The following is a 288,358-nucleotide window of genomic DNA, read 5'->3' as shown; positions in this document are numbered from 1 at the left end:
TCTTTTATCTGTAAAAGGGATATAATAATAGCATTGCCTTATTCAATTAATATGAGAATTAGATGAGATAATGCATCTAAAGCTCTCAGAGCAATTCCTGGCACATGGTAGGCACTCTATAAATGCTAGTAGTAGGAGAAGACCTTCAACAGAGAGCTGGCTCAGCTCATGCCCTATGCTTACCTCTGGATAAATCTCTATGGGAGGGGGCATGAAGTAACCTGATTGGCCAGATCTGAGTCACATTCCCACCCTTGTGCACTGGGAGGTTAATACCGAAATCACATCGAATCATAGAGAAGTCATATGTTGGGCGGACAATATAATGTTCACTACAGGGCCAACACCTGGTCCAAACCTGACCAGGACAGGAGAGAAACAGCCTCAGCCCTGCCCTTCGGTGTGATTTGGAATGACGTTGGATGGCCGGCAGGATCTCACGTTCAGAGGCTGAGCCTTATGTAGTTCTGACCTGGAAGCGTCATCACCCTTACTTACCATCTCAGAACTGGGCCCCTCTAGATGTCACAATTCCAGCTTGATAGCTACTTAGTTACCCAGCCTTGAACCTCTGGCCCTGTCTGTAACTGGGACACACTGTGAACTTCATTTTGCTTGGCGGTGGCTCTTACAAACCTGGTCTGGATTCTGGTCCCATGACTCTTGTAGTTCTAACCGACACCCACACTACTACCCACCACTGCTGCCTGGGACCTCTCGGCACCCTGCCTTACCTGCTGGTGTGGACCAGCTGGTACTGACCACACCTAAGCTTACTGTATCCTAAGATATTGTGCCTTAGATATCCGAGAGTCAGTGTCCTCACCCTTTCACCTCTACCCTGCACTTCTTCCTGTGTTGCTCCAAACCCCAACGTGTCTTGGCCCCATTTTAACAAGACCGGGCTAGGCCTTATTTCTCAGTGGCCTTGCTCTCACAACTCTATTTGCATGTGGTCTCTTCTGGTCATTTTTTTTTTTTCAGAGTTCTGGTTCTTATTCAAAAAACTCTTCCCAGGTCCCCATCTATACTACTGGGTAACATCATTTAAAAAAATTTCTCTTGAAGAGAACATTATTTGTTATCTCTTAGCCCAGGCAGCATGAGGTGCAATAAACTTGAGTTCCCCATAAAGGACATGTTGGGTAGAATGGAAAGTTCCAGATTCCCTCTATATGCATGAACAGGCAACCAGTTCTATAGCTGACTAATAAATTTCATTTCCATGTCAGCTAGTAGGTATTTATTTTACAATTAATGATTCCCCAAATACAAGAACTTCTAAGGAGCAGATAAAGCAGCTGCAAATGTCATCTCAGAATGAATATCAAGAAAGGAAACACAAGCAGCCGCGGAGTTCCAGCTGCTCCTCCCCCAGCGCTTATCAGCGTCCTTATGGGCAGGCACATTTGAAGTTGGAAGGCACATTTCCAACAGCTCTTGCCCTTATACATGGTTCTTGAAATATTGCAGACATCCTGGTTCCTATCAAAATAGTAGTCACTGTCACCAGAATTATTCATTTCCTCCTCAACCTCAGTTCTCCCCCTGGCCTCTCTTTGGCAGCTGTGTCTTCCATCCTGATGCTCAAGATGACAAATCCTAATTGTGGGGAGGCTGTGACACTGCATACTTTCATAGGAGCTGAGTGGAGCCAAGGTTAGCCTGTGATTTATGTGATCATTCTACCCACAGGGGCAAGCAAGGCTTTCTTAATCCCATACCTTTAATCCTTGCCTCCTCCAAACCCATCACATTTCCATCTTATTGTTGCAGCTGCACTAAGTTCCTTCAGACGAAACTGCAGTTTTCCAGGGATGGTAATTCCATCTTCCTGAGCTGATTCAAAGATTAAACAGAGTGCTTTAGAGACCGCATTCTCAGCAAGCAGCAAGGGCAATCAAAAAGTGGTGTTTGGGCCAACAACAATACAAATTTCAGATGGAAAGAGGGGCTTGAAAAATCTTTACAATTAAAGGTGTTTAAATGAATTTAGATTTTTGAAATTGAAGGCTATGGGGCTGCCTTCTATACTGTAAGATGCTAAGGATTTCAAATTATTATTACCTCAAAACCTTGGCCCCTTAAATAAATGAGTGAGTGAAGCATACGATACAGAAAACAGTTTTCTCTCCATTTCTGCTGCCAATCTGCCCATCTGCTCTATGAGAGAGCTAATATTTTTTTTTGCAGAATATTCATGTATCTCTCTTTAAAATTTCAAGTCTGAATGCCTTATTTTGTATTTTTTTAACTAAAAAAGTAAATAACTACTATCACTAAGCCTGTCAGACAAATGAGGATGATTGAGCCAAAAGATAGATCCAACATTTGTCTTAAGGAATTGTCAGGAGAGCTATGGAAGCCTGGTGCACAAAGTCAGCAATCAGAATTTGATGGATGACTTTGGATAGCACCCACTCTATCCAGCCAATCTGACCTTCTTGGGGCTACCCTGAAGGTTTGGACTTTGCAACCCCATTCTCATTGCAGGACAGCCTTCTAGAGGAAATCTAGCTTTGAATACTTGGCAGTGAGTGTTTTGTCTACTGGTCTCCTCCCTGCCTCATCAGATCTAGGGGATTTCATCCTCTTCCTCCTGATGGGCATCATACACTGTTTCAAGCCAGCAGCAATCCTGAGGCACTTTATGGACATGGGGCCCATCCTTTGGGGGAAACTGTCCCAGACTCCACTCCCCTAGGGGAAGAGAAAGCTGAGTTCATTCCCATTTTTCTGAGCTCTCACAGGGTCTCATTGCACCTACTGCTTTCTGTGGCCCTGACTTCTAATCCTGACGTTCCCTCTTTTTAGTTATTTGACCTTGAGCCAGGAAATTAAACATTTTGTTTCTCAGCTCTGACTTTTACAAGGACTATTGCCTATGTGGTGTGATTTAAGGTTCTCATTTCCAAATATAAACCCTACCTCTATGCCCAGATTCAGTTTATAGTGATTCTTCCCTTTGTGCTCTTTCTCTTGTTGTTGCTTTTTTAATTTAAAGAATCCTGAGGAAGAAAAAAAATCCATAGGTCCCTTAATAGGATAATGCAAGATGAAAACAGTGGTTTCATGAGCCATCTGGGCCTTTGAAAGAGGGAAAAGTATGCATAAAAGAGCAGCAAGGATTCCCAAGAAATAAACTGTACTGACTTCACAACTCTACCCAGGGCTGCCTGCTTACACAACCTTGTCATTTCTTTTTCCTGTGTACATAAAGTCTTTATATAACCAGTTAGGGTAAGCAGAAATTCAATTTAGCAGAGAAACAGAAGCAGATAATGTTTGTTTATTGACAAGGGAAGCAATCAGCCTTTGTTCACAAACTTATTAAACAGACAAGGGTTCTCCCTGCTGTCCAAACGGCAGTCTGAAGAAACAAGAGTTGGGAGGCCTGCCAAGGGAGGGGAACAGTCTCCTCGAAGTTTTCAGGGTAACAACGGCATCCTTGTCTCTGGCTTCCCTGCTTTCTTGACATGAGCTCTCTGGACCTTCTTACAAACACTTCTTAAGAGACTCCATGAGCCTCTTAAGGAGGCCTGGCAACTCTTTCAGGATGCCATGGACCGCTTCAGTGGGAGGGTTTTCCTTTCTTCTGATATCATGAATCTAAACAACTTCCAAAGGGAAAAAAAGAAAAATAAAACACTAGCTGGCTCAACATAAAACCATTGACATGTCTCCAAATTCTCTCCCATCACTGTCAACATATACACGTGTTTCTGCAAAGCTGTAATTTGTGTGTTCACACAGTTTCATGTTCTGCTTTCTGTTTTTGCTTAATTGTATTCCGTGTATACATTTCCATGACATGGTTGCTACTCCAGACGTAAAAATTTTAATGGCTATGGAGGATTCCTCAGGCCGCATAACCATTCATCCTCCTAGCGTGGCCGCTAGGTCGTTTCAGCCCAGGGAGAATCTGTCTTTAGCTGAGGGAATGTTCCCGAGTTTCTTGGGCCATTTTTGCAAGTAGTGCTAGGTTTTAGGCTTGTTTGTTTGCTTGTTTTTATGATTTCTTCTGACAGAGTTCTCATTTATTTTGCATGGGATGTTATTTCTGGATGTGGTTGCTTTAGAAAAGTATCCTGTTCATCGTCACCAGCGATCAGTGCATTTGTTCTGAAATGCAATCAAGGCCCACTCTGCAAACCTAAGAATACCAGTGTTGCCACCTGTTGATGAAAAACTTATTGCACTTGTTTCACTTGTGTCCTGCTGAAGAACAGCGTCGAAGAGAAATTTTATTATAATTCCTCAATCCTCAGATTTATTAACATAATATTTGCATTTTTTTCCCTGTTCTTCTTGTTATTTTGACTTTCTTCTATCATGGGCCATTGATTGTAAACTATATAAATTTCACTTCATTACAATTTGCATTCCATATATTTAAAGCCTTTCTATTTGATCAAGCCTCCACATTTTTTTAAAAAATTAAATGTTCTAAACATCAAACAATTTGAAAGCCCATGGATAATACCTATCCTCGTGCTCTAAGTGAACTAATGCCAGCAAACAGCCAGAGTTTGTCAGTCCTCAGTGGAACCAGTTTTAGCTAATTTCAAGGAAGAAAAAGAGTTTCCACATTTCATAAAAAGGATTCCATAATGAATAATAGAAGAAGAGTTACTTTTCTTCAAACTTCAGTAATAAATATGTGTACATTAAGGAAATAAGCAAACAGCATGCACTTTGATAAACCACAATTTATATAAATCAAAGAGCAAGAACCAAAAATCATAATATTTTATAATCAACTAGAGGCCCAGAGCACGAAATTCGTGCACGGTAGGGTCCCTATCGGCCGGTGGCTGCTGGCCAGGGCCTCCCTTCCCTGGCTGCCTGCCACCACCAGGGTGGGGCTGGCCAGGGGGAGGGGCCTCAGGCAGTTGGCTGGCCAGCCCCGCCCCCTGGTTGAACTCCCAGTCGAGGGGACAATTTGCATATTAGGCTTTTATTATATAGGATACCTTATAAATACTCGTAGTTCTAAAATATTCAACCAAATAATAAATATTAACAGCTCTTACTCAGCAACCAGCAATGCCTTGTATATAGCAGACGTTCAGTAAATGAATTCCTCATTCATTTACAGTAAGTGAGTTCACTCATTCATTAAGTAATTGCTGAATGTAATTAGTTACATATTATGAGCTACGTGCTTGGGAATATAAGCTGAACAAAGCACAGTCTCTGTTCTATCTACCTAATGTGGAAGTTAGGAAAATACCAGTTATGGATTATTTGAATGTAGGTAGTAGGGAATAGAAGGAGACTATTAGTGGCTTCAACATTACAAATGTTTACATTATCTCACTTAACAAGAAGGCTAGAGGTGGTGGTATCAGGAATGTTTCGGTGACTCAGCCAAGTCCAAGGACCCAGGTCACATTTAAGTTTCTGCTCTATAACTCTCAGATGTCACGTTTTCCTCGCCAGGCTTATTGGTTGCAAGGTGACTGCCATAGTGTCTGGCTTTACCTCTGGCTTTACAGTCCACATGTGTAGGAAGCGGTTATAGGGTTAAGCCTCTGACTGACCTGTGGCAGGATCACAAACAAGTTCATTTGGAGGGCAGACCCCTCCCAGCATAATTAAGCCTGATCCTGTAACTGATCCCTAGATCCTTCCTGGGTAGCTAGTGGGCTGTGGGAGGGGCAGCAAGAGCTGCCAAAACAAGTGAAACTTATAAGAACATTGTTAATTGCCTTGTTTGTCCCTGATTATAAATAAAGCCTCAGCTTTGCAGTCTGAATCTGTTCTGTGGCCTCAGCCAGGCACAGAAAGATCCACCCAGCCCCAGCTTCCAAATCTATCTCTCCTCTCTTTATTCCTAATATTTCTCAATCCCTGGCCGCCTCCACTTAGAACCGGTTCGTTCATCTCTCTTTCTGCCCGGGACGCGGAAAAGGGAGATCCCCGCCATGTTTGGCCCCCGCTGCATCAGGCCCCTGCACACATGCAGTGCAAAAAGAAGGGAGACAGGGCAACACCAGCAAGTTCTCTTCTTTTGTCTTTTCTTTTTTTAAATCAGGAAGCAAGATGTGTCCCAGTAGCACCCCAGCCGACTGCCTATTATGCCTAATTGACCAGACCTCTAGGGACAAGGGAGACTTTCCAAACGCTGAAGTGAGAAAGAGAAAGAAAGAAAGGGCTTGGGAAAGGCTTCCGGACACCCAGCTAACAAGGTCTGTCACAAAGATCCCAGTGCAGGATGAAATAGGCTCCAGCAACGTGAAGATTCAGGATTCAACATATTCCCTTGTTCTATAAAGACTAGAGGCCCTGTGCATGAAATCATGCACAGATGGGGTCCCTCGGCCTGGCCTGTGGGGATCAGGCCAAAATCAGCTCTCTGATATCCCCCAAGGGGTCCCAGATTGCAAGAGGGCAGTCTCGGGTGACACACCCCAAAATTGGGCTTCCTCCTCTCTGGTTCCATGTGCCTCACTCAAGAACCGCAGCTGCAAAGTCACCGCAGCTCAGCAGCGCCTGCATTGAGCATCTGCCCCCTGGTGGTCAGTGCACATCATAGCTACCAGTTGGCCAGTAGGCTGGTTGGACAGTCACTTAGGCTTTTATATACATAGATTTATTGGAGGGTTTTCTCTTAGCCAGACCCTGAAGATAAAGCAGTGGATAAGACAGTCGCAACTGCCCTTGAAGAAGAACAAATAGATGGCAAACAAATAACTGCAATGAATATGATGAGTGTGTCATTATCATATACTATCATGACCCCGTTAGGATTTAACCCCAAATCCAATTCCAGCAGGCCCCACTGATCCAGGAAGGACCTTAGTGACGTGCATAGGTGGGACTCTCTCAACTCAACTGACCAACCCATTTCAATGGTGTATTTCAAACACAAGTATTACAATCAGGCTTTTTTGCAATTTTATAGGTATGCTCTGGATGGGTGTTTTGTGTTCAACGGACACCCCTCAGCAATTTGCATTGTGTTAGGAACCCAGGCTCCTAACAGGCACCAACAAGACAAAATAAAACAGCCTTTTGCTGCTCTAACTTAAGCCTCTTGCCCTGTCTCTCCAGGGACCAGAGGAAGTGGCCAGGCAGCGAGCAGGGCTACGGGCCAGCACAGGAGCCTGGGGGGCTTGCTCAGTGTACACTGGTAACATTTGGACAAACTGGAGCTCCTGGAAAAATCCGAGAGCGAAGCCCCAGCCCTGGGAAAAACCATCAATGGACTTCGCCAGGCCCAAACAACGGCTGGGCCACTTGTGGCAACATAAAAGGCCGACATCCTGGCCATGAGTAATGTGCTCTTGGCAGCTGTTAAAAGGGGCCTAAAACCCCACTGGCTCCCAGGCCCAGCCGGACAGGCCAGGTGCAGGCTGACAGGAGAGCTGTGTTGATTCTAGAGGCCAGAGATGTTATTTTGAGGTTTGACTGTTTATGTCTCATTACTGCTAATTTCCATGAGTTTGCAGGCTTCGTTCTGTCAACCCCATCTCTGGTGGAGTAATCTATCCACACATGAAGGCTATTCACTAACCTATCCCCACCTCCAAGTTGTGTTTGACGAGAATCATTTCTGGGAACACAGCAGTGCTCCTGTGGAAGTTCCTTGTGCAGTTTGAGTTCGGGCTTGTGGGTCCCTCTCCTCTGATGTCTCTCCCTGGGTGTGAGCAGGACTGGCCTGGCACACGTTCAAACAGCGTCGTGTACCTTCTACTTCCCCTCCCCCTAGAGAGCTTGGAACTGTTAAGACAGTGGCCTGTGCAAACATATAGAAGTATTAGCTTACGCTTATATAGTTAGAAAATTCAATGGAAAGGGACCAGATTCGTAAGACACAAAATATGTAACAGGTAGGATTTCATTGGATAAGAAATGTGCAGGAGACAAAGGGGGTCCCTCCCCCTTAGCACTTTCAGTCCATTCCCCTACTGCTGCCCTTTGACCCCGGGGGCCCTCACCCCATGTAACCCCTTCCTTGCCCCTGGTCGTACCCTCTTCCTCTGCTCCTGACAAAGACATAATTAGTCTTTTTTATCATGGTAAATTCTAAGCATGTTCAAAGGAAAATGAATAGTCTAATGAACCCTATGTACCCATCACATGCTGCCATTTCTATGTCATCTGCACCCCGATTCCCCCTCCCCACTCCATTCTTATTTTTTCCCCCCACAGCTTTTTAAGGTAACATTTACGTACATTGAAATGCACAGCTCTTGGCTGTATAGTTTTGACAAATGGATACACCACCCATTGTAACTTGCACCCCATCGCTATATAGAATTTTCAGGTCCCCAGAAAGTTCTCTTATGTACCTTCTCAGTCAGAACCCCCAGGCAATCATTGTTCTGTTTTGTGTGTGGTTGTTTTTTTTAATCTCACGTGCTTTTTGGCCTGTGTGAGAGCTGACAAAGATTGTTCTGATCGGTGTCCTATCTCTGAACTCTCCTCTCAGTTTTCTAAGACAAGAGTCAGCTTATCTGTGGAGACAATACACTCATCTACGGGTCCGTGCTGAGAGATGGGAGTGTTACCTCTGTCAAGCCAAATCTTGTCATTTCACAGAGGCCTCTGGAGATGCAGATATTAGAATCAAAGGGTCTCTCTTCAATATGTGTCCTGTGGCCCGCTTGGGGTGGGGGAGACCTATGAAGGGTCCCTCAACTCTTATTTCCATAGGGCCTATTGTACAAGGTGCTAGCTGGAAAGAATATAGTATTTGTACACTGGTACACAGGCACATCTTGCTTGAGAAATCCTCCCATCATTAGCAGGGTTTATCTTCATGGTTTTGGGCCCATCTGCCTGAGCCACGTTCCCCTGACCCGCTCTTCTTTAGGCGGTGACACTGCTACTCCATTTCCTGTGAGGCCGGTCCTGACATGACGGACAGCGGCACCAGGCCCCTCTCCTGACGTTCCAATTGCCGGCCTCTCTGCAGAGGCCTGGGTTTAAACAGAGGAGAATGCCACCCAAAGCAAAGAGACTTTTTTTCTACGGTTGATATTAAGTTGTCTTTTCTGAGGTAAGGCCTTTGAATGTAGGTCCTCGCCTGAGAGTAAAACCGTGCCGCAGCAGAGAGGAAAGGATATTTGTCGGGCATCTATCATGTGCCCGGCTCTTTGTCCCTTTCTAGGATAAGTGAGCAGCAGGAAGAGCCCCGAAGAGCTGGTTTCTATTAGCCACCCAGCAGGGCTTTGACCCAGGTAAACTGGGCCTTGGCTTCACTGGGAGGACTTGACAACGTTGCTATCGTTACAGCTTTAACAATCGGCACCCACCATGGACCAGGCAATTTATATACATTATCTCTACTAGTGTTGTTGTTTTTTGTTTTTTTTTCAGACTTAATTTTTTAAATATATTTTTTATTGTTTATAGTATTACAGATATCTCTCTTCCCCTTCTCCCCCCAGGTCTTCACTACCCTCTTGCCTGTGTCCATGGGCTATACAATATCCTATATAATAAAAGTCTAATATGCAAATTGACCGAACGGCAGAATGACTGGTCACCATGACACTCACTGACCACCAGGGGGCAGATGCTCAATGAAGGAGCTGCACCCTGGTGGTCAGTGTGCTCCCACAGGGGGAGAGCCGCTCAGCCAGAAGCCGGGTTCATGGCTGGCAAGCGAAGCGGCAGTGGTAGGACCCTTCGGGCAATGTCCGACTGCCGGCTTAGGCCCGCTCCCCAAGGGGTCCCAGACTGCAAGAGGGCACAGGCCAGGCTGAGGGAACTCCCTGAATGCATGAATTTTGTGCACCAGGCCTCTAGTAAGTATGTAAGTTCTTTGGTTTATCTCTTATCATCCCTTTACTAGTGTTTTTGAAAGCAGCCATTTTAGTCTTCAGAGGAAAAAGGGAAGGGAACAAACATTTATTGTTTATCTGTTTTACACTTGCCATCCCAGCCTATGAAGTAAATACCATTATTATCCCCTCTTTACAGATGGTGAAACTGAGGATTAACTGAGTTAATACAAGTAAGGTCCTTAGAACAGCGCCTGGCCCATAGAAAGCACTCATAAATGTTTGCTTTTATTATTATTAGGTAACTAACTTACTCAAGATGCATAGCTAGTAAGGAACAAAGAAGGGGCTTTACTGGTGGTCTTTCCCCCACCAGGGCTGGTTTCTGAGTCCTCAGACCCAGACATAGACCTCAACTTGGGCTCAGTTCCAGGTATCTGGCAAGGGGTTGGGATTTGCAATCTACATGGGGATAGGAGAGGTTCCTATCAAGAATGGTGAGGAGCCCGCCTGCGGATTCTGCGCCCTGGAATGCAATCGGCCGTGCTGTCCTCCTCAGAAAGGCTGGGCTCGTACAGCTGCCAGTTGCTGAGAGTGCTGCTCAGTCAGATGGCTGTTAATCCCAGACCTTTCCAAGACATTATGCATAGAAAGTCAATTAATCTAAGTATTTATAGTTACTTATGATAAAGATTTGAGTATCAATCTAAAATTGGGTGCCTATGAAGTGTTGAGGCAATTACACAGGTTGCCAGAAATGTGCACATAAACAGGTTGTCTGAAATAATTTTTACTGTGACTAGATGCCTTGGCGTCCACCTATTTCCTGACTTCATCTCTGTGCCTCTCCCATTTGCTCACCATGCCCCAGCCGCATTGGCTGGCTTCCTATTCCACGGACACACCAAGTTCATGTCCATCTTAAGATAAGACCTGTGCAGACGCTCTTCCCAGACGGGAATGTTCCTCCCCTAGACCTGCTCGTGGCTGACTCCCTCTCATCCCTCAGATTCCCGTCCTCAAAGAGGCCTATGTAGCTTAGAACCACTCCCATCACTCCTCTACTTTTTCATTTTTTTTTTTTCTAATTGCATCGTCCTGTTTATTTCCCACCTAGTACTAATCTCAGACTGAAAGTATTTTCCAGTTGGTAGGAAGCTGCACAGGGGGCAGATATAATGCGCTAGCCTCCACCCCTAGGATGGTGCGCTCAGTTGATATTGGTTGCATGCATGATGGTTAACAATGACGCATTCCCTTTGGACAGTGCTTCGCTGTCACACATAGTCATGTGGTCCTCCCAGTAACCAGGGGAGACAGGGAGGGCAATGGTGCTAAGGTCACACACAGAGAGACACTGAGGCTCAGTTGTGGAGGCTGATGCTAGATCTGGTGCGTGTTCTCTATTTGCCTTTTCAATTCTTTTGCACCCTCCCCTGCATGTCCAGCACTAGGCTGGAAGCTGGGGGCTGATCTCCTCTTATCTTGAGGACTTGACCTCTGGAGCTTGTGCAGGCTGTGCCACAACAGGGGGGGGGGGGGGGGGGAAATGGGCATTTGAAATAGTAAAAGAAGACTCCTTGAGAGCTTCCAGGAAGATGTGTTGAATCCGCTGCTCCTTTGTAGGTCTTTGAAGCAGGAAGAATCCGTGATTTAATCCGTGATTTCTATCACTAGTAAAGGAAGTATGAGCCTTAGGGGTGGGAGGTATTTTCTCTCAGAGTGGTTGGTGCTCTGCGTGATAAAATAATGAATGTCGCACCTGATGACTTTTTTTTTTTTTAACAAACCCAGTTTTTAAAATCACACACATACAATCAGGGTTGATTATTATTTTTAATTCTTTATTGTTTAAAGTATTACATATGAATACTTTTTCCCCCATTGACCTCTCCCTGCTCGTTCCCACCCTCCACCCACTCCCAGCACATGCCCTCACGCCCTTACTGACTGTGTCCATGGGTTATGCTGATGTGCATGCACACAAGTCCTTTGGTTGATCTCTCACCCCCTCCACACCCTCCAGTGTTGATTATTATGTGCATTTCAAAAGGACTCCTCAACTGATAAAATAATTCTTTTAATATCTAAGTAACTTTTGTGTATATTAGGTACTATGCCAGTCACTTTCACATGCAGTTTCTAATTCAGTCCTCACAGCCACCCTTTGAGGGGGTGTTTCATCTACACTATTCACAGGGGAAATGAACGCTCAGAGAAAGGGGGGTTAAGGACCTTCCCTGACGCTATACAGTAAGCGGCAGAAATACATGTAGACGTAAATCTAGTGTTCTTTCTAAAATGTAGTCCTAAACGGGGAATTGTCCTACATCACATCAAGTATGATTTCACTTAATGAAAGATTTATTCATCGCCGATTTCTCAGCATGTTCTCCTTCCGTCAGCCGCTCGTTTCTGTCCTTGTGTCATAAAGCCATCACTCAAGCACATATTCAGCCTATCAGTACATTTAGCTCTCACATGCCCCAGAGCATACAGTGCTGGCTCAGCCCTCCTGTTTGAGGACCCATATTTAGAAATCCATCCCACTTAAAGAGAGACGAGGACAGTTGGAAAGGACTAAAAACAACCTGGCACAATTAACACGTCAGTTGCAGCCTTGAAGTGCTAAGTTGAGTAATGTGGGCCTGTGTGAACAATTGAAATCATTCAAGCTCCTTACTTTTTGAGTGGAGTGTGTGTGTGTGTGTGTGTGTGTGTGTGTGCATGCACATAAGTCTACCTTACAGATTTTTTTTTAATTGGCATTAACTGAGTAATCATTTTCACCTTAACTTACTGCATTGCCATATGAATATTTAGATGCAAAGAAACGGAAGAACCATAGAATTTCAAGGCAGCCTTATAAATCAAGCCTCAGTATTTCTGAGGTAAGGAAATAGAGGCTGAAAGAGACTGAGGTCTCTGGGTAGAGCGGCCCCAGGTAGCAGCCTGTGCTGCCAGCGGTGATTGCCATGGGGACTGTGCTCCCCTTCCCAGACTTCTGTTTGCTCCTGATTGATTTGAGCCTGATGCGGAGGATCCTCCTCCTCAGGCTTGGTCACAGTGCGGTGTGGAAAGGGATGTAATCTAATGCCTGAGTGGGCACATGTGGTGCAAGAGGCCGGAACCCTGAAATACCTATCTGAGAATCTCCCTACCTGCCATCTCCTTGGCGCACTCAGACGCCTGTGGACATCTTGTCCCAAGGAGCCTGGACGAAGGCCAGCGTCTTGCACCGCAAGCGTGGGTGTTGAGTCAACATGCCAGGCGATGAGTCTCTCTTCTTCGCAGATGATGCAACGCCGGCGGAGAGGATGTGCCTTCCTTACCAGAGTTAGACACTGGATTAACTTTATAAAAACAAAACAGTGATTTCTCCGATCTATTTTCGAGAAGTTTTTTATTTTTCTGTCGATCCATAGGCGTCTCCCTTCCTCTCGTTCTTTTTTCCTTTTCATAGCGTGTGCTTATTGATTGGTCCGTTAGAGTTTCCCACACTGGCGTCTGCTCATTCCATCCCTGCAGTATCACAGTACAGGTCCCTCTGGTTCCCCTTATCTCGGAGACTAGTAGTTAGCTCCAGGGGCTTCATCACATCCGTGCTGCTTGTTCAGTGGCAAGAATATTTCATAGATGGCACTGAGGACTTTCACCAGGAGGCCTGTAATGCTTCATTGTCTTCCTTTTTGTGCTATGATAGCCTTTGGTTGTCATTGCCAGGATCTGCTATTTTATTAGGGGTACAAATGGTGATATTCTTTCATTCCTTCCTTATTTATTAAGTGGAATACTTCTATAAGGAGAAACTTACTCTCCTCAACTTTAAAAAAAATTTATTTATTGATGAGAGAGAGAGACAGAGAGAGAGAGAGAGAGAGAGAGAGAGAGAGATTTGTTGTTCCACTCATTCATGCATTCATTGTTTGCTTCTTGTATGTGCCCTGACCGGAGATTGAACCCAACATCTTGGCATATCCGTAGGACACTCTAACCAACTAAGCTACCTGGCCAGGGCCTACTATCATCAACTTTTGATGATCCCAAGGTACAATATATAGGAAAGACAGGATAAAGGCTTGATTCTTTTTTCTATATTTGTTTTCAGAATAAAGAGTTGCATCCATTTAACCTATGAGGTTTGTGTGTGTTACTTAGTTTTGTTTTGCCTTATTTGTGATACTTTTTTAATTCCATATGGGCCCCTTTATTACAAGGTACAAATAGCCAATAATAAATTATTAGGACAATTGACTTCTTTCAGTAGATATGTCTTATTAATAGGAGATATTGAATCCTTTTGTTCACTTGCTTTTTGAGCTTGAATTTTCATATGCAATTCAGCAATAAAAAGTGTGCCACCCAGCCCTGACCGAGTGGCTCAGTTGGTTGGAGTGTCATCCCATACACTAAAATGTTGGGGTTCGATTTCTGGTCAGGGCCCATACCTAGGTTTTGGGTTCAATCCCTAGTCAGGGCACGTCCAAGAGGCAACCCATTGATGTTTCTCTCTCACATCAATGCGTGTTTTTTTTCTCTCTCTCCCTCTCTCTAAAAAAAATCAATAAAACCATATCCTCGGATGAGGATTTTCAAAAAAGTGTGCCACCCAATGGTTTTTAGTATCTTCACTAATTTAGAACATTTTTATCACCTCAAAAAGAAATCCATAACCTTTATCTATCACCCTTCTATGTCACCACCTCCTCCCCCAACCCTAAGCAACCGCTAACTTATTTTCTGTTCCATAGACTTCTCTGTTCTGGACTTTCACACCAACGGAATCATTTAATACGTGGCTCTCTGTGACTGGGACACAGAGTGCTCCTGGTGATGTCCAGGGTGGTGGGTACATAGGTGTAGAGCTCAGAAGAGCAATCTGAGCTGGAGATAAAAACTTCAGCGTCACCAGGATGAAGATGATATTTCAAATCATGAAAATGGACGAGGTGACCTCAAGAGAAGGAAAGCTCAAAAAGAGGACAGGGCTTCGAGCCATGCCCCAAGGAACGGTGACGTTTAAAGGTCAAGTAGAAGAGAAACGGCTGACAAAGGAGAGTGAGATGGAGAAGGAGGAGAAAGCCCAGGAGAGGATGATGTCATAGAAGCCAAGAGAATAGAGTTTCAAGAATCAGGGAAACTCCAATAGCTCAACTGGGTGGAATGCTATGCAGCCTTCCTGGCACAGCCCCAGGCGCTTCCTTGGAAGAGCAAAAACCTTGTGAGCTAAAGGGTGAATGCAACGGAGACGTGGAGAGCACATGTGAAGTCAATCCTTTTGAGAAAGCCTTGGGTTGACCCTTTGTCCTCTTTCCTGCCCACTCTTTCCCAGCTCGCCCATTAATGATTTATGTGGCTCACGGCAGTGTCACATTTCTATGTAGAGATCAGCCCCACTTTGAAAAGCTGAGGATTTCGGAAATTGAGAAGCTCTTACAGAACACATAAAGCTGCTCTGCCCTCCCCAGCTGCCTCCATCCCCGCCGCAGGGGCTTGGGCATCCCGAGGGAGCCAGCCTGGAATGAGGCTGCGCGAGGCAGCAGGTGGGCACAGTCTACACATCCCCGCGGTGACCAGATCTGCCCTGTGAGCTACCTGGGAATGGAATTTCAGCCTGGGGACCCCTGCTGCTCCCGCCGAGCGGGCCTGAGGCTGAGGCTGGCTTGACGTGTCCTCAGAGGGCTGACAGTGCCTCCCAGCAACCACGCTCTCTCCTCTCTCTTTCTTTCCCATTTCTCCACTTTCTCTCTTAAACCTACGTAATCTCTAAGCATATTTCTGCAAAGCCGTTGATGAGCGGAGACTGTGAAGTAGTGCTGTTTGGATAGGGGAGGAGAAGAAGCTTAGACTTAAGAATAGCTATAGTTCATAATAAAAGCTTGTGGTGACTAAGAAAGGCATAGGGGCTTTGCTTATGTATCATCTCACTTAATCCTCACAATAATTCTGGGACGTGGGAATCATGATCCCCGTTTTTTTCCAAATAAGTAAATGGAGGCTTATAGAGTTAAGAAAGTTTCTTAACGTCACGTGGCAATAAAAATGGCGAAACTGAGGGTTCTATGCCAGGTTTCTCTCACGTGGAGTCCAAACTTTTCATCACCTTGTTACAACGAGGTGGAGAGAAAAATGTCTCCTCTCTCCGTATCAGCACACATTGCAGGCTGCGTTTGAATGAGTGACACATTAGAAGGTCATAAACACTTTCATACTCTATGTCCTTTTAAAAAGTTTTTTGTTTGTTTTTTAATACTGAAGCAATACTGTATTATGTTTAAGGTTTTGGGGTCCCAGAAAGCCTTAGGGAGTTGGTTTTTATACATCTGTGCAGTGTCCTCCTCTCTAGTTCTACTTTCTGTATACGTTCTACTGTGCAGAAAAATTAAGTTACTAAGTGAATAATGTAATCTTTCATTCGTAATGCACATTTCTAAATACTCTTTTTATGAGGATTGGCATTATTTGGTTAAATCACATAAAACATCTTGGAAGAGGAGAAGAGTTTATGGAGCACTAGGTTTGTGCCATACCTGCAGCCCCCTTTTCTGGAAACAGTGGCCCAAACCAGCTCCTTCCTATATAAAATTGCTAGAATATTCCCCCGAGTGAGAGCAACCCTGAGCGCTTGGCCCAGCTGGTTAGACCAGGGATTGGTGTCCAAGCCAATCACGTGTAGGCTGAGTAGGGGGCAGTTAACCGCCTTTGCCAGCGTTTGCTGGGAAACTCGGCGGCTTGCGACAGGGATAGACTGCTGAAGGGCAGGCCAGTCTGTCAGGCTCCCTGTCAGTAGCTGTTGTTCGGGTTCTCCATGAGGCCTGGCACATGGCTGTGGCTTGGAGATTCAGGGACCCAGAAGACAGCAGGGACGTGGAGAATGTCCTATATCCTTCCGATGGGCCCCTGTTCCACAAGGCCACCTGGTCATCTGAGTGCTTCTTCTCCCAGCAAACTCTAAGACCATCCTTAATGTCATCCCTCAGAAATAATCTAATCAAGTCCCTTCTTACAGATGAGGAAAACCGAGGCCCAGAAGACAAAATGGCCACAAGTGCTCATGGGAGAGAAGCTCATGGTCTCCATGACGAATGTACTTCTTCTGGCTGCTGGGCTGCCTCATGCCTTGATCGTCCGAGGTGGTCATCTAAGCTTGCCTTAGAAGCACAAGTTAATATTTACTTTATTCATTCCTCTAATGTGTATTTACTTAGTAACTACTAGGTAGCTAGAACTGAGCTAGAAATTCAAGGAAAAGAAAGGGAAAATATAGGCCTTAATCTCCAGCTTTTTATAGTCTAACTGGGGAACCACACATAAAATGTTTTTATAGTCCTATATAATAAAAGGCTAATATGCAGCCGAAACCGGTTTGGCTCAGTGGATAGAGCGTCGGTCTGTGGACTGAAGGGTCCCAGGTTCGATTCCGGTCAAGGGCATGTACCTTGGTTACGGGCACATCCCCAGTGGGGGGTGTGCAGGAGGCAGCTGGTCGATGTTTCTCTCTCATCGATGTTTCTAGCTCTCTATTCCTCTCCCTTCCTCTCTGTAAAAAATCAATAAAATATATTTTAAAATAAAAATAAAAAATAAAAGGCTAATATGCAAATTGACCAAGCGGTGGAATAACCGGTCGCTATGACGCTCAACGCAGGAGTTGCTCCTGGTGGTCAGTGCGCTCCCACAGGGGGAGCGCTGCTCAGCCAGAAGCCAGGCTCACGGCTGGCAAGCACAGCGGCAGTGGCAGGAGCCTCTCCCACCTCCGCAGTAGCGCTAAGGATGTCTGACTGCTGGCATGGGGAGCGGGCCTAAGCCATCAGTTGGACATCCCCTGAGGGCACAGGCTGGGCTGAGGGACTCCCCTGAGTGCATGATTTTCATGCACCGGGCCTCTAGTTAAGTGATAATAAGAGTTTATTGAATGACAGGATGAGAGCTATATTTACTACAGGGAGTTAAAAGACATTTCTTTTTAAAAATAATTTTTAATAAAAATTCTTTTAATTAAAATTTTTTAATTTTTTGCTTTTGTGGGTTGATAGTGGTTGGCTGATTTGATGCATGGAGAAAAATTGTGAGGCTACTAGGATCAGAGGAAATAATGTCTGATGGATTGGGATGGCTTGGTAATGCCTGCTCTGTGGTGCAGGGAGCACGTGTGCTGTGTTGGGTGTCTTGCGAAGGTGGATCACTTTTACAAAGAGGTGGACACACAACATTCCTGATACAAGAAAGAGCCTGGGAAAGGACTTGAGAAAGAGTGTGTGTGTTTGAAGGGCTGTGGGAAGACTGACCAATGTGAATCAAGAATGGGGGCAGATAACAAGCAGATAATGGGATGAGAAGTGGAAGTGTTTGATTTTACCGTACCACGCGACCAGTGTTTGTGAAACCATGTGAAATGAAGGCACCGATGGACCTTCACAACTTCTCAGGGTGGGGTGTGCTGGGAGGCTGAAGTCGGGCAGGGGATGTGGGATAGGTTGGGGTAGGGCAGGAGACACTCTGGCTGCCCCTCACACCTCCTTACTTTCACGGCACAACACTGGTTTATGTGTTTTATACATGGGACTTTGTGAAACAATTTTTTGTCTTCAAAGAAACTGTTCCCTGCTTTGATAAAACAAACCTGAACCCTAGCAGGGTAGTTCAGTTGGTTAGAGCATCGTCCTGATACACCAAGGTCTTGGGTTCGATCTCCGGTCAGGGCACATACAAGAAGCAACCAATGAATGCATAAATAAGTGGAAAAACAAATAGATGTTTCTCTTCCTCTAAAAAATTAAAGATAAAAATAACAATAAAAGTGCCCTGAAAATCACTGCTATAAGCGAGGAGGGCTCCTGGATGTTTTTACTCCATGAATTTGATGCTTTGGGAAAATTGATGAGGTACTAGTTTGTATATTGGATTGGAGAGAGGAATGAGGATACTGTTGCAATTTTCAAGTGTGAGGAGGCAAAGCTCTGATTCAGGAGTAGGGGAACAGATGATTAATCAGAACCATTTCAGAAGTAGAGCCAGGGAGGGGGTAGTCTCCATCCAAGGAAATAAATACATAAAGTGAAATTTTGTTACTCTCATTAACTTGAACTCTATCAACTTGTTTTATCTTCTAGACGATAGATAGGGATTCTGAGGGTACGGATTATATCTGTCTTGTTTCCTCAGGATGGTGCCTGGGACACAGTAGGTGTTCAATGAATATTTATTCCCTATTTTAAAAAGTTTATAGGTAATCATTTGAATGATTTCTGCTGAAAATAAGATGAGTCAAATTGACTTAAACAGTAAGTACATTTATTTGATCATATCAGAGGTAGAGTAAGCTCCAGGCTCAGTGTAGTCAGCAGCCGAGAGAGACCATTAAGGATGCAGGTTCTCTTTCTCTCCCCACTCAGTGCCCTTGGCATTGGCTTTCCTCGTGTTGTAGGATGGCTGCCTGTAGTTATCAAGCCACATGCTTCCTTGTGTAAGGACAGCAGAAGGGAGAAACCTTTCCCGTAAACATAGACTATAAATCCGTAGTCCCCAACCCCATTCTCTCCAGTAATCAGCCAGAAGAATGCCTTATACTGATTGGCTTTGAGCCCAATCCTAGTCTAACCCTGTGGCTGGGGCTAGGATTGAGTACTGGGGGGGGGGGGGGGGGGGGGCGGGGGAGGGAGGAGCGTTAGAAACATGAACAAAATTGGAATCTATTAAAGAAAACGAAGGAATAGGGGTAGTGAGTTCAGTGCAGTTATTACTCAGTGCAAGGTCTGAGGACCAGCAGCCTCAGGGACCTTGTTAGACACAACAACTCTTAGAGCTCACCTCAGCTCCACTGAACCAGAATCTATTTTAGCAAGAGTCCCAGGTGATCATATGCGAGTGACATCTGAGGAGTGTCGCCCTTTACCATACACTTTAGTCCCTTCTTGGGCTTGTGCCTGGCATGTAGAGGAGATGAACTCCTTCAAGACCCAGGTGAGAATTGCTGTCACTCCTGAGCTCCCAGGGCATTTTATTCCCAGCTCTACCATCTATCTTCATTCAGTGCATTATAGTTAGTTGTTTAAGTACTTGATACTAAAAGGAATTCAATGAGATCCTATCCATTCATTCATTCAGCATTTTTTTTTTTTAAATTGAATACCTGCAATACCTGGCACTATTCTAGATTCTGGGGACATAACAATGAACAAAACTAAGTCTCCTACTTTATGGAGTATAAGTTCTAGTTAGAGGAGAGAGGTATTTTAAAATATATTCTTTGTTATATAGACTTGTGGTGTGAATTAATCGATTCAACAAATATTTATTGAGCAGTATTGTGTGTTAGGCCTTGTTCGAGGCACTGGATGATATCAGTGAATAAAAACAGACACAGACCCCAATTTTCAGTGGTGCTTGCATTCTAGTGGGGCGCTATGAAACTAACAAAGCAGATGAGGAGGGGGATCAAGAATGCTGAGCCATGGAGTTGTGACTTTATATGGAGTAGTCAAGGTGGACCTCATTGAGGAGGTGGCAGATTATGTTCTAGTGGGAAAACTGAAGTATTCTGACATGTGACTGGGAGAATGGTGGTACCACAGGAAGGACAGTGAAGCTGTTGGCCAGTGTCCTTTTGAGGGGGCAAGATAATGAGTTAGTGTGACCTTGTTGAGTTGGAAGTCTTGATGAGCTATTCAAAGGAAAAATCCAGTAGACAATGAAAAATGTGAGCCCAGAGTCTGCTTGTAAGATCAGGGTGGATGTTTTAGATTTAGGAATCATTAGTATGCTACCGAAATCTGAAAGTGAGAGCCATGATACAGAATTGGCTCACCAAGGAAATAATCGAGAGGGGAAAAAATTCAGAAGCGCCTGGCTGAACCTTGGAGAATGTCGCTAATCTCAGGGTGGGAGGAAGAAGCTATTTTTTCCCCCTTGCTCAGAAGCATCACTGAGTGATTGATTGAGGCCAGTAGTCAAATAAACAAACAAACTAATTTGGCGTGCAGTATTATCCTTCTTCTACACTGATCAGAGATAAAAGAGCTTAGTTGGGGAGGGAAATATATGGGCTGGTGAAATTTTAATACTTTTCTGAAAGGCTGTGATAAGCAAAACGTTAGTCACAGCCATCTATGTTGAGACGAGTTCAGTCAGACTGGCCAGGATGAAACAATCTGTCTTCGTCTTGCCCTTGCAACTTCTGTGTGTTACAGGCCTGGGGTTAGGGCACAGCCACCTGGCCAGTTTTGGGTGAAGCCACTGGTCCCAGTGCAGGGACCTTGATTTCAAACCATGCCATGGAATGGTCCTTTCATTAGTGGTGACCTCAGGGATGAAATCAAGGATGAAACTAGAGTTTTGGTTGCTATTTTCTTTATACCCATGAAGGGCCATCCTGACCTCTCTGCCGGAAACAAATCAGTTTCACTAAAAGAGAGATGTTGACAGGAAGCCAGGAAGGCTGGTCAACAACCTTAATTGCTCTAACCACTCACCCTTTAGTTGAGACATTGTTAGCTGAAGCAGCCTCCACCTTTGTTTTTCCCATGTAAATTTCTGTTTATCCTGGCTAAGATGTTTTCCCCAAAGCCTCAATAAAAGGGATGGCAGGGCCAGAGCAGGGAGTAGTTCTCCCACTAGAGGTGGACTACCGCCTGGCCCCCCATTTTGCCAAATTGAATTTCTTCAAGTCTCCTTTCATTTGTGTGCGGCCCTTCTCCAGAACTCGAACCCTGAACCGGAACCCTGGACCACGCGGGACGTGGAAAGGGATTCCTACACCTCTCCAATAGTATCTGCTCTTCCATTCCTTCCCAGTGCTTTTCTCTCTTGGCTGATCACTGCCTTTATGTTGTCCACTGGTTCTTCAGAACTAATTCACACTGAAGTGTGAATTCTCAACATCACTACGTTAATAGAACAGAATACTTTTATTAAAATCCATTTGCTTATCTAGTCAATAAGTATTTATTGAGTGACTATTCTGTGACAAGCATTGTACCAGGTCCTGGACATACAGTTGTGAATTGGTGACAGTCTGCTGTTCATGAAATACATAGTCTAATTGGGGGGAAATTAGGCAGTCGTATGGGTAAAGCTTACATAGTAAAAAAGTGCTAAATAGGGATAAATTTAGGGTTACGTAGACTTTGGGGAGAAGAGTAGAAAGTGGGAGGGAGTGTTCTAAGCAAAAGAATGATGTGTACAAAGCCCTGCAAGCAAGAAGGAGAGATCAAGAAGAGGTGAGTGTGCTGACAGGAGGCGGTGGCAAGAAATGCGGTTGGAGCCGTCAACAGTGGCCAGACTGTGAGGACCTTGTAAACCCCGTTAAGGAATCTGGACTTCATCCTGACTGCTACCCGGAGCCAGCTAATGGTTTTAAGCTGGGGTTGTCATAATCAGATTTGCATCTTAAAAGATCACATTAGTTGCAGTGTGGGGAACAGGCTGAAGGCGCGGAGACCGGTCAGGAGCCAAGGCAGTCACCCTGGCATTAGTTGACTGGTGACCTGGACTAGCGTACTGTCAGAGGGAGGAAGATAAAGGGACAGAGTCAAGAGCTCTGTAAGAGGAATTTGTGATTGATTAAATGGGGTCAGAGAAGGAGGGAGAGGAGTCAAGGATGATTCCTACGTTTCTGGCTGGGATGGAAACACTCCTTAATGGCAGAATTGCAGGCATCCGTGACCCGGCCTGTAGCATAGCTGTTTTGTGGGTGGGGTGCTTGTCACACTTAAAATCACATTATGCAAACAGCTGCCTCCCCAAATATTTACCTTTAAGGATGGCTCTGGCACTCGTTTTTACTTGCTGGCAGAGGGAGGTCTTTTGTTGGGCTAGGGCTGGAGTACTTGAGGCCTGAATGCTTCCAAAGTGTAGTGAAGGACCACAGAGAACATTTCTCAAAATTGTTCAGGTTATTGGCAATTTTCACCTACGTGATAACTTGAGTCCAACACCCCTCCTCCCATTATGAAGTTTCATTGCACCTCCTGCTTATGGCAGAAATAGTTGACTGCTAGAGGTCTTTTTAAAAAAATTTATTTATTTTTAATTGAATTTATTGGAGTGGCATTGGTTCACAAACCATACAGGTTTCAAGTGTACAACGCAATAAAACATCATCTGCACACTGCATCATGTGCCAGTCGCCCCAAGCAAAGTCTCTTTTGGTCCCCATTTTCCCCTTCTTTGCCCACCTCCACCTGGCAACCCCCCCTTTCCCTCTGGCCATCACTACACTGTTGTCTGTGTCTATGTGTTATAAATGTATATATATGCTTTTTGGCTAATCCCTTCACCTTCTTTCATCCAGTCCCCCTACCCTTCTGCAAGTCTTTTAACAGCATGACATACTGAATTGAATCAGCTTTCTTTTTTTGTTTATATCTGAGCAGTGTCTCTCTTTCTCTCTCTCTCTCTCTCTCTCTCTCTCTCTTTCTCTCTCCTCACACACACACATACACACACCCACACACACACATGCGCACGCACACACACATAAATAAATGGTTTTATTTAAAGGAAGTATGCATGGCTTAAAAACTTCTAATAAAATTCCATGCAACCTAAACAGCAACTCATGATATATATATCTCAAGAGTACTGTATGTAGCATAGATTGTAGCATAGATATTTAGAGGTTATACATCTAAAGAAATCTACCAAGAGATCATTAATTATCATTAAGTATGTTTTATTTATTTTATTTTATTTTTTTTTTCAGAAGAAAAGGTTACTTTTTTAATGAGTGGATGACAAGTAAGGGTTTATAGAAATGATAAACAAGTTATAAAAATAACACACATTAAGTATGTTTTAAAGCATACTTATCCTATAGAATAAAAGGCTAATATGCAAATTGTCCCCTCCACCAGGAATTTGACCAGGGGGTGGGGCTTGCCAGCCAACTGCCCAGGGCCCCTCCCCCCAGCCGGCCCCACCCCTGAAAGACCCCCCCATTGGGGGCACATCCAGCCGGCCAACCTCCCGTGTCCTGTCCACCCACCCTCCCCAGGCTAGTCAGACCCCATCTGTACACAAATTCCTGCACCGGGCCTCTAATACATTATAATGTATAATGCAACAAGGGATGGTTAATGCTGCACATAAAGAGTATTAAAACCATAATTGGGAATACCTGACAGAGCAATGAGATTTAAAAAGAAAATAAGTGCACCTGGTCTGCCTTAAATGCTTTTTAAAGCACTCTTTCTGGAAAGTTCGTGTAAGTGAATTAAGTCTGTGTTTCTCCTGGGGCTGCCAGCACTTTCTTTGGCCAATGCAACAGCTGCACCAGGCGGTGCTGAGCTGCAAAAAGCTCAGCACGTAGCTGTGGTTTCAGCCCTAGCCCTGGCAGGCTGACCTGCACAGGCAGTTAGCTGGCACCTTGAGGAGCTGTTGGGAAGTCAGATTTTTCGCTTGTAGCAGTGCTTTCAGCAGCCCCGGCTAACTGAATGAAAGGTATTCGAAAGTTAGGCAACATGGCCATCTTTCAAATTAAGCTTTTCAGTTACTGGCAATGATAACCGTGCTCAAGGCTAAAACAATGAAACGCGGTCATTCTTCAATTCAAGGACAAACACAATGCCCAGCTGAGTGGTGTTTAGAAGATGTATCTTCACCAAAGTAATGGTTTATCTGTATATCTGTGTTTTCAGATAATGGATTGTTGTGAACCCTGGCCTGAACTCCTAACGGGGTTCATGTCTCTGGAATTAGAAAAAAGACTAGTTTTATAGGTGTTTTCTTTTCTTCTTCAAGGGATTCTAGTTGCTGAGTTATGTGTTGTAACCAAGGCCTGTGGAGGAAGAGGATAGGTTTATGAATTAGCAAGGTCTAGAGAAAACTTTTACTTATGTGACCCCTGGTGGCTGATGGGAGTGACTGGTGTGCCTAAGCTATTTTTTTTTTCTTATAAATTGCTTTATAAATAACAGAGCAGCAGTTTGATGCTTAGGGTCTGGTGGGTGTTTCCAAAGATTCTCTTGTTGCCTGCTATCACATAGATGAGGTAGATAGAAAAGTAAAACAGATGGCTCTACACCCATTAATTCACCCTCCCCACACTGCAACTAAAGGATGCTGTGGCTAGTTGGCTGCCCAACTTTGACTGCCTGTCGTAGGCTATAAAGGAGCTAAATAAAAAAGGAAGGGAGGGAAGGAATTCCTGGGCTGGTGACTTGAGCAGAAGAATTATACCTCTGCCAGCGCAGGGAAAATGCCAAGGTAGGAGCCAACGGAGAAATCCGTATGACTCAGAATCGTGTTGGCTTCCCCATTTCTTGCCAGGTCTGCCGGTCCCATTTCATTCCCGTGTTGGCAAGAGCCACGACATCTGGTTTCTTGCCCCGGCACAATCACGGACTCACTGGGAGACTTTGCGCAGATGGATTCTCTCTAAGCATCAATTTCCTCACTGGGAAAATGAGGTTGAACCACATAGTGTCTGGTTTTGGATCTTCCTGACCTCGTTGCTTTGCCTTTCAGCCTTCCCAACACTGCTACGGAAGGCTGGGGTCTTCGTTTCCTCAGCTCCTGCTAGATCAAAGCTTGTAGAAACCAGTAACTGTGGGCCTGCTTTGCCTGCAGATTTGGAACAGCCATGTGGATCGTCTAAATCAGTGGGTCTTCAAATGTGATCCGGGACCAGCAGCATGGGCGTCACCCGGGAACCTGTTAGAAATGCTCATTCTAGGCCTGCCGAATCGGACACGCAGAATCAGAGATTGTGGGGTTGGGGGTCCAGCAATCTGTGCTTTAGCAAGCCTTCCAGGTGCTTCTGATGCATGCTAATCTTTGAGAGAAGTATAATGTATACATTGAATGTAAAAAGCATTGGGTTGTTGCTCTCTTATGCTTTGCTGATCCTGGCATAGTCTAATAGTTTAGTATTTTTATCTTTAAAAACATGCCCATGGGCACTGGTGATAAGCTGAAGTTTGAAATGAGCTGAGTCAACTCTGTATTTCAAAAGGTTGTCACATTTAAACATTTCTTTTTTTTTTTTTTTTTTTTACAATTACAGAGTGGTTTAAAATGTAGCCCTAGGTCTGAACAGAGAGAATCCTGGGTAATGTAGTTTGTTTATTTATGACAGGAGTGCTTTGCACAGGGGGAGTTTAGGGAACTGTCTCCTGGGCGAGGTATGAAGTGTTCCAGGGCCCCTCAGACTTGGTGAAAGAGAACCATTTCTGCTGCCCTCGGGGGAAGCCCGCTGCATTTTATCTCTGCGTGTTTGTTTGTTCTGCTTGTTGAACACTGACTTTCATACCATCTTGTTCTGTAATTCAAAACGGACTCTATAATTAGGCCTGAAAAGGAATGGTTCCCAGGCAATTCCTTATAAAACTAGTAAAGACAGTTGTGTTTTGCTTTGACTTGTTTTGGTGTAATTTGTCTGAGAGGGCTGCGTGGTGGCTCTATTTGAAGTTGTGTTAGGTGGGCCTCTCTCCTCGGTGTATTTCTAGTGAGAGGAGATGAGGGCTGAGTTCTGCTCTTGGGAACCTTGCGTGGATGAGTAGAAGATGCTGGCAGATTTCTCTCTTTTCTCTTTGGACAGTAAACTCTGACTTGATTGGTTCACATGTTGAAGCCCCCCTGGCTCAAGTTTAGCTATCTGACCAGAGGAGAAGGTTTAACCAGCTAATTACAGGGACCACAGGGGACTTGCCGGAGAACAGACTGAAACGACTATTGGTGTGCTAATTCAGAGTTTCCCTTTTTGGATTCCATGCAACGGAGACCTGAGACATTCTAGTTCATTTGCATACTTAAAATTGAGATTCAAATCTAACTTCAGAAAAGGATGACTGCATTTGTGAACCTCTTTGCTGGACATCTGGGTGTGGGAGCATCAGGAGGCCTAGGAAGGGGGGAAACAGGGTCAGCTGGGCAGGACCTGGATCCGCACTGCCTTGCACTTTTTTGTTTTGGTTGGCATCTAATCAGATTGCCTCCCATCAAAGACTTGGAGGCCATAGGAGGCTTCTTGAGCCATAGCTGCTTTGCTTCGTGGTGCTTTTCCCAAGCCCACCGAATCTGATGCTCTTCTTAGCGCCCTCTTGCAGAAAGGAGTAGCCCCTGCTGACAGCTCCTTGCCCTGGACTCCTCTCCACCACCACGTTTTCAGAGGCCCGTTGTCAGCCTTCTACCAGAACTGAGCCACTGGGTCCTTGGACCGGTTCTGTGGTTGTTCCATTTTATGGAAGGATTAGGAGGAAAGAAACGATGTAAAATTCCAAATGTTAAAGAAGGGATGGTATCAGCGCTTTTTGTTTTGTTTTTACTGTATAATTATAATCATTGTGATATTGATATAATTTTAGGTACATTTGGATTTTATGTGACGATTTTATTTTAGAATGTCTATATTTATATCATGTCAGAAAAGATATCTGTTATGCCATAAACTTATGATAAAAAATTATTTTAGGGTGTTTTGAGCAAAAACAAACAAACAAAACAACCTTGAATACCACTGTTCTTGGTGATTCTGATATGGGTGACCACACACTGAGTCTTAGGTCAGCTCTACCCACATCTGGAATATTCCGCATTGACCCGTTCTAATTAAGTTCCCTTTGTTTCACTTTATACACTCAGAGAGCAGACCTTCAAGTTCAAATTATTGTAAGTTCAAAATGTATCAATTCATAAATTATATTATGCAGATCCTCTGACAATGACCCATCCACAGTAAGGGGAGGGGTGTACTTGCACAAGTAGACTAATTTATAATGCCTATCTTTCTAAAATAATTATCAATAGGCAATAAGTTTGACTATCCGTAATTTGGTAACATCAATTTGGGCAGGTCAATTCACCCAGACCTCTGGGCCCAGTTTCTTTATCTGTAAAATTAGAGAATCAACTAGTTCTCTTAGGTTCCCTCAAATTCTATAATTCTTTTGTTTTATTATTGTGTCTTGAAAATACAAATAGTAGATAGTAATTATTCTAATATCTTTTCAAGTTATTTTCTCTATAAAACATGGAATAAGTGAATTTATTAACATAGTATTATTGTTAATTTTTAAAAGTGAGCCTAAGACTCAAAAGTCTTAAAAAATTACTTGAACACACTGTTCTAACATCTTAAGCTCTGAAATTTGAGAAGTAGACTATACTGTCTCCTGAGCTAAAACTGAGTCGGTATGGAGGATATCAGCACGGGTATTATTTTAAATTTCAGACTCACAGTTGAAAGAATTACAATTGCACTGTTAAGTGCTGACCTAATACTGCTTTGTTATCAAAATGCATGATCATTGCATAGCCTTTATAAACTTTAAAAGAACTGTTTACTTTAACCCTCTAGTATGATATATGGTAATTCATGTTGTTTCAAAAACTTTTTGGGATAAATAGCCATAATCCTAAATCACAGTAACCTATCTAACCAGTCATCCTAGTTAACAATGTTTACGAAATGTGTAACAAATTCTTAGATAACGCTCAAGGCTGTGTTAGAGTTTTAACGGAATAGCTAGGATCTTACTGTTCTGAGGAGAATAAAAGTTTTATCTGTTCTGTGAGGAGTTGGCAGTTTACTCAAGGGCATTTCTAACTTTTCAAAAATGCAAATTTTTAAGCATATTGCCTACATTAAAAAATACAAGTATTTTTTCTCTTTTGATCTGAACACTAGTTCTCTGCAACTGATTTCGTGTCATGTTTTAGAGAAGAAGCTGGGACACAGAGGGAGCAAGGCTTTCTCTCATTCACACAGCTTCTTGGCGGTGTTTGAGCAATGAACTTGACTGAGCCCTACTGAGAGCAAGTCATTGTCTAGGCCTGGAAGCTATATATCCTGTCGTCCCCCCACCCCCCAAGACTTTCTGCTAAACCTGAGAGACCAGAATTTCGAAGAGCCCAATGAGACTGTTTTCATAGTCCTTCCCAAAATAAATGCCTCCCTGCTGCTCTCGCCTGTGCCTTTGGTCTACTGTTGACCTTCCTGGGCACGGCTTGGCTTGTTAGCTTTTCTAATGGAAGCCAGAGATCAGTGATTTCTGATTCCTGCACAGACTCCAAAATCTGGACTTAAGGAGTTTTCCTCCCTAATAATAACATAGTAACTTGATCCATTGAGATTAATTTGTTGTTTCCTGCGCTAGGGGAAAGAAAGCGGGGAAAGGAATTTATTTCTCATGATTCTGGACCCACTCTTTCAAGCAGCCTGGGTAGTTGTCCTGCTGTAGTTCCCTGCGGGGATTTAAAAGCCTTTTCCTCATCTAACCCTAACCCCTAGGCTCCTAGAGGTGTTGGAGCTGGATTGTCCAATAGGCAGAGGGGCCCCAAGGGCAGAAAGGTCAAAGTGGACCAGATGCTTCCATGTTATACCCCAGGAGGACTGGACTTCCCTTTTTTTTTTTTTTAATCCTTACCCGAGGCTATTTTTTCCATTGATTTTTAGAGAGAGTGGATGAGAGAGGGAAAGGCAGAGAGAAATATCAATGTAAGAGAAACATTGCCTCCTGCATGAGCCCCGACCAGGGCCCAGGCGGGAAGGAGCCTGCAACCGAGGTACATGCCCTTGACCGGAATCAAACCCCTGAGCCAAACCAGCTAGGGCAGGACTGGACTTTCGATGAGGATGGGGAGCAGTAGTGCTGGGGACCAAGTGAACACTAAGAACTGTTGCCTTTGGTGCTGCAATAGACGTTTCCTATTGCCCTGCTTGGCCCTGAGAGCAGTGAGGGAAATAGGGCCACTGTCTTTGAACACATCCTGTGGACTTGGGCAATGAATATTTACCACAAAGATGGCTGAAGAGTAGAGGCTCTCCCGTCCTTTTCTGGGAACTGCTTATTCAACCCCATCCCAACTCTTGTACTATCCGAAGGAGGAGGAGAAAATTTATGCCTATCATACCAAAGACGATAGCTACCATTCATTGAACATTTACCATAGGCCTGGCACAGTGCTTACCTAGCAGGGCAATTTACGAAAATTTCATGTGGCAGAATAATGCAAAATTAACTGTATCTGTGTTCAAGGCTGTAGGTTCATCAGCAAAGAATGAGAGGATTGTTCCATATCTCCTCCAGCCAGGGAGCCCAGGCCTTGTGTTCCGAAGCCTGGGTTTCTTTTACTCTCTGGAGTCGAATGGCTCTTATTTATAAAGGTTTTCTCAACCATAAGTGGAAACCTAGAGATCTGAGCTTCCATATTTTATTTGGCTTGAAAAAAATGTTTTAAGAGAATTTGAATTAGATGCCCACGTTTAAAAAAACAAGATTTTATGTAAAAAAACCCAAATTTTTAGTGTCTCTTAAAAAAAAAATCAAGGGATTTGGTAACATTCAGCCTAACTCCTCTGTGGCAACAAGGAGGCAACTTGAGACAGCGCTGCTCTGCTTATGTTGCCATAGTAACCAATATGCCTGAATGTCGTCTATGGACCAATGTCATTGAAGAATATATTTGCCTGGCTCCTGAGGACTTTTGAATTTTTTATCTCCGGACTAGGTCTATTGAGAGGGGAAAAGTAGACTTTTCCAGACCATTGAGGGAGACTGGCCCTATCCCAGCAGTGACTTCCTCAAATCTAGACAAGAAGACAGGATCTTTTCATAAATGCATGTTTGGGTATAAGGCCTTCTAAGTTCTCATTTTGAAAAAACACGTAGAGCAAACACTCATTAGGCAATGGATAATTGCCATGCATTGTTTTAAATTAAAGTTGGATCACATTGTTTAAAACAGGTACTTTTTACTTACTGACTATATAAAAGAATTATAAACATCTTGATGGATAGTAGAGATATACTCATTAGTTATACAGGAAACAATTGAGATTAGGTTCCTCTGGCTTCTGTAAGAAATTGCCACCGACTTGGTGGCTTAAAACAACAGAATTTCATTCTTTTGTAGTTCTGGAGGCCAGAAGTTCAAAATCAAGGTATTGGCAGGGCTGCACTCCCACTGAAGGCTCTCGGGCAGTGGTCGGCAAACTCATTAGTCAACAGAGCCAAATATCAACAGGACAACGATTGAAATTTCTTTTGAGAGCCAAATTTTTTAAAACTTAAACTTCTTCTAAGGCCACTTTTTCAAAATAGACTCGCCCAGGCCGTGGTATTTTGTGGAATAGCCACACTCAAGGGGCCAAAGAGCCGCATGTGGCTCGAGAGCCGCAGTTTGCCGACCATGGCTCTAGGGGAGCTTCCTCCCTTGCCTCTTCCAGCTTCTGGCTCCAGGTATGTCTTGGCTGTGGATGCGTAACCCCAATCTCTACCACCTTCACTGGCCATCTCTGTGTGTCTCAAAGCTCCCCCTGCCATTCTCTTATAAGGATACCTGCCTTTGGATTTAAGGCCCACGCAGATAATTCAGGATGATCTCATCTTGAGAATCTTAACTTAATTACATCTGCAGAGACTCATTTTCTACGGAAAGTCCCATTTACAGGGTCCAGGTGGACATATTCTGGGGACCACCATTTAACCCACTACACTTGAATAAATCATTTTCTCCCTAAAAATAATGATTTTTTTTAAAAAAAGAGTGGTTGACAACTTTCTGGGTGCTTTTTTTCCTTTAATTTGACTATGTGGTGGGCAGGACTGAGTTGAAGGCAGAACCCACTTTGAGTTACTGAGTGGCTCCAGGGGGTATGTGGTAATAAAGCACTGGCCACACACCTCAGAAACATGCACTGAGGGTTTAGCTCCCTGTGCTTTGCTTTCCAGAGGAAGGAGTGGGAAAACTGCAGCAGCAAAGCTAATGACTCCTCGCCCGAGCCTGTGGGATAAGGATGACAAACTCAACTGAGGCTTCTCTGAGAGGCGGACAGCCTCCACTCACGCACTGTCCAAGATTTCTAAAAGACTGACTTCCATGAAAGGTATTTTGTTTGGCAGACAAGAAAGAGCTATTTTAACAGCTCTCTTTTATTTATTCTACCTCCAGGATTATGCATTGAAGAGTGAGGTGTGGTTGGCACTTGGTTCCTTTTCAAATTTCTGGAGTTCCCCTGACCGTCTACAAACTGGATTCTTAAACGGTCCGGGTCCCTGGAGCAACCGAGAGTCTTTATCAGCGATGAGGCCGTGTGTATGGTGCTCAGGGAGAGGCGTCATTCTTTGCACACGGCAGGCAAGACTCAGCAGAGCCCTACGGAGAAGAGTACCTGCACTTTCAAAGAGTTACCTTCATGGGAACGTTATAACAACAGTTAGTGTTTAGCAGGTTCTCAGTATAGGCCCAGCACAGTGCCAGGCCCGTGGCATGTATTACACTTACTATTTCACTTAAACTTGATAATAATCCTTGAGGCACAAACTATTATTTTTCTCCATTTCACAAAGGAGGAAACGGAGGCACAGAGAAGGTGAGTGCTAAGCAGCGCATCTGACATTGAAAGCCAGCCAGATGCCTTTAGACTGTGCTCCTAACTACTTTACCTGCCTCTCCTAATCTACTTCTGACAAAATTATGAAGTGGGTGGGGTTATTTATCTCCAGCATTCCTCCATCCTTGCTCTGCTTTTCCGGCCGCTCCCTCTCCGGGGCAGGGGGTGTACTAGGAGGCATCTGGGTGTTGCAGGCAATCTGACCTGGGCTCACATCCTGGCTCGGTGGACTTGGATGGGCTAGATGACCTCTCTGAGCCTCAGATTTCCTCACTTGAAAATGATGATTATAATAACTACTTCATAGGATTGTCAGTGGATTAAATAATATAAGATGCACCCTGGTCAGTGGTTAGAGTGCCGGCCCAAGCACCAAAGGGTCTCAGGTTCGATTCCCAGTCAAGGGTACGTGTCTCCATTGCAGGTTCGATCCCTGGCCCAGGTCAGGGCATGTGCAGGAGGCAACCAGTTGATGAGTTGCCTCTCTCACTTCTCTCACTCTCTCTCACTCCCCTCTCCTCTCTTTCCTCCTTTCTATTCTCTCTCTAAAGATCAATGGAAAAAATATCCTCAGGTGAGGATTAATAATAATAACAATATAAGCTGTCGTGATATGCTGCCCCATCACCCTTCAGGATGAAGGCACTTCCCCCTCCCTCCTCTTCTTCTTCCTCCCCTGCTGCCTAGACATGGCCTGTTGACTGCTGATCCTCTTCCAGAAACTGCCTTCAGCTGAGTCAGGAGGAATCAGTCAGCTCAAATCATCCCCCTTCCCCAGGGTCAGCTGGCCCTCACTGACGCACCAATGGCCTATGGGGAGGACACAGAGGCCTTCCCCCTCACCTCAATTTAGGACAAAAGAGACCACCCAGCTCCAGAGGCCGCCTGTGGGACAACTGGCTGAGGCTTCCGTGAGGACCTCATCATCACTCCACTTCTCCCTCCGCTTGACCCTGCTTCCTTCTTCCCGCTCAGAGATCACGTCCCAGTGAACTCACATCCCGGAGTCTGTTTCCTGGGGAGCCTGACCTACAACAGGTAATGCTGGTACAATGTCTGGCACACGATGCACATTCAGTAAGTTCTTTCCAGGGTTTCTACTCACTTCATGTACATCCTACAGCAATGCCTCACCACCTGAGAGCTTGTTGTGCCTCTGACGACCTCAACATTTAGCAATCCCACGTCTCACTGACACGGAGGATCACCCGTGTTAAAAGCTGTTGTGGGTCAGTGTCTCTTTTCACCTGGATGGGGGCATAGAGCCTCCTAGACGCCATTAAATTGTCACAGGTGAGCCTGATTCTGGAGGAGAGCCACATAGGCAGCTGCCCACAACCCCAGACACAAAAGGCATTCCGTGAAAGCTTGTTGTTGATGATGTAAGGCTGCTGCGGACGCTGAAGAATGGACTCCCAGTTTTCACAATTCCAAATACATGGAATTAAAAAACTAGACACAGACACTGTCTCAACAGTAAGCACATGGAGAACTTCACCACTTTTGGAATTTCTGCACCATCAACAACATACCTGACAAATCTGAGCATCATAGCCTAAAAACTACAGGGTATGGATAGAGCAGGGAGCAGCAGCAACACACAGCTGGTGGGCACACCATCCTGCACCCTGGAACGTTGCCTCCACCCCAGGCTGGGGGACTGTGTGGCCAGGAGGGAGGAACAGTTTGAGGCAGCCCTGTGCATGGTCCTGTGGGCGGGCTCTGGGCCTTGAAGAAAAGCGAGTGGGCTGTCCCACAGGATGGTCACTGCAGGGATAGTAACAGCACCATAGTGGGCCTTGGTACGCCACTGCATTGCAAGGGAATGTGAAGGTGGATTCTGATTTCTAGAAAAGCACTGGTGCTGGCATTGTGGTATGCCTTTATTAGGGTGTATGCCTGAGTAATGACCTAAGCTTTAAAAGTAACTAATAATCATCACTAAAAAACCTAATGTGGCATAGATGGGGGGCTGAGAAGTATGGGGAAAAGAACAGAAGCTTTGGTGTAAAATTGACCTGATTTCAAATTGGGGTCCACTTACCAGCTGTATAAGTCATTAACTTTATTGGCCTGCTCCTTCATCTAGGAAACGAAAATAATTTTTCTTCCTAGTGTTTATTGTAAGACTTATATGAGAACATTCATTTCAAAGCTCTTTGTTGTGAAATGTAACAATACCAAATGAAAGGCATTGTGCATTGCATGGAAACAGTGATATTGAAACATTCACTGGTCAACAATGTTTGGATTCCCAGGAAACCTTCCTTAGGCATTTTGGGGGAAGTCTGTTGTTTTTGCCCCATCCTTGGTAATAGAGCTCCTCTTCCCTGTGGGAAATTCATTTCATGTGAGTTGCATGGCAATGCCCTGATCTCATCCAGCCACAAGAGTGAGAACATAATTGTCCTTCTCCCTGGCCACATCAGTTGGTGCAAGGGTGAACACATGACCCTCCTTGGATCAATCAGAACCTTCTCCAGATTTTTCTGCCAGAGCTATTGGGAAAGACTGTTGACTTTTGCTAGGTTGTGGGCTTGGTAGAGAGTAAAGCTGGGGATGCATGGAGCAGGCCTATCCAAGAGATGATGAGACCAAAATGTGAAAGAATCTGAGACCCTGGATCCAGCCATGCTAGAAACTAGCTATATCCCTACACTTTCCAGACATAGGAACCAAAAAAATTCCCCCTTTCTCTTAAGTTAGTGTGAATTGGGTGATTCTTAGTTTCAATAAACAGAGTCCTGAATAACACAGGACTTAATAATAATAGGCATCAATGATACCCATCATTTACCAAGGAGTCCAGTATGTGCTGGAATCTTTGTTTTCTCACCTGTAAAATGAAGGGAATAATAGCTACTTCTCAAAGCTCTTGTAGTCAATGAGATAACATATGTACAATTCCTTCTTCAGAGTTCATAAAATGTTAGCTATGCTGCATTGGGCATGGTGACTTGCAACGGGATACGGCTACTTGACTTCATATAGATGTTTCCCACTTTGGGAAAAATGACTATTGCCATCTTGAATCCTGGCTACCCTCTGAAGCAAATTTGCTGAGCAAAGTTGTTTCTCAGGACTGCTGAATAAATTAGCTTCAGCTGTGTTATGTATAGGGCTAAACTCATTTGTAGGTGAGGCAGCAGCTTCCTAAACACTTACGCAGTTGGCATTCCACCATGTAATGGCTAATGCTTGGAATTTTGCCATCAGAGTTTCATGTATTGCTTTTAATTTATTGAAATATAGTATATATGCAGAAATGTATATAATAAGTATGTGGGTCAATGAATTTCCACAAACTGAACATGCTCATATAGTCATTACTCAAATTAAGAAGCAGAGAATTGAGGACACAATGTCATATTATGAAGTTGTACACCTGAATTTATGTTATTAACCAGTTACGCCAATAAATTTAATTTAAAAAGAAACAAAATTACCGTATACCAGAAGCCTCCCCCATATCTCCCACCCAAAGTTACTACCCCTCCAAAAGTAACCACTATCATGATTTCTAAAAACATACACTATTTGCCTGTTTTTTGTTCTTTATATAAATGAAATTATACAAGGTGTACTCAGTAGTGTCTGTCTTCTTTTGCTCAACATTATATTTGTAGGATTCATTCATGTTGTTGAGTTAGAGTTTTTCCATTCTCATCACTCCATTCCATGACTTATTTATCTATTCTACTATTAAGGGGCATTTACATCTCATTGGCCATAAATTAATCACATGATGACTCTTATTGGCAAAGAAGGCTAGGAAATACAGTTTTTAGAAAACCCACAACAAAACCAGGGTGTAGTTATTAAGGAAGAAGGAAAGAATAAATATTGTATAGGCAAATACTTTTCTTTACCACTATTACCCCATACTTTCTTTCCAAAATGTTCAGACTATTATGGATAGTGGGAACATGAATAATAATGGATAGTTTTCATTAAAAAAATTTTGTGTACTAATTACTTTATAGTAAACGTGTTATTTTTCTAATCACCCAGACAGAAAAATAATAATAGCTGACTTTATTGATTATCTATTACATGTTAGACCTGTTCTACATAGTCCATATTTTATTTATTTCTCAAAGCAAATCTTTGAGGTAGGTGTTACTGTTATCTCCATTATCTATATGGGGAAACTAAGGCATGGGGAGGAAAAGTGACTTGCCTAGAGTTACCCATTTGGTAAGTGGTAGAGCCAATGTTCAAACCCAGAGGATTTAGCTGAGAGTCTGACCCTCATCTCAATGCTGCATTTCCCTTCTAAAAGGGAATTAAACAAAAGAGAATAAAAAGAGAAATCAAGTCTGGTTGGCATGGCTCAGTGGTTGAGCATCAACCTATGAACTAGGAGATCACGGTTCAAATCCCAGTCAGGGCACATGCCTGGGTTGCGGGCTTGATCCCTGGTGTGGGGCATGCAGGAGGCAGCCGATCAATGATTCTTCCTCATCATTGATGTATCTCTCTCTCTCTCCCTCTCCCTTCCTCTCTGAAATCAATGAAAAAAAATTTTTTTAAAGAGAAGTCAAATGCTGCTAATAACAACAGCAACATTCTCACTAACTTTACAGAGACAAGAGCTGCAACTCCAAAATCCTTCGTATCATCTTGCTATGCATTGTGTTGGATGAGATCCTTGGCTGGGGGCCATGCTCTCCTGAAATCATCTGTGTCCCCACCCAGGGGGCATCAGGCCTGGGCTCTGCTCACTTTTAAATGCATTTGACACCCTTGGCAGCTTGGCCATCATCAATACCACTTAACATAGTTCCAAGGAGTCTGGTATGTTTGGGAGTGCCTCCTTGCCTCAAAATAAATTGGCCAATCTAGAGGGTGAGTGCCTGAATCTATGCGAGGCTGGTTTGAACCTGTTCCGTGTACATAAGAATGAAAAATATTAGACATCTGTCACTTCATCCAATTAAGTCCTACATTTAGTTTATTAATAGAACTAAGAGCCTAACATAGGTCACCTGACTCCTTCAGTAGAGCCATTTCAATGGATTTTTCGGTCCCTCTGATACCAGTATCCTTATTTCTGCCTTCTTGTTTCTTTAAATAATTGCATTAAATAGAACTGCATGAGCTGAAGTTGCTTTGACTACAACCAGTGACATTTGAGTGTTTCAATGCCTCCAAAAAGCCCTATTCAGTCTGGCATTGAGCCATCTCCAAATGGAAACCCATTTAAAAACCCATTTTCCTGGCAGGAAACAATTGATGTGAACCTAGACTAATGTGGTATTAAAGAGGCCTAGGAATTTATATCACTAAAGTTTGTTTGCTGTACTCCCAGGCCAGGCAGTGTAAATGTTTCTGTAAATCCCTCATTGGATGTGCTGTGGATTGATTTGAGGTTACTTGGTTTAAATTCTGGCAAGTGGGGTTGGTGGTTCTTAGGTTTGGATTTTCTAATAAAAATCCTGGCAATAAATTATTTCAGCCCTGTTATATTTTAACACCCTTGAAACCAATGTCTGTGTTGGCTTTCTGCATTAAGAAGGGAGAAAATCCATTACTCCAGGGTCTCCATAGCTTTTCTACTCAGAATCCCTTTGGGCATAAAGCTGAATTTCATTTTTTATATATCTTCTCTCTGTTGCCTAGTAAGAAGTTCTAGATTCTCCTAGTGACCCTGCCTTGTTCTCCCTTTCGCCTCAGAGTCTATGGATACCCTGTGCCCCACCCAGACTGTTTACCCCAAATACCCAACCGTGCCCCTGAATTGGTGCAAAAGGCTTTAGCAGAAAAGAAGAGCCATTAGACGTTTATAAATTTGGCAGGCACTTTCACTTTAATTATCCAATGCAATCTCCACAGCAAATCTCTTGGGATGGCATTCTTTCAGATAAGGCAACTAGGACTCCAAATAATTAAGTCATTTTCTCCAGGTCCCACAGTGAAGCCAGTCCTTAGACTGTGAACCTGAGTTCATAAGGCCCTCTCTGCTGTCTCCCTAAAATATCAATTTATTCTGATCCTGAGAATGCCCATGCCTCATTCCTATCCCCTGCCTCGTTCTAAAGACGGAAGAAGTATAATCTCCCACACAAATTCACACCAAGGTGCTACCATTCCCTCTTTTTTAAAAAAAAAAAAAAATATTTTATTGATTTTTTGCAGAGAGGAAGAGAGAGAGATAGAGAGTTAGAAACATCGATGAGAGAGAAACATCAATCAGCTGCCGGAATCGAACCTGGGACCCTTTAGTCCGCAGGCCAATGCTCTATCCACGGAGCCAAACCAGTTAGGCTTAACAGAGACCTCTTGAAGATTAAATACCCTAAGAAATGGAGCACTAATAATACACTGCCCAGTCATTAAGTGTAATATTTCTTCTCCTAGGGTTCTTTGCATTTTAATTGGGCAAAAGCTTAAGTCAAATAAATGAAACGGAGATTCGGTGAGTCCTGAGAGGTGTCCACTGGAAAAGAGGGGTGACCTTGATTGAGCTTTCAGGGGTCATTCAAATGCTATTGTATAAAAAGCTTAGGCTCCCAGGCCTGGACAGTTGCTGCGCCTTCTGCCCCTGCAGTATAGCCTGATCTCGGCCTCAGGTCTGGACTTTTGTTTATAGTGTCCTTGCCCATAGTCCCTCTTCCTCGGCTTTATGTTCCTAGCTCTTTATGAAAATATAATTCATAACCTATCATCTTCATTTTTTAATTTTTTTGCATGTCCCCTTTAGGTACCTCATAGTTATTGATTTTTTGGAAATTGATGTTAACTGAAAATTTCGTAGTCTTTTTCAATGTTTGATTTTGCAATTAATACTTTAATATTTTTAGCACAAAAATTGTCAATTAAAGACTTTAGATTATACAATGCAGTAATTTAATAATAAAAAGGAGATGTCAGCATTAAAACCACAAAGACATGTTACATAATGTTAAGTGAAGGAATTTTTCTATAAACTTGGATTAACAACTAGTAAAATTATGTATATTTTATGTAAACAAAGACATCATGATGGTCCTTCATGCTATTCACAAATATCCCAACTTCCTCCTCCTCCTGGATACAGTCAGTTATTAGTTTGCCAGGGCTACTGTACCACAGACTGAGTGACTTAAGAAACAGAAATGTATTTTCCCACAGTTCTGGAGGCTGGAAGTCCAACGTCAAGGGGTCAGCAGGGTTGATAACCTGTCATCTTTAATTCCTGTTTCACATGTAAAATAAAATCAATGCCTCTCATCCATCTGTGCACTCCTCCGGTTATCATGCTTGCTGTCCTCTTTTTCCCAGGGGGCTGCGAGAGATCCTCAAAGGCAAGAGCCAGGTCTTTCTCCAGCCAGTCTGCCTAACTTTGTCAGGGTCGCTGAGCTGTAACTGTCCTTTTGTTCTGTTTCTCAAACACATCAAGTTCCTTCTCACCTCAGGACATTTGCCCTTGCCGTTCCCTCTACCTAGAAGGTTCTTCCTTTCCATCTCCAGGTGCCAGGCTCCTTCTCACCAGCAGGTCTCACTTCAGAGGCCACTTCTCGAAAGACTTTTTTTGACATCCCATTTAAAGAAGCCACTAACCTCCAGCCACTCCATCACATTCATTTGTTTTGTTTTTCATAGTACTTATCTATCTGATATTATTAGGTTTATGTTTATCTCTTAAAAACAACAACAGACTAATTTAATTTCATGAGAATAGGAGCCTAATCTGTTCACTGCTATGTCCCTCACACCTAAAATGGTGGCCAACACATAGTAAACAGTAAATAAATATGGATGTTATACATGAATGAAGAATAGTACTCAATAAATGTTAGCTGAGTGGATGAAAAATGCCTGTGTTTGATTTCTCCTTCCTCTGAACACCCACATTCATAGTCTTTATATAGCAGAATTGCTATCTCCTTCTTGTTGCAGTTGTCTTATTTCTCTGGGTAGACTTGGAGCTCAAATTGGCAGGGACCCTGTGGAATTCATCTGTGTATTTTACCTAGTACCCCGGAGAGTATCTTTCACATTATAGTTTCTTAGTAGTAAATGTCTGAGTGTCTCCTTCCATTTTTTTTAATATTTAGCAGAGCCCAAGAAATGCCATTTGGGTTCTTACCAATGCTGCCATCAATCTGGTATTCTGTCTTTATGGGCATATTAATGCCACATGATAATTATTGCACAGGGTGGAAAAGCATGTCCTGCATGGCCAGCTCCCTCTATTCCCACTTCTGGGCCTGTCTCTGAACCAGATCTCCCGGGAGCAGTCACCATAGTAGTTTGCTCATGGACAGAATAATCAATGATGCCCTTGGTCTTGTTTACAATAACCTAGCATTGACCTTTTGAATCTCAACAGCACATCAGGATAATTTTAAAGAACAGCCTCAGTGACGCCTAGATCCCTGTGCTCCATCGTGACTTAACAATCAAATCCATCTCTAACTAGGGCTGGGATTACTGGTATTTGCCTGCTAATGTGTTTATTGACTTATATGCAGGCCAACATTCATCTTTCACTTTGCATAGTTTATCCCTGACATTTTGGCATATCACTCCCTATAAAAGTTTAGTATCATTTTTCCAATTTAGAGATTTTACTGAGCCCTCTCTTGTCCAAAATATAATAAGCCATTAAATCAGATTGGCCTATAATAGATTCGTTGGAAAATACCACAATTTACATTTCTCCCCTTAATAATGTTTTTTTCCTATTACCTTGATATTAATTCTTTATACATAATAAAAACCCACTGCCTAATCCTAAGCTAACTCAATTCAGACAGAGCAATTGGCATAAAATTTTTAAAGATTTTTTCCAAAAATAAAATACATTTATAATTTCTCCTTTCTCCACAAATCTATTTTCCTTCTGAAAGAATTTCATAGGTTAGTTAAGCATGATTTCTTCTTACAGAAACGTATTGGCTTTTCTCTAATTGAAAAATATTCAATAATTCTAATTTTCATTTACATTTTCACTAATGTGTAGATAACTCCCTTTTAAAGGCCTGATCCTCCCACTCTCCCTTCAGATTAGGCACATAATGATTAAGACTAGGACCTCAATTTCAGCCTTTCTTTGCTAATATAGGAAGCAGGCACAAGACCGCATTTTTAAAAAAATCACCAGATCTACCTTATTTTATAAAGATTTTATTATATAATAAAAATTGTTGTCTTATTCAGCCATTGGTAAGCAGGTGGGAAAAATTAGTAGAAATGATCTGATCAAAATTATCATATTTTCCAGCACCCATTTAAATATTTTACATTTTCTTTTCCTTTTCTGTTTTCTCTAGTTTTGCCTGCTAATTAATTCTGTTGTCATCTCCGGCCCAGTTATTGTTACAGCTCCTTCCTCAGACTTTATATATTTTCCCCTTTTATCCCTAACTCAATAATTCTGTATTTAGTTTCATTGCTGATAGCCAGTAGTTGGTCTAGTAATGAATTTTAACTTGAAATACTCCTTCAGTCTCTACTTTATGGTCATTGATGTCACTCTTGTAAGTTTTAAATGGACTTTAATGCATTATTCCCTTTTTAAAGAACTTGAAATGCTAGTAACTCTTAAAGAAGTATAAACCCCTCTATTATTCCCTAGCATACTTCTCTCAATAATCTGAGCAAATAAAACATTTAATCTTTTCCCATTATTCTGCTCTCTTAGACAGAAACTCAGTACTCTTGATTTGTTAATAAGGCAAATAAATCTTCCTTTGAAAGACATGATGGGTGCTGAACTTATGCTTAAGTCACAACTAGAAATTCTAAGATCCCAAGTAACAATTTTTGAGAATGCTCCTTTAACCTTCAGTAATTGCAAAATAAACAGATCCATGAAGCTAAACCTTCAAGGATCTGTACTAGATGTTCAAAGCTTTTAATGTTTTGAAAAGTCATCAAATATAACCCTTAAGTGGGTCTGATTATTGTTTTTCTTAAAGAGTTTATTGAGATATTATTTAAATACCATTCAATTGGCTCTTTAAAGCATGCAATCCAATGGGTTTTAGTATACTCACAGATATGTGCAACCATCACCACAGTCAATTTTAGAACATTTTCATCACATCAAGAAGAAACTCCCTATTCTTTAGCTATCACCCCCTCACTCTCCATCCCCACTCCACCCTCACACCACTCCCACCTCCTACCTTAAGCGACAACTGATCTACTTTTGTTTCTATAAGATTTCTTTAATTTGGACTCTATTATTGGCCAATATTGCATAAATGCCTATGCAGATTCTTTGCCCAATTTTAATTGAGTTATGTTTTTAAAATTATTAAGTTATATGATCTATCTATGTATCCGTATAAAAGTTTAATTTTGATAATGTGCAACTTATTGATTTTTTTTTGGTTGATCTTGCTTTTGGTGTCATATCTAAGAAACCTTGGCCAAACCTAAGGTTATGAATATATGCCCATATGTTTTCTTCTAAGAGTTTTTAATTTTTGCTTTTACATTTATATTTTTAATCCATCTTGAGTTAATTTTTGTATATGGTGTAAAGTAAGGGTCCAAATTTTTTCTTTTGCATGTGGCTATCCAATTGTCCCACAATCATTTGTTGGAAAGACTGTTCTTTCCCCACTGAATGTCCTGGCACCCTTGTTGAAAATCAGTTGACTACAGATGGGTGCCTTTATTTCTAGACCCTCAATTCTATTCCATTGATCTATGTCTATCCTTATGCCCCTACCACAATATATTGACTACTGTTGCTTTGTAGTACATTTTGAAATTGAGAATGTGAGTCCTCCTACTTTATTTTTTCTCTTCAGAATTGTTTTGACTATTCAGGGTCCCTTGTGATTCCATAAGATTTTTAGAATCAGCTTACTGATTTGTGCAAATTAGTCACCTGGAATTCTGACACCAATTACATTGAATCTATAGATCAATTTGGAAATTATTGACATCTTAACAATGTTAAGTTTTCTGATCTCTGGATATAGGAATGTTTTTCTATTTATTTAGACCTTTAATTTCTTTCAGAAATATTTTTAGTTTTTGGAGCATTAATATTGCCCTGTTTTGTTAAATTATTTCTAAGTTTGTTATTCTTTTTAAAAATATATTTTATTGATTTCAGAGAGGAAGGGAGAGGGAGAGAGAGTTAGAAACATCAATGATGAGAGAAAATCATTGATTGGCTACCTCCTACACACCCCACACTGGGGATTGAGCCCACAACCTGGGCATATGACCCCACCAGGAATCGAACTTTGAACTCCTGGTTCATAAGTCGATGCTCAACCACTGAGCCATGCCAGTCGAGCCATAAGTATGTTATTCTTGATGCTATCATAACTGGATTGCTTTCTTAATTTCATTTTTGTACTGATCATTTAAAAATTAAGAATACAGTTGATTTTTATATATGATCTTATATGCTGCAATTTTGATGAACTCATTTATTACTTCTAATTGTTTTTTAAATTTTTATTTATTGATTTGAGAGAGGGGGGGGGGGCTTGTTGTTTCACTTATTTATGCATTCATTGGTTAATTTTTGTATGTGCCTTGACTGGGGGTTGAACCTGCAACCTTGGTGTATCCAAATGATTCTCTAACTGACTGAGCTACCCGGCCAGGGCCCTAATTGTTTTTTAGTGGACTCCTTAGGATTTTCTATATACAAGATTATGTTATCTGTAAATACAGTTTTATTCCTTCCTTTCCAATCTGGATGACTTTTATTTATTTTTCTTGTCTAGTCTCATCCATATTAATAAGAGGTGTTGTTCTACGGTTTTCTTATGATGTGTTTGTCTGCATTTGGTATCAGGGTAAAACTGTTTTTGTAGAATGATTTGGTAAGTGTTTCCTCCTCTTCTGTTTTTGTTTGTTTGTTTGTTTTTAGAAGAGTTTGTTAATAATTGGCATTCATTCTTCATTGAATGTTTATTAGCATTCAATAGTGAAGCCATCGGGACCTGGGTCCTTCTTTGCAGGCATTTCTTTTTTAAATTACTGATTCAGTCTCCTCACTTGTTATGGTCCTGTTCTAATTTTCTATTTCTTCTTGAGGTAGTTTTGGTAGTGTGCGTTTTTCTCTTGGTTCCTGATTCTCTGTCTGAGCTTTCCCACTTGATTGTAAGTGTTGGCGGCAGATGTGATGAATCTGAACCAGGACTGTGGGCCACAAATGATTGTGGCTGGCTGCAAGACTTGGAAGAAATAAATATCAGTCAGGGGTCAGTAGTCTGTGAATCAGTGGAAGCCAGAATGTGCATTATTAGCAGGGAAGTCAGGACCAGCCATGAAACAGAGCCGGTGGGAGACGGACCCCAGGGAGAGTAAGAACCAGGAGGTATGCAAATCTGGGAAGGGAAAACAGAAAGACAAAGAAGAAGAGGAAGGAGGAGGAGGAGGAGGAGGAGGAGGAAGAGGAGGAGGAGGAGGGGAGGAGGAGGAGGAGGAGGAGGAGGAGGAGGAGGAGGAGGAGGAGGAGGAGGCAGACTAAGGTTTAGGCAGAAATAAATGTCAGAGACCAGCGTGAGAACAGAGCTGTGGTATTGAATCAACCTTTGTTTCAACCCAGAAGCTTTCATGAACTTGTGGTGAAAGCAGTAACCTTTCTTTGCTTTGTGCCCTGGGATTTAAAGACTCACTGAGGAATGAGAGGAGAGGAGAATTAAAATAGTGGGAGAATCCTAAAAGGATCTATATAACCTGCTCAAGGCATACCCTAAACCCAACCCCTTAACCATGAGAGATTTCCTAAAGAGAACAATTAATGCAATTTAACATTAGTATATATAATTTAAAATCCATTCTTGAACTATTCATGACTATATCAAATAATATACAATTAGATGAACATTTTATATGTCCCAGAAACAAGAAATGATTTTCTCATATTTTGGAATATAAAAGCTCAGCCTTTCTTTATTCCAAATTAATTCTCATCCAAAAAGCATGGGTAATATGATTCCATTAAATAAATAAAAGAAGTAAAATGGAAAATATTTTTGATCACATATTTGATTAAAATATTTAGTATTGTGTATCTGGAAAAAGATGATCCCTTGAGGAATACAAATTCCAAATAAGATGGGGTTTATTTTAAAGGGAGCAAGCCACAGCTATGCTAATAATCCCTTTTAAGATTCTGTGGATAACATGAGACCCACAGTAATATCTAACATAAACATGTAAGGAGATTTGAGAGAAACACAACAAAAATAAACTGTGAGAATCACCCCCACAAAGTTTTTTTTCCACCCTCTGACTCTTTTAAAATTTGAAGTAAAGGATGAAAACTTCTAGAAGAGTAGGCAAAGATAAAGAACAGAATTGGACAAGTGAATTTGTGAACTATTTCCTTGAAGTAAATAATATATTAATAGATAGGTATAGAGATAGACTGATGATAAAATGTGTATTAACTGAGGCAGGACTCTTTCTTTTTAAAAAAAATATATTTTTATTGATTTCAGAGAGGAAGGGAGAGGGGAGAGAGAGATAGAAACATCACTGATAAGATAGAATCATTGATTGGCCACCTCCTGCATGCCCCACACCGGAGATCGAGCCCACAACCTGGGCATGTGCCCTTGACTGGAATCGAACCTGGGACGCTTTAGTTCACAGGCCAACGCCCTATCCACTGAGCCAAACCAGCTAGGGCAAGGACTCTTTCATTAGAAAGTAAAAAAATACACACACAACACAAATGAGCTTAACTTTAATAGTAAGTTCTTAGTTCACATAGTTGCAAAGTCTTAAGGGATGAAATATAGTTGTATGTCATCCATCTCACTCTTCCTCTTTCTACCTCTTGGCCCTGCCTTTTTCTTCTTCTTCCTTTTCCTGCCTTTCTCCTCCCTCTCCTGTCCTCCTTTGTTATCTCCCCCTCTTCTTCTTCTTCTTTTCCCCCAAGTTGCTTCATTCTGTAGATGAATGCTTCCATGTAGGTAAGGAAAGTCAAAAATGGGTTTTCATACTCCTTAGTGTTTATTGTTCATGGATTACATTAAAGAGCTAATGAACACACTTTAGACCAGTAGCACTGTAGTAATATGGAAGGCAAGGTAAGGGCCCCGAGAAAAGCCACTCAGGAAGACTCCTCTAACTGTGACTTCTGTCTTTTCAATCATGATCTCAGCATAGAAGAGCTTTTCTCCCCACTGGCCTGGGCCTGAAGGTCTTCTGCACATTGCTTGAGTATAAGAATGGCTTTAGTTCATTCATTTAACACATGTTCTCAAGCTCCTACTATGTGCGGCCTCGGGGGTACAAAGGTCAGTAAGACAGTTGTGGTCCTTGCCCTCATGGAAATTACTTTTGAGTAGGTATGTGTGTTGGGGGTGCTACTTCCTTAGATATCGTTCTCTCTGAGAAGGTGACATCAGAGCCACTACTTTAAAGATGAGGAGGATTGCTGAAACCGGTTTGGCTCAGTGGATAGAGCGTCAGCCTGCAGACTGAAAGGTCCTGGGTTCAATTCCGGTCAAGGGCACGTACCTTGGTTGTGGGCACATCCCCGGGGGGGCTGTGCAGGAGGCAGCTGATCGATGTTTCTAACTCTCTATCTCTCACCCTTCCTCTCTGTAAAAAATCAATAAAATATATTTTAAAAAAAAGCCTGTAGCATGTCCAAACCCTTTAAAAAAATAAAAAAATAAAAAAAATAAATAAAGATGAGGAGGATTTAGACATATGAAGTTCCCTTCCTAGGAGAGCTCAGAAAATTTTTGAGGAAGTGCCAGATGAGCTTCCGCCTTAATCAAAGAAAGAACTGGGCATGTGAAGGCCATACACTTGCCACAGGTTCCTAATAGAGGCCCTCACCATCTCTCACCACTGTGGCTGCAGGAGCCTCTTGAAAAATCTTCTTGTATTCTGAGGGCCCCATTCCACATTCCCATTAGAACTCCCTATATAAAATGCAACTCTGATCATGACACTCTCCAGTTTGAACCTTTCTATTGCTCCCAGGATAAAATCCAACCTCCCAGGCACACAGCTGCAGTGTTATTTATGACTGGGCCCCTATGTAACCTCACCAGCTTCGTTCTTGTCCCTCACCTTGCGCTGCTTGTACCAGCCACACGGAACTAATTGGTGTTCCTCTCTCATGACATGCTCTTTTACATCTTCATGCCTTTGCACATACTGTGCCTTGACCTGAAATTCCCTTCCTTCTTTGGTCCCCATTCTCTGTGCAATAAATATCCATTCTTTAAAGATACTGTCTCCTTTAGGAAACCTCTGAAATCCTCCAGGTTGGGCTGAATGCTTGTCCTATGCACTTCTAAGACCTCTGAGCTTACCTTAGTCATATCATTTTATTATAAATTTCTGCTTATTTGCATCCTCCCCTACTAGACAGTAATCTCTCTGAGGACAGGGCCCTGTCCTAGCATAATATCCAGGACAGAATAGACACATGATAAATTTTTAAATTACATAAATAATACTTTCAAAACTACTCCGAAAGCAAAGTGCAGGAGACAAAGTACAGACTAAACCCTTCAGAAAACCACATAAATGATGCATGGGACAAATTTGAAAACCATGTCCTAGGAAACAGAAAAAAAGTGATAGAGAAATAAAAAAAGGAAAATGATGAGGTTGAATATAAGAGATATAGAAAGTGTGTTGGGCAGGTATTTCTTTTCTGTCTTCCAGGTATACTTTTCCTTTTTGAAACCTCTGGTCCCACATCTAGTGTGAATATCAGTCATTTGACTGCTCCATTCCTGCCATAGGAATGGGCATGTAACACAGGCTGACCACCCTATTCCCTTGGACCTGGAAATTGAACCAGGAATATGAATGCTCCCCACCCCTAGCAGGGCCAATTGGCGTTCTTACAAAGGGCCTGATATGGATTCCTTTTAGAATCCTGAATGCTGAGCTTTTAGTGGCACTTCTGCTGTCCAGTGGAGCAGGCCCACCTGAGAATTAAGCCAAAGTGGAAAAGCTTGCTTAAGTAGAGACATGGCATCTGGCTTGCGTATTTTGAACACTTGCATCCAGTTGTATCTGAGGTCAGACCTCACAATTAAACTTCCCAAGTATGTGAGACCTAATTTTTCTTTACCTGCAATCCTAAGATAAACATTGGTAACTGGAAGTAGAATATAGCAAGTATCAGTCTCCAACATGTAGAATGAGTTGAGGTATGATGAAGGTAATAAGTACTTTTCTGTCTCTACCTGAGAACTGGACATCTGGATTATAGGGTAGGCAAAATTAGCAGTCATCTGTCATATTTTGGAAATCTGATTATGTGCCTCATGTGGCTAGTGATTTAGCAGTTTGTAGAAAATGTCACGATATTGGAATAAGTGAATGACATTTTGATCCTTTTTAAAGTATCAAGAAAAATACAGGTTTTATCCAACAGCTAAACGGAGTTAGCATATTGTCCAGCAATTGCACTCCTGGATATTTTAAAAGAAATGGAAACATACATCCACATAAAAACTTGGCCTTGAATGTTTATAGCTACATTATTCATCATAGCCAAGAGGTGGAAACAACCCAAATGCTCATCAACAGATAAGTGGATAAAAAATGTGGTATATTATTCGGCAATAAAATGAAATGAAGGGACTAATACATGCCACAGCATGATGTACCTCGAAGACATTATACTAAGTGAAAGGAGCCAATCACAAAGGGCCATGTAATATTTGATTCCGTTTATATGAAATGTCCAGAATAGGCAAATCTGCAGAGACAAAAAGTAGATAAGTAGTTGCCAACGGCTGAAAGGAGTGGGAGGATTGGGAGGTGAGGTTTAAGGGCACTGGAATTTCTTTTTGGAGTAATGAAAATGTTCTGAAGTTGATTATGGCGATGGATGCACTGAGAGCCACCGATTTGTACACTTTATAACAATGAATTATATTGTATGAAAATTGTATCTCAATAAAATTGATCTTTAAAAAAAATGCAGACTCTAGCTTAAACAGAAAGCAGAAAGGGAATGGCATATGGCTTTGCTGAGAGGCCCTTTCTGCCTATAACTAGCAATCTAAGATACTCAAGAGTCAGCTAATGATGTACATTTGGAGAAGTCTAAGACTAGTATTGTCTACTTGAACCTGAAGCTAACATTAAAGACAGGGGGACGGGAAGTGCAGTGGAAGCTAAGACTGACAAGGGTAGAAGCCTGACCCCTCAGCCTCACCCAGACACCTGTTGTTACGTCTTGGCCTGACAAAGGTAAGATAGTCCTACTAGTAACAGACACCCACTGGATGGTGGTTGCTTCTATTTCTCTGCAGTCCAGAAAATGATTATGAGTCTTGGAGTGCTGGGTCACGTTTAGGGACAGGAACTGGGAGGAATACAGTTAACCCGAGGACTGGGGTGATAGACAGAATATCGAAGTCTGTGGCAAAGAGAAAAAGCCACTGGGCTGGGGTTTCGGTTCAAGAATCACAACCTGCCAGTCTTTGGCGTTGGTTACCAGCCCATGGGGTTGCCAACTCTGTGGCCAGAGCAGCTGTTTTCTCTTTTCTCCCCAGCAGGTTGGTATGTACCATGGAGTATTGGTCGCTGGAAGCTGGTTTCCCATTTCCAAATGCGAATTTTACTTCATGTACTGAAATATTGAACATGTTGGAGGTAGCTAGATTTCTCATTTATCAATACGTTGCTAGATGATGAGTCATATCTGGGCCTGAACTCCTGAACTTTGGAGTACAAAGAGGTAAGTGGATGAGTTTTGGAATTTCTTCAAGAGAAATTTGTATTGTCATAAGGAGGAACACTTTTTTAAATGAATGTACGGAAATGTGTGTGTGTGTGTGTGTGTGTGTGTGTGTGTGTGTGTGTGTGTGTAGGCTGCTGAGCAGTTTAGGATTGGAATGGACCTTTTCTGTTTGGGAACAGCCTGACCAGCATCTGTTGGACATATGCAAATGCTTCTCCAGTCTCTGATTGATCATATTGGAATCATTTTGGGGGGTAAATTTATATGGGTTCTGGGGAGAAAAGTCCTTTCTTCTTGTGATATCTCAAGTAACCTACAAGCTTGCAGCTACGGGGAGCTATTTTTCCTGCCATGTTCAGAAAAGTGCTAAAGCACAAAGCTAACACAGAGGTAAGCAAGCACCACGAAGGAAAAGATTTATGTGTATTGTGTTCACGATGGCATCCCCAGCACTAATAACAGTTCTTGGCACATCGTAGGCGTTCAATAAATGTGTGATTAATGAGTAAAATCAGAACTGTAAAACAGGAAGACAGAGAATGCTGGTGACCTGGTTTGAACTTGGGTGCTAGTCATGTCTAGAGCCAGCCCTGCCTCCTTGGATGTCCCAAGTACATTAGTCCATGAATTCCCTTTATTTTAGCTAGAATAGCAGATATTGCAAATCGGCTCATGCAGTAAGACTCCAGTGTACACCAGAAGCTGGAAAACGGAAGTCCACATTACCCAGGTGCCTTTGCAGGGAGGATTTCTGCATGTGGTATGGTGTCCACTAAAGAGATGCGTCTGAATAAGGCTTGGAAGGGGTCATGGGCACTATGGAGCGGCTATTCTGGCAGCACAGTGGCAGGGGCATTGTGGTCCTTCTGCAGCAGCCATGGCAGGAGCCCTGATGGCTCGTCAGTCCCTAGCTCCGTGTGACCAGCAAGGATGGCAGCAACTTCCAGGCCCGGCAGCTTGTGTGACCATGGCAGAGGCAACATGGCCTTCGTTTAAAGCAGCTGTGATGCCGCGGCAGCAGCTTCCCTTCAGGCCGGTTTTAGTTGCGGCTTTAGGAGTGGTTCTGAAAGTCCAGCCAGCTACAAGCCTTTCAGTCATTCTGTAGTAAGTTAACACTCTTTAGTAGATCCCTGCTTAAACTGGCTAGAGTGAGCTCTGTTGTTGGCAAGTGAACTCTGGCCATTATAACCAATTTAAATTGATTTTCTGTAGCACCTGCAGGAGTCCAGACTAACTGTGTAGAAATTCTGATGGTAAAACCAACAAAGGAGCAGAAATCATTAAACCATGAGAAAATTTCCCAGTATATGCATGTAGAAAAATGCTATTTTTAGTGGAAAATATCAGACTGGCTTCAGACCGCCGTGCAACACCAATTACCGTAAAATAATATAACAATATCTATACAACTTGAGGGTGGGGATGCTGCCACTTACGTGTAATGTCAAAAGAATGGCATCCTCAGATATAAAAAACTTCAGAATCAGACCATCTATAAGCCTGTCAGAAAATTTTCTCAAAGAGGGGCTCTATTGCATTGAGAAATTTGTCCAAACGAAAGAATTAAAAAATTGGAAATTTGTACAGAAAAAAAAACACCTGCTGACATAAAACAAAACCAGGTACACATATAAAAATAAAATGGATAAATATTTTATACATAAAATATATAAAACTGTATTTAAAACAAAAGCAATAGTGAAATAAATATGTGGGGTTTTTTTTATAGGAAGGTGTATCTATTAGGATTCTTCGTCAGCAACAGAAATGAAGTCCAATTTAAGCAAAGAAAGGGATGTATCTGAGGGCTATGGGGTAGCCACACAATAAAAATAAAAACTAAAGAATCAAGTCTGAGAAAGGACAGGAACCAGGGCAAGTCCAGAAATCCAGAAGGAACTAATCAACAATCTCAAGTCATTGGACGCTCTGTCTTCATCAGGTGAAGGAAAGCACAGTGCTTCTGATGTACTCTGCTTATTGGAGGGCAGCTGCCCATGCATATGCTGAACAGCGTTGCAACTAGAATCACAATGTGATCTTGTAAGCAGCAGTGCATTGCCATTCTTCAAGACTGGGTGGGATACTTTCAGCCCCCCGGCAGGCTTTCCCCACATATCATTGCCCACAGTGGCATCATATTTCCCTCTCTAAACCAATTAATGCAAGGAGAATGAAATTCTTTAGATTTGGGCTTAGTCTAATTAACATTCACCCTTGGGTACTGGAGAAGAGTTCAGTCTCTTTGAGGCATGTGGTTGTCTTACAACTTTAAAGTAAATAAATAAAAAAAAAAGTGTTGTGTGGAGCAAATAAAAACAGCTTTCGGGGAGGCCCCAAACAGTGGCCTTAATATTTGACATTCCCCTAGGGATGTAGCATTGCCTTTGACTTACTACTTAATAGGGAGAGGGAAGGCCAGTGTCTTCCAACCATACTAGTTAGGGAAAAAACTGGGAATTCCCTGTTGTTGAGAATATTCCATTTAACACAGGAACTGGAAAAAAACTCACAGGAAGAATGGATTTACAGGTGGACTGGGTCAAACTTTATTTTACCTGACTGAACTAAGCCCTTACTCTGATAGGTAGGTCTCAGTGGTTTTCTTTATGCCAGAAATTACTATTAGCTCAGAGCTAGTACCCAAAGGTTTCCAAAAAGCCTTAATTATTTATCTCATTCCAGCACACAGTTATCCTATTAAATGACCTTTAGGAATATCAAGGCATAATAGTAAAAAAATGAACATTTACTATTATAACATGGTACCCAGTCTTCCCTTTAAGCAGGGTGCTGTGGATCTCTAGGTTCAACTGTGGAAACAGGATGAGGTGTCATGATTCTCTATTGTCTTGACTCAGGTCAGGCAATTCATCACACTTGGGGCATTTTAGTCATACAAATCAAGTAAGACTTTAGTGGGAACCCTATGTTCAGATAGGCATAGCCAGAGATGTCTTAGAGTGAGATCATCTGATTACCAAACTGGTGTTCTTGCCTATTATTATACACAATTTGCCTTTGATTGTCCAGGGAGGCCTTCTCACCCCTGTGATCCCAAGATTCTCCTTTCCTAATTTAAACTAGGGAACACATTTTAATTGCAACATTTCCCACCAACAATGTCCAACATTCAGAAAATAGTGAAAGATTTTTTTTTTTTAAGATGCTGGAATTTCCCTCAGCAGTTCGGGTCTAAAGGCCTTGAAGAAGGGATAGTCATTCCAGTCCTTCTTGGGGCAAGTTATGGGTATACAAGCAGGATACTCACAATGGATCTCGTCCAGCATTCCTATCTCAAGGAGTCTTTCTTTCCTTCCTGTATGTATGCCAAGGGATTTTTGGCATCTTCACTTTCTTTAATGAGGGCCAATGTTGGGGGCCTGATTTGCCTTATCCAACCCAGTTAAACACCCAACTGCTTCTTCAGCCAGCACTTTGAATGCAGCACTTCTGGTAAGTGCATCCACGCATCCACATTGACAAATACAGCCCAATCTAAAATTATGTCCACTCTTCTTGGTTGAGCGCTTTCAAAATACAGTCCCACAAAAAATGTCAGCAATAGTTTCTTCTTTATTTAAAGTAACAAATCCTGCAACCGTTGCAATGTAATAACCTTCTCTTGGCAAAAAAAGAGAGTCCTGGCCAAATATCTGAGGCCAATGTTATTGCCTGTTCATGTCTTTTATGTGCTCATTGCAACGTGAAGAATTGGAGGACTCACTGTACTTAAAATGCCAGGAATGGTAGGGACAAAATATGATAAGAGCATTCCCCCAAACCCATTTTCTAACGGTCTCAAAAGGGTCAAGGGTGGGAAGTATTGAAATTACTTGACGATCCTTTGTAAAGTGTACACAGCTGCCCGTACACCCAGGGACAAGTGAGAAGATGGTGGAGGTTAGGGTAGAGAGGTCATACATATTAAAAAAAAACAACTAGATTAAAAAAATCTTCATCCAAGCATGTATTTATTGATTTTAGAAAAAGGAAGAGAGAGAGAGAGAAATATCAATGGGAGAGAGAAACAGCGATTGGTTGCCTCCTGAATGTACCCCAACCAGGGATCAAACCCTCAACCTAGGTATGTGCCCTGACCAGGAATTGAACCTGCAACCTTTTGGTGTATAGGATGATGCTCCAACAAACTGAGCCACCCAGCCAGGGTTCCAGATTTTTTAAATACACATCCTCCCACACTCACAACTCATTATCCCCAGAAACTTTGCTATCCACCCATCTTGATCATGATATAGGACAAGGGAAGGAATAAAGTTGCTGTTTTATAATTAATTATAAGAAAAGTGACTCTTCTTACAATGTAATGGATTGTGTTAATGTTTCCAGCTATTCTCTTCTCTATAAAGAGTAGATGAAGAGACTTTCCCACCCCATTTTCTGAGTTAGCCCTGACGTTTGGGTCAATGGAAGATGAGAAGACATTTGGGTCAATGGGAGATGAGAAGACATTTGGGTCAATGGGAGATGAGAAGACATTTGGGTCAATGGGAGATGAGAAGACATTTGGGTCAATGGGAGATGAGAAGACATTTGGGTCAATGGGAGATGAGAAGTGACAATGTGTTAGTTCTAAGCGGAAGCTTTAAGAGGCAGTGCAGATTTCTGCTAACTTGTTTGCTTTTTCCTCTACCAGGAGAAACACATGTTCCTAATGGCAGCTACTCCTTCAGTCTGGTTTCCAGAGTGAGACTCAGAGAGCAGAGTTGCAACCACTCACAGATACCATGAACAATAAATAAATGCTTGTGTTTGGAAGCTTTGGAGATTTTGAGTTGTTATTGCAGCAAATCTGTTTAAAGTACATAAAATGGGTGTGTTTTTTTTTTTTTTTGGGGGGGGGAAGATTTTTTTGGTCAGTTTGGTTAGATAGTTAAAGTGACACCAAAGCTTGAGTTTACGAGTTTGAATTAGAGAGAAATAAATTTCTTTGTACAGGAAAGTGGGAAAGTTTGTTTTATCTAGTAGAGGGGGAATTGGCCAGGGAAATACAATGGAGAAAGCAGAGGCAAGGAAACAGGAGACTAGAGATCCAAAAATTGTTTAAGGACTTTCAAGCCATGTATATCTAATTTGGAAAACAATTGAGTTCCACATTTGCTTCATCTTGGCCCCAGGTGAATGACTGTAGAACACAGCAGCCCCCAGAGACACACGAGAATAAAATAATTGCTGCCTTACGCTACTGAGAATTAGCTAATACAACTTATCAGTTGTTTCTTAAGGAAGATTATCAAGAAATGCCACAAACATTTATGCTTACACATTATTAATCAGAATTTAGCCACATGGCCAATTCCAATTGCAAAGGAGGCTGTTCTAGTCTCCAAAAACTACATGACACTACAGCTTGACAATTTCTGTCAAAACTTAAAGTCGTTACATAGCAGCTATATATGGTTATAAGAAAGATATCTGTAGACAGAATTTAAGGTAATGGTATACACACAACAGGGATGGATGAAGGGGTCAAATGACAATGGAACAGGTTGGAGAGAGGGGGTGGAAAGAGAGAAGGAAACAAACGTTTCCTGAATACTTTTTTATGCACCACAATTGTCTAGTTTGCCAGGTTACCCTGTTGAGCAAGACCACAGTGCACTGAATGCTGGGCACTGAGCGATGTCACCGCAGTCACTATTTTCTTTGTAATTAGACATAATTATCGTGACATGTAATGAGGAGCTTGTCCACAATCAAATCAAACAAGAATTTCCAGAAGCATCCCGAGTACTGTAGCTACAAATGTCAAATGGCTGGGAGAAAACATAACCAATAATTATAAACAGAACTAGAGAGGGAAGCGTGGGCAGTTAGTAGTACTTCAAACGCATGCACAAGATGCTTGGGATGTATCCTTGGGAAATCCAGAGAAATGGATCAAATAGTACGGGGGCAAAAAAAAAAAAGGAAGGCAAATGAGGAGCGCCAGCTCAGAGGAAAGTGCCCTTGGCATAGAGAGGCTCTAGGTCCTGCCTAGGCCTTGCCCTCTCCCTCTTCCAGTACCCATTCCTATTTCCCCCACTCGCTGCAACGAGGCCGGCCCCTCCCTCGACCCCCGACTCCGCCTACCCTACCCGATGCCTGGCTTTGCTCAGCTTGGCTTGACTGCGGCAGGCTCCGCCCATCAACCCTGGACCCCGGCCGGCCCCGCCCACCAATCCTGGACCGCGGCAGGCCCCGCCCATCAACCCTGGACCCCGGCCGGCCCCGCCCACCAATCCTGGACCGCGGCAGGCTCCGCCCACCAATCCTGGACCGCGGCAGGCTCCGCCCACCAATCCTGGACCGCGGCAGGCTCCGCCCACCAATCCTGGACCGCGGCTGGCCCCGCCCACCCTCCCCTGGACCGCGGCCGGCTCCGCCCACCCGCCCTGGACCGCAGCGGCCGAGGGGCGGGACGGGACGGGAGGAGCCACCCTCCGGGGCGGGAGGGGGATCCGCCGTGGAGTTACGGGAAAGTTGTTCCGAGTTCCTGGAGTTTCCCTCTGCGGTTCCCCGGGCTCGGCCAGCGGGTGCCCCGGCTCCTTTCCTCCCTCCGGCCTTCGCCGCCCACCAGGTCCCTCCTCTCGTCCCGGGCCGCCATGGAGCAGCCGCCGGCGCCCAAGAGGTAAGGAACGCGGGGAGCGGGGAGCTGGAGGGAGGCGGCGCCGTCGGCGCGGGGCGGGGGCCGCTAGGCCCGGCCGCTCCGTGACACCCTCCCCGACTGCGGGGCGGGGAGCCGGGCGCGCTGGCGGTGGAGAGGGGGGCCCGAGTGCCGGGCCTGGTCTGTCCGCGGGGGCTCGGGGGCTCGGGGGCTCGAGGGGAGGCGGGGCCCCTGGGTCCCGGGCCGGCCGGCCTGGCTCGTGGACGGGAGGTGGGCAGCGCCGGGCTCCCCGCGGCCGGGCCCCTGGGGCGCGCAGAGTTTTCCTCGTGGCAGATTCACGAAGCCGGGGAGACGTAAAACTAGGAAATCACTGGGCTTCTTACAGTCATGTGGGCTTCCTCGTCAAATGTTTTTCATAGTATTGCCTTTTTTGAGAAGCGGGTGGTTTATTTACAGTTCAAGGAGTTAAATATTAATAGCCGCACAGTTTGTAAAACTTACCGTGGATGTGCTGCACTGACAGGTGTTCCTCCCCTACCCCTCAAGTTCACAAATATTTATGGATGCAAGACTAATCTTAAGTTAGGACCCCTCCCCCATATAGTTTATTTATTTTTTTTAGCATGTAAAAATAGTGATGCTTCGGTATTTACTGTTAATTCACATTTAATCTTTGATATGTTGGAAGTGTAAGAGTACACCGTAGTTTGAACTAATATTTGAAATGACCTTAGGAAGCTAAATCAAGGTTATCCATTGATTTAAATTCATAATGTGCATTTTTCCCCCCAAGAATGAATCAATCAACTAACTGATGTTGGATAAAATATTTAACTTCTGTCTTTCACTTGTAGTTTATAAAACAAGGCTACTAATTTCTCTCCTAGATAGTGTTATGAAGATTAAAGGGTTTGAGTGTTTTGATACCCAGAGATCTTTAGATGGAAGATGGTGTATTCAAGAACATGAAATAATTAAAAGGTTGGAACTTTGTGAGCTATGGTGAATAGGGTGTATAGACATCTGAGCCCCGAGGCCTGGAAACCATCTGTTCAGGTGTAAAAGGGGGTTGTGGACAGGTTTCCAAAAGAGACCTCCTATCAGACAGAGCCTTTGATAAATTATTTTCTGACGTTTTGTAAAGTATCTAAAATTGTAGTATTGATTGGGCTCCTAGTTTTAATACTATAGAAGAAAATTGAAAGCATTTTTTTTTTCTTTTTCCTTTTTGGTCTTGGAAGGACCGAGCCAGCACCATAAGACCAACTTGAACAACTCTGAATTGAAGTGGTAGCTCTCTCTACTGATTAGCTATACTTTGAAGCAGTGGTTCTCAACCTTTCTAATGCCGCGACCCTTTTATACAGTTGCTCATGTTGTGGTGACCCCCAACCATAAAATTATTTTCGTGGCTACTTCATAACCGTAATTTTGCTACTGTTAATGAATCGTAATGTCTCAACCTGTGGGTCGCGACCCACAGGTTGAGAACCGCTAGCAGGGTCTCCAAAGACCATCGGAAAACACAGATATTTACACTACGATTCATAACAGCAGCAAAATTACAGTTATGAAGTAGCAACGAAAATAATTTTATGGTTGGGGGTCACCACAACATGAGGAACTGTATTAAAGGGTCGCGGCATTAAAAAGGTTGAGAACCACTGCTTTAAAGTATCATAATTTCGTTATAGGTGAAAGAGAGCCCCTGTCCTTGCAGGTATATTAGAGAAATGAGGGGTCAGAGCTAGGTGTGGTGGCATATATCACCATTCCATGGTGACTTATACTTTTTAATATAGTGGTTGCCCATTTAACAGACTTATTTTTAGCTCTCTTTAGAGAGACATGTTAATCCAGAAGGCATTTCTAAAGACAATCCCATATATTTGAATAACTCTTAAAAATTTTTTTCATAGTATTTTTATATTTATAATACCATTTAATCCTTATAGCAACCCTATTGAGTACGTTAGATTATGGGCATTAATTCTATTTTATAGATGTGGATACTAAGAGAGTTTGCCCCATGGAAGGCTATGATAGGAATAACTGATAGTGAGTTTTTGTATTGTCCCTATTAATCATTACCTTCTAATAATGCAATATAGCTACCATTTTTTTGAGTTCATACTGTTTGCCAGGAACTTTATATACATTATTTTATTGTCTCAGTTGTGTAATTTACTATGCTAGTTCTAAATTTAATTTCTTCACGTGTAAAATGTGTCGTGTGGGTATATGTGAAGCACTTAGGACAGTGCTCTATAATGTGTTCAATAATGTTAGCTGTTTATGTTTTCCTTATTAAATGAAGCTCAGAGAGGTTAAATAACTTGGTCAAGTAGACGAGGTACCAGAAACTTGGGGTCTGATTGGCTGCAAAAGCTGTGTACCCTTTTATTTTGTACAGTGATGCCTCTTTTTGAAACCGTTGCTTGCTTTCTTAGCATTCCATGATGTAGTGGCCATCTCTTTCCAGAATTTTCTGGTCTCCTTTGCTTGTTTTTTTCTTAATCCTGGTAAAGTGCCACTTTGCTTTTCTCCCTTGTGTAGCACTTCCTTAGGGCTCAGACATCTTAACATACATGGTCACATTTATGTTGCTGATGCTGAGGTCTGTATGACCAGCAGCTGCTGCTCAGTATTTTTAATTTCTTCATGTAGATACACTCTTTCATTATCCCATCCAGTTTGTCACTAGAGCCTATAAAATTTTCCATCAAAAAGTCTGTGGGCCGAAACCGGTTTGGCTCAGTGGATAGAGCGTCGGTCTGTGGACTGAGGGGTCCCAGGTTCGATTCCGGTCAAGGGCATGTACATTGGTTGCGGGCACATCTCCGGTGGGGTGTGTGCAAGAGGCAGCTGATCGATGTTTCTCTCTCATCGATGTTTCTGGCTCTCTATCCCTCTCCTTTCCTCTCTGTAAAAAATCAATAAAATATATTTAAAAAAAAAAAAAAAGTCTGTGGATTCCCCCCCCCCCCCCCCCCCCTTTGATGCCCAATACTACTACCCTATTCCAGGGTTTTATGACCCTCACACTTGATTTACAGCAGTGCCTTCCAACTCTGGGCACCGTAGTCCAGTGGTTTTCAAAAATTGTTACCAGCAGAAGGGCTCTGTTTGGAGTAGAGAGGGCACCAGAACCTGGTTCCCAGCATCTTAACACTTTGTTCCCCTTTTGCTGTCCTACAGCATCTCATAATGATCCATGTTTGCTTTAGTTCATCCTGGCATGGGTTCTGATTTATTTTGCTAAAACAGCACTTCAATCATGCTACTTCTTTTTTTTTTTTTTGGGGGGGGGAGGGGTGTAGTTGGGGCACACTAGTCATTTTAGTTCCCAGAGCTCCCTTCACTCAATTTCAATCTTAACCCCCAATCATCTATTGCTTTTCTCCAAGGTGAATCTGTCCTCCCGAAGTTTCCCTGTTGTTCTTTCTTTAGAGTGCCCCCAAGTTTGCCTTTGGGCATGCTTTTCTTTAGAAAAATTTGTTATTTTTTGCTAGTAGTTTATGTTTTAGTCTTCCTTCGAGGCCTGCTTTCTAAACTATCTTATTTGAGTACTTTCTTGCCTAAGATATTTCTCTGTATTCCTCGTATGATTTCCATCTGAATATATATGCCATGGCCATATTGTGTGTGTTTTTTTTAAATTATAAGTTTTTAGACATCCCAAAGATAATGGACATTAATTTAATAAATACTTATGCATCACTGCCTAGCATTGGAAATAAAATATTACTGTGGAGAGCAGCTACAGCGTTCGGACAGGTTCAAGCCTCAGACTAACGAGAGGGCACGATCCTCTCGTGGCAAAGCCACGTGCAAGTCCCAGTACAATTATAGCCAAAGGCTGTGGTTGTAAGCTTGACCTTATGGTCCGAACCTGTGGTCCCACGTGGCTGAGTGATATGGGCTGCGGGAGGTGCAGCAAGTGCTGCCAAAACAAAGCTTGATGGAGTTCAGGTGCATGTAATTGAGTAGATTGGAAACCCGCGAGAACATTGTAAAATCTTGATCACGCCCTTACTTTGCCTCGTGGAATCTGGCTATAAAATAAAGACTCGGTTTGCAGGCCGTGGCACTGTCTCTCTAATCAGAGGGCAACGTCCCACCTAGCCCTAGCTTTATTCTCTTGTCTGTCTTTTCTAATCCTTCACCACGCCCCCTCAGGTTCACTCATGGCCGTGCTGGCAAGGCACATATTACCAATAAAATTGAGGCCCTCCAAGTATATCTGTTCTCAGTTGCGTTTCCTCACCATCCTCCAAAAGGTTGTTACTGCCCTGAATTGGATATTTGTCTTCCCCATGTGTCTTTATAGTTTTAGCATGTTGTTCCTATATATCTGGTGTTAGGCCCAGCTTTGTACTGACTTTGAAATTTTCTTCTTTGGATGTCATTCTTCTTTGGAGGTGGATATTCCAATGTGCATCCAGATCTGAGAATCATGACTAGAGGATCTGTAAGGCCCCTTTGACCCTCACATTATTGATTTGGTTTTCCCATTAAGGCTTGTGTTAAACATACAATAGATGTAGTCCCTCATGTCGTTGACTTTGGGTACCAGAATGGCTTTTAGATTTCTCAGATTTCCTTATCAGGTCCGTCACAGAGATCTTCAGAAGTCCTTATTAAAATGAAGCCCCTTTGGGAAGGTAAATCCATGAAATGGCTATTAATTATTAGCATTATGTAAGTTGAGTTTATCAGTCCTTTGTAGGGGAACCTCTAGTTGAGGTAAAAATGACCACAGAATAGGTAAGTTTTGATAGGTAGAAAGGGAAATGGTCAAAACATGGGCTCTTTACCAAGTAGAACATTGTAGAAAAGGAAATGGATGTCTATGATAGATTGGTGGGCAGTGTTGAGAACTCTGGTTGCTGGATGGTTGGTAGTTATATACAGTATTGTCAAAGAGAGGACAGAATATCATTGAGTTCATTCATTTTGCTTATTTATTCATATATTCAGTAATTAATAATTAACTGCCTTTCAAATGCCAGTGCTGGGAACACTGCTGTATGAGATAGATGGGATCTTTGCCCTCATAGAACATACAGTCTAGTTGGAGCTTGAGCTAGGAAGGCTAGGAGTAGCATGTATTGACAGAGAAAAATGGTGAAACCTGCTCAGTAGGACAGTTGACAGAAGCTTCTCTGAAAAGGTAATATTTAAGCTGTGACCTGACATTGAGAGGTTATCCGTGAGAGTAGCCAGAAAGCGTATTCCAGGTAAAGGTAAAAGCTGTAAGAAGACCAAGAGGTGGAGAGAAGGTTAGTGTATGGAAGGAATCGAAATGAGGCCACTGTGGGTGGGTTATGGAATGGGAGAAAGTGTTGGAGATGAGGTCAGAGAGATGGGCAGGGATTCAGTGGTGCAGGCCATTGGTTTTAAGTCAGAGTGCAGTGTGCTGTCATTAAAGAGTTTTAAGCAGAATTTAAAGCAAATTATGCTTTTAAAAGATGAATTAGTTCCCTATTTTTCTCCAAAGGGGACCAATTCTTTATTTTTTAAAAATGCCATCCTGAGCGGTTGGATTTAGACATATTTGATGGATTTTTAAATCATTGCAGGTACTATTGTTGAAGTTCAGAGGGTTCCATCTTTGGTCAGTCAGTGGGAGTCTCTTGAGACAGTGTGACTCTCGTGGCAGCTTCCTTGCTGTCTGTTGTGATAAGACAGGCAGGCTCATCTTGTCCGTTTTCTGTCCCAGATCTGACCCAACCATTTCTCTAAGAAGCCGTGCTTTCTTTTAGTGAGAAATGGTATTTCAAGACTTTAAACTGGGCCCTTATTTTTAAATAGCATTTTATTCATAGATAGGAGAACTGACTCTTCTCCAAACTGTGGCACTGGCAGTTTTGAGTTTCTTTCCCTGGGTAATATCTTTACATAAATATTTGATTTTAAGTTTGACTCAGAAATTGGGCAAGTATGGACAAATTCTGTGGTAGAGACTATTTAGAGTGACTGTTACCCTCATCTTCTCCCTAGCTTACTCTGGTTACCCTGACTGTTATCCTAACATCCAGCCTCACTTTCTCACCGCTAAATGTTTCAGGTGACCCAGTTTCTTCTTTTCTTAAATGAAAAAGATGTAGAAAACAAAAGAATCCAAGGCAAATGACACCACTGATGATAAGATCAGATTTCAGGCCTTATTTTTTAAGGTAGGACACTTAACCTGCCTAGTCTTGCGTACATAAAAATGTATCTGCAGACAAACAAACAAAATTCAGGGAGCATTTTGAGGCTGCTTTATAAATTTAACCTTGACTCAGTGTGATGAATTGCAAAATGAAGCACATCCAGATATTAAATGCCATGTGCTAAACATTTTTAGTGTTTATATTAGCCCCTCTTGTTAAGTTTTATTGTGCTTTAAATAAATAAATAAAATGAGGTATTTGTCTCAGTGATATCAATTGGTAATTTATATTTCTCAGTGTGTCACATAACTTTTATTTCTAGAATTAGTTTTGATGTAATTACCTACTGTATTAAAAGACATTAAGTTGCACTTATAAATTTAGTCTGTCATTTTGCAATTAAATAGCAACCAGTAATCATTTTCTGATTATTCTAATCCTATATAATAAAAGGCTAATATGCAAATCGACTGAATGGTGGAACGACCGGTTGCTATGACATGCACTGATCACCAGGGGGCAAACGCTCAATGTAGGAGCTACCCCCTGGTGGTCAGTGTGCTCCCACAGGGGGAGCGCCCCTCAGCCAGAAGCCCTGAGCTGGGCTCACGGCTGACGAGTGCAGCTGCAGTGGTGGAAGCCTCCCGCCTCCATGGCAGTCGGACATCCCCTGAGGGCTCCCGGACTGTGAGAGGGTGCAGGCCGGGCTGAGGGACCCCCCCCCAAGTGCACGAATTTCCTGCACCGGGCCTCTAGTATTTTTATAGTCAGTGAAATCTGGATCAAAGAGTTTGGAGAGTAATGATTTCCCTGAATAAAATTTGTGGTTTATGTAATTCCTAAGAATTATAAGAAACAAGTGTCAAATTAAGCAGTGGAAATTAAAAATGTATATAAATAATTAACTTTTGAGAATAAAGTATTTTGATGGTTTTTCTTTTCCTGGTTGATTGAGGTTTCTTTCTATGCTCTTTATTCTTATTATATACTTTCAAGATTTTTTCCCCTCTATTTTTTTCTGGTAGAACAGAATTCAAGTTTCAGGTCAATGATTAGAAAATGGAATTTCCCCCCTTAAAATCACTCTCAGTACTTGATTAGTCAGCTTTAATTAATTAATATTCATAAAACTCATATGTTGTGAAAAACATGCCAAATTAGTGATATGGTAAAAATTTTAAAGATATTTAGTATCATTGGGAAGTATGGTATACCATATAATGGATTTTCTAAAGAAATGAAGTAAACCATTTTAAGTATTATACTTTTAAAACATTTAAAAAACACTTTTAAAACAATTAGTTTTTGCCCAGCTGGTATGTTTCAGTGGTTGAGCGGAAACCTATGAACCAGGAGGTCATAGTTCGATTCTGGGTCAGGGCACATGCCTGGGTTGTGTGCTCGATCCCCAGTGGGTGGTGTGTAGGAGGCAGCCGATCAATGATTATCATCATTAATGTTTTTAGCTCTTTCTCCCTTTCCTTTCCTCTATGAAATCAATAAAAATTTATTAAAAAACAAAGGACAAAAAACACCAACTAGATTTGATAGAAATCATTCCAAAATGAAAACACGTGAGCAGTGGTCTGAGACTGATCATTTGCTTTCTTGATTACTTATTATTTCTATGAATTTCAGTTCATAAAAACACAGAAACAGTTCATAGAACTGTTCATAGTTTTAGTTCATAGAAACTGTCAGGTGTGTTCTTTTGATGTGTTTGAAGCTTTGTTGCTGCATGTAGCTGTTTATTTCCTACACCTCACCTTGTCTTTTATTGTTTTCTGTCATTTCTCATTGTTCTATCCTTCTCTAAACTACGTATCTTGGAAATAATTATCGGACCTGACAGTAGCTCTCCCTTTCCCAAAGTACATGCATGCTCTTTGTGTCAGTTTTTGCTTTTCTTCTGGGCCCATAGTACATCTTGGAATCATCTTTTGCAGTTAAAGGAGGAAAAAATTATTTCAAACTTTTCTAAATTTCTAAAATTTAATATGAAAATAGCCATTTTTTTGCATAAAAAAAGAATATGATTTTGGTGCTTCGTGAAAAAGAACAGGATTTTACCTTAAAAAGCTTATAAAATTCCTAAATTAAAAATATGTCTGTCATTCTGGATCATTACTTAGATTTTGAGGAGCAAAATTAGAGCTTCAAAGGGTATGTATACCTGTACAAATATAGTAGCATTACTTCTATAGTAGTTTACTTTTTTAAAAGATTTATGTGGATGAAGTATTTAGGCTATTTTTCTTGTAATGATTGACCTTTAATAAAAATAAAGGCTTCAAGGGTGAAGGATGGAGAAAAATCTCAGCTTCTTTTGCTTTAAAGCTCTTTGCGAGGAAATTATAATTTTAGAGTACTTTTGGGCAAAGAGCCCAACCTGAGAGGAAATGGTATGATAGAGTTGAAAACAAGACTTTCATTTAATTTAAAAAGTCTTTTATCCATTGTAGAGTATCTATTTCAGCTAGTTGTAGTGCCAGTAATCAGTTACCCCCCCCCAATTTTGATACAGTTTTATAAAACTAAAATTATGAGATCATCAAAGTATATTTATTTTATTATTAAAAGTGATACTTATTAGCTAAACAATTAAGAACCAGAGCTTTAGAGTCAGATAGACCTAGGTTCTAAGCTTAGTTCTGCCATTTACTGTGTGCAGCAGTGGGCCAGTTAACTTTTCTAAGTCTCAGTATGCTCATTGTAAAAATGGAGGTGCTAATAGTACCCTTTTTCTGGGTTTTGTGAAGATTAAGTGAAATAGTGAATCATTAGTCTCTGAAGACAGTTTCCAAAGTGTTTTAAAGATGTGTTTGGCATTGTCAACACATTTTGAAGAAACATGTAATTTTCCAAGAGGATAAAAGGTCAGCGTTCACTTGGATGCATATGTTAAGAAAAAAAATAAAAGAAAATCAGTATTTCTACTTTAGAACTAACTATCTACTAAATATTTACAAAATGTTTGTCCTTTAAAAAGCAAAAGCGAGCAGAAGAAAAATGATCTTTGAATTTTATTAGTTTGGGATAAAATGTACTTCCTGTTGTTGAAAGAAAAGATGTTTGATTTTGTGGATTCAAAATCAATTTCAGCATTGTATAATTTAGAAAATGTTCATTATTGAAGGCTAGCTTTAAGACTTTTTGACATTGTTTGATAATGAACTGTTGAAGGACTAAAGGATGAAAACTTTTCATATGTCCCTAACAGTGTTCAAGATGAAACTGCTAGGGTTAACAAGAACTTAGTTTTAAATGAGATATTACATGTAAGATGAAGCATAGTGCTTAATCAGCACATAGCAATAATAACAGCATGATTTTTATAACACTTTTGAAATTAAATAGCTACTATTAGTAGACATAAAACCACCAATAATGTGATCACTGAAACATAGGGCAATTTGCCAGAAGAGAAAAAGACATTGAAAATTACAGAGCTGAAACGAGGTAGAAAGTCCTTTATGAAGAAAGAATCTGTTCATGAAGATAGTCTTTTCTCTTCTACTGAATTTGCACTCTGGTTAGGTCCTGTTCTCCATGGTTAGGTATCTAAAAGATCTAGAGGGCATATACTAATTACTCTTGAATAGGGAACTAGATCTAGCAGTGTAGAAAGCCTTCCTTTGTGTCTCTCTTTATAAATAAGTCTTTGGCCAAAACAAACAACCAAATAAAAAGTGAGCAAGTGACTTGACTAGACATTTTTCCAAAGAAGATATACAAGTGGATCATAAACATATGAAAAGATATTCAACATCACTTATTAGGAAAATGCAAATCAAAACCATATTCTTTAGGATGGCTGTCATAAAAATAAACAAATTAAATACCCTGGAAGATAACAAATATTGCCTAGCATATGTAACAATTGGAACCCTTGTGCATTGCTGATGGGATGGTAAAATAGTGCGGTCATTATGGAAAACTGTGGTGGTTCCTTAAAAAATTAAACATACATTTGCTATATGATCCAGCAATTTCACTTCTAGAAATATACAGAAAAGAATTGATATCAGGGACTCAAATAGATATTTGTACAGCAGATTTTATTTTCAACGTTATTCACAATAGCTAAAAGATGGAAACAACCTAAGTGTTCACTGATGGATGAATGGCTAAGGGAAATGTGGTATATACCACATTTACAACCTGGAAAAGGAATAAAGTTGTGATATGTGCTACAACATGGGTGAATTTTGAAAACATGCTAAGTGAAAGAAGCCAGACCCAAAAGGACCCATATTGTATGATTCCATTTATATGCGGCACTTACAATACTCAAATTCATAGAGACAGAAAATAGAATGGTGCTTACCAGGCCTGGGAGGAGGAGGAAGTGGGAAGTTGTCAAATGGGTAAAGTTTTAGTTTGGGATGATGAAAAGTTCTGGAGATGGATAGTGGTGATGGTTACAGAATAGTGTGAATATACTTAATGCCATTTAATTGTACAATTGAAAATAGTTAAAATATCAAGTGTTACGTCTTTTATAACTGGGCTGTTTCTTATCTAGGGCTAATTTGCATTTTGGTGTTTGCAGACTTGACAGAAAGAGCTGTCACTCCTGACTGGTTTCAGGGCTGCAGTCCCCTAAATTGGCACTTTCTTTTCCTGTCATATGTATATAATTTTACACAAATGATTTCATCTACTTTGTAGAGAAGGTTGAAATTCTGTGATCGGTAGGAAGAAAAACTACCTTATGTACTTTCATCTTAATTTTCTTTGATTATTGTTCCTACATAATTTTTGCTTCTATCACAGAAGGGGAATTTCTTCTTTTCCCCTCAACTTCCACCTGATCTTTGAACATGTCCCTTCTCATACTTTTTATGACTTTACTCCTATAATTACATTTTTGTTCCCCAATTCTAGAATCTTTAAAATCTGTTTTTAAGTGTTCATTTTGTCTCAGCCTTCCAACTCAGGCCTTGTCTATATAATGAAACTGATTTTAGGTTATCAGTCATTGCTTGGAAAGATCAGAAATCTTTTCTCTGAACTTATCTCCCTCATATCTCTGTTTCTTGAAGCTTTCTATTTCTCATTTTTCTGTTGCTTCTGTTTTTCTATCTTAGGTGCTCTTCTTCCCAATTCATAATTGACAAGACATTACGTTTTCTCTTTCTCCTTTTTTTTTTTTTTTTAATGTGGTTATTTCTTTGTTGAGTTTATCCACGGCTTCAACTTTGATTGAAATGACCCACAAATACACACTTTTGGAATCTTTGTACTCAGTCTTATGCAGTATCCACTAAATAACATTTGATTACTTTGGTATCTCCTCAAAGGCAGTGTGTTAAAAATGGAATCTTTACCTTCCATCCACCTTCTAATTAGTGGTGCCACTGTTTTTCCCGTTTGCCTTTGGTGTGTGTCTTCCTTCTGCTTTGTTTCCTATATTAGTTACTCTGTTACTCAGGTCCTTTAAGGCCACAAAGAAGAGAGGTACACAGATTACCTTCAGTAATAGAATTTTATTGTGGGGTGCTCAGGAAATGTGCATGGGGTGGCATGGGAAATGCCTAGTCAGCTGCTAGTGTCCTCTGAGCTTCAGTGTCTCTTATATAGGCCTACCTCAGAGATATTGCAGGTTCCGTTCCAGACCACCGCAATAGAGTGGGTATTGCAATGCAGCGATTTGTATCCTTTTTGCTGGTGAAGGATCTTGCCTTCACCTTGTAAAACTACACCTTGAAGTGCATCTAGTAGATTGCTTGTCTCCATTTTGTTTAGTTCTATTCCTGGAGTTTTGCTCCCCCCCCCCCCGCCCCCCCCCCCGATTTGGGACATGTTTCTTTGTCTTCTCATTTTGGCAGCCCAGCCCTCCATGTGTTTGTTTCTATGTGTTATGAAGAACTACTACGTCTCCTGCGCTTGGTAGAGTGGCCTTTTGAAGTAGGTGTCCAGTAGGGTCCAGTGGCACAGCTTCCTAATCACCTGAGCTGGGCACTCCAGGTGTGGCCCTGCTCCCTCCCCCAAAAACCCTGTGTGGGCTGTTGCTCTACTACCATGGAGAAACAGCTGTGCAGGGGCCGACCCCACAGAGCAGGATGTACTTCAGAGGGGCTCTGGTGCCTTCTGAGTCCGCCCCTTGAGTGTGTCCCTGGTGGGGAGGAGATTGGGTGTGCTTTGATATGGTCTGAAACTCTCTACTTTGTGCCCTTTGCATGAGCTACAAAGCAATCTGCAGGTGGCTGTTACTTGTACTGGGCTTGGAGGTGCCCAGGAGAGACCAAGCTATGAACCAAGGCTGGCTGCCACGAGTGCTGGGCCTGGGGCCACGTAGTGAGAGGTATGGGGGATGCCAAGGCCAGAAATAATGACATAATGTGGGGTTAATAGCATATATAGAAGTAAAACACAGGACAAAACAGCACAAAGGAATTGTGAGACCTCTAAATTTATTCCCCTCAAACCCCCACCCCCAAGATTTTTTTGGCTCTTGAGATTCCACATCAATTTCAGGATTTTCCCCCCTATTCTGCAAAAAATGAAAATAAATGCCATTGGGATGTTGATAGAGATTGCATTGAATCTGTATGTTGCTTTGATAGTATGGACATTTAAATAACATTAAGTCTTCCAACCAATCCATAAGCATAAGACAGTGGTCTGCAAACTCATTAGTCAACAGAGCCAAATATCAACAGTACAACGATTGAAATTTCTTTTGAGAGCCAAATTTTTTAAACTTAAACTTCTGACGCCACTTCTTCAAAATAGACTCGCCCAGGCCGTGGTATTTTGTGGAAGAGCCACACTCAAGGGGCCAAAGAGCCGCATGTGGCTCGCGAGCCGCAGTTTGCTGACCACGGGCATAGGATATCTTTCCACTTATTTTTATCTTCTTTGGTTTCTTTTTAAGCAGTGTTTTATAGTTTTAGTGTGTCTTTCATCTCCTTGGTTAAATTTTTATCCCTAAGTACTTTATCCTTTCTTTATACCATAATGAATGGGATTGTTTTTTTAAATTTCATTTTAGTATTGGTCATTGCAAATGTATACAAGTGCAGCTGATTTTTGTATATTGATCTTGTATCCTGCAACTTTGCTGAAATTTATTAGTTACAACAATTTTTTTTTGGGGGGGGGAATCTTTATTGTTTTCTACAGATGAAATCATGTTATCTGTGAACAGAGGTAATTTTATTTTTTCCCCATTTCTTCTTTGTCTTTTATTTGTTACTTGTCTTATTGCTTTATAGTATGTACTATGTTGAATAGTAGTGGGTATCCTTTTCTTGTTTCTGATCTTAGAGGAAAAGCTTTCAGTCTTTTACCATTAAGTATGTTGTGAGCTGTTCATTATATTGAGGTAATTTCCTTCTATTTCTAGTTTGTTGAGTGTTTTTATCATGGAAGGGTGTTGGCCTTTGTCAAATGCTTTTCTGCATCACTTGAGATAACTATGTGGTTTTTGTCCTTTATTTGTTAATGATTGATTTTCATGTGTTGAACCAGTCTTACATTCCAGGTATAAATTTCATTTCACAGTGTATAATCCTTTTAATGTGCTGTTGAATTTTGTTTGATAGTATTATACTGAGGATTTTTTACATCAATATTTATTAGGAATTTTGGTCTATATTTTTCATGTTGTGGTTTTGATAGCAAAGTAATGCTGAGTTTAGAGATGTTTCCTCCTCTTCAATTCTTTGGGAGAGTTTGAGGGATATTGTTGTTAATTCTTCCTTTAAATGTTGAGTAGAATTCTCCATTAATGCCATTTAATATTAGGCTTTTCTTTGTTGAGAGATTTTTGATTACTCCTTAAATTTCTTCACTGGTTATGGGTCTGTTCAGATTTTTTATTTCTTCATTATTCAGTCTTGGCAGTCTATATGTTTCTAAGAATTTATCCATTTCTTCTAGGTTACCTGATTTGTTTATGCATAATTGTTCATAGTACTCTCTTATAATCATTCTTATTTCTGTGACATCAGTTTTATTATCTCCTCTTTCATTTGTAATTTTAGTTAGTTGACTATTCTTTTTTTCTTAGTCTAGCTAAGGATTTGTCAATTTGTTTGGTCTTCTAAGAAAGCCAACTCGTTGTTTTCTGTTTTAGTCTGTTTGGGCTGCTATAACAAAATACCGCAGATTGGGTGTAAACAATAGAAATGTATTTCTCACAGTTCTGGAATCTCGGACGTCCAAGATTAAGGTGTCAGGATGGTCACATTCAGATGAAAGCCCTCTTCCTGGTTCGTAGCTGACAATTCTAAGTGTCTCTCTGGAGTCAGTTTTATGAGGGCTCTACCCATGACTTAAGCACCCCCCACACCCCTACTACCATAATCTTTGGGTGTTTGGATTTCAACAGTTACGTTTTGGGAGGATACAGATATTCATACCATAGCAGGTTTGTTGATTTTTTTCTATTGTTTTTCTAGTCTACTTTATGTATTTGTGCCTAATCTTTATTATTTCTTTCCTCTGTTAACTTTGGGTTTAGTTTGTTTTTCTAGTCTCTTGAGGTGTGACGTTTAAATGTAAGGGTTTACTGCTCTAAACTTGCCTCTTAGTACTGCTTTTGCTACATGCCATATGTTTTGGTATATTGTGTTTTCATTATCATTTGTGTCCAGGTATTTTCTTAATTGCCTTGTGATTTCTTTTTGACCTCTGGTTGTTTAAGAGCATGTTATTTAATTTCCACATATTTGTGTGTGTTTTCTTTCTGCTGTTGATTCCTAGTTATATTCCATTATGATTGGAGAAGATATTTTGTATGATTTCAATCTTCTGAAAATTATAAGACTTTTGTGGGGGCCTATCATGCAGTATCTTCTGGAGAATATTCCACATGCACATGAGAAGAGTGTATATTCTGCTGTTGTTGAGTGGAAGAAAAGGTTTTTTTTCTTTATTTATCTACTAGAGGCCTGGTGCATGACATTCGTGTACTGGGGGGTGGGTCCCTCAGCCCGGCCTGCTCCCTCTCGCAGTCCAGGAGCCCTCTCGCAGTCTGGGACCCCTCGCTCCTTCCTGTCTGCCTGCTCGCTGCTCCTTAGCATTGCCTCGGAGGCTGTAGAGGCTCCCGCTCCCACCGCTGTACTTGCCAGCCGTGAGCCCGGCTTCTGGCTGAGCAGTGCTCCCTCTGTGGGAGCGCACTGACCACCAGAGGGCAGCTCCTGTGTTGAGTCTCTGCCCCCTAATGGTCAGTGCGCGTCATAGTGACTGGTCGATTTGCATTTTATCCTTTTATTGTATAGGATGTTTTTTTCCTGTGACTACTTAGTAGTCTCTTTCTTACTGGTGTTCAACAGTTTGATTGTAATTTATCTTTGTGTGTGTGTGTGTGTGTGTGTGTGTGTAAGTGTGTATTTTTAGGTTTGTTGTGTTTCCTGTGTCTGTAGGAAAATGTTTGGCCATTATCTCCCTCCTTCTCTCTTCACACTTATCTGCCTATCTGACTGTCTGTCTATTTATCTATCCATATATCTATTGTTCTTTCTATCTATCTATCTATCACTATATCCTTCATTTTCATGTGGGGCTCAGGCTTTTTTTTAAACCTTTTTTTCCAAGTTATTCATCTTTTTTTGCTGCATTGTCTAATTTTCTCAAATCCTATGCAGTGAAAATTCCATTTAAGATACTTTATTTTATCATCTCTAAAATTTTGATTTACTTTTTTCTCTTTCTTCCATTTTTTATATATCTGTGAGTACATGGTATATATTCATAATTGCTTTTTATAAGAAACAGTCGACCCTTAAACAACACAGGTTTGAATTGTGTAAGTCCACTTATATGCAAATTTTTTTCATTCTGTGTATAAGTGCACTCGTGCATTTCAAACCCTTATTGTTCAAGGGTCAATATATCTTTAATAAGAAGTTGGGAATCTGCATATGTGGAGGTCTGACTTGTTATTTGCAGATTTTCAACTGTGTGGTGTTTGGTGATCCTAAACCTCACATTATTCAAGGGTGAACTATTTTTCTGTTAATTCCACCATTTCTGTGTCTTTTTTAATTAACTAATTTTTCTCCTCTTTATGAGTCACTAGAGGCCTGGTGCACGGAATCCGTGCACGGGTAGGGTCCCTAGGCCTGGCTGGTGATCAGGGCCGATCTGTGAGGCGACTGGTGGGGTGATCGGGGGGCCACCGCTGGCACCACCTTGGCTAGCCTGGTGCCACCTGCTCGCCGACCCCACCCCCTGCCACCACCATCGGTTGCCTCCCTCTGCCGGGTGACCGGCAGGGTGATTGGTGGGGCCCCCGCTTTCACCCACCTTGGCTGGCCTGGGGCCTGCAGGCTGGGGGAAGCTCCTGCACTGAGCGTCTGCCCCCTAGTGGTCAGTGCACATCATAGAGACTGGTTGTTCCACCATTTGGTCGATTTGCAGCTAGGCGTGTCCGGCCTCGCCTCCCCGTTCCCAGGGACCCCCGGGAGCGGCTAGGTGGGTCTGGCCTCACCTCTCCGGGGCGGCGATGTTCCCAAAGCCCCATGGGAGCGGCTAGGTGGGTCAGGCCTCACCTCCGCCTCCCCAGGGCGGCAATGTTCCCAAAGCCCCATGGGAGCGGCTAGGCGGGTCTGGCCTCGCCTCCCCAGGGCGGAGATCTTCCCAGGGACCCCCAGGAGCAGCTAGGCGGGTCCGGCCTTGCCTCCCCGGGGCGGCAATGTTCTCAGGGACCCCCGGGAGTGGCTAGGCTGGTCTGGCCTTGTCTCCCCGGGGCGGCGATGTTCCCAGGGACCCCTGGGGAGGCTAGGCAGGCCAATACCCCTCCTGGGGACTGCGATGAACCTGGACCCCTCCTGTGCTGTCTGGCGCTGCCCATCCCACCGCCTCCCCGGCCAATGGACTGGTACCTTGTGGGCGGTGTCTGGCGCTGCCCGCAGGGCCTCCTCCGCCCCCGATGAACCCGTACCCCCGGAAGCAGGCCATGGTGCTGCCCGCCCTGCCTTCGTATGCAAATTAACCACCATCTTTGGTGGGTTAATTTGCATACTCACTCACTCTGATTGGCTGTGGGCATAGTGAATGTATGGTCAATTTACATATTTGTCTATTATTAGGTAAGATAGGCTCAATGTTTTGAGGCTTGTTTTTAAGCTCCTTTTGGGAGAATCAAGATTAGCCTCTATATTTTGGTAATACTGTCTCCTTTCTAAAATATGACTATTCTGGTATTGCTTCTGAGTGACCCTTGTATTTGTAAGAGTTCTCTCAGCTTTTGTTGGTGGGAAGGATTCTCAGCCTTGTGTGATCTCTGGGAGGAGCTGTTTTAGAGTTCCCTGGTCATTGTTTTCCCTTAGGAAGTTGATTTTGCTGAGCTTTGTAGAGTGTTTTTTGTAACCAGGGCAGATTGGCATTAGTCAAGAAAACTCCTGGGTTGCTGGACCTCTTTCTCTGTATACCTCTCTTCTTGAAGGTATTCAGTAATACAAATTTCCTTTTCCTTGCCACTCCACAACCCCATCTCTTGTTTCTTCAACTCAGCAAAGATGCTGGGCTCCATTTGGATTCCTTTTTCCATGTGCTTCAGTCTGTCCAAACTTCTCGATCCTAAAGCCTTGATGATAATGAGGCTAATCTCTTCCCCTTTTCTCAGGGATCTCAGTTCTGAAATGCCTTATATCTAATGTCTGAAAATAGTTGTTTCCTATATTTGTTGAGTTTTCTGGTTGTTTACAACAGACAGATAATTCTGGATCCGGTAACTTTTTTTTGTGTTCAGAAGTGGAAATTCTGTAATTGGCACTTCTGAATTTTTTGTTTGAATTTTCAAAAGCTTTAAACATGGTCAAGTACTACCTTCTTGTCATACATGACCTCATTTCTTAAATATTGATGTTTTTCTAGGAGCTGTTTTCTTCCTGACCCTGATTTCTTTTTAGACATTTTCTTGATGATTTTATCCCTTCTCATGTCTTCAAGGCCTCATCTATGTTCTGGTGGTACAAAAAATGATATTTTCAACTCAGATCTCTTTTGGGATTCAAATATACTCTTGCTTACTGGAAATCTACATTCGGAAGAGTTGACTTAAACATATAATATTCCCCCTCCAAAATGTTTTCTACCGGTGTTCTTAGCTTAAATGACATTTAACCAAAGGCTTAAGAGATGTCTCAACTCCTCTCTTTCCCTCATCATCCCATATTTAACCCAAACCACTACCTGTTGATTATGCCTCTTTAATATCTTGAATAGTTGATCTTCTATCCATTCTTACTATTAAGATTATATTCTGTGCATCCGTATATGGATTAAGCTTCTACCTAATTTCCCTTTTCTACTGTTGCTCACTGCATGTCCTTCCTCTGCATTACATATAGTAGGTATTGTAGTGATTTTATTAATTACATACACATTATTACATATATATTATGACATGATTATACTTATATATACTTATTTATTAATACATATGCTTTCGTATTTGTGTGTGTATATGTGGGAATTTATCCTATAGAATACTAATACATATGTGAGTTGATTTATGCATAAGCTTATTTATCACAGTGTTGTTTATAATAGCAAAAAGGAACCTGGGTGTTCATAAATAAGGAATTGGCGAGTAAGAGATGCTATATCTTTGCAATAAAGTAGGATGTAGATGTAGGGAAAAAAGAATGAGGATGCTTTCTACGTACTTTTTAGAGATCTTTAACGTGAGTTACTTGTTGTTAAGTGAAAACAGCAAGATGCACAACAGTATGTATAAAAAAGAACTTGTGTAAAAACGCTGTGTTGAAAATGGGGAGAAATAAAAACATATATTCATTTTGTATAAAAGTTTTACAAGAAGCTAAGTAAAAGTGAGTTGGAAGGAGACTACTTACTGTATACATTTTTATATTTGAGTTTTGAACCATTTGAATGTATTGCCTCTTTAAAATAAAATTTAAAATTTTATTAAAGGTCTTAAATATTTTCTTCTTGTCTTTTTGTCACCAGTAAGCTGAAAAAGCTGAGTGAAGACAGTTTGACTAAGCAGCCTGAAGAAGTTTTTGATGTATTAGAGAAACTTGGGGAAGGGTAAGTATAAAATATATGAAAATACCATTTACTTTTGTATATGTGTGTGTGTTTGCATAGCCTCTTGACCTCACAGTTTCATTTATAAACAATTATAAAGATGCTATATAATGTAAATTTTTCTATTTGCTTGAGTAGAATAGTAATAGTATGGAAGGAACATACCTCAACATAATAAAGGCCATATATGACAAGCCCACAGTTAACATGATATCAGTGAAAAGCTGAAAGATTTCTTCTGAGATCAGGAATAAGACATGTATGGCCACTCTGGCTACTTTCATTCAACATAGTACTGGAAGTCCTAGCCAGAGCAGTTAGTCAAGAAAAAATAAATAGAGAGCATCCAGATCAGAAAGGAAGAAGTAAAATTGTCTCTGTTCACAGATGGCATAATACTAAATAGAGATTCCACACAAAAAAAACTGTTAGAATTAATAAATGAATTTAGTAAAGTTGCAGAATATAAATTAATATACAAAAAAGTTGCATTTTTATAACTATCAGAAAGAGAAATTAAGAAAACAATACAATTTACAATTGCATCAAAAAGAATAAAATACCTAGAAATTAATTTAATCAAGATGGTGAAAAAATCTGCACACTGGAAACATAGATGAAAAAAATTTAAGAAGACACAAATAAATGGAAAAATATTCTGTGCTCATTGATTGAGAGAATTAATATGTTAAAATATCCATTCTACGCAAAGCAATCTACAGATTCAGTACAATCTATCAATATTCCAATAGCATTTTCACAGAAATAGAACAAAGAATTCTAAAATTTATATGGAACTATAAAAGATGACTAAAAGTCAAAGCAATCTTGGGAAAAAAGAACAGAGTAGGAGGCATCATGTGCTTTGATTTCAGATTATATTATAAAGCTATAGTAATCAAAACAGTATGTCATTGGTATAAGAACAGACACATAGAATAGAAAGCCCAGAAATAAGCCCATGTATGTATAGTCAGTTTATGACAGCGGAGCCAAGAATATACAACCAGGAAAGGATAGTCTCTTTAATAAATGATGTTTAGAAAACCAGACAGCTACATGGAAAAGACTGATACTGGACCCCTATTTTGTACCATACACAAAAATTAACTTAAAACGGATTAAAGACTTGAATGTAAGATCTGAAACCATAAAACTCCCAGAAGAAAAGAGGAGGTAAATAAGCTTCTTGACATCTGTCTTGGCAATGAACTTTTGGATTTGCTAGCAAAATACAAAGATAACAAGAGGAAAAATAAACAATATTCTAAGCAGCTCTGCATAGCAAAGGAAACCATCAATAAAATGAAAAGTCAACTTGTGGAATGGGAGAAAATATTTGTAAGTCATATATCTGAGAAGGGGTTAATATCCAAAGGACATAAAGATCTCATGCAACTCAATAGGAAAAACCAAACATTCCAGTTAAAAAATGGGCAGAGAATCTGAATAGACACTTCTCCAAAGAGGACATATGGAAGGCCAATAGATATATGGAAAGATGCTCAACATCACTAATTGTTAGAAAAATGCAAATGAAAACCATAATGAGGTATCACCTCACATATGTCAGAATGGCTACCATCAATAAATGCATAAATGACAAGTGTTGGCCAGGATGTGGAGAAAAGGGAACCCTTGTGCACTGTTGGTGGAATGCAGATTGGTGCAGCCACTATTGAAAACAGAATGGAGTTTCCTCAAAAGATTAAAAATGGGCCTACCTTACTACCCATTGATTACACTACCGGGGATTTATATGAGGAAACCCAAAACACTAATTCAAAAGAATACATACACCCCTATGATCATTGCATTGTTATTTACAGTAGCCAAGATTTGGAAGCAGCCCAAGTGCCCATTAGTAGATGAGTGGATAAAAAAGCTGTGGTCCATTTATACAATGGAATACTACTACTTGGCCATAATAAAAAGGAAATCTTGCCTTTTGCTACAGCCTGGAGGGATCTGGAAATTATGCTAAGTGAAATAAACCAGTCAGAGAAAGACAAATATCATATGATTTTACTTATACGTGGAATTTAATGAACAAAATAAACTGATGAACAAAATAAACAGAAACAGACTCATAGATAAAGAGAATAGACTGACAGCTGTGAGTATGTGGTCTTCCTCTTGAGGAGATGATAGTGAAAGGAGCATTTGAGGATGCTTTGGATCTATGATTTAGGAGGGAATATGTTCCCTGCTTCTCTAACTTTGGTATCGTGTAGTCCCCAACTGAGGGGTTCAGTTGTCCTTAAGCAGTCTGAACAGGCATAGAACTTTATTATTTTGGGGATAATTTTGCTTTAGATGAGATTAGCCTTTGTTCCTAACTTGAGACTTTGGCGGTTTTTATTCTATATTTCATTCTTTTTCTTTTTAAAAATAGTTTACTGATTTTTAGAGAGAGAGGAGGGAGAGGAATAGAGATAAACATCGATGTGAAAGTGCAATATTGACTGGCTGTTTTCTGCACTCCTTCTACCTTAAAAATAGAACCCGCAACCCTGGCATGTGCCCTTGCCTGGGAATCAAACCAGCAACCTTTTGGTACAAGGGACAACACCCAACCAACTGAGCCACACTGGCCAGGGCTATATTTCATTTTTTTTGGTTTTGTTTTGTTAATTTTCACCTGAGGATATTTTTTCCATTGCTTTTCTGAGAGAGTGGGAGGAAGGGAAGGAGAGTGAGAGAGAGAGTGAGAGAGAGAGAAACATTGATGTAAGACACATCGACTGGTTGCCTCCCGCATGTACCCCGATGAGGGGTGGGGAGCAAACCCGCAACCCACTTATGTGCCCTTGGCTGGGAATCAAACCCACGACCAAGTGCCCATTAGTAGTGGGTGCATTGGCCCACACTCTAACCACTTAGCAACACAGTCCAGGGCTATTTATTATTTTAATTTCCATTTTTATCTTCCTAATGTTGCATTTGTTTGAGTTGATAAGCTGTAAGTCTATTTCATTAATAAGAAAAACAATAAATCTTTATATATTAACGATGATTTTAAGAGATTTTTAAGTCAATAATTGAAGCATTAAAGCTAAAGTGTAATTAACTTATTTGTTTGATTTGTCATAATTAAATCGTGCTTTAAATTAAGAAAGACTACGTTCACAAACTGTAGACTTTTTCTCTAATAGTTATGATGTTTGAAAGGAAAAAAAATAAATGTCTTGGTTTCTTTTAGGTCTTATGGAAGTGTATTTAAAGCAATACATAAGGAATCTGGTCAAGTTGTGGCAATTAAACAAGTACCTGTTGAGTCAGATCTTCAGGAAATAATCAAAGAAATTTCCATAATGCAGCAATGTGACAGGTATGAAGAGCTTTAATTTTTTTGTTTTCCTTCATTTTGATGAGTTTGTTAATAATGTATAATAAAACTAGAGGCCTGGTGCACGACAATCGTGCACTTGGGGGTGTGTGTCCCTCAGCCCGGCCTGTGCCCTCATGCAGTCCAGGAGCCCTTGGGAAATGTCCGACTGATGGCTTAGGCCCGCTCCCCACGGGGAATGAGCCTAAGCTATCAGTCAGACATCCTTAGCGCTGCCATGAAGGTGGAAGAGGCTCCCGCCACCGCCACTGCACTCACCAGCCATGAGCCTGGCTTCTGGCTGAGTGGCGCTCCCCTTGTGGGAGCACACTGACCACCAGGGGGCAGCTCCTGCGTTGAGCGTCTGCTCCCTGGTGGTCAGTGCGCGTCATAGCAACTGGTCATTCTGTTGTTCGGTTGATTTGCATATTAGCCTTTTATTATATAGGATGTGTTATTTAGTCTCTGTTTAGTTTTCTGACTTCCCATTGGAAGTGAGACTAAAATCCTTGTCTTTAGGACTTACATCTCTTAAGCAGAAATGATGATATAAAGCAACAGGTGGTGGCAGAAAATACTCAGTTTTCCCATTTTCAGGGCGAATTTATGGGTGAAAATTATTTTTTTTATGTTAAGGGAGGTCATTTAATAGTCTTTTATATTACTCTTTTAAAAACAGTCTTATGTAACTCTAATTCATTAAACGAACATTTGCTGAGCATCCGTAATGGGCCAGGTACTGTTCCAGGATTTAGGAATACCAAGAGAACTAAGACACTGTTTTTCTTTTTGAGGAGCTGGCTGGTAATCTAGTTGAGAAGACACATAGTTAAAATAATTAGCTATAATAAAGCTGAGTCACTATACCGACTGGTGTGGGAGGTGATGTGAGAACAAGGAGGCAGGGCACTTATCTCAGCCAGGAGTCAGAAGTCTGGAATGCTGAGGAAGAGTTCAACTGGTGAAGAAATGGAGGGATGCGAGAGAGTATAGAGGATTACAGGTAGGTGCTCACTGGTATATGCTATTCTGACAAGGTTTAAATGACTGGAATGAAAAGTGTGAGACTGAGATTTGTGTGACCTGAGTTTGTAAGTAAATGAGCTGATCATGAAGGGGCTTAGTATGCCTATTAAATAACCTGAGGATGCAGAGTGTATAAATGATGACTGTATTTAAGCCTATAGTTACTTAATCAAAGTAATAAAATTTATTATTTTCCCTTTACAAAAGGTCTAGAGGTAGGGCTGGTATAGCAGCAACAGTGCATTAACTGTCTTAGGCTTCTTTTCTTATGTTGTGCCATTCTCAGCATGTGGCCTTTGCTTTCATGTTTATTGTCTCATGGTTGTAAGAGGGCTGCTCCAGCTTCAGCCTTATGTCTGTATACCAAGCAGGAGGGAGAAGGGAAGAAGCAGGAAAGGGCTTTCCCAGAACCCCCTCGCTAATGTTTTATTTATTAGAATTGGCACACAGTGACTTAGAACCAGTGACATAGGGGAGTCTAGACACATTGTCACCCCTGGTCAAAACAGGGCGCTTATTAGTAAGAGATCTATGGAAAACTTTCTCTTCCAACAGTATATAAGATCCTTATAAGTTCTTTGGCTCATGAAGTGACTGAATAATGTTAGAGGAACGTTGTTCTTGGGTGTGTTTAATTTTGCTTTTCTTTATTGTGTGTTATATATTTAGATTATGTTACATATTTTCCATTAAGGCTGTGTATCAGGAAATTCAAGTGGTTATAGAAAAATAATATATTCCCCAGTCCTCAGTCCCCAGATCAAAATCTATAATTACAAAATTTCCCCAGAATTTCTATTTGGTCCTGGATAAGAATGTGGTTCCCACAATTTGATGTAGAAAAGGAAAGATTGAACATAGCCTAATGCCAGGTCCATTAGGGGCTTATTACTTGGGTATTTTGTTATTTTTTTGAGGGGGCACCTAAATATACATGATTAATTTCTAATACATCAAGTTTATCCTGACAAATTTTCAAAATACAGTAATAAAGTACATATTTGATAGATAATACAACATCTTTAGTAACTGTGTACTTCTGTTTAAATGTGGAATGTATAGAAAATCTGTTGTGAATGAAGTATGCAATTTATCAACTTGAAGAAAAACAGAAAACAAAAAAATAAAACCAAAAGTTCTTGAGGTATTTTCTTTTTAAACTTTCATGTCTTTGACGAGAAGCTGGAGAAAGCACGCTAACTTGAGACCCACAGATGACTTCTGAGAAAGACTTGATGGCTTAGAAGCAGGAGGAGGAGTTGGAGATTTCAGAAAGTTGTGGAGTAAAATAGTTACCCGAGGAACTAAGTCCTGAGTTTGAGGGACGTATGATGGTTGGAGATCAACGTTTTACTCCCTTTCCCAGTACTGAAGACTGAATTGACACGGTCTCAGGCTGTTCTTCCTTTCCCTGGAGAGAGCTGACTCAAGCTGGCTGAGTCACTGGAGCTGTGCAACATCTTGATTGGATACTTGGCTTCATTCTGGACCAATTCCTGGAACTGATTGACTATCCTCTCAGCATCAGTCTTTGATCCAATAATGAACCAATTTGAATGATCATCTGTGGAAGAGTAGGATGGAGATATCTTGCAGTTCACCTTCTTTATCTTCTTTACATGGCTGAATTTTACCATAGTAAAGTGGATCACCAGGTGACTGCAAAATGGTCAGCTTTGTTTTCTGATACTGATTGCCAGATTCACATTTAAATACATAATCACCTTTTACATCATGGTCTGTCCAGACTGTTGGTTGTGAGTCATCAAATTTGATTTCCACTTTCGCATGTATGGCCAAATTACAGGGACTCCATTTTCACATATCTACACAATTTCCTGCTTTAGAAATTTTAAGGTCATAATGCTGATCTGCTTTTCTTGCTTTTTTTCTCTAAGAAATCAGGTTATTTTAGTTGAGGAGGAGGTGGACAATGAGACAGGTCTTGATGTCGTTTCAGAGAGGACCTGGAATACCTTTGAAACACTGTTTCATAGGGCAGGTCTTCATCTTTTGCTTGTTATAGAGCAGTCTATTTGCAGTGCACGTTATGGCTATACAGGGACCAAGACACAGTGGTTCAGCTATAGTGGGGTTCAGTGGCCTCTCAAGCAAAAGTTTGTCTTCCTGGGTCCACTTATGGTTATCACTTGTTATTAAATGTACACCACAGATTAAAGTAAGCACTGTTGAATGTCAGAGGATGTGCCTATTTTGGTAACCTAGAGATTTCACATTACTGGACTGCCTGTAGTCACGTATTTCTGCTGTGACGCATCCACAATGAAGATACTAACATGAGATTTTTCTAGATTGACCAAGATAGGAGATAATTCTTCTGCATCCAAGTATTCTAGCAATTTCCCTTCTTCAAAGGCAGTCAAATAGTCTCAGATTCTGATCCATTTTACCCCCTGAGCCAAAGAATATCCCTAATTTCCTGGGTATAGGTTGACCACTAAACATGATAATGTCTCTTGCATAACAAGCTTCTCTAAAGAGTTCACATTTCTTCTTAATTTCTGTTTAACTTCAGGCTTCTTTTCAGATTCTTATTTTTTATTTATTGACTAGAGGCCTGGTGCATGAATTCGTGCGCAGGTGGGTTCTTGCTGGCCCAGCTGAGGGGAGGGGATGTGGGAGGTTGCCTGGCTGGCACCGCCCCCAATCAGGATGGGGAGGCGGACTGAGGAGTGGGGCTGCAGGCAGTTGGCCAGTTGGCCCCACCCCCTGGTCGAACTCCCAATTGAACTCCCAGTTGAGGGAACAATGTACATATTAGCCTTTTATTATATAGGAGGATATTTTTAGAGAGAGAGGAAGGGGCAGAGAGACAGAGAGAGAAAGAGAAACACTAATTTGTTGTTTCACTTAATTACACATTCATTGGTTGATTCTTGTATGTGCCATGACCAGGGATAGAACCTGCAACCTTGGCATATTGGGATGATGCTCTAACCAACTGAGCTACCTAGTCAGGGCACATTCTTCAATATAAAGTTTTTTAAATACAGATTTTTTTCCCACTAGATAGGTATTTTCTTTTTCTTTTTTTATCGCCACTTCTTACTTAGTTATCACAAATACAGAAAATAAAAAAATATGCTTACTACAATCTCTTGCATGCATTGACTACCATAACCTTCTAAGTGGTCTACCTGTGGTCCATGTTTGCTTTCCTACATTCTAACTTTGAAACAGCAGAGAAATCTTTAAACTTCTTTGATCTTATCTTGCATGACTAATAAAGCCCAATCTCCTTTCCTTGGTTTTGAAGTCCTTCATTGTTCTACTCCAGCTTCCATCTGCAACTCCATTGTGGTCTACCTGACTCTTCACTCACATTATTCTAGGCAAACTGGTTTTTGATTCCTGAAAATGACTTGCTCTTCTCTCCTCAGGGCTTTTACACAGACAGTTCTTGCCTCCTGAGTGCTTTTCATCTGGCTAACTTCTAGTCAACCTTTGAATCTTAGCTTCATTGTTATTCCACTGGGGAGGCCTAAATTAGATCTCTTCTGTTAATTTTTCTGTGATTGTTCATTTGTTCACTTACTGATTTTGTTTGTACACGTAAGAAGGGAGGCTCTGAGGAAGAATGTAGAGTAAGACAGATGATTGGCACCTATCTTCATAAAGTTTCTTTTCTTCTGGGGGAGGCAGATAAAATCAATGACGGAGTAATTACAAGACGTTGTAAGTGCTTTAAAGTAAAAAGGAGTACTGATATGAAAGTTATCAGAGGATGACCAATAGTAGGCCACTATACACATAAAACCTTAAGTATTTCTTTCTTTTCCAAACCTAATTTGTAATCCACAGCCACTCAATGAGGGAGGATATTTTATTGTTATAGCTCACCCATGTCTACTTTTGAAGTTTCATGCCCTAGTTGGTTTGGCTCAGTGGATAGAGCCTCAGTCTGCGGACTGAAGAGTCCTGGGTTCGATTCTGATCAAGGGCACATGCCTGGGTTGCAGGCTCGATCCCCAGTAGGGAGCGTGCAGGAGGCAGCCGATCAATGATTCTCTCTAATCATTGATGTTTCTGTCTCTCTCTCCCTCTCCCTTCCTCTGAAATCAATATATATATATCTCCTACCTAATAAAAGAGTAATATGCAAATTGACTATACCTCCAATACACCCACAAGCCACACCCACAAGCCAATCAGGAGTGAATATGCAAATAAACCCAACCAAGATGGCTTCAGCCAGGAGAGCAGGAAGGAGGCTTGGGTTTCCCCGGCAATGGAGGAAGCCAAGCTTTTCGCCTGCCCTTGCCGGCCCAGGCCTCCACTCAATGCTACAAAGTTTCAATGATAGAAGATAAATAAATCCCAACAAAAATGACAGCAGCCACAGAGCTGGAAAGAGCAGGAGGCTTGAGTTGCCCCCAGAGATGGAGGAAACCAAGCTTTCCACACACCCTGGCCAGCCCAGGCCTCCTCCGCTCAAGGCTACAAAGTTTTCAATTATAGAAGATAAATAAATCCCAGATACCAGGGCCTCCACTTGGGTCGCCGGGGGGGCGTGGCCAGCCTGCAAACCATCACAGGCTCCTCACCTAGGCCACCCCATGCCCCAAGGGAACCCCCACCCTGATCCGGGACACCCTTCAGGGCAAACCAGCTGGCCCCCACCGGTGCAGCAGGCCTCTATTCTCTATCTAATAAAAGAATAATATGCAAATTGGCTGTCACTCCCAACACACAAGATGGCTGCCCCCATGTGGACACAAGATGGCCAGCAGGGAAGGGCAGTTCAGAGGGACCAGGCCTGCAAGGGAGGGCATTTGGGGGCGATCAAGCCTGCAGAGGAGGGAAGTTGGGGGCGACTGGGCCTGCAGGGAAGGGCAGTTGTGGGGGGGACCCAGGCCTGCACAGGAGGGCAGTTAGGGGCAAACTGGCTGGCAGGGGAGTGGTTAGGGGGTGATTAGGCTGGCAGGCAGAAGCGGTTAGGGGCAATCAGGAAGGCAGGCAGGCGAGCAGTTGGGAGCCAGCAGTCCTGGATTGTGAGAGGGATGTCCGACTGCCCGTTTAGGCCCGAGATTGGGCCTAAACGGGCAGTGGGACATCCCTCGAGGGGTCCCAGATTGGAGAGAGTACAGGCTGGGCTGAGGGACACCCCCTGCCCCCCCGTGCACGAATTTCGTGCACCGGGCCTCTAGTGTGTGTGTGTGTGTGTGTGTGTGTGTGTGTGTGTGTGTGTGTGTGTATAAATATAATAAAAATAAAGTTTCTTCATATATTCCAAGTCAGGAGCTACCATGGAATATGGATGTACTTCATTATTTCATATGAACTAGGAATACTTTTGTTTACCTAAGTGTTGAATGCAAAATAAATTCTTAGCCAGTTTATCTCATAACACCTTTTCTTTTCTTATCACAGTTAGTAATTATATTTATTTGTGGGTTTGCTTCTCTAATATCTGTGTATTTCATGTAGATGTGTGCTATATGAGAGTCAGGATTGTATCTGTTTGGTTCACCACTGCAAATTGAACATCTGGTCTAATTTCTGGCTTAAGTAGAATGAATGAATGAATGTTGAGTAAATGATAGAAATTATATTTGGATGTGAGTCTTTAATGTGGCTATTGAATTCTATCTGCTTAAATAATTTTCTAGGTTAAAATTATTGAGACCATGTTTTATGATATTGTGCTACAACGATGTTGAGCTTTGATCCATTTATGATTGTGTATCAGAATGGGCCACAAATTACTTTTTGAAGATAATTTTACCTTGCCCCAAAGGTTTTCTTTTGGCTCACACCTAAAGGGAGAGAGAGTTGCCTTTTCAGGTAGCTGCCCACATTAGAATCACTAATTTTCCTAAGAGCTGCCACTTATACCCATAGAATTGCCAATTACTTATTGTATACTGCAAAATAAAATACATATATATTTTCTGTAATTTGAAAAAAAATTTTTAAATCCTCACCAAGGATATTTTCCCATTGATTTTTAGAGAGAGTGTAAGAGAGAGGGAAAGACAGAGAGAAATATCAATGTTAGAGAAACACATCGATTGGTTGCCTTCTGCATGAACTCTAACCAGGGCCCTGTCCAGGGAGGAGCCTACAACCGAGGTACATGCCCTTGACTGGAATCGAACCTGGGACCCTTCTGTCCACAGGCCGATGCTCTATCCACTGAGCCAAACTGGCTAGGGCCATATAAATTTTCTATGTGCTTTTCAGTGAATATAATCTTGAACTCACTGGTACTTAATACCTTTCAAAATTTTGAATGAGAAAATGAACATTTAAAGAGTTTTTTGAAGGATGTGCAATATGTGTTGTGAAGTTTGTGGGTCTATGTCAAAGGCACCTATAGAGCTTTTAAAAGACCTACTGAATTAGAACATGTAGGGTCTGGGTCAGGGTGGTTCTGATGCATAGCCAGGTATAAGAGCAGTACTCCCTGTAAAGGTTTCCACACAGCCACTCACACTCCATAGAAAAGTATGTAAGGAAGCTTTTTAGTGTTTCTCATAAGTTGAAGTTCTGGGTCTGTGTATTAGTTTCGTTTGTTTATAAACAAGTACTTTTCTTAAATGGTTCAGTGAATACTTATGAACTCCTAATATGTACCTTCTAGTCCCAAGATCTAGCAAAGTTGAGTATGAAAAATTTACAAATTTAAGATGTGGGATGGGGACTAATGAGAGATGTAGGTAGAGAGGTAGACTTTGAAAGGTTTTTATGTGATACGAAGCAGTTAAGACTTTTTCCTTTTGGAGCTTTTTCTTTCTTGGGAGAGAATATGATCAGCTTATTTTACTTTTGATTTAAAGGGAGGTTACTTTGTCAACTCTGTGGGGGCAGAAAACTATGACAAGGAGATCTGTTGGGAAGAAATTCTGTGCAAGAGGTAAAGAGGAGCAGTGGGGATGAAGCGGAATTAAATTTTAGCCCTGCAGCTACCGGTATTAGTCTAAGCCTTTTAAGCGCTAACCAATCTGCTCTACCCTTGACTTCAGGACAGCTGAAGTTATAAAGACTCTGCTGAGAAGTCGTCCCAGACTTCTTTTGGTGGTCTCTTTATGTAGTCTTTTCTACTACTTTCCATTTTTATTGTTGTTTTGGCTTATTTAATTCCTGTGTCTTATTTATCTTACACTGATGACACTTTTCATGATAGCTGCTACTACAAAGAAATATCTATTGAACAAGTTGTCCCCTAAACATACCATTCTTAATTTTTTCCTTTCTATTTATGTGCCTTTGCTCATGGCCTTTCCCTTTTCTGGAATGTTCTTATGTCTCTTTCCTACCCACATTTTGAAGTTTACCCTTTTTTTTCATAAGTCAGCTCCCTTCTTTTCTACAGAGTTTTCTCTGATGGCTCCTGCATGGCCACATCCTCTTTGAGCTCTTAGAGCATTTTAGCTCTGTACTATTTAGTTTATGCCACCTCGTATTTTTCATCTTTTTTATGTGAATATGGTTAGTGTGCCTCTTTGAGTTCTGCAAGGTATTTTACACATCAGTGTATATAGCATACCCTTAATAAATTTAATGGTGGTCATTTTTCTTTTTGTTAAGTCTTCCTAAAACAACTTGGCTATAAACACAGTTTATTCTGCTCTGAAAGACATAAAACCTTAGTTCAGAAATACTTTAAATTGTTAAAAATTTTAATTATCTGAATTTAAAGAAAAAAAAACAAAACAAAACATTTTTTTTTCCTCCAGAATTTTCAAAGGCCACAATGAAAGAGAATTAAAAATTTTTTTCGTCCCATTGAAATATAGTCTTTTAAAGTTGAGTGTTAATATTTTATTTGAAAAGTCCTTTAGAGGATTTGTATTTAAAATGCTTTAGTTAAAGAAAAATATCTTCATTGGTTCCTTATGTTAAATAGTAGTTCTTTACCAAAACAAGCCTTAGTTTCTTGGGAATCACTGAAAACATTTGGGCCTCCTCTGGTTTGTAATCCTCTTAAATTTCATCCATCAATTAAAGACTAATTAAGACAGTTGGTGAGCTCTACATATAGACAGATCAGTGTATAATAGAACTTTAGTAATTAAGTTTACTTATGGGAGCATTATGAAATGTTGAAATACTTTGCTTTGGTATGAAGAAGTCATTTTCTTTGGGAATTAACTAAGTTTAATTGTCTATATATTTTTTTCTAGTCCCTATGTTGTAAAGTACTATGGCAGTTACTTTAAGAACACAGACCTCTGGATTGTTATGGAGTACTGTGGTGCTGGCTCTGTCTCGGACATAATTAGATTACGAAACAAGACAGTAAGTATTTTTAAATTGTTTTGTTAATCTCATTTCTAAAGATTCATATTTAGAATCTGAGTAGGTAATATTTTGTTACAAAGAAAATATTAGTGTGAAAAAAAGAAAAAGTTTTAGAGTGTAAAAGGATCTAGTTTAAGGCATGAGAACCAGCCACATAGCTTTATGGCAAACTTAGGAGTCATATGATTGTGTAATTTATTTATTTGGATTAATGTTTGGTAAGTCACCAGGAACCTACTATGGTGCTCCTCTTTTTCATTTTGTATCATTGTGCATAATCTTTATTAACTTGAGTTCAATCAGTTATGGCTAGAATTTTATTTAAAGTTCATAGTATTCATGGCATTTCTTTACTTCAGTTTTCTATGTTATAATCTATGACTGGTAAGCAGTTGAAGTTTTATATTTCTGAATTTTTAAAAATAATTAAAAAATAATTCTTGTCTTTATTTTTCCAAATAATATTGTCAGGATATTTGAAGGTGATAGAGTTAGACTATAGCGTTGTAATTTTGTGAATTTAGCTTAGTGAAAGATGTTGCTAATAATAACTTTTGATGGTTATATTTTAACCCTAAGTAAAAATTATCTATTTACAAAATTGTTTACTTTCAGCCAGCAATACATCTAGTTTTCTTAGATAATTTATAAGGACAAGAGTGCCTTTTTTATTTGTGAATGATTCAGAATAATCATCAGTGAAATAATTTGTAATTTTGTAGAACAGTAACCCAATTACTATATGACATTATTATATGTTGTCAGACATGTTTAGTAGAATACATTCAGAAAAATACTTAACTACTTGAGTCAATTTGTGGTTAACCAGAATCATTTTTAAAGTTTGATTGGGGATGGAAGTTGTAAGTTTATCCTACTAATATTTTTTCTGTTAGAGAAAATAAATAGGATTTCTTTTGAAGGAAGTGAAATAAGTTTAAATAATCTCTGTTTTGACAGAATGGATCAAGTGATTTGTGACATTCTAGTTATATATTTGAGAATTTCTGTGGTGTTTAACTAGCATTTATGCAAATCAGATAACTCTTGAGTGCAGAACAATGCTTTAAAGGAAAATAATTATACTTCAGTTAGAGATGTGGTTTAAAATCATTTTAGGGATAAACTCCATGCATTTGGTGTTTAAAATTACCAGGTAGAAATATGAAGTACAGGTGTGTGAAATGGAAAAATCTATTGTTTTGATTGTAAATATTAATGTTATCATTTTGAGTAGCTAGAAAGTATTTGATCCAAGTACTTAATTTCTTGTCAATAATTACACACGGTGAAGGTATACTGTAGTTGTATGAGATGAATATGGATGGGATCCTTACCCTTGGGAATCTCCTTCACCAGTTAGGAAAGGAAAGATGTTAGTTTATATGCATTGCTTTTTAGAAGACAGAAGCTACTGAACATGTTGCAGAGTCATATATTAGGAATAGTCTAATTGCTATTCTCATAGAACAGTGATCCTTGGGCCTGGGTGGTATGGAGGAATCTGACTGCCAGATGTGAAAAAGAACCCAGAGCTGCATGATATGAATCAGGAGCTGGAGGTATATTGTCACTGGGTGTTGCCTTAATAATAGCTCCTGTTAAATCTCAAGATTATTTGTATCCTACTTTTTCTTCATTTATGTATTAACTAAAAGGAGTACCATTGTTATGAAGGTGAGCAATATATAGATATGTATCATCCCATTTAAAAAAATGCCTTGACATTTGTAAACATTTGATCATTTCATAGGAATGTTCACTGGAGTGATAACCTTGATTGTCTGATTCCAGAGTCATGGTTGTTACTGATGGGCTGGTTTTCAGAACTGTGACCAGTGAAATCGTTGTCCTTGGTCTATTTAAAACTCACTCTGAGAGTTATTGTTTTCATGGTCACAGAACAATCAATCATTTCCTAAAAGTATGGGAACCTTTTTTTTTAAGGTTTCTATGCTCTTTTGTTTTTATTGTATGTTTTGTTGTTTCTGTTAATTCTATATACATTTTTTAAAACTCCTTTTTAAAAAATGTATGTTTTTATTGATTTCAGAGAGAGGAAAGGAGAAGGAGAGAGAGATGGAAACATCAGTGATGAGAGAGATAAGCTGTCTCCTGCAAGCCCATGCCCCCTATTGGGCATTGAGCCAGCAACCGTTCCCGTGCCCTGACCAGGAATTGAACTGTGACCTCCTGGTTCATGGGTCCATTCTTAACTACAAGGAAACACTGGCTGGGCCCTCATATACATTTTAAATAGCATAAGGCATTCTCATTGTTTTATATTGTCAGTGTTTGTATTTACTTATATATAAAGTATTTATGCTTCTTATTGCTCTTTATTCTTTTCTGCATTTCTCAGTTGCTTGAAGAACAATGTCCTTTAGTGTTTCCTTATGTGTGGAGATGATGGTGATAAGATCTCAGATTTTTTAAATATAGAAATGTTTTTTCACTTCATTTTTGAACAATACATTTGCTGAGTAAAGAATTCTAGGTTGGCACTTTCTTCTAGATTTTTTTGTTTTAAGAGGAATGACTTTAGGAAAACCACCTAAGTAACCTATTTTTTGCAGAATTATACTTCTCTTTGAAAGAAATCTCATTAGGGATGAAGTATTCTTGATCAATTACTAATTGATATATTTTTTAAAAAAAATCTTTATTGCTTAAAGTATTACATATGTCTCCTTTTTCCCCTGTTGACCTCTCCCCAGCCACTCCCACTCCCCCAGCACTTGCCTCACCCCCCTAATGTCTGTGTCCATTGGTTAAGCTTATATGTGTGCATACAGTCCTTTGGTTGATCTCTTAACCCCCACTCCCTCCACTGCCTTCCCTCTGAAGTTTGATGGTCTGTTCAGTGTTACTCTGTCTCTGGCTCTATTTTTGTTCATTGGTTTATGTTGTTCATTATATTCCACAAAAGAGTGAGATCATGTGATATTTATCTTTCTCCGACTGGCTTATTTTGCTTAGCTCTCCAGGTCCATCCATGCTGTTGCGAATGGTAAGAGTTCTTTCTTTTTTGCAGCAGCATAGTATCCCATTGTGTAGATGTACCTCAGTTTTTTAATCTGCTCATCTGCTGATGGGCACTTAGGCTGTTTCCAAATCTTAGCTATGGTGAATTGTGCTGCTATGAACATAGGGGTGCATATGTCCTTTCTAATTGGTGTTTCTGATTTCTTGGGATATATTCCTAGAAGTGGGATCACTGGGTCAAATGGAAGTTCCATTTTTAAGGTTTTGAGGAAACTCCATACTGTTTTCCACAGTGGTTGCACCAGTCTGCATTTCCACCTGTAGTGCATGAGGGTTCCTTTTTCTCCACATCCTTGCCAGCACTTGTCGTTTGTCGATTTGTTGATGGCAGCCATTCTGACAGGTGTGAGATGGTATCTCATGGTTGTTTTGATTTGCATCTCTCGGATGATTAGTGACTTTGAGCATGTTTTCATGTCTCATGGCCTTCTGTATGTCCACTTTTGAAAAGTGTCTGTTTAAGTCCTTTGCCCATTTTTTTGATTGGATTGTTTATCTTCCTTTTGTTAAGATGTATGAGTTCCCTATACTTGGAGATTAGGCCCTTATCGGATATGACATTGGCAAATATGTTCTCCCATGCAGTGGGCTTTCTTATTTTGTTGATTGTTTCTTTTGCTGTGCAGATTGATATCTATTTTTGATCAAATGTTTCCTTGAAGATTAAAGGCAAAGAAAACAAGCCAAATTTGATTACGTTGCATAGTTTTAAAAAAACATTGAAGTTTGAGGAATTTTAAGCTGGCTGCAGAGTAGGTGGAAGCTACATTCCCCTGCTCCTGGTACCAAACCAGATTTATAGCTAAATTATAGAGCAGTCAGCCCAAATAACCAGCTGAAGGCTAGCTGAACTGAAATATTATAACCAAGGATTTATAGAAGAAGCCTGGTAAGAAGGACTGGGATGTGAAAAGGGCTGGTCACTGCACCCATGTGTGGCAGCAGAGAAGCTGGAGATATATTTCGGCTGCAAAATTCCCTTCCCCCAGGAGTGTGGGGTCTCAACTCCATGCAGGGATCCCCAACCCAGAGCAATGGAGATGGGAAGATGAGCCTTCATAGCATCTGTTGTTACAGCACCAGCCTGGGGAGTGCACTGCCCCGTCCTCCAGCTATGGGCAACACCGCTCTGCTGTGCTCACCAGGGACCTTTTGGGTATTCTTTTTCTGGAGAAGCTCTTGGTGGAAACTCAGGTAGTGATTGATTGTGTAGCTCTGGAAATGGGTCCATTCTTCCCCACCTTGAGTGCACAGGTGGTGTGGCCACACCTACCTGTTGAATCACTGGGCCTGCCCTGCTACTCTGTTGGCCCACCCTGCTGAGTTCAGTTGGGCAGGGGGATTAGAGGACCATGCAGAGCTGGGACTTTCAGAGTATCTCCTGGGGAGGCTTTTGTCTGGGAACCAGACAGGCCAGTGCTGGGTTGTGTGGCTATATCACGGGGTGGAGCACTCCTATCTCCCCTGCAAGCTCAGCCCATGCTATTCTGGGAAGGGGAAGAAGTGCCTACCCGTCTCCTACAGGCTTGCCGGCAACACCCCAAATGGGAGACTGTTTAGATTGGCCTTCCCAAGGCCCAGTGGCTCCATCTGGCTGAGCTCAGTTCTGTGAAGGGAAGGGTGTGCTGTTCAGAGCTGAGACATCCAGAGTGTGTCTCCCTCAGGCTCTTGTCTGGGTCCAGGCCAAATGCTTGGCCCCCTCCTGTAGGCTGAGCCAGCACCACCTTCAGTGGGAGACTCTTATTTTTTAATCCTCACCCAAGGAGATGTTTTTTATTGATTTTAGAGAGAGGAAGGGAGAGATAGAGAAACATCGATGTGAGAGAAAAACATTGATTGGTTGCCCCCCCTATGTGCTCTGACTGGGAATTGAACCCACAACCTTTTTAGTATACAGGACAACACTCCAACCAACTGCGTCATCTAGCCAGGGCCCAATGAGATACTTTTAAGATCTGTCCTCCTGAGCCGTGGTAGCTCAGCCCTGTTGAACTTGCTCCTGCAGGAGATGGCTGACTGCACCCAACCTGAACCTGTGGCGCGCTCCTCCTAGGGGAGCTAGAGTTGGAGACAGTGGCAGAGATGAGTGGGTTGGCTCTGAAGTAGGGGCCACTTTCCCCTCATTAAATGCCTGACTGCAGCTCCAACATCCCACTAGCCCTGTCCTGACCCTGGTCACCCTGTCCTACCCAGCTTAGGACCTAAGGAAGGGTCTGTGCATTGCAGTCAACCTGTGCCCACTCTACAGTCTTTCTTTGGAAGGCTCTAGAGCAGTGGTTCTCAACCTTTTTAATGCCGCGACCCTTTAATACAGTTCATGTTGTGGTGACCCCCAACCATAAAATTATTTTTGTTGCTACTTCATAATTGTAATTTTGCTACTGTTATGAATCGTAATGTAAATATCTGTGTTTTCCAATGGTCCTAGGCGACCCTGCTAGTGGTTCTCAACCTGTGGGTCGCGACCCACAGGTTGAGAACCGCTGCTGTAGAGCCATTGTACACCAATCTGTGTACAATGGTCAGCTTCCTCCAGCTTTGAGCTGGGGGCAGATCTATAAAAGGTCTAAGGTTCCCTAAGGTCTACCTCCACATGTCAGCTACTCTACCTCCCCTAGAGGCCTGGTCTTCCTCTAGAGCAGTGGTTCTCAACCTTTTTAATGCCGCGACCCTTTAATACAGTTCATGTTGTGGTGACCCCAACCATAAAATTATTTTTGTTGCTACTTCATAATTGTAATTTTGCTACTGTTATGAATCGTAATGTAAATATCTGTGTTTTCCAATGGTCCTAGGCGACCCTGCTAGTGGTTCTCAACCTGTGGGTCGCGACCCACAGGTTGAGAACCGCTGCTGTAGAGCCTAAGACCATTGGAAAACACAGATATTTACATTACGATTCATAACAGTAGCAAAATTACAATTATGAAGTAGCAACAAAAATAATTTTATGGTTGGGGTCACCACAACATGAACTGTATTAAAGGGTCGCGGCATTAAAAAGGTTGAGAACCACTGCTCTAGAGGAAGACCAGGCCTCTAGGGGAGGTAGAGTAGCTGACATGTGGAGGTAGACCTTAGGGAACCTTAGACCTTTTATAGATCTGCCCCCAGCTCAAAGCTGGAGGAAGCTGACCATTGTACACAGATTGGTCCCTCCCATACACACTCAGTCCCAGTAGATGTAGCCACAAATGTGAATAGCGTGATACTTCAGACAGGTAGTTCAAGATGTTGGTTACATACAACGTCTGACATAAACCTGTACCTGAACCTCATGCAAGTGGACCCAGAACCAGTGGTGGGCTTTAGACCACACCAGAAGTTGACCCAACTAGCCACACAAGCAGGACACCCAAAGGGGGATTCCTGAAGGCACCAGACACTTCTGTGAACAACTTTGCCTTCGGGGGCAGTCCGAGCAGAGTGACTCAAACTAGGTGATTGAGGTTTATCTTATAGTCAGCCAGCCTGAAAGGTTAACTCCACCTATGAAAGGGCCAAGAGCATTCAAGACACAACTACAACAGGAGGGTGCATATAATCCACAAGAAACATTCCCGGCTGAGCTTAGGTGATCTGGAAGATTGTGCCACTGGGCTCTAACAAGACACATACATTATAAAGCCATAATAATAATTTTGAGGGGGGGGTGGGGGGCAGTGGGGGGATATGGACACATATGTAATACCTTAATCAATAAAAAAAGAAAAAGAAAAAATAGAAAAGACACGAAAAAAATTTTGGGAGTCATAACAGATCTACTTAATACGCATGCAAAATGGGGAGAAAAAGAAATATGCCCCAAATGAAAGAACAAGAGAAATCCCAGAAAAGTAATTAAATGAAATGGAAGCAACCAAATACCAGATGCAAAATTTAAAACAATGGTTATAAGGATATTCAAGGTCCTTAGGGGAAGAATGGATGATCTTTGTGAGAACTTTAGCAAAGAGGTAGTAAGCATTAAAAAGGATATGGAAATCATAAAAAAGAACCAGTCAGAAGTGAAGAATACAATATGTGAAATGAAAAAATACACTAGAGGAATCAATAGCAGGTTAGATGAAATAGTGGATTGGATAAGCTATTTAGAGGACAAGATAACGGTAATCATCCAAGCATAGTATCAAAAAGAAAAGAGAATTCAAAAAATGAGGAAAGTTTAAGGGGCCTCTGGGACAACATCAAGTATAACAATATCCACATCATAGGGGTACCAGAAAGAGAAGAGAGTGAGTAAGGGATAGATAACCTGTTTGAAGAAACAATGGCTGAAAAATTTTCTAACTTGGTGAAGGAAAAAGTCACACAAATTCAGGAAGTGCAGAGAGTCCCAATCAAGATGAATCACAAGACCTAAACCAAGACACATCATAATTAAAATGGCATAGTCAGTGGTCGGCAAACCGCGGCTCATGAGCCACACGCAGCTCTTTGGCCCCTTGGGTGTGGCTCTTCCACAAATTACCATGGCCTGGGCAAGTCTATTTTGAAGAAGTGGCATTAGAAGAAGTTTAAAAAATTTGGCTCTCAAGAAATTTCAATCGTTGTACTGTTGATATTTGGCTCTGTTGACTAATGAGTTTGCTGACCACTGGCCTAGGTTAAAGACACAGAGAGAATCTTAAAAGCAACAAAAGAAAGACAGTTCCTTGCCTGCAAGGGAGCTCCCATAGGCTGTCAGCTGATTTCTCAACTGAAACACTTCAGTCCAGAAAGGATTGGCATGAAATATTAAAAGTGATAAAAAGCCAGGTCCTACAACCAAGACTACTTGCAGCAAGGCTATCATTTAAAATTGAAGGCAAAATAAAGAGCATCCCAGACAAAAAGAAGCTAAAGGAGTTTATTATGACCAAACCAGTATTGCAAGAAATGTTAAAGGGCCTGCTTCAAGGAGAAGAAATAGAGGAACATAGGTATAAAAAATAAAATGGCAAAAAGTAAGTACCTATGAAAAATAACATTAAGTGTAAATTGGATAGCTGAAGGGATGAGAAAACATGATCCATATGTATGCTATCTACAAGAGATCCACCTCAGAACAAAAGACTCACACAGGATGAAAGTGAAGGAATGGAAAAACAATTTCCATGCAAAATGAAAATGAAAAAAAAAAAGTGGGGTAGCAATACTTATATCTGACAAAATAGACTTCAAAACAAAGGCCATACCAAGAGATAAAGAAGGTCACTACATAATACTAAAGGGTTTGATCTAACAAGAGGCTATAACTCTTATAAACATATATACAATCAACATAGGAGCACCTAAATATATAAAGAAAATCTTGGTGGACATTATGGGAGAAATCAACAGCAATACAGTCATTGTAGGGGATTTTAACACCCCTCTAACATCAGTGGGTAGATCTTCCAGACAAAAAATAAGGCAATCGCGACCTTAAGTGACACACTGGAATCAGATAGATTTAATTGATATCTTCAGAGCCTTTCACCCCAAAGCAGCAGGATATACATTCTTTTCATGTGCATATGGAACATTTTCTAGGTTAATCCACATGTTATGACACAAAACAAGTCTTAATTCAAGAAGATTAAATTCATATCAAGATCTCTGACCATAATCATATGAAACTAGAAATCACAAGAAAAAACTGAAAAACACAAAAAGACTTGGAGGCTAAATAACATGTTACTAATCAATGAATGGGTTAACACTGAAATAAAAGGAAGAAATCATAAGTTACCTGGAAACAAATGAACATGAACACATAACAACCCCAAATCTATGGGACACAGTGAAAACAGTCCTGAGAGGGAAGCTCGTAGCATTATAAGCTTACTCCAAGAAGCAAGAAAAGTCTTAAATAGACAGTCTAACCCTACACCTAAAAGAACTAGAAAAAGAACAACAAACAAAGCATAGAGTAAGTAAAAGGAAGGAAATAATAAAGGTTAGATTGGAAATAAACGACATAGAGTCTAAAAAAACAATACAAAAGATCAATGAAACCAAGAGCTGGTTCTTTGAAAAGATAAACATTGATGAACCTTTAACCAGACTCATCAAGAAAAAAAGAGAGAGGACCTATATAAATAAAATCAGAAATGAAAGAGGTGAAGTAACAGCTGACACCACAGAAATGCAAATAATTGTAGGAGAGTACTATAATCAACCATATTCCAACAAATTGGGCAACCAGAGTGAAATGGATAAATTCCTAGAAACATACAATCTTCCAAAACTGAATCAGGAAGCATCAGAAAATTTGAATAGATAATTACAACTAATGAAATCGAAGCAGTAAGCAAAAAACTCGCAGCAAACAAAAGTCCTTGTTTTACTGTCCCCAGCTTTAATAAATGTTTCCTCATAGTCATCTGGACTCATGTGAAATTTTTCCTGCATGAAGTCAAGAACCCACACACTACTGGCTGGCCCTAGGCAAACCCACAGCAGACCCCTCAGGGCCAGGTCCCCTTTCTGGTAACAAAGGGGTCTAAACCGGATGACCAGTGATATATTAGGGGAGGAAGGTCACCTTGGGGTTGAGGTCCTTGTTTTCCCAGTTTTGCCCCTTGAAGGTCACCAGGGCAGAAAGCACCTGGGGCTTTCTGCCCTGGTGACCTTCTATATCTGGCCCATTGTCCTTGCTCCGCCCCTGTCTAGCTAACTGCCAACCATACCCTGTGAATAAATAGTTAAAAAGCCAATATATTTTAAAATGAATGACATTAACATATCTAAACACTTATGCATTTCAAATGTTATATGTTGCAGAGTAGAAATACACAACTCTGTGAAATGGAGGCTTTAAAAGATAAGAGTATTTTTTTGAGAGGCTTTCTAAAGGCTCTCACAATGATCTTTGCATAATTGTAATGTTACGCCTTGACATATGGAAGAAATAGAATCTGTCTTAGGCGTTTATTATATACTTGGAAATGTTCTAAGAAAATGCCTAAGGTTATTCTCTTCCCTTTTGGCCTATTTATTGATTGGAGTACTTATTTTAATTCAAGCTAGTACAATGAATTTTAGTTTTGGCTCTTTCACAAACTAGTTTTGTGATTTGGACAGGGAATTCAGCTTCATCTGTTAAATAATAAGTAGCATTTATATCGTGCTTTACATTTTACTTGGCAATTTTATTTACATTTTGTTTGAATGGAAAGGTTCAAAACACAATTATTTATCTAGGCTCAGAGCTCTGCACTAGAAGTACAAATAACTCTTAAATGTTGCTGTTGTTGCATAGTTTGCACATTAGCTGAGCAATGGTAATATGCATGTAAAAAGCTAAATTCCCTTCTGTGAATTGAGTTCTTTAGGAGTAGAATAGGTGAAGCACTTAGCAAGGAAGGTCAGAGAGAGCTCCATGGGAGGGAGAGAGAGCCCTTCAGCAGGTCCTGGAAGTGGAGGAACCACCTCCCATTATAATGCAAGCTCCAGGAAGGCAGGGTTTTTGTCTTCTTTGTTCACTGTTTCATCTCTGTTCCCAGGACAGTGCCTGGCCTGTGGCATTCTCAGCATACACTTGTTACATGAATGAATGAATGAGTGAATGAGTGAGTGAGTCAGAGAAGAGAGGGCAAAGGACATCTTGAAAGGGGAATAATGATCTCTTCAAGTTCCATCTCTAAAAGTCCAATGTCATACGTACTCTTAGGTCACCTAAAGGAGAATGTTCCAGCATCTGTTTTAAATGGAGTTACTTTTCTCATGCTTTAATCAATTGCTCAGAATTGTTGCCACATTTTAGTTTGCTGGATCTTTGTTGGGATTATGATGTTACATAATTTTTAATTTTTTTTCCTGGAGTTTTTCTTATTTTTTTCATGTTGAGAGAAGCAGCATATGCCATCTTTATCATTTTGCTAATAATGTCTTCTAGCTTCTTACTAATTTTGTCCGTTTCCTGGAATTTATGTGATTCTTCTTTGAGAGGACATTCTTTGGAGCTTCCTGATTTCTTGTTCTAATGTGGACTCATTGCTTTTTAGGTCTGCTGTACAGCTGCATCCTTGGAATTTCTTTTCACTGGACTCCTGGGTTAGTGCCACTGTTTTCTTGTATATTTCCTATTTCCTTGGTTTTTCACCCCTGTTCGGTATTCTTTCTAAACTGTCTTGTCAACTGTTTGAGTCCTTGCACATCTGAAAATGTCTTTATTTTGCTTTCATACTTGGTTTGATAGTTAGCTTATGTAGACTTTTACAGAAAACAAGTTTCTCTCAGAGCTTTGAGAATTTTCCTGCATCATCTTCTTCCATCCAGTGTCGCTCACGTTATAGCTAATGCCTGTCAAGAGTCTTGTTTGTAAGTTTCCTTTGCCGTCTCTGGAACTTTTTAGACTTTTCTCTTTATTTTAATGTTTCTGATGTTTCTGAAGGAACAAGATATGCCTAGGTGTACATCCTATTTGATTAGTTATGATCAGCACTTAGTAGTTCCTTTCAAATAAACACTTGTGTTTTTCTTCAGCTTTGGAAACATTTCTTTGATAATTTCCCCATTTTCTTCATTGACTGGTGAATATCTTCAATTTCATTTGTTTTTTATTTCTCCTAGATTTTCTGTCTTTTTTTTTTTCTTCTTTCTCTTTTGAGGGGTATGGTGAGGGTCGTTTCATCTTTTTTTTCTTCTTCTGACTCTTAACTGAACTTTTAATTTCCACAATTATATTTTAATTTACAAGAACGCTTTTGTTTTCGATTCCTTTCTCATGACATCTTGATGCAGAGACATGGATGCGAGAACTTTTCTAATCACTGTAAGAATGATAAAATTTTGACAAAGTTATTCTGTTTCCTGAATCATCTTTATTTCTTCTGGGGTTATTTTTCACTTTTTCTACTTACCCTGGTCTTGCCCATGTCAGAGCCCACCCGCTGGAATCTCACTGGAAACACTGGGACAATGCTTTTGACTGGCAGGTATAATGTTAGGAGCTTGCTTTTAGGGACAGGCCCACAGAGGTAGTTTGTTCAGTTTCTTGAGAGAGGAGCCACGCCCTTCCTTCTGCCTTTTATTTTTTTTTTTGGCCTCGGGATAAATGCCAGAATGCATGTAAACTGCATGTACAGGGATGGGGGTAGGGGCAGAGTAGGGATGAGGAGCCAATTCCTGTTCCATTTGCTTCTTTTCAGCCTCTTTGGAAAAAGCTAGCCACCTTTTCCATCCCCCTTCTCACTCCTGCCCTGCCCACCCAGTAGTTCTAACTTGGAGCCCCTCTGGAGTTCACCTGGTAACCACTCCTGCTGTTGCAGACCCCTCTTTGTCTGCTCTTGGCAGTGACTCTCTCCGTGAAAATGCTCCCAAGTTTATTATACTCCCTGGTCTTGATTCCTTTGTTACAAGTTGATTTGTTTAAAAAATTCTCTATCAGTTTAATGAAGTTTCAGGGGGAGGAAAGACAAATAGCTAAGCAAATTAACTACAAATTCAGGTTGGTTTCTGAGCCTGAATCAGTGATATTTTCTCCCCCTCCTCCCCACTTGCCTTACGTATACTATATATACTTTCATACTCTTAGGAATATAAATTAGTGATTAGAAAGTATAAATTACTTTCAGGAGTAATTTGATAATCTCTTGCAGAGTTAAGGGTATATGTACCCTAGGATCCATCCAGCAGTTCTCTGTCTGTACCTGAGAGAAATCTGAGCACAGTTATACAGTGACACTTATACAAGGATGTTGTCACACAGGAAATTAGATGCAAATTTAAATGTTAATCAGCATGAGAGCCTGAACTGGAGGGTTGCTATTGTTCTTTCAGGCTCCATAATTTTGTAGCTCTTTGGTGAATACAAACTCCGAGAGTAGTATTCAGGCTGAAACCTTTTAGATTACCCAGTACCCCAGCTGTATTGATGAGATTGACATGAAAATACCAAATAGATTTTGTGTCTTAAAACATGTATAAACTTTCAGTTTGGTACTGAGGAGAAATTGTTAGTATCTACTTCTATCAGGAGGAAATATATTTCTGTAATATTGGCTGGGAATGGGGTGAGGGAACACAAGATAATGCAGAGGAAATTCCAGACTGAGGAGAGCAACTTCTGAGTTATGTACCGAGGGGGCCAAAAGTAGGTTTGCAGTTGTTTGTTTGGAAAATAATGCAATAGTTAATACAAAAAAGAACTCAGTTTTACATACTCACAACTGTAAACCTACTTTTGCTCTACTTTGTGTATGTATTTTCCTGAAGGCTGGTGGTGGACTTGTCAAGTAAAAAAAAAATAAAAATAATTTTTTTTTTAATCCTCACCTGAGGACATGTTTTTTATTGATTTTGTTTATTTAAAGAGAGGAAGGGAGAGAGGGAAAAAGGGAGGGAGGAAAAAAGACAGACAGAGAGAGAGAGAGAGAGAGAGAGAGAGAGAGAGAGAGAGAGAGAGAAACATTGATGTGAGAGAGAAACATCGATGGATTGCCTTCTGTGTGTGCCCCGACTGGGAACCGAACTGAGCCACACCAGCCAGGATGAGTCAAGTTTTAGTTAGTCATCACTTTTTTAGAATTGTGAATGACACTTTAAGGCCATTCTGCTTGGTAAATTCTCACTGATACTGATTCTCAACTCCAGCAACAGACATTTGTTAGATTTTGTAAGAACAGTTACTCATACAGTATTGGTATGTGCCAGGTACTGTTGTTCTAAGCACATTACATACACTGAGTGGCCAGATTATTATGATCTCTGAACGCATAATAATCTGGCCACTTGTGTGTGTGTGTGTGTGTGTGTGTGTGTGTATTAGAGGCCCGGTGCATGAATTTGTGCATGGGTGGGGTCCAGCCAGCCTGGCCAGGGGGAGGGGATATGGGCGGTTGGCCGGCCTGCCTGCTGGTTGAACTCCTGGTTGAGGGGACAATTTGCATATTAGCCTTTTATTATATAGGATATACACTGAGTGGCCAGATTATTATGCATTCAGAGATTATAATAATCTGGCCACTCAGTGTATATTACTGCGTTTAATCCTCATTTGAGCATTGCATGACCATATGAGTGAAGAACTGTTATTGGCCCATTTTTTTAGATAAGAAACTGAGTCATGGACTAGTAAAGTCAATTAGACGGAAAGAAGGGGTTAAAATTATAGCTAACTAGAGGCCCAGTGCATGATTGAATCATGCACGTGTAGGGTCCCCTACACGCTTTCACTTTTCGTGGTGGAGCTGGGTGCCTGTCCGCTGGTGCACCAGGCCTTTCAGAAGCCTCCGGCTCGGCGGAGGCTTCTGAAAGGCCTGGTGCCAGAGCAGACAGGCACCCAGGTCCCCCACTTTTGTTTTTTTTGTTTTTGTTTTTGTTTTTGCTGTGAAAGAGCTCATTTATTGGGGTGGTGGACTCAGTGGATCCAAAGTGGAGAGCTGGTGAAGGGATCGGTGGCTTCCAGTTTCAAGCGCTGGTTCTCAGTCCTGCGGCACCTGTTTATGGATCGCTTCGGCGAGGCTGGGTCAGGTCAGGGCTGCATGCACTTTGGCATCCGGGCCAGGGATGCTCTCCAGGCCCCACAGGGTGAAGCGGCTGAAACTGGCGGAGGCACGAATAAAGCGGTCAAAGTCCCACTCCAGTGCCTCCGGGGCTTCCACCAGCTCCTGCTCGTCCTTGTCGGATCCCGCTGAAAAGTCCTGCTTCCCCACCGACTTCTCTTCCATCACCATCACGTATCCCAGCAGGCCAGGCGGCACCGCCACCTCCTCGCCCCTCAGACTGCGGCCCCGAAACGACACTTTGAGTCCATCGGGACCCTGACGGATGGCCGGAGTGAAAAAGCGCCCCACAGGGGCAGGCCGGTTAACCCGGACTTCACAGGGCAGGAGGTGCAGCGTGTGCGCAGAGTGACTGGGCGTAGGTGGATGCGGTGCTTCTCCATGTCTTCCTCGTCGCTGCTCTCCATCCTCTGCCGGGTTTCCGTGGCTCGCTGACTGAGGCCAGAGCTCGCTCCCCCACTTTTGATGGTCCGAGGCCGCTGAGAAGGGCTACCCTGCAGTTGAGAGGCGCAGGGGGAGGGACCCCCTCAGCGGCCCTGGATCTGGCCGTTGAGAGGCACAGGGGTCGGGAGTCCCGCCCCCTGCACCTCTCAACAGCAGCATAGCCCCGCTCAGTGGCAGCGGATCCGCTCAGTGGCAGAGGAACCGTGCCTCTCAATGGCAGGATAGGCCACTCCTAGTCCCGCCCCCCAGCCTCCCGCCGCCCAATCGTGGGCGTAGCGGAGTGATGGTAATTTACATGGTACTCTATTATTAGATAGGATTGCTATAATTGAACTCAGAGTACAGACTCTGGAGCCATACTGTCTGGGTTTCAATCCTGGTTCTGACATATGAGCTGTGTGATCTTGGGCAAGCTTCTTAACCTCTCTGGGACTCATTTTTTTTCCCATCTGCTAACTGGGATAAGAAGACTACCCTACTTCATTGAGTTTTCTAAAGATTACATACATGAAAAGTGCTAGGAACAGCACCTGGCACATAAAAAGCCCTATGTGTATTTGCTGTTGGTATTGTCATCATCAGCCTATCATCCCAGTTCTGTAGATGGGAGTGTCTTTGCATCATGAACATTACATAGGAGATGCCTTTGAGAATAATACAAAGGACTATGGAACCAAGGACAGAAGCCTAGCTTTCACTGTTTGTACTTTGGATTATCTTTGTTAATGAAAGGTAACACTGCATAAGCCAGAACTTGCATTTATAGGTACAGTGAGAGTTTCTTTAATAGAATCAGGCAGTAATTATTCAAAATATACTAGGATAGGTTATCTTAGTGCCCTTAGAATTAATGCCTTGTACATAATAGCCGTTTTAGTAAATGCTTGATTTGTTGTATTTTAAAGATATGTGTTTTGCCTTTATCTTAATTATGTACTACTTCAAGCAGATGATTTTTTTTTTTTTGGTGAAGACAGATTTTTTATTAATTTAAGATTTATTTGGAACTTCAAAGTTTGATATTATTTCATTGTTAATAGTAGACTTTTTCATATGTGTGTATTTCTATCCCATAAAGTGCTTTCTGGGGCTTACATTTGCGTCTGTGATATTGGACTAATTCATGTTTGACTTTCCTATTCACTTTGTTGCATGCTCCCCCTTTGTGTAACAGATCCCAGATCATACAGGATTTACAACTCAATATATATTAAGTGCTTTTTTTGTTGTCTTCTGATCTCTTTTTCAGTAATCTTTTCATGTGGGAAAGGATTTTAAAATGTCTGCCCACTGACCATTTTCACAGTAGAGTATCAGTTCTCTTTCTCTTCAGATCAAGGGATTATAAGCAGCGTGTATATGTGTATATTTACATATGGTATACGTAGTGAAAGCTTTCATTTTGAATCAGTAGTTCTGGGACTTTTTGATAGATTATTAATCTTTTTTTTTTTTTTTTTGCTAGACATCTGCAATCCAGATTTCATGAAAGACAACCTCTCTCTGCCCTTTTGTATATAATAATGGTTAAAATATTCTAGTTATGTTTCCTAATGTATGTACTTTGTGTTGAGCAGATTTGTATTTTTCTGGAAGAATCCCATACATTTTTTTATTGTTTAAAACCTTGACTATTTCATATTCTCAAGCCTCATTTTTTGGGTGGGATGAATTAGAATGGTGAGGGGTGGAAGGGAGTTACTGAGTTGCTCTGCTGTTTTTCCCAGTGTTTTTCTCATAGTAAATACCTGAGAGCTCCATTAAATTCTTTTTCCCAAGAAGAAGGGGAGAAATTTTGGTTGTAAAGAAGTTGGAATGTGAGGCTTGATGGATGTGCAGATAAAGTTTTACATATAAGCTTACATGTTACTTTTGAGATTTAGGTATTTCAGAGATTGCTACTTAACTCCTCAAGTTTCTCTAAACCATTGATTTTTACCAAGGGTTGGTTTGTGTGATTATATTGTGTGTCATAAAAACTAATGGAAACTGAAGCATTGGAGGAGTTTTATAAATTGAGATACCTAAACGAAATATTAAATACAATTTGGAGTAAATATTTATTAGCTGGGGGAGGCAGTACTAGGAAAATGTAGGAAAAAAGAAGACTTAAGAAAAGTCTGCGTGCTTCTTCTAAAAGGCTTTCCTTGCCCCCAGTTACTGTTGCCCTTTGGTTTGGGGGCAGAGAACAGAAATAAGCTACAGCGATCTCATACTGTTGAATATCTGGAATAACGACTAGCATTTTTAGAGTTGGTCTGCTCAGTGGGTTGTGCCCTGTACAAACCTCATTTCCAGGAACTTACCCACTTTTTGGTATTAACAAGTTTATTGCATTAGTTTCTCCTCTTGGTTATGTTACAGATAACCCAGCCTAAACTAGCTTAAGCCAAAAAGGGAATTGATTTGCTCATATACCAAGAGTCTTTGCAGGGCTAGTTTCACGTATTCAGATTGAAACAAATTATGTGAATTCCTCTCGTCCTTCTGATACCTCTGTATTGACTCCACTCGCATACAGACTCTTGCTTCATGGGTACATATGTCTGCTAACAGCTATCAGGATCATACCTTTCGAGTTGAAATCCAGCAGTCTTGTACCTCACTGCTTCTGAAGAGGTCGTGTGCCTTTCTCTGAGCGAATTGGTGTGGCCATTGGAATGTGATGTGGTAATTGGCTTTGACATAGGTCATGTGTCTCTCCTGAAGCTAAGATGGAGCTGACTAATAGAAGTACGTGGTCTGAGGATGGGGAAGTAGTGATTTCCTAAAGGAAAATCAGAATATGTTAGCAGGCCCTAGCCAGTTTGGCTTAGTGGATAGAGCATTGGCGGACTGAAGGGTCCCGGGTTCAATTCCAGTCAAGGGCACATGCCCGGGTTGCATGAGGCAGCCAATTGATAATTCCCTCTCATCATTGATGTTTCTATCTCTCCCTCTTCCTTCCTCTCTGAAATCAATTAAAAAACAAAAAAGAATATGTTAGCAGGAGATAGGCAAATGGATGTTAAAATGGCAAAAAATAACAGGTATTTCTATATGTTTACCAACCATCAAAACAAAATATATCAGGAATTAATCACATAAAAAAAAAAAATCTCGCCCTGGCTGGTGTTTCTTAGCGGTTAGAGCATTGGCCTGTGTATTGAAGGACCATGAATTCGATTCCTGGTCAAGGGCACATGCCTGGTTTCAGAGTCAATCCCCGGCCTCATTTGGGGTGGGTGCAGGAGGCATCTAATCGATATCTTTCTCTCGCAGCAATGTTTCTCTCTCTCTCTCTCTCCCTCTCTCTTTTTCTCTCCTTCCCTCTCTTCCTTCCACTCTCTAAAAAATATAAATAAAAAAATATCCTCAGGTGAGGATTAACAACAACAAAAAAATCTCTAAAATAACTCTGGAAATGAACGTACAGTGTTAGAAGAGGTATCTAGTGACATTGGGAGTCAAAATTGTTGGGTCCTCAGTCCTTTTTTCTGTTTCAGTAAGGGACAATAACGTGGACGCTTCTCAGGGAACTTGTTTGTGCTTTGTAAGGAGTAAATGTTTGCTGGAAGAATTCCCCTGGAAAGTCTACTCATCAGGATTAAAGACCCAGATTCCCTTTAGATCAGGGTGGCCTGACCCTGGTGGCCCTGGTCCCTTCTCTTACAAAGATTTTCTCAAGGTACTACTGTTCAGGGCTACACTAGAATCTTAAGAGAAAGAGTCCTTTTGTGTGGAAAGTAATTATTGCTCCTTATTTAGCGTGTTTTCCATAGAGTGAGATCGAGTTCTAAGTATATTCCTCACATGCCTCTTAACATTCCAAGCCATATCATTAACGTGACCATGCACTGTAGGATTAGACCCTTAGTTTCTCATAGCAATCATGTGCCACGTCTTAATCTTCGACTAAATACATCTTAATACATCACGCTCCATCACATCTTTTCTAAATCCTTTGATTGGATTATACACACTTTTCTTTATGATTTTTTTCACATTACAACACAGTCCTTCCAATAGCCTTTCTCCTCTTCCACCTTAACTAAGTAAATTAAGCTCACAAAGGCATTTCGTTGGCTTCCCTTATTGGTACGCTGCCCAGTCTTCACCTTAGTTGCTATTCTTCTTGGCATTTCTCCCAGTCCTGTTTCTTTTTCGTCAGTCAAGCCCACTTTCATGCACTTTATTTCTAAATTGTATGTTCTTCTCCTGGCAGACTGCCTGTCATTGCCTGATCCTTAGCACACCATGGCGGTGGTCGTTTGGCGCAATGGGCTGTAGTGGAAAGACTCCTGAATGTGGAACCAGAAGAGCAAGCGTCAGTTCCTGGGTTGCTACTTAGTAGCTTTGTGACCCTGGGTACATTGTGTAACTCCTCTAAATTTCAGATACCTAATCCTAAAATGGACCTAATATCATATTACTTTCCTTACCTACCTCAGTGTTTTCTTGGGAGGAACAAAGATGAGTGTCAGAGCATTGTGTAACCCGTACAAATGTAAATTGCGATTTTATTACTGTTAAAGCTAAATCTTTAAAAAATGGTATTTAGTTTTTAATTAGTAGTGATCTAAGAATTTTATATTTGTTGAAATAGTGGATCTTCTCTAGTATTAGAAACACATATTAAAAATCATTGTGTTTTATCCAGTAAAGTCCTGTTTAACCTTAGAAAATGAAGAAATATGTGTAAGTTAATTTTCTAGATAATGGAAATTTAGCTCTTTAGGAGTGGCAGGTCTTCAATTTTAACTATTTTAGATGGAAGTCTTTGAAAATTATTTCACACAATTCTCTATACATTTTAACCAGAATATATAAATCCCACCCCTTTTATTTATATAAAGCAAGGAAAAAATAAAAGTAATAAGAGCACATTGTAAAAATTCCAAATGGTACAGAAGAGGAACTTAGTGTCTCCACTCATTTCTAAATTTTACTTCCTTTGGGTAATGTTAGTTAACAGTTTCCTGTGGCTTCTTTCAGCACACATGTATGCATATCTTGTTTTATACAAGGGATTTATGTATACTATATGTGGTGTTCTATTCTTTGCCTTTTAAAGAAACGTCTGCTATATCTTAGCTATCTTCCCATTCAATATATACAGGTCTCTCTGTGTGTGTACATAATGTGTGTGTTGTTTTTTTTCAGTACTTTGGAAAAAATAAATTCCAACTTTTCAGTTTTTGTTTTTATAATCATTGCAGAAAACATTTGTGCATATGTATTGGCATACTTATGTTGTTATGGTCATTGCATAGATTGTGAAAAATTATTGGGTTAGAGGGCCTAAGCCGTATGTTTTTTTGTTTGTTTTTTTAGTGCTGGGGCAACTTCAGTTTGAATTATGAAAGAAGTATGGAATTTCCTTTGGTGTCTTTCTTCTTCACTACATGCTCTGACTACTTCATCTTCTCTAATTTTGTCTAATTTTGCTTAAGATGTTTATTATTAATTCCACCACAGAAATCTCCATTGGGATTTTGGGCATAGTTACAAAATGTTAGCTGCTATGACAACTAGCTTGCTGCTTCTGCTACTACAATTACTATTACTGCTACTACTATAAATGATTTCATTATTATATCCTCCATACTGCCTTCCTAATTCTAGTCTCTGGCTGAGAGTCTGCTGTCAGAGTTTTTCCTCTAAAAGTTCAAATATGATCATATCTTTCCACTTAAGAATTTGTAGGTATAGGCAGCAGTTTGGCCTTAATCTACCTTCACATTTTGTACTATTTCCCCATATTCAAAGAACTATTCAGTAGTACTGGATTTCATACCTTTTTATGCCCATTGCCTTTACACATTCCTAGTATTTTCTTTCCTGTTTAGTCACCTGATAAACTTTGTTCATTCTTCAAGAGTCAGCTCAAAAGTCACCTCCTCTGTGAAGGCTTCCTAGAGTGGGGGAGAATTGGGTGGTGAGACCATCAAGGCTGGCAGGAATTGCATCATTCAAGGCCTGAGGTTACATTAGATGGCTTGAACTTCATTTTAAGAATACTAGTTCTGGTGCATAATCAGCTTTAGGAACTGCTGTCCTGGAGTGCCCTATGGCTAGTCCTGTTGTTGCAGGTATCACTTAGTATTGTAATGTTTTGTTCCTGTGCCCTTCTCTTCCTACTGAATTCTGAGCACCACGAAGGCCAGGGCAGTGTACAAGCTCTTCGTAAATTCTTGTTACTGCCTACTTCCCACGGTTGTGGTCAGGTGTTAAATGAAATGATACCTGTAATGTGGCTGATACAGTAAAAACTCAGTAAATCTAAGCTGTTGTTGATGTTATCATTAGCATCACTGATAGGTAAATCCTGACTCTGGGAATACACAGGTTGATTTCTTGAAAGAGGCAAGATCTTATCTAGGCTTTAAAAGACTGTGTAAGGATTGTATTAGTGAATTTTGATTAAATGGTTTTCAAGACATTGTGAAAGTTGAAACTTAAAATTTTATAATGAAATATCCATAGTTCTCTGTCTGTCTGTCTCTGGCACTTGAAAAGGTGAAATATGCCTCAGTTTTTTTGTTTCTTTAATATATAATAGATACTATGCATAGAATTAATGCATTACTTTATATGCAGAAATAATGTCAAAAGCTAAGTTTAGCTAAGATTGTCAAATATTCATTTTTAGAAAGTGAAAGTTTTTAATTTTGTATGAACTTAAAAAACATCAATTTGTTTTTACTGACAAGAACATTAGGGCAGTATGTGTATTTTAAAATAGCTTGTGCATGTGCCCTTGAGACAAGTTGGTGGGTCCATTTTTATCAAAACCATATACACAGAGACATATTAAATGTATCATATTATTATACTAATCATATGACTCTAGAGACAAAAGTAACCAGAGGACTAAAGCCTATCAAAACCATCTTTTTGTTTTTGTACAATGAGATTCTTTTTAAATTTGCCAGTGAATTCATACCAGTATTGGAACCAGATGTAGACTTCCGTCTTTTAATATATTAGCTCAGCTATAAAGTCTCATTTTTATCCCTGATTACTGAGTGTTTCATTCATGGTTTATTATCTCTTTCCCACCCTCTTTTACTTATTTATTTATTTTGTTAAGACTATAAAATGTGATTCAAATGATTTTAAAATGACATTACCCTATTTGCACAGTGAAAGAAGTGAAACCTGTAATGTATTGAAGACAACCTAATTAAATACACAAATGAAATACTTTGTTGTTAAAAGTTTTCATTGGAAAGGATTCTTGATAGATATCATTAAAAGAAGAGTTAGCTGTGGGTTGAGAATGGATCTAGTTTTTCATCTTAAGAACTAAAAACTTACATTGCCTCCTTCTATATAAAGCAGAACCTCTTTCCTATGTGTTTTTTTTTCTTTCTCCCCTAAATGTTTTCAGTATAAACTTGGCCGTTTTTATATGGTTGGATATGGGTCTATCTGAAGTGATGAAAAGTCTTAATTATAGAAATGAAAAAGATACCCCTTTAAATTTTATATACTATTGGGTATAAGCAGTTCTTTCTATTGTGAAATAGAAATCAAGCCACTTTTGGTAACTGGCTGTGTTTATATGTAAATGAATTTTTAAAAACATTTAAAGGTGGTTTGAGAAATAAAACGATATTTAGGAAAATGATGGTCAGCTGACTACACAAACAAACTTCGCTCCCTTCCTCCCTCCCCTCCTTTCTTTAAAACAAAAGAAATAAACATCTAGATCAAGGCCTACTGTGTCCTGTCCAATACAAATTCCTATCTCCTTCCTTTCTCATTCTTCTCCATTTGTCATACAAAATACTTGTAGGGTGGCTTAAATGTTGATATAGATATTGCTTTTATATGAAGTTCATTTAAAACCATTGATATTTCAGAGAGACCAGGTAAACATTTATTTCTCCAAATCTGATAAGATTTACCTGCATTTTGGCACTTAGAAGGCTGAAATTTGCCCATCATTTTTATCATTTTTCTTACTTTAAAGAAAATGGGCCTTACTTGATTTCTGAGTACAATTCCTAACTATTATATTTGTACTCTTCAGTTAATTATTTGAATTACTCTATTGGTAGTTTTTCCTTTTTCTGGACAGTGAACTACTTTTTTTTAATTCAAAGCCCAATTTTAATGCCACTCCTTTTTCCTTTCTAAATTAATTGCTCTCACCTGTGGTTAATACTAGTTTACTAGAGATTTTTTTAATTGACTGTACATTAGGTGCTCAATAAATGCTTCTTTCAGTGAATGAATGTTATCTAGAGCTTTTGGAAAATAATTCTGCATTCTTAGGTCATTTTTACACATGGCTTATACTCTTCCTGTCTGCCACATGTGCTGTTAATACTCAGCAACATTATGACCCATATGGGATAATTTTATAATTGATCCCTCATTGTTTTAATTTGCTTTTCTTTGATAATTAGTGCAGTTTAATGTTTTCCATGTATATTACCCAACTCTATTTTTAGTTTGGTGAATTGTGTGTTCATTTTTTGCCTGTTTACTTATTGGGATTTGATTGTTTTTCTGAAGATTTATGTGAACTCTTTATAGTCTAATTAATTCTATACATTAAATATCTTACTATATTTGCTCTGAATACTTTTCTGTGATCTAAGCTTATAGTTTTTATATAGATAAAGCTTATAAATCCTCATAATTCTTTGTTTGCTTTTTAAGTTGTAAACTATTCTTCCTACCTACTGATTTGATACTTTGATTTTCTTCTATTTTTATTTAAATACTTTTACAATATTTCAATCACTGATCTGTGTTTATTTTAGTGGGATTAAATATGTGTTTTCAATAAAATACTCAGAAAGCCACCTATAATGTCCTCAGTTAAGGTTATTTTTTGGGCCAGGTGAGTCTTCTTACTTGCAGAGTTCATTAACCGGTTATACTTGTTTTGTTTGACTGGCACACAGTTTAAAATAATGTAAATTTGAATGCTGAGATGAAATAAGCACCATGCCTGATATTGTTTTACTGCTTGTTTATGGCTGGTATCCATTATTACTGTTTTTGACCAATGGTGGCTGTTCTGATTGATTAGTATTATGGCTGGCTACTGTTCTCATTAGACATTGCCTTTACTGATTGCCAACTATTTTGAATATCACTCTTGGACAACTCCCTATTTTCTTATATTGAGACCAGTTCATACATTTATGTTTGTGACATCTGGCAAATAGACGTATAGATTGTAGAGTCAGAAAACGTGAGCTTTGTCATTTAATAGTAGTGTGACATTTGATAGACCACTTAATTTCTCTAAATTGTTTCCTCATCTATAAAAAGGGATGACAGTGTTTCTGTTTACTTAATTGAGTTGTGAGTCACATAAAATACCCTTTATAGTTGTAAAGTAATATAAAAATTTAAGATGTTATATTTGTGTTGTAGAAAATATTTCTTCATTTGGTTATTGTTGTTTAAATTATTTTATTGAGGGATAGAAACCTTTCATTTAATAATTGAAGTTAAAAGTCTTAAAGTACAGATACCAGATTTGAGCCTTAATATTCAAGTGGATTGTTAAAATACTACTATCGCACAAATAATTTTCAATGAAGACATATCCATGTATTAGTATGAATGACTGGATGGTGCATCATTTTTTGATTAGGGCAGAATATTAAGTGACCTCTGTAAGAGGCACTCCTGTAACTCCAGCACCCTCTGTCTCACTCAGCCACAATCTCTGCTGGTTTCCACAGCCAGAAGTTATGGGACCTTCTCTTCCTGCCACTGGAACCCTGGGATGGGGGGCCTGGTGTGGGGCTGGGAACCTTCTCTCCTCATAGGGCACCTCCGCAGCTGAGATACCTCTCCCGAGTTTTAACTGCCACATGTGAATGTGGGACCAGCCCGTTCTGCGCCTGTGCCCCTCCTACCAGTCTTGATGTGGCTCTTTATGTCCTCAGTTGTAGGACTTCTGTTTAGCTAGACTTCAGGCAGTTCTGAATGATAGTTCTTAGTTTTATTGTAATTTTGATGTGGTTCCGGCCATCTTGAATGGAAGCTTGTATTATACTCTTTTTTATCAAATTATCCCATCCCCTAGTAAGCTCCATGAGAGCAAGGACACTTCTTGTTTTGTTCACTACCTTATCCCTAGCAACTGCTGTAATTTCTGGCATGTAGATGGTGCTTGGTAAATATTTATTGAATGAGTAACTGGCATTCTGAACCAGTTATCTATCAAGTAAGATTTTTAGATTATCACTGAGGAGTGTATGATTAAGAGATGGCTTGGAATTATCGTAAGGTGTTTTAATTTGAAAAGGGAGAGGGCGAGTTGACACTTCAGGAGTTAACAGAAGGAGGTCCAGGTTGTTTGTTACTTTTTTTTTTTTTTATGAAGAAAGCACATATATCCAAAGCTAACACATTATTCAAAAGTACTGCATACACATAGACATGTATAATATAGTTATGATATTGATATTGATATATTGATGTCATATGCAAATATAAGCCATCTTCCAATTTGCTTAAGGATTTTAATATGGTCAGGGCTTTAAAAAATCGAGGTGAAATTAACACAACATAAAATTAACCTTTTAAAAGTGAACAATTCAGGTGTATTAGTGCATTGACAATGTTGTGTAATCACCACCTCTATTTAGTTCTAAAATATTTTCATCCTTTAAGCAGTTGCTTCCCATTTCTCCAGCCTCTGGCAACTACCACTCTGCTCTTTTTCCTGTGGACTTGCCTATTCTGAATATTTCATGTAAATGGAATCATACAATACATGCGCTTTTATATCTGGCTTCTTTCACTTAGCATAATGTTTTTGAGGTCAATTCACAGTGTAGCACATGTCAGTACTTCCTTCATTTTTTATGACTGAATAATACACCGTATGTATATATTATAATTTGTTTATTCATTCATCTGTTGATAGACATTTCAATTGTTACTAACCTTTTGGCCATTGTGAAGAGTACTGCTATGAACATTTATGTTTGAGTACCAGTTTTCCATTCTTTTGAGTGTATAACTAGAAATAGAATTGCTGGGTCATATGGTAATTCTATGTTTAACTTTTCTTTTCAGTGTTTTGACTAACTAAATATTGTTTTCCATAGTGCTGTACCATATTGCATTCCCACCAGCAATGTATGAGAGTTCTAATTTCTTCACATGCTTACTAACACAGCTTTCTATTTTTTTTTTTTAATTATAGCCATCCTTGTGGGCATGAAGTGGTACCTTGTTGGAGTTTTGATATGCATTTCTTAATGGCAAATGATGATGATGTTTAACATCTATCTTTTCATGTGTGGCCACTGGTATATTTTTGGAGAAATGTCTATTCAAGTTTGTGTTTCCATTTTCCTAGTCTGTCTCTGACGTGTTCATTTTTTTTCAGTTCTCATTATTAGGGTCAGAAATCCATGGTGTGGGTGTGTGAGGAATGCCCTGGCTAGAAGCAGGAGGAGTGTTTTTGGTGTTTCATGCAGGAGTCTCTTGGCAATCCACCCTTCACCTTTCCTCTGCTTTATGTAAAACTGTTGGTTTTTGTTTTCATCAGGAATGGGTTTGCGCCCTGGTGGGTGTGGCTCAGTTGGTTGGGTGTGGTCTTTCCTTGCAAGGAAATGTTGCTGTTCAATTCCTGGTCAGGGCACGTTCCCTTCTTCTCTCTCTAAAAATGAACATTAATTTATTAAAAAGCACCCTATTTTAAAAAAGAAAGAATAGGATGCATCAGAGGGAAGAGTGTCTGAATTTTTTTTTTCAGGACAGATAGCTGCAGTATTGTTACCTCATTGTTAGAAGATGTGGAAGAAACTGGTATCTTAGGGTCCTGTTGATTTTTGGGATGTTATGTGCTTTAGAAATGACATTTATAATTTTAAAGAAAGGAGAAATTTAATGATGAAATTTTCTTTCATTAGTAAAGTGTGTAATTAGAGTGACAAAGATTATCAAAGAACCAGAAGAGGTTCTCAGATTTTTACTTGTAGCCTTTTCCTGGAGTTTTGATGGTCATCAGAAAGGAGTGCTTATTACCCTGCTCTCTTGTAAGAGTTTATCTAACATGGTATTTCAATCAGTTTTTTTAAATATTTCATTCCAGTTAACAGAAGATGAAATTGCAACTATTCTTAAATCTACTTTGAAAGGACTAGAATATTTACACTTTATGAGAAAAATACACAGAGATATAAAAGCTGGAAATATTCTTCTCAATACAGAAGGACATGCAAAATTGGCTGATTTTGGCGTGGCTGGTCAGTTAACAGTAAGTGTAATAATTTTGGAAATACTTTTGGCTTATGTGTCGGTTTAATTGTGTCTAAACTTTAATAACTTTTTGGGGGTATGGAAAGAAATGTATAAGTTCATTGTTCTTGGGTAGAAGGAGCCATAATTAGAGTATTTTTTATTAGTTTTATTTACAACTTAAGAAACATTGAGTAAATACGAAAATATATGTAGTCATTGAAATGCTTAAGTGTTCAAAGAGGAAAGCTACGTGGGTTAATTTGTGTAACTTCCCTTGTTATAGTACTGTCCTTAATGACGATAGTGGAGATAAGTTACTTGTGGACTCATTTTAGAATTAAAAATTCTTAAATATGTCATGTTATAACTAGCTGAAATTTTAGGAAAATAGTCAATTTCATCTGTAAGTTGTAGTATTGAGGTTTTCACATACATAGTTTTAAGAGTATGCTGGCAAACAGATTCCTCAGTATTTTTGTACTAGTATTTATGACTGTGTAATGTTTTACAGGACACAATGGCAAAACGCAATACTGTGATAGGAACTCCATTTTGGATGGCTCCTGAGGTAATTCAAGAAATAGGCTACAACTGTGTGGCTGACATCTGGTCTCTTGGCATTACTTCTATAGAGATGGCTGAAGGAAAACCGCCTTATGCTGACATTCATCCAATGAGGGTAAGAAAATGATGGTTTTTCTAAAAATGTCAATGTTGTAAGCATTGCAGTGTTGTAATGTCAGTGTAAGTAAATATAAAGTAAGTTAAATACATTCATCTGAATTTAGGTTCTGTGCAGAAATGGTAAAATTATCTGTCAAAGAATAGTGACAGTTAACTTCCTCCCTCTAAATCCTTACTTGTGAGAAAAGAAGTGAAAGCTATGTATGCTCTCTACAATACTGTTTCCCTCCCCACAAGATATACCTGTAAAATTTCCCTGGCTTTTCAATAGAGGAAAGCGTTGGTAAGTTCACTGCATTCTTTAATTCATTGTTTTCTCCAGGTTGCAGTGGAGGCATTGGTAGAAATCAGTTCTTCCTTTTCTACTCACCCTACAAATTCTGCCTTTCTGTGTTTTTGTTTATTTGTTGTTGTTTTTAAATCCTCACCGTAGAATATGTTTATTTATTCAGAGGGTGGGGGGGAGAGAAACATTGCCTCCCATATGTGCCCCAACCAGAATCATGGGATGCCGCTCCAAACAACTGAGCCTCCCGGCCAGGGCTGCCCGTCTTGTGTTTTTGTTTCTCCCCCTTTTCTTCTCTTGTCTGAGGCTAATACAGTATTTTTAAAATTCTGATTTCTAATATCGCCGTGTACTTGTTAGCAAATTAATCTTATTTCTTTAGTTAGTGCTTAGTGAGAAAATGTACCGTCTCTTTTATTGAATGTTATATGCTCTATGAACACCTTTTCCAGGATAATTTTTGAATTGAAGTACATACCTTGCATATTTAAGCCTAATTGCCTGTGCTTTAGGGTTTGTGATAATACAGTTTTTACATTTATTAGTATGTGAATCTCAATTTATTATAGATCAGTATATTTATCTTTGTAAACTTATTGCCCTCTAGTGGCTGTAGTCACCTCAAGAAGAAGGGATATTAGAATGAAGGGCAAAGAGAAAGAAAGGGAGAGAGGAGTGTGTGTGTGTGTGTGTGTGTGTGTGTGTGTGTGTGTGTGTAAAGAGAGAAGATGGTGTCCGGGTGACTGGAGAAATGTGTGAAGTAAATAGTTGGGAGGAAAAATAATGCAGTATTTTAGAATATCTGGAGAAGAATAAATTGTAATTATTTCTGATGTTGCAATGTTATGGATTGAATTTCAATAATAAAGGTACAGCGCACCATGCCTAAAATATTAATAAATTTGCTTGCCACTTTACAGAGAGTTTTTTGAGTAATACAGTGGTGTAAAATATGTATTATCCTCTTCTGCTTATGAATTCCTTTGCTAAGATGAAAAATAAAAACAACATGAATTTGTTGAATAATAACTTGAAAAATATGTACAAGGTCAGCATAATATCGGTAACACAGATTCTCATTCCTTATCTGATTATCTTATATTATTTATCTTTGGTACTTTTAGTTAGAATGATTTTAGAGTGATTCTCCAATTAGGTGTATTTGAGTTTGGCTTTGCGAGGTAAACGAAATTATCCAAGGCAACCTAGCTAAGGGCCAGAGCTGGGACTTGTCCCAGGACTTAGACTATTACTGTCTGTTTCCTCCTTGTGTAAATTTTATTTTCCCATTCAAATAGTCTCTCTAGCAGATAGCAAAGAATTGTAATATATGGCCCTACTTTCCAAGATCTTAAAATATCACTTGACAGTTTGATTTAACAATATGAAATAGTAAGAATATATTTGAAGGTATTATATCGCTTTAAATTCTATCTATCTAATCTATCTTTTAATCATACTTTCTAGGATGCCTTCCTCACTTTTTTCTACCAATTGAAGTTCTACCCATTTTTTAAGTCCCACCTCAGTTTTTACTTCTAGTAGATTCTTCCTTGATAGTTACTATCTATGTTGATTTCTTTTGTCCTTTATAATTTGTGTATAGGCAACTCTTGACTCTACAGTTCTTTGGCTATTTTATCAAGTGTTGCCTTATGCATTTCTAAGCACCATATGGTTTTAAGTTGCTATGTAAATTATCATTATTTAACTTACCTCATGTTTGTGAACTACCTTACAAATTAGAGTATGAACTGCAAGTCTTGGGAAACTATCCAGACCATGTTGCAGATAGAAGTTTTCCAAAAGTTGAATCTTCACTTGAAACCTCAGATTTTTATCATTGTAAACAAATACTACAGTTTTTCTTGAAATGATAGATTGACTTGGTTCATTTTTGAGAAAATGTCTTGTCAAATAACCAAGTGTGAATAGCTGTGGTTTTTCTATCAGTTAGTTTTTCAAGTAAAATTGGTGTTCCTTGAAAAACTAGTTACAGCTCGTGAAGCTTGCCGTTCAGTCACACAAATGCTTTTCCTTGAGATAAGCATTGTTCTGCATGGAGCACATGTGCATTATGTGTATTTCCCATTTTGTCACAAAGAATATTAAAAAGATATCAGTAAATTTAACAATATTTACTGTTTCATCAAGGTTTGAATAGTTTGGTGGGGGTGAGGGAGGGTGGGATGGGAAGATAAAAGAAAACTGTCCAAGATAGAAACAAGATGTTTAAGTCCCAGCTAAAGATGGAAAGTGGAGGTTGTAGTGTTATCAATCTTGGCTTGCCTCTAGGAATGCTCAGCCATGGAATGGAGTGCATTATGGCCTTGATCCCAGGTTTGGGTTATAATGAATGAGTGTCTTAGAAGGATGGGTCTACAGTGCATTTAAGAATACTGTTCAGAGGATAGTTGAGGGTTACAAATGGGGTATAGTCTGGAAAGAGAGGAGAGAGTATAAGGAAATTCAGGGATCAAGGAGCTAGACAATGTTCTTCACTTTTGCTGCATAGCCAGTTCCCTGGGGAGCTTTGAAAAATTTCTGGTGCCTGAGTCCTACCCCAAACCAATTAATTCAGAGTATCAGTCTTTTCAGTGAGGTTAGAGAGCAGATAAAGTTGTAGTTAAGGTACGAGAAAGCTGGTAGGATATAAAACTCTGATCAGTGAGTGAAATATTGAAGTTTTCTTTTTAAATTAAAATTTCTTCTTAAACAGCTCAGTAAAATAAATATTTTAATCTTCATTTTAATGAGTGGGTTGGATGAAATGGATATTTAAAGGATTATGTTATTTGTTAAGATGACACAACTTGTAAGTGGCAGCACTGAGATATGAGCTCAAGCTAGGCCATGTTCTTGCCTAGATACCAAAGAAATATCTTCTGTGTTTGCAGTTGACCCTGGAACAATGTGGGGCTTAGATGTGCCGACCCCCCGAGTAAATGAAAATTTGTGATTCTTTCTAAACTTATCTACTAATAGGCTATTGTTGATTAACACATATAAATAAATAGTTTATTAACATATTTCGTATGTTATAGTTTTTATACTGTATCTTTTTTATACTGTATCTTAATAAAGTAAGCTAGAGAAAAGAAAATGTTATGAAAAAATCATAAAGAAGAGGAAATACATTTCACATATTGAGGAAAATCCACATGCAGTTGAAACCTGTGCTGTTCAAGGGTCAACTGTATATCACATCTGTATGCAAATGGAGGAGTGGCCAGCAAAAATAAGAACTCTACCAACCATATTATGCCATCATTATAATTATTAACTTTAAATATGAGCCTTTTGAGTTTGTTCCAGAGGGGCAGGAAATATAGACAGATTTAATTTTTGTGTGTTTTGTTCCCCACTTACTTTTTGGTAGCAATATAGGCTTATGAGTTAACCAGTAGTCGACAAAGTTGTCACAATAGAATGAAGAGGTGATTGACGGAAAGACCACTACAACTGATGGAGGTAAAGAAAGCTAGTTCTTTTAATATAACTAAAGGGTATCATACAATTTACTGCACAGAGATGGCTATCTAGAACAGGAGGATAAGTTAGGATGTTGGGGGCCAGCTTCCCTCGCCTCCACATCCTGGGGTGGGGGTGGGGTGTCCAGCCACTGTTGATACTGCCTGATTGGAGTAAGGATCCTAACTAGTCTATCTGAATTACCTTTGGCCATTCTCACCAGGATGTACCTCTTTCTGCTATGCCTGCCCTCTAGATGCATATAAATAGGAACAACTCCAGAACAGTAATGCTGACTCCCAAGACTGAATGAACTAGGAGTTGGTTTCCTAGTAATTTTTTCAGACATACCACCCTTTGAGTACGTCCATTCTCCAGGCCTGCTTGAGAACCTTGCTTGCTTAGGCCAGCAAGAATTAGGGACAAGAGGAAGTGCATCTTCCTCTAGAATAGGATAGTTTAGAGGGAATTGCCACTGTCTGAATAGTCACTAGTTAACATTGTGCTTGTTACTGGTTAAGCTTTTGAAAGACATATATTTCGAGTGTCATAGCCAGAGGAATGTGAAAACTCAAAGAAGGTGCTAAATTAGAAAAGGAAAGTCATTATATTAAATTGGAACTTGGCTGTTAATTGAGAATGGGTCTTTTGAAGGTGTTAAGGCTGAGGTAATTTGTTTTACGTGCCTTTAGTATGTCATTTTATCAAATATTGGTACTTTAATCATTCCTGAGAGAGAATAAGAGATATTTAGATTATCAATATTCAAGGAGGAATTTCCTAATAAAAAGAGCTATTAAAAACATTGGATTTGTTTGATGGCAAAGGATGAACTAAATTTTTTGGTTCTGATAGAACTTTTTCTTTAAAAGAAACATTTATAGTTTATGCAAATCAAGTCTTTATTGTGGTAGATAGTAATAATTATCTGTGTAGTGAAGGACACCGATGAAGTACACACTAAAATATGTAAAACTTTCTAAACAGAGGACTGAAAATGTGCTTATAAATTTTTTCCCAGCTGTTAGATTAAGATTAATGAGTAATGGCAAATGGAAGTAAATCTATCTGCTCAAAATGTTAACTGAAACAAATTTTATTAAAACCCAGTTTATTTTTAAAAGTTAAATATAAAGTCACCAAATTAATTTTAGTAAGTTAAATAAATAAAATATTTAAAAAATTTAATTTTGAATTCAGTTAACCACAAACTTCTGTGGAGAGCAGGTTCCTCAACCCTTTAGGAAATATAATTATTTAAAAAATCAGGAAATGAGTGAATAGCATCCTTTTTCTAAATATCTATCACTGTATCCCTCCATCAAACCTAAGCACTCCAATTCTAATATTAAGTACCCTTGTAAATTCTTCCTTGGTAGTCAGTCCTTTGGGAGGCCTTTGGGTCAGATAGTTTTCACTCTCTGTTTATAACTTGCAGGTCTACAAGTAGGATTACTCATTTGTAGTTAATTATATACTAAGGGGTGGGCAAAAGCAGGTTTATAGTTGTGAGTAAACCTATTCTTGTATTATATATTATTCCATACAGACAACTATAAACCTTCTTTTGCCCACCCATATGTTACTTTGTTTTATGCAATAAATGTGTTCTGAACTTGTATAAATATTTAATAGTTGTAAATCAGCATTTTAAGTTCTTTGGATAGTATTTTAAAAAATAATTTTAATGACACCTTAGTAATGAGACTAACACTCTTGAACCTTATGTGCCATGTAATTGTGTACATTTTTATGGTAGGATATAACTGTTATCACTCACACAAAATTTAGTCATTAATATTAAAATATTATTGATTTAGTATTAATGTTAAAAATGGGAGAAATGCATATTTTAATGTGGAGGCAGGGAAGTCAAACTCTGGATCAGTTGGGTTGTCTCTGCTGTTCTGCACTGGTTAATTCACATCAGAGAAAGAAAATGTCGTTTAACTACGGATGTTTGGTTTTTGAAGACAAGTACCCTGAAATTTTCTTTCTGTATTCTTTTACTCCTGTTCCTCTCTTCTTTGTTTCTTTCTACAAATATTTAGTGCACATTTATCATGCACCAGTTGGACTTTGAGGATGTAGTGGTAAGCAGAAGAGACATGTTTCATGTTCTCTTGGAACTTTTGAGTCCAGTGAAAACTAGAATTCTAATGTTAGAATTCTGTGGCTTTATAGGGGTAGATATACATTCTGTTATTTGGAATATAAGACCATACATACACCGTTATAACTTTTATTCAATTATATGTACGTATGTTACAGATTACATAGGATCCTATGGCTATAGGTGAGAATTTTATTACTTTGTCATTTCATATATCACTTGTTTTTCTCCCTTGAATGTATCCTCGTCTTCCTTTTTTTCTCTTCTTCTCGTTCCTGCCTTTACTTCCTTTGTTCCCCCCACTGGCAACACGCGGACATGAATGCTTACATACTCCCCTTCCCACCTTAGCTTTGCTTTATTTTCATATTGCCTTTTTGCTTCCCTGTATATTACCTACATTTTTCTGCTGGATTCTTTTAGGTGATAACCTGATTCTACTAACCACACTTTCAGATCAGAAATAGCCACGGATCTAAAGGAGTAGGGCAAATTGGATCATTGGAGAATTTCAGTACTACTTTCAGGACATATGGTTTTTCACTCTATTTGAAAGTTAGAGTTGTTCTGCCCTGCGGTCCTAATACATGTGGGAGTACTAAGCATTCCAACCCCTAAATTGGGGATTAAGGTTTATTACAGAGACAGTTTCAACATATTTCTGTCCAGTTGGAATTATTATTTTTGAAGAGATGAACAAGGAGGAGAACAGAATGAATAGATCTCAGCTTCTCTTGGTTGAGCGTGCTGAGGTTACCCCGGAGGGTTTCACAGGGAAGATAAATTCCCACTGCTAATTTATATTCAAACCTTACTATTGATGTTGCCAAGTGCTTTGTAAACGTGATTAGTTTGGTAACCATTGAGGAAACAATCATCATTTTCCTACTGACATACAAATTACATGAATATAAATTGTAGTTTTGGAGACATTTTTATTAAGTACTATATTGCTTACAGTAAGAATCATTGAGAAAGAATTACACTAAAATACATCTTTTTAAGATTTTAATGTGGGATGCTGACAGAGACAATATTTCTCTGTATTTGCGTGGGAGCATTTAAAGGAGGCCATTTAAGTTGATTTATTAATGATTATAAGGTGGCATTTCATTTCAGGCTCTTTTGACTGTGATTCACAGTATGAATATATTTCACACTTGACCCATTTTTGTGTGTGCACATACAACTGGTACATAATACATAAAACAGTATTATCTTTACATGTAATCTACCTTGATTTCTCTTCTATCAGAGTCATGTTTCATTGTCTCTCTTTTTATTGTTTCATTAAAAAATATAGGTGGTTCAAATCTGTTCAGTTGATTTCATGATTAGTATTAGTTTGTAACTTGCATTATAGAGGAGAAAAAAAATCACTGAATCAGGCTTTAGAAGTCTTACAAGTCCTGAAACAATTTTGTTATCTATGAATTAGTTTTAAAGCATTTTCATATGTCCATTTCTGCGAGTTACGTAAATGAGCAATAAATATAAAATGGTAGCTATTTAGATATATTAAGTAGCCTTATTAAGTTACTTTTCAAATCTCACATAGTGACAATAATTTAGTTCAAGTTCTTGCAGAGAGTTCCTAGTTAATAATATTTGCCTTCGTCACTTAAGGAGATTTTGGGTATGGAAAGGATCTGTTGCTCTAACATCATCTGACGTTGTTTTAGGGGACCCAGTAGAGTTGGAGATATTGGGACTTTACACAGTACCCAAAGGAGTCTATTGCCAGCCAAGGGAGGTTGCTGACAGCTTTTAAGCCCTTCTTGTGGCTGCTGAGAGGACTTCTTCAGCCTTTATTAAAAAAAATATGGAAACAATGAGCCCATGAGGACAGAGATACACGTGGACTGACTCTTTTCTAACCTCAGGTCAGACTGATATACAGATGTTTTCTCCTTCATTTCCACTATGGACCGGCCCAGTGATGGAAACGTGATTCAAAGGGGAGTAGCATGAGCTCTCTCTGCGGCAAAGAATTCAGAGTTAGCGGACCCCCAGAAATTGCATTTAAATGTTAGTGTTGGTGCAGTTGTGGATTTTTCTGGTACTAGAGCTCAGAATTTTTATCAAATAAAAATAGGGACTCCTTGAAACAAGGGTTTTTTGACCCAAAAGATTGAAAACTGTGACTCTCAAAATCAATGACCCTCAAGAAAGTTTATTATGTTGCATATTTAGGATAAGGTTTTATTTACTGTGTACTTGATCACAGCACATCACTGTTCTGTGTTTTAATCTGGGAACAGATTAAATATGTATGTATATGGCGTCTATGATTCCCCTCCCTTCAAATATTCTTTTACTTCTGGAAAGGATAGTTTTAGGTCTGCTAGTTACTGTCTAAAGTTCCTCATTCTACTGATTTAAAAAAATCTGAATTCTCACATCACCTTTTCTTTGACTTTCTTATGGCACTTTTAAACTTACTGTGTATTATCTTAGTTATTATGTAGTCTTATTTCCCTTACTAAATCTAAGTTTTAAATACAAGTGCATTTCATTTCAACTTTGTGTGTCTAATTGAACCTAGCAGAGTGACTTATACATAAGAGCATCCAATAAATATTTCTGTTCAATATGTGCTCGATTCCCTTTCTTATCTCAAAGATACTTCTCGGGTGTTAATATTGAAATCTGGCAAGCTTACATTCTTCTTTCTTACAATAATAAATTTTGTATTTATAACAGATTAAGAGTTAGTGAAATAAACTAAGAAATGAAAGTAAGTAAATACTAACCAAATACAACTTGAAAGGCCTGTCTTTTAAATTTTAAATTGATATAATTCACATACATTTTTTTTTTGGTACTTTAGATCCTGTTCCCTTGTTGAAGGAGATCAGAAAGACTAGTGTGAGCACCGTATAGTGTTGGCTTCTGGACAGTAGTTTTGGTTTGCTAATCTACAATAATAAAAGAGTAAGATGCACATTGACCATACCTTCACAATGCCCACCAGCCAATCAGGAGTGAGTATGCAAATTAACCCAACAAAGGTGGCAGGTTAATTTGCATGCGCAGGCACCAAGTGGCCGGGGGTGGGGCGATGACGCAGGCGTTCTGCACCGCCCCAGCTGCTCCAGGTCTCTGGGCAGCGTGGGAAGGCTGAAAGGCGGCTCCGGGCCGGAGCGAAAAGGCAGCTCCAGCTGGAGCGAAGGCGTTGCCGGCCGCCAGAGGAAGGAAAGCCCATTCTTGCTCGAATCTTCGTGCATTGGGCCTCTAGTCTATATATATAAAAGGCTAAGCAACCATCTAACCATCTGACCAGTAGCTATGACATGCACTGACCACCAGGGGGCAGATGCTCAACGCAGGAGCTGCTGAGCTGCAGTGACTTGGCAGTGGCGGTTCTCGGGTGATGCACCCCAGAACCAGAGAGGAGGGAGCCTGATTCTGGGGTGTGTCACCTGAGAACTGCCCTTTCACACTCCAGGACCCCTCAGGGGATGTCAGAGAGTCAGTTTCGGCCAGATCCCACAGGCCAGGCCAAGGGACCCCAACTGTCGGAGGGACCCTGCTCACTCCACAGATGCCCTTCGAGCTTCGGTGCAGCCCCAGGTGTGGCTGGCTGGGGAGGGACTGTGGGAGGTTGGCTCCAGGGCATGTCCAGCCCATCTCACCCAGTCCCGCCCCACTGGCCACCTTCTAATTAATTTCCTTTCAATGTGCATGAATCCGTGCACTGGGACACTAGTGGGATATAATTGTTAAGTCTTGTTGAAGACTTACATTTTAAAAGCAGTTGTGTAGGCTTACTATATTGATCTTAGTTAAGTTTTGTTTTGTTTTTAAACCAGCCATAGAAACTGTTTAGGCTAGAGACCTTAGCTGGCATTTATTTTAGAAGACAAATATCTACAATGTGTGTGTTGGGAGGTTGGGAGGTATCTGAAGGCAGTTATTGACTGTAATTTCAAGTGTACTAGTATAACATTTAAAAATTTAAAATTTTTGTAGAAAATGCTATCTACAGCAAATTTGACTTTTGAAATTATTGCTGGAGAGACATTTAAAAAAAATGAAGATTGATAAGGCTGACTTTAAAATATATGAATATTAGTTAAATTCTTGCAGAATAGAATTCTGTAGCTGTCTTAGAGGACTATATTAATCACAGATTAATGATTTGATTATGTTAACTTAGTTTTCAATAAACGTTTACATAAATAGAATCATCTTTATTACATCTGTGATCATTTAAATAGCCTAATTACATGTATTTGTGCTATGTAATGAAAGGTAAGGGATAAATGATCAGAGGTGACTGTAAGCATTGCAGTAAGTGACTTACATACTGAAGGTCACCATTGTAATTGGAAGGTTTGTGAATCTCTTAAATTCTGTAATCAAATGAATGATATCAAAGGGAGAAGTAATTTAACATAACAATTGTGGCTTATACTGAACATATGTTCCTGTTAATAAGTTGCATTATGGTCTTTAAGGAATTGTACGTAGTTAGTACATTTTGGTTCATTTGATACCCACAGTTTTTCTTAATTTTTATTAGTGAGTTGTTACAGTGGTTAACAAGAAATACACAGATTTAAGTTGCAATAGTTTTCCCAGGGTTATATGATCTAACTTCACAAGCTTCTTGGACATATGTAGATGCTTTTCTATTTTGCTTTAGTTATGACATACAATTGATATAGGCAAGCATGAAAGCTTGGTCAAATTTTCCCATTGCTTTTTCTGGATCTTGCTCAGGTTCTGTGGTATTTATGTAGAGCACAATTTTGTTATTTGGGAATGCATGTTGAAATTATCATGTGCACTATTTTGCTGTAGGCCTGTTGGCACTGCCACAAAGGTAATACACTGCCAGTAGGCCATTTCCTTGTCGGCTGCATTTACAATTTAATAGAAATATTACATGACTTTTTAAACAAGTGTTTTGGCAGGGAGGAAATGGCAGATTCCATACAAACAAGCATAGCTTCCTTTCCTTAACCACACTCCAGCTACTCAAGAAATTGTACTTAGTTTCAAGTTTGGGGGTTTAGGGGTTGAATGGGAAGTCAGGTTGAAACAGGAATGACATTGATATTTACTATAAAATAGTTATGTATTTTTAACTGCTGGGTTTTATTATTATATAGTTTCAGTGAGTGACAACCAATATATTTCTGGATTAGAGCTGAAGTTTTATTTATGCACTTCACCTGACTGGGAATATCTGGTTTTGATTGCTTGAAAAGATCAGGGCCACCAGATAGATTCTAAGATGATAATATTGGTTTTTGTAGGTTTTTTATAGTTTTGGCTTTGCTGTGTAAATTGGTCCTTCATGACCTTTGCCTAAGCGCTGCTTTTATATCAACTATGAAATCATTTTGGGAACTAGAGAATATGGAAAGAAAATTTGTAGACTTGATGTAAAGTATAATGGGTTCCCAGGTTTCCCAAAAGATGGTCAGTTTGTTTTTGTTCTCTATTATATATTTCAAACATGAAAGGTCACGTTTGCAGTTTCTAAAACTTGGATGTTAGTCCATTCTATTCTTCTCTTCTTACGGAATTTAGTTCTTTGGATATTAAATCATTTGTACTTTTAGATAAAATGCTGACCTTCTTTAATTCTAAAGTACTTTATAGTTTTGGAAACTTTAAAAAAAAGTGCTTTACATTTCAGCCTTTATTGTGGTCACAGTCTGCTTTCTAGTGTAGGACCCAGCTTTTTTTATGTAGGGAAAGAGAACCGTTTCTAGTTGGGCCTTTCCCCTCTTCTTTTCTTATTGCTTCTGACTTCTTAGCCAACTCACCTGGCAGCTGCAGTAAGCTGTGCTGCTGTGGTGTGGTAGAGACTGGCATTGGGTGTGTTCTTATAGCCATCACAGCATTGGCTTTTGTTATTTTCCATGTTTTAGTTTGTTGGTAATGGACATATGGACATCATATGTTCCACAGAGTACTGTATGAAGCCAATTTGAACTGTTTCCATTTGCCTCAAGTCCAATCATGATATTTATTTTTCCATGGCACTTACCCAGATTATCCATACCTCCTGCTTAGCTTGTGTCACTGCCACCATGGGCTGTATTTCTTCTGATTGCCTTCATTTTTTCACAGTATCTAATTGCCTAGTCCTTCTTAGCTTTCTTTGCACAGCATTGATTGATGTTTATAAAGTATCCCAAGATCTCTTAGATAACAGATACTCAGGTGCATAGTAGTATGAGATTCAGCTTGTTTTTTGTTTATACATAAGGAAAGTTTTATATCCAGCTTCATAGACTGGAATTGAATATTTTAGTGGAAAACTTAGAAGAGTAGCAGTATGATTTTAGACATTATTGCTTACTTTTTATTATCAGCAATAATGGCAATGTGATCTATATTCCAGAGTCCCTTTCATATATCAAATCAGGTAATTTTATTCCTGAATTTTGGAGGGAAGATCCTAGATGCTCCCTTTTAGGCTTGAAAAAATATGACTACCTTATTGTTAGCCACAGCCATTCTAGCCCTCTGTAAAGTCATTTTAGGTACTGATTTTCAGAATAGGAATAGATGAGTTGCTGTAATTTTATGACTTTCAGTGAGCCAATTATTACTGTGACTGGGAAGCTTTGGCTGCACACAGCAATGCATTTATTCATTCTTTCAGCAGATATCACTGAGCACCTACTATGTGTTAGGACTATTCCAGGTGCTGAGGATGCAGAAATAAAAAGGTTTTTTTTATTGAGCTTATAGTTAACTAGAGGCCTGGTGCACGAATTCATGCACGGGTGGGGTCAGCTGGCCCACCCTGATCATTGGCCGGCCTGCCCGGCCCCCATTCGGGGTGAGGGGGGTGATTGGGGGCGGAGCTGGCCAGGGGGAGGGGCCTCGGGTGGTTGGCCAGCTGGCCCTGCCCACTAGTTGAACTCCCAGTCAAACTCCTGGTTGAGGGGACAATTTGCATATTAGCCTTTTATTATATAGGATAAGGAGAGAGATAATACCATGTTAGATAGTAATAAGTCCTATAGAAGAAAAAATAAAGTAGGGAAGCATGTTAGGAATTCTCAAGGGTGGGATGGAGTGGTTGATGTATATTGTTCTTGGATTGCCAGTGAAGGCCTCACTGAGAAGATGACACTTCCATAAAAACTTGCAGGAAATGAGGCTATCTGGATGCAGAATATACTAGGTAGTGGCAACTGATTGCAATTTGATGGGCTTGAAGTTGAAGTGTGCAAATCATGGAGGCTTGAAGGTTACAGTCAATGCTTAGGCTTTTATTTTCAACTAGGGGCCCAGTGCATGAATTCATGCACCTTGAAAGGAACTGTGGGCTGCGAGGCTGCAGTAGGCACAGGGGCGGGTCTCGGCCCATCCTCCAGGACCTTGACCAGCCCCTCCTGCCATGGCCCCTGGTCCCCTGTCTGCCGGCAGGGGTGTGGGTGCGGAGTTATTGGGGCCAGCACCAGAGCAGGTGTGAGCAGCAGCTGCTGCCCTGATCGCCCCTCAGGAGCAGGAGGAAGTGGAAAAGCCCTCAGGGATGATCAAGGCCGGCAACCGCTGCTCCCACCTGCTAATGGTGCCGAGTGATCAGGACTGGCGCTGGGCACTGGCTGCAGGTTTGAGCGGGGCCAGCGCCAGCAGCAGGTGCAAGTGCTGGGCGGGACCACAGTACGCGGGAGCAAAGAATTTTCAGTAACCACCAGAGGCTCACCCTGATGACAGCAACCAGTGCCCTGCCTTGGTCTGGCACCCCTGCTCACCTGCTCCACCATCCCGCTGCGGCCAATGCCCACCATGTTCCGTACCTGCCCCCTGGTGGTCAGCGCACGTCATAGCGACCAATTGTTCGGTTGTTCCATTTGTCCCGTGTTGGTCTATTTGCATATTAACCTTTTATTATATAGGATGAGATGAGAAGCTGCTGAGGATTTCTGAGTAGAGAAGTGAAATGAGAATAGCCTGAAGCCAAAACCGGTTTGGCTCAGTGGATAGAGCGTCGGCCTGCGGACTCAAGGGTCCCGGGTTCGATTCCGGTCAAGGGCATGTACCTTGGTTGCAGGCACATCCCCAGTAGGGGGTGTGCAAGAGGCAGCTGATCGATGTTTCTCTCTCATCGATGTTTCTAACTCTCTATCCCTCTCTCTTCCTCTCTGTAAAAAATCAATAAAATATATTAAAAAAAAAAAAAAAAGAGAATAGCCTGAAGAGTTATAAGGGTGGAGTTAAATAAAATAATGTAGGAGACTTGTATAAACCAAGCCAGAAATGATAGTGGCTTGGGTGAGGATGTTGGAAGCAGTGAAGATAGTGAAAAGTAGTTGGTTTCTGGTGTATTTTGAAAGTGAATTAACAGGATTTATTGATGGATGAGGTGAGAATATTGTCAATCATCAAAACCTATTCTATGTAACTTTGGAAGATGGGTTTTTCCCCCTCTGTCAAAATTTGAGGCAGAAAATTGAATGGAATAGAGTTTATTCTCCCAGGAAGCCCAACTACAAATGTATTGTTTGTTGTAGAAAGGAATGAATGTGTAAAAAAAGAAAGCAAAATATAAAGAAGAAAACAAAAATCACTTGTACTTGTTCTACCTAGAGATTTACAGTTAACATTTTATATATAATACTCTTGTTTACTTTGCATATATATATGTTTGTATATCTATAATAATAAAAGCATAATATGCTAATTAGACCGGACATCCTTCTTTCCTTCCGTACAAAGCAGTGGCTGCGAGGGAAGCCTGGGTCCCAGGTGCCTGCTGGCGGCCGGAGGGAGGCCCGGGTCCCGGGTGCCAGAGGGAAGCCGGTGCTGGCAGCCAGGGGAAAGAAGGCCTATTTTTGCACGAATTTTGTGCATCAGGCTTCTAGTGTGTATGTGTGTGTGTGTGTATGTGTGTGTATATATACATACGTGTGTGTGTGTGTGTGTGTGTGTGTGTGTGTGAGTGTGTGTGTGTGTGTGTTTATATATAAAATGACCATAAGGACTTACTCTTTTTTAATCAAAATTGGAAAATCATGAGATCATATTTTTTCCTAATTTTCATTTCGTGCTTTATCCTGATAACTTCCCCATATTCTTGTTTTTAGAGCCATAAAATATTTTTGAAATTTGTTAAATGAAATGATTTCATATGCATTCTGCTTTTATGTTAAAGCTTTAAAATGAGTAGTGTGCGTGGTGTTTGTTTTTTTTCAAGACAAAAGGGGACAACTTAGGTAAAGAAATCATTGCTAGTCAACAATCCTGAGATGTATAAAAATATCTTTGGTCTTAATTTTTCATACCAAAAATTACTATCCATTAATTATCACAAATTTTACTTTTAAAGACTATAAGTATTCTGACAACTTTTAAATTAAGATATAATATATCCATTTTGTTTGGATATTATTTTTCTGTTGTTTTTTTTCTGCATATATTGTTTTTATATAAAAATTTTTGAGTGCTCTTCTAGAGGAAATTGTTTTTGAGCCTTAAGAAACTGATATTTACATTGCAATTTATACAACCTATTTTTTGCTTTGTATCAGTAAGCAGTCTTAACCAGCTGAATGATTGCATCAAGCCTAAATAATTACCATATCAGAAAACATGCAATTAATAATGAACAGATTGTTAGATACTTCCTTCTAGCAGTACAGTCATTTAAAAAAGAAAACATTGTAAATGTTTTTTTTTCCATTTAAAATGTATTTCACCTGCCAAAAAATACAAATGTGGTTTTCTTAACCTTGAACACTGATATATACATGTGTAGTAGGGAAGCATTCCTCCAATAGCCAGCTAATTAGTTATTGGGGTAAGTGGAATTGTTCTCCAACTCCCTGACCCCTTCTAGTATCTTTTTGTGCTGTTGGTATTCTGTATTTATAAAATATTTTGCAAAGTTGTAAGAAGAAAAGTTCTGAAAAGTTCCTAGAGAGAGGGGAAAATAATGAAGGACTGAATTACAAGTACCCATATTTGGGGTTTAGAGGAGGGAGGAAAAAGAGAGGTGAGAGAGTAAGAGAAAAATTAGGAGAATGAGGTATTTCAGGCAAGAAAGAAAATAGTTTTAAGGCCTTGAACATCACTTACTGCCGCAGAATCAATATAAAGTACTATTAGTAGAGGCCCGGTGCATGACATTTGTGGAATTGGGGGGGGGGGGGGGGGAGAGGGGGGAGTCCCTCAGCCTGGCCTGTGGGGAGCAGGCCTAAGCCAGTAGGCGGATATCCCCTGAGGGATGCTTAGCGCTGCTGCGGAGGCGGAGAGGCTCCCGCCACTGCTGCTGTGCTCGCCAGCCATGAGCTGGCTTCTGGCTGAGCAGCGCTCCCCCTGTGGGAGCACACTGACCACCAGGGGGCAGCTCCTGCATTGAGCGTCTACTCCCTGGTGGTCATTGCGTGTCATAGCGACCGGTAGTCCCGCCGTATGGTCAGTTTGCAATTTGCATATAGGATTTTATATGGTTGCCAGATTTCAACAGGACCACTAGGCTGAAGGGCAGTAATGCTTGGTTTAGAAGTGCTGGTTAGCTGTAGAGGTGGCTCAGATGCTTGTAAAATAATCTGAACCTCTTAGCAACTATTGTCTGATCTCTAAAAATAACTAATTCAGAGTGAAACTAATTACTGAAATATTTCACCCAACTTTTAAAAAACAATTGTTGGAAAATACACATAAGATGAAATGTAACATTTTAACCATTTTTAAGTATACAGTTCAATAGCATATTTATTCACATTGTGTACAGCCATCACCACCGTCCATTTCCAGCATTTTAATGTGTTTTTCCCCATTTTTTATTGTGGTAAAATATACATAACATAAAATTTACCATTTTAACTATTTTTAAATGACCATAAATACATTTACATTATTCTTCAGCCATAATCACTATCCAGCTCTAGAATTTTTTTTTTTATAATTTCAAACTAAAACTCTCTACTTATTAAACAACTAAAGGCCTGGTGCACGAGTTTGTGCATGGGTGGAGTCCGGCTGGCCTGCCCCGATGGGGGCCCATTGCTAGAAGGGCCATGGGCGGTTGAACGGCCAGCCCCGCCCCCAATTGGGGTGTTGGGGGCCAATCGGGGGCCAGGCTGGTCAGGGGGAGGGGCCGCAGGCCGTTTGTTGCCGGCCCTGCCCCCGATCTGGGTGTTGGGGGCTGGTCAGGGCTCGGATCAGGCTGGTTGGCTGCCCCAGTGCACGTCATAGCCACTGGTTGTTCTGATTGTTCCGCCGTTCTGGTCTCGGGGCTTTTATATCTATAGATAACTCCTATTACTCCCTCTCCCCAGCCCCAAGTAATCACCATTTTACTTTCTGCTTCTATGAATTTGATTACTCTGCACCCCATGTAAGTGGAATCATACAATATTACCCTTTTGTGTCTGGTTTATTTCATTTACATGTTGTAGCATGTGTCAAAATTTCATTTCTTTTTAAGGCTGAATTCCATTTTTTTGTTCATTATCTGATGATAGGCATTGGTTGGTTCTGTCCTTTTGGCTATTGTAAATAGTGCTGCTATGAACTATGAACATAGGTGTACAAATATTGATTTCCTGCTTTTAAATCTTTTGGATTTACCTAGAAGTGTAATTTCTAGATCATATGGTAATTATTTCTCTGTTTAATTTTTTGAGGAACCACCATACTGTTTTTCACAACTCACCCAACTCTTTTGGTATTAGACATACAGATCAGAAGGAACAGAGAATGAATAATGTTTATATGTAAATATTTATGGAACTCATGAGGTGCAAGAAAATTGTCTCTCTCTGTTTAGGGTGAATCACATTAAAATAATTCTAGGAAGTTAGCTGACTTCTTAAAGATCTTCAGAGAAGAAGATAATATTTTAAAAATAATCTTTATAGTTGTAAAGTTCTTTCTTATAGCACATGAAGAATGTTGACATGTAATGAATGTTTTATTTCCCACAAACCTTGTTCATTTAAACTATTTTTATTTATAAAGCACTTAATGTGCATTTTTCTTTAATTGTTAAACATTTGGCTGATCTAAACTCTGTGCTTTTGAACCAGTAAAGGTTGCATGCATCATGCTCCAATTCTTGACTGATGTCAACAAAATATTTGAAAGATTATTTCAGTAATTTAATTTCATATTAAAATAATTATTATTTAATCCTCACCCAAGGATATGTTTTTTAAAATTAATTTTAGAGAGAGAGGAAGGGAGTGGTCAAGAGGGAGAGAAACATGGTGTGAGAAAGAAACATTGGTTGGTTGCCTCCCATACTCACCCTGACTGTGGTTCGAACCCGCAACCTGGGAGTGTGCTCTGATCAAGAATTGAATCTGTGACCTTTCAGGGAAAGGTATGGTGCTCCAACCGAGCCACATAGGCCAGGGCTCATATTAAAATTACTAATGGCAGTTTGTTGTTGTTTTTAAGTGTGTACTTAAAATATAGTAATCATTCCCAACAGGAACCTTTTATAGCACATATAATGGTAATTTATAAGCTAAACATTAGGCATTTCAAAGGAAGCAAAAAGACAGCCTTCAAATAGTAAAACAAGTATGTAAGGCAAAGAAATGGAAAATATTAACTATTCTCTTGCTTTTGGAATGTGTCATGGTTTTTCTTTTGAGGTGTCAGTAGAAAGTTCCATAGTTTTTTCTAGTAGCTTCTGTTTTCTGATTTGATCTTTTGGCTGCTATAATGGATAGTTTGGGAGCTGACTGTGATCTCATTTATTGACATTTCCCCTAACTATAGGATAAATGCTTCAAGTTTAGAATATGGAATACTTTTTTCATATCCTATATAATAAAAGCCTAATATGCTAAGTGCCCGGTTGTCTGGTTGGTTGTTCAACCAATCAAAGTGTAATCTATACGTATAAAAGGGTAATATGCTAATTAGACCTGGAGACCTTCGGATGTCCTTCCGGACAAAGCCATGGTAGCAGGGCCGAGGCAGAGGCAGTTAGGGGTGATCAGGCCAGAGGGGAGGGCAGTTGGGGGTTATCAGGCCAGCGGGGGGGGGGGGGCAATTGGGGGTGAGCAGGCCAGCAGGGGGTGCCAGTTGGAGGGCGATCAGGCCGGCGGGGGGGACAGTTGGGGGCGAGATCAGGCTGGCAGGGGGGACAGTTGGGGGCGAGCATGCCGGCAGGCAGAGTGGTTAGGGGTGATCAGGCAGGCAGGCAGGTGAGCCGTTAGAAGCCAGTGGTTCCGGATTGTGAGAGGGATGTCCCACAGGGATCGGGCCTAAACTGGCAGTCGGACATCCCCTGAGGGGTCCCAGATTGGAGACGGTGCAGGCTGGGCTGAGGGACACACACACACGCCCCCACCCCCGTGCACGAAATTTGTAATGATATGTGGAGATAGTGGAGAATGTAGGAAAAATAGAATTTCTAAAATTTGAAGAATGAAATTTAAGTATTTATTCTTAGGTAATACATTGCTTAAGGGATAAATTAGCCATTAATGAATTGAAGATAATTTGTTTATAGTTAACTTGTTTGTTAATGAGCTCTTTGATTTAAAATAAGATGTAAAATACTGGATACCTATTAGATAATCAATTATTCAAGTCTTTTTATTTTAATTATGTTTATATGAATCATAAGAAAAAGATTAATTTGGCATGTGTAACCGAGTAGCAGAAGCAGTTTGAAAGCTGGACACAATTGAAATATAATTGGAATTAAATAGAAAACATTTATTTCAGATTTGTAAATGAGGTTTTAATTAAAGTAAAATTGGCTCATCTTTTTTGACAATTTTCTGAGAAGGAAATTCAAAACACACTTCAGTTGATGGTTGGCTTTCTCTGACTTTGATTAATCACTTTCAAAGTAAGCAGTAGACCAGTACAGTAATTTTATAATTATATACAAGTGAGATTATTTGAAATGTTAACTAATATAACCGTAAAGGAAGTTTTACATTGGTCAACTTTGTATAATAGTGTGTATGTTTCTTTTATAATTCAAATCCAAGTACTAATCTGAAAAAAATAATCTATTTCTATTATTTTTGCAAATATAATTTAATGGGGGAAACATAAAGTAGAAATATTAGTTTCAAAGACATTTATATATCAATACTGAAAACTTTCAGGTTTTTGGGAAGCTAGCTGATGAAATCCTCAGTGTGGTTAAGTATTGGAAAGAATCCAACAAATGGAGTTGACTATAAGTTATGATTCCACACTAATGAACCAACTTGTGTTTCCCCAGAGGACTGCTAAAAATAAAACTTTGAACTGTCCGAAACATTTGAAATGATAACAGAATTTTATTATTTATGATCAGAATAAGAGAACTTTCATCCATACAAAATGAAATGCCCCTACAAGTTAAAAAAAATGTCAAGTTTAAAAACTGATACAGAAAAATTATTTCTACTTAAATTAATAATACTGCAGAATATGCATCTCATTTTACTTGTATATCTAGAATCTTCATTGGTAACAAACTCTTTTAAAAGACTTTTATAGTCTTATGAAGAACATTAACCTATCTGCAATATCACCTATCTAAACATTTCTCATTAGTTCATTTCTTAGAATAAGTGTGTTTTGTCACTGATAATGTATAAAACAAGTTAGAAAATGTTTGATATTGAATTGTATTTCTTAAGAGACACTTGCTTCATCTCTGTAGGAGTAAAAAAAAGTGCTATTTAATGGTAGAAGTCAAGTACTTACATTCTTTTCAATACTAAATATTAATACTAATAGAATAAAATTTATTGAATATTTTATAGTGGAAACTTCATCCAGTTTTTAACAATAAATCTTATAATGCCATTATGTTTATGAGGAATGGTTAAACTTTTTATAATGTGGCTAATTATATGTTGTGAGTTTAAATTATTTTGTGCTTGATTTTTTTATTTTAAAACTGCATGGATTCAAAACAAAGTAAAACCTTTCAGAAAAGACTGTCAAAGTTTATACTTGATGTTTCCTTCTTTTGACCTGCCTTTTTATTATATTCATTCCATTTTTTAAATGATACTGCATATTTAATGAAAGAAAGGTTTTTTTTTAAAGGAAGTGTTGCCAATCAGTCTAAATTTGTTACAGTTAAAATTTGATGGTCTACAGACAATTTATAATCCTTTTCTTGTTATAAAATATTGTCAAATTTATAGTAGTATCAGTTAGAAAGTTTATGGAAACATTGTTTAAGGTGGTTTAAAATAGAACTAAATCTTTAATTTGAATTTGATGGCACCTGTTTTCATTTTGTTCCCCCGGCAACACCACTGGTACCAAAATTGCCCATAGACCACCCTGGTTTTTGAGAAGAATGAAATCATTCTGAGTTTTTTTTTAAAAAAATTTCATCCTTTTACTGACTAAATATTTAAACAGAGTTATAAAACATCTGTCAGAGTTTGTGAACTCACTTTGGAGTAAAAGAGTTTAAGACACACAATTGGAAGTTTTGCATAAAAATCCCCAAGTAATTTCAGTTTGTCTTTCTCAGTTATGCTAAATTTTTTTTATTAGAATTAGAAATTAGAAAAGTAACTGACAGCAATAAGAAAAGAGTAACTGGATTTAGAAAGTCATCTTGGAAAGCTATGCTTTCATTCATTTACTGACAGTTGAGTTTTTTGGTTTTTTTAAAGGCAGTATGGTCTTTTTTTCTAGAAGGGTCTGAGGAGTCAAGGTTTGTGAATTAAGTTACATTCTTGAAACTCCTGTGGGAGACAAATGTTATCTTTTCTCATAGTGTCTGCATTTCCCCTCCTGCTCTAGCTTTGATTCATGTGTTTGGGACATCATGAAATTTCATTATTCTATCTCTTTTAGTTGTGGGTAATTTAGACTTACATGCAATAAAACAAGTGCCTGAAAATAATTAATTTTCCATTTCCAGAGATCAGAATTGAGTATCTTGCAATAGGCAAACTAAGCCAGCCATGTTAGATTAACATGTATTCTTTTGACAACTTCCTTGATCAAGTTAGATTTATTTCTGTGTTTTCCAAAGGAAAATTCACATGGGAAAATTTTGGTTTACTTTGAAAGAATTGGGTGTATAAACCCGCGAACCTTTGTTTTATTTATATTTGACGGTCCTTTCTTTTTCACAGAGATTCTGTGTCCTGCCATGAAGATATTTATAGGAGGCTGAATCCCTGAACCTGACTTGATTACGTAGAGCTTTATATAGAACCAGCAAAGATGCTAAAGAGTTGACATATATTAAAGTTATATTCCGCTGTTCTTTTTTACTATAAGATTACTTTTCCTTATAGTGTATAAATAATTTTTCTATTTTTCGTAATGAGGAGCATGTGGTTGAGTAATTATCCCTCTCCCCCAAGTTTTCTTTTATACTCCTTTTTTTTTTTTTTCTGTGTATTACTAGGTCAATATAGAAAATGTCCTTGGATGAATCAGAATTTCTCAGTATGATTTTTGACATTTATCAAAAAGCATTGCGTCAGGGTTAGGAGATTATTCTGGTGTAATAGAATGTTATTTGAATGAGGGATACATTTTTATCACGTTTAAACCAGTTATTAGGAGAAATTTACTTCTTTACTCTGTTCACTCATTTTGAAGGGACCGAAAAAACTTTTGTTGGCATTCCCTATACATCTTGATGCCTTATATAACCAGCAACTTCATTGAGATATAAGTCCTGGTGGCATTTTAGAACTGTGGCTTCTTTTCTTTGGGTAATAGTATGATGACATGGAAAGAACTGCCATTGAAGTCAGACCTTTCTGTTTAGCTTTCTAATCTCTAAATCATGTACTATCTCAGTGACGTAAGCAAGTAGCAACCTCTTTGAGCCTCAGTTTTATCATATGTAAAAAAGCAAATGAGAATACCTCTCAAGGGTGCTGTGAGTTAAAGGAGAAACTAGATAAAAGTGCCTTGCACAGTGTCTGACACACAGTAGTAGAAAGTTAATGTTAGTGCACACTCATCCTTATATTCTTCATTCTTTTCACAAATTTGCCTTCTTAGTGCTGAGTGCCCCAGCAGGAAAGTACATTTAATTGCAAAATGTTGTATCCTGCTAGGATTTGGGGGTAGGACTTGGTATCTATGTTTTGAGTACTCTTTTTAGTTAAACTGTTTACTTTTAAGAGAAATCCCAAAATCCAGAGATTATTCTCTCTCACCTCTTTATCACTTAACACTTTTGTTGAATTTATTGGTCCTTTTCGTCTCTATTGAATCAATATGGAAAGCATTTCTTATGCATAGTAATATAAAGTATCCTTGAAGGAAATACCTTATGAGGTGTCCATGTATGCACCGAAACCAAATAAAGTTGGTCTTAAAGAAGTTAAGTGGATCCCACGGGGGAGGCGCGCCCACAGCCCTGGCCACAGCTGGAAGTGGAACACGCTGAGAGGGGCGCAGGCATCTCCCAGCCTAAGGCCAGGGCCACAGCTGGGAGCGGATCACGGGAGCGGATCGCGCTGAGAGGGGCGTGGGACAGCCATGGACGCAGCTAAAAGCAGAACGCGCAGAGAGGGGCACAGGCGCCTCCCAGCCAACAGGCCTAAGGCCCGGGCCACGGCTGGGAGCGGATCGCACCGGAGAGACGCGGCTGCCTCCCAGGCCCACAGCCCTGGCCTCGGCTGGAAGCAAAAGGCGCTGAGAGGGATGCAGGTGCCTCCCAGCCGACAGGCCAACGACCTGGGTCACTGCTGGGAGCGGATAGTGCCAGAGGGCGTGGCCGCCTCGCAGGCCCACCGGCCGGGGCTGGAAGCCAATCGCGGGAGGAGGGTTGGGGGGGGCGCGGGAGCCTCCCAGGTGGATGGCCAGGGCTGTGGCTGGGAGCAGATCGCGCCAGGGATGCACGGGCCGAGGCTAGTAGCAGATCGTGCGGGGGGCGCGGCCACCTTCCAGGCCTACAGCCTGGGCCGCGCTGCCGGCTCTCATCGGCAGCCCTCCCTGGGACTGGGGGTCTCCAGCGGGACTGAGAAGACTGGGCGCCGCCATCTTATGTCTATGGGTGCCGCCATTTTTGTCGCGGAGCGATGGTTAATTTGCATATTACTCTATTATTAGATAGGATTATTGATACATTCAAAGAGTAATTTTAATCTCGACATCCGAGTGCAAAAGGCTAAAAGTTGTAACACAACAAATGTGCTTTACCTACAAGATTTCTTTGCCTGTAAGAAAAATTTTGCTACAAATCTTTTAATTTTCACTCCCCATTATTTAAAAAATTATTTAACAATTTTTTAATTGTGGTAAATAAAAAACACATACTAAATACAATCTTAACCATTTTTAGTGTTATGTATATGCACTTTGTGCAATGGATCTTCAGAACTTTATCTTACAGAACTGGAATTCTGTACCTATTAAACAACTCCCCACTTCTCCCACACACCCCGTTCTTAGTAACCACAATTCTTCTGTCTGTCTCTATGAATTGACTACTTTAGATATTTCATATACATGGAATCAGGCCGTATTTGTCTGTCTGTGACTGGCTTATTTCACTTAGCATAATATCTTAAAAGGTTCATCCACATTGTAACATATAACAGGATTTTTTCTTTTTAGGCTAAATAATATTCTATAGTAGGTTTACATCACATTTTTTAATTCAGTTATCTACTTCATTTAAATATAGATTATGTTTCCTCTTCACCCACTAAGTTTCTTTATCTCTAGGTTTAGCTTATTTAGGGAATAGACCATTTGCCTGACTTGTTCTTTGGAAGTCATATTAATGGTTATATTTTCCACCTGTTTTGCTGCTATACTGCTAATTTCTATGTTGCTATATTAATTATAGATTTAGAGATCTTTGAGTATTTTATTAGTTTTCTTAGCCATTTAGCTGATTGGAAGTTTGAAAAGAAACTGGGACTTTATCAGTTAAATAATTATCAACAATGAGGCTAATAAATTCTTTTCCAACAGCATGCAAACTCTGCACTGCACCGGTTTAAATTATAGCACCTAACACTGCCTCAAGGCTTATGACATAACTTTTCAGCGGAGCAGTGCTTAATTTGTTATGAAAGTAAAAGAAAAGTTAACTAATTCCATTAAAATTGTGCTGCTGCCATCTGTTTCTAATAAAATATTAGTAATATGATAAGAATTAAGCATTGTATGATCACTGGTTTCTGATTCCCATGATAGTAAACTGTCAATGACTTATATTTCCTTTGTGAATCACTTTATTATATGTGAGGTGTTATTAAGTCCAAATGGAAAAAAAATGTAGTGCTGAGGGACACTAAAGCAATAACTGAGTTTCTTTATGTTTTTAAATCTTTATTGTTGAGATTATTACAGATGTCCCTCTTTTTTCCTCCTATAGCTCCCCTCCACCTGATTCCCACCCCACCACAGGCCCTCACCACCCTATTGTCTGTGTCCATAAGTACTGCATACATGCATATAAGATCTTTGTCTAATCTCTTCCCGCCCCCACTACAGCCACTTCCCTCTGAGAATCGTCTGTTCCATTTCCACGCCCCTGATTCTATTCCATTCACCAGTTTATTCTGTTAATCAGATTTTTTTATTCATTTGACTTTTAGATTCACTTGTTGATAGATACGTATTTGTTGTCACTTTGTTGTTCATATTTTTTATCTTTACCTTTTTCTTCTTCTTCTTCCCTTTGTTAAAGAATACCCTTCAGCATTTCATATAATACTGGTTTGGTGGTGATGAACTCCTTTAGCTTTTTCTTGTCTGTGAAGCTCTTTACCTGACCTTCAATTCTAAATGAGAGCTTTGCTGGGTAGAGTAATCTTGGTTGTAGGTTCTTGCAATTCATCACTTTGAATATTTCTTGCCACTCCCTTCTGGCCTGCATAGTTTTTGTTGAGAAATCAGCTGACAATCGTATGGGTGCTCCCTTGTAGGTAACTAACTGTTTTTCTCTTGCTGCTTTTAAGATTCTTTGTCTTTTGCCCTTGGCATTTTAATTATGATGTGTCTCGGTGTGGTCCTCTTTGGATTCCTCTTGTTTGGGGTTCTCTGCGCTTCCTGGACTTATAAGTCTATTTCTTTCACCAGGTGGGGGAAGTTTTCTGTCATTATTTCTTCAAATAGGTTTTCAGTATCTTGCTCTATCTCTTTTTCTGGCAACCCCAAAATTCAGATGTTGGTATGCTTGAAGTTGTCTCAGAGGCTCCTTACACTATCTTCATATTTTTGGATTCTTTTTGTTTTTGCTCTTCTGGTTGAGTGTTTTTTGCTTCCTCGTATTTCAAATCATCGATTTGATTCTCGGGATCCTCTAGTCTACTGTTGAATCCCTGTATATTATTCTTTATTTCAGTCAGTGTATGCTTAATTTCTAACTGGTCCTTTTCCAATTTTTTTTTTTTTTTTTGCATTCTCACTAAGATCATTGAAAGTCTCACTAAGTTCCTCAGAGGTTTCTAGAAGATTCTTGAGTAACCTTATAACGGTGGTTTTGAACTCTATATCCAGTAGTTTGCTTTCTTCCATTTGTGATATTTTTTTGTCTCTGAATTTTGGCTGCTTCCCTGTGTTTGTTTCTATGTATTGGGTAGCTGCTAAGTCTCCTTGAGTTGATAGAGTGGCTTTGTGTATTAGGTGTCCTATAGGGCCCAGTGGCTCAGCCTCCCCAATCACTTGAGGTGGACACTTTGTGGGCTATGTGCACAGTTTTGTTGTAGTTGAGCCTTAATTGCTGTTGGTGTCACTGGGAGGAATTGACCTCCAGGCCAATTGGCTGTGGGGACCAGCTGCGACTACAGTGGGAGAGCTGCTGCGTAGGAGACACCCTTATGGAGCAGGACTTGCTTCAGTGGAGCTTTGGTGCTCACTGAGTCTGCCCTTTGAGTGCGTCACTTATGGATGTGTAGAGTTGTAATCTGGTATGGTCTGACACTGACCACTGGGTGGGTACACTGGCTCTTGGGTCTCCAGGGAGCTGCAAAGTCAGCCACTGTCTGGGGCCATCCAGCAGGAGCTAAAGAGAGGTCAGCAGGTTCCTCCTCTTTGTATCGGGTTTGGAAGTGCCCAGATGAGGCTCAGCTGTGAAGCAAAGCAGGCTGGTGCTGGTGCTGGTGCTGGGTCTTGGGCCTTTTATTGATAGGTTTGGGGCTCCCTGACCCAGCTGCAGCTTGTTTACAGAGCTTTAGCCTAAGCAAGGAAAGGCCATTCATATGCAAAAGCCGCTGCTCACAGCTTGGATGGGGTTGTAAATTGGATGAGGAGGTGTCTCAGGGAATCACCAGGGTGGAGCAAACAGAAATGGCTGCCAGTCAGCCCTGCACTGGGGAGGTCCCAGCACGGGAACAATGACTGCTGCAAGCACCTCCGTCTGGAAGAAAGCCACCCCCGAGTTCCTGCCCCGATGCCAGACAGTCTGGTTTCTCCCCATAAGTGTCTGGGTCCCCCAGGGCCTCACCTGGCACTGCAGCTCAGAGGAAGTGGGAGCTTGTAAATTCAGTTCATGGTGCTGGCCTTTTAAGATGAGCAGCTGGGTCTCCAGCAGCCTGTGTGTCACTCAGCCCCAATCCGCACTGGTTGTTACAGTCTGTAGTTCTTATGGCCCAAAGGGACTTCTTCCCCAGCTCTGGGACCCTGGCCGGGGGGGTTTGGTGTGGGGCTGGGATCCCTCGCTCCTCCAGGCGGCCTCTGCTCACACCCGGGTGCCAGACCAGCCTGTTCCACCTTCTACCAGTCTCAATGTACTTTCTTCTTTACCTCTCTAGTTGTAGTACTTCCACTCAGCCAGCTTTCTCACAGTTCTGGATGATAGTTCTGTATTTTAGTCATAATTTTTTAAAAATATATTTTATTGATTTTTTACAGAGAGGAAGAGAGAGGGATAGAGTTAGAAACATCGATGAGTGAGAAACACCGATCAGCTGCCTCCTGCACACCCCCCACTGGGGATGTGCCCGCAACCAAGGTACATGCCCTTGACCGGAATCGAACCTGGGACCTTTCAGTCCGCAGACCGGCGCTCTATCCACTGAGCCAAACCGGTTTCGGCTTAGTTGTAATTTTGATGTGGTTGTGGGAGGCAGCAAGTACAGGCGTTTACCTATGCCGCGTTTGATGTGGTTGTGGGAGGCAGCAAGTACAGGCGTTTACCTATATCTTAATTCTCTCTGAGTTTCTTTTTTTCACACTAATATTCTTAGATTATTTATTAAATTTTCTTAAATAAGTTACATTTTACTCCTTGAATTTTGAAAAGGAATTTTTAAATGTACGAAATAATTTTTAATATATTTAAGGCATATTTTTTTTCTAAAGCCACATAATATTTTAACATACACAGGTCAGTATTTTCAGTCCATTTTGTCACTCTATAAGATAGGCTGAGTTGTCTAAAGTTTTCTTAAACTACTAGTATTGGAGAAAGAGATCTGGCCGTTGCGATCAAAATTCATTTGGAAGTAATGAAGGTATATGTGAATGCTCTTGAAACCAAACTCTAGTGGTGGGAGAGAAGAAAGCAGTTCAAAAGGGAGTGCCTGGTTAAGGTAATGGAAAAAAGAAGAGAGGTAGTTGGGAAGAATCAGAAAGAAAGAGTCAAGTAGGGACGAAAGAAGAGTGATGTAGTTAACAGAGGGTGAAGGTAGTTTTATCGAGAAGAGGAGAGAATGGGAGCTTAGAGGGAATTAGCGTTCTTAACTTCTTACATAGTTAGGCTGGTTGCCCTTGATCTCTCCGAGCCAGGAACAGCCGTGTTTGACCAGGTATTTAAGGATTGCTATTGTTGCTGAGCAACTTTGTCACTGGTGCATCCCCCAGGGTTATCGCAAAAGTAACCCTGCAGATGCTAATCTGAGCAACACACACTTTTCAGTTAACTCCCTAGGCTAGCTGCTTGACTTGCCGCAAACATATTTGGCTTCAAAGCCCATTTTCTTTCCACTGCACAATCCATCTTCAATAGGGAAGCACTTTTCTGGATTTACCCCATATCCTTCAGCTTTTCTGAATTCATTTATTACCTGTAGTAAGTTGATGTCCTTGGATAGAATAGTCTATGATCATGCCGTCTGTACAAATTCCCATTTTTATTTCTTCCCCTGTTTTTCCTATAATGTAACTTTAGGTAAGATAATACTTCTCTTAAACTTCACTTCCCTCATATATGAAATGGACACAATAGACTTATTGGACTTGGAGGTTTATTGGAAAAATTAAATGAGAGCTTATGTATAAAGGATTTAGTAAGGTATTAGTAGAGGGTTGGTATGCAAACATCCTAGTCTTATTTACATTTTTATTGAGAATGGTCTCTTTCTTCATTTTGTATAATTCTAGCATTTAGCTTTAGAAAAATGTCTTCCTTTAGTCACATTAACATACCCTTAGTATCCATTTTTTTAGCATTTTAATTCTGAATACTTTGATCAATTCTTGACCAATAGAATGATAAAATAAAATTTTAACATAGATGTGAGGAATTGTTGTTTCAGCCACATATTCTAAGGTTGAATTTAAATTTATAATACAATATTTATTTTAATACTAACTTCCTCATAGGATTGCTTAGGATTAGAAAAGATAATGTATGTTCAGTACATAGCACAGTACCTGGCACTTAGGAAACACAATATGTGGGTCAGCTACTATTTAGCATCTTCATATAAATCACCTACATCACCACCAGAGAGGTCCTCCTGACTATAATGTTACTAGAGGCCTCGTGCACGAAAATCACGCATGGGCAGGGTCCCTAATGGCTGCCTCCCTTCTCCAGCTGCCGGCCGGGGCCTTCCTTCATTCTGCGCCACCCCCTGGTGGTCAGCTCATGCCATAGCGAGTGATCCAACTCCCAGTCGGTTGAACTCCCGAGGAAAAATGGTTGTTTTGTGGGAATTAGGTCAAGTACAAATTAAAACCCATATAGAAAGTGAAGTCAGAAAGAGGATGAGGTAATAACAGGAATTCTTGTCTAGAAAGGGTAAGATGAAGGAGAGGAGTTAACACTAAGAATGAAGTAGGAGAGAGTCTTTCTTGTTCCACCTGGTAAAGGACTTTGAAATAGGAATCTAAATTTTAGGAAGCAAGAACTTCATTCACTCACTCAACAAAAAGTGAGTGTTTTGTTTTTTAACGTAGTACTAAGTAATAACTGTTGGACAACGATAAAGGTGAAGGGAAAATACTGTTATTGTTGATGGAGGTTGTGTCAAGTTAAAATATTTCTGAAATTATGTGGAATTCCTAACAAATTCCAGGTGTTTCTGGGCAGCATATGGGAATTTAAGGGAAGAGAGAAATTGTTCCAATTTACCTTCTGGGAAAATGCCAAGAGTTAATAAACTCGTCTGAATTATCTGTCCATGAAATGTCATAGGTCGACATTTAAATTTTGGAAGACTGCACCAAGTATTCTGGTGCAGTACTCGCTGGGAGCAAGCTGGGTAACTTCTATGATCCATGGAAGGAAATTGGAGCTAGAACAATAAAGTCTGCTTTCCTTATTTTCAACATTTATTAGGACCGCTTGCATTCAAAAGTTGTGTTCTGTGTAGTTTAATATTCTTTAATATTAATTGATTATTGTCAACAATATTAACTACATTTAGTTTGCTTCGTTAAAGGATAGGGTTATTCAGGAATAAACTTAATTTGTCTTGTATTAGCCTTGAGCTAGTAAGTCTCTTTCTAGGCTGAACTAGAGGAGTATTCTTCAGGATGTAGTGGCCCTGGTTTTTTATCATAAAAGGAACTGTCGGCCGCGAGGCTGCGGTAGGCACAGGGGCGGGTCTCAGCCCATCCTCCACACCCCTGCCCAGCCCCTCCCGCTGCGGCCCCCAGTCCCCTGTCTGCCTGCAGCCCCGCTCCCGCCATCGCCAAGCGATTGGGGCCGGCACCAGCAGCAGGTGCAAGTGGTGGTTGCTGTCCCAATCGCCCCTCAGGAGCAGGGGGAGGTGGAGAAGCCCTCAGGGGCAATCAGGGCTGGCAGCTGCTGCTCACACCCACTGATGATGCCAAGCAATCGGGACCGCCACCGGGCAGGGGGTGCAAGCGGCGGCTCCGGCACCGGCTGCAGGTGCGAGTGGTGGCTCCAGCACCAGCAGCGGGTGCGAGAGGCGGCTGCCAGTCCTGATCTCCCCTCAGGAGCAGGGGGAGGGGGAGAAGCCCTGAGGGGCTATTGGGGCTGATAGCTGCTGCTCGCACCTGCTGATGGCACCAAGTGATCGGGGCCGGCGCTGGGTGCCAGGAGTGGATGTGAGCAGCGGCTCTAGCACCAGCAGTGTGTGGGAGCAAAGAATTTTCAGTAACCACCAGAGGCTCGCCCCGATGGCAGCGACCGGCGAACTGCCTTGGTCTGGTGCCCCTGCTCACCTGCTCCACCATCCCACTGCGGCCGACGCCCGTTATGTTCTGCCCCCCTGGTGGTCAGTGCACGTCATAGTGACTGGTTGTTCGGTTCTGGTTGTTCCGCCGTTCAGTCTATTTGCATATTAGCCTTTTATTTTATAGGACTAGCGTTCCCGTTGCAAGAAAAATTCTGCAATAGGGTTTCCTGCTGCACTCTACCCCGCCCTGCCTGCTCTCCTCCATTGTCCCCCGGCCCGCCTTCTCCGCCAGCCTGCCTGCTTTTCCCTTCTCCCCCGGCCCCGCCTTCGCTCCTCCCTTCTCCTCCCCCCGGCCCACCTTCTCCGCCAGCCCGCCTGCTTTTCCCTTCTCCCCCGGCCCCGCCTCCACTCCTCCCTTCTTCTCCCCCCCGGCTCGCCTTCTCCGCCAGCCCGCCCCGCTCTCCTTCCTTCGCCCCCGGCCCCGCCTCCGCTCCTCCCTTCTCCTCCCCCCGGCTTGCTTGCTTCTCCGAAGCTTTGCTCCCTTCTGCAGCTCTTGGCTTCTTTCTACGCTGTCTTGATATGCAAATTAGCTGCCATCTTTGTTGGGGTAATTTGCATACTCGTCCTGATTGGCTGGTGGACGTGGCTTGGGCATGGCGAAAGTGCGGTCAATTTGCATATTTGTCTATTATTAGGTAGGATTACAGATGCAAGTTTCTGCAATAAACATTTCTGAAATTTCAGATTGGCTTTAAAAGTGGGAGAAGGCTCTAGGAGGCACTGCTTGTAGGAATGGAGGATGGAGTGAGAAGGAGAAAATGACCAGGGTTAGCTCTAGGTAACTTGTAACATGTTTCCAAACTCACTTTTCACCTTTCTCTCCCCACTTTTGATATCAGGAATGGGTGATGTTTGGTGTTGAGATTTCATAGATGCCGGGTGGAGCACTGTGCTTTTATTTCCCGGTAAGGCTTTTAGCTCTCAGAGTTGAACAGTCAGGTGGTGGCAGAACTGCTGCTTTCAGTGCTGTCCTCCTAGTGCTGGAGTTGACATGTTTCTGAGAAGTGGGATTGCAGTTCACTACAGAAGCTTTGCAGCGGACTGGGAACTAGTGGTTTATAGAACAGACAAGGTAGAAGGGGCCAGGCTGGTCAGGAGATGTGGGAAGAAACCACCCTGGGAAAGGGAGTTCTTGTGTTCACAAAGAACAACTGAAATCACATATGCCTGTGTGTTTGATTTTAAGGGGACCGTGCCTCTGAAATGGAACAGTACCTTGCAGCTATACTTCTATCAAAAATAGATTGACTTTTTCTATGCTTAACAGTTGTCACTAGAAAGAGGAAGGAAAGGGAGGTAGCTGAGGGGTACTTCATCACAGTATGGCACTTGGAGGGTAAGAACACTGAAGGGTTTTGTAATAGCACTCTGAGAGTACACTTACGCCCGTAGACTGACATTTTATTCTCATGTGCTGTGCCTTTTGCCTTCCTTGTACCATTGATTCTTAGGAGTTTAGGGTAGATTTAAACTTAGTTGGACAAGTACAATTTTCTTTTTCTTCAAGTTGACATTGAAAAGTAGTGAGACTTCTCCTCCCCTCCCCCGTCCCAGAAACTTAATACATTATAATTTTTCTTTATATTATACCTATTCATATATTCAGTCAGTCTGTATTTATTGAATATCAACCCTTTATTTAAACACTGGTAATTCAAAGATGAATTAATCAGACACACTTACAGTTTAGGACATTATGTGAGCACTTGCAAATATCCATTTGAATTTTTCTAATAGATTCATTTTACCATTATTACAGTTTTATATGTCATTTAGTGTTTAGCAAGGAAATGCTTCTAATGTACTATATATACGAGTGTGTGTGTGTGTAATTTAGCCTAAGAGCAGCTTTATGCTCTTAAAAATGCACTTATTTACTCCATAGCATCTGAAATATCTATCCAGTTATTTCTCAGACATTACATATTGCTTTAAGCTGAAAGTCCAGGTTTGCTAGGCAAAATATTTTTTGTTTTGACATATTTTTGTTTAGTTTAAAAATGTTTTGAAACTAATGCCACCATGTTTCCAGAGTCACTGTACCTTTAAAGGACTCTATAATGAGCAAGAGAATGGCCACCCTGCTAAGAAATTAGTGGTGATTTTTTATTAGAAGTTGATATTTAAATCTCTGCATCTGGTTCTGTTGTTTAAATGAGACTGTCTGGTTCAACAGAGCAAAACAAAAATTGAAATGTTTGAAATAATCTCAGTACCTGTAATTGTCCATAAACAACCAATTCTAATTTTATGAACTTCCAAATCTGGTATGCCAAGGTCATACTAACTGTTGTAATTGGTCTTTGTGGCTGTATGTTTAAATGTTGAAATGGGACTTTAATATGAACATGCAGTAAATTTTAACCACAGAGGCACACACAGGTTTCAGTATATAGAGCAGGAAAGAGACACATGTAAACAGACATACTCCTCATCTTAGTGTGTGGAGCCATACTTCCATAGAATTGCATTCATTGTTTATATAGAGAGAGCTGGCAATGAAAAACTGCTGTTGCTATGGTTTTACTATGTATTTTGATCTCTTGGTTATTTACTTTTTCTAAATGTGTAGAGATGATATTAAAAATTGCTGGTATCAGTTAATTATTTTATTGACATAATGAAAAGTTACATAGTAGCTGGGTGGGAAGGTGTCCCATGCCTTTTAAGTACCTTAGGAGAGAAAAGTTATTGTTGAGAAAAAATATTTTGGATAAGAGATTCTTTGTTAAATATAAATGACATGGACAGTTTAATGCTTAAGTATGATGTGGCATTGTAATTTCTATTGCACTTAGAATGCTTTATTCATGTGAACATCTTTCCTAATAACAGAGAAACATGTAAATTGACCGTACCTCTGCTACGCCCACAGCCAATCAGAGTGAGTATGCAAATTAACCCAGTAAAGATGGCAGTTAATTTGCATACATACCTGGGTCCCGGGAACCTCCTTGGCACCCAGGTTACTCCCAGCCGGCCATCCTGCGGTGGCTTTAGGCTTGGGGGATGGGGGTACCCGCTTCCCAAGCCTAAATCCTGGGGCGGAGGCTGTAGGTTTGGGAAGGGGCCAAGCCTGCGATTGGAGGGGCAGGGGGTGCCCGCTTCCCAAGCCTACAGCCTGGGGCGGAGGCTATAGGCTTGGGAAGGTGCCGAGCCTGGAATTGGAGGGAAGGGGGAAAAAAAATCAATGGAAACATATCCTCAGGTGAGGATAAAAAGAAAAATAAAGAAAGAAATGTCAAAGGCACATCTTGAAAATGCCTAAAGAGAGTTGTAATTTTTTCATGGTGAAGGGACTGGAGTCTGTATTGATGAAAACACCTTGGCGGCTGTGGTGACTGGCAGTGGCTGCAGTAGCGGGGTGATGGGGCTGGCGCCTTCCCCTGATCACCCTGGTCACCTCCTGCAAAGGAAGGCCAGACTGCTCCAACAGGGAGCAGGCCTAAGCCATCAGTAGGACATCCCCTGAGGGCTCCCAGTATGTGAGAGGGGGCAGGCTGGGCTGAGGGACCCCTCCCCAGTGCACAAATTTCGTGCACCGGGCCCGTAGTCTTATAATAAAAGATTTGGTCACAGAAGGTCTTGCTATAACACAGGGAGCTCCATTTCTCAGAAGCTTTTCTAATGATTTAGTAATACTAAACAAACACATTTAATACAACTGTGTTGGTGTCCATTTAATAAAAGGATGCCATCAAAATCTTAATTTTCGTTCTTACATTATGAATGTCCCCTTTAAAAGATTTTGTTTATTAATAACTGTTTCTGGAAATTAGAGCAATTGAACAAGATGAGTTTCATTCAAACTTTGACTTTTACAATCAAAGTTTTAGATTCTGCTTTGTATCAAACGTCTAAAAAGCAATGAAAAAATAAATGTAGAACTATACTTTTAAAGTAGCCATAATTAAATTCTACAGCAGTGATATAATTTAACTCAGTTGCTCTTCAAGTTCTAAATAATAAAGTTCATTTATTCAGTTAGTAAATATTTATTGAGTGCCAGGCACTGTTCTATGGGCATGGGATCGAGCACTGAATAAAACAAGATTTCCTGTCTTTACAGTATTTACATTCCAGTTGGATTAGACACATCATAAATGAAATAGGTAAAATATATAATATTAGATAGTGATTAACACTTTGGAAAATGCTAATGGGGAATGAAGGCTGGGTTACACTTTTAAATATGATAGGGGAAGTCTTGTAAGAAGGAGACATTTAAGCAAAGGCTTAAAGAACACAAAGCAGCAAGCCATGTGCATATCTGAGGTGAGGGGATAAACAGTATAGTCTATGAAATGGGATACCTGGCTCTTTGAATTTTAACTACCAGTCCAGTGTGGCTGGAGTGAACCAAAGGGGCAGTAGTAGGAGATGAGGTTATTAAGAAAATAAAAATGTCAAGATATGCTTATTTCTTATTTAATTGTGCTTTTTAAAATAATGTAAGTCAAATAGCCATGTACTTGCCACTGTAGATTTAAATAATTTTGGGGGATCCACATGGCCAAATCTTAATCTGTTTTAGCCTGATGAACTCTACTGCCCTCACCCTGATGACTCCCTGCTCTACCACAAAGTTCCGCAGGTCCCATGCTAATGGCGGATGACCTTCGTGTACTCCTGAGTTGTGCTGAGTGACTGTAGACCCAGCATTGGCACCAAGTTTGAGTCTGTATCAACCTAGGTGGTGACTCAGAACCTGCTTTCTGCAACTTGTGTACCACCAGAGGCTCTTTCAGTGGCTGAGCCTAACATGCAGCCGGCAGGTAAAGGTGGATCTCAGGGTGCTTTGGGCCTTTTGCTGACCTCCTCTAAGCACAGTGCTGGTGGAAGCTGGCCTCAGTATGCAGCTTGGCCCCTCCCCACCTACCTAGGCCCAGCAGGGGCAGCAATGAACTGGGTATCATTTTATAGTTCCTAACAGGTAGCCGAGGGTTGGTCACAGGCATCATCTGACATTGACCTGCACTGGAGTCCCTCCCAAGAGGTCCAGAACCAACACACCCAGAGGTTGGCTTCAGACAATATCAGAGCATGATCTGATTAGCTCTACAAGCAACACACCTAAAGGGAGATCTAGACACACACCAGACCCTGCTGGGGCAAATTCCACTTCATAGGGTCAGTCCCTGCACAGCAGCTCGTTGTAGTTGGGGTGGATTCTCACAGCCAGCCAGCCTTAGGATCAACAGCAATCAAGACTTAACTACAACATGCTTTGGCTTGGTGGCTTGGTTGGAGCATCGTTGTGTACACCAAAAGGTTGCGTGTTCAGTTCTTTGTCAGGGTACATACTTGGGTTGCGGGTTTGATCCCCAGTTGGGGCACTTGAGAGAGGTGGCCAATGGATGTTTCTCTCACGTCAATGTTTCTCTTTCTCTCTCCCCCTTGTGCTCTTTCTAAAATCAATGAACATATCCTTGGGTGAGGATTAAAAAAAAAAGACTTAACTACAACAGGAAGGTTCACGTAATCCACACAAGAACATTTCTGGAGTGAGCACCTAGCTTAGGTGTTCAGGGAGATTGCACCACTAAGCCCTACAGGATACCTAATACATAAGGCTACCCTATGGACATAAAGAGAGAGATCAACAATAATACAGCCATAGTAGGGGATTTAACCACCACATTGACATCACTGGATAGATCTTCCAGACAGAAAATCAACAAGAAATCCGTGGCCTTAAATGACACACTGGACTAGGTGGATCTAATTGATATTCTCAGAGCATTTCACCTCAAAGCACCGAATATACATTTTTATCCAAGAGCCCATGAAACATTTTCTAGGATAGACCACCTGTTGGGACACAATACAAGTCATAGTAAATATATGAAGATTGATATATAAGCATCTTCTCTGATCACAATGGTATGAAACTAGAAATAAAGGAAAAAAACAAAAAAATATACAAAGAAATAGGGGCTGCATAACATTACTAAACAATGAATGGGTTAACAATGAGATCAAAGAAGAAATCAAAAGATAGTTTGAGACAAATGAAAATAAAAACACAGAAACAAAATCCTTGGGAGACAGTGACAACACTCCTAAAAGGGAAATTTATAACATTACATACCTACTTCAGGAATCAAGAAAAATCTCAATCTAACCTTATACCTAAAGGAGGTGCTTTGGAGTTTTTAATTTGATACTTTAATAATAAGTACAGTTTGTAAATTATGATATTATTTACTGGCAATAATGAAAATGTTAAAGATAGTATTTTCATAGGAAGAGTCCTATATAATAAAGAGGTAATATGCAAATTCACCCTTACAACCTCGCACAAGATGGCCGCCCCCATGTGGTAAAAGATGGCTGCCACAAGATGGCCTGCAGGGGAGGATAGTTGTGGGCAATCAGGCCAGCAGGGGAGGGCAGTTGGGGACGACTGGGCCAGCAGGGGAGGGCAGTTGGGGGGGGGGGAGGACCAGGCCTGCAGGGGAAGGCAGTTAGGGGTGACCAGGCTGGTAGGGGAGCAGTTAGGCGTCAATTAGGCTGGCAGGAGAGTGGTTAGGGGGTGATCAGGCTGGCAGGCAGGTGAGCATTTGGGAGCCAGCAGTCCCAGATTGTGAGAGGGATGTCCGATTGCTGGTTTAGGCCTGACCCCTGTAAACTGGCAGTCGGACATCCCCTGAGGGGTCCCAAATTGGAGACGGTGCAGACTGGGCTGAGAGACACATCCCTCCCCCCCAGTGCATGAATTTCATGCACCAGGCCTCTAGTGGTATTATAAAATAGATTGAGAGTAAATCTAAATTTGTAGAAATGAATACTAGGAATGCTTCATTAGTGCATCATTAAATATTACATTAAAAAAATTTCATTGATTTTAGAAAAAGGGAAAGTGTGTGTGTGTGTGTGTGTGTGTGTGTGTGTGTGTGTGTGTGAGAAAGAGAGACAGACATCACTTTGTTGTTCCACTTATTTATGCATTCATTGGTTGTTTCTTGTATGTGCCCTAACCGGTGATCGAACCTGCAACCTTGGTATATTGGGACAACGCTCTAACCAACTGCGCTACTCAGTTAGGGCAAATATTACATTTTTTATTATCACTTTTTTTCACTAGATTAGAGAACTACAAAGGAATACCTTCCTTGAAACCTTGCCCAACTGGGGCTGTGAATTCCTTTATCCACTGTATGAAGGGGTAGAGAGAGGGAAAAATAGACACACAGACAGACACACCACCTTCACATAATTTGTATTATAGTATACTATTCTAGTTTGTGACTAGTTACTGTTTTAAACTCTTACTGAGCCTAATTTATAAATTAAACTTTATTCCAGGTATGTGTGTATGTATGTATGGGAAAAACATAGTTTATATAGTTGACCCTGAACAACTTGGAGGTTAGGGGTGCTGACACCCTGCAGAATAAAAAAACCCATGTATGAGTTTTGACTCCTGAATACTTTACTACAGTTGTTCCTCGTTATCCCTGGGGGATTGGTTCCAGGACCCCACCAGATATAAAAAATTCATGGTTGGTCAAGTCCCCTATATAAAATGTTGTATATGAGTTGAACTCCCAACTGTGAATTGAAAACAGAATAGGTATTTATTGGGAAAAACCATGTATAGGTAGACCGGTGCAGTTCAAATCCATGTGGTTCAAGAGTTAGCAGTATAGGGTTTGGTACTGTCTGAGGTTGCGGGCATCCACTGGGGGTCTTGGAACATATCTTCCATGGTTAAGGGAGACTACTGAACTACTTTAAATAAGATTTTTACACAACTAATATTTCATTGTATATTATTTCCAAGGTTTTGGGAATAGTGCTTATTGATTAATGATGAGCGAGGACTCCCATTAAATATTTGAGTGAACTAGTATTTTTTTCCTACCCCTTCTATGCTCCATGTTCAACTATTTTGGCTATTTGATCAAGATTAAAATGTTTAGTTTGATAGGACAGCCATGTCTTGCCTAATTTATCAATGCTCGTTTTCTTATCAGAAAAAATTAGGCTGTTCTCACTCTAAAATCACTACTGCCTCTCCATTTTTGCTGGCATTATTCTCCTCTGCTTCTTTCCTCTTGATTTTCTCAATTCCTTATTCTTAATATGTAACAGCCATAGTAGTAGATGCCTCTGCTACTGCTTTGTTTGAACCACTACTCTCTTGCTCCAGTGGCAGCATTTCATCAGTTTCTCAAGTTTAGTTCATAATCTAGTGCTTTATGAAATCTTTCCCTCACCTGTTACAAGCAGATACATGAAATAAGATACTGAGTTTCTAATGGTTTTTTTTTTTTCAGAGGTTGAACGTTTTTAAATAAACGACTCAATCTAAGATAAAGAAAGCATGTTTTTCAAACTTACAGATGTAAAGAAGAAAGGAGGGATAGTAACGTTTATTAAATGGCCGAATCAGGACATAGAAAATCTTGCAGAATAAAGCACTAGGTTGAATCCAAGAAGATAAAATTTAACATATATTAGGCTTGAATATTCTCTCACCCTTCTCCCAATGAAGAAGCATAGGCAGGGAGGTCAGGCCTGGGCAGAGACATGAATTAATGTTTGCAGTATAAAAAAATCATTTATGAGTTTTGGTTGACAGTGAATTCCATATGCAGAAAAGTTTGTGTGATCTAGGGTTGCTTATAGACATAATGTATTATTATTTTTGTGTGTGGATAATATGTAGAGTTGACTAACTGACACAACGTGAATGAATAAACATTGTAGGCCTATTTTGTGTTTATGCTCCAACACATTTAAAATTGCATTTCTTTAGAACAGGAAGCACCTACGTTGATGAAATTTCTGATAGCACACTCTCTTGTCCAGAGTTTTGTTTGTTTGTTTATTTGTTTGTTTTTGTTGTTGATCCTCACCTGAGGATTTTTTCCCCCATTGATTTTAGAGTGAAAGGGAGGGAGGAGGACAGAGAGAAACATCAATGTGAGAGAGACCAGGGCCAGGGTCAGGGAAGGAACCTTCTACCCAGGTATGTGCCCTTGACTAGAATCGAACCCAAGACTCTTTGGTATGCTGGCCGATGCTCTACTACTGAGCCACATTGGCCAGAGCAAGAGTTTTAAAAAGATGGAACCTTTAAAGATATGTTCTAGGATATAAATTCCTTTTCATGTAGTTCATTTTAGGGTATTTCTTTTACCATGCTTTTCTAGGTAGGTAGGATGGACTTTTGATCCTTTTCAATTTTACTGGTTGGCTACCACTTCATTAACCTGTACATGGGACCACACCTGCCTCCTCCACCAACACAGCACACATCATTTGGCTGAGCTCTTTCTTCCTGGGTGGGCCTGGTCCCTTTTTTGCCTTTCATAGTTCTGTGCTACAGGTGGTACTGCTGGTTCTTCCTCCTTAACCACCAGCTAACCTCTGCAGAGAATATCAACTTCATTAAAGAAACTAGTGGCCCGTGCACAAATTCGTGCACATTCAAAGGAAATTAATTAGAAGAAATGTTTTAATATCGCTATTCTCCCTTTCTCTATAATAGAAGTGTCAACCAAACTCAAAATTGACAATGACAGATGGAAACACATGTGTGTGATTGGTGCCAGCGAGAGCTTTATATGTATTGTGCATGTGCGAGTCAACTTAGCCTTTTATAGATACAGAATAAACTTGCTTAATTAGACCTGCTTTCTGGAGTAGCTAAACATTTTTCAGCCCAGTGAAGCACCCCAACTTCTCTTTCAGGTAATTGTCAGCAACACAACAGTAAATATCAACACAAAGCAGATTAATATTGTAGATCACACAGGGAGAACAAAGGGTAAAATATTTAACTGACTATATTCTGTGCAGTGAGAAAACCTGAAGTCATTTTCAAGGTCCACCATTTCTTACTTCTTTTCAGTCAGGTCAAGTTTCTAAATCTTTGTTTTCTGGCTAATGAAAAGAAAATAGGATTCCACCAAGTCTCCTATCTAACTACTCTACGACTTCTGTGAGGATAAAATGAAATGAGGCATGGGAAAACACTTCACAGACATTTGGTTACAGTGTAAAATGTTTCCACCTGGCTATAAAGCAAGTTGTGCTCTTGGGCTGAAGAAACTCCAAGGAGGCTAGTCGCTAGGGAGATGAAGCTGGGAATTGCTATGTGACGTCATTACCCAGCACCCACAGCCACTGTTTCCGGGCTGGGCTGGGTTGGGCTGTGGGCCGCATTTTGTGCCATGGGGTCTCAGCAGTGTCGGCTGCAATATGGTGGGGTGTCACTCGTGGTGGGGCCTGTGTTTTGCTTGGGGGAAGCTGAGTGTTGCTTTGTGGGTGCCAGGTTCGCAGTGCTGTTTCTCTGTAAATGGTCAGTGCTCATCACGGCAGCTCCTGTGTTGAGTGTCTGCCCCTGGTGGTCAGTGCTTGTCATAGTGACCAGTCAGACACTTAGCATATTAGCCTTTTATATATATAGATAGACTTTTTTCTGTGTTATTCTGTATGTTTAATATAATGTAGATAAGAGTCCAAAGTTGGACCCACATTACTGAATACCATAGAGAGTAAAAAATACTCTTTAATCTAGAGCTGTTGCTACTTTTTAATATGATGTTGATAGTCTGTTTTTTCATTTTGTCAAAAGAAGTCACCTTTACTCACCAAGTGCCTTCTATTCCTATTCAGTTTCTGTAAGGACTTGATTGATTGTGTCACCTATGCAGTAGTTGAAAACGGATATGAGTACACAATTTCAGGACCTCCCTGCTTCCTTATAGATCATTCGGCCGTATGTAAGTGATTTAACAGTCATGCAGTCAGGATTTTCAGAGTAAATAATTTCCAGCTCCATTGCTATATCTCCATATTCATGAACACTTACAGGAACATAATATTCTTCAGTTAAGTTTATACAAGTTTTAAAAATTGGCTAAAAGTAAATAAAATGGTAAAAAGCAGGTTAATTTCAACATTTGGAGACTTGTATTTTTATAATGAGTGAGTGAATAGTTTTTCATTTAAAATACCAGCTATTGATAAAGTGTAAGTGTAGTGAGGAATTAATGTAGTTTTTGTAGGAGTGCAATCTGATTTGAAATTATGGTTTTATGTAAATTTTAACTTACAGTTATAACTTTTTAAAGTTTTATTTTCTTTACATAATAGATTATAAGAAAATGTTGAGTGCCAACTACTGAGAAAAGATATTAAAAATGTATTGCTTCATGCCTTGGTCAGGTGGCTCAGTTGGTTGAAGCATCGTCCCATACACCAAAAGGTTGTGGATTCGATTCCTGGTCAGAGCACATGCCTAGTTTCTGGATTCGATTCCTGGTCCAGGTGCATATAGGAGACAACTGATTGATGTTTCTCTCACATCAGTGTTTCTCTCTCTCCCCTCCTCTCTGTCTTAAAAATCAATAACAATATATCCTCAGGTGAGGATTATAAAAAAATATTGCTTCTTTAGTTATAAATATTTCTTCCTATTACCTACTTTGTCATGTGTCTAATTACATGGTCGTTTAGGTTGATTGAGGATTACAAGTATCGATGTTGAAAGTTCATAGCCTTAGAGCATCTTTTGTGTGTGTCAGCTAAATCATGTTTTATTTACTCTTTAATAACCGTGATAAGTAAAAAATAATTAATTTTAAGAGAGTCATACATTTTTAAATTAGACAATATGCAGGTTCCATGTTGGTAACTCTATAATAAAACATTTGAATTGAAGGGGAAAACCATTATTGTGCAGGAATGCTGTCCTCACTTTCACCAGAAAATGTACTTAAATTAGAATTTCCAAATGTGAGAAGTCTGAAAGGAATGAAAAAAGCTAGTCCTTAATGTTAGCATATGGTTGGTGTTAGCCAGAATGAACTTCAGGCGGTGATGCTCTGTAGCCACTGTATGACCTGCCCAAAGGCAATCAGAACGCACTCTTTCTTCTTCCTTCTTTCTTCTCCCACTCCTCCTTCTCCTCCTCCTTTCCTCCCCCCCTCTCTCCCCCCCTCTCTCTCCTCCTCCTCCTTCCTCCTCCTCCTCTCCTCTCCCTCCTCCCTCCTCCCTCCTTCCCTCTCTCTCTCTCTAACTAATTGGCCCATGTTGAGTTTACTGAATGTCATCTGGACTCAGTAAAAAGCAAGTGACCTGCATTGAATTAGTATAATTGTAATACAAACAGAATATCACATAGTTTTGGTCTTATACAGGAAAGGAGAAAGTTGGAAAGATTTTTCTGTTTGATAAATAGAAACTGAAGATATGGAGATCCAGACCTAGTTCATACTTAATTTTACCTTTCATGTCTTTTTGTATGATCGGTATTTGGACTTTTAGGTATTTTTCCCCTATAAAAAATATTGGTTTCTCTTTGAAATTTACTATGAAAGAAGTGGGTTTTGTGTGTGTGTGTGTGTGTGTGTGTGTGTGTGTGTGTTTTTAATGTTACAAATGAAGTATATTAAGTCATGGATCTAATTTCTCTTTAATCTTAGAAAGTTAGCATTGTCCAAAACGAAAGTACTTTCCTGCACTACTCTGATTGTCAGGAACTTGGCGTGTTATTTTACCTTTATGATGACTAATATTGCAAGGCCCCTTCAAATGCCATTTTATTTTTTTATAGTTTATATTTATTACATTCTGTTTCAGAGAGGCAGTAGCTACATTTATCAAGGGAATGAAGAACTGAACAATTTTAATGTCATTTTAAATAATATACTTAACATCTTAACTATGTGACTTTGATCTTATAATTTAGTCACTTAATTTGATTTTGAAAGTATCATAAAATGGAGTTATTTGGCATTCTGAAATTCATATTCTGCGTAACTCACACCATTGTATTGGAGACTGAGGGCAAAGAAAAATAGCTATAGAACAGTTAGGTCTTCCTCTTATAATTTCAGAGAACCTTGTACTTTTTGTCTTATTGTTTATTTATTAAAATACTTACAATTTTTTTATGTTGTTTGTTTAATGTCTGTCTTCCCCACTAGATTAAATGTGTCAAATTGGCACTGGGTCTTCCCTTTCTTATCTGATATTCTTTATTGCCTAACACCATGCCTGGCATGTAGTAGGCAATACATATTTTTTAAATAATGTAAAAATGAATAAGGCAATTACTTATATTAGCATTTAATTCAAAAGTCTATTATCTAAATAACCCTCAAATACTAAGCTATCTAGTAAGTGTTAGTATAATGCAATTGCCTGGCTCTTGGTAGAATCCTGGCTCTTGTATTTGCTGGTTTTATTACTTATGGCAAATTTGTCCTCTCCGTATCTCATTCTTTTCCACATGTAAAATGAAAATAATTATAGTGTTTATCCTGAGTTGTTGTGAGGATTAATTGAAATAATGTAAATCCTTGGGAAATGCCCCACAAATGTTGTTTGATGTTTTATCATTGTTGTTTTCTCTTTTATTTTAGAGGTACTTTGAAATCGTGGATGGAATGTGTGGATTTATTAGAGGGAGTTATATTAGGCAAACCTGTAAAGAATAGGTAATATTCTAAAAACATATTGAAAGATGAGTAATTAGACTATGACTTGTGGGCAGGGGATCTATCTGTAAGCAACACCAAGGAATTTGTACTTTTTTGTTGTTGTTGTTAATCCTCACTTGAGGATATTTTCCCCTTGATCTTTTATTTATTTATTTTAAAAATATATTGTATTGATTTTTTACAGAGAGGAAAGGAAAGGGATAGAGAGTTAGGAACATCAGTGAGAGAGAAACATGGATCAGCTGCTTCCTGCACACCCCCTACTGGGGATGTGCCCACAACCAAGGTATATGCCCTTGACCGGAATCGAACCTGGGACCCTAGAGTCCTCAGGCTGACGCTCTATCCACTGAGCCAAACTGGTTAGGGCACCCCTTGATCTTTTAGAGAGAGTGGAAGAGAGGGGGAAAGACAGAGAGAAACATCCATGTGAGAGAAACACATCAATTGGTTGCCTCCTGCACATGCCCCAAACAGGGCTCTGGCTGGGGAGGAGCCTGCAACCAAGGTACGTGCCCTTGACAGGAATAGAACCAGGGACCCTTTTGTCTGCAGGCTGAGGCTCTATCCACTGAGCCAAACCAGCTAGGGCTGTACTTTATTTTGTTAAGTGATGTGCCTAAACTTTCTTTTTTAAAAATCTATTTTTATTGATTTCAGAGAGGAAGGGAGAGGGAGAGATGAAAACATCAATGATGGGAAGGAATCATTGATTGAAGGAGACTGAAACCAGGCGTGTGCCCTGACCAGGAATTGAACTGTGACTTCCTGGTTCATAGGTTGATGCTCAACCCCTGAGACGAGCTATGTGCCTACTAGAAAACTTTAAGAGCTTGCTTCTCTGTTCTAGTTTTAGTAGAAGGGCATGCTCCTCCCTGCTTATCTTCCATCCTCTACCCATCCCTGTTTCCTCTCTGTTATGGGACTTTACAGGCTCAGGTTCGTCTCATTTTAAGAACTAAAATAACAGCTTTCCTTTGGGCACACTACTCTTGCTGCACTGCCTCACACCTTCCTTTCAGAACTATGTGTAAAAAGACTAAAGGATACTTGCTGCCTCAGTTTCCTCACTTCCCTCCCTGAACAGACTCTGGCTGTTTCTTCCCCACCACTCTTCCAAAATGGTTCACAGTTCACTTCTATTTGGCATTGTTAACCATTTTATTCTCCTTAAGTCTCTTTCCTCATTCGATTTTTAGGATATCCCTATCTCCCTGCTTTCCTTTAATCCGTTTTGAGCTCTAGACTCATTTCTAGTTATCTACTTAGATAATTATATCTTTTTTGTAATTGTCATTAGACACCTCAAATCCAATATCTTCAAATTTGTTTTCACTGTGTTGTTTTTTGTTTCTTGTTCCTCATCAGACTTGTTTTACTCTTGTATTTTCTGCCTTGGTTAATGGCACTTCTGTACAACCAGTTGCCACATTGGAAATGGGCAGAGTATCCTCCCTCGGTCCAATTATCAAGTCCTATTGGTACTGCCTCCTAAATTTCTTGTAATTACTTTCCTCCCTGTGCAGCTCGTCTGCCACTGAGCTAATTCAAGTTCTCATTTACCAGCTCCCATCCATGCTACTTCCTTAATATCTCTAAAATGTATCCCCTTCTTCCCATTATAGTTTTATCTCCTTGAGACCTAATACTTTTTGTGTGTGCATTTTTACAGTATCCTAACTATTCTAATAGTGCCCAGCTTCATCCCCTCCCTTTCCAAAGTATCCTTCATAATATTGCTAGATTGATCATTCTAAAACGAAACACATCATATTACTTCCTTACTTAAAATCATCCAATTAAAAAGCAATTTAAAAAATTTGCCTCTCGGTTAAGACCCAGACTTACAAGGGTGTTTTACAAAACCTTGGCCTCTGCCTACCTCTTTAGTCGTGTAATATCCTCCTTTCTTTAGCCCTACTAACACTTGTAGATCATTTAGGTTCTTACTGCTGCCCTCTGCTCAGTGTTACTTCTCTCTCCCTGCATTTCCTCCCTTCTCTCTTCTACACAGTCTAACCTGGGAACTTTTCCCCTGGGGTCCCTTAGCACCCTGTGCACCCCAAGTTCATAAAATTGATCATACTCTATTATAGCTTGCCTGACTTTTTTTTTTTTTTTTTACCAGATTATGAACTTACTGAGACCAGCATGTTTAACTTCTATTTTGTCTTCGGTGTCTAATACAATGCTTTGTGACATAGTAGGAATAAAGTAAATGGTTAATGCATATATGTAAATATTGTGAATACATAAATTTTATTTGCATTTTTTAATAACTAGGAGGGTTGAGGTGGATATGTCTATATTGTGTATCACTAAATTTGGAAAAACTGTGAAAGGAAAGAAGAGCATTAGCGCTCTTTTATCACTTACCAACGTGAGTGCTACCATGTGATCAGCCTGGGTGAGACACTGCATGAATGAAATAAGAGGGAAGAATTTGTGTCATAATTCTTTTTTTTGACGAAATGTTTCTTTAATCCATTTTATACTCATAATTTATCATGGTTTATTTTTAGTCCACTTTAGTTTTAGGGAAACAAAATAGAAATCCTTTAAGTTAGCATCTAAAATGCTAATTTTGAACTTTCTGAGTATAGTGTGGCACTAGTCCAACGTAATCTGTTAAAAATTTTCCTCTGGGTCAGATCTAAGTTGAGAAGAATGAGGTAACTTTAATGTGAACCCAGATTGTACTTCAGTCTTTCTCTCCCGTGAGTTGCCAAATTCACAGTTCCATTTGTATCTGGAATTGGGGAAGCTGAGTTTAATATGGATTTTTGCCAATGATAGCAAATCTTGGCAAGATAGTCTTGTACTCTGTGCTTAATTATACAGTTTTATTATAAAGTTTTTCATATATTTATTTGGAGATACCTCTCTTATAGACTTTATTCTTTTGGTAGTTAATCATTTACTGTCAAGTCTCCCTTTTCTGAGAAGACCAGCTTATATTTTTCTACCTTGCCATTAACTAGGTCTGCCTCTTTGCTAGATTTATAAACTTTAAAGCTGTATAGGTATCTTGGGGGTCATTACATATAAATCCGTCCTTTTGGAAATTAAAAATCTTAGTGAGACTGAGAGAGACTGAGTTTGCTATATATTAATTCATGCCATATTTATTGAGTGACTGCTCTGATGCCATTTTAGGCACTGGGATGCAAAAGTGAATGAATTAAAGTTTCAGTCTTTTAGGTGCTTATATTACAGTGAGGGGAGAATAAATCACACACAAAAAGCTGTAACATATCAGGTGCTGATAACTGGTATGCAAGAAAAAAAGGCAGGATATTAAAACCTCTTATCAGAGGTGTTTACAGATGTCTTCTTCCATTCGGTTGGCTGCCTTTTTGTTTTGCTGATGGTTTCTTTTGCTGTGCAGAAGCTTTTTAGTTTGATATAGTGCCATTCATTTATTTCTGCTTTTGCTTTCCTTGCCTTTGAGGTCATATGGATAAAATCCTTTCTTAAGCCAAGGTCCTTAAGTTTATTTACTATCTGTTTTCTTCTACTTAATTTATTGTTTCAGGTCTTATATTTAGGTCTTTGCTGATTCCTGCGCTAAAGCATTTAGTAGTTTAGTTGTATTTTTACCTCTTTTGGTGGGGCGTTTCTCTTCTTCAGTGATACTTTTCCACGTTTTCTCTTATTTAATGGCACCTCTTCCTGTAGTCACTTCTTCATGTGGTTTTATGACTGTTTTCTTGCCTCACATAAGGCTTCTCTTAAGGCTTTGAGGTTGAAGGCCCTCTTTCTCCACGTCTCACAGGAAATAACTAAGGCTGAAGGGTTCTATTAATAGAATGCCCTTGACCTAGTAGGTGAGAATGCGCTGATGTTTTCAGGATAGTTTCCCTTCTTCTGTCTTAAGTCTCCCACTTTAACATGCCATCAGGTTTACCCTTCTTAAAAGCGCCATTCTTAGCTGCCTTGGGTATCTTTTCTGTGGTTTATTGTCTAACTAAGGAAAGTTAGAGGAATGATGGGCTTCTCCCTAAGGAGAGGTACTTAAAAGGAGGTCTTTGTGGGAAAATGACTACAAATGCTTCCTTTTCTTCCTCATAACCTTAAAATCGGGGTAAAAGCTCATTTCCTTGCCCTAAATTATCCCCTTCCACTTTGCCTGAAGTTTTGCTGAATAGATTCATTTGGGTTCATAAGCAAAACAACTTGGGAGGTTATTATTCATCCTTGCCTTAATATGGAGTAGCTTAATCAGGTTGCCTTGGTGTGATGAAACTGAAATACACTCAACAATCAAAGTTTTTGAAAGGGCAGAGCAGGACAGCACAAAATGTACTGTACCCTCCATCCCGTGTAACTATGTATATGACTCCTTTTTCTTAGAAAATCGTGAGAATGTAACAGTTGCATAAACCTGCCAATAGGAATGTAGAGAAGTAGACTCAGTCCAAATTAGGCAATCTCTGTAACCCACGTCACTTCCCTAAGCCCACCCAAATGACCAACCCTTTATAAACTACCGCTCTCCCGGGGTTCTCTCTCTGGCCCCACTGCTTCGTCAGGAGGAGGCTGGGAGCCAAACCCGGGTTTGAATAAAGACTCTTTGCTTATGCATCGGAGAAAAGGCTCCCTGGTGGTTGATTATTGGGGACCCTGAACTCTGGGCATAACATTTTGATGGGTAGGAGAGAGAGAAGAAAAGTTAGAAAGGAGAGAGAAATATGGAATTTGGGCTTTTTTCTGGGAGGATTGCCAGCAGGCCTGGCTGGGGTTTTAGAGCTTGCAGAGGTGGGTTTGGGAGACAGAAAAGGGAACTGGGAAGATGGTCAAGACGAATGTCAGTTTGAAAATCTGCCTGTTTTTCAGATCTTTGCCCTTTTTTGCTACTTTTCTTTATCTTTACCTATAATGATGAAGGTGTGTGTGTGTCTGGGGGTTGGGGGAGGGATAAGGGAAGGGAATAAAGGAAAACCAGAGGTAGTTTATCAGTAACCCTCAAATTAGCAGTAAGGCCCAGATAGTTTAAGTGACTTCTCTAATGATACACCGTTAGCTGGTGACAAAGCCAGGACTATTTAGTCTGGTTTTCTTTTATTTCATGTTTCCCAGTTGTGTGAATGAGAAGTAACTGCTGATTTACAGTCTTAACAATCCTCTGTGGACATTTCAATTCTGATTTCTGATCTTTCCATCTTCTTACTTCCTCGGCTAAAATTCAACTGATCTTCAAACTCAGACCATTTACTCCCCCCACCCCTCTCATTTTCTAGCGTATTGGTTTCCTCCCGGACTCATTCTCCTCTCCTGTCTAGGTAAGACTCTGCCCTATCACTTCACCACATTCCTGTTTATTGGCTAGAGAGAGCAGGCTGTGGGAGGCTCCTTTTGTTTTCATCCATTGGCTTTTTCTGATTGTTGGCTTCTGTAGCTCCACGTCTGGGGTATATGAAGCAAAAAGAAAACTCAGGAACTCACCACTGATGTTCCTTGGGTCTCAAGTCCCTAATTGGTCTGCTTTCTTTCTACCTTTCAGAGTCTTACCAGTAGGTTTATTGTATATAAAATGTCCATGGTCTTTAATTGTACTTAATGGATGGAATAAGAGATATCTATTCCATCTTCCTGGAAGCAGAAGTTACACATACTTTTTAAAGGGCAGTAACTTTCAAGTTTATAGAATTTTAGATAAAATACAAAGCATAGTGATTATATATATATATATATATATATATATATATATATATATATATATATATATATATATTAGAGGCCTGTTGCACGAAGAGATTCGTGCAATAGGCCTTCCTTCCCTTGGCTTCCAGCACCGGTTTTCCTCCGGCACCCGGGACCCAAGCCTTCACTCTGGCTAGAGTCTGCTGCCTTTGCTGCAGGCTCCAGCCAGAGTCTGCTGCCTTTGTCTTTGCTGCAGACTCCGGAGCCTGCAGTCTTCCTCTTTGCTGCAGCTGGAGTGCCGCTCCTGTAGATCCCTTCGCAGCCCCCCTCCCCCGCCCTCCCTCTCATAGCATGCGTCCTGCCCCGCCTGGTCACTCAGTGCCTGGAGCAGCTGGGCGGCTGCCATCTTTGTCCTTGTAATTTGCATATTCCCTCCTGATTGGCTGGTGGGTGTAGCAGAGTGATGGTCAATTTGCATGTTTCTCTTTTATTAGTGTAGATGTGTATATGTGTGTGTGTGTGTGTGTGTGTGTGTGTGTGTGTGCAGTTTAAAACTCCTGAATTAGTGAGTTTTCATAGTTTCTCCCTTTTCTCTATGAACTCCCAATCTCTCAAAAAAGGGTATGTTTTTCACAGTAGTTCCAAAGTTATAGGAGTTTGGAAGTAGATACCGTGAGTCCATACCCCTTAGTTCATACAGTAATTTTGACCCTTGCTATATCTTAGACTCATCTAGAGAGTTAAAAATATATATACTTAGGCTCCTTCTGAATCAGGTTTTTTGGGCTGGGTCCAGGGGATTAGTAGTAATTTTACAAGCTCCCTCTATGATTCTGATCTAACATGTAGCCAGTGTTGAGAACCATTGGCTGAGTATTTGGAATTGGTAGTTGCTTGTGTATTTTAAGGTTTTCTTAAAGAATGTGAAGCCAGGAACTGTGTTAATATTTTTATCATTTTCACTAATTTTTGATAGACTCTGATGAGTTATTTATTTATTTAGCTCTCACGGTGACCCAGGCAGTAGATGAAAGCATTCTTTTCTCCAGGCAAGGTTGACAGATTTTTTTTTCTTCTTCTAAAACTTACCATTTAATTCCTAAATTGTCCAACTGAATTCCTGAGATCTATCATTTTCACTTGTTTCTTGATCTTTATATATCCTTTGTTGTTAATTAATTTTAGTTTTTTTAAACCTATAATTTATATTGATTTCATTATGTATACTTTCTTTTTGTTAAGTTGATTTGTACTGGACATTGTACTGTTCTTAAGCCAGGGCCTCATTTATTGCATGCCACTCTTGTTACCTTGGGACTAGCTTATTATTTTATTCTAAATCAATCACATGAGCTCCATGTTGACCTTTGCCTGCTTAGCTTTAACCTAGTTCTTAGTATCAATTTGGGTTCATAGGCCTTCGTGTAAGCATCTGCTTAAGTTTTGCAATCACCATTAGATATGACTGAGGATTGAGTGACTTGTTTATAATCGCTATTACCTTTTTACATTTTGCTATGTGTGCTTTGATTATTTGATTAACTATCATAGATTCTGTGATAACGCAGTCTTTGCACTTTGGTGGTAAATTGGGACATTATTTTTTCACTCTTAAGTGTCAGGTGATTTTATGCCAAATGGTAATTTTAAGGTTATGTCAATTGTAGGTACTAGACCTGGTTAGTGGAGTCTTTGCCCAGAGCTGTGCTTTATGTTTCCACTCTGGCCTTGCTCTGGCCCTGTGCCTTCCCTTCCTAGGTTATGCTCTGAGCCTGTGCCTTCCCTTCCTAGGTTACGCTCTGAGTACCCAGGATCCCAGAATTCCCTGTTCAAGTGGCCCTGAGCCTATTCAGGCATCTTCCCTAGGATCATCCTTGTGAGAGCGGACTGTGCCAGGCTAGAGATAGACAAGAGACAGCTACCAGTATTGCAGGGCTGGCTAGGGGTGGTAGTGGGGCATTAGAGTACAGCCAAGATGTGTGTGCAGGGGTGTTCAGGAGTCAGAGGTGGGAATAAAAGATAGGTAAGACATTGACCATGGGTCTCTGTTTGTTTTCTTGCCCTGAGCCCCATGGTAGCAATAGACCAGATATGATAGGGTTGGGTGGTATTGATGTACTTTGGATTGATTTGAATTATTGTTGCCTTTTGGTAAAAATATTACTGTTCCATATAATATTTTGATCTTTTAATAGCATTTTATATTCTTGTAAACTTGTCCTAGAAACTTGTCCCAGATAAGTGAAAGCTGCTAATGACTAGAATAAATTTATTTCTCTAACCTTAGTCAAATTATAGGAAGTGACATTTCATGAATCTTTTGTACAGAGTTTTCTTTTTTGTCCCATTTTGCTATCAGATTGTTTATTTCTTTATTGAAACATTTTAGTACATTCTAGGTAATTATTTTTTCTTTCAAAGCTCTTATATACTTTGTTCTTTTTAAAAATATTTTTTATTGATTTCAGAGAGGAAGGGAGAGAGAGAGAGAGAGAGAGAGAGAGAGAGAGAGAGATAGAAATATCAATTTAATCATAATCTTTTGTGGGTGGGGCTAAGGTCTACAGGTTCTGAACTTCTTTTGACATGACTGGAAGTGTTTCCTTTCTTTGAGTGGTACCTTTCATTAAGGGCCGATTAAGATGCTCCAGGCTTATCTTGTAATTTCCCTGCCCCATATCTGAAATAAGGCAATTTCCCACAGAGACCCCGTGGTATTTCAGACCTCACACCTTTGAACTTTTTCTATGCCACATCAACTCAATCATTCTTTAGAACTAAGCTCACATCTAGTTTTTCTCTAGACATCATTTTGAGCTTAATGCCCATTGTTGCCTATTTCAGTACTTACACTATTTTATTGAAATGATCTGGTATACATTGTCCTATACTATTAGATTCTAAGCTTCTCGAAGAAATTCTTTTTGCAGGTATGGATACATTATATGTGCTCAGAAAAGTTAGTTGAACTGAGCACACAATGGAATTCTAATTTGGGAGATCTGAGAGAGAGTGGATTGATAAAGTTCATTTAAGTGTTGGCTCATGTTCACTTTTGATTTTTTCTGTAGCCATGTTTTATGAATATTTTTGAATTGTCTTAAAGGGACATTAAATTTCAGTTTTGAAGGATGGCTAAGATTTAACTGGATGCAATTAAAGGTTTTAGGGTTTACATTGTGCTTGTATGAGAGGTGGCTGTATAGGCAGCAACTTAAGAAATGCTTTTAAATGAAGCCTTTGTTCAATTACAAATATGATTTTTAAAAGTTGAATATATACTGGCTTTTATAATAAAATTTTAAAAAGAATATGCAATCTTGTAGATGCTGTTGTGAATAGATATTTTGAATTTTTGAGGTTCTGTACTATCTTTCGATCTTTATTGCCACATACTTGTCATTTTTATGGGAGGTAACCATTCTGCATTGTTACTTTATTTTCTCATTTTCACTAAGTATTTTACATATATTAACCCATTTAAAGTTCAGAACAGCCTTATGAGGTAGGTACTGTTATTATTCCCATTTTTCAAATGTGTAAACAGGGCAAGAGAATTAAAATGGGTTAGATAGCTACTCATAATGGTGGCGCTATTATATTGTACCCAGCGCCATCCAGAGCTGACTCAGACCTCTGGAGCTGGTTTTCTTATTCACTGTGTACTGCCTGGGCACCAACTGCACCCTTTCCCTTAATTTGGTTGATAGGCAGGCAAACTGGCCCTTATTGGCCAGATTAATGATTATCAAAGTCCCTGTACCCGGAGCTGGAGTGAAGTGTGAGGTCATGCTTGCGCTACCCGAACCCTGTGCTTATGTGAAACTGCAGTGTAAGGCAGCATTCATGCTAGATTTTAGCATTCTCTTCAAAAGCTCCGTGTATTTCAGTTGAGGGAGTGGTGATACAAATTTGGATTTGTATTTATATTGACATCTAGTAGGCCTTTTACAGTTCATCTTAGCCAAAAGGCCCAGAAGCAAGTAGTAGGTCTTTTAACAGCCTTCCCTCTCCTTCTCCATGTCCACCCCCTTTCTAACTAATAATATAGTACTTGTCTAGCTAGTATTTACCTCCTAGATTGCTGGGAAGTTAGAGTGCCAGAGTCTTTTAGACCCAAAAAGGAACCTGAAAAATATCTAGTCCAACTTCCTCACTTACATGAAAAACTGAGGCTGCACAGTCAGTTAGAGGGTTATTCTGACCTGGGTCCAATGTTGGGTTCATTCCTTTGTACTGTTTGCTGTTATTTACAGTAGTCTTTAAAATATATTATTACTATATATTCTTTGCAGAAATTATATATTTTTGACTTAGTAGCTTGCTACCTATTATGTTTTCTATGAGGAAATAGCCATGTTTGTTTAGTTCTTTGCAGCTTTTAAAAATGCTTTCTCATCCTTTATCTCATTTAATTTGTTAGGAAGATAACCTTTTGCTCATACGCCTGAGGTTCGTGGGTAGTGGCACAGATTTCTTTGTTATTCCGGCAGGTTCATTGCTTCTGTACATTCACATATCCAGCCATCTTAGCTTCAGACATAGTGCTGACCGCCGCCCTTAAGATTATAATTCAGTTCAGGCATGTAGTTTCCCAGCTCTGGCTCTCGCCATGTCTTCTGGATGCTCCCGGAGTGTAAGGTCTGAAGTTCCAGGCATGAAGATAATTACTTGTTTTGAGGCACTTACATTTCTTGGCTTCTTAAGACTACTTAAGAAGTGATCAGGGAAGTTCTTTTTAAAACGTAATCTGAGGCTCAATATGTAGTTAAGCAACCCATTGGGTAGAAACAAACACAGGGATAATCCTATCATTTATTGTACTAACATTCTTCAATCAAAATGGTGTTAGAGATAAGATAAATTATATGGCTGTAATGTGTGTCCATGTGATTTGGTTGGTGGCAAGGAAGGGAGTGAATTGTTAGTCTAAGGCAAGCCACTGATTGCCAAAACTTTCTACAGAGGAGGCGTTTCCCAGTCAGCTCGGACAAAAACCTGCAGGTTCTTGAGAGGGTCCTCTGTGATTCATGATTCAGTTCAATTAGTTGAACAGAGTCAAGTCTGATAAAATCTGTCAGTTTGTTATTGATTATCTAACATAAAAAATGGAAATAAAAGGTAGAGTGGTTTTCCTGGAGAATTTAAAGTCTCTACATTTTTGTAGATCATATATTAAGACTTACTTGTTTGAACTGCATGCAGTTCAGTGCTTGTTTGAGAATAGGATGTGAACATTTTAGGATCACTTTATGATAGTACTGGGTAAATAAGAGTTAGAGTTAAGCTTTTTATCCTTGGGTTTCTAATAGCTACTGCTGAGGTGAGCCTTATATGTTAAGATTATCAAGAGATAAGGCTGCAGCTCATTGTCTCAAAGTTCAAAGGAGAGCATTAGCTTCAAGAACATAAATCGCTGAGTTGTTATCCATCAGTTTGTAACAAGTGCAGATGAACAACATTTACCTACACAATCTAGTATCATTTACCTGCAGTTTGAGGTCAGTCTATATAGGGGCTTATGTAGGTGCTTTGAACTGTTTTTGCAGAAATGAGAGTTCAAGTTTATTTTATTCTTTAGTATGGAGTAGCAGGTGGTTTTGTGTGCCTTTTCTAGCAGCCAATATTAACCCCATTTTCCCCATCCTAAAAACCAGATTAGGTTCGGCTTCAACTATGGAGCTGTCTGAGATTAATTAGGTTATTTACCGAAGAGTTTTGTTTTCTAGCACTCCATTGCTTGCTGTTTGTTCCGTATGTGTTAGTTCTTTCTCCCCCTCCCTCCCCCCCCCCCCCCCCCCCCGCTGCCAAATTGACTGTGAGCTCTGTGGGTCTGAAATATGTATCTTATTTTAAAAAATCTGTAATAGCAAGGCTTACATAGATACTTACGGGGTCCGTCAAGTAAAGTAGATAATTGAACCAACCTAGGTGAGGCCCATGTAAAAGAGGGAATGTGCATCCTGGGAAAAATCAGTCTAATTCCAGCATATTCTTACCTTATGGGATTATGAGCTTGATGTTGCCCAAAGTATAGGTCTGTGGTCTATCGCTTTGCTGCTTCTTTATTAGAACATAGTTCTGAACTCACAGAAAGTACTTGATCTATATTTTCATTTGATAGATGCTTATTGTGTCATAAAATTGGCTATCTTAGATGTAATATCAGTTGTAAGGTGTGTGAGAATGTTTTTTCCCATTAAAGTATTTTCCCTTTTTGAAAGAAGATACATACAGTATTACAGAGATTAACTATTACCCTGGAGTCAGTAGACTTGAATATTGAATCTACACTGCTTTGTCCACAGAAAATCCTTTGGGTCAGTTTTCAAGTTGGAAACCAGTAATAGCACATTATAGTAAATTACCGAATATCGAGAGGGCTTTCAAAAGAATGGCTGTGTGTAATAAAAAAGAAAAAAAAAAAGAATGATAGTGTGAATTGTTAGAATACCTGAGTGACTTTTGTAATGAAGGTGTCTGTTTTTTATTTCTTGAGTTCTGGAGTAATCTTTTGTTCTTTTTTTTCCACCCCTCCCAAACAATGTTGTTAGAATGTACTCTTGGTTCTCATACCCAATTTCTTTCATTCCATTCCTATAGATACCATCTTAGTTGAACTCTTTATTATTCATCTTGGGACATCTACACTAGCCCCTAAATACCTTTTTATTCCATATTTAGAGTATCTCTAGGCTTTTGTTCCTTTTAAAAAATATCTACTTCTTGGGTATAAACAAACTGATTAACAGCAAAAACAAATATATATAGATATAGCCTCCTATATCCTATATAATAAAAGGCTAATACGCAAACAGCAGAACCACCGGTTGCTATGATGCGCACTGACCACCAGGGGGCAGATGCTCAATGCAGGAGCTGCCCCCTGGTGGTCAGTGCGCTCCCACAGGGGGAGTGCCGCACAGCCAGAAGCCCTGAGCCTGGCTCATGGCTGGCATGCACAGCGGCAGTGGTGGGAACCTCTCCCACCTCCTCAGCAGCGCTAAGGATGTCTGACTGATGGCTTAGGCCTGTGGTTGGCAAACTGCGGCTAGTGAGCCACATGCGGCTCTTTGGCCCCTTGAGTGTGGCTCTTCCACAAAATACCATGGCCTGGGCGAGTCTATTTTGAAGAAGTGGCATTAGAAGAAGTTTAAGTTTAAAAAATTTGGCTCTCAAAAGAAATTTCAATCATTGTAATGTTGATATTTGGCTCTGTTGACTAATGAGTTTGCCGACGACTGGCTTAAGGCCCACTCCCCTAAGCCATCAGATGGACATCTCCTGAGGGCTCCCAGACTATGAGAGGGTGCAGACCAGGTTGAGGTCTCCCTCCCCCCCGAGTGCATGAATTTTGTGCACCGGGCCTCGGCGGTCGGACACCCCTCTTACAATCTGGGACCGCTGGCTCCTAACCACTCACCTGCCTGCCTGCCTGATTGCCACTAACCCCTCTGCCTGCCTGCCTGGTCACCCCTAACCTCTCTGCCTGCCTGCCTGATTGCCCCAAACTGCCTCTGCCTGCCTGCCTGATAGCCCCTAACTGTCCTCCCCTGCAGGCCCGATTTAGCCCCCAACTGCCCTCCCCTGCCGGCCTGATCTCACCCCCAACTGCCTCTGCTTGCCTGATCACCCCTAACTGCCCTCCCTTGCTGGCCTGATCTCGCCCCCAACTGCCCTCCCCTGCTGTCCTGATTTCGCCCCCAACTGCCCTCCCCTGCCAGCCTGGTTGCCCCTAGCGGCCCTCCCCTGCTGGCCTGATCGCCCCTAACTGCCTCTGCCTGCCTGATCACCCCTAACTGCCCTCCCCTGCTGGTCTGATCTCGCCCCCAACTGCCCTCCTCTGCCAGCCAATTTGGTTCTGATTGGTCAGTTTCTATGCCAGTCAGCATCAAAAGCTCTGCCTCCTAGATAGCCATTGGCTCCTTACATTCACCCAGATTTGGTTCTGATTGGTCAGTTTCTATGCCAGTCAGCGTCTCTGGGCCTATCAACAGGGTCTGATCAGAAAGGCGGGGCTGATCAGCAGCCCTGGTGGAGGCCTGGAGAGAAATGGAGGCGCGGCTGTTGGCCAGGCTGGGAGAGAAAGAAAGGCAAGTTCTGATCAATGGCTGCCACAGAGGCTACGGATCAGACCCTGCCTCTCTCTTTGCAGGCCTCTCTCTGGGCCTGATCTGCAGCCCCCTAGGCAGTCAATGCTGGGTCTGGGCGCTGGCAGCCACTATACTCTCTGTCTCTATGCATTTGACTATTTTAAGAACCTCTTGAGGTACAAGGTTTATCTGTGTTGTTACATGTCAAAATTTTCTTCCTTTCTAAGTTTGAATACTGTTCCATTGTGTGTGTGTGTGTGTGTGTGTGTGTGTGTGTGTGTGTGTGTGTGTATTTTGTTTATCCCTTGATCTGTCAGTGGGTTACTTAGACCTTTTGGCTATGGTGAATAATGCTGCTATAAACATGAGTGTACAAATATGTATTCTAGTTCCTGCTTTCTCTGTAATACTGTATGTATCTTCTTTCAAAAAGGGAAAATACTTCAATGGGAAAAAACATTCTTACACACCTTACAGACTTTTTTTTGGGTATATACCCAGAAGTAGGATTGCTGGATCATATGGTAATTCTGTGTTTAATTTTCTAAGGAATTACCATACTGTTTTTCATAGCAGCTACACCATTTTACAACTTCACCAGCAACGTGTGAGGATTCCAATTGTCCTATATCTTTCCACCACTTGCTTTTTTAAAAAAATTTATTTTTTAACAATAACCATGCTAATGGATGTGAGTGGTATCTCATAGTTTTTGTGTGTGTTTTATTTTATTTATTTATGTTCTTTTTTCTTTTTCTTTATTGATTAAGGTATTGCATATGTGTCCTTATCCTATAAGTTGAAAACAGAATCATCATTTATCATCTCTTTATCCTCTTGGTAGCTGTTTGTTTAGTTTTAGTAACCTGCTTTTGTGCTTTTCGTTCTTGCTTCTTGAAGCATAGTAGATGTGTTAGGATGCTTTGCTAATTTTTTTAATGAAGGCTCTTTTGTAGGTCAAATATCGTTTTTAAGGCGCTTAGTCCCCCTCTGGGCTTTTGGTTTCTTTTCTGTTAAATGACAAAATTGAGCTAAATGATCTGTCATATATCTTTTATTTTTATATATTTTTATTGATTTCAAAGAGGAAGGGAGAGGGAGATAGAGATAGAAACATCAATGATGAGAGAGAATCATTGATTGGCTGGCTGTGTCCTGCAAGCCCCCCACTGGAGATCGAATCCACAACCCCTGGGCTTATGCCTTTGACTGGAATTGAACTTGGGACCCTTCAGTCTGCAGGCCAATGCTCTATCTACTGAGCCAAAACAGCTAGGGCTGTCGTATATCTTTTACTGTGCAAATTCTATGATTCTAAGAACTTATGGTGACTTTTGAACAATTAGTAAAAACCCAATGGAAAGTAGAACAATTTTATTATATCAAAGGAATATATTAAAATTGGTATTTCCCCAAATAGTTTATTTTTGTTGACAGTTTTTATGTTTTCTCCATATATAAACAGAAGTAAACATAGGTATGGTTAGTTTCTTTCAGTGGTAAAAACTTTGTTTCTAAGTATTCCTGTGGTTTGTAGTATTACCATTTTAATTTTCTTTATGCATTGATGAGAAGGGAGATAACTTCATGTACATGAAATTTGTTTGCACATGAAGAGAGAAGACCACTAAAAGCCAGGTGAAAATTTGAGTATAGAACAGAAACATACCTGTCTTCTGCAGAGTTAGAGAATTCTGTAGTCGTAAAGGGAGTTTTTGTATGCTTCACCCGAACACATCTTTGTGAGGCCCATGTTTGGAGGCTGCATGTGCATATATTGATTAAGATTGCCAAAAAGCCATTTTTCCTCATCTCACATGTTTTGATTGTGTAATCATATAAGCTTACCTATTAAATGACAATTAGTTATAATTTGGCTAAATTAATGTTGCTTTGTAAAATGTTTGTCATTGCCATGTTTGCTTCTTGTCTGTTTTGTATAATGTGGAAATGACAATGATGATAGCTAGCACTTATTGAGTGCTTGATACATTTGGTTTAAATTTATTATTGTTTTCATATCTCTAATAACTTCTCAAAGGAAATGATGTTTTAGTAATGGTATTTTATCAAGAACAATTCTAGATGCCCAGGAGAAAAGTTAATTCATTACATACAGTGATTTGCTAAGAACATTAGGGATTAATTCTCTGGGTTGAAAAAGGGTGACTGGATAGCTAAGAGGACAGCGATGACAGGGAGGATTTTTAGAGCTTTTGAACTGTGAACTTTCTGCATGTATTATCATTAGTACTAAGTTACTAATACTAAATTAAATCATTAGTAATAAATCAGAGTGGTATATTAGCTTTAAAACTTTTCATTTGGAATCCTGATATATATTTGGAAAGAGAAAAGTATTGCCTCTATTAAGTATTATTTCAAATAACAGCAATAAATATTCTGGATTGCAGAAGCAAATTGGACTGCAGTGATACTTATATAAAACTGAAATGGGAACTAAATCTGGCATGCAATAGCAAAATTGGGGGATATATCTATTTAACTAGAGAATGTCCTTAGTTTGGTAAAAGGGTTAGAAATGCAATCTTCTTTGGAGACTGATTAAAAATAATAGATAAAATAAAGAATGATGTGCTCAGTGAGCTGCAATTCAAATAGAGGAAATTTAATGGGAAATGATTACATTAGTAGCAGATGGACTTGCTTCCTGAATTGTAATCTTACTGGAAATCCTAGAACCACTTAAATTTGTTTTTCAGATTTAGAGTGTGATAGAAAGATAGATGAAGAGATTTATTTGGTGTGTTATTGTGATTCTTACTGTGTCTTTTGGATATTTCATTTTTTACTAGGCTATTTTTATGATTCCCACAAACCCACCACCAACATTCAGGAAGCCAGAACTCTGGTCTGATGATTTCACCGATTTTGTTAAAAAGTGCCTAGTGAAGAATCCTGAGCAGAGAGCTACTGCAACACAGCTTTTACAGGTCAGTGCTTATGCCACCACGGGAGGAATGTTTTCTTTATATCTTTTAGCTTCTGACATTAAGTAAGATTGCCTTGAGTTTCCTTAACTGATTTCTAAAGACATAAACCTCCCAGGAAATGTGGATTGATACACATCCATCCTCACACCTCCATCCACCGTCTCCATTCTTCTCTGTGTTCTGTGTCTCATTTTCTTCTCTTCTTTTTCAAGTTAGTGCTCTCTTTTCCCTTTTTTTTCTCTTTGTTGTTGTTATTATTTTCAACTATTTCCCCCTAAAGTTGCTTTAAAACAAAACTTCCCCAGGATTCTCCTTTCAGAACCCTATCTCCTCCATCATTAGTTTCTTATATTTTCCCCCTGATGTTTTCTTTGACCCAGCATTTCTTCTTTGACCTGCTCTACTTTAAGATATGTAAATACAAGATCCCTGAACTCTTTGAAAAGATCACTTGTAAATATTGGTTACAAGGTTACCTAAATGAAGAGTTTCATTATCTCTGCTACAAATAGACTGTATTTAGAGTGTCAGGTCGTATTTTTTTTTAATTTGCCTTGAAATTCAGTGCAAATAGAAATAATGTAATACTTTCAATAAATATTTGTGAGTCTTCATTTTCCCCAACAGAATTGGCTCAGACCTCTAAGCTATTAATAAATGTGTCTCACATTAACAAAACTTTATATTTGGAAAATAATTCTTTTTATTAAATCACAAAAGGATTCAAAGCATGATTCTTATAAAAAGCAATTTTTCTAAAGTACTGTTTAAACAAAAGTATTTGTTGAGGGGTATAAGAAATAGACTCTTAAATACAGTATAATGTTTATTGCTATGAAAATTAAACTTAGTACTCATTCTCCATTTAAGGCAATTTAGCATTGTCTACCTAAAGTAAAATATTAAATATTCTTTGATCCAGTAATTACACTTGTAGAAATTTACTTTATAGAAAAATTTAACCATGTGTGAAATAACATGTGTAAAAATATTCATAGAACATTATAATGGCAAAAGATTGGAAACAATATAAAAATACTTTCAACAAATTGGAAACAATTTAAGCTCCATTGAGAGCAAAATACACACAGGCATACATACATGTATGTATATGTGCATATGCCAGTGGTTATGGTGGAGTGGCTCTGAAAAAATAAGCAAGAAACTGGCCTCCAGAGAAGGTAACTGTGACTGAGAAGCAGGAGTGGAATCGAAACTTAACTTTTTTGTTGAGTGCTGTTTTTGAGCCTTTTGAGTTTTTTGTTATGTGCAAATAGTACCTTTCAAAAATTAATTAACTGAAACATTTATTTTGAAATATTGTCATATATCCAAGGAATTTTTGTGCCCATAAATCAAAGACCTATTAGTATTATTATCATGTTGAGTATCTAAATTATTAAACTCAAGGAAAGCTAGAAAGGAGAAAAACACACACAGGAAAGTGAGTCAGATAGCATAAAATATGATGGTGGAGGTAAATTAAAATATATCTGATAGCTGATTTTTGGATAGTTTAACCAGTATTTCTTTCTAGTCTTTCTCCCATAACCTTTTCTAATCTTTCTAAGAAAATATGTTGTTTTTAACTTAGCGTTTTTAGGATTAAAAAGCATTTAAGAAATATTCTAGTATAATTCCCTAATTTTGTGGATGAGGATACTGAAGCACAGAAAGGTTAAATGACACTGAAGATCACTGATTAAATCATTATTCCAGTTTTATTCCATTTGTCCACTAATCCCAATTTTCATCCTTTCTCTACTCTGCTTTCTGCACAACAAACTTCTGACTTAAGTTTTTTTTACATAGGATAATTAGCTTTAGTCTTCTCATTAGAGTCTAATTAGACTCATTACAGTCTTATTTTGCTGGACTCCAGGATACCATTCTGTTTCTTAAAGGAGTTTTGCAGGTCTCATGTTCTATGAGTTAAATTATATTTAACTCTCAGAAGACAATCTTACTATTAAGTTTTATGGACACATGGTTATGATTTACAGGTACAGATTACACCATATTGATTTGTAGACCCTGGTAAATAAACAATTTTTAAAAGAAATTCATGCTAATTTTTTAAAAATATATTTTAATTTATTTCAGAGAGGAAGGGGGAGAAGGGGAGAGAGATAGGAACATCAATGATGAGAGAGAATCATTGATCGGCTGCCTTCTGCATAACCCACACTGGGGATCGAGCCCACAACCTGGGCATATGGCCTGACCAGGAATCGAAACTTTACCTTCTGGTTCATAGGTCAATGCTCTACCACTGAGCCACGGTGGCCGGGCTCATGCTAAATTTTTTATAGTGGTTTATTCTTTTCAAGATCTTTTCATTGTCTTCATTTTCAGAAGTTTAATTATGATGTGCCTTAGTATAGATTTCTTTTGTTTGGGATTTGTTCGGTTTCTTGAATCTATAGGTTTATCCATCTTGCCAATATGGGGAAGTCTTCAGCCATTATTTTTCAAACACTTTTTCAGCCCTACTGTCTTTCTCTTTTCTTTCTATGACTTTATTGATGCTAATGTTAGATCTTTGGTTTTAGTTGTACAGGTCCATGAGCTTCTGTTCATTTTTGTTCCAGTCTGGTTGCTCTCTATTGTTAATATTGTGTATTTTCTACTGGATTCCAGTTCACTGATTCTTTCATCTGTCCTCATTCTGCTATTAAGCCCATCTATCAAATTTTTAATTGTGGTAATTTTGTAGTTCTAAAATTTTCACTTATTTTTTATATTTTCTCTTTCTTTGCTCAGATGTTCTAATTTTTTATTTGCTTGCCTCATTATAGCTGGGTGGTGAAGAAAGGTCTGACTCCACAGGGCCTCCTCTGAGTCCACTCCAGCTGGAGGGTGCCGGGTTTCTTTATCACTCTCTGGTAGGCATGTAAGTCACACATAATCTCAACCGGCATTCCCCACCACTGGAGGGCAGGGCGAGAGGCATGTTTCATCTGACACCATCGGAGTAGGATTGAATACCCTCCAGCGGGTGGAAGTATAGGTTCCCCACTCAGCCTTTGCTGGTGGAGTTGGGGCCAGTGTTTTCTCTGTGATGTTTGGCTGGAGGAGGATGGTTATTGTCCAGAAGTTTTGTCTTGTTAGCTGTCCCTTTCCTGATCTTTTGGCTCAAGAGAGCAGGCCTTTGTAGGAGCTTCTTTAGTTTGTGTCCCTTAGTGGTCTGGGTTGCTGGCTTTTCCAGTACCCAGTCTGGGATAAAAGAGATAAAAAGAAAACCCATGGAACTCACAGCTATGTCTTTCCTCAAGTCCCACAGTCCCTAGCCAGTTTGCTGCCTTCTCCCCATTTTTTCAGAGTCTTCCTATGTTTGTTTTAGATACAGTATCCAGGGTTTTAGCTGCACTTTCATGGAGAGGTATAGGGAATTGCCTTTAATTCTGCCTTTTTTATTATGTTATTCTTGATATCTATTTATGTTTGACTAAAATTTCATTGTCTGTCTTTGACTTTTAACCCAAGTTTTTTTCAGTACGCCTCTTGAGGAAACATGAGTTGGATTTATTTAAGTATATGTCTCATGTAGAAAGCTTGCAGTTGAATTTATTTTATGAACTCAGTGTCTTTTAGAAACTAAAATACTACTTAATAAATAGAAATTCAACCCGTTTATTTACATTAGTATATGCAAATAACATTTTAATCACAATTGGCAAGTTTTATTTTTGCCAAATTGTTTTCTCTGGTGTTTCTTGTTGTCCTTTTTTTATGTTGCCTTGCATTTTTTTATTTCACCACCTGTTATTTTAAAATATTATTTAAGAATCTGCAGTATGTCTGATAAAACTTCTCTTCTGACTATCAAGAATGCTCAATAATATGGCCTTGTTCTTCAACTTTATTAGCCAGTTCCTATTTGTTGGTCAAAACAACATTGGTAGTGGTTATGTAGAAAAAACACAAATGAGTACAAATGAACTCAGACATATCCAGGATTCAAGACTAAGAACGTTAAACACTATAGACGAATGGTAGCAAGCACTGGATAGTCAGTTCACAATTAACTGCACGAAAGTAAAAGTTTGCATAGACTAGATGAACCATGTATGTGCTTTGGCATTTCTTAAAGGTAAAACTGTGGCTTGGAGGTGAAAAGATAAGGTATAATACAATTTGAGGTTTCTGTACTCTTTAAAAGAGATACAATTCTATTGTTTCCCAGTTTTTGCAGTGTTGGTCTTCTTCTACTGTTAATATATGTAGTGACTAAATCCTTCTTAATAGTACTTTCATCAGATTTACTTTTCTCCATTGTGACGTCTATTTTTTTAACCCAGGTTCTTAATAATTCACACCTTTATTATTACAGTTTCTCCTCACTCTATTTTTTTTTTTTAAGCCTCAATGAGGACATGTTTCTATTGATTTTACCGCGTGAGAGAGGGAGGGGGAGGAGGAGGGGGAGGGGGAGGGAGAGGGAAACATGAGTTTGGTTTATTTAAGTAAATAAATCCCTCTCTCCCTCCCCTCCTCCTCCCCCTCCCCCTCTCAACACTACAACCAGCTGAGCCACACCAGCTAGGGCTTTCCTCACTCTATTTTGTTTCTACATTCTACTGCAGGATTATGCTATTAAAGACATTCTTTTCCTTATATTATTCTCTTGTTTATATAATTAAAATGGCTCTCAAACATAATTCAAGCATCTCATCCTAAGCATGTATGCTTCTTGCCCCACTGTTGCTTGTATCTAAATTCACATAACACCATTTCTCTAAATAATGTTTCTGTCTTGACAAGGCAGATCATCCTACTGTGTTCTAACATGCACTCCCTATCTGAGTGTGTTTGTGCATATTGTTCATATTTTCCTCCTCCCTAAAATAATCTGTTTCTTTTGAATGAGGCATCTGAGATTGCCTACCTACTCATCTCTTAATTGTATAGGCTGTGCTAAACCATCATAAATGTAACTTGTATGTCATGTTTTAATTTTTTTGTATGTGTTTGTGTTTTATTCCTTATTCTAGATAAGTTTCTTAAGGGCAAAGAACATATCTTCAGGTGTGTGTGTGTGTGTGTGTGTGTGTGTGTGTGTGTGTGACCTTCCATCAGTGTTTTGCAAAAATTTTCAGTGTAGGGCTGGAGTTCCTTCCTTGTTGTTCCACCATTCTCTAGGGCACTATCTTTGTCTGCTCTCCAGCTTGGCAGAAAGGGAGAAGTCATGGAAGAGTGCACACAGTGTCTTAAGGCCCGGGTCGGGAAGTGGAGCACAACACCAAGGCTTCCATTGCGTTTTGTTCCGTTTGTTCCATTCCATCCCATTCCTTTGACAGAACTCAGTCTCCTAGCCACAGCCAGCTGAGTGGGGGACTAAGAAAGGTAGGATCTAGCTGGGCTACCAGACACAACTCTATTTTGGTGGAACCAGGCGTCTACCACAGCTATGTTAATGGAACTTACGTTATCTGGTGATGAGTCTATAACTATTAATAAAATAATTTATTGGTTCTTTGCTATTGATACTATTATTTCTGTAATCTGGTCAATTCTAACTCATACTTTCCTCAAATGATATATGTTCACCATTTTAAAGCCTCTTCCAAATATCTGTAATTTCTTCTTTAGCACTAAAATTGTTTCATCTTTGAGAATATTTTTGTTTTCTTTATTAAAATAACTCAGCTTTTACCTGGGTCTGTTTACTGACAGAATGAAAATTACGTTTTAAAGCTGTATTGCCTCCAAATAAGGTCATCTTTCCCAATGATACTTTTAATCTTACCCTCTACTTCTCTCACAGTCTTCCCTCTCAATAAAAAATCATCATAAATCCAGGTCTGTTCTGGTGGTTTCTGTTCTGTTTACCAGATTTGTAACAGACACAGATATTTTTGTTAAATTAGGGTAGAATAAAAAAAAAATGAAAAGGTTTTTTCTGAAAAAATTTTATTGCCATTTTTTTTCTCCATTGGAAATGATTACATTTTCAAGACCTAATAAAATAGGAAATATGTAAAAGAAGTAAGAAAATAGTTGTCTTCTTTTGACTACTGAGTCTGGCTGTCAGCTTGTTAAGGTTAATTAAAATCTGTAACTAATACATAATTTTATTTTTATATGTAATGTAATCACCAATCCTTTTTAAAAATTTTATCTTTTTTCCAACTTACTCTAAACTTTTTTTGGATAATTATATCTATAAGGTAGCTTTTATTAATGTAGTTTTATTAACAGGATTGCATTTTTGTGTTTGTGCTTTAATGGTTTTTAAAAACAAATAAACCGAAAAGCAAAATCTTTATTTCTAAAGCAGCTCACATATTATCTATTTTTAAAAATTTTTTGTTAATCCTGACCCAAGCATATTTTTTCCATTCATTTTGAGAGAGAGTGGAAGGGAAGAGGGGGGGGGGGGAGAAAGAGAGAGAGAGAGAGAGAGAGAGAGAGAGAGAGAGACATCGATCAGTTGCCTCCCACATGCACCCCAACCGGGGTGTGGGATCAAACCTGCAACCCAGGAAAAGCCCTTGACTGGAAATCTAAACTGCAACCCTTTGGCATGCAGGCTGGCGCTCTAACCATTGTACTACACCGGTCAGGGCAATATTCTCTATTCTTTTAAAAATATATATATTTTTATTGATTTCAGAGAGGAAGGGAGAGGGAAGAGAGATAGAAACATCAATGATGAGAGAGGATCATTGACTGGCTGCCTCCTGCATGCCCCCCGCCCCTACTGGGGATGGGACCCTTCAGTCCTCAGGCTGATGCTCTATCCACTGAGCCAAACCAGCTAGGGCAATATTCTCTATTCTTAACCTATACATTTAATTCTGTATGAAAGAACAATCATTGAAGATCCTGGTTTGCATTTATTTGCATGTTGTTTTAGCATTTTTTAGATATAATTCAGATAAATCTTTAAAAATTATACCTTTGAATCTTACTTCTCTAGCATCCTTTTATCAAGAATGCAAAGCCTGTATCGATTTTAAGAGACCTGATTGCAGAAGCTATGGAGATCAAAGCTAAAAGACATGAAGAACAGCAGCGAGAATTGGAAGAAGAGGAAGAAAATTCGGTTCGTAATTACCCTCAAAATAATGATTTTTTTTCTTCTGAGTCATTTTTCTATAATTTTTTTCTTTATATCAATAGCAATTACTATTTCATTATACAAATGAGGCACTCTTCATTAAATCTCAAAATATAGTTTGCATTAAATATTTGTTATCTTTTTCTGATATCTTAAGAATTAGTGATTAGTGGCATACAAGGTCTGCACAGTATCTAGGAGTGCCACACTAGAAGATGGGTCACTCGAGAAAGCAGGAGGGACATTTAAGGATCTAGTTTCTTCCATTTACAGTGCATTTTAAAAACAAAACTGGAGAGGAAGCACGATTATAATTAGGATTTTTACTTTTGTTTTCATATTCCTTTATTAATACTTTATGCTCACTTTTCAGTCAAGTATTTATTAGCACTTTTAAAAGTAAACAACGTTGTCTTAGCAGTTATACAATTTCTGATAAGGTTATGTTCTCAGTAAAGTCTAGTCATCGTCCTGCTGTGGTTGTACTCAACTGTCTTTTCTACCTCTGCGAGCTTCTTATGAGTGCCGGGCTGGTGAACAGCCTTTAACTAGCTGTTCACCATGGACAGGTGATTATTTTTTGCTTTGCTCTTATCTTTCAATACTTAATTATAGGTTGGTTTCTATTTTTGATGGATAGGGAATCATTGACTGTGCCAGAATTCATCAGTTTTTACTAGTTTTTAAGACCTTGCTGTAGTCACTTTGTTACTTTCTATACTTTGGTGATATATTTTTTCACTATTTTCCTCTCCTTCACTGAGCTCCAGCTATGTTAATATTATTTCAGATTTCTTTTTAACATGCCAAGGACCTTTCCTTACTTAGGGCCTTTACATGTCCTGTGCTTGAAACACTTCTTCCCAAGAACTCATTGAGTGACTAGGTTCTTCCCATATTTTAGGCCTCAGCTTTAATATCATATATTCCAAACTTAGCAGCTTAATATAACACACATTTATTATTTCATTGTATTTGTGAATTATTATTTCAGGTGTGGCTTGGTTGTATTTTTCTGGCTCGGTGTCTCATGGGATTGTAGTCTAAATGGTGTTGGAGTTGCAGACATCTTAAGGCCTGACAAGGACTGGAGTTCCAAGTTAGCTCAGGCATGTGACTGTTGGCCGGCTGCCTCAGTTCCTTGCCCTGTGGGAATCTCCACAGGCTACTTGAGAGTCTCCAGCGTGGCAACTGGCTTCTCTCAGAGTGAGTGATCAAGAGAGAACAAGGACGAAATCTCAGTGCCTTTTATGACATAGACTCAGGAGTTGCACAGTGACACTTCTACCACATTCTGTTTGTTAAAAGAAATTATTAGTCATGGAAAACAGTGGTGTAGAGAGCACTAAGAATTGGTGCCTTAGTAGAAGGAACCATTAACTTGGCAGAAACTGACAAGTGAATTTTTTTAAAACACTGCACTCTAATAAAAAAAACACACTTACAGTAACTTAATGAAGAAAGAGGCTGCTTAATTTTGGTAAGAAAGTGCTGTAGCATTTTTGCTTATGTGCCTGCCATCCCCTGTTTACTAGCTCAGCAGCAGCGATGGTAACAGTAGTGGAGGTTAGTGGCAGGGAGAAGAGTAAGAACTTTGTTCTAAAAATAAAATAATACTTTGTGCACTTGGGATGATCTAGAAGCTCCCTCAGACCTACAGAGGCTTGCCCTTGTTATTGTCCCTTTTAGTTGGAGCAGCTTCCTGGAAAGAGTCTGTCAAAACATCTAAATCTTCTAGCATTGATAAACAGGTTTGACAGAGTTGCAGGGTACAAGCTCAACACACACACTTATGTTTTTATATACCAGTAGTGAACAATGCATAAAGGAAATTAAGAAAACAATTTTATTTACAATAGCATCCAAAAGAATGAAATACCTAAGAGTAAATTTAGCTAAGGAGATGAAAGACTTGTACAATGAAAAGTACAAAACATTGCTGAAAGAAATTAAAGAATACCTAAACCAGTGAAGGATATCCCATGTTCATGGATTGGAAGACTTAATATTGTTAAGATGGCAGTATTCCCAGAGCAACTCACAGAATCATCCAATCCCTATAAAATCCAGTGGTCTTTTTTTCAAAATGGAAAGTCAATCTTCTAATTCATATAAAACAAGTGGCCCCAAATAGCTAAAACAAAAACAAATATGCAGGACTCTCAGATTTCCAAAATCAGCAAGTCCTGGTTCATTTTTTGTTGCATTTTCCTTTCTTAAGCTTTTCCCTCTCTCTTCTGCATTTTATTATAAGCAGCAAGAAGAAAATAGACACCACCTGAAACACTCTGCCTCTAAATCTACTTAGTTAGAGGAATCAGTTTATTAGATACATTTTTTTGTTGTTGTTTTGTTTTTTACTTTCCCTATCATCTTCCTGGTTAATACAACAGTGTTCTCAATTTTCTGCTTCCACATAACAAAAATATCTTTTCTTTCAGCTTCCCAACACCTTAAAAGCCATCAGGTATCTAACAGTTTTTTCTTAGCTCTTCAGGCTGTTTTCTAACATTCTTTTTTTTCTTTCTTTTTTAATCTTTATAGTTTAGAAGTATTACATATGCCCCCTTGATTCCCCCATTGACCCCTCTAGCCCACCCCTGCCCCCAGCCCTAGGCTTTCACCACACTATTGTTTGTGTCCATGGGTTATGCATATATGCATACAAGCTTGTTGGTTGATACCCACCCACCCATTCCCTACTTTCCCTCTGACATTCAGCCGTCTATTCCATGCTTCTGTGTCTCTGGATCTATTTTGTTTATCAGTTTATTTTGTTCATTAAATTCTACATGAGTGAGATCATATGATACTTGTATTTCTCTGACTGCTTATTTCGCTTAGCATAATACTCTCCAGGTCCCTCCATGCTGTAAAAGATCCTTCTTTTTTTATAGATGCATAGTATTCCATGGTGTAAGTGTATCACAGCTTTTTTAGCCACTCATCTACTGATGGGCACTTGGGCTGTTTCAAAGTGCTTCCAGCTTCTGCCAGCTGCCATGTTCCAAAGTCATCCCAGTGTTTTAGGTCTGTGTTACTTGAACCTGTGCATATTTAAGGTGAGGGGAATTAGGTTTCTTCTTTTGAGGGGAGGACTTCAAAATACTGTGGGCAAATTTAAAAGTCACATCAGGTTTTTATAATTTTTTTCTTTTAAATAAGCATTTATTCTCAGAAACCAAGCTAGTGTTTCTTGGTAAAACTGTTATGTTCTTATTGTTGTTTTCAATTGAAATAGTAAGAAGAAAAAAATAAAAGTCTTGGTAGAGTCACTCCTTAGCAATATTTACATGCTTTACTTTAGATTATGTTCTCAGGCAATAGCTTCCATCTTGAGATCATTTTGTCAGTTGTTGCCCTGAATATGAAATAAACACATACACACAACACACAACACACAATGGTGATCAGACTTGAACTAATTTATATTCAAAATTTCTTTTTAAGTTTTTAAAACAAATTTTAAATGGCCAAATGTGTTTGGAAGAATAGCTGGAGATTTTTATAAAACTATTTTAAGCCTACTAAAAGTGTATTTGAAGAAATAAAATTTATTTTATTCTCATTCCTTTACTTCTTGAAATTAGATTAGTAAGGAATATTTATATTTGAGATAGAAGTATTGATTGCAAATTGAAATTCTTTAAAAAGGAATTGATTACTTGTTTTCTCTAATTTCCCCCTTATTAAATCATAATTCTAAAAAAAAAAAAATCCCTACTCAGTATTTACGTAGTCACAGCCATGTAAACACACAATATATTGTGATTGTATATTCTTTTTGTGATTTCTAGAGCTACTAATTTTCCCAGCTTTTTTATTGTTATTTGTAAATTTTTCTATGTACCTATTATTAATTTGTTCTCAAAGGCTACATTCCCACATTCTCTGCAGGAGCTGTAAACTCCCCTTTCAAACACAGAACATTTGTTAATGTTATACTTTTTCCTTGACTCGTTCTTTAGCCTCTATCATCCTCTAATCTGAACTGATTGCTTTCTAGTCTTGAACAGCTGTCATCCCAATACTTCCCTTCAACATTATCCTAGGTATTCCTTTTTCTTCTCTTGTGTAATGGATCCCCTGTTTCCTGGATCATGTCTTTCTCATTTTACTTTCTTATGTTGATGAACTATTTCTCCCAGGAGCTTCCCAACATGAGCAGTTTCTTTTTAAGGCCTTATATTTCTGACTGTGTCTCAGTTCTACCTTTACTGTTGATTGAGTATAAAATTCTGGTTGCCAGAGGAGAGGAGGGTTGGAGGACTGGGTGAAAAAGCTGAAGAGGTTAAGAAATACTAGTTGGTAATTACAAAATAGTCATGGGGATGTATAGTACAGCATAGGGGATATAGTCAGCAATATTGTGATGACTATGTATGGTTCCAGGTGGGTACTGGACATATTAGAGGGAACACTTTGTAAAGTATATGATTGTCTAACCATGATGCTGTACACCTGACGCCAGTATATAATAACACTGAAAGTAGACTTAATTGGAAAATAAAATAATATTAAGAAAAAAATTCTGGGTATGAAGTTCTGCATTAATGTTCCCTTAACATTTTGAAGGCCTTGGTCTATTTTCTAACTTAGCAGTATTGGTGATGACAAGACAGATGATATTCTGATGCCTAATCCTTTTGATATTGTATGGAAGTTTTTTAGATCTTCACTTTCTCCCTGTACTTAAAATTTTCATGATGATGTGCCTTGGCAGAGATCTTTTTCCATTCATTGTGTGGAGTGTCTTTGGGCAATTTCAATTTGGAAATACCCTTTAGTTCTGTGCAATTTTATTTTTGCTATTGATTAATAATTATTTTTCTCTATCAGGGACTCCTTTTATTTGATTGTTGGACCTCTTAGATTTATCTTTCAATGATCTTTTTTCTTTTTTCTTTTTCTTGGAGGTCTTCTGAAGGTTATCTTCTAACCTTTCTATTTTTTTTTATATCAATTATTTACTTTCTAAAATCTCCTGCTCTTCCTCATGAGTTTTGTTTTGCTCCCTTCCTCCTCCCTGTTTCCTTTGTGTTTGTTTTGATTTCTGACTACTCACTTGATGGGTTTTATTTAAATATCTCGTGATTCTAGCTGAGAGAAGCACTAAAGTTGCCTACTGGAAACTGTTAAAGAAAAGAGCTATTTAACTTGAGAACCTTACTGTACATGATATTAGGATTCACTGTTTTGGAGCCTGAATTTATTTCTTCTCGTGACTTCTCTCCTAAGCTATGCTTTGGGGTTTTTGTTTTTGGTCTTCTGAGTTAGCTACTACTTACATATTTATCTGCTTTCTAGCTTCCAAATTTTTCAGCATTTCTGTTTGCTGTTGTCTTCTCCCCCATGCTCTTTGTCTTTATGAGTTTATCCAGTTTCTCTGCCTTTATTGTAATTTGAGAGTGTTTGGGGAGGGAAAACCATAAACCAATGTGTTCAATCTTTCATTTGTCATTTGGAAATGGAAACTCATGCTATTTGTAATTTCTTGGGTGTTCTAAATTATAATTTTAAATATTGAATTTTTAATGTGATGATACTTAATATATCTTTATAAATAAATTTATAAAACTCATCATATATTATAATGATTATGAAATTCTTGAGTACTCATAAATTAGCACAATTCACAAAAAAACTATAGTCTGTTTAATTCTGGATAATTTATAAATCAAAGTGATCTAAGAAGGGAAGGGAAAACTTATAAAAGATAACATTACAGAAAATCAAGGCAATTTAAGGCAAGTCAGACCAAATTAGTAGTGTAAGAATAGAAGTAAATGGGTATTTCTCTTTTTGTGATCCACTGTGTCTTTCATAAAATAATTTTCTTTAGGTGGTGGAACAAAGGTACAGTCTTGGACCCTCTACCATATGAGAACAGGTGTGGAATTATGAGCCATTATCTGATTGATTCTCTGCTTGCCTTGACATCTATCTGTATCTTTGAAGTCAGGGTTGTTGCTTTGCAATCTCTCCTTATTTTCATTTGTAATTCATCTTGGTTATGTTTGGCCCATGAAACTTAGTTGGTTTTTTGGAGGGGGAATTTGCTCCAATTTGGGTTTCATTTGGTTAAATCTGGTAGATAATGGTACTGGAGACTGGCTATCCTTTAGGCTCTGACAAAATTTGGGTGGATATTTTGATATCCTACTTGTTTTCACTGAGATTTATTCCCATTCTTTTCTTCCTCCTTTTTTTCAAATGTATGTTTATTGATTTCAGAGAGGAGGGGAGAGGGAGAGAGAGAGAGAGCTAGCAGCATCAATGATGAGAGAGAATCATTAATTGGCTGCCTCCTGCATACCCCACACTGGGGATTGAGCCCCCCAACCTCTGGACATGTGCCCTGACCGAGAATCGAACCACGACCCTCCAATTCTTAGGTCGAAGCTCAACCACTGAGCCATGCTTTTCCTCCTTTTTGATTATTTCGAAGATGAATGATCTTTTCAGCATCGTGCAAGATCTGTGGTACCAAGTTTTACTCCCACATTTTTTTTAGTCCAGAGGATCTGTATTCTTTGACAGCCTTTATAGCAACTATCGTTGGTCTTGACCCCTGGGTTGGTCCTTGTCCATTGACTGGGCTAACTGACTTGTGAACCTCACTGTAAAAGATGTTAGGATTCACTGCGTTGGAGCCTGAATTTGCTTGCCAGTTACAGAGCCAGTTTGTCACTGGACTACTGAAAAAGTTGAAATAATGTAGATTAATGTTTTTCCTGATTTCCAAAGTCTAGATCTGTAAAATTCACCATATTGAGTTGCTGCATTTTAAGAGATTTATATTTGATATTCAATATTAACTCTTGAGCCCATTGTAGGTCCTGCCTTTTCCATTTTGAGTGAGTGTAATTTTAAGAGAATTTGTGGGTTACACCAATATCAACTTATAATTTTTCCAAATTTAATTTAATTCCACACAGTTCAGCTTATTAAAGTTGGAGAAAAATGTGTGTCCTAAAATTAAATTGACATTTCCATCAACTCTCAATGTGACTTTTGAAAAGGAAATACTTGACGATAACCCTTTCAAGATATGTTGTTTTTAAAAAGTGTATGCTATACACCTGTGTCCTGGGTAACTATTATAAACAAACCTCTTAAATATTTTTTTATTCAAGAAAAGTTCAGGACATGATTGGAAATAGTGCCTTATGAATTTGATTTTTATACCTATTACAGGAAAAGCTTGTCTGGTGAGAATACATCTTGACAAACTAACATGTTTTGATAGGTGCTGAGGTAATTGTATAGACTTTTAAAATTAAACAAATTGCAAACAGAGATTTCTGCAGCAGGTTAATCTTAGTATCAAGGTTTTTGTGTTAGTTTAAGCATTGCTAAACATGACAAAGGTCTTCTTTCTTTTGGCATTTCTGAGCATGTGATATAAATTTTGTGCTGAGATGGGTCAACTGTATTACATAGTAAGAAATAATTTGTTTCCTGGGTATTAGTGGAAGAAATTCCCTCCTTTTTAGTGTGAGTCGATGGAGTAACACAACTATATTTGTTCATATTTACTGTAAATGCCCAAGTTGCCTATAGAAAGTCCACTTTTTAAAGAGTGTCTATTAACAGAATTGATCTTTCTACTCAATACAACTTTTTAAAGTACAATTTTGTTGTTGCCAAGGAGCATCATAGTGGGGTATAAAGCAAATCTGTGTGACTTCTTTCTGCAATATAGAACTTTTTTTACAAAATTAAATCTTTATTGTTGAAAGTATTATTATATATGTCCTCTTCCCCTCCCCCCCCATTGATCCCTTCTAGCTTGCCCTCCTTCTAGCCTGTCCCCACCCCCCACCCTAGGCCTTTACCACCCTATTATCTGTATCCATGGGTTATGCATATATGCATACAAGTTCTTCGGTTGATCTTTTCCCATCCACCTGCCTCCGCCTTCCCTCTGAGATTCCACTGTCTAGTCCATGCTTCTAAGTCTCTGCATCTATTTTGTTCAACAGTTTATTTTGTTCATTAGATTTCATACGTGAGTGAGATCATGTGATACTTGTCTTTCTCTGACTGGCTTATTTCACTTAGCATAATACTCTCCAGGTCCCTCCATGCTGTCTCAAAGGGTAAGAGATCCTCCTTTTTTATAGCTGCATAGTATTCCATTGTGTAAAGGTACCACAGCTTTTTTATCCACTCATCTATTTATGGGCACTTGGGCTGTTTCCAGATCTTAGCTATTGTAAATTGTGCTGCTATAAACATAGGGAGACAGATAGATATTCTTTCTGATTAGTATTTTGGGTTCCTTAGAATATAATCCTAGAAGTGGGATCACTGGGTCAAATAGCAGTTCCATTTTTAATTTTTTGAGGAAACTCCATACTCTTTTCCATAATGGCTGCACCAGTCTGCATTCCCACCAGCAGTGTACTAGGGTTCCCTTTTCTCTATATCCTCACAGCACTTGCCATTTGTTGATTTGTTGATGGTAGCCATTCTTGACAGTTGTGAGGTGATACCTTATTGCTGTTTGAATTTGCATCTAATAAAGAATGCCTTTTTAAAAATAGGTTATGCTTCAGGTCATCCTTTTTTAAAAAAAGCATGTACATATTGAAATTTACTGAATACTTTATTCTGAAAAGAAATTCTAACAGATTTTCTGGTTAAATAATGGATTCCAGAGTTCTGTCCTTTCAATACAATAAATTGTATACATGAATCACGTAAAGTCTGTATACTTTAGTTACCAATAATGGGGAAATTATTCCTTGGGATGTGTGATATTTAATACAATATATAGAACATACAGCAAATGGCTAGATCATTTGATCTCTTCCTTTGTGCATTTGAACTATCTGGGTATTTCCGGAAGGGGAAAAACCAACAGTGTTTGGTTTTTACTGTGAGAAATTTCTGATTTAATTAGTACAGGCTGAGGCCTAGGCATCAGATTTTTTAAAATCTCCCTAGCTTATTCTAAAGTGGATGAAAACCAGTGACCTGTAGGTTCTATCATTAGGCTTCATGACATAAACATTTATTCTGAAATAAAAATTTATTCAGTAAGTATTTATTTGAATTAAAAAGTTAAAGATTTTCTTCATTTATGTTTTTTAAATTAACATAATTTTTTAATAGTTTTAGATTTACAGAATTACGAAAATAATAGTTTCTATATACTCCACATTCATTTTCCCCTATTAGTAACATATTAGTACGGTACATGTGTCACAATTAATGAAAGAATATTGATACTTTATTATTATTATTTATTTTTATTATTTTTTTTAAAGTCTTTATTGTTGAGAGTAGATGTCCCTCTTTTGTTCTCCCCATTACCCCTCCCACCCAGTTCCCATCTTGCCCCAGGCCATCACCACCCTATTGTCTGTGTCCATAGGTAATGCATATCCTATGTAATAAAAGGGTAATATGCAAATCGACTGAACTACAGAATGACCTGTCGCTATGACGCGCACTGACCACCAGGGGACAGATGCTCAACGCAGGAGCTGTCCCCTGGTGATCAGTGCGTTCCCATAGGGGGAGCACCGCTCAGCCAGAAGCCAGCTCAAGGCTGGTGAGCATAGGGGCGGTGGTGGGAGCCTCTCCCGCCTCTGCGGCAGTGCTAAGGATGTCCAACTGCACTTAGGCCCACTCCCAGCCGTCAATTGGACATCCCCTGAGGGCTCCAAGACTGCGAGAAGACGCAGGCTGTGCTGAGGTACCCCCCTCCCCCAAGTGCATAAATTTCTTGTGCTGGGCCTCTAGTATGCATATATTTCTGGTTAATCTCTTCCCATCCTCCCACCCCCCTTCCCTCTGAGATTAGTCAGTCTATTCCATGTTTGCATGCCTCTGATTTCTATTTTATTCATCACTTTATTTTATTCATTGGGTTTCTTGTTTATTTTTAGATTCAATTGTTGACAGATATGTATTTATTGCCATTTTATTCATAATTTTTTAATCTTCTTCTTCGTCTTCTTCTTCTTCTTCATCTTCCTCGTCCTCTTCTTAAAAAATACCCTTCAACGTTTCCTGTAGTACTGCTTTGGTGGTGATGAACTCCTTTAGCTTTTTCTTGTCTATGAAGCTCTTTATCTGACCTTCAATTCTAAATGATAGCTTTGCTGGGTAGAGTAATCTTGGTTGTAGATCATTGTCATCACTTTGAATATTTCTTGCCACTCCCTTCTGGCCTGCAAAGTTTCTGTTGAGATATCAGCTGACATTGGTATGGGTGCTCTCTTGTAGGTAACTGCTTTTCTCTTATTGCTTTTAAGGTTCTCTCTTTTTCTTTAACCCTTGGTATTTTAATTATGATGTGTCTTGGTGTGGGTCTCTTTGGATTCCTCTTGTTTGGGGTTCTCTGTGCTTCCAAACAATAGACCTTGTAAGTCTATTTCTTTCACCAGGTAGGGGAAGTGTTCTGTCATTATTTCTTCAAATAGGTTTTCAGTATCTTGCTCTCACTATTCTCCTTTTTGCACCTCCATAATGTGAATGTTGGTACACTTGAAATTGTCCCAGAAGTTTTTTACACTATCTTCATATTTTTGGATTCTTTTTCTTTTTCCTTTTTGCTCTTCTGATTTTTTTGTGTGTGTGGGTTTTTTTGCGTCCTTATATTCCAAATCCCTGATTTAATTCTCAGAATCCTCTACTGTTGAATCCCTGTAAATTATTCTTTATTTCAGTTAGTTATGCTTAATTTCTGACTGCCCTTTTTTATGTCTTTGACATTTTCACTAAGATCCTTGAAAGTCTCACTTAGACCCTTGAAGCTCTCGTTAAGATTCTTGAGTAATATTATAACCATTGTTTTGAACTCTATATGCAATAGCTTGCATGCTTCCATTTCTTGCATTTATAATATGTTTCTTTGTCTCTGCATTTTGGCTGCTTCCCTTTTTGTTTCTATGTATTAGGTAGAGCTGTTATGTTTCCTGGAATTGGTAGAGTGGCCTTGTGTAATAGGTGTCCTGAGGGCCCAGTGGCTCAGCCTCCCCAGTCACCTAAGCTGGGCACTCTAGGTATGTCCCTGTGTAGGCTGTGTACACAGTCTTGTAGTTGAGCCTTGATTGGCGTCACTGGGAGGAGTTGTCGTCACTGGGAGGAATTGGCCTCCAGGCCAATTGGCTGTGAGGACCAGCTGCGTCTACAATGGAAGATCTTATATGCAGGAGACACCCCTATGGAGCAGGACTTGCTTTAGTGGGGCTTTGGTGCTCACTGAGTCTGTCCCTTGCATGTATTGCTTGTAGATGTGTAGAGTTGTAATCTGGTGTGGTAGTAGCTGTCCACCAGGTGACTGGCTCTGGGGCCTCTGAGGAAGGTGCAAAGTCAGCCACTGCCTGGGGCCACCTAACAGGAGCTACAGAGAGATATCTGCAGATGGCTGCTATTTATATTGGGCTAGGAAATGCCCAGGAGAAGCCCAGCTGTGAAGCAAATCAGGCTGGTATTTGTGCTGGGTCTTGGGCCTTTTATTGATAGGTTTGGGGCACATTGATTCCAGCTGCTGCTTGTTTAAGAGATTTTAGCAAAGCCTGAAGCCTGAGCCAGGACAGGCCATTCATATGGAAAAGCAGCTGCAAACAGCTTGGGTGGGGCAGCAAATTGGATGGGGCAGGGTCTCAGGAAATCACCAGGGTGGAGCAAACAATGTGGGCCACACTGATGGAAACTCAGATATGGCTGCCAGTCAGCTCTGTGATGGGGGAAGTTCCGCCTCAGGAACAATCACCCCTGTGAGCACCCCTTTCTGGGAGAAAGCTGCCTCCAAGTTACTGCCCCAATGCCAGACAGTCCAGTTCCCCACTGTATGTCCCTGGCTTACTCCAAAGTCACTGCCTGGCAGTGGAGCTCAGAGGAATCGGGACTGGGTAAGTTCATATGCTGGCCCATTAAGAAGTACACCTGGCAGTGGAGCTTGGAGGAATCGGGACTGGGTAAGTTCGTATGCTGGCACATTAAGAAGTACACCTGGGACTCTAGCAGTCTTAAAATTGGATTCTGTGAGTCTTCAAACTTTATTTTTCTTATTCAGTATTGTGTTAACTGTTCTAGGTATTTTGCCTTTCTGTGTAATCTTTAGAATAATTTTGTCCACATTTACAAATTATCTTGTTGGAATTTTTATTGGGATTGAATTGAATCTATACATTAAGTTAGGAAAAAATTATATTGAGTCTTCCAATCCATGAACATGGAATGTCTCTGTTTATTTAGGGCTTTGATTTCTTTCTTTAGTGCACATAGATTCTGTACACATTTTTTAGACCTAAATGTGTTTTAGTGCTATTAAAAGTGTTTTTTTATTACAAATTCTAATTATTTATTGCTGGTATTTAGAAAGCAAATGATTTTCTTTTTTTATGTTGCCCTTATATCCTGTGACCTTGCTATACTCATTATTTCCAGGAGTTTTTGGTAGATTCTTTGAAATTTTGTACTTTCATGTTATCTATGAATAAAGATAGTTTTATTTCTTTCTAATTTTTATAACTTTTTTTTTCTTGTTTTACTGCATTCTAGACTTCAATTTCCTTCTAACTTTAATAGGATTCTGTATCTTCACTAGGTTTTTCATTCTCCCTGTTTCAGAGGATATATCTTTTTCCATTCATAAAAATTTGTACAGAAGAAAAATAAGACATGGTATTTGCCTGCAAAAAGATAGCAGTCTAGTGGGGAAGGCAACAAATGAACTGATACCTGATCAAAGTGCAGCATGATAGTACTGTGATAGAGATATGCATAAAGAACAGGACTTCTTTTATTGCCTCTTGATTTTCCAACTTCCTACTCCCTTAAAAGGCCCCTCTCTGATTGCCTTTTCAGTCAGTCATGTTATCCCTTTCTTCCAGGGCCTTACTCCTCAGCCTAAAAATGCAGTGTATTTTGACCATTAAAAAAAGGGAACAAATCAGCAACAATATGTTCTCAACCAAACTTCTTGATAGAATAGTCAGAGCCTTTGTTTCTTCACTTCACCACACTCTCTCCACATACTGTACTGTGCCTGGAACTCTCCAGCAGTTCTCTTTCGAGGGCAGCTTTCTGAGTGAGATGAGATCAATTCAGTATTTGTTTAATTTGAGGTGCCCATGGGTCATCCATGTCGTTTTGTGTAGCAGGCAGTTGGCTATGCAAGTTTGAATCCCAAGGGAGAACTCAGGCAATTAGGGAAACAGCAGGCTTTCTGCAGTTGATAGAGAAACTATCAGCAAAGATGGGATTGCTCAAAAAGTTTTAAAGAAAAACATAGGTTCTGCATTTTCCTAGACTACTTCTTACTTCACCCTCATTTTCCTGCTTAACTCATCCTTCAGGAGTCATCCTCGTCATTGACTCCTCTGGAAAGGGAGACCTTCCCTAGTGCTCCTCCACATCCAGTTAGGCCAGTGCCCACCCTGCTCCCCTGAGAAAGTATTTATCTCACTGTATTTAATTTTCTACTTTCTAACTCCACCAAACTGTACATTTAAGGACCAATATTATATCTTCGTACATTGCCTGGCATACAATAAGTGTTTACTATATAAATACTTGATTGATACTTATTGAATCAATAAATGTATGTATAAAATTGCTTTATAATAGGTTCTACTTTACCCCTTGTTATTTAGTACTAGAAGCCCGGTGCACAAATTCATGTACGCGTGGGGTCCCTCGGCCTGGCCGGCAATCAGGGCCGATCGGGGCCATCTCACCCAGTTCTGATCAGGGCCGATAAGTGCCGGCCAGCCAGGGGGAGGGACCATGGGAGGTTGGCTGGCTGCGGGAGGTTGGCTGTGGGAGCACACTGACCACCCGGCCGGCCGGGGGGGTGGGGGGGTAGGGGAGGAACCGTGGGAGGTTGGCTGTGGGAACGCACTGACCAGTAGGGGACAACTCCTGCACTGAGCATCTGCTCCCTGGTGGTCAGTGCGCATCATAGCGACCAGTCGTTCTGCTGTTTGGTTGATTTGCATATTATTATATAGGAGGATAGTGCCATAAGAGTATTATCAACATAGGATGTATTTGCATTTTAAAATAATAAGGTGCGTAATGAATAGTATGTGAAATATTTGATCAGCAACGCTTAAGTAAACATGTGATAAGTAAAGGGTGTCCCAAAAAATGTATGCACCTTTAATAGCTGATAGCTCAATTGATGTTTCTTTCTTTTCAGATTTAATCCATTGGAATGAATAATTATTCAAAGTGTATATACATTTTTGGGGGGGACACCTTGTATTTGGTTTGGAGAAAATTTGTTGTTGTTGTCGCCTTGACACTCCTCTGTACCATGAATTTCAGTTGTGTAAACTGAATGTTAAAATTAATATTGTTACTTTATTGTGCTTCAATTGTATGTTTTGGAAACTGACTTCTTAAAGTCATTTTATATTATAATTTCTAAGTTTTTGCAAGTGATATTTCTTCTGCTAAGTATATATTAAAGTTTCTGCTTGCTATTAATAATCATAATGGAACAGAAAAGGAGTAAGAGAAAGAAAGAATGAGAAAAAGAAATTGTTTTCAAAGATAAATTAGCCCTTAGTTATATTTGATTTAGGAACATAAGGTTATAATTATAAATCTTTGTATATAAACGCAGTTTAGAATGCAATGATAAAGTAATATGAATATTTGATATTTCCTATTACTGAATATAGGCAACATGCCCCTAAATAGATATTGCTTATTTAAAAATATAATTTAATGTGCCCGGTTAGTGTGGTTCAACGTGATCAGTTGCCTCCCGTATGCACCCCAACCTAGGCATGTGCCTGATCAGGAGTCGAACCCACAACTTTTTGGTGTACAGGGCAATGCTCCAACCAGCTGAGCCACCTGGCCAAAGCTAAAATATATCAGGTTTTTTTTTTAAGTCATTGTCCACTAGTCAATTTCTTAAAGGTACTGATAATATATTAGTAAATATAGTAATCTGTTTTATGAGCCTGTTTTATCTATGTAGGTCTCCAATTGATTTGTCCTAGTCTTTTGTCTTTGGTGCCCTCTTGTGGATTTTTTTAATAAACTTCTTGTAACAACTGTTTTTAAAGGTGTTACTTTTATTTTAAAATACTTGATTTTTATAATTTTATTTATATTTTGTTAATCTTTTGACAAGCCTTTGGCTCTGAGAGAGAAAAAAAGTCATGTTTAAGGTTGCTTTTACTTTTAATTTACTCTGTTGTATATCAGTATTGTGCACATGGGATGTAGGATAATCTTTTGTTCGGAAACATTTAATATAATGCCAAGAACTTGTGCAGTCTTGCTCCATTGAGCCTCTGAAGTCCTGCCCACACGCCTTCTCACCATTTAGGCTTGTTGTACTGATGAACAAGTCTTTTATGACTTGGAGATCCTGAAAGCTTTGATGTAACTTTAAAACATGCCTGTGAACATGCAAAGGCGTTAGGATCTGTGAAAGCTGAAATTTCTGTTTGATGGGGACAGGTATGTCAAAGACAGCAGCTGAGTAAGCTCTTAGCTGCTTTTGCAGTGAAATGGAAGGACCACCTACTTATAACAATGAAAAGGAAGTTCGTTCTTTGTACAGATTTCAGATACTGCAAATCTTAGTAATTTTTAATTGGTAGATAATTTATTTGCTTTCAGCCTGTCAAACATTGAATCATTACTTAATAATTATCTGCTTATTAATAATTATCTGCAAGAGCAAGTATTTGGAGGAGAATACTTTTGATGTTTTCTCAGTACTTCTGAGCTCAGTTTGACTTGAATATGGTACTGAGACCAGAGTTAACCAGTGAACCCTACTTTGGGCCTTTCACTTGTAACATAGAAACAATAGCTACTACAGTGGGTATTGATAACAGGGCAGTGGGGTAAATGCTGTCCTTCACCATATGTAGAAATAGAATTTGGGTCAGGCCAGTAGTTTCACCTTGCTTTTCAAGAGAGTGTTTTTAGTTTAATGTACATAGGGCTCATCCATGTTGTGAAAATACAAGCACAAATGTACAATAGGACCCTTTGATTTTTGCCTTTTTTACCTCAATAATTGAAATTCATTTATTGACACAGGCTAGCATGTTAACATAATCAGCATCCCCTGATTTAGTAATGCACAAGGAGAGAAGTAAAAGATTCCTGGCACAGTTTTCCCCAATTTTATGCACACTTCCTTAAAGTTGCATTGCACATGCTGTGCAGATCTATTTGACTCTTTCATCACAAATTAATAATCATTTTTCAGTGCCTTTATTATATTAGTATGCTGAAGTAGCATATTTCATTAAGTCGTTTTTTCATTACAAATAATTGGCATTATCTATTTTGTTTTCTGTCTTCATCATTTCAAATTAGAATCTTTTACAATTTTCTCTTCAGAGTCAGTTTGGTCTCTTTAGGTTCATAATAGTGGAGTTATCTTTGAGCCATTATATTTGACTGTCCAGCAAGTTTCTAGAATATTTTGATTCTTTCATGATTTCTTTCAGATTTGACTTGTCATTTCTGTTTCTCTGTGACCCTTCTTAGGATAGGCTCTCATTACCTCAAATCTGGATTTCAGTAATAACCTTCTGATTCCAGGCTTTCTGTCTCCAGTCTTCTTCTCTAATTCATCCTTTAGTTTCCCAGGTTCCCATCACTCCTCTGCCAAGCAATTTATGCTGTTTCCCACTGCGTAAAGCACTCTATAAGCTGTATGCCATCCCTTAATGCAACCAAACTCACTGTTTTCCATGCTAGCTGGAGTATTTCTACCTTTGTGTTTGTTATCTTTTTTAAATCTAGAATGTTATTTATTTATTTTTTTAGCAAGGCAAATATCTTTGCTCTAGAATGTTATTTTTTAAAATCTACTCTTTCCTGTCTTTTTCCTAGAAAGCTTTATCTTAGAAAGATCCAGCTTCCTCATCAGAATTATTTAGTTGAATGAAAGCCATGAGGATCACTGCTCTATACTATCTTTACCTTAGAAAGATCCAGCTACTAATTCTTAGTAGCAAGGGAATCTTAATTCTGTTGTGTCTTGTTTCTACTCATTCTCAGTAACCTGTTTATTCATTGTTTATCTTGTGGATTGTGAGCTCAAGTTTAGCTGTATTTTATCTCTGAATGATGTGAGTTCTGGGTTCTGGGTTCAAGGATGGGTATGAATCCGTGTAGTGTAGGTTTTTGTCTCCATCAGCCCTTGGGATGTTTCGGTACTGGGACTGCTTTAGGTTAATTTCTCAATATGGGGTCTGTCCACATAGACCATGAGGATAGTGTTAGAAAGCCCAAGCCCATGCCTGCACATTGTAAAGGGAAGCACCATCACCAGTCCACTCCTCCTCATCTTTACCTGTAGCCCACGTGAGACAGACAAGTTTGCATGTCATCTCCTTCACCTCGGAGTACATTTTTTTCCTGTTCATCTTTTCACTGAGGATATAGACCTTCAAGAGTCCCAATCTTTAACAGGGGTTTCAGTTCTACGTTAGAGAGAACCCCCAAATGTGTTTCTTGTTCCCCTTTATCCACTAAAACAGATACCCCATCATCACAGGCCCCTAAGGCAGCCCTCAGGTCAGATTTAGTTTATTTTCACTCTGTTTCCCAGATCAGTTTGGGGCCGTGGGGATTCCCTCATTATATTAAAAGCTCAGTGATGCACTTATAGCATGTTTGTTATGTTCGTTTGCTGTCAGTGCCATCCCTGATTAGCACCTCTGAGAGGTTTTAAGTAATCTGGACAAACTGTAATATTGCAACGTTTTGTATAATTGGTTCACTTATATATCTAACACATTCATTTTTTTCCTGAAAATAATTTTTTTCATGCGGTAGTAGAATGCATACTCATTAGAATTATTTAGTTGAATGAAAGCCATGAGGATCACTGCTCTATACTATTGAGTTTCAACCTTTTTAATCTCATGGCACACATAAACTAATTGCTAAAATTCACAGCACACCAAAAAATGTTATATTTTTTGCCAATCTGACAAAAAAGTAGGTATAATTTTGATTGATTTACAAAAAAGTAATAATAATAGCAATTTCCTGCTCTTTTTTGCTCCAAAGTAACTTTTTAAAAAGTCAGGAGCCTATACTTGTGTATAAGGATTTCTGGTGCCAAGAATTAACCAATCAGACACAACCTTATTATGCGACACGACCAGTAAGATACAACTCTATTATATGACCTATATATTTATGGTTCAAGATAGGGCATTTAACCCGGCTGTCATGGCTCAGTGGTTAAGCATTAACCTATGAACCAGGAGGTCACGGTTCGATTCCCAGTCAGGGCACATGCCTGGGTTGTGGGCTTGGTCCCCATTGGGGAGGCATGTAGGAGGCAGCAGATCAATGATTCTCTCTCATCGTCAATGTTTCTCTCTCTCTCTCTCTCTCTCTCTCTCTCTCTCTCTCTGAAATCAATTATGTGTGTGTGTGTGTGTGTGTGTGTGTGTGTGTGTATATATTTTAAAGGATAGGGCATTCACACCAGATGGCTATTGTTGTGTTGGCTGTTGTCATTTTTTTTAATTTAACAGTCAAAGGGAAAAGAGGTCAGTGCCCCTGACTAAATTACCCAGGTATTTTCATGTTTTAAAAATTCTTGGGGCACATTGGTTGAAAATTGCTCTCTATACTGATAATGTTCTGTTATGGATTGCATTGGCAATACAGATGTATTTAATATTATTTTAGGAAGAGAAATAAAATAAGAATTTTTTCAATGAGAAAGATATCTATTTAAGAATAGTTGAACAATCTCAATGTTGCAAATGACAAATGCTTTCTAAAACATTTGTGTTAATATCCTTAAAATCAGACAAGTAGTAGTTGCCAATCCTTTAAGGTAGTAGGTATTGCAAATGTAAAGATACCTAATGTAGTCTCTGATTATTTCTCAGACTGTTGTAGCATAAATCTGTCTTAGCAATGGAGTAGGATTTCCTAATAATGTTTTCAAATATTTGTATTCCATGTGGATTTTATGATTCATAACCTGGATTACCATCAGTACTCTGTTTTGCATTCCTGGCACATGATGACCACTGATTGAAAATGCTATTGTATTCCTTACTGGAATTGGCTGCTTTCTACAGTGGGAAGCATCTGTTCTGCAGACCTTTTTCTATGAAGTATCAACATGTTTTTCTTCTGCTTTTCTTCTGTGAGGAATAACAGAGTACATATAAATGAAGTATAGCTTTAGAAAAACTTTGTAAATATTTTATTGTAAGTAAAAAGTATCAAATGAAATTTTAACAATAATATATAATATCAAGTTTTTCAGAATTAATGATTTTCAAAAAGTAGGTGTTGCTGAAGAGTTTTTAATACCATCACCAATGAGTTTTCTAATTTCATACAAACCAGTTCTCATTCCATCTGGACTTCATTAATTACTGTTTGAGTGCCATCGTCTCATTAGTGAATTGAGTGCTCACTTTTTTTCATTGCTTTTTTTTTTTTTCTGACAATTTGTAAATTAGATTAGCATCCTTTAGCAAAGTGACTTTGCAAGTAAAAATAAGCCCTGGCCAGTGTGGCTCAGAGTAGAGCATCAGCTTACACACCAAAGGGTCTCAGGTTCGATTCCTGGTCAAGGGCACGTACCTGAGTTACAGCTTTGGTCCCCAGTCCCAGATCAGGTATGTGGGAGTTAACCAATCGATGTATTTCTCACATTGCTGTTTCTTTCTCTCTCTCTCTCTCTCTCTCTCTCTCTCTCTCTCTCTCTCTCTCGTCTTTCCCCCTTTCCCCCTCCCTCCCTCTCTCTCAAAAATTAAATGGAAAAAATACATCCTTAAGTGAGGATTAACAAAATAATAATAATAAGCAATAATTCCAAACTTGATTCAATGTTTTTATAATTTTACAGATTATCTAAGCCAGTTGTGTGAATCCAGAGGTGCAGGCTTCATTATCCCTTTCATAGGAAGACTCAAAGTATTATTTCACACCAACCAGATGTTATGTTTCTTGTTAAGTTTAATGGTCACAGCACTGAATCTTATAAGGATAAAAGACAATGACTCACACATATAAAAATAGATTTAGTGTTTTGGGAATAAACTGGTTGTAACCACGATAAAATATTAATCCAGCAGTAGATTTTTAAAAAGAACTGATAGAATATCCAACTTTTCCCTCCCTCCCTTACTCGCTCCCGCTTCAGTGGGATCTATTGGGAAGAGTAAATCCCAACTTTTTGTAAAGTTTGCTTTTTGAACACAAAGTACAAATCAGTTTATTTATGTATGTCAGTTTCTTCATCTCTTTTTTTATTAAATATTTTTATTGATTTCATAGAGAGATAGAAACATTAATGATGAGACAGAATCATTAATCAGCACCTCCTACATACTATACACTGGGTATTGAACCCGCAACCCTGGCATGTGTCCTGACCGGGAATGGAATTGTGACTTCCTGGTTCATAGGTCAACGCTCAACCACTTAGCTACGCTGGCTGGGCGTTTCTTCATCTCTTAACTTAGCAAAATGAAAAGTGCTCTAGCTAACCTGTAATATAAATTAAATTAGACTTGAGAAATTCTGTAGATAACTTAAAAGCCTTATGCAATTGGAAATTAGATCTTGGGCTTTCGAATTAGAATGACCTGGTTAGAATCCTTGCTCCTCCACTTATTTGTTGTATTATGACCTTGGATAAATTATTAGACCCATTTAAACTTCAGGTGTATTATTTGTACAATGAGGATAATATCTCACAGGATTAATAAGAGGGTAAAATGGGAGTAGCCTACAATAAATCCTAAGCATAGTGTTAATAACTCATTGACGATGACTATTTTTTTTTGACGATGACTATTTTAATCGTTAGATTAATGATTAAATGTAATTCTAGTTAATAGCATTATTTTCTTACCAAAGTTTCTTCAGTAGTCATTCTATCTTTTAAAATAATAAGTAGGTTTAAATAAAGCTCCACACTAGAACCTTACATGGCATTGTCCTTAGTTCTGTGTTTTAGCACCACCTCAAAGTAAGGGCTTTACCATTCATTTAATAGATTACATAATTAGACTACGGCTTTGTACTGGATGCCAGGAATATAACTGTTAACAAGATCTGGTTACTGCCCTTATAGATTTTAGAGACTAATGGGAGATTTGGACAAGTCAGATGTACAGACAACTACAGTATTGTGTCATAAGTGTATGATCAGCAAAAGCACAAGGTGTTATGGCAATATAAAAGTATGGCACCTAATTCAATCTCTTGTTTTTGAGCTGAGTAGTTCTGTTATAAGAGAGAAGTTGTACTGTAAATTACCTACTCAAAGTTATTTATATATGTTACATACCTAGTCTGCTCATCCTTCAAAACCTGATTTAAAGGCAGCCTTCTCTGTGAGGCTTTCTTCACTTACTAAAGGCAGAGCCAGAGGCTCTATTCTTGATACTCCCATTGTACTTGCCAGCACTTTTCTTACAGCACTTAGAATACCTTGTAATTCATTGATCTCAATGCCTGGTTCATGACTTAACATGTAAATGTGCAATAAATGTTCATTGAATAAATTTTTTTAAATTTCTTTATTGATTAAGGTATCACATATTTGTTCTCATCCCCCCATTCCCATCCCAAACTCCTCCCCATGCATGCCACCACCCCCCTGTTGTCCGTTTCACTGAATAAATTAATGAGTGAAAATATAAATTGATTCATTCATTAAATAAATTTTTTGTCAAATACCCACTGTGTGCCAGATGTTCTAAGCATTGTGGATTCATCAGTGAAAAAGAAGTATTCTGCCTTTATTAACCATACATTCTAGTGGTGGAGAAGCCAGGTTCAGGCTATAAAGAATAGAGAAGGATAAAAGAATGATGGAGACTTCAATTTTAGATTGGTGGTCAGAAAAGCTGCACTACAGCAGTAACGTCTAAAGAGAGACTTGATTTAAGTAAAGGATCGAGCTGGTGTGGAAGGGTATTCCAGGCTGAGAGACTAGCCAACTTAAAGGCTGGAGGAGGAATATGCTTAGAATGCTCAAGAAACAGCAAACAAGCCAGCATGGCTGGAACTTGATGAGTGAGAAGGAATGTGATAGGAGATGGGATTGGCAAATATTACTGGGCCAGATCACATTTGGCTATGACAGAGATTTTGGATATGATTCTAAGTGTGATGGGAAGCCAAATGCAGTGTTTTGGGCAGGAGAGTAACACGATGTGATTTGTCTTTTGAAAGGATCAATCTGCCTTTTGTGTGGGAGACTAAAGAGGGCAAGAGTTGGAAGCAGTGAAAACTGTTAGGAGGCTGTTTTAATAAGCCAAATGGGAGAAGATCGTGGCTTTGACTAGGAATGACCAAATAATTTGCATGGGACTCTGAGAATAGGAGCTGGTGACTTAGCTGTTAAAATTGTAAGCCTGGGCCTCTAACTTAAGCATTCAAGTAGATCAAAACTTAAATGTAACTAAGTACATGTATTTAGTGAAATAATGGACTAAGAAATGAAGGAACTCATTTTAGTTCAAGTTCTACGGTTTTTGTTTTGTTTTGTTTTGTTTTCAGTTCTACTAAATATGTGTGTGGCCTTGGGGAAATCTCTTACTTTCTGTGGGCCTCAGTTTTTTTTTCAGATATAAAATGAAGGTTTGAATTGTTAAAGGTCCCTGATTTTATAATTCTGTGAAAAAGTAAATGTATAATTAATGTTTACTGTATAACAGGATACTGAATGAAAAACACTTTAGTAAAGTCAGAAGTACCGTAAGGTATTCTTATCTATATGATACGTATGTTTATAAAGGACTTTACAGACAGTTACAATATGAGATCATAAATTTAAATGTAAACGTGTGTAATGCAGATTATAAATTCTACAGATTGGAAAAGGGAGTAATTAGTAAAGACTGAATTAGCCATGAAGGTAATACATACTTGATCTGGGACTAGGTATAATTTAGTTAAAATGAATAGAGAAGAAAGATAATTCTTGGTAGAGAAGAAGGCATGAGCAGAGAGAGAGACTGAATGAGCATAGCATGATAGGAGTTTTTGGCAGCTAGGGACTCAGGTTGAACTTTGGGAAAATAGGATTCATAGAGAGAGTAGAATAGAAGTTACCAGGTATTTGGGGAAGGGCAGACTGGGGTACAGAGTTTCTGTTTGGTATGATGAAAAAGTTCTGGGTGTAGTGAAATTGGCGTAGGTGATGATTGCACAACACTATGAATGTACTCATTGTTACAGAACTATATACTGAAAAATGATTAAAATGTTAAATTTTATGTTATGCATATATTTTTTTAAAAAGCTAATTGCCTTTGTATAAGGTTATAAATTTTATAGCTGTTATAGTAAGTGTCAACATGTTCTGTCTTTAATGTGCTCTCTTTTGTTTGTTTGTTTTGTCACTGTATTCTTTGTTATGCATTTGTTGATAATTTACATATTTCGACCCTTATTTTAAAAATAGCTAACAGCCTTCTATTTCATCAATTTCTATTGAGTTAGCTTTAATTACCTAAAGCTTTAGGTTCTTTTGGATAACTTTGGCTCTTAGGATAACATTTGTATGTGTATCCTTATATTGAAATTAGCAGTAATAGTATTTTTCATGATTAAAAATATGTTGAGAATTAAGAAATCCAGCTGTCTTAAGAAAGCCTTCCTTCACTGCAGTGTTCTTCTTGCAGGATGAAGATGAGCTGGACTCCCACACCATGGTGAAGACCAGCTCGGAAAGTGTGGGCACCATGAGGGCCACGAGCACCATGAGCGAAGGCGCCCAGACCATGATTGAGCATAACAGCACGATGTTAGAGTCTGACTTGGGGACCATGGTTATAAACAGTGAGGATGAAGAAGAAGAAGATGGAACTATGAAAAGTATGTGGCTTTTTTCCATTGAATATTAATTTCCTATTTTGAAAGTATACATCCATAGAAACCAGAATAGTTCTGTATTACTTTTTATAGCCAGCGTGGAAATTTTTGTTTCTTTGCTTTATTTAACACTAATAAATTTTAAAAATAGTTTTTTTTAAGATAGCAGAAAGCACATCTCTAGTTTAGGATTATGGAACTTTTTTGTTGAAGAATGCTTACCCATAACATAATTTAATTTGTATAGTGTTTTACAGATAAAAGATAGTGTTTTTATTTACTTTTCCAATAAGAAAAAGTGAATCAAAAATTCTGTTCCAGTAAATACAACATAATATTTCATGTTGTCTAAATTATCAGTTAAACTGCACAGTGATACAGGGGGTGCAAGTTAGAGGAAATAGGGCCGATGTGGAACAAAAAGGAACATTAGAAATAAGGCTCAAGAGACAGGGAAATTCATGCATAAAATTTAGTTTAGTGCATATTTACTACTGCTTGTCATGTGTGAGGCACAGTGCCAGGGGTACTGCAGGGGCTAAAATGACTATTAAGACATTCTCTCTGATGTCTGTTACTTCCAGAGTGGTGAAGATAAAGTCTCACAGACTAGCACTCCTTTTATCTTTTATTTATATATGTGTATATATGCATATATGTATATGTGTGTGTGTGTGTGTGTGTGTGTGTGTGTGTGTATTTGCCATATAGTTAACCATGGGAGGTGGGGGTAATGAATTTTCTATATCCCACAACTGGTGGGTCTTCTGAGACTTTGCTCTGGAAAGCAGCCTAAGACTTGGGTTTCCTGAAATTCCTAGCCAGGCTTCTGACTAGGATAGGCTTTCTGCTCCCCTAAGATGCTTACCCAGCGGCTCTGGATGGTCTTGTGGCCTCCAAAGCCAGCTAGTATTGTGATACAAGTCCTGTGCCCTGTAGATCAAGAGGACCTTATGAGACATTTTATGTCATTTTTCTACATGCTGATACAGGTTTTTAATTAGACTATCTGACTTTTAGCAGACATTTAGATGATCATTGAGTGCTTTCTTGCATCTCTAGTGAGCTACTGAACTCCCTATGAAACTGCATAAACAACTTTTCTATGCAGTCATATAGCTGGTCATCAGCATATAAAAATTATTAAAAAACGTAAGTCTTTATGGAATCTAATTCATGTTAGAATGTTATGTTTCAAGGAAGAGATATGTGATGACAATTTATCAGGCATTAAATCACATCACAGATTTCCATATATTTTGTGTAGTGACTTTTAGCTTTGATAGCCACAGAAATCATTCACTAGATGTTATAATTTTATGTCCTAAGTATGGTTTTTTGAAAATCATATTGAAATGAAATTTCAGTATGTTCTTATTTATATGATCATATTCTTGAGATCTTATTAAAAGCCCATATTTAAGTTGATCAGATAGTGGTTTATATAGTTTCAGTTATTTTATGTGCTTCTACAAGTTTTAAATCCCATGAGTCAGCTTTGAGTGTATTTTAAGTTTCTGCAATTTAGACATCATTCTGTAATGTTCCCCAAAATCCAGTAATGTGACCCCAGGGATTGTCATACGGTAGTATAGCAACAGTAAAAAAGGTGAAGAAGTTACTGAAGCTGAACTTTTCCTGAAACCACATAATTACTTTTTGTTTTTCCTTAGGATCTAAATCTTTTTTAAAACTTCTTAGATTCATTGGTATGAGCTCTCAGGTTATGTCAACAGTCAAAGCCTCATTTGCTAACGTGTCCTTAGTGTTTTTGTTCCCTAAAAAGATCATAGCAGTGCCCTGGCCGGGTGGCTCAGTTGGTTGGAGCGTAGTCTTGTATACCAAAAAAAGGCTACAGGTTCAATTCCCAGTCGGGTCACATGCCCCAGGCATGTGAAATTACAAACCTGTTTTCCTTACTTTTGGAAAAGTGTGTTGATTTGACTCTAGGAAGCAAAATTATTAAAAGATCTTTTGAAGGAAAGTAGGCAAAAGTGACAAAAAATATGTAGAATTTGATCTGTTTTTGTAAAAAAATGGCATGGGAGTGCCATTTCCACTGAGGAGTCTCCCTGACTGAGCTGAAACACCAAAGGTGTCTCCCAGAGCAGAGTGGAGCAGACGCACAGCGCTGAGCAGACCGGCACAGAGCAGACCTTAGCGGAGCAGAGCTGTCTCGCTGGAGAGGGTCCTGCCCCCAGGGCCTCCTGGCCCCAGGGCTGCTCTATGGTCATGCTGTATCACTGCATAAAGTTTCCTTCATCACACCCGAACTTGCAGATTCTTGTTGGCGTTGAATTGTATTTTTAAAAAACCAATAGCTAACACTTAATAAAATATTAATATCTTTCTTTCTCTTTCTAAAACAAATGGCATGGACCTGAGGGCATGTCCCAAGAAGAACTCTCCAAATATATTTTCAGCAGTGACAGCATTACTTCTGCCCTCCCCTCCCATTCTTCCCATTCACATCTCTCTCAGGCCTCCTCTTTATCCATCTATGGGCAGGATCCAGCTGGGTAACCAAGATCTTTCACAATCTGGCAACAGCAAGTGTTTACACAGAGATCTCTACGTTATCCAGATGGGTGAATGTCAGGGAGAATTATGAATGGTTAACAGTGAGTATAAGTAGATTGATTGTCATTAAGTAAATCAACATTCAAGAGTTTTTGTCCTGAAAGAGAGTAGATTAGGCTCAGGTCAAGGAATCCATTGTCATGAAATTGATGAGATAGTAGAGGTTATTTCTTTGTGGGTGACTCTGGGAAAGCAGTTATTTCAGCCTTTTACCCTGTTCAGCTCAGATCTACTCAGCTCTGTCTCTGTGGTATAGTTTCTGGTCTTACAGAGCAGGGGCTGGATTGGGAGCTGCAGTTGCGCTGAGAGGACTATCCTTTGTTGGTTTCAGATGAAGCGCCACACTCTCCAGTAAGGTTACAAGCTAGTTTCATGGCTTTAGCTACTCTCTTCCTTCTCTCCTTACCGCCTCTACCTTATTGGTCTTCTTTTCTCCCTCTTCTGGCAAACGTGACCATAGACCAGTCTATTTGTCCATCTTCTCTGCATCTTCACTGTGGCTGCTGAGTGCCGATGGAGACATTCTCACATATGTACAGATGGCGACCACCAGTTCTTGGCCTTCACCCCCATTTGGGCCCTCAGAATGTTCCTGTAGCCCATGTCTCTCTGCTCAGCTCTTTCCCATGCTACATAGTGGCTACTTTAGACCTCACTAAATCTCTTCCTGCCACCTCTCCTCTCAGTTTCCGTAGATTGCCTTGCTTCCTACTTACAGGGAAAACTGAAGTGTTATCACGTGAGAATTAGAGAAGCTGTGCAGGTGTTTCAAACGTGGACTTTGGAGTAAGATAGGAAAATTAGAGTTGTTCTTAACCTCTCTTTTCCTTTACCCCATCATTGAATCAACATCAAGCCTCATGCTTCCTAATTGATCCCCTGCCGCCAGTCTTAGTCCCCTACCCTTTACAGATCTCACCATCTCTTTTTTGCTTTTGGCCCTCCGGTGACTCCCATGCTCTTAGTGTAGAGCCCAACATGGCTTAAAAGGCAGTATATTCTCTACTGTTTACCTTTCTGTTCTCAGGTCTCGCTAGTCTTCTTCTAGCTCCTCAGCTCTTAAAATACTCATCGTTACCTTTGGGATTTTATGTGCCCAAATCCCTCTGTTTTGCACTGCCCAGTACCTCCCTTTGTTTAGATTCCTGCTTCCTTGGCTAATTCTCTGGCTCAGTTAAGAGGTTTGCTTCCTCTACTGACCCAGGTTAGGGAAGGGTGCCCCTCCCATAGGCAACCATCTCACTTCATGCTTTTACTCTGAATAGCAATTGTCACACTGAATTATAATTGCCTATTTCTGTACGATTATCTGTTTATTCCCCACTGTATTCCCAGTGCTTAATACAATACCTAGTACAGTAGTAAGAGTTCATTAAATATTTTCTGAACAAATGATGCGGTGTAAGGAAAAGAGCCAGGGATTTAAAGTCAGACCACTTTTAATTGTGTGTGACTTAATGTTTTCTGAGCTTCAGTGATGTATATTTGTCTGCGTATGTGTGGATTAATTTAGGTAAATACATTTAGCACCTAGCAGAGTGCTTTAAATACAGCAGGTTAGTAAAGATTAATCTTTACCTGATACTCTGTCAGTTTGTCCTTCCAACACCTTGGAAAGCTGGAGTGTCCAGAGAGTCAGCCCTGCTTCCCACACAGCCAGGGAGGCCTGCTCTTCCTGGGACTGGAGACCCGAGCCAGTGAACAGCTCTGTTGTTTTCCTTCCCAAGGCAAACTCTTGCTCCAACCTTTCCCTGCCTCCTGCAACACCTCGCTCTTTATTCAGTCAGATAGCCAGAGGGGATTCTAGAGACAGTAGTCATCTCTAGAATGAACAGATTAGCACAAGCGTAAATATGAACGATTTGAATGGCACGGTAAAGACACTCAGCTGATCTGACATCTCCCGACTAGGAGTATGCTCAGTCGTGTGTATTGTGATAAGTTGCAGGTGGGAGAACTATTATATTTCACTGTTTGTGAACTTTGATATCTCTGAGAAAATGGGTGAAGTGTCATGGAAGCATGAAAGAGTAATTTAAATTTTATTTTACTTTTTTTTTTTTTTAGAAAAGAGAAAAAGGTGAATTTCTCAAGTTATTATTTTCAGGACTTCCCATACATTGTTTTATTGACTCCTCAAACATTATTTTCAGGACTTCCCATACATTGTTTTATTGACTCCTCACAAGGACCCTGTAAAGTAGGATTGTCACTACCATTCACCACTGAGGAAATTGAGACTTGGGAATGATAAATGACCTGTTCAGGATTTCATAGCAAGTCAGCAGTGGAGCCAGAACATCTGTGAGTTCTTTAGGAAAAGAGACCTGGATCATTATGAGCTAACTTAGTTTCGTGGAAACAAATCAGATCAGAGTAATATAATTGCCTTTTTTTTGACAGCATCGCTAAACTTGTACATTAGAGAAAATGTAGGGTTTGGACTTGGTGTTTTAGGATTTTGGAAAAGTATTTGACAAGGTCTTTGATGATATCCTGTGGACACTCTGTAATATGACCTAGTTGGTAGTTCTGAGGGTTGAACGGTTATACCCAAATGGGCTTGTGTCAGTCAGGGATTATTGGAGGAAACAGAAACTACTCTCGGTATTTTAAACATACAGATTAAGTCAGAAGTGTGGACATTAATAAATCAGTGGAGAGGTTGGAGGCGAGGGCTATGTAAGCCAGGCCTCCAGGAATCCAAAGTGACCTTCAGTGCAGCTACTACTGGTACGGTGAGGACAATGAATCCAGAGGCTACCGTTGGCACTGTTGAGTTCAGTAAACCAGATGCTCTCAATCCTTGTGGCCATGCGGGTATTAGAGAGCGACTGCCAAGGCGGCCACCCCTTAGCACCTGGGAGGCTGGTGACTGGATGCTGGAATGCTGCTGTTAATAAAAAGGAACACCACGTCTTCATAGCTATGCATGGCAGAGGAAATAACTGAGGCAGCAGCAGAAAAAGTGTACTTATCCAGGGTAAGGTGCAAGGAGTTCTGGGAAATGCAGTGCTGTGATTCCCAGCCTCTACAAGAAGGCTCGCCAGAGGCAGTGGCACAGTGTTAAGTAATAAATAGTCAACCAGAAGAGTTCTCACTGTGTGCTGTAGGGGTCAGGCCTCCGCCCTGGCTGGGTCAGCATTTTTTATAGAAACTTGATGAAGCTATAGACTGAAAGCCCATTAGAACTGCAAGTGACATGAAGTGGAGCAAAATGAAAATAGCTTCTGAGATGGAATCAGGATCTGAAGAGATCTCCACAGGCTGGAGCAGTGAACTTCATTTATAAGAAAACCCTGGCTTTGGATCCATGAACTCACCTCACAAATCCACGTCATAGCAGTAGCCCCTCGGAGATGCTGGTTCTGTAGACCATAGCAGGACCTTGGCATCTCTACTTTAAAAAATAATCAAAACAACTTCTTAAGTACTTTTGAGGTGGAGCTAGGCCTGATAACTACTTTTTAGAGCAAGGAAGTAAGTAACTTTCCTCAGTGCCTAGAACTCACCTGGAGAATTTAGAAAGGATGGAGAGACATTGGAGCACAGTTAGCAGAGGGCGAGCTGCCTGGTGAATATTTAGAATGGGTGGAGGAATAACTGGTCGTGTTTAGGTTTTATATTTTTACTTATATTAACCTTTGGTAACTGTGTTTAGCAATGATTAAATATTGGGTTAAATAATTTTGATTGGATACATATTTTTAAATATCTTCTTTGTATATACCTATAACAGTGATTTTTAAAAATATCACAGTTTATTCATTTTGGACAGTTTCACTTCATTAGTAATAGAAGGCAAATTTAAGATCTGCTTTAGATTTTTAGGAGTTTATCCGGGAAATAGATTCTAGATTGATTTAAAAAGGGTTTAGGAGAAATGAGCAAGAAGGGAAGACTACCCATTAGGTGTCCCTGCTCCTTAGTTCATCTAATGTCCCTGGACAAAATAGTAAGTACAAGACCATTTGTTCTGAGCAACATCTTTCATGTCCCATTCTGTGCTTAGTAACATCTCTCCCCGCTCTGGTTCAGTCCTTTTCCCCCAACCTTTCTCCCAAAACCTATTTCAGAAAAGCATCCGATATGCAGATGTAAAGTGCTTAATAATGTTTAATGTTCACGAAATATTTACCTTTTTTCCAAAAATTATAAACCTTTGAGCCAAAGAAGTAAATCATTAAGGACAGAATTTGAAATGCCAAGAAACAACCAGGAGAGCAGGGTGTGTGGGGGTATCCCTTTCCCATTTCTCCAGAGCTCTTACTATTCTTTCATGAACAACTGTTGTGTCTTTGACATTATTCTTGCCCACAGCACAGCAGTAAATGTGAGAACAGTCAACTGCAGGTCTCACTGGCAGCTGGGCACAAATACCCATAGTATTACTGGGCAGTTAGAAACCTTCGTTTCCTCTACAGAGGTATGATGTGTGGCCACAGTGGTTCGGAGTCACTTGTGGGTACTGAATATGGTCTGCTCCTCTGTGTTCTCTTGTCTGTGGAATGTGTAATGATGTTTTGACCCAGCTCGGGCCTGTAAGTGTAGATATTTTGGTCTGAGGATATCTAGCACTGAGCATGGAAAGTATGTAAATTTTAGTCTTCCTTGGACAAATGAAAAGTTGTCTTTCTTGTAAAGGCCTCTGAAGAAAGGGTTTCCAAAGACACACAGTTGCTGTTATAATGCTCATTACTCGTACAGGAAACCATTTCTTTTATTTAACGAAATCCTTGGGCTTAAATTTGTCTGCTTCCCTTTATTCTACTCTCATTGGAAATGGAAAACAGCTGGTCACTATTTTCTGTTCAAGAACCCTTCGATGTACTTGGATACTTGTTAAATTATATACTGAGACTTTTCCCAGCTGAACAATTTCAGTCCCTTTAACCTTTGGACAGGTATTATTTTCTAAGCTTTTAATCTTTTTTATGAATAGCCTCTGGATCTTCTCCATGTTGTCTGTGTCCTCCTTTGTATTAAAGTACAATCTAAGAAGTTAAGAAAAAGCTGATGTCAGTAGCTTCTGTATTAACATTCTATTTTATATCTATATCTATATCTATATCTATATCTATATCTATATCTATATCTATATCTATATCTATATATATATATTCGTTATCCTCTTGACAACAAATTGAAGGACAAATTTCCAAGATCATTAATCAGGTGGATCACGCACATCTTAAAATACTTTTAGTAGAACAAATTAGATAATATTCATAAATCCCTTTGATGTCTAAATATATTATGCTAAAGTTATGATTAATTATAATATTTCATTCCCTACACTTGACTGACTTTGTCATAAGCATGCTAAGAAATTAAAAATTAAACAAATTATATTTTGTTAAAGTATTTTAAAAATTCCTTTATATATTTGAATTTCCATGAAGACTTTTCACCTGTTTAGAAGACGTTCAGATTAAGAAAGTTAATGAATAATTGTAAGTGGACTGGCATATTTTCTAAAGGCATTATATTCACACAATTTAGTCTTCCTTGTATATGTTTTGGGAATGTGTGAAGGAAGGGAAAACACTTTTTTTTGCATGGTGATTATTTTATTTTATTTTTATTTTTGCTAATGGGTTTTTAGTTCCACAACAAGTGGTTGAGAGAATTAGGGACAAAATTGAGAAACAAGGTAATTTAAACATTATATTTATTATTAAAATATAAATATTTTTTATAAGTAGGGTCAGAATTTAGCTGCAGCTGGAGAAATTGATGTCAATTTTTGTGATTATTCTTTCTCTGTTTTAAAAAAAAGTATTTGCCGTAGCAACCACAATCACATATGACAGTGGTTGCTATCTTGAGACTTCCTGCTTCACTCTCCTGTTGAAAGGCCTACTATTTCTTCTTTTTTTTTTTTTCCTTTTTTAAAAAATAAATTTTAAATCAGAAACATCCTCTCTCTCCTACTCCTGTGAACATGCATCAATCTCCCTGAAGACTTGACTGCACACTGTGGGCATGTGCTGAATATTGTGTGGTTAAATATTACTGCACAATTACAGCTGCCTCCTCCCATTAACTTTCCAAACAATGTTACCTACTTTTCTCTTTCGAAATAAAAAAAATTTTTTTTATATTCTTTGTGTGTAGCAAATATATACTCTAAAATTTAATACTCAGTTTTAAATTAAAAAATGAAAAATATTTGGAGGTACAAGCCCATACATTTGAATACAAAATTAGGTGTCAGCATATCTTGTTCTAAAGTCATCCGAAAAGAAAGATCTAATGTAATAGGCTGCTACCTTTTATTTGATTTTCACACTTACGTTATTTTTAAATTATAAAATGTTTATTTCTAACCTAGGAATGGCTTATTTTCCATGTTTTTTAGTATAGAACCCAACAGGCATTTTACTATAGGTTTTTAGGTCAGCCCCTAAAAGACCCTTAAAACCATAATAACTCTGAAATGTAATAATAATTAAACTACTCTATAACAGTGGAGTTCAAGTTTCAGATTGGGGTATTCCTGTAGCAAAACCGAAGATTGCTGCTCCTACCCATTCCTGCATCCTCCACTTGGGAGTAAAAATTTTTCAATTGGGGACTGAATTTAGCTATCTGTACCAAAAAATCCAAATAACAGTAGCTAAACAAATTTCTCATTTAACAAATCCAGCAGCAGAGTGTCCTGCATTGGTAGAATGATTTCATAATGTCAGAGATCCTTTTTTTCACGTCATCTTTAGGGCATTATTCTCATTGCCGTCCTGATTGCAGAATAACTGCCAGATGCTCAGCCATTAAATCTGCATTCCAGGCAAGAGGAAAGAGCAAGAAGAAATGGCTGGTACCTATGTCAAGAAAACAGCTTCCCTAGAAACCCTCATCTCATAGGCCCCAATCCTGATACAGGGCCACTCCTCCCTACAAGAGAAACCCCTTGTCACCTCAAGGGAGGGAGGGCCTGTGGAGGACACGTAGGCTTTTGCTTTTGAGACACTAGGACACTAATGGTGGCTCGCCTGCCCTGGGCAGCTCCTGATGGGGTAGGGTTGGGAGCAGCACAGGACTGTTGGAGGTGCAAGATTAGATTCTTGGGATAAAATTCCTTAGCAATTTCCTTTTCGCTTTAGTCAGTCCGGGGATTGGTTTGCCTCTTCCCTTTCTATTGCCACTACTTACTTCCAATTGGACTTTTGTATGTCTGACTCATTGCAGAGAAGAATACTATCTATTTTCAGCCTTTTCCTTACTCTCCCTGTCTCTCAAGGCAGTACCTACTCAGCCCGTCTTACTTTTTGTTGTAAGGATTTTTATAAAATATTAAAGCTTTCCCCATTTTATTCTCTGTAGTGGAAAAGTAACTTTTGAGATTTTATGTCTTTCCTTCTCCTTTTCTGTGCATGCTGCTGCTCTTGAAATATAGGCCATATTGGAGTTGCTGCTCTGTAAGTGTTAGTTTCCAGTAGGAAAACATTAGTCTTCCATTTTCTCAGATACAGGGTCTGAATTAAGACATTGGTAAATCTAAAGACCACTGTTTCATTATAGCACCAGGGTATAAGTAAAGATTCGGGGTGAAGTGTTCCCTATCCTCTAGTTGAGGAGAAAACAGAGAAGACTGTAAATGGAGTCTGCAGTGCTGACTGGAGGGAGAGGTGATAAGTATAGTGCAGGCCTGGCCGGGTAAGGGGGCGGGGGAGGAAGATTTGGGAAGGAGCAGTGGTCAAGGACTGCTGTTTTCTGCAATGGAGTAGTAGTGCCAAAATGTGCTTTTGGTTATTTTGTTTTTACCAAAGCACCTACATAAGCTAAATTTATTTTTTAAAGAATACTATATAGAAATGTGCTTCAATGAAACATTTTCTATACTTTTGTCAAATGCAGTTGATAATGGTGAAATTCATGGGTTTCTTTCACAAGAGTTATTTCCCAAAGAAACCTTTTTTACTCTCCTCTCTCGTTTTGAGTTTACTATATAAACATTGATAAACCTTGTTGTTAAAATTTTAAATTATTTTTTAAAATAGATTTTTATTGATTTCAGAGAGGAAGGGAGAGGGAGAGAGAGATAGAAACATCAATGATGAGAGAGAATCATTGATCAGCTGCTTCCTGCATGCCCCCTACTGGGGATCGATCCCGCAACCTGGACAAGTGCCCTTAACCAGAATCGAACCCAGGACCCTTCAGTCCACAGGCTGACACTCTATCTACTGAGCCAAACCAGCTAGGGCAATGTTAACATTTTTAGATTTCTTTATACATGTGACCCATCTTAAGACTAGCTGATTAAAATAAGAACTTACAACCCAAATAAATAGGCAATTCTATTACAAAATTACTCATCTCTTTAAAAAAAGAATAATGAGCAAAGACTTCCTTTAAGGGATTATCTCCCCCCTCTCTCTCCATGATTTGATTTGCTCAATTATTTTATAGAAAATTTATTGAGCTACATTTACAATATTTTATTATTTATTCTCATAATAGGGTCAGAGGTGGAGACTAATAGAGGTTAAATTCCTGGACTCTGTTATGGAATAAAAGGTTGCTATAGGAACTAAATTTAAATTCTGAAGATAAAAATCTCTTGTAATGATGAAGCCCAGAGACATATCAAGGGTTTTTAAAATCTGTTGAAAATGTTAATGGAATGTATGTGTTTAGTCCAAATGTCAGTAATGTAACCTTGTCAAATTAATCAGTTCCTTTTTTTTTCTTTTTCTTAGCAATAGGAGATTTTAGGGAAAAAAGTTAAAGATAAAAGACCAGAAACACAAAATCTTTATATAATATTTATTGATCATTAAAATATTATACTTTCTCTCCTATATTTTGTATTCATTTGTAACATTACTAGTAAAGTCTGGACTGACAGGGAATTTAAAGGCAGCATTGGCTGATATCTTGTTAAACTCCCTAAGGAGTTCTTTTTTCATGAGTTTTATATGAGTGGGATATGAGAGTGTTCTGAGTTCTGAAGGTTTACTACAAATATTGGTGTTTCATTCTATCCTAATTTTGATGGCGTGTATCTTTTCAGAGGGTATCATTTGGGTCCCAGAGGTTTTGTCATACTTACTTTTAAATCTTCTAAAGCCTGAACAGCTCTAATTGAAGAATGAGTCTTCAGATGAATAGTTGTAGTTTTGGTTTTTCTCCCCTGTTTTTTCACTAATACATGAATATTCTAAATGTCAGATTTCTTCTGACTCTACTGAGACAGATAATTTTAAAATTGTGGTAGTCATATGATTTTTAAAATTTATTATGCCAATACACAGTTGCTAGTAATGAAATACTAGTAGCCTCCATTAATTCAAAAGTAATGATGTTGAGGCTATTCAGGGTCTTTTTTAGTTCCATATAAATTTTTGGAGTATTTGTTCTAGGTCTGTGAAATATGCCATTGCTATTTTAATAGCGATTGTGTAGCAATCTTGAGAAAGAATAACAAAGGAGGGATCACAATTCCAGATACCAAATTATACTACAAAGCCATTGTAATCAAAACAGCTTGGTACTGGCACGAGGATAGGTATATAGATCAATGGAACAGGACAGAGAATCCAGATATCAACCCAAACCATTACACTCAATATTTGACAAAGGAGGCAAGAACATTCAATGGAGTAAAGATAGTTGCTTCAATAAATGGTGTTGGGAAATCAGACAGATACATGCAAAAAACAACAACAACAAAAAACAAACTAGACCACCAACTTACACCATACACAAGAATAAACTCAAAATGAATAAAAGACTTAAATGAATAAACTCAAAATGAATAAAAGACATAAAAATCCTAGAAGAAACCACTGGCAGCAAAATCTCAGACATCTCTCATAGCAATATATTTGCTGTTACATCTCCTAGGGCAAGGGAAACAAAGGAGAAAATAAACAAAATAAAATGTTCTGCACAGCAAAAGAAACCACCAACAAAATGAAAAGGGAGAGAGAACATATTTGTCAATGATACATGTGATAAGGGGTTAATTTCCAAAATATATAAGGAACTCATACAGCTTAACAAAAGGAAGACAAACTATCTAGTTATTCCAAATGTTTATTTTTCACTCTAACCGTTCAGTGTAGAAAATGAGCCATTGAAAGATTCTAAGCAGAAGGATGACATGGTTTGATTTGCATTTAGAAAGGTCACTGTGTTATCAGTATGAAACTAAAATCGAAACTGGGTTGAATCAGCGAGACCATTGCTACAATGGCCAAGGCAAGAAATGATTGGAAGGTCAACTAGGAAGGTAGCAATGTTGGCCAGAGAAAAAAGGGTTAGGTTTAAACAGTTGTATTGAGAAGTAGAATTAAAAAGACCCAATGATCAGTGTGGTATGATGGGAAGAGAGGAATCTGGGTTATTGCTCAGCTTTATCCCTTTGGGCATTGAGTAAATAATGTTGACTTGATTAGGTGAGCGGCGAGCTGGGAGTGAACGACCTTGAATGTAGCTTTAGAACTGGTAAGTGTGTGGTAACTACCTCAGATCCAGTCTATTAGTAAGAGTAAGTAGTGGGCAAGTTGGGTGTAGAACTTAGGAGCCAGGTCTGGGCTGGAGAAATAGAGCTGGGGTTCACAGATATCATATGACTGGTGAGGCTATGGGAGGCCAGGAGGAGGTGGGATTAGCCAGAAGGACCATGAGGAAGTGAAGAGATAAAAGAGGAGCCTGGGTGAATCCTTTTAACTTCTAATCGCTAGTGGTGCGCAATGACAACAATAATTCAGGCTTAGCTATTTAAAACAAAGCAGGTTTTCACAATGTTCTTTCTCTGACAGATTTCAAATACCTCTGCAATGACTTTAAATAAAGTTATGGTAAAGATCTGCCCAAATTCTGAAATGTTTCCACAATCCTAAGAATATCGTGGATCTCTGCCTCATCATTGGTTGAACTTTTATTTCAACCGATGGATATGTTTGGGTTTTTTCATTCTCACTTTATTTTATTTTATTTTACTTTGTTCTTCATTAAATTGACTATGTTGGTCTTAAATATGACCAGTGAAAATCCATTATATTGCTCAATAAAAACTTATACTTCAATAGAAATCATTCTTCTTTAAATGTGAGCACTTATACTCTCTCATGTTATTTGTTTACCTAAGGAAATGCAACTTCACCACAAGTGCAAAGACCGTCTTTCATGGACTACTTTGATAAACAGGACTTCAAGAATAAGAGTCATGAGAACTGTAATCAGAACATGCATGAACCCTTCCCTATGTCCAAAAATGTTTTTCCTGATAACTGGAAAGTTCCTCAAGACGGAGACTTCGACTTTGTAAGTACATTTTAATTCTCTTATTTATATTTTCTCTTTCTTTTATTGTCGGATTGCGAATCGTAGTATATGTATAAAATTATATATAGACTATAGATTAATATTCAACATATAGTCATAAATGTGAGTAGGGAATGGTACAGTTGTAGTTTTCTTGTAGAAATGTACTTGCAGAGAAATGTAAATAATTGATTACAGTTAAATAACTCATAGCTTACATTTACAGAAATATTTAGGACCCTTTAAAATTAAAATGACAATTATTTCAAAAGATGTTTCTAATAGTGCAAATATGAGATACTTCTGACAGTAAATTCCATTTCCAAAACAAGTGATACAACATTTATGACATAGACTTGGAGAAATTTGCCTCAACTTTGAAAGTTAACTGAATTCGTTTCTACTTGAGTAAGTGTTAATTCCAGTTGGTTTGTCAGAAATAATAGCCCTATTTTTTTTCTAGTTAGCATATAAACTTCACTATTAAACTGTGCTTTAACACCTCTTTTATTACATTTTCTCTTTTTCTTTTGCCCTTTTCCTTTTTATTTCTTTTAAAGAATGCATATAATGCAGACAATTCTAAAGCAACTATTTCCACATCTTGAGAGAATAATTTCTCATAATGAATTTTTTAATGGAGCAGCCATCTTTATAGAGTAGATTTTTGCTTTAGCATGTTTTAAATAGTATGTTACTTTTGGCTATTATTCTGAAAGATTTTTTCCCCCACATGAAGTAACTACAATCCTTCACAGCTATATTTGTAATAAATACATTTATTCATAAGTAAATAAAATTTTAGATGTATGTATGTCTTTAATTTTTTAAGTAACTTTAAGCCATTTTGCTTAGTCAGCGTGCCTCTAAATATTTTTAATGTTGAGTACTTTACTCCTAAATATTGTGATTATTTAAGTTTTTTAAATAATCAGATAATAGAGTTTCAAAATCTGTCCTCAATAAGTTTAGTACTCATTGCTAGCAAATATTAGCAATAGCACAGGTTATCCTGAAAACATTGTGATATTTACTTACTGTCTTTTCAATTTTGAAGTTGTAAATTAGAAAAATGAAATTTGTATTTCTCTAGTTTTTGTAAGATTTCATTTTAAGCTACTTTTTAAAAAATTATAAATTATTTAGAATGCTGACATTCAAGCTTTAAATTATTCATGAACATAATGAATTATGTAGAATATTTAGCATCAAAGAACTCTGTCTTGTCTCAGCTAGAATAAATCTTAATAGCCTCTGGGAAAGAGTATGAAATGAGCTACAAAGTAATGAATAAATTATCATAGTTAAGAAATATTAAATACAATTATTTAATTATTTCAATTAGTTTTTCTACTTACTGGCTTAAAACTGCAACTTTTTATTTGCTCACACTTTTGTGGGTAAGCAGTTTGACTAGGTTTAGATGAGTGGTTCTTGTGCTGGTTTCACCTGGGGTGTCACAAGTGGCTGCTGTCATCCAACAGCTTGACTAGAGTGAATGATCGAAAATTACCTCACTCCTGTGTCCGCCAGTTACGTTGACAGTTAGCAAGGCCACATGACCCTATCAGGCAAGTCTGGAGTTTTTAGGTGGCGGTAGTACCCTGCTAAGAGGGTAATAACAGAAGTTGTAAGGCCTCTTGAGACCTATACTTAGGATTTGCATAGTGTCCATGTACAATAGCATCAAAACAATGAATACTTAGGGCCCTGGCCAGGGTGGCTCAGTTGGTTGGACATTGTCCCAGGTACCGAAAGGTTGCCGGTTCATCCTGGTCAGAACACATGCCCAGGTTGTGGGCTTGATCCCCGGTAGGGGGCATGCAGGAAGCAGCCCATCAATGTTTTACTCTCACATCGATGTTTCTCTCTCTCTAAAAGTCAATAAAAATAATTTTAAAAAATGAATACTTAGGAAAGATCTTAACCAAGGAGGTTCAAGACTTGTACACTGAAAACTACAAAACATTGCTTAAATTAAAGAAGACACCAAAACATGGAAAGACATCTCATGTTTAAGGGTTGTAAGTCTTAATATTATTAAGATGTGTATATTCTCCAAAGCAATCTATAGATTTAATGTAATTTCCATCAAAATCCCAATTACTTTTTTTGCAGAAGTAGAAAAATCCATCCTAAAATTCATATAAAATTTCAAGGGATTAGGAGAGTAAAACAATCTTGAGAAAGAGAAATGAAGTTGGAGGTCTCATACTTCCTAATTTCAAAATTTACTACAAAGCTACAAAATAGTAATTAACAAAAAAATCTACAGTATTCAAAACACACAGATACATAGACCAATGGATTAGAATAAAAAGCCCAGAAATAAGCATATGTAGTCAAATGATTTTTTATGATAGTACAAGACCATTCAATGGGGAAAAGATAGTCTTGTCAACAAACAATGCTGGGAAAACTGGATATCCATAATATGCAAAAGAATGAAGTTGGGCTCTTACCTTATGCCATATACAAAAATTAATTTAAAATGAATCAAAGATCGAAACATAAGAACTGAAACTATAAAACTCCTAGAAAAAAATAGGGGAAAAGCTTCATGACATTGGACTTAACAATGATTTCCTGGATATGATACTGAAAGCATAAGCAACAAAAGAAAAAATATATAAATTGGACTACATCAAAATTAAAACTTTTGTATATCAAGGGACACTATCAACAGAGTGAAAAGGCAACCATGGAATGGGAGAAAACATTTGCAAATCGTCTATCTGATAAGGAATTAACAATTGTTTATGTGGAAAAATAATACAAAAATTAATAAGTAATAATATAAGAATAAACTGTGTTTTGTGTACTCACAACTATAAACCTACTTTTGCCCCACCCTGTATAAAGCACTTCTGCAATTCACAACAAAATAACCCAATAAAAAAAATGGGTAGCTATTTCTTCAAATAGATATTTCTCCAAAGAAGATAAGCAAGTGAAAACATGTTTAATATCACTAACTGTTAGGGAAATGCACATCAAAACCATGAAATATCACTTTACACCCATTAAATGGCTGTCATATAAACAAACACACACACACAGAAGGAGACAGAAAATAACAAGTGTTTGAGGATTTGGAGAAGTTTGAACCCTTCCTTATGTACTGTAGGTGGGAATGTAAAATGGTTTAGCTATTGTGGTAAACAGTATGGCATTCCTTCAAAAAATTCAACAATATTACTATGTGTTCCAGCAATTCTACTTCTGGCATGAAGCAAACAAAGTGAAAGCAGGACTCAAACAGATATTTGTACATCCATGTTCATAGCAACATTATTCACAGTAACCAAAAGGTGGAAGCAGCCCAAGTGTCCATCAATGAATAGATAAACAAAATGTGATATATATATATACAGATGGAATATTATTCAGCCTAAAAAGGAAAAATTCTGACACATGCCATAATATGGACAAACCTTGAAGATACTGTGCTAAGTGAAATAGCTAGTCACACAAGGACAAATACTCTGCGATTCCACTTACATGAGATACCTAGATCATTCAGATTCATAGAGACAGAAAATAGAATGGTAGTGGCCAGGGGCTGCAGAGGAGAGATGGCGAATTATTGTTTAGTGGGTACAGAGTTTCAGTTTTGCAATATGAAAAAAGTTCCAGGGATGGATGGTTGTGATGGTGGCCCAACAGTGTGAATGTACTTAACGCCACTGAACTTGTATGCTTAGAAATGGTTAAAATGGTGGATTTTAACATATATATTTTACCACAATAAAAAAAAATAAGAGGGAGAAAAAGAATTTGCATAATATCTGCCCTGGCCATTGTTGCTCAGTGGTTAGATGGTCAGCCTGTGCATGGAAGTGTTTGATTCCCAGTCAAGGGCACATACCTGAGTTGCAGGTTCGAAACCCAGCCCCCATTAGGGTGCATTCAGGAGACAACCTATTGATGTGTCTCTCTCACATCAATGTCCGCCCCCAGCCCTTCCACTCTCTCTAAAAATCAATGGAAAAAATATCCTTGGGTGAGGATTAACAAAACAAAACACACAAAAATGCATAGTGTCACTTCTGCCATATTTTGTTAACCAAGATATGTCACAAGACCAGTCAAGATTCAAGATTTTGGAGTCCTTTTACCTGAAAATTCCAAACTTGTTAGAAAACAAACTAATTTAACAAATGTTCTGCTTTCTGCTTTAGATTGTGCTAGGCACTATGGGGTATAAACACACATATATAATATTTATTAAATTAAAAAGGCAAGGTATTAACTATTAAGTTGTATTCTAGAGCAATAATTCTCATGACATATGGTTTTGCATAAGAGGGGGAACTCAATATTAAGGCTGGAGTGGGTTATAAAATTATATTATTGTGAGGGCTTTGTCTAAGCATTGAAAGATGGATAGCAGGAGGGGGGAATGCAGGCACTACCGAGAATGATGCGTATAATAGAAAGCATAGAGATAGGAAACCACAAGTTGTATTGGGTGACAATGACACAATGAAGGAAATACAATGGAAAGGGTCAGATGTCCCTGAGCACAAGATTGCAGAGTCTGAATTTTTATTTCATAATAGAAAGCCATGGAAGGTTTTCAAGTTGGAGAGTGACATGATGAACTGTTTTAAGATCTTAATCTTGATGGCAGCAGGATTTGATTGCTAGGAAAAGACTAAAGATAGGAAAAACCAGTTATGTGAAATAGGCTTACAATAATATACAGATGGTCCGTGACTTAACAATGATTTGACTTACAATTTCTGCTTTAGGTGATATAAAAATGATATCTCTTTCTCTCTCTTTGTGCTTCACGTTCAGTAGAAATCATACTTAAACTTCTGAATTTGCTCTTTTTCCTGGGCTAGTGCCTAGGCAGTATGGCACTGTCTCACCACACGGGGCAGCAGCAGTGAGCCACAGCGCCCAGTCAGACACAGGACCACAGGAGACAGCCGATATGTTGCCCTGTACTCTGTGTGTTACCGGGTATGTTGGATATTGTGCTCTGAGCGTTTTTAAGATAGGCTAGGCTAAGTTATGGTGTTCGGTAGGTAAGGCGGTTAAATGCATTTTGACTTGATATTTTCAACTTACGACGGGTTTATTGGGAGGTTACTCCACTGTAAGTTAAGGAGTATCTATGATAATAAAATGGGGGAGAAAAAGAAACAAAAACAGGAGATGCATTAGAAAAGGTTAATCAACAGAAACAGCCAACTTACTAGAGTGCTATTTTGGTTAAGATGAAGAACTAAATAACAGGAGGTGAAAGAAAAAAAAGGAAACAAAAATGTCCTCACAGTAGGAAAGAGGCTTCAAAAGATCCTGCGACTGGATTCCACTTTTGCGGGATTATTTTTTTCTGAGTTACACAGGGCATGGAGCCTTAAAAGGGAGCAGCTAGAGCAGTTCTTCCCTCTTCAACGTTCACTGCACCTGTCACCTGGAACCACCCAACCGTCCATCACTTTGCGGCAAATGGAAGATGTTTGTGAATAGCTCCTGAGGATCGTGTAAATGGGGATAAATAAGAGATGAATAAAGGCAGGCTTGCCAGATGCATAAAGAAGTGCTAGAAGTAGTAGTGAGTGTGGTAAAGGACAAAGAAAGGTGTGTGAGGGGCTAAAGAGAGTAGGGCCAGGTGTACAGGGGTCAGTGGAATACTTTGCTTACAAAGTGAGGGAATGCTCTGAAAGCAAAGACAGTTTCCACTTATGACACCAGCTGGTAATGATAAGAGAAGTCTGGTCTTATTCATTCCATCATACATTAGACATAGGATGTAAAAAAAAATTGACTCATCAAAGTAAACAGTGTGCTAAGATTTGTGTGTTTATCTTCCCTCTTTATGATGTATGTCAGGGCTACCTTCCAAAAGAACTGGCTTCATGTGATTCCTGTGTCTATTAAATAGAAGGTGCTTAAAAGAGCCCTAAGTTGTTTTGACTATATTTCCAGGATGTAGAAGTCTTATCCGTCTGCATTGAGGAAAATAGGTTTCCAGAAAGAAAAATGAAAGAGAACACTTCATTATCTTTTGTAGAATTCAGAGCAGGTTCCTAAGAGACAGAACTTATTCAGAGGCACCTGCTGGACAGATGTGCGGAGCAGGAAGCATTCTTTATCTTAAAGCCTGTCTGCAACATCATGTGTGTCTTTTCTTTTCTTAAAATATGTTTTTATTGACTTTAGAGAGAGAGGAAGGGAGAGGGAGAGAGAGATGTAAACATCAGTGATGAGAGAGAACCATGGATCGGCTGCCTCCTGCAAGCTCTCTACTGGGGATAGAGCCTGCTACCCAGGCCTGTGCCTTTGACCGGAATCGAACCCGGTACCCTTCTGTTCCCAGGCCAACGCACTGAGCCAAACCAGCAAGGGCTGTGTCTTTTCTTTAGAATTGTCTTTTGGATTTTCTGTGAACTGTTGTTTCCTATTATGTTCCTGGATGTAATGGGAAGACAGGAGAATTAATATATGTTCACCAATGTGGAGGCATTATAAAGATAGGATAAAATATATTTAGGCTAATTGAACCAATTATTTGAACTTTACTAAAAACTGTTTTGGGTGTGCCTGTGAAGATTTATAAAACAAATGTAAAAGGCAAATCTGTTTATTATAGCACTAGTCTAATGTTTCAGTTTTTGTTAGAATTATTTCCAAACAGCCTTAGCATCCAGATTGTTTAGTGTTAAATAGAAAGAGAGTGTGTCGATCATGTTTTGCAGAAGTTACAGCATCATTCATAAATAGATATATTTTGGGTAACATAAAGATTTTGGAATAAGAACAAAACTTTAAAAACCATCTGTTAACCCACTATATTCATTCCAAGTTGTTTTTTTAAAGGAAAGAAATTGGATTGACAATAATTACGAGTGTAAGAGGAATTAGGTAAATTAACCATTGTTTTTTAACTCAAACTAAATTATAAATTAACATTTCTTGATTACTATGATTCTTAAATATTTATTCCATTGGTGATGTTCTTTTGAGCTAAGGGACACAAAAAGTGATAAAAAGTCTCAATCATTGTGGCAGAAGGAAAAAGGTCCTTTCCTCCAAGTGTAAATTTATCTCAGACTTTTCTAAGTTTTTTACAGTCTTCCTCTGATTCCTGGATTGCCAAGTCAGTGTGGTTATAAGGAAACAAAAAGGAAACAAACATCAACAAAAATTCTCACTGCCACAAAACGCAGAGCGCAGCAAACCCCGAGGAAGGACCAGCCCTGCTGCTGGAGCCCGGCATTAGGAATAGTTCCCTGTTCCGGGGAGTGTTTCCTCCTCACCCTCCCAGAGCGGCCTAGGTTACGGAGGGCAATGAAGAGCCCACAAAAACACTTGCAGCCACGCCCCGCTTTGAAAAGCCTTGGGGGAACCAAGCCAGCAGCCTCTACCAGTTTTTACTGGTGTAGCTGCAGGCTATCATCGGCTTTACTTACTTAAACACAGATAATGTTTTTGGAGATGTTGGTTAGAAGTTACCTTATTCAGAGAACATCTTGTTCTCTTCAGCCCCTCATTGTGTGAACTGAGGAAACCACTTCAGTTGTGTGAAGTGTTTAAGCACATTGTCATCAATTAGCTTTGCATTAATTAAATGATTATTGTCAAGTATTTCCAGATGTTTGAGTTAACAAAGTATGAAAAGATAACTAGATATTTGGGGTTTGTTTCTTCTAGGGTAAAGAAGAAATAAACACAAACCCTCCAATGATGTAGTGGACAGCCCTGGATAAGAGTTTATGATTACAGGTGTACGTGTGGCGTGAACTTGAGTGTATGTGGCACAGGGCGCTTTCACTGCTCACTCTTTCCTTGTAGAGCCAACGGGAAATTAAAATTAATGAGAAGCCTACACTTTGAAACGCTTGCAGAATTCTTGACTATTTTAATCCTCTGCCAGCTCACGAAATCTGTACTGGCAGTCGTATCCCACAGATGGTGTGGCGTGTGTACACCATCATGTGATTGTCTAAGCCCCTGCAGAATTTTTATCAGATTTTGACCATCAATTTACTGAGGCATTTAAGACAGTCATGACCTTTGTTTTGAAAGGAGGGTGGCTTCCCCAAACTTGCTTATATACAAGTAGGAAAAGAAATGTTGAGTTAATTAATCACTGGACAACTTAGCTGAATTTAATAGATTCTATAGTAAAGAGTCTGAATTGCCACACTGCTGTTTTTCCCCTTCAGTATAATTTAGTGCATTTGGCCACCTGAGGTAGAATGAGCATTTTGCTTTCTTATTCCTAAATATGCTGTTTAAGTCTTCCATACTTTCAGAAATTTTTACTTGCAATGTCTACTGAAACATTAAGCTAATTCTGCTTATTTAGGTAATTAATACCTTAAGTTAAAGTGCACTACATCATCATTTCCTTTACAAATTAAAGTGAGCTGGCCTGTCCTTATTGGATTAATTAAGATAGAAAGCACAGGTGCAGTATGTGGTTTCTTGTCACTGTGTTGGAATGTACTAAGATATTTAAAGCGCATGGCAAAAAGAAAATTGGCTTAACAAAAAGAGTTCTAAAAAAACATAAAATCTTCTTATAGTAATTTTTTAAATGCCATTTATTTAGAAGATTGTTTTGAAAAATTGGCTACTTTAAAACAAAGATATTGTACTCCAAGCATATGTTATGGCTAATGTTGATGTGTGATGATGTTATTTTGACTCTGTAGACTCTCTGTTCATAACCTTATTTTGAATGTTTAGTCAATAAGCATCAAAAGCGACATTAAGAACCACTAGTGGACTTTAGGATCAAAGAGTGGCCAATATAATTTATTACCTTTTAATTTCAGACTGATGCCCCATGGTGTTTACTTCTTAAATAAACCATTCAATTTCAAGTGCGTTGTTAGCCTCGGTTGAGGTTACTAGTGATGCATATTTCAGGTTGTCTTGATAATAGTTATTTTTACTTTAACTGTCGTAAATGAAATGTTTTAATCTAAAATTATTTTTGTACTTTCATACTTAATTCAGGTTTTCAGAATATACAGAGTAGTTTAGTGTCAGAACCCTTTTCATAGCTAACTTCCATCATACTGCTGACATATCTCTCACAGTTAGAAGTACACACAGTAGTTCCTTGGGGCCCATTAGATTTGTTGGCCTGGCTAAGCTAACACTGACACCTTTCTCTCCTGCCCTGACACTGGGTTGGCAACCTTTTCTATAGTACCTCTCACTTATTGAAATAGAAAACTTCCATTAGGTTGGATTCTTCAGGTTGGGAGACTTTTCAGTAAATAACAGGTGTTTTTAAAAAACCAAACTAGTTTTATTTTGTAATTGTGTCCATCAATAATAGAAAAAACTTTTTTCCAGAAATATAGACAATCTTAAGGGAAAATGTGAAAAACGATTTCAAACAAATGTGTGATAACAGGTAAAAGAATTTTGAAAACAAATATCTTAATTTCATTAATTTATTTTGAATATATATTTTTATGGTTCTTAACAAAGAAACTATTTGTTCTTTATGAATTAAGTGGTGATGCATGTTTAATTTTATATGTAGTTTACTGTTGTGAATAATTAAGTCTCAGTAACCTGGGTTAGAGTATCAAGTTATAATCTACAGTCCTTCAATTTAGTTTTTAACTTTCTGTCTCAATGTGAGAATGCAAATGAAGCTACATAATAGCCTAGGATACAAATATATGCATATGTAAAGGGCTAATACCCAGCCATACCCTTTTACTAACTAGGCAAATGAAATGAGTAGTCAGTTGTGGATTATCATTGCTAATGGAAGATCTAAACTGATAGTCATTTTAGTGATTGTATTCTTTGATGAAAAGAAACTTTCTGTCTTTAACCCATTAGAACTTCAGTGATGGTACAAAATTCCTGAAGTTGCCTTACTTTTTTATTTTAAACATTGCATCATTCTTACCTTGACCGTGAACATTGAAAGACTTTCCTTAGCAGATCTGTATAAGGCACAATAGAAATAAGATGCAGATAAATTCCCGCATGATTTGCAGAAAACAGTGAATTACAGCTAAGGTCTGCAAACAAAGTTTTTCCCCATTTTCCTTTATTATAGAATTATAGGTATAATCTTCTAGAAAAATATCCTTTAAATAACTCATTTAAGGAAATGGTTATGATGCAGCCCTTAGCAATCTAGTAGTCATCATTTAACAGCAGGTCTTCAGATATACTGGAAATCCACCCATTTTTGTTGTCATTTTTAAGGCGTTTTTCAGAACTTAGTCAACCTGTGAGCTCTTTTTGGTATTTTTGTATCAGTTGCCCTCACCTGTAAGAATTTTTTCTTGGTCTATACTCATTCGTATTTTTTTTCTTGACTCCACATTAAGACTATCAAGCTTCATTCATTTGGCTATTCCACATTTTGCTGTGATTTGTAATAAAAAGCTGCATTTTTAAAACTTCATCTGAAATTGTTTTTCCAACTAACCAGTTCTTTAAGGTACGGTATGTGCCGTTTTGTCTGCAGGTATAATTTTACTGTTCAGAATTTTTCTATCATTTTGCTTCTGGCTAATAAACTAAATATTAGTAAAAATAAAAGCTAATACATATTGAGAGCTTACTGTGTGCTCAGTACATCTCAGAGCACTCTTCTGACAATGATCCTTTGATGATCATATTGTACCTCCACCCCCCCCACACACACACACACCCGCCTTTTTCTACAACTCAGGAAACTAAGGTACAGGGTGACTAAGTTCGGTGGTTGAAGTCACATAGCTTCTAGGTGGTGGAGCCAAAACTTGAACCTAGGAAATAGGACTTTAGAGTTGGCCCTGCAATTCAACAATTATCCTATTACTAAACTTTTAGTGAGGAGGTTAACTTGAGCCATAAAACAAAGCTATTAACCAAGAAAAAGAGAAGATACGTAGGTAAATCATGGCACTGAACCCAATCTGGAGACCATTAGAATAAAGTAGGGGTGCAGACATGGGTCAGGCCGAGATGCAAGGGTGTGTATGAGTTGGCTTAGCCAGAGACACAGAGGCTTTTCTGGGCCAGAGAGCTGGTCCTAAAGGAGAAGATGCTGCCTACTGAGCAGAGTAACACTGGTTCTGATGCAGGACTGGCCCTGGTTGGACAGGCCTTAGTTGCCAGGCTGAGGCTTCTAGCATGTATTTAGCTTTAATCCTGTGGGCAGGTGTAGCTAGTGCAGAATGCTTATCAGGAAGGTAACTTAATCAGATTTGCTTTTTAGTGTCAAGGTGAAGCATAGGCAGGAATTGGAGACCTAGGAGGGCTGGACTAAAGACTTGAATTTGTCAGAGTTGAGAAGGCAAAGATAGTAGAATTAGAGGAGGCTACGTTCAAGGTATCATCTAGATTAGGTTAGATCATTTAGAATCATCTGGATATAGTAACCAATTGTGTGTATGGGATTAGCATAAAGAAGTCTTCTGATTTAGAGGATTATATTGGTAGTGTTGCCATTGAGTGAGATGCAAAATAGAAAAGGAGGGAAGAACACATTTTGGAGGTTGGGTGTGTGGAGGGAGTGAGCTAATGAGTTCTGTTGTGGATGTATTAATGAATTGTCATATCTGTGTGATATAAATCTACTACGTAATTGAAAACATAGGATGAAGCTATGGATTGGGGAATATTTGCCTTAAAAGGGGGTACATGAGAATACCAAGAGAGAACCTTGAAGTGAGGAGAAATGGTTACCAAAAGTGGATTTCTAGGGAATCCCAAATTTAAGGTGGACAGAGAAGGAGCAGTGGGGAGGGAGACTGGCTTTATCTAGCTATGGATATAAGTTGAACCAAGCTTAAGCAGGCACGTTGCAGCTGTCACTTGAGAATTTACCATGGGTAACATTTTGGCTTTTTAAAAATTGGGTGTATACAGTCAAACCTTCATTCTTGAACTTCTCCCATCTCAAACTAGGTTATTCAGTTCTCGAAAGTTGTTCACGGAAATAATGTCTCCTTGTTGAACAAAAAATTCCAATTCTGGACCTGACAACCCTTTCTTGCTGATACATCAGCACGACAAAAAGTGTCTCTCAGGCCACAAACAAAGGAGAGAATTCAAGTTCATTTACCTAACCCTTGCTTGTTAACATCTCAGGAAATTGTGCTGTGAATATTTTTGTGTGTTTTTTGCTTTTGTTGCTGGCATAATGGACAATTAGCACAATTTTAAAACATAAAGAGGCCTTCCAGAGTGGTAATGTTGCTAAGGGTGTGAAAGAAACAATGATCGCAGGCAGTTGAAGAGGTAGGAAACTGTTGTTGATTTGGATAAAGGAAAAGCAGTTAGCAGGTGTCAGCATTTCCGAGGCAATAGTATGTGAAAAAGCGAAGATGCTGCATACTGGCCTCCTAAAGACACCCCTGGACCAGGTGCTGAAAGATTGCTTTAAGGCCAGGAGGGGGTAGTTCGATAAACTTAAGGAAAGAAGTGTTTGTTTATAGATTAAAGAGTATATTAGACATGTACTGTATATAAGAAAGGTTAGAACAGGGAATCATTTGGTGATCTGAGATGAATTCATTTAAATTACATTATTTCTAATGGGAAAAATGATTTGGTTTTCAAACAGATTGGTTCTTGAACAGCCTTGTATGTTTGAGAATCGAGGTTCCACTGTACAGTGGCCTATGCTTGAATTTAAAAGAGTAATTTCAGCTACAAGTTTCTTGTTATCAACTCTTTGAGGTGTCATCCTGGCATGAGGGGTTATGTATAAGTATGTAAGCACTTTTTAAACAGTTACAACTCATTGAGGATAAACCTGAAAGAGCCTTTTCTCCAAACCTACTTTGAACCATGCACTCTCTAACCTCCGTATCTGTCCCTTAGCTATGCCTTTGGGTAAATGCTACAACTTTCTGGTCACTTTTGGTTAGTAAAAGTCGGACTAGTTTAAAATTTTAATCTCAAATTTGATTTAACTCTCACCTGAATATTCCCTACCCTACATCTCAGAGCAGGCCACTACTACTGGCTTAAAGTAGTGGGTGTGCTTTCTCCTCTCCTGGATCTAGCTCTTGGAGAGATGAGGGTGGGATGGGGAGTATGTTAGAGGAGTGACAGAGAGGCGGAGGTCATCATCTGAACCTGGTCATGTGAAGATGATGTGTCCTGTTTGTATTCTGGTTCTGACTGCTGCAGAACGTCTCGGCTGATGTCGTGATTTCACGTGGACAGTATGTGTGGTTTTCTTGGATTGTCACTCTTATCCTGGCTCCTTTCTACTCCGCAATTTCAGTCCCTCTCGAGGCAGGGCACTGGATGCATTTGACCAGCAGCCTAGCTTCTTTCTTTAATCACGGAGCCATGGGAATCCATGATGTTCCATTTCCAGGGTCTCGGGGGGTGGTGGGGGGGGGGGGCGGGGGGAGTATGAGAGGTTCTCCCTATTCTCTCCTTCCCATTTAGGTCTGCAGGTGCGGGCTGCTCCATCAAGTCTCCATTTGCAGAAATATGTTTTCCCCCACCTCCTACATAGGTCCAGGGACATATGTCAAGTCTTGCAAGAACATTTTCACCAGGCCTTAAATCAACTTTGACTGTTAAATAATGGTTAATAGCAGCAAAAGAAAATGGCTTCTATTGTCCCTGGTAATCCTTCTTCATTATAGGAGTTCATTCTGTATTAGAATAATGAGTTATCAAGATATTTCTTTCATTTTGCCAGTTGCTCCTCTGATTTTGTTATATTTATTTGTGATCACAAATATATACAGGATTTATTTTAAAGCCTACCACTTTTCTTTTTTTAAACCTTTCTTTTAATTTATTCTAGGTTACCATTTAACAAAATACTTTGATATTGGACCCTTTAAAATTTCAAAGTAGATATTTTTATTAAATAAGAAGTGATTTGAATAAAGGTCAATGAGCAATAGATATATTTCAAATAAAATCTTAACAATTTTTTGAAAAATATTGGATAAATTTCCAAATACATTTTTATTATTGAGTAACTTCTGAGTAGAAAAATAGAAATTTTGACAGAATATGCAACATTAATTTTATAGGTAGATATATTATTTAATGTTGATAAATTTTAGGTTACCACAATCTTGTTAAAAGGCTATTCGCTAATCACAGTAATTCTCATTCTTTGTTTTATTCCCCAGTATATACTTAAATTTATGATCAATTTAAAGTTTGAAAATCTTAGTCTATGATAAACTCTAGGCTTAGGTTTATGAGATCGTTTATTTTATGCCCTTGTTGCTAAAAGAGCTGTTTAATTACTAGGTGAAACTCTTTCAAATCAGAATTTAAAATATGTCTAAGTAATTTGCCTTAATAAAATAATTCCATTGATAATTTTTTCATTACATTTACCAGCCTACTAATAATCTGCATGGTAGTCATCTAAGTGAACACAAGATTCACAGAGTAGCTTAGATAAAACAGCCTAAATATTTTAAATGCTATGAATTTGATTTTTGAATGAATATGCATTTTATATACACACACCCCTAACCTTGATTTGAAATTATAAGCCTAAAATACATGTTATTACAAAAGATTTAAAAGTAGAATAAAATTTATATTGATGTGCCAACCTTAAGAGTGCTTAGGAAAACCTTAGAAAACAGCCTAAGAAATTGCTATAGAATCCTGTCTAAACATTTTGCCCAAGTGAAGAGAAGGAAAGGTATTTTCTTCTTATAATTAATTTACTTTTCTCCAAGTTCCCTTTCATCATATGTTGAATCTCTAACAGTTAGATCATTAAATAAACTTAAAGTCGAAGGTAGATGATTAGGAGAAGACTTGATTGGGCAAATTTGGGATGGGTTTTGGAAAGCTTTTTATTTTTTTAAGATCAATTTTCCTGAGCTTTTGTTTACTCATTTTATAAAGCATGTAAGAATACATCATTAGTTTTTTACTTGAACTTTCCTAACTCTTTTGCATTTTAGAAGAGATCAAGACCATATGGTTAAAATATTTGTTGGAATGCTTTTTAGAATATGTGTACCAATAATGTTGCTTATTTTAATTTCTGTCAAATTGTGATAGTAATTCTTAGTTTTATGTTAAGAATTTATTTTAAATTCATTTTCTCATTATATTTTTCCTAAATTGTCTTGTTTTTAATTAATCTAATACATAATCAGCCACAACTATTTTTAAATTTTATAACAACTTTTTTTTAGCTTTATTTCACATACTGTACAATTCATCCACTTAACGTGTACAATTCAGTGGTTTTTATAGTGTATACACAGTTATGTAGCTATCACCACAGTCCATTTTAGGATATTTTCATCACCCCCAAAAGAAACCTGAACCCATTAGCATTCACTCCTTATTTCCCCCCCAACATGCTCTCCCTCCAGACCTAGGTAACCATTAGTCTGCTTCCTGTCTCTGTGGATTTGCATATCTTACCATTTCATGCTAATGGAATCACACAAATATGAGCCACAACTGTTTCTTCCACCTTTCTGCTAGATAGGTGGTTACGCCCTAACTGGTTTGGCTCAGTGGATAGAACGTTGGCCTGAGGACTGAAAGGTCCCAGGTTCGATTCCAGTCAAGGGCGCGTACCTTGGTTGTGGGCACATCCCCGGTAGGAGGTGTGCAGGAGAGTAGGAGGTATGCAAGAGGCAGCTGATCGATGTTTCTCTCTCATCGATGTTCCTAACTCTCTATCCCTCTCCCTTCCTCTCTGTAAAAAATCAATAAAATATATATATTTTAAAAAGGATAGGTGGTTACAATAGCAGGATGCCTAGAGTATCTCTCTGACTTAGTAATTTGTGAACTATAAATGTAATAACTGATAATAAAGCATTTAAGCATTTTTAAATACTTAAATTTCTAAATTGTTCTTAAAGTATTTCTTAAAGCAGTATAGATATAACTTGAATGCTGAAATAAAATGTTTTTAAGTGGGCTTTTCAGGAACTTACATACTGTGGCAGTGAAATCAATTTTCTGTATATTGGAAATCATTTGTACTACATAGAAGGTTATGCCCCGAGAGCCTAGTCCATTCTACATAGGAGCCCTGACTTTCACACTGTTGTTTTTCCTGGATCTGGCTCAGGATGATAACTTCCTCACAATGGTCCCTTTAAACCTACCTTGCAACGGAACTTCCCGGGTCTCTTTATAGCCTCTTTTGGGTGATCACACCACGTTGGCATTCCTGGACAGTTCTAATGTCACATATTCCAGTCCAGTGTCAAATCATGTTATTATTTTTTTATTTAAAAATTTTGATTAACTGTATATGTTGTTGGAAAACTTGGCTCCACCCATGTTGGCCTAGTTAAACTTGATTCAGAGGTAATCAACTCAGTGAGTTTACCCAAGGAGTGTTTTGTAGTTTCCCAGTATAAGTTTTTCACAACTTTTGTTAAATTTATTTCTAAATACATTATTCTTTTTGATGCTATTGTTAGTGGAATTATTTTTCTTAATTTCATTTTTGGTTTGCTTATTGCTACAATATAGAAACACAATTGATTTTTGTATATTGATCTTGTATCCTGCAACCTTTGGAACTCATTCATTAGTTCCAGTTGTTTTTTGCTGGATTCCTTAGGGTTTTCTACATACAAGATCGTGTTGTCCACAAACTGAGACAGTTTTACACGATTGCATTTAAATACATTAACTCAGCAGGCATGTATTGAGGACTTGGCTCTGTGTCAGGAGCTGTGCTCCACGTTGGGAGCTTAGAGAGAAAAGGCATGAAGTCTACTTCCAGGAAGTTTTGCAGCCTAGTTAGGGGACAGATCTTGAAACCAATAACCATAATTCAGCATCCTGAACACTGATTGAGAGATGTATAGGGTGCTGTGGTAGCACAGAGGAGAAGGGCTGCTACCCTGGGGAAGCTGGGAAACATTCCACACGTGAGTTTGTACAGAGTTCTGGACTGCTTTCTAAATAAGTAGCCACGGTTATGATAACTTGTCATTTCAAGGCCACAGTGGTCTTGGATATTTAAAAATTATTGTGTAGTACTTTAGCTTTAAGATTTTTAGGTCTATCAAAATTTAAGCAGATTTGCATTAATAGCGAGACAACACATCGAGGTTTCAAAGTATATACAGATGTTTGATTTTGTAGTAAATCTGTTGCTATAAAAGCATATGATCACATTTGGAAAATTGCTATTGCATGTCTTGGCAGTTTGTTGAGAACTGAAAACTTTTAAAACTAACTGGTGTTTTGATAGATTAAGTTCAAGGCCACCTTTTGTTTAAATGATGTTTTGTTTTCTGTAATTAGACCATGCTAGGTGAATTAAGTATGTAATTAAAAACAGAAGGTTTGGCTAATTCAGAGTAAATGAGTACAAAATACAAGGTCATTATCCATCCCCAGTGAGACTCCCCGATGAACAGTGCACATGGAACTATTTATAAAACATTTTGCATGGTCAGAGCTCCTCTAGGTTGCTGTCCATGGCTTTTAAGTTAAAGTATTCACAGACTCAAAAAAAAAAATGTACCTGTGCTCATCTAAATGGAAAACTGAAAAAGATTAGAATCTCTTCTTCGATCCCAAATAAAAAGGTGAACTATACTCCTCCTGCTTCAAAAGTGAACATTGAATATGATGCTAGGCATACGAGTTCATGATGAAAACTGATAACTTTTGAGAGCTCTGAGTCTCAGTTGTTTTCATTTTTGCACACCCTAGAGATGTGCACGTAAAACATCTCTGGTTTAATGTTTCCTCAGTGCTTAGTCACAGTGGGTGCCATGGGATGGGAAATCTGGGAAGAGTTTTAGTTAGAATAGTTTTTCTTTCTTATGGTTCAGGAATGTGATGTTTTTAGAAAACAGGTGTTTCATTTAGTGGTTTGATTTATGGAGAAAATTAGAATTGGTTACTGGAAGCACTGAGCGTAAGCTTCTCTTGAAAATCCTTTTACAATTTGGCTCCTGGTGCCTCTCCAGCTTGCTTCTCACAGTCCTCCCTCCTCTAGCATCACCACTCCTGTTGTGCCTGTCGTGTTCAACACTGTATCCTTGCAGCAAGGGTGGTTTCAGGCTAATAATGGCTGCTCAACTAATATTTGTTCAGTGAAATATTTGCTGGATAAATGCTACAGATCTATAATTTAAATTAGATTTAAATTGAAAGCAATGCATGTATTAAAAATCTAATCTCTGCTAGACACTTTACTAGGCAATGGTAAAACAAAAATAATAAGTGGTCTCATTCTTTAATCTCAAATAGTTTAAAGTTAATTAAAAGACCTTTCTTTCTGGGCATACGTTGTTATAAAATGTTTAAGTTACAGAATAGTCCAATAATATCCTATTGATCTGGGATACAAGACCTATTTTTAATTTCCTAATCTAAGCCAGTTAGGTAGTTGGGATGACCATGTGAACAATTATGATGCAGTAAGCCATTGTGTAATGGAAGACTCTTCAGAACTGCAATTGAGAATGTGCAAAGAACACCAAAGTCTACCCATTAAAAGAGGATGCTGTTTAAAAGTTAGCATTTAAACAGATACCTAAAAATGGGTAAGAATGTAGCAGGCAGACAAATGAGAAAATAGTGTTATAGCACAGACAGAAGAATTGGGCACAGGATTACATGTTGTTGGAGCGTAAAGTTGAGTGGGAAGTGTTGGGAATAGGAAGGAGAGTGGGCAGATACGTTTATGCGCACAAAGAATTTGAGAGGTTAGCTTGATAACTGAGAGCCATTGAAGTTACAATCAACTGACCTGTGGAAACCACACTGCAAGGGATTGATATTAGAGGTAGAAAAATCACTAAGGGACTGTCGCAGTATGGCATAATCCAAATGAGAAATGAACGAAGGCACTGGAATGAATGGAAAGGGGCAGTTTGAGAGAATCTCCAGTCCTTCGTGATTAGATCTGGGAGGAGAGGAAGGGATCTCAGATGATTCCCAGATGTTTAACTCGAGCACCTAGCTGAGTGATGGTTACATTCGCTAAGGAATAGTGACTTTTTAAGGGGGACTTAGCACTGGACATACAACCATTCAGAAAGACCTGTTTTTTCAGACAGCCAGAATGGGAGTTCCACAGAAATATCTTTCGGGATTAGAGATTTGGAATCGTGGGTCATTTTTGAACTAGTGTAATTGAAGTCATGAATATAGAGGGAAAGTAAAAATAGGCAGACTGAGATCCGTCCCTGTGGAGCATCAACAGGAGGAATGTGATGTCTTAGATATTGAGGATGGAAAGCTTTTCAAGAAAGAGGTGAATATATAAAAAGCTTCAGCAAGATTAAATCCTGAGAGCTGAAAACTGGAGATTGGGTTTGACATTTAGAAGGTCAGTGTAGCCCAGCTGGTGTGCTCAGTGGTTGAACGCTGACCCAGAAACCAAGAGATCTCAGTTGATTCTTGGCCAGGGCACATGCCCAGATTGTGGGCTTGATCACCAGTAGGAGGCAGCCTATCAAAGATGTTTCTATCTCTATCCCTCTCCCTTCCCCTCTCTCTAAAAATCAATAGAACCATATTAAAAAGAAGAAGATCAGTGCTGCCTTTAAGTGAAACAGCCTTAGTGAGATGGGGAGGCCCTAAAGCTAGACTGCTTCAGGGTGAGGAGTAAGTGCTGGGAAAGAAGTAGACTTCCTCTAGGAGTGGCTTGTGAAAATAATAGATATATCATGATAAAGGGGAATATAAAGTTAAGGAAACTTTTTATTTTGGTTTAGTGTTAGATATGAAAATCTTGAGGATTTTTTTTTTTTCATGCTGAAAAGAAAGCACTAATGGCAGGAACTTGAAGATTGAGTAAAGATAATCTGTGGGATGAAGTCTGTAAGGAAGGAGACAGAGAGCATGGATAGAAAAGTCAAGTCTGGACGGGAAGAAGTGTTATTCTGGGTCAGAACAATTAGGGAATGAGGGTGGGTGCTGGTTTGGGGATGGGGAGGGAAGTAGCAGTTAGAGATGCCACCTAATAATTACTCCCTTTTTCATTTATTAATCCTTCTGCCAAATATCTAGCAATTTCAAACCTAAGACCTACCATTGTAGGTCTCCCTGATTTCCCTACCCACCAAAAAACAACAACACTATTTTTAGGATCCATTTATTTAACCACCACACTGAATATTGTTCTCTTTCTCAAAACTATTTCCTCTGTAAATTATTATTATTTTCAATCTCTTTACACTCGGTTTTTGGGCCTTTCTCCAATTTCACACTTCTTTTGATTAATTTAGTTCACTGTGTTCTCTCTCCCCTTCCAACTTACCAGAATTCAGTACAGTGCTAACAGACTCATGACAGCCAGAAAGACATAATTTACTTAAAACTCTATAAATCCTGCTTTTATAAAAAGATCCGTGGGGAATGAGTCAGAAATTGCAGTTTAATTCATTTTTGATAGAGGAAGATCTTTTATTTTGCTTGTTTTCATTTTTACTTTTCTTTTCATTCTGCTCAGCCTCTCCCACATGGTCCTCTAATTTTCAGTACTGGAGAATTTAGAATTATTCGTTTGCACTGTTTAACAATTAAGCCTTTTGGAGAAGGAACTTTATAAAAATTTAGAATAATAAATGAATATTGTGATTTCACCAAAGTCATGACTTAGCCTTTTAGAATATAATCTTTTTGTCTTAGCCAGTAACTTACTCTCCCAGCCTTTTTATTATTAGTTCTATTTTTTATTTCAGGGATGCACTTGAGTGCTATCTTTTATGTTTTGTTAAAGCTTATTAAGTGGAGGTCAGCTGAGCCTTAATTTTGCTTGATGTTAAAAATAACTTTTATCTAAAAGATGAGTAATTTAACATCTATAATAGAATTTCTTTTTGTATTTTTTAATTACTTTATTATCTGTGCAGAAAAGACAGCTTTACGTGCCATTTTTAGCCTTCCTACATTAATACTATCCTCGTGGTTTTTAAGGTGCTATTTTGATCATGAACCCATACTAAAGTTTAGTATAGTTAACTTTACTTTTAGTTTTTGAACTTCCTAAATGAGTTTCCCAAAATTGTTTCTATATTTGCTAAAAAAACAAAAAATGAAATGAAAATCTCTTTATACTTATTGCTGTTTTTAAGTCTTTAATAGATGAGAAGACAGATAAAATAAAAATAAAAGAGAAAATAAATAAACCACCAAATTACAAAATAATTTGTTTGCTAAAAACAAACAAAAAAGAAAACTACACACACACCCTTTTGTTTGCTTTATGTATCACTAGGCAGTTATTAGTGGTTACTTCAAGGAAGTAGAGATGGGAGATGAGCTTTTTATTTCTGTATCTTGCTATTTTTTTCACTTTTGTGTATGAAAGAATATATACAGACAACATAAAGGAAAAAAATAAAATAAAACTCTGATCCATTCTCTGAGTTACTGTATATATATATCAGTAATTTCCAAACCTGCATCTATGAGTCATCTGGGAAGATTTGTTAAAAATCAGATCCCTGGCTCTGAAACAGAACCTCTAGGAGTGTTGAAAATATTAGTGGTTCTCAAACCTGGTGCATCATCAAAATCACCTCGGAAGCTTTTAAGATATCTAGACTCCCTCCTTCAGAAAGAGAGGATTTGCAGTTTGTAAATGGTTTATGGACCTTGCAGTCCATTTTTTAAAAAGTTCCCCTTGATTCCAATGATCCACCAGGTTTGAGAACCAACTGTTTAATGATTCCTTTTCTCTGTGCAAGAAACTGTGCTGGGTGTTATAGTTATTTTAAAGATGATTAAAACACAGCATTTGCACTCAAGGAATTTATAATATAGTTGGAGGTAAAGGGAAGTGTAAGTAGGGGTGGAAAACTGATACATAGCAGCTGTTACACAGGGCAAAAGAGAAAAATGCCCTAAAATGTAAAGTTAAGAAGTAAAATGTAGAAATGTCAGCTAGTACCGCTATTAAAAGGATTTAATATTGTTTTGAAAGTTCTATCTAATGCAGTAAGACAAAAATAAAAATGAAGTCAAGTATAAACGTTGCAAAGGAAGTGAGAAATACCATCATTACTTGAAATTGAAAATATTATTCCTAACTAGAAAACCCAAGATAATCAACTAACATTTATGAACATTATTAAAAGCATACCAGTAACATGGTCAGTTACGAAATAAATTCAGAAATCAGTGTTTCCTCTATATCAGCACAGAGAAATACATTTTTTAAAGATCCTACTTATAATAACACAAATACAGAAAAAAATTTACAACTAAAGAAATTTGCCTAATGAAATAAATCACAGAACTTAATGTGAACTATAGAACTAACTATACAAAGTAAACTACAGAACCCAACTAAAGACCAAAAAAACCCCAAACAAAACACAACCAATTTAACAAATGGAGAACAATGCAGATTTGTGGATGGAAAGAATTAATGTTTTAAAGTTTTACATTACCCCCTCCCAATTGCTCTCTATCATTTAATAAAATTCCAATTAATATTTCATTTGGTTTTTTATTCTTTTAAAAATATATATATATTATTGATTTTTACAGAGAGGAAGGATAGAGAGCTAGAAACATTGATGAGAGAGAAACATCAATCAGCTGCCTCCTGCACACCCCCTACTGGGAATGTGCCCACAACCAAGGTACATGCCCTTGACCAGAATCGAACCTGGGACCCTTGAGTCCACAGGCCGATGCTCTATCCACTGAGCCAAACCGGTTAGGGCTGGATTTTTTATTCTTTTTGCTAAACCTGACACTGTATATCTGAAGTTTTCTTAGAGGAATAAACCAGACATTTGGAGGGGAAAAAACAATGTAATGTGAATTACTTGTATGAGTGGGTATTAAAACATTTCCACAGCCACAATAATCAAACAGTAATACTTATTTTAAAAAATAAAAGTGGACTTTTTAATTATTAGGAAAAGAGATATTTAATGATATCTGTTATTAAATGTGTTAGCTGAGTGTCTAGGTACACAGCTAAATGTATGGGAGAAATTCCATATGGATTAAAGATTAACTGAAGTAAAAAACATAATGGGGAAAACTTAGGTGAATATATATACAATCTTGATGTGGGGGAAGGCTTTTTAAATGTATAATAGTAAAAGCAGGAACTATTTTAAAGGGTTTGATTTTACTACATAAAGATTTCAAGTTTTTGCCCAACAACAAAATCAACTAAATTGAAAGGCAAATGCATTGGGAAGAAGTATTTATAATATGGTATCCACACCCTTAATATAAAAAGAGCTCTTCCCAATTAATGATAAAAAATTAATTCCTAATATTGGGCTGAAAAGGGGGGGAGCACATGTAAATTCAAACTTTCAGAAGAGCAACTTGGCCAAATGTATCAAAAACTTTAGAATGTTTTTTTTAATTACTTTATTGATTAAGGTATCACATATTTGTCATCAACCCCCTCCCCCCGTTCCCTTCCCAACCCCCCCCCCACACGCATACCCCCCTCCCCCTGTTGTCCATGATCACTGGTTAGGCTCATATGCAAGCACACAAGTCCTTTGGTTGATCTATCTCCCTTGTCCCCACCCTCCCCTACCTTCCCTCTGAGGTCTGACAGTCTGATCAATGCTGTTCTTGTTCTTCAGTCTATGTTGTTCATCTTTTCCCCTAGATGAGTGAGCTCATGTGATACTAGGAATACACTTATAGGAACCGAAAATGAGACAAGCAATAATAGTTATGCTGAGAGGCAAATGAATCAGTCTATAGTGAGTTTCTTTCTGGGCCAACAGTTCTTTTGAGTCCCGGTTTCTGTGTCCAACAGTTGTTTATGTGTTCATAACAGCAATGATATTTCAGTTCTGGATGGTGGACAAATGGTGGTATTGCAGGTCCGACCCTCTCTGGTTTGGTCCTGGGCAATCTGCAGTGACGCATATCTGCTGACTGCTAGTATGGCAAGGCATCGTCAGCGTCTTCCATCTCTGGACTGTTTCTCTTCTGACTTCATAAAAACTTTAGAATGTTTTTAACTCCTTTACCCACTTCTAGGAATGTAATCTAAGAAAGTAGATATGTGCAAAAGATCATTTTAAGGGTATTTTTAGAGTATTGTTTAGATAAAATTGCAAACAATTTATATGTCTAGAGACCCACTCCTTGAATCTCCCCACTCCCCATTCTTAGCGTGCTGCTCTCATGTTCCTAATTGAAGGTGGAGGCATCTCCATTCCAGGAGCAGGATGGAGACAGGGATGGGAAGGGGGATGGCCCAGCCATCTTTTGAGGAAGATGCTGGGAAGTTGCCATATGGTACTGCCCAGTACTTAGTGTCATGGCTATCCCTAGCTGCAAGAGAGACTGGAAAGTGTCCTTATTCTGAATGGCCACTACCTACCTCTCTTTTGCATTTGCATCTGCCATCTCTTAGTTTAGCCCTTATTTGGAGGGCACCGACGCATTCTGTCTCTACTTCCACCCACTGTGTGTCCAATCTGTACATCACGTAGGTGAGTTCTGACTCTCTTCTCATACCCGGGAGCTGCATATCTACCTTTAGTGTCAGTCATTAAATTCCCTGTCAGAATGTTATTCTTTGAGACATGATGCGTTTTTCCTACCCAAATATGGGAAATTAGTTGCAGTGCCTAGCAGATGAGGTTATTGCTACTAAACATTACCAGCTGGTTTGTAACATTTGGGAATAGGAAAAGAATCAACTCTAATTCTCTGTCTTCCTTTCCACTCCCTCCCACCCAAACCAAGTAACTAGGAAACTTTGTGCTGAGTTGTTTAGGAAAACTTCAGAACGTGGAGGGGCCATCCTTATACCATTTTCTGTCTTTTAATGCATTTAAGACATGGTACAAGTTGTAAATTGTATCTGAATCCCACTGTCAGGAATCTTTCTAGTTGTTTTTTATTTAAAGAAGCATGTTTGTGCCATATATGATAGGCAGTTATTTTTTCAATATTTTATCTCCATAAAATTGCTACACGTAGGTCATCTGGGGAAGCCATGACAGTTTTGTCTAGCTTTAATATTTCACAGCAGTCACCCATTAACTGGTCTGGGCCAGAGGAGAGAAACGGGGGGAGGGGACATTCATCTTTTTCAGTTTTGTAACATTTCCCTCAAATGATTCAGTGCTAGCTTATCTGTACACAGAGAACCTCTAGTATTTCAACAGTTACACCAAAAGTTGTACCAATTCCCCAACATGGTTATTAGCTATTTTATTCCTGGGAGGCATGAAGGACATAGATGTCCCCTTTTCCAAATGAGCACACACACTATATAAATTACGTAACTTTGCTCAAGAGCACACACCTAGTGCGTGCTGGAGCTGGGGTTCAAACCCAGGTCTGCCTAATTCCCTGGCAGGACCTTTGGTCCTGTCCAGCATCCACTGAGACATTTGGTCCACGCCCAAAGATTCCTTGATATTTAAATCATGCTCTTCTGCAAGACTCAAGCCCTGATGCATGGATCTCACCTCATTCCCAGCTAGGCTACCAAGGTAAGAAGGGTTATTATTGGCAATACAGCCAGAACAGAATTATTGGACTAGTGAAACGTAATAGTATTTTTATGTATTAATCCTGTAAATCCTATATAATAAAAGCGTAGTATGCAAATTGTCCCCTCGACTGGGAGTTCCTTCGGGAGTTCGATGGGGGAGGGGGGGGCGGGGGGGCCGGCCGAGGGAAGGGAGGGAGGTCCCTGCTGGAGGTAGTGCCAGGCAGCTGGGGGAAGGGAGGATGTACCCTGCCGGCAGCCGCTAGGGACCCTACCAGTGCACGGCACTGGGTTCCTAGTGTTACTGTAAATAAACATTATGGGCTGTTTGACCCCAGAGATTTTTTCTAAGCACGGTCGTTTTGGACAGGACCAGGTATTAAGGACCTTTTGGCGTGGACCAATGTCTCTGGACATTGTGGACAGGACCAAATGTCTGCTAATCACGTAATTCCAATGCCTCTTCCCCAAGCATGGTGATGTACTGAATCCCGAATAATAGAGTAGAGACATGAGGACTGTCTTCAGATATGGGAATAATGGTCATATGGCCACAGGATTATATATGTTCTTTGGAGCTCCAGAGGGGGCCACTGGTTAGAAATGAAGGCAAATTTTAACTAAATGTTAGAGGGGGCATTTTACAGCAAATAAGACTAGTCATAAATGGAATGGGATGCATTTGAAATAGTGATTGTCCATCACAAAATATTTAGATCGAGGGTTTTGACAGAGACAGAGTAAAATAGTAGAAAGTGCTGGGCTTGTAGGTTGGAGATATCAATTCTAATTTTTCCTCTGCGCATGTGCTTGAATTCGCTGTTTGAGTCTCTGGTCTTTCCTCTCCTGATGCATTAAGTGAAGGAGTTGAACTAAGCCACCTCAAGGTCTCTTGCCTTTTAGGTGATGTGTTGTATGTGCTCATTAAGTGTTTGTCAAAGAAATATCATACATAACACATTCCTCCTGTGCTAATGCCAATGCCACATCCTTAATCTTCCCAGCTCAAAGTAATCTTTATGCTGTGTAGAGTTTTATCTGTATCTCTCGTTGAATTTAACACTTTCTCCTTTATAGTGAACTTACTTAAAGACTTTTGGTGGCGCGATCGGTATCAAATTTACTCTTGTATCCCCCACTGTACTTTACACAGAGTATTCAGTAAACATTTGTTGAATAAATCAGTTAGAAAACATTACCTGATATATGAAAGAATTGAGGACAACATCTTTGCAAACATGTGTTCTCTTTCTTTAGAAAGGTTATTTTGACTCTTAGCAGCAGACAAATCCCTGCAAACAGTCTAAACAAAAGTGTATTATATGTGTTGCTTGAAGTTAAATTAAAACTTGTTTAGACAGGGCATGACACTGACAGTAGCCACCTCCACTCAGCTTCACCTGGAAAAAATCTGAACTGCCACCTGGAACTCATTAGATTCTTTCATTTGCATGTTGCTGCCTTTACATTATATCACACTGGGAATCTAAATAGTATCTGGCTTTCTTTCAGATATTGTTTCCTGAAAATGTATTTGCCTAAAATTCATTCATATTCCTCTAATCTTTCTTCCTTCCTCCCTTGACCCCACTTTTTTTCTACCACTTTCTCTTGACTTTCCTTTCACCCTCTAAAATTCACATGGTGCATCATGTCCTAGGAGTTTATTTATAATGTAATAGACATGGTAAAGTGGAGAACCTGGTAATTCAAGGTGAAAATAAAACACCCCAAAGTTGTAAGTAGCCCGATTCAGATATCACCTCTATGAAAACTTCCTGGAATCCCTTCACCATTTTGACACAATCTTTAATGCCTTTACTAGTACACTGTCTGTCTTTATATACCTGTGTTTGATCTTACTTCTAGTACAGTATATTATATAATTGTAGCTTTAGTTGTTTATATAATGTTTCCCCAGCCAGATAGGGCTACATTTTATTCTTCTTTATACTGTTATATATTGTTGAATAAATAAGTGTGTGGATATGACTTAGCTACTCAACTTCCTGTGTTTCTCTTATAGTTTTTTTCACACAGGCAGATGCATTATTCCTGTTTTCTAGTTGAAGAACCTGTAGCTTACAGGAGTTAAACTTGCTGGTCCCAGAAAACAAGCAGGTGGAGGAGCCAGAATTCAAATCTCAGGCCTTTTGGCTCCCAAGTTCTTCACCTATTTCATTCTGCCTCCAAAATGAGCCTTCCAATTTCCACTGCTGCAGCCCTTCATCAATTCTAATCAATTCTTTATTTCCTCTCTCTTAGAGCTTTCTTATAGTACCCTCTCTGTCTACTCACCTCTTCTTTTCATTCCAACTCATGCATCATTATCTGATCATATCATTTCCTTTGAGAAATCTTTGATGGCTCCTCACTTCCTGTAGGTTAAACACTGAACGTTTTGGTGTGTAATTCCTCTGCCTCATGATCTGCCTTATTTTCCACTCCTGCTTTCACTGTGCCCCCTAAACTCTAGCCTCATTCCTGCCACTTCACTAGCGTCTGCAAGTCCTTGCCAGCATCTGGCTTCTTTGTCTTGTGTCTTTCTGTGTTATTTTGGAGCACCCTTCATTCCTGTTGTGCTAGTTGAAGTTCCACCCAGCTTAACCCTATCCCTTCTGTTAAACCTTGTCCAGTTTCCCTTTGGAATTCATCTCTTTCTCTGTGTGCTGGTTTTGTATTATGCTTGTTTGTGACTAGATATGTTCTTGTGATACTTTGGAGCCCTTTGAGAGTAAGGACTGTGTCTCCAGCTGACCGTTTTGTTTGTTTGTTTGTTTGTTTGTTTTAGTTTTGTACAATAATTTGGTCATAAAACATACTTCACAACACTTTTAATAACTAAGAAGAGTCTGGCTTCTAGGACAACAATAATGGTTCTGTGTAAAATTCAAGCTGGCTGGTTGAATGTGGGTTGTCTACTGGCCTGCTATTAAAGCATTGGATTTAGAAATAAAATTCTTCTACATAAATCAAATGACCAGGTTCACTTTTGCCAAGAATACCAGAAAAGATTAGATTTATGTTATTCTGCAATATTTTGTATGCTATATAGTATATAGTTTGTGTATCTGTGTATGGTGTATACACACATGTACATATATATTATGTATGTATTATACAATTCACATGAAAAAGAGGATCCTAAATTTTTAAATCTTATATTTTCCATTATGTGAAGTATTTTTAGGTTAATTCTTATTAATTATACTAGAGGCCCAGTGCATGAAATTCGTGCACTTGGGGGAGCGGTGTTCCCTTCAGCCTGGCCTGCACCCTCTCGCAGTCCGGGAGCCCTGCGATTGATTGCCTCACAGAGGGAGGCCCTGCCCACCACCACCGGCCAGGTAGCCTGGGCCTCCCTCTGTGGGGTGATTGTGGGGCGATGGCGGGGCCCCCCAACCAATCGCATAGCACCTGCCTTGGCGGCAGCAGTCAGTGCTGGGTCGCCGCGGTGCCCACAGCCCAGGAGGGACCGAGAGTTAGCAGTTCAGCCCGCTTGCCAGTCCCTGCCCACCCGAGCCTGCTGCACGTGCAGCCTGGCATTCGGTCATCCATTCGGTCGTTTTGGACATTATGGACCCTGGCTCTTTATATATTAGGACTAGTGAAAATCTAGTTCCAGTGTTATTTTCTTCGTATTTACTTTTAAAAAAAACAAACAATATAATATGGTGAAATAGTTCATTCACATGGAAGTACATATATTGGTATAAAAACTTCATAATCTTGCATTTTTTATATTCTAATTTGATGAGGACTGTTCACTCTTTGCCTAGCTAACTGTTTTCTACTCTCTGAGACCACTAGTCTTACGTGTACCTCCTCTGGGAAAGTTCCCCCTCCCCCAAGCTATATCAGCAGCATTTGCAGTTGCTTTTTTGTTCCCCTCTAGCAATTATCATGCCCAGCCTAGCACCATATCTAAAACATAGTAGACACTCAGTAAAGGTTTGTAGGGTGAACAAACAAATGAAAGAACTTAGCAATTAAATATGTGTGTGTGTGTGTGTGTGTGTGTGTGTGTGTGTGTGTGTGTATCTGCCTTCATTAAAAGCAAAGTGGCAGGTTTGTATGTACAGATCCACAAGGCTGTTTATGATACATTGTCTAGTGAATTAAAAACAAGTTATAGGACAGAAAAATGCTTCTATTTTTGTAAAAATGTTTGTGTGGGAGTGTGTGTTGGAAGAAGGTGTGCAACAAATTAGTTTTCCATGGTGGTGAGTTATATGGTTGGAATGTAATGGAGAGTCAGAAGTGGACTTTTAAAAAAAGAAAAATGTGTGTATGTGTGTGTGTGTGTGTGTGTGTATAAAATGTTTAAATTGATTTTTAGAGAAAGAGGGAGAGGGAGAGGAAGGGGGGAGAGAGAGAGAGAGAGAGAGAGAGAGAGAGAGAGAGAGAGATCAATCTGGTGCCTCCTGCACACCCCCTATTCAGGATCGATCCTACAACCCAGGCATATGTCCTGACCTGGCATCAAACCAGTAACTTTCCCTGCACGGGACAACACCCATCCAACTGAGCCACACTTGCCTGGACAGAAGTAGACTTTCACTAGTACATTTTTGTATTGGATTTTTTAAAACATAAATGTGCACTATTTTTGTAATATTCAAGTGAACAATTATTTTTTTAATAAATGTGCACTATTTTTGTAATTTTCAAGTGAACAATTAAAATATTTTATTGCTTCTGTTCAAAGTGCTGATACTTTTAGTGTCAAACTGATACTATTTTTAAAGACAAAGTTTTGCATTTACCCCCCAATTTTTGTAGAAAAGAAATTATTTTCTTTGTTTAAATGTTTCTTGATCCTTTTGAAAAATTGTAGGACTTGAAATAAAGTGGACTATAGTAAGTCTTTAAGCCATGATGGCACACGTATTGGGAAACTAAATCTCATTCAGTCTCTTAATGTTAAAGGTCAGGTCAGTAGACTCAGCTTTTAAAAGGTAGTAAAGAAAAAAAAAAAAAAGGTAGTAAGAAACTGACTAATTTTCACTTGACAGAATCTTCATTTCTCTGGAGCCATCTTACCCCCTGATTTCAAACACATCCCTGGGTCCCCTTGGATGACTTAATTCCATGCCACTGAGCAGCTGGTCTTGATGATGATAAACTATTTCTTCTAAGCCCAGGCCCAAATGAAAGTCCCAATTAAAAATACCTAAGATAATTAACCACACCCTTAATTAAATTGGTTATCCCATCCTTACTTCCTTATCTTTTTTAAGAACCTGGAACATGGTCTTTCTAAAACAAGGTTTGTTGAGGCTTCAGAGTCTTGGTTATTTTAAGGTTGTTCCTAAAATTTTTTCACATGGTCTAGCTGCCAGACAGATTGTACATCAGTTTCCTGCAGCATTTGGCAGGCCTATGTATGCACCGCCTTAAAAACAATTAGAATTTATTGATTTTGAAATTTGTGCTTGCTTTCTAAAGTTTTCTTCCCTGATCTAAATTTACTTTGGAAAAAAAAAAAAATCTCCACAACAGAACACATTGGCCTATTTTTGTGCCAAGACTTTCAGGGAAATATTTTATATGATTAATATTGTGTGGCTAATCTGCTGTAAAAAATCAATTTTATCCATTTTAACTTATGAGAGCATGACCATCCTGTGTGAACTATTTAAAGAGCCTGTGACTTCAATAATCCAAGTTTAAGTGTTTATTACTATATGTGTTATATTAATCATGTCAATTACTATTGGGTCACACTTCTTTATAAGAATTGAATTATATTTCATCAGCCGATTCATATTTTTTCATTCCAGGGCACTACACCAACCTTGCCTTGGGCAAGCTGAAGTTAGTAGACTCTGGACTTGGATCAATGAATACATAGTGCATGGTACCAGGCCGTTTTAATAGGCCTGGATTCAGTTAGAACGCTTCCTCCTTATCTGTCTATTCCTTTAAAACCATTTGTCCTAAAAGATTTGTGTTCTGTCTCTTATTAATCGTCAGAAGAGAAATAACACTATAAAATCTGTATGATGCATTCCATCCAATTCAAACTTTTTAATAAAACATTGGACCATTTGTTACTTGGTGAATACATTATTCTGAAAGCTTTCATGTAAACACGTTGGGGAATCAATAACTAGGCATTTGTAATGCTGTACAATGCTCTATTATCCTTAGAGTTACAACACCTCACAAATAACATAACTTCCTGGGAATAATTGACTCACCATGGAGGTCTGACTCCTTGTCTCATTAAATCTTCTAGAATTGCTGAGAGGTGGCTAGCAATTATTCTTCTCTTTGTTTGACATCTGTGGAGAGTTAGGCACCAAGCAGTTAGAGGTCATGCACAGAATCTCTAAGGGTGGGGGTGCTGTTTGGATGTTGGTCATCGAGTCCCTGCTGAGCAATGTTGAGACTTAGCTCCTGAGGACCATCTCCAAAGGGGATGCAGTGACCTAAATGCCAGAAAAGTGTCTTCATGAACCATTAAAGGCATTGCCAATCCCTGCCCTCTCATTTAGAAATCGATATATATATATCTGTGTGTGTGTGTGTGTGTGTGTGTGTGTGTGTATCTGTATGTGTATATATATGTATTATATTTCATTTCTATCTTTATATAATTTCTTCAAGGATTCATAAAAGCAGCTGTCTCTTATTTGTCATTCTTATTTTAAATTTAATGAAGAACATTTTAAAAGAACTGTGTAAAATTGTTTTGAGAACATTTAGTTTTGACTTTAATTGCTCTTAAGATTCAAACCCTCTGATTTATTTTTATTGAGGGAGCAATAATGTTTTAAAAGTATGTAACTTGCCTGGCCAGTGTGGTGCAGTGGTTGAGCGTCAAACCATGAACCAAGAGGTCACTGGTTTGATTCCCGGTCAGGGCACATGCCCTGCTTATGGACTCGATCCCCAGTAGGGGGCATTCAGGAGGTAGCCAATGGATCTTTGTCTCTCATCTATGTTTCTATCTCCCTCTCTCTCTAAAAATCAATTTAAAAAACCATATTTTTTTAAAAAAAGTATATAACTGATCTGTAAGAATCCTATACTATTTTATCTTCAGGATTAGCATGTCAAAAATCTGCCTGCAGGGTGTTTTCTTTTCAAGCTCTTTGGAAAGTTGAATGGTATAGATGAAGTGACATTAGTATATGTTTACGTTCATTTTGAAGTGTTGAGATGGGACAGGCAGGAAAAACCTTGACTTTGAATTCCTCATGACCTTTTAAGTAAATCTTTGATGCTAGTTCAAGGGAAGTGTGAGGAATGTGTGGAACTAGCTTCAGTTGAATAAATATTACACTTCAGTGACTTTAACTTTTTTTTAATGTGTAAGGACTGGGTGACAAGCACAGGAGAAACATGACTATCAAAACTTTATTCCATTATTTAAAAAATACCAAATGTATTCAGACCAATAGTCCTTCCAGATGATGTTCCCTTCCTTACTCAAGCCGGCAGAGACTGGAAACGGAGACTCAGTAACTGATGATGCTTGTACAACATTTACTCCCTACCTTATGAATTTCCCTGCCTTTGAAGGAGGGGACAGGGGAGTTTAAGGAAGTTCTTTATGAATTTTCCACTCATAGTGGGTTATATTGGGCATCAACCAGTGGATCTCCTGATTGTTCTCTCTGCTGCCATTCTTACCTCCCTGTATTCTGTCCTGTGTGAGCCAGGCTGGCTCGCTTAAGATGTAGCTCAGACTCTGTCTCTCTCCTGCTTAAAACCCACCAGGGCCTTTCCAGCACAGAAGAAAGCCCGAAGTCTCACTGTGGTGTGCTGGTCCCATCTGTGTTCTGGCACCCAGCCACCTCTGACCTCGCCTCCTGCCACTCTTCTTGCTCACTGAGCTTCAGAGCTGCTGTCCTCCTCGTTCACCTTCAAGTGAAGTCAAGTCGACTCCTTCCCTGCGGACTGTGCTGGGCTGACACTGTCGGGCATGCTCTTCTTCTCACAGATATCCCCTCACTTCATTCAGGTTGCTTTCCAGTCACTCTGTTCCTTCCCCGACTTTGTATGATTAGCACTTACCATCACCCACCAACATATATTTTTTTATTTATTGTCTCTTCGCTAGAATGGGGGTGATGACTTCTCTCTTAGTGTGTCCACTACTGCATCTGTCACACAGGTTTTTGAGGAATATTTGCTGGATGAACGAATAGTAGCTATCCTAGAACTTGATAAGACTCCCACATTTATAATCTCGAGATAGACATTTTTAACATAAATTCTGACTTTTTTTTATCCAGGCGGATATTCCAGCAGTGGCTGATGTATATCAAAATCATGTGAAGTTCATTTTCAAAATATATAGCTGGTACCCTGATATCTCCCTCCCGCAACCAGATTATAGCAAAATATGGAGGAAAGAGAGGGGACAGTATCTATAATAATTCTATAATAATAAAGGCATAATATGCATAAATAAGTGGAAGGACAAATTGATGTTTCTCTCTTCTTCTCCCTCTCCCTCTTTTCCCCTTCCTCTCTCTAAAATAAAAACAATTTTTTTTTCATTTGGTTTTTGTTATATTCCCTATTTCTCTGCTGAGATTTCCCATTTTTTCATTCATTATGAGCTTATTTTCCCTCACCTTAGTGAGCATAATTAGAGCAGCTTTAAAGTCCCGTCCGTTTCTATATGTGGGCCATATTAAAGTTGGTCTGTGTTGATTGTTTTCCTTTGAGAGGGGATCACATTTTCCTGATTCTTGATACGTCAAGCAATCTTGGATTACATCCCAGATATTGTAAATGTTTATTGTGGAAGGGGAAAATGTATTTTTGTTTACCCTTCCGAAACTTTAGTAGTTGTTTTTTTGTATTTTGTCCACAGTTTAAGGCTGTTATCTGTGAAGAAGTTAGTCTGTTAGGAGCTTACTCTGACATACTAAGAGCTGAACTCCTGATATGTATGCCTTTTAATCCTTTTGCTCCCTCTCTAGTTTCCTGCTCAACTACATGCCTACACTATCACACAGAAAAATTCTTTCAACTCTTCACCCAAGTGGATTCCATCAGAGCTGCCAGGGGTGAAACAGTGACTGATGAAGATGAAATTTGTCATCCTCATAACTCCAACCCCTTTTCTGCATTCTCCCCATTGCTATCCTGACATGCTCTCTTTTGTCACCAGAGATGAAAGGAGTTAGATGCATTTAGCAGCCAGTACCATTGCCACCTCATCAAGAGCATAGGGAGAGGAAAATCCCAGAACCAGATGATGACAGAAGCTAGGAAATGTAACGGATAAGAGCAGAGTGAGGAAAGCTCTGCTGTGGAGGCGGCACAGATGTGGGCATATGTGTGAGCTGAAAGGGAACGAGTTTAAAGAGAAAGGGGGGCAGGAGGCAAGAGCAGCTGTGCTGACCTTCGTGCTTGGCCTTTAGCATCTCGTGTCACTTTCAGAACGGCCCTGGGAAATGAGCTATAGCATTTCCATTTTGCTTGAGAAGCTCAGAAACTGAAAGAACTGAGATAGTTTTTTTCCAAGTCACACACTTAATGACCAGGCAAAAGGGAAAGTGTTCCTTTGCTTTCCTAAGGTTTGTCTTAGTCAGCTAAGGCCCCTGTGGGAACGTTGGGGAGCACTAAGAGTCTTTCGAGGTTCTGCAGTGAGAACCCCAGGCATCTGGCCTGGAAAAGTGGGCTGTGGCCCTTTCCTGGTTCAGTCCTTAACTCTGCTCAGAAGCAAGCTTGTTCTGCCTTAAGCTTAGTTATGGGAGGCCTTCTGCGCCTCTCATCTCCCCATCCCTTCCCCACCCCCACACTCCCGTGCTGCCTGCTGGCTTCATAAGAGCCTCAAGGAGAAGTCTGAGTGCTCTTCAGAGGACACAGGGACCACCTTGTCAGTGGGAGGCAGAGGTTGGAATTCTTCCTTATGAATTTCGCTCACTTCCTCTGACCTCTAGTGCCTTTGTCCTTGTGCTCACTCTTGACTTTCTGTTACATTGAGTAATGTTCAGAGAGAGTAAGCATGTACCTACCAAAAGCCACTAGCTTCTTTCATACATAGCTCAAGGGTCTGAATTCAGGTCCTTTTCTCTCCTTAATTTTCTCCTTACATCTCTCTGTACCCTCCGAGTAGACCATTGGTTCTCAGCAGGGATGATTTTGCCCTCCAGGGACCATTTGGTAATGTCGGGCACATTTTTGGTTCTCACAACTGGGGCACAGCTACCTGTATCTAGTGAGTAGGAGTCAGGGTTGCTGTTAAATCTACAATGCACAGGACAGACATCCATCACAAAGGACTTCCAGCCCCAAATGTCATTATCGTTAAGCCTTTCTCTGTGTCCTTTCCCTTCTCTGTCCCTTCCCTTCCTTCGTTAGGGCCGCTCCCCGGGTGTAATGATTTTGCTAGTGCAGCCATTGCACCTTTATACCCCAGAATGTCTGCTCTCTCAAGCCTGTCCAGCAGTCAGAGCTTCAGGGGTAGTTCTGGTGGAGAACAGGGATGGGAAGTAGCCGAGGGAGCTGAGGGATCTGTAGAGGGGAGGGTACAGGAACCCTCAGCCCTCAGTCATGGGCACTGAGGGTGCACCTGAGCTGCTAGGGACCAGAGTTAAGACAAGTCTTTTAAAGGATACATGTGTGGTGATAGGGGAAGTCATCAACAGTGATACAATTTAAAGATGTTTAGGGAACTTGAAAATGTTGGGGGATGACTGTATAAAAATAATCTTAGCTATGATTATTTTTGAAATGAAATCGGTTTTGAATAATTATCACTTGTCTCAGTATTCATTATCCATGTCATTAAAAATGCCACATTGATGGGGGTAGGAGGTAGTAAGTTTTGTTTTATTGCAACACTAAAATCTGTTCATGCATTTGCCTTTTTTGTTTGCCGGTCATGTGATTGTCAGTTCTCAGCTTGGGGGTGGCGGGGCAGGGAACACTGCTCTCACCGGGAATCAATCGTTTCCCCTTTTCTATTGGAATGAAAATCCTAGTTACAAGGGACCACACTCCCAGAGCATTTACCCATGGCCATTTAAGACTGCTGATAAAGATAAAGTAGCTCTATTACAGTAATCTCATGTCAGTGCCCTTTGCAACTCAGATTAGTCCTGATAATCACCTTGACCTTTCATCACCTAACAAGTATAATCTCAACTCAGCCCCGTGGTAGAGTTATCGGGGCAGTAAAGCTCTGCCCTGGACTGAGGTGCTCCCAGGTCTCCATGCTTGCTGGAAAATCACTGCAGGGTTCTCACCTTCCCTATCTGAGGTTTGACAAGTTATCTGGAAAAAACAGAGGGCATTATTATGTTCAGTACACGTGGAAGATAAAACTTTTCTCCCCCAGTGGTTTTAATAAAAACTATTAACTTATATTAAGTACATGTTGGAGTAATTGTTGAATTTTGATTCTTTTTCTGCCCAATAGATCTGCCTTTGCCTTGAAATGTAGCTCAGGTGCAGGTGGTCCTTACAGTCCTCGAGGGTTCTTTTTCAGATGAACTAAAACATCATGCTACTCTGTTTACCGTCTTTAGTCATGACCAAACAACTCAATCAGAGCCACTTATATGGTGCTACTTGGGGATGGCACCAAGAGGAAGAAATTCTAGAGGGGCAACTAACATTGTTTCAAATTTGACATGGGAGGTGTTATTATTAAATCCGCTGTTTACAAGATTCTTAAAGTTTTAGCCCACGGGGCATGGTGGCAATGTTTTGTCTCACTTCTTTAAACTTGATGATGAGTTTTATCACAGTATTGATGTCAGATGATGTTTTAAAAGACCTCCTTAAAAGATTTGTCTATTTTTATTTTTAAATATTTTAAATGTGTGATGTTTCTGCTCAGACCTCATTTTTGTTATATTACATGGAGTCTGTTTTTTAACAGTGGTATTTAATCTTATTGTGGATTACTGTTTCTGATAATTTGACTTCTTACTTTCTAAAATATAGCAGGCTTTAGAAGAACAATTTAGTAAAAGATCTACTGTGTCAGTTCTAACACTTTTTTGTGTGCTTGAGAAATGAAGGCTTTTAGGGGAGCAAAAAAAGGTAGGCCATCTCTCAATCTTTCCTCTCATTATTTTCTAATATAACTGGATGTTCTACATTCTGTGCCTCCTCTTCTGCCCCTGTTTCTGGAGCTTTGGCCAAGGTGATACCAACACCTAACTAAGCACAGGACTTTCAGGTATATGGACCAGAGAGCTGACCAACCTCTGGCCTCTACCCAACAATAAGGTATCAACCATTTGAATTGAGGTACCTAATGAAACCCAACAACCAATGGGTCTGGGCTGCCTGTCACTTGAGCCAATTAAGCAGAGACAGGGTTGAATCATGTCTGAGTGTTTATTCCAATATTGCCGGCAGTATGGGAGAGCAGCAGGTCATCCATGAAAATCTGCTCTATACCCCGCGCCCTCATAAGCCAGCTGCTTATATTGGGTAGAAGGACAAAGATTACATGGGGAAATAGGAATTACCAGCATGGGGGAGTAGGAATTACAGGCATGGGGGAGTAGGCAAGGCATAATGGTTATAGGTTACAGGCAATGTGGGCTGGGGGGGAGGGGGAGGGTGGTCTCAAAGGGCGCGTGCCTCCAACACCAGATTGTTTCAGCTACATAGTTGTTAATCTTCCCATGATGATAGGCAGTTCTTAGAAAAAGAGGATGGACTGCATTCCCAGGGTAACTCCCATGTCCTGGGGCGGACAAGTCTCAGTGAGGTCAGAATGTGCTTTGTCTAATCAGAACAGAACAATCATGGTTAACAGAGCATGATTAATATTTCTTATAACTATAGCTAGTCCCCACCATTCTATTTCTGCCCCTAATACTAATACAGTTTGAAAATTGTGCTAACTAATAAATTAAGACATTTTGGATATACAGATGGTCTCTGATTTCAGGAAATTTCATCCCAGTAACGTCTTAAATGATGAATGTTAAATTTTTCTTTAATTATGCCATAGTGATGATAAACACTGATAAATTAGTAAACAGAATCTTCCTTGGTGGTTTTTGAAATGTAAGATGGCTCTTATTAGTAATGTACTAGAGGCCCGGTGCACAAAATTCGTGCACGGAGGGGGTTCTTCAGCCCGGCCTGCACCCTCTCTAATCTGGGACCCCGCAGGGGATGTCTGACTGCCAGTTTAGGCCCTGTAGGATCAGGTCTAAACCAGCAGTCGGACATCCTTCTCGCAATCTGGGACGACTGGCTCCTAACCACTCACCTGCCTGCCTGCCTGCCTGATAGCCCCTAACCCCTCTGCCTGCCTGCCTGATAGTCCCTAACCCCTCTGCCTGCCAGCCTGATCACCCCTACCTTGCCCCCCGCCAGCCTGATTGCCCCTACCTTCCCCCACTGCCGGCCTGATCTTGCCCCCAACTGCCCTCCTCTGCCGGCCTGATCTCACTCCCAGCTGCCCTCCCCTGCAGGCCTGATCTCGCCCCCAACTGCCCTCCCCTGCCTACCTGATCACCTCTAACTGCCCTCCCCTGCAGGCCTGATCTCGCCCCGAACTGCCCTCCCCTGCCGGCCTGATCTCACCCCCAACTGCCCTCCCCTGCCGGCCTGATCTCCCCTAACTGCCTCTGCCTCGGCCCCCACCACCATGGCTTTGTCCAGAAGGAAGTTGGACATCTGGAAGATGGCCAGTCGATGCAGTCTAATTAGCTTATTACCCTTTCATTAGTATAGATAGATTATATAGGATAGGATTGCTTAAATGGGGGGAAAGCCTTTTTCAGCAGGAGGAGATGCTCTTGGCAGACAAAAAACACATAATCCCTATATCTGGACTGATAGCCAGCCATATGCACTCTACTGCCAAACCAGTCATTAAAAAATTGAATCACTTTCTTACACCTTACACCAAATAGCTGTTGCCCTTAAAACCCCTCCTCAGCCTCCACCTTAGGTTCTGCCTTCGCAGTTCACCCAGATTTGGTTCTGATTGGTAGGTTTCTATGCCAGTCATCATCTCCGGGCCTATCTCCGGGCCTGATCATAGAGGCGGAACTAATCAGGAGTCGCCCCAGGCTGCTGGTGAGCAGGCTGAACTGCTGACTTCTGGGAGAGAGAGAGAGGCTTGGCTACTGGCAAGGCCTGGAGAGAGAAGCAGGGTCTGATCACCCTGCTTCTTTCTCCGGGCCTCGCCAGCAGCCGCTGCCGCTGCTGATCAGCCTCGCCTTTCTCTCTCTCCGAGAGGTCAGCAGTTCAGCCCGCTCGCCTGCTCGCACACAGCCTGGCGTTCGGTCAAGCCTTCAGTCTTTGGATGTTATGACCCTAGCTCTTTATATATAGAGAGATTATTGATGTTTCACAGACTGGGTGATGATGAATCATCTTTGGTTAATATCTACTATTGATAGCCAGCTCTTTAAAAAACAAAAATACTGATTTTTCAGAATTCAAGCTTTTCAGTGTCTGGCCAAGACATAACTCCACCTCAAAATTAAAAAGAACCAAGATGAAATGTAGACCCTAAAAAAGCATTTTTAGAGATCTACACGGCTAGGAGAAGCTTTTAGACTATGAGGGTATGCTTATTTCTGTCTTCCTTCAACAAGCATTGGTAGGCACTTGTGAAATGCTGTGATCTGAAGAATAAGAAGGAAAGAGTGGACAAAGAATAAAGTGCAGCTTGATGGGTCAAATAAGATATAAACTAAGAGGAATTATTTGACTTTGTGACTCAACAAGAGCAGTTGGAGAGCAGGGAGGGGCGCAGAAGCAGTATGGAGTAAGTACGAAGTGAGTTGAAGTATGATGACCAGGTTAGAACATAGAGACTGTTTTCCCCACACTTCTAACAAGTCTGACTTTCAAGAGAAGAGAATGAAAATGTGACAACTAGAGGGGTAGATGGACATTAAGGCAGGGTTATTTTGGTTGGTTGGTTGGTTGGTTTAAGATAGAAGATATTTAAAAGTATTTCAATGTTGATGCTAAAGACTAAGGAAGAGAGTTTGAAAGTGTGTAAGAGTTAGGTTTCTGCACCCAGCCTAGGGCAATCTGACCGTGGATGAGAGAGGCATGAATCCCCGTTAACTAATTGGGTGTGGAAGACGATGCAGCAGGGATGTTTCTAAGCTGCATTGCTTTATATTCAGAAAAAAATTTGGGAATTTGCCTTGTAATTAAAATCACAAGCTATTTTCTTTTAAACAAAAGTGATGGCTTACTTTCTAAGTACTTTTGCAATCTTCTTGATTTGCCATTTAAGGTTATTATGCCTCTCAATTATCTCTTAGGGGTTATAAAAAGTAACAAATTTTGAAGGCACTTTACAAAATGAAAGAATTATAAAATGCCAAGTGCTTTGTGTAATCATCTTACCCTCTTAATTTTTGGTCCATTTTGCTCCCAAATCAATGTGGATCTTTTGAACCACACCTGTTTTTCTGTTTTCTATGGCTTTTTGCTTTCTCGTTTTTATTTCCTTCTTTTGTGATGTTTGCCTATCCAGAAATAGTAATTACTTGAATTATTTACTGTAGATGATGCAGAAATAACGTGAAAACAAATGATCTAGGATAAGTAATATTTTCTTTTGCTTTATCATGAAAATTCTGATTGTTATTTTCTGTATAACAGAGGATAAAGATTATAGACAGGCTAATTTAGTGTGCATTCAATCATTTGGGACATCTTAGATTTTGAGGAAATTGTGCTACTTAAGGAAGTTACTGAATCATTCTAAACCTCACTAATCTTATCTGTAAAGTAAGAATAATACCTATTTATAGAATTATCTGTCTCACTTCACAGAATTATTATGAGGCCCATCTGATACAATGTATATAAGCATGCTTTGTTAATAGTAAAGGATTTTATAATATATTATGATTTGAAAAATATCAGACATCAGGCTCAAGGCTATTTCATGGAAAGAAAGTGCTTCAAAGAATTAAATTTTAAATAGCTAAGTACTGACTAGATCTTTTCATTTAAGTAATTTCACCCATGCGTTATAATGCATCATTATAATGGCTTACTTTTTGGGCTGTCAAATTTACACCTACCTTAGCCCAGTACTGCTAGTGGTGATTCCTTCCTTGACTAAAAAAGGTTTTGAAATATACTGTGCTAATTTTTATTTATTTATTTTTTTTTAAGGAAAGCAGGTATCCGCTCTTAAAAGGCAGAAAATCTGTGATGTCAAATTGCCCACCAGAGGGTGCTGGATAGCCAGTGACCCAGCCCTCTCTTAGAGGCAGTGATCTCTTGCCCTTCGGGGAGGAGTTGAGGAGCCATTAATTCTATGGTGGAGCTCAGTGGCCTCATGTTTTCTCAGTTCCAGATACCCTTGGTCTGATAGTGGCCCATCTCCTTCCTTCTCGGGGACCAGTCATCAGGCGGAGGCCGCTCCCCTCCTTTATAAACCTTAGACTCCTGAAGCCAATAAAGCTTTTCCCTTCACCCCCTGCGCTTTTCAGAAGTCTGCCCATTCCAGAGTCACTTTGGTTCCAGTTCAGTGTATTTAGGAGGATTCACTTTATTTCATCCTACTGCTTTCACTTTTCCTTCTTCCCTCAAGTTTTCTGTAAGTTAATTTCTTAATGTGATTTAAGAAACTTCATAAATAGTTACCAATTATTCAATGTTTGGTCACTCTACAAAGTTAAAAACCCACCACTTCTAAAATTCAGTAAGTAGTATGTTTTTTAATAGCACTCAGAGCAGAGATTTGGCAGAGGATGGGGAAACGCCCACTGCTGTCAACCTCACAAAACCGCCTAGGAAATGAGCCCTCATGAAAAGCCAGTGGAAACCACCATTTCTGTGTTTGTCTTCTCTCCCTTCTTTCGATAGCATGGCCCCGCACACCTGGCTGTCCGACTGTCCAGTGGTCTGCGAAAGGGAAGGTGGTCCGCTTAGCAGGCCTCACCGTGTGCATGAGTGAGACAAGGCAGAGAGCACACCTGGGAGCAGGAAGCAGGGCTCAGGCCTGGGCGATCAGAAGAGAGCGTGGGTTGGTGGCCGCAGAGCGGGGGGTGGACCTGACAGTTATAAGATCGTGCACTTTGGTTGGAAGAACGACAGCAGGAAGAGGTTGATTCCAGTGGGTGGTCCTGACTGAAGGTAGGCCGGATGTCAGGGGAACCCAGAAGTGGGCAGTGCTGTATGGACTCGCTTGCACTAAGAGTCTGTTGGAAGTTAATTCCTTTGCATGCAATATTTTTCAAAATCACTTTCACCTTTGCGGTATTGCACCTTTACTCTGAATCTAATAAGGCAAAGGAAATTTCACTCACAATATTCTTGTTTAAGAATGCTTTGGAGAATTCTAGCTCTATTGGTACTAGATACTGGCCAAAGGTCTGTTAGGTCATTACTCAGGATTGGGAGTTACATGATATTATATGTTATTACAGAATAATTTTAGGGTAATTACCCAGTGGATAGCTACTCTGAATAGCAGCCTATGCCGGTTACTTGCTAACACCATCTTATGAAAAGTTCCTCACCAGCACATTGAATTGAACAGCCACATCACTTTTTTGTTACTTTTCCACAGGAGGTAAACCAACAGTATGTCTTTCATTTAGTCAGTAATTAAAGATGCATTTTTCTTTTTAATCTTATTAAAATTGGGCTTTTTTTTTAAGGCTTAGCTGAAATTTCATCCTGAAAAATAAAATGTAAAAGTTTACTAACAGACTACTTCATATTAATGTATATTATTCAAACCAGAGCTCAAATTCCGATCCCTAAGTTTCCACTAGTGACCACAGTCTCCTGGCTTCCCAGTAGATGCAGAGTGAGATTAGCCCCTCTGTCACGGGCCCCAGGCCCAGCTCTCTGCCTCTGTTCCATGCCCACACTGGCAGCGAACCCACTCAGAAAGCAGGTGTTGGGCTCAGGGGAAGGTCAAGCCAAAAGGCTTAGTGCCCCTGAGAGAGGTGGCAGCTTGGTCCGCTCAGCAATAAAAAATTCTGGGAACATTTGGGAATCCGCTCATTTTACAAGGTAGGATTACAGACAAAGATTGTTGATGTCTTGTTCTCTATTAAATTAGTTGACACCAAAACCAATTTTTAAAAATTTAATTTGCTGCCGTTCTTGGCCTTTAAAAAAAAAGTCTTTTTGGAAGATTCATTTACCATAGTCACCTAAGTGTGACATAGAAGATTTCGGCTTTTCCCCAAAGAGCTCTGTAGACAGGGGACTTCTGTAGATAGAGCTGAGGCCTGCAGGGTAACAAAGGACCTGGTGTAGGCCCAGCGTGCTAGGCGAGAGGAGACGAGGGGCCTTCTCCCCTTCCTTGGGTCCTGGTGGCCCTGAAGAGTGTGGAGAACTCCCTCTGCCATCTCTGAGGCTCTAACATTGGAGGTCAGACATCATAAGGCTGCCAGCAGGGCTTCCAGGCCAGAGAGACAGTACCCCACCCACACTCTGCCACTCTCCAGGGGGGCAGGCACCAGGATAGTATCAGCCACCGTTTCAGAAAACCCACACACACACCCCTTCTGTGTACAACCACCAGTATCAGCCATTCCAGAGCCAGACCAGGGAAATACCCCCCACTGGCAGGTAGCCCTTTACACCAGAAGACCCCTATCTCCTTCCCAGCTCCCAACACAGAGGAGTGGGCCTTGAAAAGAGAGGGGAGAAGGTGCTAGATACACCACCATCCCTTCCCACTGCAGGTCTCCTGGTGTCTGTGCGGGACGAGAGCTGTATTTAATATGAGGTTGAAGTTTTTCATTGGTCTGGACTTCTAATAACTAAAAGTGATGAGAAATCAGTGAGATTGGCCCCAGATTCCTTAAGGGATATGTCATGGAAATTTGGCATAGCACAGCTGAAAAAGTGTGATTGGAAAAAAAATTAAACTATTTTAAGTTCATTAATAGTTGCACAGAGATTTGACTGCCCAATAAGCTAGTTATAGATTATTTAGAGGATTTATTTTTAATGTTTATGATCTTCCATAACTAACCATATACAGTAAGTCTTCACTTGACTTCATCGATAGCGAAGCTACATAACAAGAGTTAAGTTCTTACAGCATAATTCTTGTCATAAAAACATCACCAAACTTCCAAATAAAGACCCAAAACACTTCTAATATTAAACATTGAAATTAATGTTGGTACGTACATTTAAGAAAGATTAAAAAGTCCTAGCCGGTTTGGATCAGTGGATAGAGCGTCAGCCTGTGGACCAAAAGGTCCCGGGTTCTATTCCCGTCAAGGGCAAGTACCTTGGTTGCAGTCACCTCCCCTGCCCCAGCCCTGGTGAGGGCTCATGGAGAAGGCAATCAATGAATGTGTTCTCTCACATCAGTGTTTCTGTCTGTCTTTCCCTCTCTCTTCCACTCTCCCTAAAAATCAATGGAAGATATCCTCGAGTGAGGATTAACCAAAAAGAAAGAAAGATTAATAAGTTGATTAATAAAAACAAGTAAGAGAATTCTTTTCCAACTTGCTTATTCCACGTCAAGGTCATGGGCGGCCAGAATCTATTCCTGTAGCTCAGGACTCGGGGGAAACCAACCTGGGACAGGACGCCCTTCCAGCCCAGGGCCATTCACAAACATACCCAAACCCACTCTCACTCAGACCGCAACAGCGTGGGCACACGTGCACATATTTGGGATGTGGGGGGAAACTGGGGTCCCTGGAGAAAACCCACAGACATGGGGAGAACATGCAAACTCCACACAGACAGTGGCCGTGGCCAGGAATCAGTTTTTTTCTCCTCATTTATATTATAACAAATGACATTGAATGAAATGTTGTTCAAGGACCTGCTGGAGTTAATTTTAAAGAAATGAAGTCTGTAAAGCTAATCACTGAATTTGTTCATCTCTCACTTATGGCCTTATCAATGTTTTAGATTATTCAAACAAAGAGTTCATCAGTGTCACTGAGATAAGACATCAGTCAAAACTAATAGAACTTCTCCATCGCCCCTTAATTCAGCTGGAAAGATTTAATTACTAGTTGGTTTCAGGTTACTCAGATTTTGATGTTCTGGGCTTAGCATTTTAGAGCTATTTATAATGTAGTAGAGCTATGCATGAATTGACTTTTTCCTGATAGTTTTAGCAGGCAAAACTGCTTACTAGAAACTGAAAAGCATAAAAGGGGGATAAGTGTTCAACTGCCATTGAGGAATGCAACTAAAATGTCCCCATTTCTTTTTTACGTGATGGCTCAGAGTCTCCAGGACAAGGTAACTGTGGTAATGCATCGGCTGTAGCCCATCTGCTGGCGTAGGCCCAAGCAAGCCAGTGTGGGGCAGTCCGCTGGACACAGCAGAGTCTCGCCTGTATGCCAAGGGGACAGACATGTCTTGGTTTTGTCACGGCATGTCTCTTTTTATTGGCATCTAATTCAAAGCACTCTGTAGAAATGTGTTTATTTTGCTCGAGAGCTGATTAAATGGAAAAATACTTAATAAACATATAGATACTTATTTCATAAGGCCAGTTATAGCTAAAACATTAATATCTTGTAAGTAAAATACTTCAGTAGGTACAACCTGGGAGGAAAGGTGGGGTTCTTTTTCTTTGCTTTTTTTTTTCTTTTATAGGAGAGATTAAGCATATTTAGATTTGATGGAGAGCTTGAGAGAAGAGAGGAAAGAATGATGGAATGAAGTACGTGAATAGATATGAAGAAGTAGGATTTCAAGACAAAGGAAGAAATATACTTGAGCAGGGAAGTGACAACTGAGGAGTTGAAATGAGAGAAGGGAGAGTGAAAAGAAAGGGTAACTTTGCAGGCACCAGGGTTGTTCAAAATGAAGGCCTTTTTCGGCACTGGCCTTGGCGAGCTCCTGGAAAGCAGAGAACCTCTGAGGTTGTTCCTGTATACCTGAGGACGTGGGCTCTGCTGCCCCAGTTTGAGAAGATGCGTTTATCCTGGTGTATGCAAACACCTGCTTTTGCTCTTGGAGGAGAGGGCTGGTGTCCGAGTAGCTGAGGGAAGGCACACGCGTGTTGCATGCCTGTGTGGCTAACGCACAGCAAAAGCCCTGGACACCGAGGCTGGGTCAGCGGCCCTGCTTGCCAGTTCTTCTCATGTGTCATCACACATCATTGCTGTAGAATTGAGTGTCCCTGTGCGACTCCACCATGGTGGGAGTCTTTAAAGCCGTGTTCCCCTGTTTTTAACCTATTAAAAGAGAATGTTAAAAACTTGTATGTGATAATTGGATTTTGAAGTGCTTTTGTACTTCTTGGGAGACCTAAGAAACAGCTCCCAGTGGGCTCCAATCCAAACTCAGGTTACTGGAATTGAGGTTGTCTGTGAGTGCCTGCCCAGACACCTCCAGCTGTGTGGCCAAGGCTAGGTCACTTGGTCTCTCTGAGTGTCCTCACCTGTAAAGTGGGGTTGGTAATGTCTGCCCCATAAGGTTTCATGCTAGGATCCCGTGAGAAAGCTCAGGACCTAGGACAGTGTGTAACACAGTGTAAATGATCCATTGTTGGTACTTTCCCTTTCTCTTCCATTGATGGCTACAAGAAATGTTTTTCTCCCTTTTCTGTGGGAATGAAAGTAGAATCTAAATGTCTTAAATTTACTGTAGATGCTCAGAGGTCAAACAACCAAAATAGATGCTTCGTGGCAGTTTCCAGTTATAATCCCAAAATAGTTACAGTAATTCAGTCAGAAGACAGGGCCACTCAGCTCAGAACAGATCTACATGGAATCCTCCATCCAGATAGGGAAATAGTGTCTATTTTGGGAGGAAGGCTGTGCCAGTAGACAACATTAACACCACTTTTAAGAGCACATTTTATAAGAAATTTACCATGAGGAGTTAAGCCTTTATTATATAACTAGAGGCCTGGTGCACAAAATTAGTGCACTGAGGGGGGGTTCCCTCAGCCCAGGCTGCACCCTCTCCAATTGGGGACCCCTTGGGAGATGTCCACAGGGGATCAGGCCTAAACCGGCAGTTTGACATCCCTCTTGCAGTCGGGGACCGCTGGCTCCTAACTGCTCACCTGCCTGCCTGCCCAATCGCCACTAACTGCCTGCCGGCCTGATCTCACCCCCAACTGCCCTCCTCTGCTGGCCAATTTGGTTCTGATTGGTTGGTTTCTATGCAGGTCAGTGTCAGAAGCTCCGCCTCCTAGGCAGCCATTGGCTCCCCACAGCACCCAGATTTGGTTCTGATTGGTCAGTGTCTATGCCAGTCAGTGTCTAAAGCTCTGCTTCCTAGGCAGCCATTGGTTCTTCACAGCACCCAGATTTGGTTCTGATTGGTCGGTTCCTGTGCCAATCAACGTCAAAAGCTCCGCCTCCTAGGCAGCCATTGGTTCTTCACAGCACCCACATTTGGTTATGATTGGTCGGTTCCTATGCCAGTCAGCGTCTCTGGGCCTATCAACGGGGCCTGGTCAGAAAGGCAGGGCTGATCAGCAGCCCTGGTGGAGGCCTCGAGAGAAATGGAGGCGTGGCTGCTGGCCAGACTGGGAAAAAGAGAGAGAGGCAAGTGCTGATCAAAAGCTGCCTCAGAGGCAATGGATCAGGCCTCTCTCTGGCCCTGATTTGCAGCCCCCTCAGCAGTCAGTGCTGGGGCACTGCGCCTGCAACGGAAGCAGTCCACGGCAACCCAGCGCTGACTGCAAGACTGACTTCCGGTTGGTTGAGCCTCAGTCATTACTGGTCGTTACGACCCAAAGTTTTTATATATTAGGATGTAAGTATCAGAAATTGCCACCATTTTGTAAGTACATGCTGTAAGTGTATGTGTCAGGTTCTCTTAAGCAGGCTTCATGGAAGGTTCGCTGACTTGAGAGCTTCTCAGTGCACAAGTGAAATCAGGAAATGCCTTCACGTATTGATGTTTTACTTACTTATTTTCTTACTTTACTGCCTTCTATTCCTGCTGCTCAGTCTTTTTGGCAGAAGGCCCCTTACCTGTTTATATACATCTAAACTAATCAGCGGACCTGGATGGAATTTTGCTAGTACTTTGTTGCATTTCCCACTCTCATTGTTAGTAAAATGAGCGTGGCGGCCTCCATGAACAGTACTTTGTAAAACCAAACCAGATTCTGTTCAGCACAGTGAAAAAGAGCTAAATCGGAATATTAGGGGAAAAAGAAGTATGTCGCTCCAGGCCACATACAACTCGAAACAGTCTGAGGCATGTACTGGTAAATCTTACAAAGTGCTATAAGCAGTTCAGCATCAAAATTGCCATAGAAAATTATTGTTGTTAACCATTCTGTTGATACTTCATATTGTTGGAATTGCTAGCAGATGGGAAAATAGATGAGTCAGGGTACAGTATTAGCCATCCACATTTTTTAAATCATAGGCCACTAATAAGGTCTGTAGCATCTGTGAGGTTTATTTAAATAGTTGCTAAGAAGAGTTTGTTTTCCCAGTAAACACAGCAAATCTTGTACGGGATTTCCTTGATTGACTATTTGACTAACTGTGTTAACATTAACATCTAAGACCATTTGCTACATTGTGGTGGTGCCTCGTTTATTTTGACAGACTGATTATACTAGGTCTTGAAATGTTGTCACATTTATGCATTTAATAACTATTTTTTGAGGTTATGACTTTTTAAAAAATCACTCATATAATTAGGACTATTTTTGACAAAAGAAAATAATATAAAAATCTAAGTGCTTTACCCTACAGCTCTTAAAATGAAATGATTTGAGAAAGTTTTCCTTCTTATCATTTGGCTATGATGGTCTAGGGTTTTATAATGGGTAGGATACAGAAAGCTCTGGTTTTACTGAAAGCTCTTCCTTATCAGTAATAAGCAGCCTTTCAATACTCATAAAGTTCAGAAATAATTCTACTCATTGAAAGTTTGAACTGTCAGAATTATCAGTGGTTTGATTTAATCTTATTTCCCATCTTAACTTTTTATGTCATTGAATTAGTTGTGTTGCTTTTTTATGCAAGAGCCAGTAAGTTATTAATGTGCATATCTTTTACTTGGATTTTTGAGGGCTATTGAGAAATATAACATTTTAGGTATTGATTTGTGATTTTACTTTCTGGATGAAATGTGATAATCCAGGGCTATCATTAACAAAATGAGCTGTTTATTCAAGCTGGTCAGTAGTGATCCAAAGCCAATTTTCAAGCAAAATATTGACTTCTATTAAAAGTATTTCTAACTCTTTCATTTAACTTATGAACACCTAATTATTATGCCATCTAATTATTATTGTTAAGAAGTTTAGGGGTTTATATAAAGTCTTTCATTTGTTTTAAACAAACTTTTTATGAGAACTAGGAGATCCTAGTCTACCAGCTGGCCGAAGCTTAAAGGAGATGGCAGTTCTACCTTTTGTTGAGCTTCTGCAGTTTATTCCTTTTTAGAAGACTGCTCTCTAAAAAATATCGTGATGTGGGGTTTTTCATTCACTGTGTCCGTTACAGCTCATACTTAAAACCCTCTCTGCTCAGGTTGAAGACCCCAGGCACATCTCAGCAGCACACCCGTTCCTTGTGGTGACTTAACACTTTAAACTCTGGCGGTGCTAGATTCAGAATGTCAAACTTGGGCCCTAGCTGTGTGCTCGGTGGGTTGTCATCATCCTGTGCACTGAACAGTTGCTGGTTCGATTCCCAATCAGGGCGCACGCCCAGATTTCCCGCTCCATCCCTGGTAGGGGCCGTGCAGGAGGCAGTTGACTGGTGTTTCTCTCTCACATTGATGTTTCTCTCCCTCCTCCTTTTCCCTAAAAGTCAATTTTAAAAAATATTTTTTTAAAAAAGAATGTCAAACTTGGTATAACGAAAAAAAGCATTGACCTAGAGGGCAGGTTATAGCTCTATATTAACCAGGAACATAGCTTTAAGCAAGCCACCTCTTAACGCCTCACCTAAAATACACACACACACACACACACACACACACACACACACACACACACACACACACACAGTCTGTGTCCATTGGTTATGCTCATACGCATGCATACAAGTTTTTTAGTTGATCCCTTACTCCCTCACCCCCCGCCTTTCCTCATAGATTGGACAGTCTGTTCATTGCTTCTCTGGCTCTGGCTCTTTTTTTTGTTCATCAGTTTATGTTGTTCATTATATTCCACAAATGAGTGAGATCATGTGATATTTCTCTTTCTCCGACTGGCTTATTTCGCTAGCATAATGCTCTCCAGTTCCATCCATGCTGTTGCATATGATAAGAGTTCCTTCTTTTTTACAGCAGTGTAGTATTCCATTGTGTTAGATGTACCACAGTTTTTTAATCCACTCATCTGCTGATGGGCACTTAGGCTATTTCCAAATTTTAGCTATGGTAAATTGTGCTGCTGTGAACATAGGGGTGCATATATCCTTTCTGATTGGTATTTCTGGTTTCTTGAGATATGTTCCTAGAAGTGGGATCACTGGATCATAAGGCAGTTCCATTTTTAATTTTTTGAGGAAACTCCATACTGTTCTCCACAGTGGCTGCACCAGTCTGCATTCCCACCAGCAGTGAAGGAGGGTTCCTTTTTCTCCGCATCCTCACCAGCACTTGTCATTTGTTCATTTGTTGATGATTGAAACTCTTTTTTCTTTGAGTGTTTTTGAAGAAGGTGTGGGTCCTGCTTCTGTCTTTGTGTTCAAGTTCTTCCTGTCACTGCATGTCAGCTCATTTATTAATCAAGTTTTTTGTCCCTAGTGTTTGTAAAGTTTGTTTCACAATATTTTTCCACAATATTAGGCCATTGTTCATTGTGCAAATTCTATTTTATCGTTAAATTTAGTACAAAATTGTATTAAATAAAATTAGCCTAAAACATAAAATCCTTTTCCAGATGAGTTATTCATTTTTGTACATTTGTTCATTTACGGTAAAAACCACAAGGTGTGCATGTTCTAACACCTTCTCTTCCCTGGCTTAGAGCTGTAACACAGCTGCGTGTGTTCCATGTATTGTAGAAAGATGGCTCCTAAGTAGCAATAAAAAATGTAAGTCAAGTTGCTCCACGCACATACCAACTTGAAGCAGCCCCCTTCCCTTTGATAAAGGTGCTCAGGAAACCTGGTGTTAGTCAAGGACACTTTCTCCAGTAATATTGATATTTATTCAGGAAGCTCAACTTTTCCTTCTAACATTATCCTTATTAGCCCTCAAAATTATTATAATTTGAATTAGCATTTTAAAAGGGCGATAGTGGATTGTGTGATATTGTAGGGCCAGTTTATCATTATGAGTCTCCATAAAATTTTATCTGGTCTGTGAGTCCTTTTACTACTCAAGCATATTGTGCAGGGCTGTTTTCAAGAGATTAAAAAGCTGCTTCTGCCACGTTTCCCGCCACCAAACCATTTCCAGGCTGTGGGAGGTTTGATGGCTATAAAAACAGAGTGGTAAATATATGTTATTAGGGTTTAACCAGGAGTCAAAACCCAGACCCACCTTATAAAGAGTGAAAAATGCTGCCAGTTAACCTCACTTTTTCTTTTTTCATCTAGTTACCACAATTTAGATTTATTTAGAAATCTACTGATATTTCTGTAATATTATTAACAAAATGAGAAGAACCTCTGACCACAAATGCTAAGGTTTGGGGATTATTTTCTGTTGAATACCATAGACAGACCATACGATCAGGGACAAAACCTTATCCAGGAAATCTTACCCTCATCCAAGGGCTTCAGTTTTATCCTAAACGCTGATGATGTCTTTAGCTTGAATCTCTCCCCTGAGCTCCAAACCCCCAAATTATAACCCATAACTGACATATCCACCTTGAAGCCTTGCTTCTCTCTCAAAAGCAACAGGACTAAAATCAATTTCATTAACTGCCCTATCTACCCATCACCCAACCTTAAAGCAGGGGTCATTTTTAGCCCTTTCTTCTTTCCGAACCCTCATGATCAGTCAACAGAAGCCCTATCAGTTCTGCATTCAATCTCTCAAATGCCTCTCTTCTCCATCTTCCACTTCTGCTCTCCTGACTCAACCTCAGCTCTCACTAGACTGTTGCAGTAACCTGCTGACGGGTCTTCCTTCCTCCATTTCCCCAGGGCAATCTACACCCGCCATTGGAGATACTTTTCTAAAGCTCATTCATGTATGATCATGTCACCATTTGTGCTCAGAATTATCTAGCATTTCTTTTCTGTCAACAGAAAGTTTGCAGCAACATGCCTAAGGCCCCCAGCAATCTGCCCCCCCCCCTTCCTGCCTCGTCCTCTGGCCCCAGGATCCCTCACACATCGCAGCAGTCAGCCGACGTCTCCAAGGATGCCAGGCATTTGTGTGCCTTCTGCTGTTTCCTTCTGCCTGTCCTGTTTCTCGTCTTCTCAGCTTACTCACCCTTCAGTGAACGAGCTGTTCCTGGACCCGTCTTGCCAGCTAGATTGCAAGCTCTCTGTGGGAGGCAGAATGATTTATTCATCTCTGAATTGGTGGTGCTTGGTCCATAGAAAATACCAATAAATACTTGATAAATGAGTCATCTGAAGTTCTCTGGCAGTCCAGCTGAAAACATAGCTATAAATGTATCTTATGTGGAAGTTGGATTTCCTGTCACCTCAACCTTACACAGCCATGAATTTGAAATCAGATTATGAAAACAACATCAACAAAAACACTAGCTTTAGCACTAAAGCCATGCTCTGACTTTCCTAAACAGGTTCTGGCTTTCACTCAGAATCTGTTTATTCTTATTTAATACAAGAATAAAAAAATTATTTAATCAGTTTTCTGGGTCCCAGAAGATTAACAAATTTGAAGTAGAGAGAGGGTACAAGCCCAGTGATGGCCATGAAAGGGAGCAGATAGGTTCCCCCCAAATGAAGATAAAAAGCCAAAAAGGAAAGAGAGCGTGATTACCTGGCACAGATTAGTAATCGATAGTAATAATCTCCTCAAGGAAAGGCTCTTAGGTCCTGTGTCCTCTGCCTTAGAAGGCAGCATATTCCATTAAATGCTTTATAAAGATTTTCTGTTCCAAAGTTTTATCACTTGAAGAACTAAGACTTAGGTACTTCATGAATTTACATATGTGGAACACCCAATTCCCTAATGGTGCCAGATAATATCTCCAACATCAAGACCTGTGTTGTTTTTTTTTGTAAAGTTTACATATTGAAAATATGTCTGTTAGAGGAGAAAGTTTTTTCTTATAAGTAGCTTCTTTCCCTGAATTCAGTTTATTATTGTAATATTTTTATAAACTATTGGCAGTTTGCCCCTCTAAAGGTAATATAAGATATTTACAAGAATATCTTAATGCAAAAAATTGTTAAGTAATGATAATTATTTACTTTGTCTGATGTCATTTCTCCTAATCTTAGAGTGACCCATTCCTTTGAGTCATTTATTCTGTATTCCTACTTATCTACCCACCTTCTTGTCATGATGTTTAGCAATATAGTTGAGTAGTTTCTAGTTGTGTGTGTACAATCTCTAAAGTTTAAATATTTTGTGGAATATCGGTATTAGAGACATGAGACTCGTGTATAAAAATTGATAATAAAATAATACATGACTCTAGAATCAAATACTGAACTGTATAATGTGGTTGTGCTGTTATATAGAAATTCAACGATGGGCTGAAATGGAAAGAGAGGCGAAGCGGAATGGGATCTATGTAGACAGCAACTGGCATGTCTCTCTCAGGGAAACGTGGCTGTGTATGGTCGTTACTGGCCCTTCACCTCACCGTCACCTGTGTATGCAAGTTTCGAGGTTCCCGTTGGCTTATTCTTTATCCCCACAGGATAAAGTATAAGTACTGACATAACAGATGCATGATTAATACTTGTATCAAAATTAATGAAAGCATGTAATACCATGCATTATATGTAAACATATACACTGAGTGGCCAGATTATTATGATCTCTGAACGCATAATAATCTGGCCACTCTGTGTGTGTGTGTGTGTGTGTGTGTGTGTGTGTGTGTGTGTGTGTGTATTAGAGGCCCAGTGCATGAATTCATGCATGGGTGGGGTCTGGCCAGCCTGGCCAGGGGGAGGGACATGGGCGGTTGGCCGGCCTGCCTGCTGGTCGAACTCCTGGTCGAGGGGACAATTCGCATATTAGCCTTTTATTATATAGGATATACACTGATTGGCCAGATTATTATGCGTTCAGAGATCATAATAATCTGGCCACTCAGTATATAATAGTATAACATAATAAGCTCTATTGTTTGGATGATAGACTTAAAGGTAACGGCCTCTTTTACACATACCAGAACTTCACACACACCATAGCCAGGAGGCCACCTCAGTCTTCATCCTGGAGCTTCCTTCCGCACACTGCCATTCCTGCGTTTTTGGAGCTCCTCTTTTGAATTTACTTCAGAGTCTGTAACTCGTTCTTTTCAGCATCTCCAGTGGTGACAAATCTTTTTCACCGGAGAATGGATTTTATTTTTGGAGCCAAGAGTCCCTTAGGGCCAGACATAGTAAAGTGGAGGGTCAAGCAGGAAGACTGTTTAGGGTTAAAATTGACATGTGACTGTAAAGTCATGAGAGTGTTTTCTGGCTTGGCTCATAACATAACCAAAGATAGTGATCTTCTTAAAACAAACAATAATCTGCGAGTTTCATCATTTTAAGGCCAAGTCTGGGTTACTCTCATCATTTTCCTGCTCCGGAGTTGGTCCAGGCTCCCTGGAGTGCAGTCCCTGCTGTGCCTGGCTCTCAGGGCCCCACCCGCCCAGGTTCTCTGATGCCCGTAGTCCTCCTCAGCATGGCAGTGCCTCCGCAGGGCCCTGCTCACCTGACTCTTGTTCAGGGACCAGCACAGTCCCTGCTCCCTAAAGAGAACCTTCTCTCCACTGAATTTATAGCGAGGCTCTTTTCTCTTGGTTGGGAATCTGTCTAAGAATCAAATGGTCCTGGCTGCTGTGGCTCAGTTGGTTGGGTGTTCTCCCATGCCCTGAAAGGTTGTTGGTTCCATTCCCGGCCAGGGCACATGCCCAGGCTCAGTCCCCAGTCGGGGCATGCAGGAGGCAGCCGATCGCTCTTTCGCTCTCACACCAATGCTTCTCCCCCTCTCCCTTCCTCTTCCTCTAAAAATCAATTTTGAAATATTTTTTAAAAAGAGAGTTTTCCTAGTAGATACTACCCAAGTATCCTCTTAAAAATAACAGTTGCTCTCCCCAGGAAAATGCACACGTTAACATGCAGAATTTTACACATGAGAAGTTGATTCCTGGACATGAGTTAAGAACCTTTCACTGTAATTTGTACCACACACAATAGGGTTTAATTTTATAGGATCTTGCATCAATCCCTAAATGTTTATAGTTGCTAATCTTCCCCTTCCCTTCCAACTTTAATTTGTAAGTTTCCTAAGGCAAGGAAATAGTTTGGAACTCATTTGCTTTCCCTACAGTACCTACCAGGATGTTGAGTATGTAATAGCATTCTGTAAATCATTATGGTTGAACAGATTTTTTTAAACCACCTGCTTGCCACCATTGCTTTCAATGTCAGTTTCTTAAAAAAAAAAAATCACAAAGTTTTAGATTTTTTTAAATGTTAATAAAATAAAAGCACAAGTGTTCAGTTATTTATCTCAGGGCATGCCATAACCCCTGAGATGACACCCCCAAAAGTTGTGCTCAGGAGATAATCTTTTACTGTTTTGACGTATAAAGTTCAGGGTGCCACAGATCCTGATATAGAACACATTTTATCCACAATACACATGTGACGTAAGACCTCTCCTGCGCCACAGAAAACCGGGAAAGCATGTGCAAGTGTTGTCCCCAGAGGCCACCACGATCAAACTAAACCTTTACAGTCAAACTACATCATTTAGTCCGGCAATTTATCAGCCTGTGTGCCACAGAATTTTTAAAACATGCAGTACCTGACTATTTAGTCAGGGCCACTGACCTCCTTTCCGTTAGATTGTAAAAAAAAAAAAGACAACAGCCAACACAACAGTAGCCGTTCAGTGTGAATGAATCAAAATTATACCTATTTTTTTATCAGAATAGCAAAAAGTATATTTTTTGATGTGCTGAATTTTAGTAATTAGTTTATATGTGACATGAGATGAAAAAGGTTGAAAATCACTAATTTAGTCAAATATTATTATTGTTAAACTATAACATATACAGTGAAAACCTGACAGGCACCTCATTGTCCAATTGGCCACGCCCATGTCAGAACTTACATGACACTTAGCAGGTTTGGGATATTTCTTTTTTTATTTTTATTGATTTTAGAGAGGGGAGGGGGGAAAGAGAGAGAGAAACATCGATTTGTTGTTCCACTTATTCATGATCATTGGTTGATTCTTGTACGTGCCTTGATCAGGGATCAAACCCGCAATCTTGGCATATCACGATGACACTCTAACCAACTGAGCTATCCAGCAAGGGCAGATTTGGGATATTTTGAATCATAAATTAAAAACCCTATTTTATGAAAATGCTTGGGATAAAATTATCAGTAATTTAATTGTTTTAATTAACTTTCAGAGTGCTTAAAATTTAAGCATTTGGTAAAATGCAGGATAGACAGTTAATTTAACTTGTATTCAGTTTGGTCACAATCTTGGGTGGTGTCTGCAAGTGTTCATGATCATCTTTGCACTCCATACTGGCCAGGGTGTGAGCCATTAGAGTGCATTTATATGGAGCATGACCTGAAAGTCTATTTGTTGGCAATGGTGGATTTGTCTTTCTCTTTCTGCCTTTTTTAAAACAGATATATTTACCAGCTTATTTTTCTCATTTGCTCTTTTTTAAAAACAGTGTGTGTTTTTTTTTATTATTCTGTTGCAACTTCCTTGAGGTTCCTGCAAGATGTGGCTCCTTGATTCTTCATGGAAGGAATTCCTGTTGTGATTATTGAACCATATTTCAAAGATAATGTAAAGAGTTTGCTGAAATAGTTATGCTAAGACTCATTAGGTTTTAATATATTGTAGACAATCTTACTATGTTCATATCTTCATTGTTTCCTATGTCCAGTTAAAAAACCTGAGTTTAGAAGAACTGCAGACGCGGTTGAAAGCACTGGACCCCATGATGGAGCGGGAAATCGAAGAGCTCCGCCAGAGGTACACAGCGAAACGGCAGCCCATTCTGGACGCCATGGATGCGAAGAAAAGAAGGCAGCAAAACTTCTGATCTAGTTTCTTCTCTCTTTGTTTCTATAACTGTTCTGGAGATCAAGAAACCACTAAGAATTGAAGGAATAGTATGATTTCTTTTTAATTCCTAAGATCTGTGCTCTACAGCTAGGCAATGGTCAAAAACTGATTAGTACCTACCCAGGTAAAGTTCCCAAAGGCACTATCTACAACTGTACCCATTCTGTTTTCATTTTTAAACAATGAAAACAGCAGACATGTAGTCTTCTCTGTATCTGTCAGCTGCATACCAGCACTAAAACTGTTATAAAAATGAAGGCTGGGTTTAGAGACCTTGAAAATCCAAAGCTATTGTTTAATTATACAGCACTGAAAGGCTTTATGTTACAACAGTTTTTATTCTTATCTAGTAGCCTATTTATTATATCCCTTTAGGTAAACTTATTTATTTATGCCATTTCACTTTGTTGGTTTTTTTTTTAAAGACACGATCAGGATAGCTTTGGTGAAGGTAGGAAAGTATTAATAGATAATAATATTCAACCAAATTATACTCTAAGCAGGGAGCTATGGGGTACATTCCTTGATTTCCAGGATAGTTTTCCAATAGAAGCAAAGCAATAATAGCAATAGTACCTAAATGGGCCAGGCGTTTTTTTATACTGAAGCAATAATTCCATTTTTACCTCCTGAAATTTTTAACTTTTTAATTCTTAATATTTGGTACAAATAGAACTATATATATTTAGGTCAGACAGAGTTATAATGTTTAAAACCAAAGAAATCAATGGAATCCTTGCACAGAAAAAGTGTGGTAAATATTTTAAAAGAAATCCTTAAGTCAAATGTAATTTCTTAATATTGTTCTACGTGTCATGTGTAGGTCTGATAGCTGAACTGTGTCAAACTGTAATAAGCTCATCAAATTTATTTCTGTGAAAATACACTCAATTGTCACAGGACCTTTTTGTTGATTTCATTTATTTCCTGGGAATTGGTAAACATCATGTGCCTGATGATAACAAAATAGCAAAAACATTTGCACTGAACTGTGCAAGCCTTGGGGAGTGAAAAAAGAATAAAACCATGAAAAAGAAACTCATTCTAAGCTGAATGAACATTTTCGTGATTGAACTGGGACCAGTCATTTCCAAAGCTACATCTGGTTATCTTGACAGTTTTTTTGTGTGTGTGTTTTTAATTACTATGTGTAAGTCATGAAGACAAATAAATTTTACTGTGACACCCAGCACATTTCATCTCTGTATGTTTTTTTCTTTTTTTTTTTTTTTAAAATCATCACTGGGATTCTCTTTTCAGGGAAGGAAGATATATTATTAGTCAGGACAGGCAAGATTGCTCAGTGATAACAACCCTGAAACTTCAGACGTTTAATATAACACAGGTCATTTCTCTCTTGTGCTCCATGCCCATCCCAGGTTGGCCAGGCGCCCTCTCCTGTCACACCCCAGCAGCTGCTGATGGAGCACCCCCCTCTACAACCGCAGCAAGGGAAGGAGCACTGACAAGTCTCACACTAGCTCCACCCAGCAGTGACTCATGGCCACTCCTAATTTCCTGGGAGCAGGGAAATGCAGCCTTACCCTGAGCTTTGCGGGCGAGAGACGGGAAATGCTGGCAAGTTCACTAGTGACAGCCACAGAAGGTATTTCACCTCTGAAAAGCGTCTACTCCTTTTAAAAGTGGCATTTGCACCCTAGGTAATGCCTTGGAGTAATATTGCTCTCTGTTGAGTTCTTACGGGTAGTAAATTGTATGTATAATTGGGTATAAATTATAAGATTTTAAAATAATGGTTAAGTATTGAAAATTTTATAAAGGTTTGTAAGAATGAAACTGAATTTATAAATATGCTTCAGCTACATCTTTATTGGAATCTGTTTAGGATTTTTTTCCCTTTTTAATTGGTAATACCTTCCCTAATTTGATGGAATCAAATGACTAATTTGCTATCACCAAAGTAAAATCACCTACATGAAATGACAAGAAACCTATGAAGATGATTTCTCCCCAGTTTACTAAATTAGAAAATGTATGCAAGGAGACTTGACTAGGGGTGGTAAACACACAATACAGTGCACAGAGGATGTGGAATTGTGCACCTTAAACCCCAATGATTTTGTTAATCAGTGTAACCCCAATAAAAAAAAGAAAATTGATGCAAATTCACTCAATAAGGCCTGTTAACCACTCTTACTAATTCAGTCTCAATAAAAGTCCTCCTGTTAATAGTAAATATCAAATGTTACAATCACATTAAGATTCTTATGTAAATAGACTTTATTTCCTGTTGTTATATTTATGGGTTTTTTTTAAATACACATTTTAGAGAATTAAGGACAATGGGCATTGTTTAATTTTAGAGCCTTAGGAAGCTTTAGAACATTTTAGGATAGATAATCTGTTTTAAATTATTTTCCTATCTTCTCACATTAAGTTTTGAGGAGCCAAAAACCATGAAAGAAACCCTCAAGTGTAGGTAAGCCTTGATTAATTCTGATGTTTAGGAAAGAGAGTTTTCAATTAATTTTAATGAGTTTGAGAAGCAGCCTCTACAAGAAGGGAGCATTCAGAGGAGCCACAGATGCAGCCCAGAGCTTACTGTGGGGCTCAGCAGGGAGAGGGGAGGAATCAGCTTGTGGCTGGCACCCGCTTCAGCCGGGAAGAGCAATGGGATTTAGTGAGCATTCCTGCAGGAGTGGGCAGTACAAGCTGCTGCTGAGCCCGGTGAGCTGGGCAGGGACAGAGCACAGGGGCACAGCCACGGTGTCTGGCAATCGACATTCCAGACAGAAACCAAGCCACGGAGCCTGCCTGGTGCCTTCCTTAATCTCCCAGAGCTCCCCTCCCTTTGTGTCGGGTCAGAGCACATCGTCTGCAAACGCAAGAACTGGTACTGAAGAAACACTTTCCCAGGGCGAAGGGCTCGCTCTTCAACTAATCCCAGGGCCATAGCGGTCTGCTGGTCGCCATTGCTGGGAAGGCAAAGCAACAAAGGCACCCAAACATTCTGTTGACAGCTCAAGATAGCTCATCCAAACAGAAAATCAATAAAGAAATAGACTTAAATGACATGTTTGACCAAATGGATATAATTGACACAGAGCCTTTCATCCCAGAGCATCAGATGTTACATTTTTCTCCAGCGCACATAGAACATTCTCAAGGATAGACCCTATGTTGGTCACAAAACTAGCCTCAACAAATTCAAGGAGGTTGAAATCATATCAAGCCTATTCTCTGACCACAATGCTTTGAAATTAGAAATCAACTGCAAAAAAAGTTTTTAAAATACTCACAAATATGTAGAGATTAAACAACCTACTACTAAAAAATGACTGCATCAAAGAAGAAAGAAAAGGTGAGGTTAAAAGATATAGAGACAAATGAGAATGACAGTACTACATACCAAAACCTCTGGGATGCAGTGAGAGCAGTAATAAGAGGGAAGTCTATATCATTACAAGTCTGTCTCAAGAACCAAGAAAAATCTCAAGTAAACAACCTAACATTACATCTTAAAGAACTAGAAAAAGAAGAGCAAAGCAGCCCCAAATCAGAAGAAAGGAAATCATAAAAATTAGAGCAAAATTAAATGAAATAGAGAACAAAAAAATTAATTCAAAAAATTAATACAACAAAGAGCTGGTTCTTGGAAAAGATTAATATTGACAAACTCCTGGCTAGACTCACTAAGGAAAAAAGACAAACACTCAGATAAAATTAGAAATGAAAGAGAAGGTACCATAGACATCACAAATAGAAAGGATCATACTAGAATACTATGAAAGACTGTATGCCACCAAATTCAATAACCTAGAAGAAATGGATAAGTTCCTAGAAATATATAACCTTCCTAGACTGAATCATGAAGAATTAGAAAATCTAAATAGACTGATCAACAGTGGAAAAATTGAAACAACCATCAAAAAATAGAAATCCAGGACAAGATGGCATCATTAGTAAATTATACTAAACATTCAAAGAAGATTGGATACCTATCCTTCTCAAACTCTTCCAAAAAATTGAAGAAGAGGCAATATTTCCTAACACATTTTATGAGGCTAACATAACCCTGATACCAAAACCAGGCAAGGATGACACACACAAAAAAGCAAACTGTAGACCAGTATTTCTGATGGATACAGATGCAGAAATCCTAAACAAAATACTAGGAAATCAAAGATATTTGAAAAAAAACAACATCACAATCAAGTGGAGTTTATTCAGGGGCAACACATACAAATCGATCAATGTAATACATCACATTAACAAAAGAAAGGACAAAAGTCATATGATCTTAACATTAAATGCAGAAAAAGCATTTTATAAGATACAACATCCATTTATGATTAAAACATTCAAATCGGTATGAAAGGAAAGGACCTCAACATCATAAATACCATTTTTAACAAACCCTCAGCTAATATCATACTCTACACTGAAAAACTGAAAGCTTTTCCTCTAAAATCAAGAACAAGACAAGGATGACCACTCTCACCACTCTTACTTGGAAGTACTAGCTAGAACAATCAGGCAAGAGAAAGAAAGGCATCCAAATTGGGAAGAAAGAAGTAAAACTCACTTTTTGCAGACGACATGATTCTGTATATAGAAAACCCTAAAGACTCCACAAATAAACAAATATAATAAAGCTGCAGGATACAAAATCAATGTACACAAGTTCACTGCATTCCTATACTAACAATGAAATTTCAGAAAAGGAAATGAAAAAAAAATAATCCTTTTGCAATTGCAACAAAAAAATAAAATACCTAGGGATAAAGTTAACAAAGGATGTGAAGAACCTATATACAGTACTGGAAACTACAAAGCATTATTAAAAGAGAGTGAAAAAGACACAATGAAATGGAAAGATAATCCATGTTGATGGGTTGGAAGAATCAACATAGTTAAAATGTCCATATTACCCATAAAAGCAATATATAGATTTAATGCAATCCCAAGCAAAATCCCAATGACATTTTTTAAAGAAATAGAATAAAAAATCATCAGATTTGTATGGGACCACAAAAGACTCGAATAGCCAAAACAATCCTGAGGAAAAAGAATGAAGCCAGAGGAGCCACACTCCTTGACTTCAAATTATACTACAGAGCTACAGTAATCAAAACAGCACGGGTTTAGGCAGAAGAACAGATACACAGACCAATGGAACAGAATTGAGAGCCCAGAAATAAAACCATATGTATATGGGCAACTAATTTTTGACAAAGGAGCCAAAAACATACAAGGGGAAAAAGAAAGCCTCTTCGATAAAAGGTGCTGGGAAATTGTAAAGCTACATAAAAAAACAACAAAAAAAACACAGATTACAGTTTGTAACCATGTACAAAAATTAATTCAAAACGGATCAAAGAGCCTAAACCGGTTTGGCTCAGTGGATAGAGCGTCGGCCTGCGGACTCAAGGGTCCCAGGTTTGATTCCGGTCAAGGGCATGTACCTTGGTTGCGGGCACATCCTCAGTAGGGGGTGTGCAAGAGGCAGCTGATCGATGTTTCTCTCTCACTGATGTTTCTAACTCTCTATCCCTCTCCCTTCCTCTCTGAAAAATCAATAAAATATATTTTTAAAAAAACAATAAGTTACATAGAAGAAAACATAGTTACTAAAGTTATGGACCTTGGTCTTAGAGAAGATTTTATGAATTTGACCCCAAAGGCAAGGGAAGTAAAGGCAAAAATAAGTGAATGTGCCTGGCCGGAGTGGCTCAGTTGGTTGAGTGTTGCTCCATGCACTTGCTAGTTTGATTCCTCGTCAGGGCACATACCTGGGTTGTGGGTTTGATCCCAGTCGGGGAGCATACGGAAGGCAGCAGATGAACGTTTCTCACATCAGTGTTTCTTTCTCTCTCTCTCTCTCTCTCTCTCTCTCTCTCTCTCTCTCTCTCTCTCTCTCTCAATATCAATGGGAAAATATCCTCAGGTGAGAATTAACAACAACAACAAAGGCAATCTACTGAATGGGAGAAGATATTTGTAAACAACAGCTCCAACAGGGGGTTAGTATCCAAAATATATGAAGAACTCATACAACTCAACACCAAACAACCCAACTTAAAAATGGGCAAAGGACCGGAGTAGATGCTCTCCCAAGAAGACATACAAATAGGTGACAGATATATGAAAAGATGTTCAACCTCACTAGCTATTAGGGATATGCAAATCAAAACTACAATGAGATACCACCTCACACCTATTAGAATGGCTATAATCAACAAGACAATAACAAGTGTTGGAGAGGTTGTGGAGAAAAAGGAATGCTCATTCACTGTTGGTGAGAATGTAAACTGTTACAGCTCCTATGGCAAACAGTATGGAGGGTCCTCAAAAAACAGTACAGTTACCATATGATCCAGCAATCCCTCTTTGGGTATCTACCAAAAAAAATGGAAAACATTTACTTGCAAAGGTATACACACCCCTATGTTCTTTGCAGCATTATTCACCATAGCCAAGATAGGGAAACAGCCAGTGTTTCCATATAGATGACTGGATAAAGCAGAGGTGGTATATATATACTATAAAATACTACTCAGCCATAAGAAAAGATGAAATACTGCCATTTGTGGCAATATGGATGGACCTTGAGAATATTATGCTAAGTAAAATCAGTCGGTCAGAAAAAGCTAAGAACCATATGATCTCACTCATCTGTGGGCTATAAAACTGAAACTCCTGGACACAGACAACAATATGGTCGTCACCAGAGGGAAGCAGGATGGAGGGTAGTAAAGGGTAGAGGAGGCCAAATATATGTGACAGAAGAAGATTTGACTATGGGTGATGGGCACACAATGCAATATACAGATCATGTATCATTGAAACATACACTTGAATCCTGTATAATCTCATTAACCAATGTCACTCCAATAAATTTAATAAAATAAATAAATTCAAGCTAAGTAGAAAAAGAATAAGAAGCCTCATTATTTTAACCTTGGTTGCTGAGAATGTTCCAAAAATAGGTATGTACTTTCTGCACACCCCCATTCTTTAATAAATATAGTATTGTAACGGTGACTGGAGCTAATGAGTGAGGGTTTCATCTTGCTGAAAAACCAGCACGCTTGAATATGTTGTTCTGTAAATGAAAAAGTTTTTTTCTTTGATTTAATGAACTTTGATTACTCGTTCTACTAGACTTACAATATACTTAGCTTATTTTAGCATAAATAGTTATATGTTCAAAATATGAGCTAATTTTGCCAATATATACCGAAGAACACTATGTATTATTTGGGACACTTACTATGTGTCAGACATATATATTATTTACATGCTTTTGTATTTCTTTCCTCTATGTATTCATGGAATCACATACCCAAGGTTTAAAATTACTCTCTACTCCCTGAAGGATATGTAGGTTCTCTGATGGAAATTATATAATATATTAATAAGATGTTTTTGACTTAGAGGAGATCTTTCCAAATTACTGACACCTTAGAATTCAATAAGAATGCTACATTACTTTCCTAACCTGTATGTTAAAGATTGATGATTAAAATAAATCCTGATAACACTAATGGTACAACATTCTAAATAGAACATCAATTTAAAAAATTGGAGTTATATTGTATTACGAAGCTGTTATTAGGCACAGGTGTTAATGAGGCATTTCACCGAAATGCTGTTTTGGAGTACTAGATGCTCTCTTTTTTGACCCCAAACCGCAGAAATCTGGGGTCTAATTAGAGAACCATTTTTTGTCCTGTTTGGCAATGTGATCAGATCTGGACCCAGGGTGCTTGTGTACTTGAGTTGGGTAGTCGATGCCACTGACTGGTGGCCTGTCCTCCAGGGAGTCAGTCCCCTTCTCGCTATGTCACATCCACAGAAAACACCTTCAGCCTCAGCCGACCCCTCCCCTGAGTCACAGAAAGACCCCACGAGAGAAAGCTAATGGCCGACTCAGTCTCCCCCCAGCCCGGAAGAGAGCTCCGCCTGTTCTCACGCTGCATCCTCACTATCCAGGCCCCCTGTCTCCATGCTTCCCTCTCGATTAAGCTCCTTAAGTTAAAATTCTGACTTTGGGGTCACTCTCCTACTCACGGAACTTCACCCACCAAGTTCAGACTGAACTCTGCCTCCTGGCATTCCAGACCCAACTGACATAACTTACCTCACATTATTGCCTTATTATTGTCCCTCCTTCCGCCAGCTTAACTGTTTCCAAACTCTGTTTCCATTATGTATCTGATTACTGCGTTATAAGACTTTTACAAGCAGAGCCTTGGTGTTTATCCATCTTGTTTCTCCACAGTGCTGACCAGGATATGAAATGTAATTGGTAGTAAATGAAGTTTCATTGAATGAAATTAGCTCAAACAACAAAATTGTCATCGTTAATCATACAAGCTAATCTGTCTCCTTACATCCAGATAATCACAATAGCAACAGTAATAATATCAACTAGGATTTTGGCATCTAAGCCATTCGCTTTTAATACAGTATCTCAGATCTTCACAACAAGATGCAGTCTTTTCCTCAGAGAAGAAAGGATCAGAGAGATTAAGTGAGGTTACAAAGCTAATCAATACCAGCATGAACTTTCAGCTCCCAGTTTGAATGTTTCTAAAACTGTTGCTTTTTCCGCTGGACCAAAGGCCTGATAAACACAGGAGGTCTGGCTTTAGAATGTTAGTGTTGCTAAGCCCGCCTGCTGGTCTGTCTGAGAAGGAGATGCTTTTAATTTTAAATTTAGGAGAGGACCATTGTTAGCAGATCTGTATCTTTTCTCCATTTCAGTGGAACCTGCATTTTCTGAAATGGCATCCTTTCTGCCTGTAGGGGGAAAGCAGGGTGAATTTACTTGTGTCCAAGATGAGTTAAGAGAGAAAAGATTTTTTTCTTTCATTATCTATACTAATAAAAGGGTAATATGCTAATTAGACCAGATAGACCGGGTCGTCTTCCAGACATCATTCCAGATGTCTTCCTGGACAAAGCCATGGTTGTGGGGCCGGGGCA

The 288,358-nt window shown here is 39.4% G+C and overlaps 1 protein-coding gene and 2 pseudogenes across 5 annotated transcripts; 1 reads left to right on the top strand and 2 right to left on the bottom strand.

The window, feature by feature from the left end:
- Positions 1–56,148: 56,148 nt before the first annotated feature.
- Positions 56,149–281,620, top strand: STK3 (serine/threonine kinase 3). 3 transcript variants are annotated; one of them, XR_013815003.1, is made up of 12 exons: positions 56,149–56,339; positions 75,401–75,481; positions 78,684–78,812; positions 87,983–88,097; positions 115,122–115,286; positions 115,782–115,949; positions 177,096–177,233; positions 184,156–184,281; positions 207,927–208,119; positions 221,798–221,973; positions 279,225–279,453; positions 280,786–281,620. XR_013815003.1 is itself a non-coding variant. In XM_079796718.1 (12 exons), the coding sequence occupies exons 1-12, from the start codon at positions 56,314–56,316 to the stop codon at positions 280,826–280,828; spliced, it is 1,449 nt and encodes a 482-aa protein (XP_079652844.1). In that variant the 5' UTR covers positions 56,149–56,313; the 3' UTR covers positions 280,829–281,620. The 3 variants fall into 3 exon arrangements, 2 of the variants coding, with proteins under 2 accessions (XP_079652844.1, XP_079652843.1); XM_079796718.1 differs by having other exon boundaries at positions 279,225–279,313; XM_079796717.1 differs by lacking the exon at positions 280,786–281,620 and having other exon boundaries at positions 279,225–280,728.
- Positions 80,991–83,700, bottom strand: LOC307113836 (transcription factor SPT20 homolog; annotated as a pseudogene). The gene is made up of 2 exons: positions 83,697–83,700; positions 80,991–82,386 (listed from the first exon to the last, which is right to left on the bottom strand). The product of its transcript is annotated as a transcription factor SPT20 homolog (transcript).
- LOC307114223 (ribonuclease H2 subunit C-like) lies at positions 102,382–103,370 on the bottom strand (annotated as a pseudogene). The gene has a single exon. The product of its transcript is annotated as a ribonuclease H2 subunit C-like (transcript).
- Positions 281,621–288,358: the final 6,738 nt, after the last annotated feature.

This window comes from Cnephaeus nilssonii, assembly GCF_951640355.1.
Source record: "Cnephaeus nilssonii genome assembly, chromosome: 18".
In the NCBI taxonomy this organism is placed as follows: domain Eukaryota; kingdom Metazoa; phylum Chordata; class Mammalia; order Chiroptera; family Vespertilionidae; genus Cnephaeus; species Cnephaeus nilssonii.
The sequence above is the reverse complement of the archived record's forward strand: the minus strand, read 5'-3'. Positions and strand labels throughout refer to the sequence as shown.

Bases quoted from the DNA above. Each gene is read 5' to 3' on its own strand.
- STK3 (XM_079796717.1), top strand. From the start codon at position 56,314: ATGGAGCAGCCGCCGGCGCCCAAGAG. The intron at 78,813-87,982 runs GTATGAAGAGCT...ATTTTTTTCTAG, and splicing joins ATAATGCAGCAATGTGACAG to TCCCTATGTTGTAAAGTACT. The intron at 208,120-221,797 runs GTATGTGGCTTT...TGTTTACCTAAG, and splicing joins AGAAGATGGAACTATGAAAA to GAAATGCAACTTCACCACAA.